The 252,268-nt window shown below is 46.4% G+C and overlaps 1 protein-coding gene across 5 annotated transcripts; it reads left to right on the forward strand.

Annotated features, from left to right (window-relative positions):
- The first annotated feature begins 3,873 nt into the window (after positions 1 to 3,873).
- SREK1 (splicing regulatory glutamic acid and lysine rich protein 1) lies at positions 3,874 to 211,507 on the forward strand. 5 transcript variants are annotated; one of them, XM_063963311.1, is made up of 13 exons: positions 3,876 to 4,106; positions 33,007 to 33,140; positions 79,709 to 79,830; positions 87,105 to 87,137; positions 93,298 to 93,507; positions 94,346 to 94,524; positions 112,794 to 112,924; positions 135,663 to 135,768; positions 143,659 to 143,778; positions 144,714 to 144,857; positions 146,115 to 146,207; positions 152,756 to 152,885; positions 210,715 to 211,507. In XM_063963311.1, the coding sequence occupies exons 1-13, from the start codon at positions 3,982 to 3,984 to the stop codon at positions 210,847 to 210,849; spliced, it is 1,662 nt and encodes a 553-aa protein (XP_063819381.1). In that variant the 5' UTR covers positions 3,876 to 3,981; the 3' UTR covers positions 210,850 to 211,507. The 5 variants fall into 5 exon arrangements, with proteins under 5 accessions (XP_063819395.1, XP_063819381.1, XP_063819388.1 ...); XM_063963318.1 differs by having other exon boundaries at positions 93,298 to 93,504; XM_063963300.1 differs by having other exon boundaries at positions 3,877 to 4,106; positions 152,747 to 152,885.
- The last annotated feature ends 40,761 nt before the right edge of the window (positions 211,508 to 252,268 follow it).

Genomic DNA, 252,268 nt, shown 5'->3' on the forward strand with positions numbered 1-252,268 from the left:
ACAGTTCCTGGGTACTACAGGGTGGCAGGAGCCACAGGGCACTGGTAGTGTGAGATAGTTCTTATAATCTTCTAGATGGAAAGTCCTTACCAGGCCCGACTGTAGCAGTGGAGATAACCCAGGATTGTACCAGCTGGTGTTCCAGGAAAAGCTGGGTTGCTGAAGATAAAACGGCTGCTGTGGATACTGGCTGGAACCAGACTGTTGTTAGCACGGAGTGGATACTGGCTGGAACCAGTTAAATAATAAATGAAGCTTGAGAGCGATGCAATATGAATGAAATGTAGAACTTGAGAGCGGAGAAATAATAATACCGGTGGAGAGTGGTAAAGTGTAGAAAGGACACCGGCCCTTTAAGAGAAGCTGTACTCTGCTGGAAGCTGGGCTGGAAGCAGGTAATGTTGTAGCTGGAAACAGATGAATCCACAATGGATCGGAGAGTCAGGCTACACCGCAGGTGGAATGCTGGTGCGGGTCTCTATGGTGGAAGTCTTGAGACAGGAGCTGGAACCTGGAAGACAATCACAGGAGAGAGACAAACAGGAACTAGGTTTGACAACCAAAGCACTGACGCCTTCCTTGCTCAGGCACAGTGTATTTATACCTGCAGCAAGGAAGGGATTGGCTAGGCAATTATGCAGATTAACAATACTGACAACAGATTGGAGTAAATGATCAGCTGACAGAATCCAAGATGGCTGCGCCCATGCAGACACTTGGAGGGAAGTTTGGTTTGTAATCCATGTGGTAATGAAAACAGCAATGGCGGCGCCGGCCACTGGAGACAGGAAGCGCCAGGCTGACAGATGCACTTCCAACCACGCGGACACAGCGGAGGCCGCGGCTGACGTAATCGCCACTCAGACACTCTGCATGCAGAAGTTCAGGGACGGCGGCGGAGGCCGCGGGAGACGCCATGCCAGGTGTAATATGGCATTTACTGTGACAGTGTCCCAGAGTGACAGGAGAGGATACAGGAATGTACACATCAGGATAACAGATGGGATCCGGTCCTGGAGCGCTGAGCCAGCCTTAGGAGGCATCTGATGGGTAAGAAATGGCGTCCAGATACCCGGATCGTGACAATATGCTTACAATCAATGGACACAGTACTGGCGGATTTAATCTTATGCAGTGCAGATGTGACTAGCCTCTACACCTGCATCCCGCATGATGCGGGTGTGGAGGCAGTCCGTAGTTTGATCACTGACAACCCTGCGTATCATGGTCCAACAGTGGATTTCTTCCTGAAATTACTTACCTTAGTTCTGACACGTAATTATTTTACCTTTGATGGTCGCATTTATTTACAAGCTTCGGGCTGTGCGATGTGGTCCCCAGTGGCCCCATCGTACGCTAACGCCTACATGTATTCAATTGAACACACACTTTTTGGTTCCCCACCTATGTCATCTGTGTACTTCTATAAGAGGTACATAGATGACTTACTTATTTTTTGGCAAGGGCCACAGGAATATCTCGAGTGTCTATTAAATAAACATAATGACACGGTGAGTCCGGTGAAATTTACGTACCAGATGTCCAATCGAGAAATACACTTTTTGGATGTAATTATTACCCTACAGGAAGGTCAATTGCATACAGCAATATACTTTAAACCTACAGACCGTAATTCATTTTTACATCATGCTAGTTCACACCCTTTATCACTACGTAAGGGACTACCGCAATCACAATTTTTATGGGCAAAAAGGATCATCTCTGATCCAACAGCGGTAGAACCCATTCTGGACCTGATGGTCCACAAGTTTGAGCAAAGAGGATACCCAAGACAGGATTTATTGCAAAGTAAGAATAAAGTTATGAATCTTTCCAGAGATTCTTTGTTGAACAAGCTGGATCCGGTAGATAAGAAACAACAGGTACAGATAATCCCGTGGGTTAATAAATTTACAGCAGCAACTCCAGTCATTACACAAAAGGTCAAAAAATTGTGGCATATTGTAAATACAGATAAAGCCCTACCGGCCCTGCTGGATTCCAGGGTATTACCTAGTTACACCAGGGGTTCTAACATTGGAGATAGAGTAGTGAAACTTGATGTATTCCCACTCACTAAGCAGCAGCAAACCCATTTTCTACGGCCTAAGGTGGGATGTTTTCGCTGCTTAGGTTGTTCAACGTGTAACACTTTACTTACTGGTTCACATTTTTTTCATCCACATACAGGAAAATCGTTTAAAATTCTACACAGGGTGACGTGTACCACCACCCATGTTATATATATATGCTGAAATGCCCCTGTGGGTTGGCTTACGTCGGTAAGACGCAACGCCAATTCCGTGAAAGGATGGCCTTACATAGAAGTGCAATTAAACAGGCCATTGAGAAAGGGATAAGTGAACAGCCGGTGGCTCGTCACTGTTTGACAGCCAAGCATAACATAGCAAGCATACGTGCTATAATCATAGATCATGTACCTCCTCTGTATAGAGGAGGTGACCGTAATAAAATACTCATGCAGAAAGAAAGTCGATGGATACATGCCCTAAATACTATATCTCCTGGAGGTCTGAACAAGACGTTAGGTCTGCAGTGCTTCCTATAATGTGTGTCCTAACAGTGACTGTATAAGGTGTTTGGATAATGTATCTTACAGTGTATTCTTATATTCTTATTTTGTACTTTTGCCACACTGGATATGTTACACATAGAGATTTGGGTTCTAAACAGCCCACTATGAGCCCTCAAGTTATGATTAGTCATCTAACTAACAATTAATAATTGATAATTAACAATTTATACTTAATTATTATGTATAATCATATTTGCATGTATAGCTAATGTCATCCTATAGATCAGTTATATGAAGGAAATATGGCAGTTAAAGCTACAGATGTCTTTATATAGATTTGTGTAAACATTAAGATTTGTTCTTTAGTAACTAACAACCCTGTAGGAACGTTCTCCTTTGTTTTTAAATTAGGTAGTAGGTAGTTAGGTAGAGTTAGTAACACGCTCGTAAGGAGCTTTTAAATGACACGGTTTTAAACTGCACGGGTTTGCTATAATAACATGCACTGCTTTGTTGATATTTACAGGAGTCGCTTAGCAACACCTTTACTGACTCACCCATTGGAGCTCCCTGTCCGGCGCTGACGTCAACAATGTGAGTCTCGTACACACAGCGGCTAGACGCGGCGGGAATCGGCAGCGCTGGACAGGTGAGTAAGGTTATTCATTATGAGTACTTGTTTAATGGGTATATAAGGCTGATGTTTTTAGCACTTTGTATGTACTGTTTTGTCCCTGAAGACGGGGTTTATCCCCGAAACGGCGTAGGACCGCAATAAAGGCTTTTTTTTCTACATATCAGACTGCTGAGTGCCGCCGTTACATAGTTACTATATATATATATATGTATATATATTTTTTTGGGGGCATTATTGATCTTGCCCTGGGCTCCAAAAACCCTAGCTACGCCTCTGCTATCATGAGACGTGATATTCGAGGGGCGTGCCCGCGTAACGCGTCGCATGGTACCTTAAATGTGCATCCAATCCTTCGATTTCTCTCAAGTGTATGGGTTACATTAGACCTTGATTGTTCGGCCCAGTTGAGATGTTGATTTTGACATGCCTAACCTAGATCCTCAATCATTTGTTTTACCTCTCCCGGAGTGTTTATCCGGTTACATACCTTTGTGTCATCTGCAAAAAAAAAAAAAAAAGGCATACTGTATGTTCCCTTTCATGCCATTTGCAACGTCACCAATATAGATATTAAAAAGCACTGGTCCAAGTACAGATGCCTGGGGTACTACACTGTCACTTGTCACTGCAGTGCTGGAATTTGCCCTCTAGAGTGCGCTGTTACTGCTGGGGCTGGTGTGAGGGACCCCGCGTCACTTCCTGCGACGCTCTATCCACCGCTGCTGCTATCGCCTCGTTGGTTGATGCTGTGAGGCGGGAGTGCTCCCGTGTCCTAGCCCGGGCTGCTCCATCCGCTGCCGCCGCCATCATGAGCAGCGCCGCGACCACGGTCATACAGGTTACCAACCTGTCCGCCTCCGTCACCAGTGACCAGATGCGGACGCTCTTCTCCTTCCTGGGAGACGTGGAGGAGCTGCGGCTTTACCCACCCGAGTGAGTGCGGTGACCCGGGCACGGGTGCGTTGCTGAGTGTGCGGGGAGGAGGGGCGGTTACGGTGTGATACATGGGGGCATCTGTGACGCAGAGGAGCTGTGTGATGAGAGAGGATCATAGTAGCATCCTTCTGCTGCCCAGCGCTGGTCCCTGCCTCTCACTGTCTGTGCAGGGACCGTGGTGTGCAGCGCTTACAGGTGTATGTCCCTGCCCCCCCATCCCCTCACTGTCTGTGCAGGGACCGTGGTGTGCAGCTTACAGGTGTATGTCCCTGCCCCCCATTCCCTCACTGTCTGTGCAGGGACCGTTGTGTGCAGCTTACAGGTGTATGTCCCTGCCTCCCATTCCCTCACTGTCTGTGCAGGGACCGTGGTGTGCAGCTTACAGGTGTATGTCCCTGCCTCCCATCCCCTCATTGTCTGTGCAGGGACCGTGGTGTGCAGCTTACAGGTGTATGTCCCTGCCTCCCATCCCCTCACTGTCTGTGCAGGGACCTTGGTGTGCAGCTTACAGGTGTATGTCCCTGCCCCTCACTGTCTGTGCAGGGACCGTGGTGTGCAGTCCTTAGAGATGTATGTCCCTGCCCCTCATCCCCTCACTGTCTGTGCAGGGACCGTGGTGTGCAGTGCTTACAGGTGTATGTCCCTGCCCCCCATCCTCTCACTGTCTGTGCAGGGACCGTGGTGTGCAGTCCTTAGAGATGTATGTCCCTGCCCCTCATCCCCTCACTGTCTGTGCAGGGACCGTGGTGTGCAGTGTTTACAGGTGTATGTCACTGCCCCTCATCCCCTCACTGTCTGTGCAGGGACCGTGGTGTGCAGTGCTTACAGGTGTATGTCCCTGCCCCTCATCCCCTCACTGTCTATGCAGAGAGTGTGGTGTGCAGTCCTTAGAGATGTATGCATTAGACATCATCACATATTATATGATGGAGTGCGCTCAGTCATACTTGCCTACCTGACCCTCCCCATGAGGTAGAAAATGCTCTGTTCCTGGACTTTCCTGGTAATGTATGATTGCCATCACCTGTGGTGAAACACCTTTCTTATCAATTAACTAGCTCGCCACAGGTGATGGCAATCATACATTACCAGGAAAGTCCAGGAACAGAGCATTTTCTCCCTCATGGAGAGGGTCAGGTAGGCAAGTATGGCTCAGTCCTCCAGTTAACGTGTATAATTGGACAGAACAGATGGTGTAATGGTTAGCATTACTGCCTCACAGCACCGAGGTCATGGTTTGATTCTGTGTGATGTTTGTGTAGTCTCCCTGTACTTGCATGGGTGTCCTCCGGGTACTGTGGTTTCCACCCGCAGTCCAAAATATCCTGGCAGCGTAAATTAGCTCCCCAATTATGCAGGATGTGACGCCCGACGAGAGGATTTCTTCTCACACCCCTCTGGAAGTGTATGCAGAAATCGTGTATGCAGAAATCTGACAAATTTGCGAATTTATGTTTCTGTTGTCACAGTGTTTTCCCATACCATCTAGATGCGGCCATGTGACCGGCGGTCAGGAGAATACCGCAACCAGCCACCGAGCCCACAAGAGGCTTAGTTGCGCTTGACTCCCCCCTCCCAAATGTAATAGCCGGGATCTTGCCGTCAGTATTGTGACCGCCATTCACGTATACCCAACCCGTATATCAAGCTGGTTGCACACCAGAAGACATATTGTAGGATATATCGGTCCGACGTAGATAAATATGATAGTGTGTACCCCATCGTACCTAGCTGATGGTCATTGCATCCTACTGCTACATGTCCAATGGGACAATTCCACGGCCGAAGCAGGTGTAGTTACATGCATTGTGTGATGATACATTGAGTTGTTGTACAGCGAATGGCGTAGTATGTAAGGCAGATGTGATATATTGCATCGCACATTCTCATGCTGCACACCCAGCTTTACTCTCAGTATGTAGGAAGAAGATTAGAAATATTGGTAATTTTAAAATGGGCCCTCTGAACATTAGTTTAGAAGATGGAGCATTGCCTTAGACTTTTTGTAATTTTTTTTAACTTTATTTGCTATGAGCAACAAGCATGCAATGTGATACCAATTAATATGACAGATAAATGGTGCTGTGGGTTTTTAGTATTAACAATAATAGTTATGCTAGCTGTGCATGACTAGATGTGGTAGGCTGCTGGAGTTCTTACACATGAACCTAACCAGACATCGTGGGCTACCATACATTTCAACTTCAAAAATGGGTTGGTGAAAAGATGAATAAAGTGGGGCACTGCTGGGATCTAATATGCCGGCGTTCGGGATGGTGTCTAAAGGTTCTCTCTGTATTTACAGTAAGAATATATGTTTAAGCAAATAAAAAAAAAAAAAAAAAGACCTGTGCACCCCCATATTATTATTACCAAAATGCCCACTCATGTCATTCAGATCTCCGAGTGGCTATAAAATGACCACGCATACTGTTCTCACTTGCCTCATGATCCCACACGTAAGGCAAAACATCTTCACATGCCACTTGGTCCTCCCCACTCATTAGGTGTACCAGAGACCACATAATATTAATCTAGTGACCTAGTAGTCTCTAATTAAATCATTCATTTAAATTCATTTTATTATTGGCAGTCTACAAATTGAGCTGAAGGAAGATGTCTGTGGTACAGAATATCTGTGCTTCCTTTTCATGATTGGATGTGCTAATGGCCTCCATGTTGGGAAGAGTAGGCATGTGATGCGGAAACAGTTTGCTTCAGTCTCATTTGGGGGATATGTACTAAGGATTGGAGAGAGAGAGAGAGAGCGAGAAAGTGGACAAAGATAAAGTAGCATCCAATCGGCTCCTTGCTGCCATGTTACAGGCTGTGTTTGAAAAATGATAGGAGCAGATTGGTGGTTTATCTCTCTCCACTTTCTCTTCAAGGCTTGGTACGTGTCCGCCTTAAGGCCCATGCACACTGGTAGCTCACTTTTGCCATTTTGAACTACTCTGAGCTGAAACTCGTCCTGTGTGTATGGGCGGGCGATGAGCAGTGAGCGCTGATGTGCGCTCCCGCATCATTGCTAGCCGCCGCTGTTCGTCGGGCAGTTTGTAAACAGAGTGAAGCACTTTCCACAGTCTCCTACTGTGGAAAGTGCTTCACACCCCACGGACATTCTGGCACAGGGAAAATAGCTCGGTGTGTATGCACTGAGCTATTTTCCTGGCAGCGATATTCACAATCATCGCTGTGTAAACACGCTGGGCAAAACGCCCAGTATGCACCTTTAGGGGTCTATTCATGTAGAAAACGAAAACAGAATTGCTACTTATCACTATACATTGCTTCGATGCGATGTATAACTGTAATAAGTAGCATTTCATGTATACTCACCCTTCCGACGATGCGCTGCGGTGTCTGGGGCTCCTGCGGTGAGGTCATCTCCAGCGGTCCTTCCCAGCGATACGCGGGGTCCAGCGGTGTGTCCCTTTGCGCATGTGCAGGGTGTTGACCTCCCGGCAGGCCGCAGTGGCTGCTGGGAGGTTGGGGGGCGGAGCCAGCGCCGGGTGCAGAGCAGCGATCAGGGAAGCATTGAGCTTCCCTGCCATCTCCGCACCACAGTTCAGGTTACGCCGTCCTGAGATGGCGAACCTGAACTCCATGGAGAAGCGGAAAGCAGAGCTTTCCGCACCTTCATGAATCGCACTCACCATACAAAGGTATGGTGATGCGATTCAGTCACAGAGCGGGGGTGCCGCTGGGGAAGTCAGGGACTTCTCCACGGTAACCCGCTCTGTGAATTGCGGTAAGCAGAGAAAAGCCCTGTTTAACGCAAAACAGGGCTTTTTTCTGCTGCATGAATAGACCCCTTAGTCTTAGGAAGTAAAAAAGGCGAAGATGTATCAAACCTCTTAAAGAGTGGAGAAGTTGCCCATAGCAACCAATCAACTGTAGTGATCATTTATCCAGTAAATTCTGTAAAATAAGTAAACGCTGGCTGGTTGCTATGGGCAACTTCACTTGTTACTTTTAAAATGTTACATCTCCCCCAAAGCCCATCATAAGCCAGTGCAGGAGCATAGGCCTGGGGCAGGTAAAGGTATGTTGCACATGGTCATTATGGTTTGCATAGCTTTATCTCCTCACTAAACAAAACCCAAATGCTAATGACCCTGTGTTTAAAAATTATACATTTCTAGGGGACCTATTTATCATGCTAAAAAGACAGTTAAACCTCCAAAAATAGCGTAGGTGTTTGCCTTGTAAATGCACATAAAATTGATTTATTTTTTACATGCAATGTTTATTAGAAAGTGTTTATTTACTGTATATCCACTTATCTGCAAGACACCATGGGCAGCTTTGTTATGCCTAATATGAAGTACATAAGGCTCTGCTGTCCCATTCTGAGCTACCCAGAATACCCCTGTGCTAGTGAACTTGCAATAATAAATACAAGCACAGCAAACAAAGTATGGCTCATCACTCTCAATCTGTTACCAGGCTATAGCTACATTCCTGTTAGCTCTGTGTCATATATAAGTTATACCCCTTTCACACCGCACAAATAACCAGGTATCGACCCGGCATATTGCTGAGTCAGCGTGCGGTGTGAAAGGGGCATAACTGAAATCGCGAGTCACCTGACCCGGCAATTCAACCCAGGAATAAAGCATTGTTATACACTGGTTGAATACCGGGTCAGTGGCTGCGTAAACGGGCTCCCGGGTCGATGCGTCACGGAGCCCGTTTACTACAGCAGGGAGAGGCGGCGGGGAGATGATCTCCTCTCTCAGCTCCATCCGCCGCTGCTATGGCAACCCGCCCGCCATATTGCCGGACCGGGGAAGCCTGCAGCAGCTGCCAATGCCGGATCCCACCCGGGAAGGACCCGTTTCCAATTCCCGGGTGGGATCCGGCATTGGCAGTCTGAAAGGGGTATTAATATTTTTCTGTTTCTGGCTACTCCTAGCACTTGTACAAAGAAGGGAACTATATGGCTGGAATCCCACGTGAGTCGGAACATACAATTCCACATGAGGCACTGGGTGCTGCGTTCCAGAGTTGCTGGATAACTCTGTCACATAGAAAGTTAAATATTCATGTGATATCTCCCATAGGAATCAATGGTTTCCATTTCAAGTGTTCACACTGGTACCACGTTGTAATGAAATACTACAGAATATCTAGGTTTGTCTTCAATAGCTTATCTTTGTTTTAACATTATGAACTTTAGAAAAAAGAGCAATAATTCCAGTGTGGTGGGTTTTTTTTTTTTTACAAACACTGGAAAACTAACAAAACTTGTCAGAAGATTTTTTACAAAGAAAGAAAGAATCGGATTCAGGCAGGTGCACTCCGTCCATTACAGTTTTATTGTTTAAAATACAATTTATTAAATGTATTAAAATTAGGTATGAACATGCCACCCTTATCTGAAAACCTGTAGGGCTATGGGTGGTATTCATGTGACCGCCGGTCACATGACCTCCTCCACGAGCCCGACGGCTCACTATCCCGATGGTCGGTAAGCCGACCAACAGGGACTATTTCCACTCGTGGGTGTCCACGACACCCATAGAGTGGGAATAGAACCCGTGGCGACCGCAGGTCGTCACCGAGCCCGCAGCGTGGCGAGCGCAGCGAGCCCGCAAGGGGCTTGCTGCACTCGCCCCTCCCCGCCGGGATCCCGGCGTCGGTACGCTGACCGGCGGTCTCCTGACCGCTGGTCAGCAGTACTACACCCAGGGCTATATATACTAGTAACTATTCAGCCTCATATTGGGCTGAGTAAAGCGAAGTATTAAAGAGAAAGATATAAAAAGAAAAATGTGATAAGAATAATGTGAAGAAAATGAATTGTGTGTTGGTGAATAAAGTATTATAATTATTATTTGTATCCTGTTTTATTGTGTGGATATAATTTATTAAAGACTTGCCCTGATGTTGATTGAGGTTCTTTCTATTAATGCTGAAAAGCCTAGAGCCAAATATTTACATGCAGTGTTGGTTGATACATTTGTTTCCATATATGCTTTAGTAGCTTGTATATGGAGACATGTATCCAATAGTATGCATTATTGGTTTGTGTATGAAAACATGTATCCAAGAGTGTGCCTTATTCTTGGGAGTTTAACTCTCCTTTATTGGCACTCTATGAAGAATAGCTTCAATTATTTCAGACAGAAGGATACTGTATTTCAGAGAGCGAATAGTGGCTCGTATATATATATGTGATAGACCACGGTTGATAATTATGAAATGCCTTTTTTTGAGCAAATAAAGGGTGTGGAAATATAATTGTGCAAGTAGTTATAACATATACACTGCTTTTATTAACCCGTTTAGCATACAGGATTTATTTGCACACAATTTATTAAACACAATCCCCTTTATGCCAGTTTATTATCTTTCGCTCACATAGACAACTAGATCAACAGTGTCTTGACACTCTTACTGCATGTATTTCCTAATATGTTACTAACAGGCTTTATAAATAAGCTTCTCTAGTGTGGGTGGGCGTCCCCACCTGCACGAGAGCTATTGGAGCTATATTCACTGTTACCGTGTTAATGATAAAAAGCTCCCGCTGTCATCACCCACAGTGACTGCGGTGATATGATACTTGTGCAATTTAAACCTTAAGCCTGTAAGGATTGAAGAGAAGTCTAAGTCATAATTAAAATCCAAGAACGGGTACAATGCTACCCATGCGCATTTTGCTTGCCTAAATCTTCGTCAGGGCTATAGCCCACCCACACTAGAGCAGCTTATTTATAAAGCCTGTTAGTAACATATTAGGAAATACATGCAGTAAGAGTGTCAAGACACTGTTGATCTAATTGTCTATGTGAGCGAAAGATAATAAACTGGCATAAAGGGGATTGTGTTTAATAAATTGTGTGCAAATAAATCCTGTATGCTAAACGGGTTAATAAAAGCAGTGTATATGTTATAACTACTTGCACAATTATATTTCCACACCCTTTATTTACTCGAAAAAAGGCATTTCATAATTATCAACCGTGGTCTATCACATATATATATACGAGCCACTATTCGCTCTCTGAAATACAGTATCCTTCTGTCTGAAATAATTGAAGCTATTCTTCATAGAGTGCCAATAAAGGAGAGTTAAACTCCCAAGAATAAGGCACACTCTTGGATACATGTTTTCATACACAAACCAATAAGGCATACTATTGGATACATGTCTCCATATACAAGCTACTAAAGCATATATGGAAACAAATGTATCAACCAACACTGCATGTAAATATTTGGCTCTAGGCTTTTCAGCATTAATAGAAAGAACCTCAATCAACATCAGTGCAAGTCTTTAATAAATTATATCCACACAATAGAACGGGATACAAATAATAATTATAATACTTTATTCACCAACACACAATTAATTTTCTTCACATTGTTCTTGTCACATTTTCTCTGACGTCCTAGTGGATGCTGGGAACTACGTAAGGACCATGGGGTATAGACGGGCTCCGCAGGAGACTGGGCACTCTAAAAGAAAGATTAGGTACTATCTGGTGTGCACTGGCTTTTCCCTCTATGCCCCTCCTCCAGACCTCAGTTAGAATCTGTGCCCGGCCAGAGCTGGGTGCTCCTAGTGGGCTCTCCTGAGCTTGCTAGAAAATAAAGTATTTGTTAAGTTTTTTATTTTCAGTGAGATCTGCTGGCAACAGACTCACTGCTACGTGGGACTGAGGGGAGAGAAGCAAACCTACCTGCTTGCAGCTAGCTTGTGCTTCTTAGGCTACTGGACACCATTAGCTCCAGAGGGTTCGAACACAGGGCCTGACCTCGATCGTCCGTTCCCGGAGCCACGCCGCCGTCCCCCTTGCAGAGCCAGAAGACAGAAGAAGAACGATGAAATCGGCGGCAGAAGACTCCTGTCTTCATTAATGTAGCGCACAGCACTGCAGCTGTGCGCCATTGCTCCCACAGCACACCACACACTCCGGTCACTGTAGGGTGCAGGGCGCTGGGGGGGTGGGGGGCGCCCTGGGCAGCAATAATATTACCTTTTGGCATAAAATACAAATAATACAGTCAGTTAACTGTATATGTGTAAAAACCCCCGCCATTAAGTTACAAAAAACGCGGGACAGAAGCCCGCCGCTGAGGGGGCGGGGCCTTCTTCCTCAGCACACCAGCGCCATTTTCCCTTCACAGCTCCGCTGGAAGCACGCTTCCCAGGCTCTCCCCTGCAGTATCCAGGTACAAGACGGGTTAAAAAGAGAGGGGGGGCACATAAATTTAGGCGCAAATCGATACAAACAAGCAGCTATTGGGAAAATCACTTATTAGCAGTGTAAATCCCTGTGTTATATAGCACTGTGGTGTGTGCTGGCATACTCTCTCTCTGTCTCCCCAAAGGACTTTGTGGGGTCCTGTCCTCAGTCTGAGCATTCCCTGTGTGTGTGCGGTGTGTCGGTACGGCTGTGTCGACATGTTTGATGAGGAGGGTTACGTGGAGGCGGAGCAGGGGCAGATACATGTGGTGTCGCCCCCGACGGGGCCGACACCTGATTGGATGGATATGTGGAAGGTCTTAACAGACAGTGTCAACTCCTTACATAAAAGGTTCGATGACGCAGCAGCCTTGGGACAGCCGGGGTCTCAGCCCGCGCCTGCCCAGGCGACTCAGAAGCCGTCAGGGGCTCATAAACGCCCGCTAGCTCTGATGGTAGACACAGATGTCGACACGGAGTCTGACTCCAGTGTAGATGAGGATGAGACAAATGTACAGTCTACAAAAGCCATCCGATGCATGATTACTGCAATGAAAGATGTATTGCACATTTCTGATATTAACCCGGTTACCACCAAAAGGGGTATTATGTTTGGGGAGAAAAAGCAGCCAGTGACTTTTCCCCCATCTGATGAATTAAATGATTTGTGTGAAGAAGCGTGGAGTTCCCCTGATAAGAAACTAGTGATTTCTAAGAGGTTACTGATGGCGTACCCTTTCCCGCCAACGGATAGGTTACGTTGGGAAACATCCCCTAGGGTGGACAAGGCGCTAACACGCTTATCTAAAAGGGTGGCACTGCCGTCTCAGGATACGGCCGCCCTAAAGGATCCTGCGGATAGAAAGCAGGAAGCTATCCTGAAGTCTGTGTATACACACTCTGGTACTCTACTGAGACCTGCTATTGCTTCAGCCTGGATGTGTAGTGCTGCAGCAGCATGGACTGTGACCCTGTCAGACAACATTGATTCCCTCGACAGGGATACTATTTTGCTAACCATCGAACATATAAAAGACGTCGTCTTATATATGCGGGGTGCACAGAGGGACATTTGCCTGCTGGCATCTAGAATTAATGCAATGTCCATTTCTGCCAGGAAAGTATTATGGACTCGGCAGTGGACAGGTGATGCTGATTCTAAAAAACACATGGAGGTTTTGCCTTATAAGGGTGAGGAATTATTTGGGGACGGTCTCTCGGACCTCGTATCCACAGCAACTGTTGGGAAGTCGACTTTTTTACCTCAGGTTCCCTCACAGCCTAAGAAAGCACCGTATTATCAAATGCAGTCCTTTCGGCCTCAGAAAGGCAAGCGGGTCAGAGGAGCATCCTTTCTGGCCAGAGGCAAGGGTAGAGGAAAGAAGCTGCACCAGGCAGCCAGTTCCCAGGAACAAAAATCCTCCCCTGCTTCCACTAAGTCCACCGCATGACGTTGGGGCTCCACAGGCGGAGCCAGGTGCGGTGGGGGCGCGTCTCCGAAACTTCAGCAACCAGTGGGTTCGCTCACAAGTGGATCTCTGGGCTGTACAAATTGTATCTCAGGGATACAAACTGGAGTTCGAGGCGACTCCCCCTCGCCGTTACCTCAAATCAGCCTTGCCAGCTGCTCCAAGGGAAAGGGAGGTAGTACTGACGGCAATTCACAAGCTGTACCTCCAGCAGGTGATAATCAAGGTCCCCCTCCTTCAACAGGGCAGGGGTTACTATTCCACAATGTTTGTGGTACCGAAACCGGACGGTTCGGTGAGACCCATCCTGAATTTAAAATCCTTGAACACTTATATAAGGAAGTTCAAGTTCAAAATGGAATCGCTCAGGGCGGTTATTGCAAGCCTGGAAGAGGGGGATTTTATGGTGTCGCTGGACATCAAGGATGCTTACTTGCATGTCCCCATTTACCCACCTCACCAGGAATACCTCAGGTTTGTGGTACAAGACTGTCATTACCAATTCCAGACATTGCCGTTTGGTCTCTCCACGGCACCGAGAATATTTACCAAGGTAATGGCCGAAATGATGATACTCCTTCGAAAGAAGGGAGTTATAATTATCCCGTACTTGGACGATCTCCTCATAAAGGCGAAGTCCAGAGAGCAGTTGTTGGTCAGCGTAGCACTCTCTCGAGAAGTGTTGCAACAGCACGGCTGGATTCTTAATATCCCAAAGTCGCAGCTGATTCCTGCGACGCGTCTGCTTTTCCTGGGCATGATTCTGGACACAGAACAGAAGAAGGTGTTTCACCCGGTGGAGAAGGCCCAGGAATTGTCATCTCTGGTCAGGGACCTCCTGAAACCAAAACAGGTGTCGGTGCATCACTGCACGCGAGTCCTGGGAAAGATGGTGGCTTCTTACGAAGCAATTCCTTTCGGCAGGTTCCATGCAAGGATCTTTCAGTGGGATCTGTTGGACAAATGGTCCGGATCGCATCTTCAGATGCATCGGTTGATCACCCTGTCCCCAAGGGCCAGGGTGTCTCTGTTGTGGTGGCTGCAGAGTGCTCATCTTCTCGAGGGCCGCAGGTTCGGCATACAGGACTGGGTCCTGGTGACCACGGATGCAAGCCTCCGAGGATGGGGGGCAGTCACTCAGGGAAGAAACTACCAAGGACAGTGGTCAAGTCTTGAGACTTCACTACACATAAATATACTGGAACTAAGGGCCATTTACAACGCCCTGAGTTAAGCAGAGCCCCTGCTTCAAAACCACCCAGTTCTGATTCAGTCAGACAACATCACGGCGGTCGCCCATGTAAACCGCCAGGACGGCACGAAAAGTAGGATGGCAATGGCAGAAGCCACAAGGATTCTAAGATGGGCGGAGAATCACGTGCTAGCACTGTCAGCAGTGTTCATTCCGGGAGTGGACAACTGGGAAGCAGACTTCCTCAGCAGGCACGACCTCCACCCGGGAGAGTGGGGACTTCATCAAGAAGTCTTCACACAGATTGTAAATAGCTGGGAACTGCCACGGGTGGACATGATGGCGTCCCGCCTCAACAAAAAGCTAAAAAAATATTGCGCCAGGTCAAGGGACCCTCAGGCGATAGCTGTGGACGCACTAGTGACACCGTGGGTGTACCAGTCTGTTTGTGTTCCCTCCTCTTCCTCTCATACCCAAGGTACTGAGGATAGTAAGAAAGAGAGGTGTAAGAACTATACTCATCGTTCTGGATTGGCCAAGAAGAACTTGGTACCCAGAACTACAAGAAATGATCTCAGAGGACCCATGGCCTCTGCCTCTCAGACAGGACCTGTTACAACAGGGGCTCTGTCTGTTCCAAGACTTACCGCGGCTGTGTTTGACGGCATGGCGGTTGAACGCCGGATCCTAACGGAAAAGGGCATTCCGGATGAAGTGATTCCTACGCTGATAAAAGCTAGGAAGGATGTGACAGTAAAGCATTATCACCGCATATGGCGGAAATATGTCGCTTGGTGTGAGGCCAGGAAGGCCCCAACGGAGGAATTCCAGCTGGGTCGATTTCTGCACTTCCTACAGTCAGGGGTGTCTATGGGCCTAAAATTGGGGTCCATAAAGGTCCAGATTTCGGCCCTATCTATTTTCTTTCAAAAAGAACTGGCTTCACTGCCTGAAGTTCAGACGTTTGTTAAGGGAGTGCTGCATATTCAGCCCCCTTTTGTGCCTCCAGTGGCACCTTGGGATCTTAACGTTGTGTTGGATTTCCTAAAATCACACTGGTTTGAGCCACTTAAGACCGTGGAACTAAAATATCTCACGTGGAAGGTGGTCATGCTGTTGGCCTTAGCTTCGGCTAGGCGTGTGTCAGAATTGGCGGCTTTGTCATGTAAAAGCCCATATCTGATCTTCCATATGGACAGGGCGGAATTGAGGACTCGTCCCCAATTTCTCCCAAAGGTGGTATCAGCGTTTCATCTGAACCAACCTATTGTGGTGCCTGCGGCTACTCGGGACTTGGAGGATTCCAAGTTGCTGGACGTAGTCCGGGCTTTGAAAATGTATGTTTCCAGGACGGCTGGAGTCAGGAAAACTGACTCGCTATTTATCCTGCATGTACCTAACAAGCTGGGTGCTCCTGCTTCAAAGCAAACTATTGCTCGCTGGATCTGTTGCACGATTCAGCTGGCACATTCTGCGGCTGGACTGCCGCATCCTAAATCAGTAAAAGCTCATTCCACAAAGAAGGTGGGCTCTTCTTGGGCGGCTGCCCGAGGGGTCTCGGCTTTACAGCTTTGCCGAGCTGCTACTTGGTCGGGTTCAAACACATTTGCTAAATTCTACAAGTTTGATACCCTGGCTGAGGAGGACCTTGAGTTTGCTCATTCGGTGCTGCAGAGTCGTCCGCACTCTCCCGCCCGTTTGGAAGCTTTGGTATAATCCCCATGGTCCTTACAAAGTTCCCAGCATCCACTAGGACGTCAGAGAAAATAAGAATTTACTCACCGGTAATTCCATTTCTCGTAGTCCGTAGTGGATGCTGGGCGCCCGTCCCAAGTGCGGACTCTCTGCAATACATGTATATAGTTATTGCTTCACTAAAGGGTTATTGTTATGAGCCATCCGTAAAAGGAGGCTCAGTTGTTGTTCATACTGTTAACTGGGTATAGTTATCACAAGTTGTACAGTGTGATTGGTGTGGCTGGTATGAGTCTTACCCTGGATTCCAAATCCTTTCCTTGTTGTGTCAGCTCTTCCGGGCACAGTTTCCCTAACTGAGGTCTGGAGGAGGGGCATAGAGGGAGGAGCCAGTGCACACCAGATAGTACCTAATCTTTCTTTTAGAGTGCCCAGTCTCCTGCGGAGCCCGTATATTCCCCATGGTCCTTACGGAGTTCCCAGCATCCACTACGGACTACGAGAAATAGAATTACCGGTGAGTAAATTCTTATTTTTCTTTTTCTATCTTTTTCTTTAATACTTCGCTTTACTCAGCCCAATATGAGGCTGAAAAATTACTAGTATATATAGCAGGCATGTCCAAACTGCAGCCCACCAGCTGTTGAGAAACTACACATCCCAGCATGCCCTGACACAGCTTTAACATTCTCTGATAGCAAAACTGTGTCAGGGCATGCTGGGATATGTAGTTTCACAACAGCTGGAGGGGCGCAGTTTGGACATGGTTTTCAGATAAGGGTGGCATGTTCATACCTAATTTTAATACATTTAATAAATTGTATTTTAAACAATAAAACTGTAAGGGACAGAGTGCACCCGCCTGAATCCGATTCTTCCTTTGTAAACATTTTTCTAACATGTTGGTCAATCGGAGGGTAGCATCCAAAAAAATGGTCAAAATTATTTAAATATTACAGCTTTCTCATACGTCCTAGAGGATGCTGGGGACGACATCAAGACCATGGGGTATAGACGGGATCCGCAGGAGACATGGGCACTCTAAAGACTTTTCATTGGGTGTGAACTGGCTCCTTCCTCTATGCCCCTCCTCCAGACCTCAGTTTTAGAAATGTGCCCAGGTCGACTGGATGCACTCTGAGGAGCTCTACTGAGTTTCTCTGAAAAGACTTATGTTACGTTTTTTTATTTTCAGGGAGATCTGCTGGCATCAGACTCCCTGCTTCGTGGGACTGAGGGGGCAGAAGCAGAACCAACTTCCTCAGAGTTTCATGGCTCTGCTTCTGGATGACAGGACACCATTAGCTCCTGAAGGGAACTGAACGCTAGCCGTGTCTAGATGCTCACTCCCACAGCACGCCGTCACCCCCCTCACAGAGTCAGAAGACAGGTGAGTGTAAGAAGATAGATCTTCAATCAAGTAAAGTGACGGCTGAGGTACCGCGCGGCTGGCGGGAGCGCAGCGTGCCATTGCTGCCCACACACACAGGCACTACAGGTTGCAGGGTGCTGGGGGGGGGCCGCAAGAAAAATACCTCAAACTGGCTAAAAGGGGGCATAAGTTGCCACTGGCACAGCCCTACCCCCGCCAGTATAAATATTACAGTGTTTGTATGAGTGTAAGGACGCGCCATTGCGGGGTTGGAGCTTCTTCCTCAGGCAGCCAGCACACTACTCAGGGCCATTTTCGCTCTCTCCTCAGGCTGCAGAAAACACGCTGGTCCTCTCCTCCACTTCTGACAAGTACAGGGTGCTATTAAGGGGGGGCACAAAGCGATTGTGGTGCATTTGATAGTGTATATTACTATTTAAAAAGCGCTGTTAGGCTGTGGACATACTGTGTTCACAGGAAATACTGGCGCTGGGATTGTGAACTGGCTGCTCCTATCCTGTGTCCCTCTGACAGATTTTACTCTGGGTCTGTCCCCAAAATAAGTCCCAGTGTGTCTGTTGGTGTGCTGTACACGTGTGAGGCATGTCTGAGGCAGGTCTGAGGCAGGGAGTTCCTCCCCGGAGGAAGCCATTTTAGGGACACAGAGTTGTAATGTGGTGGCGCTACCGGCACACCAAGAGCCTGCATGGGTGAAAGAGTTACGTGACAGTATGCATCTGATTAACCGTAGATTAGATAAGTCTGAATCTAAGGCTGCATGCTGGAGAAAATCTGTGGAAGATGTGATTTTTCAGGATGCTGTTATTCCTTATGCGGGCGGCCACTCTGGGTCACATAAGAGACCATTTGCAAAGTTGTAAACACTGATACCGACACGGATTCTGACTCTTGTGTCGACGATAGTGAATCCAGAGAGAGAGATCATAAATTGGCAAAAAATATACAATATATGATTGTGGCTATCAGGGACGTGTTGGAGGTTACAGAAACCACTCCTGTACATCGGGAGAAGGCGTATTTATGTAAGGAAAATAAGTCCAAAGTCACGTTCCCTCCTTCACACAAACTAAATGCTCTGTTTGAAGGGATGTGGGTGAATCCTGATAAAAGATTTCGTATTCCCAAAAGGATTCACATAGCTTACCCTTTCCCGGCTGAGGACAGGAAAAAGTGGGAGTCACCCCCTGTGTTAGACAGTGCACTTTCCAGGTTGACAAAGAAGGTAATTCTCCCTGCTCCTGGCACGGCTTCTCTTAAAGGGGTGTAGTATGGATTGCCGGCGCTCGGGCTCCCGGCGACCAGCATACCGGCGCCGGGAGCCCGACCACCGGCATACCGACAGCGTGGCTCGCTCGGCTCGCCACGCTGCGGGCACGCGCGCCACACTATTTTATTCTCCCTCTAGGGGGGTCGTGGACCCCCACGAGGGAGAATAGTTGTCGGTATGCCGGGTGTCGGGATTCCGGCGCCGGTATACTGTGCGCCGGGATCCCGACATTCGGCATACAGAAGACCACCCCTCTTAAAGAGCCGGCAGACCGCAAAATGGAAACGACATTGAAATCCATTTATGTTACCAATGGTACACTGATTAGGCCCACTATTGCCTGTGCATGGGTGAGTCGCGCTATTGAAAAATGGTCAGACAGCGCGTCATCAGAAATTGACACGATTGATCAAGATGAGATACTCCTTAAGTTAGGGAATATCAAGAACGCTGCTGCCTACATGCTGGAAGCAATGAAGGATATTGGACTCTTGAGTACACAGGCCGCTACCATGGCAGTATCGGCTAGGCAGGCGTTGTGTATTCGCCAGTGGAACGCGGATGCAGATTCCAAAAGAAACATGGAGGCTCTCCCATATAAAGGTTGGGCCTTATTTGGCGATGGCCTGGATGCGTTAGCCTCGGCGGCTACCGCAGGTAAGTCGACATTTTTGCCCTCTGCGCCTGCACCGGCAAAAAAGACCTATCACCCGCAAATGCAGTCCTTTCGGCCCAATAAATACAAAAAGACAAGAGGTTCCCCCTTCTTTGCAGGTAGGGGAAGGGGAAAGAAGCCCACAGCGGCTCCAGGTTCCCAAGAGCAGAAGTCTACCCCTAAATAGGGATAAAATGCAACGGCTGACAGCAGCATCAGTCAGAAATTTTAGTCAAATCATCATGCATAGGAGACCACAAATAGGTTGAACTCGATGGACAATTGTCTTTTTTCAACCTCGGATACTATGTTATTATGTTACTTCTGCCAAATCCCCAGCATGACGCTGTGGAGCTCCCTTGCGGGAGGCCGCTCGGGTGGGGGCACGTCTCACTCTTCAGCCAGGATTGGATTCTGTCTGGCCTGGATCCCTGGGTGTTGCAAATAGTATCCCAGGGTTGCAAGCTGGAGTTTCAAGACGTTCCCCCATGCCGATTTTTCAAATCGACCTTGCCAGTTTCTCCGTCAGAAAGAGAAGCAGTAACAGCGGCAATCCAAAAATTATGTCAAGACCAGGTCATAGTCCTGGTACCGTTGTCACAACAAGGGAGGGGTTTTTATTCAAGCCTCTTTGTGGTTTCGAAGCCGGACGGCTAGGTCAGACCGATCCTAAATCTAAAGGATCTGAATTGTTACCTAAAAAGGTTCAAGTTCAAGATGGAATCACTTCGGGCAGTGATTGCCAGTCTGGAGGAGGGGGACTACTTGGTGTCGGTGGACATAAAGGATGCTTACCTGCATGTTCCCATTTATCCTCCTCACCAGGCTTATCTGAGATTCGAGGTTCAGGATTGCCATTACCAATTCCAGACGTTACCTTACGGTCTCTCCACGGCGCCGAGGGTATTCACCAAGGTGATGGCGGAGATGATGGTTCTCCTTCGTCAGAAAGGAGTCAATATAATTCCTTATCTGGACGACCTCCTGATAAAGGCGAGATCCAGGGAGCAGTTGTTACAAAACATATCACTCTCTCTGTCAATACTCCAACAACACGGGTGGATCATAAATTACCCAAAGTCAAAGTTGGAACCGACGACAAGGTTGTCTTTCCTCGGGATGATTCTGGACACAGACGTTCAGAGAGTATTTCTTCCGCTGGAAAAGGCTCTGGAAATCCAGAAAATGGTAAAACAGATATTGAAACCATCAAGTGTGTCGATCCATCGGTGCATTCGGTTGTTGGGGAAGATGGTGGCGGCCTATGAGGCCATACAGTTTGGCAGGTTCCATGCCAGAGTATTCCAGTGGGACAAGTGGTCGGGGTCACACCTACACATGCACAGAAAGATAATCCTGTCGTCAAAAAACAGGATTTCGCTCCTGTGGTGGTTGCACAGCTCTCACCTGCTAGAGGGACGCAGGTTCGGGATTCAGGACTGGGTCCTGGTAACCATGGATGCGAGTCTCCGAGGCTGGGGAGCAGTCTCTCAGGGAAAAACTTCCAGGGACATTGGTCACAACAGGAAGCCTGCCTCCACATAAACGTTCTGGATCTAAGAGCCATTTACAACGGCCTTCAACAAGCGGTACATCTTCTTCAAGACCGTCCCGTGCAGATCCAGGCTGACATTGTAACAGCAGTCGCATACATAAACGGGCAGGGCGGAACGAAAAGCAGAGCGGCAATGGCAGAGGCGACAAAAATCCTCCGCTGGGCAGAAAAACATCTACAAGCTCTGTCGGCAATATTCATTCCGGGAGTAGACAACTGGGAAGCAGACTTCCTCAGCAGACACGATCTCCATCCAGGAGAGTGGGGCCTCCACCAAGAAGTCTTCGCAGAGGTGACAAGTCTTTGGGGAGTTCCTCAAATAGACATGATGGCGTCTCGTCTCAACAAGAAGCTTCAGAGATACTGTTCCAGGTCGAGAGACCCTCAAGCAGTAGCAGTGGATGCACTGGTGACCCAGTGGGTGTTTCCGTCAGTGTATGTCTTCCCTCCACTTCTGCTGATCCCAAAAGTACACAGGATCATAAGAAAAACAAGGGTTCGAGCAATCTTCATTGCCCCAGACTGGCCAAGGAGGGCTTGGTACCCAGATCTTCAGCAGTTGCTCATAGAAGATCCTCGGCCTCTTCCTCCTCGAGAGGACCTGCTGCAGCAGGGGCCGTGCGTGTACCAAGACTTACCGCGGCTACGTTGTGACGGCATGTCTGTTGAGCGCCGTATCCTAGCCAGGAAGGGTATTCCAGAGGAGGTCATCCCCACCCTTATTCAGGGCAGAAAGGGAGTAACGTTGAAACATTACCACCGTATTTGATGAAAATGTGTTTTGGTGTGAATCCAAGAGGGCACCTACGGAAGAGTTTGAGTTGGGACGTTTTCTCCATTTTTTGCAGGATGGTGTGGAGGCGGGCCTCCGATTGGGATCAATCAAGGTCCAGATTTCGGCCTTGTCCGTGTTCTTCCAGAAACAATTGGCCTCTCTTCCAGAGGTTCAGACTTTTATGAAAGGGGTTCTGCACATCCAGCCTCCATTCGTGCCTCCAGTGCACCATGGGACCTTAACGTGGTATTGCAGTTCCTTCAATCGGTTTGGTTTGAGCCTCTACAAAAGAGTTGAAGTTTCTCACTTGGAAAGTGGTGATGCTTTTGGCTTTGGCATCCGCAAGGCCCTTACCTGATCTTCCATGAAGATAGGGCAGAGTTGAGGACTCGTCAACATTTTCTTCCGAAGGTGGTTTCATCTTTCCACATAAACCAACCTATTGTATTGCCAGTAGTTACTGACACATTCACTGATTCAAAATCTCTAGATGTGGTTAGAGCTTTGTAAATCTATGTCGCTAGAACGGCTCGCATACGGAAAACAGAGGCTCTGTTTGTCTTGTATGCTCACAACAAGATTGGCTGTCCTGCTTCCAAGCAGACTATTGCACGTTGGATTAGAAATACGATTCAGCAAGCTCATACTACGGCTGGTTTGCCGTTACCGACGTCGGTAAAGGCCCACTCCACTAGGAAGGTGGGCTCCTCCTGGGCGGCTGCCCGGGGGGTCTCGGCATTACAACTTTGCCGAGCAGCTACTTGGTCAGGGTCAAACACATTTGCTAAGTTCTACAAGTTTGACACCTTGGCCGATGAGGACCTCAAGTTTGGTCAATCGGTGCTGCAGGGTCATCCGCACTCTCCCGCCCGTACTGGAGCTTTGGTATAGACCCCATGGTCTTGATGTCGTCCCCAGCATCCTCTAGGACGTATGAGAAAATAGGATTTTGATAACCTACAGGTAAATCCTTTTCTCCTAGTCCGTAGAGGATGCTGGGCGCCCATCCCAGTGCGTACTTTACCTGCAGTTTAGTTATTAGAGTTACACAAGTTGTGTTTTCTTGGTTTCAGCATGTTGCTGCAATTAGTTCATGCCTGTTGGCGTGTGTTATGTTGAATGCCATGGGTGCGGCATGGTTGAGGGTGTGAGTTGGTAGATATCTCACCACTAGTTAAGTAATTCCTTTCCTCGAAATGTCAGTCTTCCTGGGCACAGTTCCTACAACCGAGAAAAGGAAAAAAAACAACTAACTGCTATATAGCGCCCCAAAGCGAAATTTATGAATATCAGATTGATATATCCTGAAGGACTGCGCAGCCGTAAACACTATGTGTGGTGGTATTGAACAATGGAAAGAAAAAAGAAAGATGCGGCTGCGCTGTATTCCAGGAAACAATTATACAATGAGAGCCAACATATAAAAAACATACATTTATTAACACTAAAACCACATATAAAGAACCTCATTAGATTTAATCAAGCACACCTGCAATTGAGCTCTTTAACATTCCGGGACTGCACTTATCATTATTTATTTGCCGGCTACTACTACAGTTGTCATCAGCGTTCTGTGAAAAACGGACATTGCTTCTAATTACCCTCACAGTTATCAGTACATGTTTATGAGACACCGTATAAACTGAGCAATTGGAGGTGTGCTTGATTAAATCTAATGAGGTTTTTTATATGTGGTTTTAGTGTTAATAAATTGATGTTTTTTTATATGTTGGCTCTCATTGTATAATTGTTTCCTGGAATACAGCGCAGCCGCATCTTTCTTTTTTCTTCCTACAGCTGAGGTCTGGAGGAGGGGTATAGAGGGAGGAGCCAGTTCACACCCAATGAAAAGTATTTAGAGTGCCCATGTCTCCTGCGGATCCCGTCTATACCCCATGGTCTTGATGTCGTCCCCAGCATCCTCTACGGACTAGGAGAAAAGGATTTACCGGTAGGTTATCAAAATCCTATTTTTCAATATATAAAAGGACCAATACTCCCTGAAATCTTACTTGTTCTTTTGTCTCTGGTGCGGATGAAAACTCTTCTCTCTATCCCCAACTAACAAAACTTGTTCATATAAATTGGTTAAACACAAATTTAACCAACTTGGATGAATGACTGTGTTTGAAAGTTTTGCAGTGTTTGCGAACACATGATAGCTTGTAATTTGCTCTCATCCATTACCAGATTTTCATTCCAACCAGCTAGATCTGGCAGATTATCTGTTGCACGGAAACCCCCATCCTCTTGCCCAGCGGCTAAAATTATAACAACAATAGCAAAGGTATATTGGGCACAATTGAGACCTGATTGCTGTTGTGTGAAATCGCACAGCGGCCGATTATCAAATGACTACACATGTGTATGCACCGCAATGCGCAGGTGTGATGCCAGTGACAGCATGGTGCAAAAATTTAGATTGCAAGCCGTTCGCAAGGTGATTAACAGGAAGAAGACGTTTGTGGGTGGTAACTGCCCATTTTCTGGGAGTGTCAGGAAAAATTCAGGTTTTCCCAAGCGTTTTCTGGGAGGGTGTGTGACGTCCGCTCCGGCCCTGATCAGCCTGTTTGTATCGCACGGTATAGCAGTAAGTTCTGGGCTACGCACAGACTGCACAGTATGTAAAAATCATTTGATCGTCAGTGAGTTGCGAATGGATTTGCAGATGTTTGCTGCCTGGCAAAGTTTTCATGCGGCGTACCCATGCATTCGCACACACTTGGCACGGGGCGGGCTTTCACTCTCCCTGGGCGGCGACCATCTGATTGCAGACCTCTGCAAATTTGCAGCACAGCGATCAAGTCTGAATTAGGCACATAATATGATTATTAGAGCTGCTGTCACAACATGCACTTTAAGGTACAGCAGAGCTGCTGCACATGCCCAGTGGTAGCAGCTTCTTCTACCACCAAGTTTTCTGTGTGTCCGTGTACTGGATCAGAGAGTAGCTTAGAAAGTGCAGTACTGGTTCTATTATGTTTGTGTATTTATTTCTTATGGGATGTTTAACCTTTTCCTGACCACTTATCTTTATATGATTTAAATGTTTGATACAGCCTATACTATAGACAAGCTATAGTTTTAAATATTAATACTGTATCAACACATCCAGTATATAAAAAGACCATTGTTTAGATTAATGTCCATGGTCGTTACTGGGTTCTTCTACTACTCCCTCAGGTTCCCACACTTGCTCCAGTGTTCCACAGTGTGGGTGATTGTGGATTGCATTTGGAAACCCCCTCTATAAATCCTGCATTTGCCACTGTTAAGAGCCAAGATATTAGGGCATAACACGGGTTCGGTATGGGTTACCGATCGCCGGGATGCTGGCTGTCAGTATACACCGACAGTGGCATCCCAGCCACCAGTATGCCGGCAGCCAGTCGTGCATTAGTAAGCACCTTGGGGGCTCACTGCGCTCGCCACGCTGCAGGCACGGCTTGGACACCCATATCACCTACCTCGCCGGTATTCCGGCGCTGGCATTGTACCGCTGTACGGGATTCCAGCGTCTGCATTGTGATCGCCGGGATCCCATGCGGTGGTATGTTAACCGCTTCCCCATAACACAACCTCAAGAGGTTTGAGGCTGCTGGAACCGCGTTATCACATAGGATCGGGGAATTATCCCTCATCCCATGTGATTTCTCATGATCGCGGGTCCATTTTTTTGGGTGATTGAAATAGACCCTAATTGGATACCATGATAATGACCATCGGTCAAAAATCACAATATCCGGCCATTTCGATTAGCCGAAAATGGATCGCACCTAATTGGATACCCCCATTGTGTGTCTATCACTCTGATGGATTTATAACTTTTTTAGTGTAAAATGCTGGCCGTAGAACTTGCATGTAAAGCCCAGATATGATCCTGTCATAATTCATTGTGTCATTATTGAACTTGTTGGTACAGAGTAATATGACTAACTGCAAGCCAAAGTGAAGCCGAAAGTGTTTTGGCCATTTAGCCTCAGTGCAGGACCATTGGCTCTCGTCTGTGTGCGGCCAATTGCATGTCACGATCTCTTCATTTCAGCTTTGTTTGATTCTGTCACTTATCCCGATGGTTGTAGCTAACTGAGAGCAGAACAGAGGAGCCCTAAGAAAGGGGGGTGGGTAAAGAGATCGACAGTGTATAGATAGACAGTCAATAGGTCGACATGGACTTAGTTTGTCGGGGTCAAAAGGTAGACATGCAAATAGTTGACACAAAATGTTAATACATTGTTTTATCATTATTTTAAACCTAATCTTAACCTTTACCTGATACCTAACCCTTTCATAGCCTAAATCTAACCATCTGCCAAGTGCTTAACCCTAATTATCCACTCCGGCAGCCTAACACTCCCCCCAGGAACTTAACCCTGACTATAAAGATCATAAAAAAGCAAACGTCGACTTTATTACGTCGACCTATTAACTTTCTGTTTACTGTCTATGTTCCATTTGGATACCCTAGGAGAGACTTCTGCATGGAGCAATCCTCTCAGCTTCATCTAAGGCTACACATACCAGCATGCCTTGCTACAGTTTTGCTATTTGGCCAAGCTAAAACTTTTGCAGGGCATGCTGGGATGTGTAGTTCAACAACAGCTGGAGTGCCGAAGGTTCCCCATCACTGATCTAAGGGAAGGGGGCATGTGGGAGAAAATATTTTCCTAAGTAGCAGTGCAGCTTTTATGAACCCTGAGCTATTATTATTATTATTATTATTATTATTTTCTCTATCGTCCTAGTGGATGCTGGGGTTCCTGAAAGGACCATGGGGAATAGCGGCTCCGCAGGAGACAGGGCACAAAAGTAAAGCTTTCCGATCAGGTGGTGTGCACTGGCTCCTCCCCCTATGACCCTCCTCCAAGCCAGTTAGATTTTTGTGCCCGGCCGAGAAGGGTGCAATCTAGGTGGCTCTCCTAAAGAGCTGCTTAGAAAAAGTTTAGCTAGGTTTTTTATTTTACAGTGATTCCTGCTGGCAACAGGATCACTGCAGCGAGGGACTGAGGGGAGAAGGAGTCAACTCACCTGCGTGCAGGATGGATTGGCTTCTTGGCTACTGGACATCAAGCTCCAGAGGGACGATCACAGGTACAGCCTGGATGGTCACCGGAGCCGCGCCACCGGCCCCCTTACAGATGCTGAAGTCAGAAGAGGTCCAGAATCGGCGGCTGAAGACTCCTGCAGTCTTCTAAAGGTAGCGCACAGCACTGCAGCTGTGCGCCATTTTCCTCTCAGCACACTTCACACGGCAGTCACTGAGGGTGCAGGGCGCTGGGAGGGGGGCGCCCTGGGAGGCAAATGTAACCTATATAAAGGCTAAAAATACCTCACATATAGCCCCCAGAGGCTATATGGAGATATTTAACCCCTGCCTGATTTCTCTAAATAGCGGGAGACGAGCCCGCCAGAAAAGGGGCGGGGCCTATCTCCTCAGCACACAGCGCCATTTTCTCTCACAGAAAGGCTGGAGAGAAGGCTCCCAGGCTCTCCCCTGCACTGCACTACAGAAACAGGGTTTAAACAGAGAGGGGGGGCACTAATTGGCGATATAAATATCTATATAAAGATGCTATTAGGGAGAAACACTTATATAAGGTTGTCCCTATATAAAATTATAGCGTTTTTGGTGTGTGCTGGCAAACTCTCCCTCTGTCTCTCCAAAGGGCTAGTGGGTCCTGTCCTCTATCAGAGCATTCCCTGTGTGTGTGCTGTGTGTCGGTACGTGTGTGTCGACATGTAGGAGGACGATGTTGGTGAGGAGGCGGAGCAATTGCCTGTAATGGTGATGTCACTCTCTAGGGAGTCGACACCGGAATGGATGGCTTATTTAGGGAATTACGTGATAATGTCAACACGCTGCAAGGTCGGTTGACGACATGAGACGGCCGACAAACAATTAGTACCGGTCCAGACGTCTCAAAAACACCGTCAGGGGTTTTAAAACGCCCGTTTTACTTTAGTCGGTCGACACAGACAGGGACACTGAATCCAGTGTCGACGGTGAATAAACAAACGTATTCCTTATTAGGGCCACGCGTTAAAGGCAATGAAGGAGGTGTTACATATTTCTGATACTACAAGTACCACAAAAGAGGGTATTATGTGGGATGTGAAAAAACTACCATAGTTTTTCCTGAATCAGATAAATTAAATAAAGTGTGTGATGATGCGTGGGTTCCCCCCGATAGAAAATTATGGGCGGTATACCCTTTCCCGCCAGAAGTTAGGGCGCGTTGGGAAACACCCCTTAGGGTGGATAAGGCGCTCACACGCTTATCAAAACAAGTGGCGGTACCGTCTATAGATAGGGCCGTCCTCAAGGACCAGCTGACAGGAGGCTGGAAATTATCATAAAAAGTATATACACACATACTGGTGTTATACTGAGACCAGCGATCGCCTCAGCCTGGATGTGCAGAGCTGGGGTGGCTTGGTCGGATTCCCTGACTAAAAATATTGATACCCTTGACAGGGACAGTATTTTATTGACTATAGAGCATTTAAAGGATGCATTTCTATATATGCGAGATGCACAGAGGGATATTTGCACTCTGGCATCAAGAGTAAATGCGATGTCCATAACTGCCAGAAGATGTTATGGACACGACAGTGGTCAGGTGATGCAGATTCCAAACGGCACAAAGGTGTATTGCCGTATAAAGGAAGAGGAGTTATTTGGGGTCGGTCCATCGGACCTGGTGGCCACGGCAACTGCTGGAAAATCCACCGTTTTTACCCTAAGTCACATCTCTGCAGAAAAAGACACCGTCTTTTCAGCCTCAGTCCTTTCGTCCCTATAAGATCATATCTGCCCAGGGATAGAGGAAAGGGAAGAAGACTGCAGCAGGCAGCCCATTCCCAGGAATAGAAGCGTTCCACCGCTTCTGACAAGTTCTCAGCATGGCGCTGAGACCGTACAGGACCCCTGGATCCTACAAGTAGTATCCCAGGGGTACAGATTGGAATGTCGAGACGTTTCCCCTTCGCAGGCTCCTGAAGTCTGCTTTACCAAGGTCTCCCTCCGACAAGGAGGCAGTATGGGAAAAAATTCACAAGCTGTATTCCCAGCAGGTGATAATTAAATTACCCCTCCTACTACAAGAAAAGGGGTATTATTCCACACTATATTGTGGTACTGAAGCCAGAAGGCTAGGTAAGACTTATTCTAAAAATTTTTTTGAACACTTACAAAGGTTCAAATCAAGATGGAGTCACTCGGAGCAGTGATAACGAACCAGGAAGAAGGGGACTATATAGTGTCCCGGGACATCAGGGATGCTTACCTATATGTCCCAAATTTGCCCTTCTCACTAAGGGTACCTCAGGTTCGTGGTGCAGAACTGTCACTATCAGTTTCAGACGCTGCCGTTTGGATTGTCCACGGCACCCCGGGTCTTTACCAAGGTAATGGCCGAAATGATGATTCTTCTTCGAAGAAAAGGCGTCTTAATTATCCCTTACTTGGACGATCTCCTGATAAGGGCATAGTCCAGGGAACAGTTGGAGGTCGGAGTAGCTCTATCTAGGATACTGCTACAACAGCACGGGTGGATTCTAAATATTCCAAAATCGCAGCTGATCCCGACGACACGTCTGCTGTGCCTAGGGATGATTCTGGACACAGTCCAGAAAAAGGTGTTTCTCCCGGAAGAGAAAGCCAGGGAGTTATCCGAGCTAGTCAGGAACCTCCTAAAAACAGTGCATCATTGCACAAGGGTCCTGGTAAAAATGGTGGCTTCCTACGAAGCAATTCCATTCGGCAGATTTCACGCAAGAACTTTTCAGTGGGATCTGCTGGACAAATGGTCCGGATCGCATCTTCAGATGCATCAGCGGATAACCCTATATCCAAGGACAAGGGTGTCTCTCCTGTGGTGGTTATAGAGTGCTCATCTTCTAGAGGGCCGCAGATTCGGCATTCAGGATTGGATGCTGGTGACCACGGAGCCCAGCCCGAGAGGCTGGGGAGCAGTCACACAAGGAAAAAATTTCCAGGGAGTGTGATCAAGTCTGGAGACTTTTCTCCACATAAATATACTGGAGCTAAGGGTAAATTTATAATGCTCTAAGCTTAGCAAGACCTCTGCTTCAAGGTCAGCCGGTATTGATCCAGTGGGAAAAACATCACGGCAGTCGCCCACGTAAACAGACAGGGCGACACAAGAAGCAGGAGGGCAATGGCAAAAACTGCAAGGACTTTTCGCTGGGCGGAAAATCATGTGATAGCACTGTCAGCAGTGTTTCATCCCGGGAATGGAAACTGGGAAGCAGACTTCCTCAGCAGGCACGACCTCCACCCGGGGGAGTGGAAACTTCATCGGGAAGTTTTTTCCACATGATTGTAAACCGTTGGGAAATACCAAAGGTGGACATGATGGCGTCCCGTCTGAACAAAAAACGGGACAGGTATTGCGCCAGGTCAAGAGACCCTCAGGCAATAGCTGTGGACGTTCTGGTAACACCGTGGGTGTACCAGTCGGTGTATGTGTTCCCTCCTCTGCTTCTCATACCTAAGGTGCTGAGAATTATAAGACGTAGAGGAGTAAGAACTATACTCATGGCTCCGGATTGGCCAAGAAGGACTTGGTACCCGGAACTTCAAGAGATGCTTACAGAGGTCTTATGGCCTCTGCCGCTAAGAAGGGACTTGCTTCAGCAAGTACCATGTCTGTTCCAAGACTTACCGCAGCTGCGTTTGTCGGCATGGCGGTGGAAAGCCGGATCCTAAGGGAAAAAGGCATTCCGGAAGAGGTCATTCCTACCCTGGTCAAAGCCAGATAGGAGGTGACCGCACAACATTATCACCACATGTGGCGAAAATATGGCGTGGTGTGAGGCCAGGAAGGCCCCACAAAGAAATTTCAACTCTGTCGTTTCCTGCATTTCCTGCAAACAGGAGTGTCTATGGGCCTCAAATTGGGGTCCATTAAGGTTCAAATTTCGGCCCTGTCGATTTTCTTCCAGAAAGAATTGGCTTCAGTTCCTGAAGTCCAGAAGTTTGTCAAGGGAGTATTGCATATACAACCCCCTTTTTGTGCCTCCAGTGGCACTGAGGGATCTCAACGTAGTTCTGGGATTCCTCAAATCACATTGGTTTAAAACCAGTCAAATCTGTGGATTTGAATCATCTCACATGAAAAGTGACCATGCTCTTGGCCCTGGCCTGGACCAGGCGAGTGTCAAATTGGTGGTTTTTTCTCAAAAAAGCCCATATCTGTTTGTCCATTCGGACAGGGCAGAGCTGCGGACTCGTCCCCAGTTCTCTCCCTAAGGTGGTGTCAGTGTTTCACCTGGACCAGCTTATTGTGGTGCCTTGCACCTACTAGGGACTTGGAGGACTCCAAGTTGCTAGATGTTGTCAGGGCCCTGAAAATATGTTCCAGGACGGCTGGAGTCAGGAAAACTGACTTGCTGTTATCCTGTATGCACCCAACAAACTGGGTGCTCTTGCTTCTAAGCAAACTATTGCTAGTTGGATGTGTAATACAATTCAGCTTGCACATTCTGTGGCAGGCCTGCCACAGCCAAAATATGTAAATGCCCATTCCACAAGGAAGGTGGGCTCATCTTGGGCGGCTGCCCGAGGGGTCTCGGCTTTACAACTTTGCCGAGCAGCTACTTGGTCAGGGGCAAACACGTTTGCTAAATTCTACAAATTTGATACCCTGGCTAAGGAGGACCTGGAGTTCTCTCATTCGGTGCTGCAGAGTCATCCGCACTCTCCCGCCCGTTTGGGAGCTTTGGTATAATCCCCATGGTCCTTTCAGGAACCCCAGCATCCACTAGGACGATAGAGAAAATAAGAATTTACTTACCGATAATTCTATTTCTCGGAGTCCGTAGTGGATGCTGGGCGCCCATCCCAAGTGCGGATTATCTGCAATACTTGTACATAGTTACAAAAATCGGGTTATTATTGTTGTGAGCCATCTTTTCAGAGGCTCCGCTGTTATCATACTGTTAACTGGGTTTAGATCACAAGTTGTACGGTGTGATTGGTGTGGCTGGTATGAGTCTTACCCGGGATTCAAAATTCCTCCCTTATTGTGTACGCTCGTCCGGGCACAGTACCTAACTGGCTTGGAGGAGGGTCATAGGGGGAGGAGCCAGTGCACACCACCTGATCGGAAAGCTTTACTTTTGTGCCCTGTCTCCTGCGGAGCCGCTATTCCCCATGGTCCTTTCAGGAACCCCAGCATCCACTACGGACTCCGAGAAATAGAATTATCGGTAAGTAAATTCTTATTATTATTATTATTATTTAATGAATGACTTCAAGGGGGTGATTCTATTGTTTTTAAGGGGCCCGGCGGCAGCAGTTCAATTGTTCTGCTGTTGGGACACGATCAAGCTGTCACCGACATTTCTGCTCCCAGCCTCCTGAGGCAGAGAGCAGAAAGTGTGAAAAGTGTCCCATTTGGGTGCCCAAATGGGTCTTTTTTGCGTTGCGGGGACTGCTTTAGATGGGATTAGCCGCTATTTGTGGCTAAACTTCATCTATTTGGGCGCTTAAAAAGTAATAGGCGCCAGATCAGAGCAACAATTGAATTGCTTGGAGGGGCTCCCATTACTTTGGGTGCTCAAAAAAACAATTGAATCGCCCCTAATAATCCTTATTTATAGAGCAAATATTTAGTTACTGTTTAAGAGAATGTGCGGTTATCGAGATTAGGTTTTCTTCTTTTTATCTTTCAGCAATGCACCACTTGCATTTTCCTCCAAAGTGTGCTACATTAAGTTTCGTGAGCCTGCAAGCGTCGGTGTGGCCCAGCATCTAACTAACACGGTTTTTATTGACAGAGCCCTCATCGTTGTCCCCTGTGCTGAAGGTTAGTATGAAAGGCGGTGTGTTATGTTCCTCTATGTAGTGTCTACTTACTGTACTTTTTTTCTGGTTCAGAATGAAGTCATTTGGTAATGTTCTGTTAATGTAGAATTATGGATATGTGTAGTTTGCTGTCAGGTGATACTTAGCTGGTTTCTGTTAGACTTGTAATTAGCTCCTGTAATCTGACATGAGTACGTGTCCATGTTCTCCTTCTATAACTCCTGCATGGTGGCGTTCAGTGGAATCAGAAGGTTATGCTCTATTCCATGCAATCCTGTATTTCAAAACCCATTCAATGCATTTCTGTTCTTTTTTCTTGGGGACACCAGGGAACATTAAGGTTATGGAAGTCTGGCTGGGAAAATCTTTCCTCCCATTTGTGACCTGAATGTGCTCCTGATTGCATTTCTTACACCTTATAGCCATTGTCACTCTCTCTATATTTGGAATTATGCCCTCTGAGAAATTTCTTCAGCCAGGCTTATAATAGTATAATTATTTTTCTCTAACGTCCTAGTGGATGCTGGGGACTCCGTCAGGACCATGGGGAATAGCGGCTCCGCAGGAGACAGGGCACATCTAAAGAAAGCTTTTAGGATCACATGGTGTGTACTGGCTCCTCCCCCCATGACCCTCCTCCAAGCCTCAGTTAGGTTTTTGTGCCCGTCCGAGCAGGGTGCAATCTAGGTGGCTCTCCTAAAGAGCTGCTTAGAAAAAGTTTTTTTAGGTTTTAAATCTCAGTGAGTCCTGCTGGCAACAGGCTCACTGCATCGAGGGACTTAGGGGAGAGATTTTCAACTCACCTGCGTGCAGGATGGATTGGAGTCTTAGGCTACTGGACATAGCTTCAGAGGGAGTCGGAACACAGGTCATCCTGGGGTTCGTCCCGGAGCCGCGCCGCCGACCCCCCTTACAGATGCTGAAGATCGGAGGTCCGGAAACAGGCGGCAGAAGACTCTTCAGTCTTCATGAAGGTAGCGCACAGCACGGCAGCTGTGCGCCATTGTTGCTACACACTTCTCACTGACCAGTCACGGAGGGTGCAGGGCGCTGCTGGGGGCGCCCTGGGCAGCAATATTAAATACCTTTAGTGGCAAAGAATACATCACATATAGCCATTAAGGCTATATGTATGTATTTAACCCAGGCCAGATTTCTCAAAACCCGGGAGAAAAGCCCGCCGGAAAAGGGGCGGAGCTTATTCTCCTCAGCACTCAGCGCCATTTTCCTGCTCAGCTCCGCTGTGAGGAAGGCTCCCAGGACTCTCCCCTGCACTGCACTACAGAAACAGGGTAACAAAGAGAAGGGGGGCATAAATTGGCGATATTTATATATTAAAAGCGCTTATAACAAAAACAACACCTTTTAGGGTTGTTTATATACATTTATAGCGCTTTTGGTGTGTGCTGGCAAACTCTCCCTCTGTCTCCCCAAAGGGCTAAGGGGGTCCTGTCTTCGATTAGAGCATTCCCTGTGTGGCTGCTGTGTGTCGGTACGTGTGTGTCGACATGTATGAGGACGATGTTGGTGTGGAGGCAGAGCAATTGCCGGTAATGGTGATGTCACCCCTAGGGAGTCGACACCGGAATGGATGGCTTTAGTTATGGAATTACGTGATAATGTTAGTACATTACAAAAGTCAGTAGACGAAATGAGACGGCCGGAAAACCAGTCAGTACCGGCTCAGGCGTCTCAGACACCGTCAGGGGCTGTAAAACGTCCCTTACCTCAGTCAGTCGACACGGGTACCGACACAGATGAATCTAGTGTCGACGGTGAAGAAACAAACGTATTTTCCAACAGGGCCACACGTTATATGATCACGGCAATGAAGGAGGCTTTGCAGATCTCTGATACTGCTGGTACCTCAAAAAGGGGTATTATGTGGGGGGTGAAAAAACTACCTGTAGCTTTTCCAGAATCAGAGGAATTGAATGACGTGTGTGATGAAGCGTGGGTTAACCCAGATAGAAAACTGCTAATTTCTAAGAAGTTATTGGCATTATACCCTTTCCCACCAGAGGTTAGGACGCGCTGGGAAACACCCCCTAGGGTGGATAAGGCGCTCACACGTTTATCAAAGCAAGTGGCGTTGCCGTCTCCTGATACGGCCGCCCTCAAGGATCCAGCGGATAGGAGGCTGGAAACTAACCTGAAAAGTATATACACTCATACTGGTGTTATACTGCGACCGGCAATAGCCTCAGCCTGGATGTGCAGTGCTGGGGTAGTGTGGTTGGATTCCCTGACTGAAAATATTGATACCCTGGATAGGGACAGTATTTTATTGACTCTAGAGCAATTAAAGGATGCGTTTCTTTATATGCGAGATGCACAGAGGGATATTTGTACTCTAGCATCAAGAGTAAGTGCGATGTCCATATCTGCCAGAAGAAGTTTATGGACGCGACAGTGGTCAGGTGATGCGGATTACAAAAGGCATATGGAAGTGTTGCCATATAAAGGAGAGGAATTATTTGGGGTCGGTCTATCGGATCTGGTGGCCACGGCAACTGCCGGCAAATCCACTTTTTTACCTCAGACCCCCTCCCAACAGAAAAAGACACCGTCTTTTCAGCCGCAGTCCTTTCGCTCCTATAAAAACAAGCGAGCAAAAGGACAGTCTTATCTGCCGCGAGGCAGAGGAAAGGGTAAGAGAGGGCAGCAAGCAGCCCCTGCCCAGGACCAGAAGCCCGCCCCGGGTTCTACAAAGCCATCAGCATGACGCTGGGGCTTTACAAGCGGACTCAGGAGCGGTGGGGGGTCGACTAAAGATTTTCAGCAATCAGTGGGCTCGCTCACAGGTGGACCCGTGGATCCTGCAGATAGTATCTCAGGGTTACATGTTGGAGTTCGAAAGGTCTCCCCCTCGCCGGTTCCTAAAGTCTGCTTTACCAACGTCTCCCTCAGAAAGGACAACGGTATTGGAAGCCATTCACAAGCTGTATTCTCAGCAGGTGATAGTCAAGGTACCCCTCCTACAACAGGGAAAGGGGTATTATTCCACACTATTTGTGGTACCGAAGCCGGACGGTTCGGTAAGACCTATTCTAAATCTGAAATCCTTGAACCTGTACATACAGAAATTCAAGTTCAAGATGGAGTCACTCAGAGCAGTGATAGCGAATCTGGAAGAAGGGGACTTCATGGTGTCCCTGGACATAAAAGATGCTTATCTGCATGTCCCAATTTACCCCTCACACCAAGGGTATCTCAGGTTCGTGATACAAGACTGTCATTATCAGTTTCAAACGCTGCCGTTTGGTTTGTCCACGGCCCCTCGGGTCTTTACCAAGGTAATGACCGAAATGATGGTTCTTCTACGAAGAAAAGGCGTATTAATTATCCCTTACTTGGACGATCTCCTGATAAGGGCAAAGTCCAGAGAACAGCTGGAAGTCGGTGTAGCACTAACCCAAGTAGTGCTTCAGCAACACGGGTGGATTCTGAATCTTCCAAAATCTCAATTGACCCCGACAACACGTCTGCTGTTCCTGGGAATGATTCTGGACACGGTTCAGAAAAAGGTGTTTCTCCCGGAGGAGAAAGCAAGGGAGTTATCCGAACTGGTCAGGAACCTCCTAAAACCAGGAACTGTGTCAGTACATCAATGCACAAGAGTCCTGGGAAAGATGGTGGCTTCTTACGAAGCAATTCCATTCGGCAGATTCCATGCACGAACATTTCAGTGGGATCTGCTGGACAAATGGTCCGGATCGCATCTGCACATGCATCAGCGGATAACACTGTCACCAAGAACAAGGTTGTCTCTCCTGTGGTGGTTGCAGAGTGCCCATCTGTTAGAGGGCCGCAGGTTCGGCATACAGGACTGGGTCCTGGTGACTACGGATGCCAGCCTACGGGGCTGGGGAGCAGTCACACAGGGAAGAAACTTCCAGGGTGTATGGTCAGACCTGGAGACGTCTCTTCACATAAATATACTGGAGCTAAGAGCGATATACAATGCTCTAAGCTTGGCAAAACCGCTGCTTCAGGGTCAGCCGGTGTTGATCCAGTCGGACAACATCACGGCAGTCGCCCACGTAAACAGACAAGGCAGCACGAGAAGCAGAAGAGCAATGACAGAAGCTGCAAGGATTCTTCGCTGGGCGGAAAATCATGTCATAGCACTGTCAGCAGTGTTCATCCCGGGAGTGGACAACTGGGAAGCAGACTTCCTCAGCAGACACGACCTTCACCCGGGAGAGTGGGGACTTCATCCGGAAGTTTTCCACATGATTGTGAACCGTTGGGAAAAACCAAAGGTGGATATGATGGCGTCTCGCCTCAACAAAAAACTGGACAGATATTGCGCCAGGTCAAGAGACCCTCAGGCAATAGCTGTGGACGCTCTGGTAACACCATGGGTGTACCAGTCAGTATATGTGTTTCCTCCTCTGCCTCTCATACCAAAGGTACTGAGAATTATTCGGAAAAGGGGAGTAAGAACAATACTAGTGGCTCCGGATTGGCCAAGAAGAACTTGGTATCCGGAACTTCAAGAGATGCTCACGGAGGATCCGTGGCCTCTACCTCTAAGAAGGGATCTGCTTCAGCAGGGACCTTGTATGTTCCAAGACTTACCGCGACTGCGTTTGACGGCATGGCGGTTGAACGTCGGATTCTAAAAGAAAAGGGCATTCCAGAGGAAGTTATTCCTACCTTGATTAAGGCTAGGAAGGAAGTGACCGCACAACATTATCACCGCATTTGGAGAAAATATGTTGCGTGGTGTGAAGCCAAGAAGGCCCCAACGGAAGAATTTCAATTGGGTCGATTCTTACATTTCCTGCAGGCAGGATTGTCTATGGGCCTCAAATTGGGGTCTATTAAAGTTCAAATTTCGGCCTTATCAATCTTCTTCCAGAAGGAATTGGCTTCAGTGCCTGAAGTACAAACTTTTGTCAAGGGTGTACTACATATACAGCCCCCGATTGTGCCCCCAGTGGCACCGTGGGATCTAAACGTAGTTTTGGATTTTCTCAAATCTCATTGGTTTGAGCCTCTCAAATCTGTAGATTTGAAGTATCTTACATGGAAAGTAACCATGCTACTGGCCCTGGCTTCAGCCAGGAGAGTTTCAGAGTTGGCGGCTTTATCGTACAAAAGCCCATATCTGATTTTCCATTCGGACAGGGCAGAACTGCGGACGCGTCCTCATTTTCTCCCTAAGGTGGTTTCGGCTTTTCACTTGAACCAGCCTATTGTGGTGCCTGCGGCTACTAGCGACTTGGAGGACTCCAAGTTACTGGACGTTGTCAGAGCATTAAAAATATATATTTCAAGGACAGCTGGAGTCAGAAAATCTGACTCGTTGTTTATATTGTATGCACCCAACAAGATGGGTGCTCCTGCGTCTAAGCAGACGATTGCGCGTTGGATCTGTAGCACAATCCAACTTGCACATTCTGTGGCAGGCCTGCCACAGCCTAAATCTGTAAAGGCCCACTCCACAAGGAAGGTGGGCTCATCTTGGGCGGCTGCCCGAGGGGTCTCGGCATTACAACTTTGCCGAGCAGCTACGTGGTCAGGGGAGAACACGTTTGTAAAATTTTACAAATTTGATACTCTGGCTAAGGAGGACCTGGAGTTCTCTCATTCGGTGCTGCAGAGTCATCCGCACTCTCCCGCCCGTTTGGGAGCTTTGGTATAATCCCCATGGTCCTGACGGAGTCCCCAGCATCCACTAGGACGTTAGAGAAAATAAGAATTTACTTACCGATAATTCTATTTCTCATAGTCCGTAGTGGATGCTGGGCGCCCATCCCAAGTGCGGATTGTCTGCAATACTTGTACATAGTTATTGTTACAAAAATCGGGTTATTATTATTGTTGTGAGCCATCTTTTCAGAGGCTACTTCGTTTGTTATCATACTGTTAACTGGGTTCAGATCACAAGTTGTACAGTGTGATTGGTGTGGCTGGTATGAGTCTTACCCGGGATTCAAGATCCTTCCTTATTGTGTACGCTCGTCCGGGCACAGTACCTAACTGAGGCTTGGAGGAGGGTCATGGGGGGAGGAGCCAGTACACACCATGTGATCCTAAAAGCTTTCTTCAGATGTGCCCTGTCTCCTGCGGAGCCGCTATTCCCCATGGTCCTGACGGAGTCCCCAGCATCCACTACGGACTATGAGAAATAGAATTATCGGTAAGTAAATTCTTATTATGTGTTCTTAAAGAGCCCAGAAGGTAAGTAGTACAACATCTTCTTTCTCTCTTGCACCTTATTTTCCTCTGACTGCTTCCATTGTCCCTCACACTTTGTTTTGCTTCTGCCTGTCTGCTGCTTCCTATAGTTTCTTTTTACTGATTTTGTCTGTTCTTCACTCTTTCATGTTTCTTAGCTTCCTAATGTTGGGATTAGAGCACACAGCACAGTTCTTACACAGCAAGAGGTTTCCTTCAGTAGCTAGATCCTAGTGTACCCTCACCCTTGAGACACGAAACTAAATGTTCTACTGGAGCAGGTTCTTGGGACTTAGCCAGGAGTCAGGACCTTTGCATGTCATTTTTGTTAAGCCTCCGTTCTCTGCAGCAGGAACGGACCAATGCACTGGCTTGAAATTTAAAGCTGGCTGCTGATTGGATATTTACCACACAACTATATTCACTAGTACCTAAACTAAATTTATATACACATATATTTACAATCATTTTTTTGTCACCTTTTTGCTAGTATTGTTGACACAGTTGAGTATTTATGTGGCACATCAGAGATAATTTAACTTCTACCTATCATGTTAAATATTTTGGTTACAACTCGGGGTAAACACCTACAACCACAAAGTTGCGCAATCATGTGTTTGTTAGAAGAAAAAATTACAATATAGATAACAAACTGTTTTATGTCTAATGTTGGATCTTTCTTTTTCTTTTTTTAAGTTAGTGGTCTCTTGGGCTTTTTTCAGCAAATGTCTTTTACTTGATGCCAGAAAATGTTTTTCTATGCTTCCTCTGCTCAGGAGAGCGTATAATGTAGATGTTGTCTATATATAATTACATTGATTTGGTATAACTGGGGTTATATTTACTAAGCAGAATATTTTTAAAGCCGCTGATTTCTGTTTTGTCAGCAGTATTTTTGTGTTTATTCTAGCACCCTGCACCTAATCATTGAGAAGGGCAGTAACTGCACCGATGCACCACGTCTTAAATTTTGCCTTTCAAAATTAAAATATGCCCTCCCCCCTGATTAGGTGCGGGGTGCTAGAATGAACACTAGTATTTAATATGTCCCCAATATTAAATACAATATTATTGCAGTTTTAAATCCCATGGGCAAAACTGGCGAAAAATTGGGGCCTTTGAAAACCCTCCTCCCTGTATAGCCCGTGATGTTCATTGAACAAAGGGAATCGGGTCAGAAAATGGGGTGTGGCACATCAGATTCTGTATGTGGGAGTCATTATGTATATCGCTGTAGCCTCCCATTCAGAAGGCTGCTTTCCTACGTCACAGCTGCCAGCTAAGTGAAGAAAGCTGCTGAAAAAGAAGTTAAAGCAGGTCTAGTCACCTGCCAGGTCATTGTAATTGCTGAGTCCTGTTATGAGGAAGCATAGAAAAAGATTCATGAGCGCCACTCGCTTCCATTACTGTTCCCCAGTTAACAGTCAGATGAGTTGCAAGTCATTGTCATTCATTCATCTGTTACATGTAGTGCTAATTCAGATGAATAATTAGATATAATTTCCATTGGTAAGCCTGTCTGCACAGCTCTGCTATTCACATAAGTGACCGATAATCTTTGGGTCAGAGCAGAACGCCAGCAAGGGAGTCAAGTGTTTGTACATTTGGCATATGGTGTGAGCATGTTAAACAGTGCACCTGAACAGTCCCATCAGCTTTGTTTCTGTAGTGGCAAGGTATTGTGACTTGTGCAAGTCTAGGTGTGACATGGATGCAGCTCTTAGAACTGCTTTGAAATCCATATTTACCAGAGCAGGTTATATGCATTACTTTCCCTTGATGATCATGCATCGCTTAATTTATAAAAAATTGTTCATATAAGCAAAGTGTGCATAGAGACACACGTTTACCACAAGTAAACTGTAAATGCATTAAATAACTGCCTGTATTGCATTACATGAAATGCTTCAATGGTCATTGGTAAGCATATACTATTATCATTGGTGGACATATAGACTCTTACCGTTGATGGGTATCGGTAACAGAACAATTGGCTTGCAGATCCTCTAATTGTTACAGTGCAACTCTGATTCTCCCCTCCTCATAAAACTTCCTCCTACAGCTAAAATTGTTCCAGCTCTTTCAGTGTGGGCTGCCTAAAGCTGAACTGGCCCCTTATATTACAAAGCAAGGGAGGACACCATACTATACTGTAGATAGGCTTACTAGAGAAGTAACAAAATATTGCAGAAGCTGTATTAGAGGAAGAAACTTTTCTATTACTGAATGGATGCTATATTCATTATAGAACTGATCTTTTCTTTCTCTAACGTCCTAGTGGATGCTGGGGACTCCGTAAGGACCATGGGGAATAGACGGGCTCCGCAGGAGACTGGGCACTCTAAAGGAAGATTTAGTACTACCTGGTGTGCACTGGCTCCTCCCTCTATGCCCCTCCTCCAGACCTCAGAATCTGTGCCCGGCCAGAGCTGGGTGCTTTTAGTGGGCTCTCCTGAGCTTGCTAAGAAGAAAGTATTTTAGTTTAGGTTTTTTTATTTCCAGAGAGCTTCTGCTGGCAACAGACTCTCTGCTACGTGGGACTGAGGGGAGAGAAGCAAACCTACTAACTGCGGCTAGGTTGCGCTTCTTAGGCTACTGGACACCATTAGCTCCAGAGGGATCGAACACAGGTACCTAACCTTGATCGTCCGTTCCCGGAGCCGCGCCGCCGTCCCCCTCGCAGAGCCAGAAGTACAGAAGCAGCAGCAGCATGAAGACATCGAAATCGGCGGCAGAAGACTCCTGTCTTCACTTAAGGTAGCTCACAGCACTGCAGCTGTGCGCCATTGCTCCCGCAGCACACCCGCACACTCCGGTCACTGTAGGGTGCAGGGCGCAGGGGGGGGCGCCCTGGGCAGCAATTAAGGTACCTTTTACAAAATAACACATATATCCAGTCAGGCACTGGATATATGTTCGAGCACCCGCCATTTTTTACACATAGAAGCGGGACAGAAGCCCGCCGCTGAGGGGGCGGGGCCTTCTTCCTCAGCACACCAGCGCCATTTTCTCTTCACAGCTCCGCTGGAAAGACGCTCCCCAGGCTCTCCCCTGCAGTATCCAGGTGCAAAAAGGGTAAAAAGAGAGGGGGAGGGGGCACATAAATTTAGGCGCAAAACGATCACAAACAGCAGCTACTGGGTAATCACTAAGGTACAGTGTAATCCCTGGGTTATATAGCGCTAGGGTGTGTGCTGGCATACTCTCTCTCTGTCTCCCCAAAAGCCTTTGTGGGGTCCTGTCCTCAGTCAGAGCATTCCCTGTGTGTGTGCGGTGTGTCGGTACGTCAGTGTCGACATGTTTGATGAGGAAGGATATGTGGAGGCAGAACAAGTGCAGGTGAATGAGGTGTCGCCGCCGACGGTGCCGACACCTGATTGGATGGATATGTGGAAGGTGTTAAATGATAATGTAAGCTCCTTACATAACAGGTTGGATAAAGCTGTAGCCTTGGGACAGTCAGGGTCTCAACCCATGCCTGATCCTACAATGCAGAGGCCGTCAGGGTCTCACAAGCGCCCACTATCCCAGATGGTTGACACAGATGCCGACACGGAGTCTGACTCCAGTGTTGATGACGATGATGCAAAGTTGCAGCCTAAAATGACTAAAGCCATCCGCTACATGATTATAGCAATGAAGGATATATTGCACATATCAGAGGAAAACCCTGTCCCTGACAAGAGGGTTTATATGTATGGGGAGAAAAAGCAAGAAGTGACTTTTCCCCCTTCACATGAATTAAATGAATTATGTGTAAAAGCGTGGGATTCCCCTGATAGGAAAGTAGTAATTTCCAAGAGATTACTGATGGCGTAGCCTTTCCCGCCAACGGACAGGTTACGCTGGGAATCCTCCCCGAGGGTAGACAAGGAGTTGACACGCTTATCTAAGAGGGTGGCCCTGCCGTCTCAGGATACGGCCGCCCTAAAGGATCCTGCGGATAGAAAGCAGGAAGCTATCCTGAAGTCTGTTTATACACATTCTGGTACTCTACTGAGGCCAGCAATTGCTTCGCCCTGGATGTGTAGTGCTGTAGCAGCTTGGACTGATAATCTCTCGGAGGAGATAGATACCCTGGACAGGGACACTGTTCTACTGACCCTGGGACATATCAAGGACGCTGTCCTATATATGCGCGATGCCCAGAGGGACATTTGCCTGCTGGGCTCTAGAATAAACGCAATGTCCATTTCTGCCAGAAGAGTCTTATGGACTCGGCAATGGACAGGGGATGCCGACTCTAAAAAAAAACACATGGAGGTTTTGCCTTATAAGGGTGAAGAATTATTTGGGGACGGTCTCTCGGACCTAGTTTCCACTGCTACGGCAGGGAAGTCAAATTTCTTGCCTTATGTTCCCTCACAGCCGAAGAAAGCACCGTATTACCAAATGCAGTCCTTTCGTTCGCAAAAGAGCAAGAAAGTCAGAGGGGCATCTTTTCTTGCCAGAGGCAGGGGTAGAGGAAAAAAGCTGCACCATGCAGCTAGTTCCCAGGAAGAAAAGTCCTCCCCGGCTTCCACTAAATCCACCGCATGACGCTGGGGCTCCACAGGCGGAGCCAGGAGCGGTGGGGGCACGTCTCCGAAATTTCAGCCACCAGTGGGTTCGCTCACAGGTGGAACCTTGGGCTATACAAATTGTGTCTCAGGGATACAAGCTGGAGTTCGAGGTGACGCCCCCTCACCGTTACCTAAAATCGGCCTTGCCAGCTTCCCCCATGGAAAGGGAGGTAGTGCTGGCGGCAATTCACAAGCTATACCTCCAGCAGGTGGTAGTAAAGGTTCCCCTCCTTCAACAGGGAAGGGGTTACTATTCCACTATGTTTGTGGTACCGAAACCGGACGGTTCGGTCAGGCCCATCTTGAATTTAAAATCCCTGAATATTTATCTGAGGAAATTCAAGTTCAAAATGGAATCGCTCAGAGCGGTCATTGCAAGTCTGGAAGAGGGGGATTTCATGGTGTCTCTGGACATCAAGGATGCTTACTTGCATGTCCCCATTTATCCGCCTCATCAAGAGTACCTCAGGTTTGTGGTACAGGACTGTCATTACCAATTCCAGACGCTGCCGTTTGGCCTGTCCACGGCACCGAGAATATTTACCAAGGTGATGGCGGAGATGATGGTGCTCCTTCTGAAGCAAGGAGTTACAATTATCCCATACTTGGACGATCTCCTCATAAAGGCGAGGTCCAGGGAGCAATTACTTATCAGCGTAGCACACTCTCAGGAAGTGTTGCAGCAGCACGGCTGGATTCTGAATATTCCAAAGTCGCAGCTGATCCCTACGAAGCGTCTGCCCTTCCTGGGCATGATTCTGGATACAGGCCAGAAGAAGGTATTTCTCCCGGAGGAGAAGGCTCAGGAGCTCGTGACTCTGGTCAGGGACCTCCTGAAGCCAAAACAGGTGTCGGTGCATCACTGCACGCGAGTCCTGGGAAAGATGGTGGCGTCATACGAAGCCATTCCCTTCGGCAGGTTCCATGCGAGGATTTTTCAGTGGGATCTGTTGGACAAGTGGTCCGGATCGCATCTTCAGATGCATCGGCTGATCACCCTGGCCCCCAGGGCCAGGGTGTCTCTTCTGTGGTGGCTGCAGAGGGCTCACCTCCTCGAGGGCCGCAGGTTCGGCATACAGGACTGGGTCCTGGTGACCACGGATGCAAGCCTCCGAGGTTGGGGGGCAGTCACCCAGGGAAGAAACTTCCAAGGGCTTTGGTCAAGTCAGGAGACTTGTCTGCACATAAATATCCTAGAACTAAGGGCCATATACAACGCCCTAAGCCAAGCGGAGCCTCTGCTTCGAGACCAACCAGTGCTGATTCAGTCAGACAACATCACTGCAGTGGCCCATGTCAACCGACAGGGCGGCACAAGAAGCAGGGTGGCGATGGCAGAAGCCACCAGGATTCTTCGTTGGGCGGAGAATCACGTGCAGGCACTGTCAGCAGTGTTCATTCCGGGGGTCGACAACTGGGAAGCAGACTTCCTCAGCAGACACGACCTCCACCCGGGAGAGTGGGGACTTCATCAAAAAGTCTTCATGCTGATTGCAAATCGATGGGAACACCCACAGGTGGACATGATGGCGTCACGCCTCAACAAAAAGCTAAACGGGTATTGCGCCAGGTCAAGGGACCCTCAGGCGATAGCTGTGGATGCACTAGTAACACCATGGGTGTTCCAGTCGGTCTATGTGTTTCCTCTTCTTCCTCTCATACCAAAGGTGCTGAGAATCGTAAGAAAAAGAGGAGTGGGAACAATATTCATTGCTCCGGATTGGCCAAGAAGGACTTGGTACCCGGAACTGCAAGAAATGCTCACAGAGGACCCATGGCCTCTGCCTCTGACAGGACCTGTTGCAACAAGGGCCCTGTCTGTTCCAAGACTTACCGCGGCTGCGTTTGACGGCATGGCGGTTGAACGCCGGATCCTAGCGGAAAAGGGCATTCCGGATGAAGTTATTCCTACGCTGATAAAGGCTAGGAAAGACGTGACTGCAAAACATTATCACCGTATATGGCGAAAATATGTTGCTTGTTGTGAGGCCAGGAAGGCCCCTACAGAGGAATTCCAGCTGGGTCGATCCCTGCACTTCCTGCAGTCAGGAGTGACTATGGGCCTAAAATTAGGGTCCATAAAGGTCCAGATTTCGGCCTTATCCATTTTCTTTCAAAAGGAATTGGCTTCACTGCCTGAGGTTCAGACGTTTGTTAAGGGAGTGCTGCATATTCAGCCCCCTTTTGTGCCACCAGTGGCACCTTGGGATCTTAACGTGGTCTTGGGGTACCTGAAATCCCACTGGTTTGAGCCACTTAAGACCGTGTAGCTAAAGTATCTCACATGGAAAGTGGTCATGCTGTTGGCCTTAGCGTCGGCTAGGCGTGTGTCAGAATTGGCGGCTTTGTCATGTAAAAGCCCCTATCTGGTTTTTCATATGGACAGGGCAGAATTGCGGACTCGTCCGCAATTTCTACCAAAGGCTGTGTCTTCGTTTCATTTGAACCAACCTATTGTGGTGCCTGCGGCTACTCGTGACTTGGAGGATTCCAAGTTGCTGGACGTGGTCCGGGCTTTGAAGACTTATGTTAACAGAACGGCTGGAGTCAGAAAGTCTGACTCGCTGTTTATCCTGTATGCATCCAACAAGCTGGGTGCTCCTGCTTCAAAGCAAACTATAGCGCTGGATCTGTAACACGATTCAGCAGGCTCATTCTGCGGCAGGATTGCCGCATCCAAAATCAGTGAAAGCCCACTCCACAAGGAAGGTGGGCTCTTCTTGGGCGGCTGCCCGAGGGGTCTCGGCATTACAGCTTTGCCGAGCTGCTACTTGGTCGGGTTCAAACACTTTTGCAAAATTCTACAAGTTTGATCCACTGGCTGAGGAGGACCTTGTGTTTGCCCATGCGGTGCTGCAGAGTCATCCGCACTCTCCCGCCCGTTTGGAGGCTTTGGTATAATCCCCATGGTCCTTACGGAGTCCCCAGCATCCACTAGGACGTTAGAGAAAATAAGATTTTACTCACCGGTAAATCTTTTTCTCGTAGTCCGTAGTGGATGCTGGGCGCCCGTCCCCAGTGCGGACTTTCTGCAATACGTGTATATAGTTATTGCTTAATAAAGGGTTATGTTATATTGGCATCCTTTGGTTGATGCTATGTTGTTTGTTCATGCTGTTAACTGGGTAAGGTTATCACAAGTTATACGGTGTGGCTGGTATGAGTCCTACCCTGGATTCCAAAATCCTTTCCTTGTAATGTCAGCTTATCCGGGCACAGTTTCCTTAACTGAGGTCTGGAGGAGGGGCATAGAGGGAGGAGCCAGTGCACACCAGGTAGTACTAAATCTTTCTTTAGAGTGCCCAGTCTCCTGCGGAGCCCGTCTATTCCCCATGGTCCTTACGGAGTCCCCAGCATCCACTACGGACTACGAGAAAAAGATTTACCGGTGAGTAAAATCTTATTTTTTATAATATATATATTTTTAATACAGATTTATATATTCTCAACCTTTAATACTATCTATGGTGTATTTCTTTATTAACTGATGTCCAGGTTGGGAAGTAAGCAGTCTACTTTTGATTGTCAGCAGCAGTCTATTGACATTTGGCTTCCAAAACAGGACGATTTCAGAGGAAAAGAGGAATTAATTTAAGTAATGAGTTTGGCAACTTGTGTCTATTATAGACTGTTTACATGCATCCTTAACAGTTCAGCCCTGTTTAATTAGATTTTAATAAGCAATGCTGCTCATTTGTAGCTGTTCTATACAGCGTCAGTGCAGCTCTATTTGTGAAAAAGTCACAATGATAAACAGGAGGCAGTCAAATTTCAGACCGTCACAATGTCAGCAATCAGTGTGATTTCAAGCATAGCGTACCAACACAGTACAGGTTGAGTCTCCCTTATCCAAAATGCTTGGGACCAGAGGTATTTTGGATATCGGATTTTTCCGTATTTTGGAATAATTGCATACCATAATGAGATATCATGGCGATGGGACCTAAGTCTAAGCACAGAATACATTTACGTTTCATATACACCTTATACACACAGCCTGAAGGTCATTTTAGCCATTATTTTTAATAACTTTGTGCATTAAACAAAGTGTGCGTACATTCACACAATTCATTTATGTTTCATATACACCTTATACACATAGCCTGAAGGTAATTTAATCCAATATTTTTAATAACTCTGTGTATTAAACAAAGTTTGTGTACATTGAGCCATCAGAAAACAAAGTTTCACTATCTCACTCAAAAAATTCCGTATTTCGGAATATACCGTATTTCGGAATATATGGATATGGGATACTCAACCTGTACTAATGTTAGTTAAACCATTGTAACCACTTTGGCAGTTCAAATTTAAACGTAATATTTTACAGTCACGTTTATACTTATACTGCCAACACGATTAAAATGCTTTAACTAACATTAGTAGTCTGTATTGCTTGACATCACGCTGCCATCAAACGGTCAACAGTGTGACTCTCGGCAAAGCATGTTGACCTTGGTAAATGCTTTCCCGGTAAGGTGAGGCGTGTCATGTGATACACCACCGCTGACATTGAATGGTTTAGGAATTTATTGTTCAAGGGGACAGTTGCAATTAGAAAACACACCACCCTGTTTAGTAGATACACAATTACAATATCAGGGATATTGCAGTAAAATGTAGATTACGTGAAGTCAGATAGCTACAGTGTCATGGGCTCTCTACATAAAGCAACCAGGAGTGTTATAAACTTGGTCTTCAGTTAATGTTTTTCAGCTGTAGTATCAGTGGTAAGTACAATTTATACAGGAATTGAGATGCTATTGACGGACCAAGAAAAAGTATATTCTGAGAAGTTGATTAAACAATAAGAATGAATAGCCAATGTGTTCAAATCTGCTAGTCCTTAATCCAAAGAGTTAAAAAAGGCAGACAAAGCATATATATAAGAAACGTTTTAATTTCTCTTACATCCTAGAGGATGCTGGGGACTCCAAAAGGACCATGGGTTTAGACGGGATCCGCAGGAGCTTGGGCACACTAAAAAGACTTAATCTGGGTGTGAACTGGCTCCTCCCTCTATGCCCCTCCTCCAGACCCCAGTTAGACTTTGTGCCCAGGAGTGACTGGATGCACACTAGGGGAGCTCTACTGAGTTTCTCTAGAAAAGACTTTTGTTAGGTTTTTTATTTTCAGGGAGACCTGCTGGCTACAGGCTCCCTGCAGCGTGGGAGTGAGGGGAGAGAAGCAGACCTACTTCTGTGAGTTTCGAGGCTCTGCTTCTCGACTACTGGACACCATTAGCTCCAGAGGGTTCGATCACTTGGTGCGCCTAGCTGCTTGTTCCCGGAGCCGCGCCGTCACCCCCTCACAGAAGCCAGAAGTTGGGTGAGTATGAGAAGATCAGAAGACTTCAGGACGGCAGAAGACTTCAGTAACGGAAGGTACAGCACAGCGGTAACGCTGTGCTCCATGCTCCCACACACATCACCAACGGTAGTCACTGGGTGCAGGGCGCTGGGGGGGGAAGGCGCCCTGGGAGGCATGTTACTGGAGTTCAGGGCGGCATATTATGGTAGTGGGTGCCTAGGCACCCTTTACAGACCCCCGCCGGCATTTTTAGTTAGTTTGAATTTGGCGGGCCGTGGCCGCCGGGAAGGGGGCGGAGCTACGGTCCGCTGCTCACACGCGCCATTTTCTCCCTACACGCGGCTGAGGGAGAGACGCTGCCGGGACCTCCACGATTCACAAGAAGTAACGGAGGCATCTCCAGAGAGGAGCCGCAGTGGGGTTATACCGATATATGGGCGCTGGGGTGTGAGCTAGCATACTCCCTCTGTCTCCTCTTTCTGGGCTGCAGTGTGGGCCTGTCACCTTGCTGGGACGTTCTGTGTGTTGTGTGTGTCGGTACTAAATGTCGACATGTCTGAGGCTGAATGTTATTCACCAGAGGAGGTTATGGGAGGTGTGGATGCGGGCTAGAATTGGCACTGTCGACGCAGCCGACACCTGACTTACTAGCACTTCTTAATATGATCAATTCCAATGTAGCTTCTTTATCGAAGAGGTTAGATAAGTCTGAGTCACAGACGCAGGTGTGGAAAAAGTCCATGGAAGAGGCTTTGTCTCAGGTACAGACCCCATCCGGGTCCCATAAGAGGCCATTTACTCAGGTGGGGGATACTGATACCGACACGGACTCTGATTCCGAGGTCGATTTCGCTGAGGCTGCCTTACATCCACATTTAGTTAAGAGTATTCAGTACATGATTGTGGCTATAAAAGATGTTTTACACATTTCTGATGAACCTGCGGTACAGGAAACAAGGATTTGCTTGTTCAAGGGAAAAAAAACCTGAGGTAAAGTTTCCCCCCTCTCATGAAATGAATACTCTTTGTGAAAAGGCTTGGGTGTCGCCGGATAAGAAATGGCAGATTCCCAAGAGGATTTATATGGCGTATCCTTTCCCCTCTGATGACAGGGAAAAATGGGAGACATCTCCAACCGTTGATAAAGCTCTATCCCGTTTGTCTAAGAAGGTGGCGCTTCCGTCTCCTGACACGGCAGCTCTCAAGGATCCGGCGGATCGCAAGTTGAAGTCCATTTTCGCTAATTCGGGGGCTCTGCTCAGACCCGCTGTGGCGTCGGTATGGGTGAGTAGTGCTATTGCTAAATGGGCTGAGAATTTAGCTAGTGACATGGATACTCTTGATAAAGATAATGTCCTTTCTCTAACGTCCTAGTGGATGCTGGGGACTCCGTCAGGACCATGGGGATTAGCGGCTCCGCAGGAGACAGGGCACAAAAATAAAGCTTTAGGATCAGGTGGTGTGCACTGGCTCCTCCCCCTATGACCCTCCTCCAAGCCTCAGTTAGGTTTTTGTGCCCGTCCGAGCAGGGTGCAATCTAGGTGGCTCTCCTAAAGAGCTGCTTAGAAAAAGTTTTTAGGTTTTTTATTTTACAGTGAGGCCTGCTGGCAACAGGCTCACTGCAACGAGGGACTTAGGGGAGAAGAAGTGAACTCACCTGCGTGCAGGATGGATTGGCTTCTTAGGCTACTGGACACCATTAGCTCCAGAGGGATCGAACACAGGCCCAGCCATGGAGTCCGGAGCCGCGCCGCCGACCCCTTACAGATGCCGAAAAGCGAAGAGGTCCAGAAACCGGCGGCAGAAGACTTTTCAGTCTTCATGAGGTAGCGCACAGCACTGCAGCTGTGCGCCATTGTTGTCACACACTTCACACCAGCGGTCACGGAGGGTGCAGGGCGCTGCAGGGGGCGCCCTGGGCAGCAATGAGAATACCTTGTTCTGGCTAAAAAATACATCACATATAGCCCTTGGGGCTATATGGATGTATTTAACCCCTGCCAGGTCTCACAAACTCCGGAGAAGAGCCCGCCGAAATAGGGGGCGGGGCCTATCTCCTCAGCACACAGCGCCATTTTCCTGCTCAGCTCCGCTGCGAGGAAGGCTCCCAGGACTCTCCCCTGCACTGCACTACAGAAACAGGGTAAAAAAGAGAGGGGGGGGGGCACTTTTTTTGGCGTTTTTGATATATATTAAGCTGCTATAAGGGAGACAACACTTCTATAGGGTTGTTCCTATATATTTATAGCGCTTGGGTGTGTGCTGGCAAACTCTCCCTCTGTCTCCCCAAAGGGCTAGTGGGGTCCTGTCTTCGATAAGAGCATTCCCTGTGTGTCTGCTGTGTGTCGGTACGTGTGTGTCGACATGTATGAGGACGATGTTGGTGTGGAGGCGGAGCAATTGCCGGTAATGGTGATGTCACCCCCTAGGGAGTCGACACCGGAATGGATGGCTTTATTTATGGAATTACGTGATAATGTCAGCACATTACAAAAATCAGTTGACGACATGAGACGGCCGGCAAACCAGTTAGTACCTGTACAGGCGTCTCAGACACCGTCAGGGGCTGTAAAACGCCCTTTACCTCAGTCGGTCGACACAGACCCAGACACGGACACCGAATCTAGTGTCGACGGTGAAGAAACAAACGTATTTTCCAGTAGGGCCACACGTTATATGATCACGGCAATGAAGGAGGCTTTACATATCTCTGATACTGCATGTACCACAAAAAGGGGTATTATGTGGGGTCTGAAAAAACTACCTGTAGTTTTTCCTGAATCAGAGGAATTGAATGATGTATGTGATGAAGCGTGGGTTAACCCAGATAGAAAACTGCTAATTTCAAAAAAGTTATTGGCATTATACCCTTTCCCGCCAGAGGTTAGGGCGCGCTGGGAAACACCCCCTAGGGTGGATAAGGCGCTCACACGCTTATCAAAACAAGTGGCGTTACCGTCTCCTGAAACGGCCGCCCTCAAGGATCCAGCAAATAGGAGGCTGGAAACTACCCTGAAAAGTATATACACTCATACTGGTGTTATACTGCGACCAGCCATCGCCTCTGCATGGATGTGCAGTGCTGGGGTGGTTTGGTCGGATTCCCTGACTGAAAATATTGATACCCTGGATAGGGACAGTATTTTACTGACTATAGAGCATTTAAAGGATGCATTTCTATATATGCGAGATGCACAGAGGGATATTTGCACTCTGGCATCGAGAGTAAGTGCGATGTCCATATCTGCCAGAAGAAGTTTATGGACGCGACAATGGTCAGGTGATGCGGATTCCAAACGGCATATGGAAGTATTGCCGTATAAGGGGGAGGAATTATTTGGGGTCGGTCTATCGGATTTGGTGGCCACGGCAACAGCCGGGAAATCCACCTTTTTACCTCAGGTCCCTTCCCAACAGAAAAAGACACCGTCTTTTCAGCCGCAGTCCTTTCGTTCCTATAGGAACAAGCGGGCGAAAGGACAGTCATATTTGCCCCGAGGCAAAGGAAAGGGTAAGAGAGTGCACCAAGCAGCTTCTTCCCAGGAGCAGAAGCCCCCCCCCGGCTTCTGCAAAGCCCTTAGCATGACGTTGGGGCTTTACAAGCGGAGGGGCGGTGGGGGGTCGACTCAAGAATTTCAGCGCACAGTGGGCTCACTCACAGGTGGACCCCTGGATCCTGCAGATAATATCTCAGGGTTACAGGTTGGAATTCGAGAAGTCTCCCCCTCGCCGGTTCCTAAAGTCTGCTCTGCCAACGTCTCCCTCAGACAGGGCGACGGTATTGGAAGCCATTCACAAGCTGTATTCTCAGCAGGTGATAGTCAAGGTACCCCTCCTACAACAGGGAAAGGGGTATTATTCCACACTATTTGTGGTACCGAAGCCGGACGGCTCGGTAAGACCTATTCTAAATCTGAAATCTTTGAACCTGTACATACAAAAATTCAAGTTCAAGATGGAGTCACTCAGAGCAGTGATAGCGAATCTGGAAGAAGGGGACTTTATGGTGTCCCTGGACATCAAGGATGCTTACCTGCATGTCCCAATTTGCCCTTCACATCAAGGGTACCTCAGGTTCGTGGTGCAAAACTGTCATTATCAGTTTCAGACGCCGTTTGGATTGTCCACGGCACCTCGGGTCTTTACCAAGGTAATGGCCGAAATGATGTTTCTTCTACGAAGAAAAGGCGTATTAATTATCCCTTACTTGGACGATCTCCTGATAAGGGCAAGGTCCAGGGAACAGCTGGGGGACGTAGAGGCACTAACCCAAATAGTGCTGCAACAGCACGGGTGGATTCTGAATTTTCCAAAATCTCAATTGACCCCGACGACACGTCTGCTGTTCCTGGGAATGATTCTGGACACGGTTCAGAAAAAGGTGTTTCTTCCGGAGGAGAAAGCCAAGGAGTTATCCGAACTTGTCAGGAATATCCTAAAACCAGGGAAAGTGTCTGTGCATCAATGCACAAGAGTCCTGGGAAAGATGGTGGCTTCTTACGAAGCGATTCCATTCGGCAGATTCCACGCACGAACTTTTCAGTGGGATCTGCTGGACAAATGGTCCGGATCGCATCTGCAGATGCATCAGCGGATAACCTTGTCGCCACGGACAAGGGTGTCTCTTCTGTGGTGGTTGCAGAGTGTTCATCTGTTAGAGGGCCGCAGATTCGGCATACAGGACTGGGTCCTGGTGACCACAGATGCCAGTCTGAGAGGCTGGGGAGCGGTCACACAGGGAAGAAACTTCCAGGGAGTATGGTCAAACCTGGAGATGTCTCTTCACATAAATATACTGGAGCTAAGAGCGATTTACAATGCTCTAAGCCTGGCAAAACCCCTGCTTCAGGGTCAGCCGGTGTTGATCCAGACGGACAACATCACGGCAGTCGCCCACGTAAACAGACAGGGCGGCACAAGAAGCAGGAGAGCAATGGCAGAAGCTGCAAGGATTCTTCGCTGGGCGGAAGATCATGTGATAGCACTGTCAGCAGTGTTCATTCCGGGAGTGGACAACTGGGAAGCAGACTTCCTCAGCAGACACGATCTACACCCGGGAGAGTGGGGACTTCATCCAGAAGTCTTCCACATGATTGTGAACCGTTGGGAAAAACCAAAGGTGGACATGATGGCGTCTCGCCTCAACAAAAAACTGGACAGGTATTGCGCCAGGTCAAGAGACCCTCAGGCAATAGCTGTGGACGCTCTGGTAACGCCGTGGGTGTTCCAGTCAGTGTATGTGTTTCCTCCTCTGCCTCTCATACCAAAAGTACTGAGAATTATACGGCAAAGGGGAGTAAGAACGATACTCGTGGCTCCGGATTGGCCAAGAAGAACTTGGTACCCGGAACTTCAGGAGATGCTCACGGAAGATCCGTGGCCTCTACCTCTAAGACGGGACCTGCTTCAGCAGGGACCGTGTCTATTCCAAGACTTACCGCGGCTGCGTTTGACGGCATGGCGGTTGAACGCCGAATTCTAAGGGAAAAAGGCATTCCGGAAGAGGTCATTCCTACACTGGTAAAAGCCAGGAAGGAGGTGACTGCACAACATTATCACCGCATTTGGAGAAAATATGTTGCGTGGTGTGAGGCCAGGAAGGCCCCCACGGAGGAATTTCAATTGGGTCGATTCCTACATTTCCTGCAAACAGGATTGTCTATGGGCCTCAAGTTGGGGTCCATTAAGGTTCAAATTTCGGCCCTGTCGATTTTCTTCCAGAAAGAATTGGCTTCAGTTCCTGAAGTCCAGACTTTTGTAAAAGGAGTACTACATATACAGCCCCCGGTTGTGCCCCCAGTGGCTCCGTGGGACCTTAATGTAGTTTTGGATTTTGTCAAATCCCATTGGTTTGAGCCACTCAAATCGGCGGATTTGAAATATCTTACATGGAAAGTAACCATGCTACTGGCCCTGGCTTCAGCCAGGAGAGTGTCAGAATTGTCGGCTTTATCGTATAAAAGCCCATATCTGATTTTCCATTCGGACAGGGCAGAACTGCGGACGCGTCCTCATTTTCTGCCTAAGGTGGTGTCAGCGTTTCACCTGAACCAGCCTATTGTGGTGCCTGCGGCTACTAGCGATTTGGAGGATTCCAAGTTGCTGGACGTTGTCAGGGCATTGAAAATATATATTTCAAGGACGGCTGGAGTCAGAAAATCTGACTCGCTGTTTATACTGTATGCACCCAACAAGCTGGGTGCTCCTGCTTCTAAGCAGACGATTGCTCGTTGGATTTGTAGCACAATTCAACTTGCACATTCTGTGGCAGGCCTGCCACAGCCTAAATCTGTCAAGGCCCATTCCACAAGGAAGGTGGGCTCATCCTGGGCGGCTGCCCGAGGGGTCTCGGCATTACAACTGCCGAGCAGCTACGTGGTCGGGGGAGAACACGTTTGTAAAATTCTACAAATTTGATAACCTGGCTAAAGAGGACCTGGAGTTCTCTCATTCGGTGCTGCAGAGTCATCCGCACTCTCCCGCCCGTTTGGGAGCTTTGGTATAATCCCCATGGTCCTGACGGAGTCCCCAGCATCCACTAGGACGTTAGAGAAAATAAGATTTTACTCACCGGTAAATCTATTTCTCGTAGTCCGTAGTGGATGCTGGGCGCCCATCCCAAGTGCGGATTGTCTGCAATACTTGTACATAGTTATTGTTACAAAGAAATCGGGTTGTTATTGTTGTGAGCCGTCTGTTCAGAGGCTCCTACGTTGTCATACTGTTAACTGGGTTCAGATCACAAGTTGTACGGTGTGATTGGTGTGGCTGGTATGAGTCTTACCCGGGATTCAAAATCCTTCCTTATTGTGTACGCTCGTCCGGGCACAGTATCCTAACTGAGGCTTGGAGGAGGGTCATAGGGGGAGGAGCCAGTGCACACCACCTGATCCTAAAGCTTTATTTTTGTGCCCTGTCTCCTGCGGAGCCGCTAATCCCCATGGTCCTGACGGAGTCCCCAGCATCCACTACGGACTACGAGAAATAGATTTATCGGTAAGTAAAATCTTATTTTTACCTCTCGGTTATATTAAGGACGCTGCAGATTACCTAAAGGACGCGGCGAGGGACGTCTGTCTTTTGGGTTCAAGGACCAATGCCATGTCGATATCTGCTAGGAGGGCCCTGTGGATCCATCAATGGAATGCTGATGCCTACTCCAAGAGGTCTATGGAAGCACTACCCTTCAAAGGTACGGTCTTGTTTGGGGACTGCTTGGCGGACCTAGTCTCGACCGCGACTGCGGGTAAGTCCTCTTTTCTTCCTTATGTTCCCACACAACAGAAAAAGGCACCACATCAACAAATGCAGTCCTTTCGTCACAACAAATACAGGCGTGGGAAAGGTTCATCTTTCCTCGCCTCAAAGGGTAGAGGACGGGGAAAGAAACTTCCTGCAGCCTCAGGCGCACAGGACCAAAAGTCCTCCCCTGCTGCTACCAAGTCCACCGCATGACGCTGGGGCTTCCCTGGGGGAGTCCGGACCGGTGGGGGGCCGTCTTCTGATATTCAGTCAGGTCTGGATTCAATCAGACCTGGATCCTTGGGTGTTAGAGATCGTGTCTCAAGGATACAAACTGGAGTTTCGCGAGATGGCCCCTCACCGGTTCTTCATTTCGGCATTACCTGTAGTTCTTCCGGACAGGGAGGTGGTCCGGGCAGCGATTCAAAAATTGTGTCTGCAGAGGGTCATTGTTCCCGTCCTAGCGGGGGGAGGGGTTCTACTCGAGCCTCTTTGTGGTGCCGAAACCAGACGGTTCGGTCAGACCAATTCTAAATCTAAAATCCCTCAATCCATACTTGAAAGTGTTCAAGTTCAAGATGGAATCCCTTCGAGTGGTGATTGCCAACCTGGAGGGGGGGGATTTTATGGCGTCAGTCGACATAAAAGATGCCTACTTACATGTGCCGATATATCCTCCGCATCAGGCTTTCCTCAGGTTTGCGATACAGGATTCTCATTACCAATTTCTCTAACGTCCTAAGTGGATGCTGGGGACTCCGTAAGGACCATGGGGAATAGCGGCTCCGCAGGAGACTGGGCACATCTAAAGAAAGCTTTAGGACTATCTGGTGTGCACTGGCTCCTCCCCCTATGACCCTCCTCCAAGCCTCAGTTAGATCTCTGTGCCCGAACGAGAAGGGTGCACACTAGGGGCTCTCCTGAGCTTCTTAGTGAAAGTTTTAGATTAGGTTTTTTATTTTCAGTGAGACCTGCTGGCAACAGGCTCACTGCATCGTGGGACTAAGGGGAGAAGAAGCGAACTCACCTGCGTGCAGAGTGGATTGGGCTTCTTAGGCTACTGGACATTAGCTCCAGAGGGACGATCACAGGCCCAGCTTGGATGGGTCCCAGAGCCGCGCCGCCGGCCCCCTTACAGAGCCAGAAGGCAGAAGAGGTCCGGAAAATCGGCGGCAGAAGACGTCCTGTCTTCAACAAGGTAGCGCACAGCACTGCAGCTGTGCGCCATTGCTCTCAGCACACTTCACACTTCGGTCACTGAGGGTGCAGGGCGCTGGGGGGGGGCGCCCTGAGACGCAATAAAAACACCTTGGATGGCAAAAAAATGCATCACATATAGCTCCTGGGCTATATGGATGCATTTAACCCCTGCCAGAATCCATAAAAAAGCAGGAGAAAAGTCCGCGAAAAAGGGGCGGAGCCTATCTCCTCAGCACACTGGCGCCATTTTCCCTCACAGCTCCGTTGGAGGGAAGCTCCCTGTCTCTCCCCTGCAGTCACTACACTACAGAAAGGGTTAAAAAAAAGAGAGGGGGGCACTAATTAGGCGCAGTATTAACTATACAGCAGCTATAAGGGGAAAAACACTTATATAAGGTTATCCCTGTATATATATATATATATATATATATATATATATATATAGCGCTCTGGTGTGTGCTGGCAAACTCTCCCTCTGTCTCCCCAAAGGGCTAGTGGGGTCCTGTCCTCTATCAGAGCATTCCCTGTGTGTGTGCTGTATGTCGGTACTTTTGTGTCGACATGTATGAGGAGAAAAATGGTGTGGAGACGGAGCAGATTGCCTGTAATAGTGATGTCACCCCCTAGGGGGTCGACACCTGAGTGGATGAACTGTTGGAAGGAATTACGTGACAGTGTCAGCTCTGTATAAAAGACAGTGGTTGACATGAGACAGCCGGCTACTCAGCTTGTGCCTGTCCAGACGTCTCATAGGCCGTCAGGGGCTCTAAAGCGCCCGTTACCTCAGATGGCAGATATAGACGCCGACACGGATACTGACTCCAGTGTCGACGGTGAAGAGACGAATGTGACTTCCAGTAGGGCCACACGTTACATGATTGAGGCAATAAAAAATGTTTTACACATTTCTGATAATACGAGTACCACCAAAAAAGGGGTATTATGTTCGGTGAGGAAAAACTACCTGTAGTTTTCCTGAATCTGAGAAATTAAATGAGGTGTGTGATGATGCGTGGGTTTCCCCCGATAACAACGGATAATTTCTAAAATGCTATTGGCATTATATCCTTTCCCGCCAGAGGTTAGGGTGCGTTGGGAAACACCCCCTAGGGGGGATAAAGCGCTCACACGCTTGTAAGGGCTCTACCTTCGCCTGAGATGGCCGCCCTTAAGGATCCTGCTGATAGAAAGCAGGAGGGTATCCTAAAAGGTATTTACACACATACTGGTGTTATACTGCGACCAGCAATCGCCTCAGCCTGGATGTGCAGTGCTGGGTTGGCGTGGTCGGATTCCCTGACTGAAAATATTGATACCCTAGATAGGGACAGTATATTTTTGCCTATAGAGCATTTAAAAGATGCATTTTTATATATGCGTGATGCACAGCGGAATATTTGCCGACTGGCATCAAGTCTAAGCGCGTTGTCCATTTCTACCAGTAGAGGGTTATGGACACGTCAGTGGTCAGGTGATGCGTATTCCAAACGGCATTTGGAAGTATTGCTTTATTAAGGGAGGAGTTATTTGGGGTCGGTCTTTCAGACCTCGTGACCACGACAACAGCTGGGAATTCCACGTTTGTACCCCAGGTCGCCTCTCAACATGAGAAGACGCCGTATTATCAGGCGCAGTCTTTTCGTGGACAAGCGGGCAAAAGGTTCCTCATTTCTGCCCCGTGACAGAGGGAGAGGAAAAAGGCTGCAGAAATCAGCCAGTTCCCAGGAACAGAAACCCTCTCCCGCCTCTGCCAAGCCCTCAGTATACGCTGGGGCTTTACAAGCAGAATCAGGCACGGTGGGGGGCCCGTCTCAATGAATTTCAGCGCGCAGTGGGCTCACTCGCAAGTAGACCCCTGGATCCTTCAGGTGATATCTCAGGGGTACAAATTAGAATTCGGGACGTCTCCCCCTCGCCGTTTCCTAAAGTCGGCTTTACCGATGTCTCCTTCTGACAGGGAGACAGTTTTGGAAGCCATTCACAAGCTGTATTCCCAGCAGGTGATAATCAAGATACCCCTCCTGCAACAGGGAACGGGGTATTATTCCACACTGTTGTGGTACCGAAGCCGGACGGCTCGGTGAGACCGATTCTAAATCTAAAATCTTTGAACACTTACGTACAGAGGTTCAAATTCAAGATTGAGTCACTCAGAGCAGTGATTGCGAACCTGGAAGAAGGGGACTACATGATGTCTCGGGACATCAAGGATGCTTACCTTCATGTCAAAATTTACCCTTCTCACCAAGGGTACCTCAGGTTTATGGTACAGAACTGTCACTATCAGTTCAGACGCTGCCGTATGGATGGTACACGGCACCCCGGGTCTTTGACAAGGTAATGGCCAAAATGATGATATTCCTTCGAAGGAAGTGAATTTTAGTTATCCCTTCCTTGGACAATTCCCTGATAAGGGTAAGATCCAGGGAACAGTTGGAGGTCGGTGTAGCACTATCTCAGGTAGTGTTGCGGCAGCACGATTGGATTCTCAATATTCCAAAATCGCACCTGGTTCCGACGACGTGTCTTCTGTTCCTAGGGATGATCCTGGACACAGTCCAGAAAAAGGTGTTTCTCCCGGAGGAGAAAGCCAGGGAGTTATCCGAGCTAGTCAGGAACCTCCTAAAACCGAGCCAAGTCTCAGTGCATCAATGCACAAGGGTTCTGGGTAAAATGGTGGCTTCCTACGAAGCAATCCCATTCGGCAGATTCCACGCAAGAACTTTCCAGTGGGACCTGCTGGACAAATGGTCCGGATCGCATCTTCAGATGCATCAGCGGATAACCCTGTCACCAAGGACAAGGGTGTCCCTCCTGTGGGGGTTGCAGAGTGCTCATGTTCTAGAGGGCCGCAGATTAGGCATTCAGGACTGGGTCCTGGTGACCACTGATGCCAGCCTGCGAGGCTGGGGAGCAGTCACACAGGGAAGGAATATCCAGGGCTTATGGTCAAGCCTGGAGACATCACTTCACATAAATATCCTGAAGCTAAGGGACATTTACAATGCTCTAAGCTTAGCAAGACCTCTGCTTCAAGGTCAGCCGGTGTTGATCCAGTCGGACAACATCACGGCAGTCACCCACGTAAACAGACAGGGTGGCACAAGAAGCAGGAGGGCAATGGCAGAAGCTGCAAGGATTCTTCGCTGGGCGGAAAATCATGTGATAGCACTGTCAGCAGTATTCATTCCGGGAGTGGACAACTGGGAAGCAGACTTCCTCAGCACGACCTCCACCCGGGAGAGTGGGGACTTCACCCAGAAGTCTTCCACATGATTAAAAACTCGACAGGTATTGCGCCAGGTCCAGGGACCCTCAGGCAATAAGCTGTAGACGCTCTGGTAACACCGTGGGTGTACCAGTCAGGGTATGTGTTCCCTCCTCTGCCTCTCATACCCAAGGTACTGAGATTGATAAGATGGAGAGGAGTAAGCACTATATTCGTGGTTCCGGATTGACCAAGAAGGACTTGGTAACCGGAACTTCAAGAGATGCTCACGGAGGATCCGTGGCCTTTACCTCTAAGAAGGGACCTGCTCCAGCAAGGACCCTGTCTGTTCCAAGACTTACCGCGGCTGCGTTTGACGGCATGGCGGTTGAACGCCGGATCCTGAAGGAAAAAAGGCATTCCGGATGAAGTCATCCCTATCCTGATCAAAGCCAGGAAGGATGTAACCGCAAAAACATTATCACCGCAATTGGCGAAAATATGTTGCGTGGTGCGAGGCCAGTAAGGCCCGACGGAGGAAATTCAACTGGGTCGATTCCTACATTTCCTGCAAACAGGAGTGTCTATGGGCCTGAAATTGGGGTCCATTAAGGTTCAAATTTCGGCCCTGTCAATTTTCTTCCAAAAAGAACTAGCTTCAGTCCCTGAAGTTCAGACGTTTGTAAAAGGGGTACTGCATATACAGCCTCCTTTTGTGCCTCCAGTGGCACTTTGGGATCTCAATGTAGTTTTGGGTTCCAAAAATCACATTGGTTTGAACCACTTAAATCTGTGGAGTTAAAATATCTCACATGGAAAGTGGTCATGCTGTTGGCCCTGGCCTGGGCCAGGCGCGTGTCAGAATTGGCTGCTTTATCCTGAAAAAGCCCTTATCTGATTTTCCATTCGGACAGGGCGGAATTGAGGACTCGTCCTCAGTTTCTCCCCAAGGTGGTTTCAGCGTCTCACCTGAACCAACCTATTGGTGGTGCCTGCGGCTACTAGGGACTTGGAGGCCTCCAAGTTGCTAGACGTTGTCAGTGCCCTGAAAATATATGTTTCCAGGACGGCTGGAGTCAGGAAATCTGACTCGCTATTTATCCTGTGTGCACCCAACAAGCTGGGTGCTCCTGCTTCTAAGCAGACTATTGCTCGTTGGATTTGTAGTACAATTCAGCTTGCACATTCTGTGGCAGGCCTGCCACAGCCAAAAATCTGTAAATGCCCACTCCACAAGGAAGGTGGGCTCATCTTGGGCGGCTGCCCGAGGGGTCTCGGCTTTACAACTTTGCCGAGCAGCTACTTGGTCAGGAGCAAATGCGTTTGTTAAATTCTACAAAATTGATATCCTGGCTGAGGAGGACCTGGAGTTCTCTCATTTGGTGCTGCAGAGTCATCCGCACTCTCCCGCCCGTTTGGGAGCTTTGGTATAATCCCCATGGTCCTTACGGAGTCCCCAGCATCCACTTAGGACGTTAGAGAAAATAAGAATTTACTTACCGATAATTCTATTTCTCATAGTCCGTAGTGGATGCTGGGCGCCCATCCCAAGTGCGGATTGTCTGCAATACTTGTACATAGTTATTGTTACAAAAATCGGGTTATTATTGTTGTGAGCCATCTTTCAGAGGCTCCTCTGTTATCATGCTGTTAACTGGGTTCAGATCACAGGTTATACGGTGTGATTGGTGTGGCTGGTATGAGTCTTACCTGGGATTCAAAATCCTTCCTTATTGTGTACGCTCGTCCGGGCACAGTATCCTAACTGAGGCTTGGAGGAGGGTCATAGGGGGAGGAGCCAGTGCACACCAGATAGTCCTAAAGCTTTCTTTAGATGTGCCCAGTCTCCTGCGGAGCCGCTATTCCCCATGGTCCTTACGGAGTCCCCAGCATCCACTACGGACTATGAGAAATAGAATTATCGGTAAGTAAATTCTTATTTTCAGACGTTGCCGTTTGGGCTTTCCACGGCTCCGAGGATTTTCACCAACGTCATGGCGGAAATGATGGTTCTTCTTCGCAAACAAGGGGTTTCAATTATCCCGTACTTAGACGATCTCCTGATAAAGGCGAGGTCCATGGAACGGTTGCTGAGAAGTGTAGAGTTGTCACTCTCGGTTCTGCGACAGCACGGTTGGGTGCTCAATTTGCCGAAATCCCAGTTGATTCCGACCACTCGGCTTCCTTTTCTTGGCATGATTCTGGACACGGATTTACAAAAGGTGTTTCTTCCAGAAGAAAAGGCTCGGGAACTGCAGACGATGGTCAGGGAACTTCTGAAGCCGACGAGTGTGTTGATCCATCATTGTACTCGGGTTCTGGGGAAGATGGTTGCGGCGTACGAAGCCATACCATTTGGCAGATTTCACGCCCGGGTGTTTCAGTGGGACTTGCTGAGCAAATGGTCCGGGTCTCACCTACACATTCACCGGAAGATAAGTCTATCTCCCAGAGCCAGAATTTCTCTCCTGTGGTGGCTACAGGGTCATCACCTCCTAGGGGGACGTCGATTCGGTATCCAGGGTTGGGTACTTCTGACAACAGATGCAAGTCTCCGGGGCTGGGGCGCAGTCACCCAAGGAAGAAACTTCCAGGGAAAATGGTCGCTCCAGGAAGCCTGTCTCCACATAAATATTCTCGAGTTAAGAGCCATTTACAACGGCCTGCTACAAGCAAGAAGCCTTCTTCAGGGTCGACCAGTTCTGGTACAGTCAGACAACATCACAGCGGTGGCGCATATAAACCGGCAAGGCGGAACGAGGAGCAGAGCGGCAATGGCGGAGGCCACAAAGATCCTTCGCTGGGCGGAACAACACGTGAGCGCACTGTCAGCAGTTTTCCTGCCGGGGGTGGACAACTGGGAAGCAGATTTCCTCAGCAGACACGATCTCCATCCGGGAGAGTGGGCTCTTCACCAAGAGGTTTATGCAGAGGTGACAAGACGCTGGGGAATTCCGTTGATAGACATGATGGCGTCTCGGCTCAACAAGAAGCTCACGAGGTATTGTTCCAGGTCAAGGGACCCACAAGCCACTGCAGTGGACGCCCTGGTGTCTCCGTGGGTGTTCCAGTCGGTGTATGTGTTCCCTCCACTTCCTCTCATTCCAAAGGTGCTGGGGATCATTCGACGAGCAAGGGTTCAGGCGATTCTCGTCGTTCCAGACTGGCCAAGAAGGGCCTGGTACCCGGATCTTCAGGACTTGCTGGTGGAAGATCCGTGGCCGCTTCCTCTAAGAGAGGATCTGTTGTTGCAGGGTCCATGCGTGTTTCCAGACTTACCGCGGCTGCGTTTGACGGCATGGAGGTTGAGCGCCAGATCTTAGCTCGTAAGGGTATTCCCAGGGAGGTCATTCCAACTCTCATTAAGGCTAGGAAGGAGGTTACGGCGAAACATTATCACCGTATTTGGAGGAAGTATGTTTCCTGGTGTGAGGCTAAAAGGGCTCCTGCGGAGGTTTTTCACTTGGGTCGTTTTCTCCACTTTTTACAGGCGGGCGTAGATGCAGGCCTGAAATTGGGTTCCATCAAAGTGCAGATTTCGGCTTTATCTATTTTCTTTCAAAAAGAATTAGCTGCCCTCCCAGAGGTTCAGACCTTTGTGAAAGGAGTATTGCATATCAATCCTCCGTTTGTACCTCCTGTAGCTCCATGGGACCTTGTCGTCTTACGGTTTCTCATGTCTTCCTGGTTTGAACCTTTGCGTAAGGTTGAGTTGAAGTTTCTCGCCTGGAAGGTGGTTATGCTTTTGGCGCTGGCGTCTGCCAGGCGGGTGTCTGAGTTGGCGACTTTATCTCATAAGAGCCCGTACTTGCTTTTTCATTCGGATAGGGCGGAATTGAGGACTCGTCAACAATTTCTACCGAAGGTGGTTTCTTCATTTCATATTAACCAACCTATTGTGGTTCCGGTGGCTACGGAAACGGTGGCGATTCCGAAATCTCTAGATGTTGTAAGAGCGTTGAAAATCTACGTCTCTAGGACAGCTGTTACTAGGAAGACTGAGGCGTTGTTTGTTTTGTATGCTGCCAACAGGATTGGTCATCCCGCTTCGAAACAGACTATTGCACGCTGGATTTGTAGTACGATCCAGCAGGCTCATTCTTCGGTCAGACTACCGGTACCGAAGTCGGTAAAAGCCCATTCTACCAGGAAAGTGGGCTCATCTTGGGCGGCTGCCCGGGGCGTTTCGGCGTTAGAACCCGACCAAGTAGCTGCTCGGCAAAGTTGTAACACGTTCGCTAAGTTCTATAAGTTTGATACCCTGGCCGATGAGGACCTGGTGTTTGCTCAGTCGGTGCTGCAGAGTCGTCCGCACTCTCCCGCCCGTTCTGGAGCTTTGGTATAATCCCCATGGTCCTTCTGGAGTCCCCAGCATCCTCTAGGACGTAAGAGAAAATGGGATTTTGGTACTTACCGATAAATCCTTTTCTCCTAGTCCGTAGAGGATGCTGGGCGCCCGTCCCTGTGCGGACTATGACTTGCAGTGTTTTTTCTTGCTGGTTAATTTAGTTTATACACGGGCTGTGTATTGGTTTGTTGCAGCTTGTTGCTGGCATTAATGCATACTGTTATCTGGTTTGAGGTTATTCCGGTTGTACGGTATGTTTATGGTGTGGGCTGGTAGTTTGGTAGCCCTTAGTTAAAACAAAAATCTTTCCTTGAAATGTCCGTCTCTCCTGGGCACAGTTCCTATAACTGGGGTCTGAAGGAGGGGCACACCCAGATTAAGTCTTTTTAGTGTGCCCAAGCTCCTGCGGATCCCATTTATACCCATGGTCCTTTTGGAGTCCCCAGCATCCTCTACGGACTAGGAGAAAAGGATTTATCGGTAAGTACCAAAATCCCATTTTTTTTTGTTTTTTTACTGGTTTACTTTGTTGTGCAATTTTCCATGATCTATATGATGTTTGATATTTGCAAACCTTAAGAAAAAAGTTTAGAAGACACAACTCTGGCCATTGGCTGCCCTATAGATATTTCAGATTATAGAGTAGAATTTAAAAAACAAAACAAAACATGATGACGTATAAATATACCATCTTCGTGTTGGAAAAAAAAAGATCGTTATTGATGATATAGTTATTAAAATGAATTATTTAGCAAATTAGCATTTTTTTTATGACCTGTAGCAACAAATTGCAGTAAATTAGACTTTTAAGTCCAAAGGCGTGTACACACGGTGAGATCCTTGCTATACACGATTTTGACTGTGATTTCCCTTGAACTCCCCCAGAGCCCAGAAGCACCGGTTTTTGACTATCTGTACTTTTGATTTTGACTAAGTGCCAATTTTGACTATACTTTGTACTAGATAGTACACTATATACAGTAGTCAAGATTGACTTGCCTGCACAGTCTATCTAGGCTTGCGATACTGACAAGTGGGACTGCACATTGGAATCAAATCGGTATTGCAAGCGGCACAACACCTTCCGATTTGCACTAACTTTCCTTTCCGATTTTGACTGTATTGTCAAAATTGAAAGGATTTATCTCACCGTGTGTGCACACCTTAACTCTAGTATAGCCAGTGTGAGCATCTCTCAGCCTCAAGGAATTTGTATAGATTGTTCCACTGCTAAAGCACTTGGTAATGTTCTTCCAAACCTTTTTATCAAATTGTTAGCGGCTTATTTACCAAGCATTGGATTGCAAAATCCAGCTCTTCCAAGCGTTATGTCCGAAATTTATAAGGGCAGCGCTTTTGCTATATGTGTTTAGCTAGTAAAAGCATTGCCTTTTTTTTAATTTTGGGTATGACACACTTGTAAGTGAGTTTTAGAACCCTACACTTAAACATAGAAGATTGTTTACTATCAGGCATGCTTGCTGCGAAAGTGCATTGTAGCTGAAGTTCTACAGCTATTCCACTCGGAAATTTAGAAGCTGCTTCCTTCTGTTTTTTTTGCATCTCGTCACTTGATTTGACAACCCTACAGTAAATTGGGCCATTTCTACTAAAAATGCATTTGTAACTTCCATTGTAGGTGATAATTAGTTACCCATAAAGGTAGCTCTCTCTGCAAGTTCAAATGTGCATTTACTCACAATAGGAGGTCTTCGAGTTCCCTTCATTGACCACAATGTGTATACTTTGGTAAACTTACTGAGTGGAGCATTCAGTGTTCTCAAAACCACAAAGCTGCTGGAGCTTATCACAGACTTAATGCCATTAGGTATGCCACCTAAGGGGACACCTAGTTTTACTTTTTTGTGTTGCCAGCATTTGGGCTGAGGGGAAGATTCAGTTCTCCACAATGACCATGAAAGTCATCCTAGAATAGTTGGGCAAAGGCACTTTTTGACCAGTAACATCACTAACTTTTCCTCGCACCCAGTAGAGTTCCGCAGGAACTTTAATGACGTTGTATTCATTCTAGCACCGTGCACTTGTCCCATCCTGTGCAGTTCCTTATTCCTGCCTGGGGTGTCGTACTCTGCTCCGATGCTTCTAGCACACTCTGGTTTGCAAACCAAAGTGTGCTAGAAGCACCGGAGCAGAGAACGACATCCCAGGCAGGAAAGAGGAACTGCATGGGTTGTGAAAGGCGCAGGGTGCTAGAATGAATACAACGTCATTATTCCAGCCCCCTGCACCTGTCTCATCCCGTGCAGTTCCTCATTCCTGTTGGGGGTGTCACTCTCTGCTCCGGTGCTTCTAGCGCACACTGGTTTGCAAACCAGAGTGTGCTAGAAGCACCAGATCAGAGAACGACACCCCAGACAGGAAAGAGGAACTGCACGGGTTGTGACAGGTGCAGAGTCCTAGAATGAAAACTAAATGATGTGTGATTACAATAATATACAGGATGTGTTCAGCCAAACATCACAGCTAAACATAGCTGGAAATTGAATGTACCCCTAATTGCGAAAATGCTGTATATCTATTTCTGTGGTTAGACAATGAGTTTGCATACATCCAGCAGAGCTACAAGAGGTCCAGCTGCTATCTACCCTGACCTCCTTCCCTGCCTGCCCCGGGAATGATTCTCTCTGCTGCTCTGTTTTCCTGCTTTTTCTCTCTGCCACATGCCCAATTCTCCTGCTTTTTCTCTCTCTGCCACATCCCCTGCTTTTTCTCTCTCTGCCACATCCCCTGCTTTTTCTCTCTCTGCCACATCCCCTGCTTTTTCTCTCTTTGCCATTTCCCCTGCCTTTTCTCTCTTTTCCACTTCCCCTGCCTTTTCTCCCTCTGCCACTTCCCCTGCCTTTTCTCCCTCTGCCACTTCCCCTGCCTTTTCTCCCTCTGCCACTTCCCCTGCCTTTTCTCCCTCTGCCATTTCCCCTGCCTTTTTCTCTCTCTGCCACATCCCCTGCTTTCTCTCTCTGCCACATCCCCTGCTTTTTCTCTCTCTGACACTTCCCCTGCCTTTTCTCTCTCTGCCATTTCTCTCTCTGCCATTTCCCCTGCCTTTTCTCCCTCTGCCACTTCCCCTGCCTTTTCTCCCTCTGCCACTTCCCCTGCCTTTTCTCCCTCTGCCACTTCCCCTGCCTTTTCTTTCTGCCACACCCTTCACTTCCCTGCTTTTTTTTTTTTACCGCACCCCCACTTCCCCTGCTCATCTCTCTCTCTGCCACACCCTCACTTCCCCTGCTAGTCTCTTTACCGTCACCCCATGCTTTCCCCTGGTTCGCTACCTCTTTCTGATTCTCTTCTCTCTCTGCCCCCTTTCCCTTGCTCTTCTTTCTTTGCTGCCACCCCCTAGATTTCCCTGCTCTTCACTGTGCTACCATCCTCCCCACTTAAAGATAAAATTAAATATGATGGTAAGAAAGTAACTCTGCAATATGGAAGGACAGTGGTGAAAATAGGCAGTTTTATTGCTGTTTGTCATAGGTAGTATAGCAGAATGTGCATTAAGTTTTTCTGTATAAATCTTTAGTATTTATAAATTTCTTTATAGCTCCATTACATAAATCGTATGAGAGAAAAGGAAAAATTGGTTTAGTGCGCCTTAAAATCCCTTTTGATTTCAGCATAAAATTCTTCTGTACATTGATCTTCAGCGTCTAGTAAATATAAACCTACTACAGGTTGAGTATCCCTTATCCAAAATGCTTGGGACCAGAGGTATTTTGGATATCGGATTTTTCCGTATTTTGGAGTAATTGCATACCATAATGAGATATGGTGATGGGACCTAAGTCTAAGCACAGAATGCATTTACGTTTCATATACACCTTATACACACAGCCTGAAGGTCATTTTAGCCAATATTTTTTATAACTTTGTGCATTAAACAAAGTGTCTCTACATTCACACAATTCATTTGTTTCATATACACCTTATACACAAAGTCTGAAGGTCATTTAATACAATATTTTTAATAACTTTGTGTATAAAAAAAAGTTTGGTTACATTGAGCCATCAGAAAACAAAGGTTTCACTATCTCAGTCTCACTCAAAAAAAGTCCGTATTTCGGAATATTCCGTATTTCGGAATATTTGGATATGGGATACTGAACCTGTACTTGCTTATGTTTTTGATTTTGAAATCTATTAAAATCTGCTGTTGCTGACACATCACAACCTAAATATGTGCGGTTATTGTTATACCTAATTTTTTAAAACATTTCTGCTAAACTTTCTTGAAACGTCTACGTATTTCACTAATTTAAAGGGGACATATGTGGGAAATGAGCAACTTTCAGAACATTTTCTTTTGTGTCCATATTTCAAAGTAGATGGATTTTAACAATTTGGTTTTGTATGTTTTTTTTTTTTTTTTTTCCTTTTCTTTTTTTTTTTTTTCCTTTTCTTTTTTTTTTTTGTGTGATTTTATATGTGCATTATTAGATGACTAGCCTGGCCAAGGCAGACCTGTTACACATGCCTGAGTAAGGCACTGTTTGCCATGCCACTAAACCAGCCGTCAAAGGGAAAAACTTCATGTGAGGATGAGCACGGAGTCTGACTGCCGAAGATGGATGCCCTGTCTCGTTGTTGTGTTTTTTTTTTTTTTTTGTTTCTTTCTTTTTTTTGTTTTGTTTTTTTAATACTCTTTTCATCTCTTTATACATAGTAGGTGTTTATATATTGTGGAATATATATTTGTAAAAAAGAAAATAACTTTATTTCTTGTATGATTTAATTGCTGAAATAGTTTTAGCCATGAATCATGCTACCTGACCATTACCATACAGTGTAATATTTTTAAACAATGTCCACTCTTTGTACAGTAATACTGTACAGCCAAGAGTATAACTATTGATATTTTCATGTCGTTATGTTTTGCACAATTGGATGATTTCTTGAGCTACATACATAATTTCTCACCGTAAAACAGTGGCGTCATCTGGGGTGCTCTATAATTTCTACAAGTATTCAGGCGCTGTTGCACATATATTTATGAGACTGTACTCTATAGATTTGTTCCTTTTTATGACCTTCATCAAGGATGTGCACTTGAGGAATGTCTCAACAGCGACTAGAAATACTGAAATGAAGACCTTTTTTGTTCACATAAATGAAGAATGACTATCGCTGCAACAATGTGTGTGTCTACCGCACTCTCTTTATATATATATATATATATATATATATATATATATATATACACATACACACACACACACACACACACACACACTTGACATCCTGGTGGTCCCTTAACACTCAGGAGAATGGCGCCGGAACACAGACAGCCGACATCCTGAAGGTAAGTATTCGGTTACCTGCTATGGTTATGGCCCGAGGTGGGGGCTTAGGTTTAGGCCCTAGGGGAGGACGGGTGGTGATTAGCCAGAGCCGAAACCACCAGAGGTTTAGGGTAGTGGATGGGAGAGGGTTAGAATACTCACCCTGTTTGATATCGGCATCTTCGGTGTCGGTATGCTGCTGTCGGTCATCTGATTGCCGGGATCCCGGCCGCCGGTATTACATACCGAACCCATATATATAATATAATAATTTGTATGTATAATATATAATATCTTTGATGCTTGTTATGTGTAGTTTGTAACTTTCTCAAAATTTGCATGTTTGTCCTATTTAAGTAAAATCTTGTAAAATGTTGATTGTTCAGGAAAGAACTAGCCAATCCATTTATTTTGGGATTCTTTGATGATTACTTTGAAGCCTAAGGGATGGAAATAGGTCCTGTGATTACTTTGCTGTGGTGATTACAGTGGCTGGTGACTGTTTTTCTTTTATACACGCGATCTTGTGCTACAGCTCCAAAACCTGATGTAGTATAAAGGGACGTTGCTGAGTGATGTCATGTGGACATATTTGCAGATGGGATACGGCCGTTAGGTCGACACAGCTTAGGTCGACAGTCAATTGGTCGACCACTGAATGTCTACATGGTCATTAGGTCGACAGGTGAAAAGGTCGACATGAGTTTTCACGTTTTTTCTTCTTCATTTTTTGGATTTTTTTCATACTTAATGATCCACGTGGACTACGATTGGAACGGTAACCTGTGCCGAGCGGAGTGAGGCACTTTGCCCAAAGCATGGCGAGCGGACACGGTGCACTAATTGGGGTTCCCCGTCACTTTACGAAGAAAACAACGCCAAAAAAGTAAAAATAACTTTTTGACCTGTCAACCTAATTTGTCTCTACCCAACGACCCATACTCCTGCAGATATTGTGATTTTCTACTTAAATGTATACTTGAGAACAAGCGATTCCTGTACATACATTTCACATTGTGAGACGAGGATGGGGACTGACGTGATCCCATTTAGGCCACCTGCACCTTTGGTAAAGCAAATGTAGATTAAGTACGTCTTTAATACAGTCTCCAAAATTGGGGAATATTTATCATTTCTTTCTTTGTGTGTTTCTAAATAATAGTTTTATATCTTACCCTTTTTTTGAAGTTCATACTTGTCCCTTTAGCTCTTATAAATTTATTTAATTGAATCCAGACAATTTGCTACAACTATAACAGTCCGCGCACCTCTGATTTCCTCTGTGTGCGAATTCTTCCTGGTCATCCTGCTCGGTCAGCCTGTGCAACTTACCACTGTGTTCACAGGCTGCCAGGCACATTTGTAGAACAGCTATTGATTGTACGGCTAATGCTATTCCTACAGCTTACAAATACTTAATTATTGATTATTGTTCTCATCTATAGCTCATTCCAACTTTTATTATCGATATTCTGCATTACAGCGAAACTTAGCTTTGCGTTAAAATCGTTTTTTCACCCTAATCTATTTTGTAATCGTTATAACATGTTGGACGTTTGTAGAACTAAGAAAAAAAACAAAAACCTTTTCTCTTGTAAATGAAAGTATTCATTGCGTTCTTCCACAGTCTGCATGTCAAGCACCCGAAAATCGCGATTTACCTTTGGGGTGTCCTGGCTTGCTGCATGCTGGGATGTTCTGCTAATGACCTGAGGTATTCAACCGTTGCAGGCTCGCTGCTTAATGGCCACTGTTTTGCTATAACAGGCAGACTGGATTGAAACTATACTTTGTGTACTGGGTAAAATAAATATACAGAGTTGCGGAGACCATGACTGGACCATTTTACTTGGACTCCAGCCAACTAACTTATATTAGTGACCACTTTGGCCCCGCATATTGCCCTGGTCTATGAGCTAATCCTGAACAGCTGCGGAAACACACATGTACGGAGTGCTGGAAGAGCTTTCTTGTACAGGTGACATTAAGGAAATTGTTTCCTTTTTATTGTATTTTTCATCAAAATAATTTGTTTCAAACTGAGCATTTAATCATCCCATACATAATCCTGCAGATGATGCCGTTTAATTGTGAAATACACCTGTATTCCTATAGAACTTTTACTTCTGCGTTATGTTTGTACCGCTTGCCATTGCTAACAAGCTGGTCATGTTCCTTTTGCTTTGTCCTCTACTCTAGTTTGCTTTACATCTCCTAGCATGTCTTTTACAGAGTCATTAGCGGCGAGGGAAGCTAACACTTGTACTCTTTGCTGCCTAGGATCTATAAATGACCTTTTCCCCTGGACACTGCCGTATGTTTGCTTCCTAATTATTTTTAAGAGGTAATCATGGTATTGCTTAGTCAGCGGAGCAGCTGATCCAGCAAATACAAAAGTAGTGTATGTGTACCCATTTATCACTATAACATGAATCCCTTCATGTGGACTTGTTCCTTGTAAAAGGTGATACAAAGTCCCACAATTGGCTTGTGATTGGTCCTCCTCCAATCCATCCCTTTTCCGCCATTTTAAGGCATGCAGCAGGTGTCCCCAGGACTGGGAGTGGTTTTCGCTGTAGTACTAATTTTGTGAGGCCATTTATCATTAAATATTTACATAATATTCCCCCAAAACACCTGTTATCAGTGGATACCCACAAATATTAAGTATGACCTACATGTATGAAGGAAGGAAGTGTGATTTTTGCCTCTCTGCCGAGCGTTTCTGTAGGTGTTACCAGTGAAGGCAGTACAAATCAAGAATTGAACCCTCTCCAAAAAGAAACCCGTCCTCTCCTCCCCTCAGGGTTCAGTTGTTGCTTTGTCCTGCTGTGTTGAGGATAGGACAGTAGTATAGTTAGTGCAGTGTGTCCAGTCATTCTGAACTGACCAACCTGTTTCATGCTCTGATCGCTACACCATTAGGTTTATGCAGGCTGCACTTAAAGGGGATTTCTTTTCGGGTCTATTAGGACTAATTAGATTAATAGTCTGTTTTCAGGCCCTGCGACAGTGTTGACACACAGGTCATGGAACTTATCCTGGATTCTGGGTGTTAACGTCCGAAAACAGATAAGTATAACGGGTGAGAAAAGGTGCTCTGATTGAATAACCCCAAAGCTACGAACCTTTTACCCCTGTTAAATTAATGGGGCTAATTGAATTCCACTCTTAGGGGCCATACAGATGGGGAGATGTGTGCTGAGCGAGGAGGGGGGGGGAGGGAGTACACGGGGGGCCGCTCATTTCACCCATCTGTGAAATGAGCGACCTGCTAGATTGTGCCTGCATGCTGGCCAATCTAGCACCGACGATAGTGATGCGCGGGACAGCGAATCGCTGGCACCCCTACACACGCAGCGATGTGTCCCTAATTTCTAAGCAGTCTAGTCAGATTGCTTAGAAATTAAGTGAACGTCGCTCCGTGTGTACCCCCCTTAAAATGCTAACATTAGTCCTTACCAATTTCTTCTAATACACAAATATTGGAAAGCTGCTCAATCAGATGTAATATCAGTCAGGTGCTAAAAGGGAGGGGTAATTCTGTGTAAGAAAAAACTATTTGTGTTCCCTAATGCACACTGAGAGTAATAATACTACATAATAATCAGATAATACGGAGATCTTAGTTGCGTATATCTGCAGATATAGGGTTAAGCCCCCAGGCCGATCGACAAGGCTTCTCCGTCACTGGGGATCCCTAATACTAGGTATGGGTCGAGGGTGCAGGACCCCATCATGCCGGCACAGGTCGGCTACCCCAGGTCAGCACACAGGTGAAAATTAATAAGGGTTAATAAGAAGCACAGAAGTGCTATATAAGTGAAGTGTGATTAAAATACAAAAATATATACAAAGTGATAGGGAAAATCATGAGTGTTAATAAAGTGTTAGGGTGTGCCGTCCTGAAGCCACCCAGCCATACCGACACAGGGGCCACCGCACCCCACACCCACCCCATAGTAATTACATATATGTCTGGGTCTAAATGCCCAGTGTAAGGCCACATGATAATGGCTCCTACAGCATCTGAGAGCCAGCTTACTTGGAGATACCCCTGGCTTCCCCAATGGCACTCTGGAGTCAGCAATCCCTCCTAATGCTGACCCATCCATGCCTCTCTAAATACAATGCACAAATATTGGAAAGCTGCTCAATCAGATGTAATATCAGTCAGGTGCTAAAAGGGAGGGGAGAAGCCTTGTCGATCGGCCTGGGGGCTTAACCCTATATCTGCAGATATACGCAACTAAGATCTCCGTATTATCCAATTTCTTCTAATATCGTGTTGTTACAGCTTACAGACTGCTTTCATGTGTACAAATATTACTTGTGAAACAGACTGCCTCTTATACAGTGTGCAGTACATTCTCCCTAAATCTACTTTAACTGTTTATTATGGGTGTTCGGTCAACTGCATTAATGTTAGCAGGCACATATATGTTTTCCTCTAAAATAGTAATAAAATGGAGGGAAACTGATGCAGTATAATGGCTGGAAAATCTGCTGTATATGTCCTGTTAGGTTAGTAGGAAAGGGACATATTTTCCATTTTCTTTGGCAGAGTTGTCTGCTCTGATCTTTCAGTGTTACCGTGTAGTTACTGAATCTTCTCTGCTTTTTAATCAGACTTCAGATCACTTAAGTGAGCTATGCGTGTATACGACCTATTCAGTGTTTTCACCATACAGTACATCAAGTAAGATTTTTGTTAAAGCAGAAGCATTTCCACAGTGTACAACCCAGTGGATGCAATATTCATACAGTCCACCTCTGTTTTACACCACCTGTGGTCCTGTTATTCTAGTAACAGATTACATCTCACATAAAATGATCACAGAATATTCTATTTAATTTGCATGCTTTACAGAGAATGACACTGGTACAGAAAAATAGCAAAAAAAGGATGTAACAAACACTTTCATCGCTCATCTGCAAGTTCAAAAGCAGTTCTTCCAAAAATCAATGCGAGGTTGGAACTGGATTGCAAATAAAATTTGCAGTGTGAGTTCGCCATGAGGATGGCTTGCAGGAAGCAACTCTCTCCTATCTGACCCTATAGTAGTGTGAGTAAAGTCTACATAGATAGCGGGCATATAACAACATTTCCCATCATGTATAAAACTTGGCTCATAGTATGAGGTAACTAGCAGTCACACTTTAATCAAATTACGTATAGGACTGCCAGATACAATCGCAGAAAAAGTTGTAAGAGGCAGAAAAAAAAATATGATCATTATACACCAGAAACCATATTATGTGGCATTTATCTGTACCCCAGAATTTTTAAAAGACTAATATTATGGAAAACGCTTGCTATCAGTTCCAGCCATTTATGAAAAGTGCAAAAATCCGCCAACTGCTGCCTTTAAAAAAAAAAAAAAACTCCAGTACTTTCCTTATGGCAACTAGCAGCCTTCTGTATGGTCCTGCTATCTCTGTTGCCACTTTTTTGGAATTCCATGATGGTTTCCCCACTTTTTTATGCACTTCTCCCTGGTCGCATTTTGTTGAAAAGTTGTGCAACCTCGCCGTGGCCACTGCAAATTGGCATTTCTCATTGGATCTTGCATTTCTTGGGTGCGCAAATTTAGTGATTTTCTTCCATTGGTTTATAACTTACAGTATATGTCGTGTCATTAAACGGATATTTCCTAAGTCTCGGAATGACCTGTTGATGCAAGTCTGTCAGTGTCCTCCTCCTGCATGAAACAGCTGTATATTGCAAGTTCTCACATTTCCCAGTAACTGATTTTCACATTCCTGTCACCAAAGACATTTCAGCAGCTCTGTTTGTGTTGGCTGGAATGGACAATATAGCTTTCTAGTTCTGCAGTAGATCTTGGTGAATTTATTCCAGGATTAATGTAAGCAGTGGTTTACGTCTTTCCATCTTGCATATATTCTTCCACAAGTGATCAAGTAAATGAAAAGCGTAAATATTCCATGTACGTGAGGTGGTGTTATAGGCTGGAAGGTATTCAGGACAGTCCATTTTCCTACAGCAGCCTTTTGGATTATTTGACTTTCTCATTCCTGCTTTTCCGGCTTACTTTAGGGGTTTATCATTCTTTTTAATTTAGTTTTTGCCCACTCTATTTTGAAGAACCAACTTTGTAATGTCTTAATACATTGCACTAACAGGCAGGACAGGTAGAGAAATGTCTCATTAAATCCTGTACTCCTAGATCTGTATCGTCAGTGTATTTTGTCCTACCCTTATTTTTTGGGGGAAATGGAGTATATTCTATAGATCCCTGCCGGCTTGTCTCGTGCATTTCTCTGGCAGTCAATTTTCCATCAACTTCTCCACCTCTACTACTCTATTAATGGAAAGCCGAATCCAGAGGTGTGCAGATTGCTAATTATTGTTCTTATGTCCTGCCCCTGCTGGTGAAGGTAGCCCACCTGTAGTATGCACAGGAAGGGGCCTGCAGGGAAAATAAGGTATATGAATACATTTTTATTTACAAATATCTGGATCTTTTATATTTCATTACACCATATTCTGCAGTAATAAAGCAAAGTGTTTTATGGTTTTTTGTTTTTCTCTTGACGTCCATTTCAGACAATTTGAGGTTAACAAGCGATATGTTACATTGTAGACACTGTAGTCCTCCCCTATTAGGATAAACCAAAAGGTTGGTTTTTTTTGCTCTGGAACATCTTAATGTTACTGTACATTCATGTTCTCATTACTTTTACATTCAGTCGTGTTTTAGGTTTTACAGCATTTAAAAACCTTTAAAATACAAATCAGTAAGTTTATTCGATCTATTTAACTAAAATCGTTAACCTAATCCCAGTTGTAATTTATTTTAACCAGTTTATCTGTACAAACTGAAATCTAAACTGCAGAACAAAAATAAAGCTGTCAGTATTTGTGGGTTGCATTCAAAGCAGCCAGTATTTACCCTGCATGCACAAAAATAAATCTGTTTGTACCCCTTGCATCATAACATTGTTCTGGAGAGACGGCAGCATAGGTTACTCTCCTGCGTTTGGTTTAACGGATATATCATCTATATTAGTTAGAGCTGACAAGGATTTTTTTTTACTTTCAAATTGTGGGAAACATACAAGAAAGATCAGTTACATTGTATCTATTGCTTTTAGGAACTATTCCCTTCAGTTGATGCAGCTCTGGTAACATTTTGTCTTTCTCTGTCCCGTCCCTTACCAGTGCTCCGATAGTTAGAGATTGACATTAATATGCCGTTTGAGATATTGTGTACTGGTATTTGTATTATTTCCGTTGCCCATTACTAATTTAAAAACGCTCCATTGATCAGGTGCACTTAAATGTGCCATTGTTGTATGTAGCCGTTTTGGTCTGCTGGCATATTAGCATATATGCATCATGTACTCTCTGGCCAACCAGCAGCATCAACCCAGGTATATAGAACCCTGTACGTAACACTTCCAGCACTAGTCGTTTTTGTGTCTTGCTGCAGTTGGGGAATTGCAGGTTTTGTTGGTTCTAGTCTATTGGGAAAATAGTCTATTTCTATTCCGTTTTATGCTTTTTGTAATAGCACGTTCAGCTTTTATACAGTAGTGTGATGGCTACTGTGATCTCTTGAGTTAGGGCAACAGGAAAGCATTTGGAGAAAGCTGGGATGCCATTTATACAGCATACACGGCAATGTATTCTTGCTACTTTATACGTAATGCAGCATTTAATGTTAATAATTGGTGTTGTAACTTCATAGCACTTGGTGTAATGTCCTGTATTCCTTTTTCTAGTGTTCCGTTCCTTCTCCATTGCTGCACTACCTTTCTTACTGCTGGAACCCTTAATGTTATACATTCCAAAATGAATGCATTACACTTCTGACAGGGTGTGGTATTGAAAGTCGACAGTAACTAGGTCGACAATGTCTAGGTCGACCACTATTGGTCGACAGTAACTAGGTCAACAGGGTGTCTAGGTCGACCGGGTCTTTAGGTCGACATATTCTAGGTCGACAGGCCTAAAAGTTCGACATGAGTTTTTAATGTTATTTTGGTGTCGTTTTCTTCGTAGAGTGACCGGGAACCCCAATTAGTGCACCGCGTCCCCTCGCATGGCTCGCTTCGCTCGCCATGCTTCGGGCATGGTGCCTTCACTCCACTACCACTTCGCTCGGCACAGATTACCGTTCCAATCGTAGTCCACGTGGATCGTTAAGTATGAAAAGGTAAAAAAAAGAAAAAAATTGTGAAAAGCTCATGTCGACCTTTTGACCTGTCGACCTAGAACATGTCGACTTAAAGACCCTGTCGACCAATAGTGGTCGACCTAGACATTGTCGACCTAGTTACTGTCGACTTCCAGTCCGGATCCCTTTCTGACACTCTGGACCCCAGATTTAGATCCCCATTTAGCTTCTGACCCACAGGTTTCCCACTTACAGTATGATGGGATATCTGGTCATCGAGGCAAGTCCAAAGCATTCATGTACATATTACAGGCATTTCATGTCTGGAAGGATTTCACCGTTCCTTACCAGCCTTGCATGATTTTATCTAATCTACCATAATCACCATCAGAACTTAATGTACCCTCTCCTTGGATTTTTATAGAACTTTTAATTGTTAAGAACACTGTAGTTTGCAAATAACTAATGCAAATATATTGCTAAATAATCATGGTGGAGAAGGAATTGCTATTTAAATCGGACTTGTTTTCATTCTCCCTTTTATTTTTTTTTATTTTTTTTTACTTTACTTTTGGTTTATTTTAACAAATTTGGTAACTTGCATTTTTTGGGGATTGAACTTTAAAAAATGTTCTTCTTTTCTGTATCTGATGTTCTGTGTGCTATTAGTGATGCAGCCAACACGAACGGTTGTCATGTGTAACACATCTTTCGATCAGCGTGAAAACAACGCCCTGGGAAATGGCTCCATGCTTGATATCGTTTGGTTCATGAACCTTAAGTTTCCAGTACAGGTGACCCATAGTTCAAAGTGTTCAATAATTGTCTATTCAGTTATATAAGTAAAATTCCATTTGATGAGATTTAGTATTTGAAGCTTTACTCACTTTTGTTTTGTTTCCTTGTAGACCAGGGTAATAACAGGAGGGGAGAAATTTACCTTAAGTTCTTATTCTTTCTTACTAAGGCTATGATAGTTCCTTTTTTTTCTTTGTTTATGTAGTATTTTTAAGTGAGGAGGAGTAACAGGACATTCAACCTCCATGTAGTAACATTGTGTTTTTATTCTTTTGTGCAGGTAAAATACCAGAAGAAGCCAAGGCCCTCTCTCTTTTGGCACCTGCTCCTTCTTTATCAAGCCTGCTTCCTGGCGCAGGTCTGCTCCCTATCCCTACTCCTTCTCAAGCTTCCCTAGCATCAGTAAGTATTGCAATACTTTACTTTGTTGCAACAATGTCACGGAACTTAAAACAGCAATCCCACATTGACTGGGGGTGAAATGTAATTGGTTGTGAGAATCAGAAAGTGAGAGATTTTGGTAACATTCTCCTGTTTTTTTTCTCTAGCATCCATAAGGGATATTGGGGAAATCTAGTACGATGGGATATAGATGGGGTCCAAAGGAGCCAGTGCACTTTAAATTTCTTCAACTGGGTGTGCTGGCTCCTCCCCTCTATGCCCCCACCAACAGGCAGTTTAGAAAAAAGTGCCCCCAGGAGAGGATGCACATCTCTGAGCTCCAGAGAGTTTCTTCAATTGTTTTGTTTTCTGTTTGTTATTTTCGTTATGTTGTTTTTGGCAACAGCACACCGGCCTTACGAGGTGCAGAGCCGCTTCCCCGCTGCATGACCACCGTCTTGAGGGGGGGTGGTTGTTCAGCGGGGCACTGCGCCTTGGCTATTACAGCCGCAGCATGCCGCACACCCCTAACGTTGCCTGAAGGTGACATCGGTGGGGAGTACAAACTGGGGGCCCCACTAGGGGGGACCCCCAGTTCAAAGTGCGGCTGACCACGGGCGCGACGTACGGGACCCTCCCGAGGGGGTCCCGCTAAGATCCCCTGTGTGGAAACTGGCACAAATGCTTGACTAAACACTTGTGAGGTTTTGAGCAAAAACTGAGACTTTTTACCAGTATAATACTACGAGGTATCTCTGGCGCCATTGGAGGGGGCGGAGCTACCTCAGAGCAGGACATGAGGCATTTTGGCGCCTTCCTCTGCTTACTGCAGCTGCAGACAGCACACACAGCGCTTCCTGATCCTCAGACACGCTGGATATCTGGTACAGGGTGTAGCAAAGGGGGAGAACCACTTGTGTACACTATATAAATCCTATTTAAGATAGAAATAGTTAGTGTTTACAGTATTATAGTGAGCTGACAGCCTCACTGGGGCTGTGCAGCTCAGGATGTTCTGGTGTCCTCTCTCTATCTCTCGTCACATACAGTAGAGCAGGCTTGCAGCATCACGGTCTGTGTGTATGTTGTTGTCCTTACTGTGAAACATGGGTAAACACAAATTGCAGTGTATGTCACACCAGATTCTCTCCATTATCTACTGATTCTGTTTCATGTGAACAATGCAGTCAATATTCACAAATCAGTGAATGGGCTGGGGTAAAGGGTCCAGAGCCCCACTGGTTAGGGTCTCTTAGGACTATGATGTCAGATATGTCATCCCAGCTCACTGCTAATGTGCAGAAGACTCAGCTACTACAACAAGCTGTTGCAGATTTAGCTGCTAGGGCAGATGTACAACCCCCAACCTATCTCATGCAGGTCCACAGAAGCGTGGTTTACCTGCTCTGCTCTCTGATACAGATGATATACAGGAGGATGGAGGTGACCTGGATCCCGTTAGTGGGGATCCTGATTCTGCCCAGGGTATTGAACCCCTAATTCTGGCTATAGGGACGTGTTAAAGCTCCCTCTAGAGGACGCTGCGTCACAGCAGTCGTTTTTCTTTGTGCAAAACAAGCCTAGTATCACTTTCCCTGACTCTACAGAGTTAGATGACCTATTCAAACTGGCCTGGAAAAATCCAGACAAAAAATTCCATGTGTCCAAAAAGGTTTTGCGCACTTTCCCATTTGCTCCTGAAGGTAGAAAATTTTGGGAGGAACCCCCTGGGGTGAATGTATCAGTCTCTCGCCTGTCTAAGGCGGTGCTGCCTGCCCCGAGTTCCGTAACTATGAAGGATCCTGGGGATAGGATGATAGAAGCTACCCTAAAGTCTATATACACAGCAGCCGGTATATCACAAAGACCGGTCATTGCGGGTTGCTGGATGACCCATGCCATTCATTCCTGGGCCATTCAAATTCAAGGGGGCCTCTCGGGAGATATGCCCTTAGTTACTATAGTGACTCTCCTAAAAACACATTCAGGACACTACACGTGTCCTCTGTGATTCACTCAGGGAGATGGGGAACATTAATGCTCGGACTTCTGCCATGGTAGTGTCGGCGCGCAGGGCCTTGTGGTTGCGTCAGTGGATTGCGGACGCAGAATCCAAACGTAGTGTGGAATCCCTCCCCTTTTCTGAGGAATGGATTTTTGGGGTCGAGTTGGATACCTGGATTTCCAAAGTTACGGCTGGGGAAATCCACGTTTCTCCCAACTGGGGCCCCGCCGGAGAGACGCTCCTATCCGGGGCCGTCTGTTCAGTCCTTTCGGTCTCACAGATTTCGATCTAAGGCCAGAGGTGCCTCCAATGCAACTAGAGGCACCAGAGGTAAGTCCAGAAAACCTGCAAGCACCAGTTCTCAGGAACAGTCCGCCGGTTCCGCTGCGACTAAGGCTTCAGCATGACTGTGCCCACCCAGCCCGAGGGGATCTCGAGGTGGGAGCTCGACTGCGTCACTTCAGCCGTGTCTGGGAGACTTCCTGCCAGGATGCCTGGGTCAGATCTCGTTTCTCAGGGCTACAAGCTGGAGTTCGACAGTACTCCGAGCCCCCCACCCTCCCGCCCCAACGATTTTTAATTCAAGCCTACCAGCTTTGGAGGATATGCAAGCTATGTTGCAACAGGCAATCCGAAAGTTGGTCCAGTCCTGCGTCATTGTTCCAGTACCACTACAGCAACGCGGCAAGGGGTTTTACTCAAACTGGTTTGTGGTGCCGAAACCGGACGGTTCGGTCAGACCCATTTTGAATCTCAAATCCTTAAATCCTTACTTGAAGGTGTTCAAGTACCAGATGGGATCCCTGCGAGCAGTGATTGCGGGCCTCAAAGAACAGGAATTTATGGTCTCCTTGGATATCAAGGACGCCCATCTCCATATTCCGATTTGGCCACCTCATCAGGCGTACCTGCGGTTTGCCCTACTGGACAATCACTTCCAATTCCAGGCTGTACCATTCGGCCTGTCCACAGCCCCGAGGGTATTCACGAAGGTGATGGCGGAGATGATGTTCCAACTCCGGGTCCCGGGGGTCAAGGTTATCCCTTATCTGGACACGATCCAGGTAGCTTTTGTTGCTCCATATTGAACGCACCATCCATATTCTGTCAGACCACTGGTAGATCCTCAACTTACAGAAGTCCCACCTGGAGCCAACTCAAATGCTTCTATTCCTGGGGATGTTGCTGGATACGGTGGCACAGAAGGTGTTTCTACCAGAGGACAAGGCAAAAAACACTTCAGGAGGTGATCCGCATGGTGCTCCGACCTACTCTATTGTCCGTCCATCTTTGCATAAGATTATTGGGAAAGATGGTTGCCTCAAACTAGGCAATCCAGTATGGGAGGTTCCATGCCAGAACATTTCAGTTGGATCTCTTGAGCAAGTGGTCCGGGACGCATCTACAGATCCACTGGATGATTCGGCTGTCACCTCAGGCCAGGATTTCCCTCCTGTGGTGGCTACAGTCCTCTAATCTCCTGGGAAGCCGAAGTTTCGGGATTCAGGATTGGATCCTCACGACGGATGCAAGTCTACGGGGATGAGGAGCTGTCACCCAAGAGGCATTACCAGGGCTGGTCGTCAGCCCACAAAGCCCTCCTTCCGATCAACATTCTGGAACTTCGGGCAATCTACAATGCTCTGCTTCAGGCCTTTCCTCTGCTCAAAGATCACGCGATCCAGGTACAGTAGGACAACGCCACGGTGGTGGCGTATATCAATCGTCAAGGAGGGACAGAAAGCAGAGTCTGCATGTGAGAGATGTAAAAAATTCTCCTCTGGGCGGAAAGAAATACAAGAGCAATGTCGGCAATCTTCATTCTCTGTGTGGACAGCTGGGAAGAGGACTTCCTGAGTCGTCACGATCTCCACCTGGGGGAGTGGGGGCTCCACCATCTGATGTTTCAGCAGATCACCGTTGCCCACAAATTAGACATAATGGCTTCTCGTCTCCACAAAAAACTTCCTTGGTATTGCTCACGAGCCAGGGACCCTTGGGCGAGTGCAGTGGGATGCACTGGCGTCGCCTTGGCCTTACCGGCTGGTCTACCTGTTTCCTCCGATTCCATTGCTCCCAAGGGTGCTCAAGCGAATCAGGAATCAGAGTCCAGGCAATTCTGATTGGCCTCGGAGGGCATGGTATGCAGATCTTCTGGACAGGTCTGTCGAAGACCCTTGGCCTCTACTACTAAGAAGCAATCTTCTTAAACAAGGACCGTTCGTCTACCTGGACTTACGGCGTCTTCATTTGACGGCATGGAGGTTGAGCGGAACATCCTAGCTCACATGGGCCTTTCTAAGAAGGTTTTTGCTACCATGGTTCAGGCCAGGAAACCTGTGACGTCAAAACACTATCATATCTGGAGGAGATATGTCTCTTGGTGCGAGGTTCGCACATATCCGCCCGCTTGGTTTCACTTGGGATGTTTCTTACGTTTCCTGCAGGCTAGTGTGGATAAGGGCTTACGTCTGGGTTCCATTAAGGTCCAGATTTCAGCCCTCTGCATTTTCTTCCATAAGAAATTGGCACTGTTGCCTGAAGTTCAGACCTTCTTGCAAGGGGTGCTCCACGTCCAACTTCCATTTGTGCCGCATACGGCACCCTGGGATATGAATAATGTGGTATTGGATATTCTGCAGTCCTCTTGGTTTGAACCTCTTATGACTGTTGAAGACAAGTACCTCACGTGGAAGGCGGTGATGTTGCTGGTCCTGGCTTCTGCTCGTCGTGTCTCCGAGTTGGGGGCCGTGTCGTGTGAAAGTCCGTACTTGGTCTTTTTTACGAGGACAGAGCAGAGCTCCGGACTAGACAGCAGTTTCTGCCGAAGGTTGGTCTCCGCGTTTCACTTGAATCAGCCTATTGTGATTCTGTCCAGTTTTGGTGCTTCTGCTTCTCAGGAGGCATTGGATGCTGTGCGAGCCTTGAAGATCTATGTCAAGCGAACGGCACGGATCAGAAAGACTGATTCTTTGTTCGTGTTCTATGATGCGCAGAAAAAGGGTTGTCCAGCTTCAAAGCAGTCCATTGCTCGTTGGATTAGGCTTACTATTAACAGGTCTATGTGTCGGCAGCCTTACCTGTTTCTAAGTCTCTGAAGGCCCACTCTACGAGATCAGTGGGTTCTTCCTGGGCGGCTGCCCGTGGAGTCTCGGCCTTACAACTTTGCCGAGCTGCTACCTGGTCCGGTAAGAACACCTTTGCAAAGTTCTACAAGTTTGATACCCTAGCCCAAGAGGATACCCAGTTTGGGCAGGCGGTACTGCAGACGTCTCCGCACGTTCCCGCCCGTTCTGGAAGCTTTGGGACGTTCCCATCGTACTAGATTTACCCAATATCCCTTATGGATGCTAGAGAAAATAGGATTTAAAATACCTACCGGTAAATCCTTTTCTCGTAGTCCATAAGGGATATTGGGCGCCCGCCTCAGTGCGTGGATTTTTCTGCAGGTTCTTGTTATGTAGTTACCTGTTCAGCTGTTGTTGTATGTTAGTGGTGGGCTGGTTTGTAAATCTCACCACTCTTTATCATATTTCCTTCTCTCATATGTCCCTTCTCCTTCGGGCACATTTTTGCCTATAACTGCCTGTGGGAGGGGGCATAGAGGGGAGGAGCCAGCACACCCAGTTGAAGAAATTTAAAGTGCACTGGCTCCTTTGGACCCCATCTATATCCCATCATACTAGATTTAACCCAATATCCATTATGGACTACGAGAAAAGGATTTACCAGTAGGTATTTAAATCCAATTATTTTTTTTTTAAAGTGTCAATCATTTACATGGCAAAATCGACCTGGTTTTGCCATGTGAATGATTGGCACTTTAAAAAAAAGGGATAATTTTACCAAAATCTCACTTTCTGATTCTCACACCCTATTACATTTGCCCCTTGATCTTTGTTTAAATAGCAAGTTAAATACCTGTTAAGTATCCATCTTAGCTGTCCTATTACAAAGCATTACCTCCCTTTCATAATCTCTCTGGAGCGCAGTAAAATATGGCTGCCGTTCATAAATAAAGAGGCTCTTAGGTCCCAGCTGGTTATGTGGTTGCAAAAAGAGAAGGAGGACAATCCTTTTAGTACATGGAGCAGATTGAGATCATATAGGCGTACCAAAGTCCCTCTGCTCCCTTCATAATGCTTCATGTGATATTGGTTGCCATGGTATTAACATGACACTGCAGAAACAGAATTCTACAATAATACTAGCCGCCTGAAGAAGCAAACCAAGGAAAAGTAGTAAACAATGATGTTATTCATTTCCAGAGTGATTTATGTTCCAAAAGAGAAAATGTTTATGTGGTAACTCTTTCATTTGGTGATGCTAAAATGATATAACTTCAAAATAGGTTTCAAACATAAGGCAGCATGAAAGTGAGTAACTGTATTTGTATATCATTCTACTGATTAGGTGCCAGTCTTCTTTAGTGCGTTTAATACTTTGGTTTATGGAATCAAAACAGCTGTGTAAAGAAATTCTTTTTCAACATGTATAACCAGAAAATATGTTTTACATTTGCAGGATAACAGTTACATATTTAATTTTTAATAATTTAAAGCTAGACAGTTTTCTTATGATGTGGGTTAGGGGCATAGGTGGTTAATTAAAGTGTAAAATGTCATCACCTGTAAAATAACTACATAGGCATGGTAGAGTTCAGTCCTTCTATATACCTTTCCTGTACAGTGATGCAAGAAAGTAGTCATCATGAAAATGAATACAGATAAAGTGGGTGCTAAAAAGATTATGTAGTAACTTAGATATTCATCAATAATATTAAACATAAATATAAATAAAACTCATTCGGCTGCCCACACAAAGAGGATCTGGATATCCTCAATAATAGGGGAATTAATGTGGGTGCACAATAGAAATTAAATTGTCAGCTGCTGGTTTGATATATTTATAAAAAAAATAATAATAAACAATATGCTAGCAATATAAATTCATAATATAAATACAGCACAACAATAAAAAATGATTTATAAAGATAATGTAAATATCTTTTACACAGAAAATTAGTAGTGCAATAGCTGGTTTGGTATAAACAAGTCAATAGAATGCATGCATATGCCGTTGGATAGTAGCAATAGTGGGAATCAAAGAACAGTCTGTTAATAATGGCAGTGTCTTTTAGTGAATAATAAAGGTGGTTAGTACTTCACCCTCCGTTTGAGTTTGAATACACATTGCTTTCTTGAGGGTTTGGAACTGATTTCCCTTTTTGCCTACTATTTGTATACGATGCTTATGCCATGATGTCACCTAACAATTTATCTGACTTTAGGTTCTTAGAAGAGAAAAAGTGGAAGTGCCATTGGTAAGGAAAACTACCTCAAACTTAATTCAATGTGTAATGTGAAATGTGTCCCAGTAGATGTATTGGTGTGGTCAGTAGCCTTTGGTATCACATGTGTAGGCCAAACTTTATTTAAAAACTACAAATCAAAACAGACTTGCAAAAGAAATGGGCCCATCACATGCTGGTCCTAACTGGAGAATTGGATTGACTTTCTACCTTATAGAACAGGGTTGAAATATTCAAACCTTTTAGTTTCACCGCTTAAGTAAAACTTGATTTCTCTAACGTCCTAAGTGGATGCTGGGGACTCCGTAAGGACCATGGGGGATAGCGGCTCCGCAGGAGACTGGGCACATCTAAAGAAAGCTTTAGGACTATCTGGTGTGCACTGGCTCCTCCCCCTATGACCCTCCTCCAAGCCTCAGTTAGATCTCTGTGCCCGAACGAGAAGGGTGCACACTAGGGGCTCTCCTGAGCTTCTTAGTGAAAGTTTTAGTTTAGGTTTTTTATTTTCAGTGAGACCTGCTGGCAACAGGCTCACTGCATCGAGGGACTAAGGGGAGAAGAAGCGAACTCACCTGCGTGCAGAGTGGATTGGGCTTCTTAGGCTACTGGACATTAGCTCCAGAGGGACGATCACAGGCCCAGCTTGGATGGGTCCCAGAGCCGCGCCGCCGGCCCCCTTACAGAGCCAGAAGGCAGAAGAGGTCCGGAAAATCGGCGGCAGAAGACGTCCTGTCTTCAACAAGGTAGCGCACAGCACTGCAGCTGTGCGCCATTGCTCTCAGCACACTTCATACTTCGGTCACTGAGGGTGCAGGGCGCTGGGGGGGGGCGCCCTGAGACGCAATAAAAACACCTTGGAGCCTATCTCCTCAGCACACTGGCGCCATTTTCCCTCACAGCTCCGTTGGAGGGAAGCTCCCTGTCTCTCCCCTGCAGTCACTACACTACAGAAAGGGTTAAAAAAAGAGAGGGGGGCACTAATTAGGCGCAGTATTAACTATACAGCAGCTATAAGGGGAAAAACACTTATATAAGGTTATCCCTGTATATATATATATATAGCGCTCTGGTGTGTGCTGGCAAACTCTCCCTCTGTCTCCCCAAAGGGCTAGTGGGGTCCTGTCCTCTATCAGAGCATTCCCTGTGTGTGTGCTGTATGTCGGTACTTTTGTGTCGACATGTATGAGGAGAAAAATGATGTGGAGACGGAGCAGATTGCCTGTAATAGTGATGTCACCCCCTAGGGGGTCGACACCTGAGTGGATGAACTGTTGGAAGGAATTACGTGACAGTGTCAGCTCTGTATAAAAGACAGTGGTTGACATGAGACAGCCGGCTACTCAGCTTGTGCCTGTCCAGACGTCTCATAGGCCGTCAGGGGCTCTAAAGCGCCCGTTACCTCAGATGGCAGATATAGACGCCGACACGGATACTGATTCCAGTGTCGACGGTGAAGAGACGAATGTGACTTCCAGTAGGGCCACACGTTACATGATTGAGGCAATGAAAAATGTTTTACACATTTCTGATAATACGAGTACCACCAAAAAAGGGGTATTATGTTCGGTGAGGAAAAACTACCTGTAGTTTTCCTGAATTTGAGAAATTAAATGAGGTGTGTGATGATGCGTGGGTTTCCCCCGATAACAACGGATAATTTCTAAAATGTTATTGGCATTATATCCTTTCCCGCCAGAGGTTAGGGTGCGTTGGGAAACACCCCCTAGGGGGGATAAAGCGCTCACACGCTTGTAAGGGCTCTACCTTCGCCTGAGATGGCCGCCCTTAAGGATCCTGCTGATAGAAAGCAGGAGGGTATCCTAAAAGGTATTTACACACATACTGGTGTTATACTGCGACCAGCAATCGCCTCAGCCTGGATGTGCAGTGCTGGGTTGGCGTGGTCGGATTCCCTGACTGAAAATATTGATACCCTAGATAGGGACAGTATATTTTTGCCTATAGAGCATTTAAAAGATGCATTTTTATATATGCGTGATGCACAGCGGAATATTTGCCGACTGGCATCAAGTCTAAGCGCGTTGTCCATTTCTACCAGTAGAGGGTTATGGACACGTCAGTGGTCAGGTGATGCGTATTCCAAACGGCATTTGGAAGTATTGCTTTATTAAGGGGAGTTATTTGGGGTCGGTCTTTCAGACCTGGTGGCCACGGCAACAGCTGGGAATTCCACGTTTGTACCCCAGGTCGCCTCTCAACATGAGAAGACGCCGTATTATCAGGCGCAGTCTTTTCGTGGACAAGCGGGCAAAAGGTTCCTCATTTCTGCCCCGTGACAGAGGGAGAGGAAAAAGGCTGCAGAAATCAGCCAGTTCCCAGGAACAGAAACCCTCTCCCGCCTCTGCCAAGCCCTCAGTATACGCTGGGGCTTTACAAGCAGAATCAGGCACGGTGGGGGGCCCGTCTCAATGAATTTCAGCGGGCAGTGGGCTCACTCGCAAGTAGACCCCTGGATCCTTCAGGTGATATCTCAGGGGTACAAATTAGAATTCGAGACGTCTCCCCCTCGCCGTTTCCTAAAGTCGGCTTTACCGATGTCTCCTTCTGACAGGGAGACAGTTTTGGAAGCCATTCACAAGCTGTATTCCCAGCAGGTGATAATCAAGATACCCCTCCTGCAACAGGGAACGGGGTATTATTCCACACTGTTGTGGTAGTGAAGCCGGACGGCTCGGTGAGACCGATTCTAAATCTAAAATCTTTGAACACTTACGTACAGAGGTTCAAATTCAAGATTGAGTCACTCAGAGCAGTGATTGCGAACCTGGAAGAAGGGGACTACATGTTGTCTCGGGACAACAAGGATGCTTACCTTCATGTCAAAATTTACCCTTCTCACCAAGGGTACCTCAGGTTTATGGTACAGAACTGTCACTATCAGTTCAGACGCTGCCGTACGGATGGTACACGGCACCCCGGGTCTTTACCAAGGTAATGGCCGAAATGATGATATTCCTTCGAAGGAAGTGAATTTTAGTTATCCCTTCCTTGGACAATTCCCTGATAAGGGTAAGATCCAGGGAACAGTTGGAGGTCGGTGTAGCACTATCTCAGGTAGTGTTGCGGCAGCACGATTGGATTCTCAATATTCCAAAATCGCACCTGGTTCCGACGACGTGTCTTCTGTTCCTAGGGATGATCCTGGACACAGTCCAGAAAAAGGTGTTTCTCCCGGAGGAGAAAGCCAGGGAGTTATCCGAGCTAGTCAGGAACCTCCTAAAAACCGAGCCAAGTCTCAGTGCATCAATGCACAAGGGTTCTGGGTAAAATGGTGGCTTCCTACGAAGCAATCCCATTCGGCAGATTCCACGCAAGAACTTTCCAGTGGGACCTGCTGGACAAATGGTCCGGATCGCATCTTCAGATGCATCAGCGGATAACCCTGTCACCAAGGACAAGGGTGTCCCTCCTGTGGGGGTTGCAGAGTGCTCATCTTCTAGAGGGCCGCAGATTAGGCATTCAGGACTGGGTCCTGGTAACCACGGATGCCAGCCTGCGAGGCTGGGGAGCAGTCACACAGGGAAGGAATATCCAGGGCTTATGGTCAAGCCTGGAGACATCACTTCACATAAATATCCTGAAGCTAAGGGACATTTACAATGCTCTAAGCTTAGCAAGACCTCTGCTTCAAGGTCAGCCGATGTTGATCCAGTCGGACAACATCACGGCAGTCACCCACGTAAACAGACAGGGTGGCACAAGAAGCAGGAGGGCAATGGCAGAAGCTGCAAGGATTCTTCGCTGGGCGGAAAATCATGTGATAGCACTGTCAGCAGTATTCATTCCGGGAGTGGACAACTGGGAAGCAGACTTCCTCAGCACGACCTCCACCCGGGAGAGTGGGGACTTCACCCAGAAGTCTTCCACATGATTAAAAACTCGACAGGTATTGCGCCAGGTCCAGGGACCCTCAGGCAATAAGCTGTAGACGCTCTGGTAACACCGTGGGTGTACCAGTCAGGGTATGTGTTCCCTCCTCTGCCTCTCATACCCAAGGTACTGAGATTGATAAGATGGAGAGGAGTAAGCACTATATTCGTGGTTCCGGATTGGCCAAGAAGGACTTGGTAACCGGAACTTCAGGAGATGCTCACGGAGGATCCGTGGCCTCTACCTCTAAGAAGGGACCTGCTCCAGCAAGGACCCTGTCTGTTCCAAGACTTACCGCGGCTGCGTTTGACGGCATGGCGGTTGAACGCCGAAACCTGAAGGAAAAAAGGCATTCCGGATGAAGTCATCCCTATCCTGATCAAAGCCAGGAAGGATGTAACCGCAAAAACATTATCACCGCAATTGGCGAAAATATGTTGCGTGGTGCGAGGCCAGTAAGGCCCGACGGAGGAAATTCAACTGGGTCGATTCCTACATTTCCTGCAAACAGGAGTGTCTATGGGCCTGAAATTGGGGTCCATTAAGGTTCAAATTTCGGCCCTGTCAATTTTCTTCCAAAAAGAACTAGCTTCAGTCCCTGAAGTTCAGACGTTGTAAAAGGGGTACTGCATATACAGCCTCCTTTTGTGCCTCCAGTGGCACTTTGGGATCTCAATGTAGTTTTGGGTTCCAAAAGTCACATTGGTTTGAACCACTTAAATCTGTGGAGTTAAAATATCTCACATGGAAAGTGGTCATGCTGTTGGCCCTGGCCTGGGCCAGGCGCGTGTCAGAATTGGCGGATTTATCCTGAAAAAGCCCTTATCTGATTTTCCATTCGGACAGGGCGGAATTGAGGACTCGTCCTCAGTTTCTCCCCAAGGTGGTTTCAGCGTCTCGCCTGAACCAACCTATTGGTGCCTGCGGCTACTAGGGACTTGGAGGCCTCCAAGTTGCTAGACGTTGTCAGTGCCCTGAAAATATATGTTTCCAGGACGGCTGGAGTCAGGAAATCTGACTCGCTGTTTATCCTGTGTGCACCCAACAAGCTGGGTGCTCCTGCTTCTAAGCAGACTATTGCTCGTTGGATTTGTAGTACAATTCAGCTTGCACATTCTGTGGCAGGCCTGCCACAGCCAAAAATCTGTAAATGCCCACTCCACAAGGAAGGTGGGCTCATCTTGGGCGGCTGCCCGAGGGGTCTCGGCTTTACAACTTTGCCGAGCAGCTACTTGGTCAGGAGCAAATACGTTTGTAAAATTCTACAAAATTGATATCCTGGCTGAGGAGGACCTGGAGTTCTCTCATTTGGTGCTGCAGAGTCATCCGCACTCTCCCGCCCGTTTGGGAGCTTTGGTATAATCCCCATGGTCCTTATGGAGTCCCCAGCATCCACTTAGGACGTTAGAGAAAATAAGAATTTACTTACCGATAATTCTATTTCTCATAGTCCGTAGTGGATGCTGGGCGCCCATCCCAAGTGCGGATTGTCTGCAATACTTGTACATAGTTATTGTTACAAAAATCGGGTTATTATTGTTGTGAGCCATCTTTCAGAGGCTCCTCTGTTATCATGCTGTTAACTGGGTTCAGATCACAGGTTATACGGTGTGATTGGTGTGGCTGGTATGAGTCTTACCTGGGATTCAAAATCCTTCCTTATTGTGTACGCTCGTCCAGGCACAGTATCCTAACTGAGGCTTGGAGGAGGGTCATAGGGGGAGGAGCCAGTGCACACCAGATAGTCCTAAAGCTTTCTTTAGATGTGCCCAGTCTCCTGCGGAGCCGCTATCCCCCATGGTCCTTACGGAGTCCCCAGCATCCACTACGGACTATGAGAAATAGAATTATCGGTAAGTAAATTCTTATTTTCTGTTTATAATTTAGTAAAACGAACTTAATCCTTAAGATCTTTATATATGCCATAGTCATCTGTTTCACCCAAATCTCATGTACTGAATATGGCACAGGGAGCATTCTCCATGCCAGTGTTTGTGATGGGGATGTTCACTCTACTCGTTAATATTTATAGCAGGCCAGAAAATGACAGGTTTCATACCGACGTGTAAAGGTGAATAAGGAAGAACCTAGATGTCTGCTTGCTTATGTTATCTGTTTCATGCACCTTTGTGTCTAAATGACAGGTGTGCTTTTAAGATGCATTTGGTTCCTATGAATGACTAGTCCCTAGCCATTTGTAACTGTTAATCATTTCATTTAAGATGAACAAATGATCTTTAAAGTCGCTGGTAACTTGTATTTATTTGTGTTGTCTATTCAGCTTAGTGTTCCATTTACCACACTGGCTGCAACGTTACCAACGCCACTGGAGCCAGTTATACCAGCTCTCGCCACAGTGCTTCCAGCTCTTACACCTGCCCTATCAGCACTTGGAGAACTGCCACAACCGCCTTTAATGGGCAATGTCGATCCCACAAAGGTTGATGAAATTAGGAGAACAATTTACGTTGGAAATTTAAATTCCCAGGTAGTAAGTTTCTGTGTCGCGTCTGTCCTTGTTGCTCTATGTGAAATCTATTTAAAAAGTCCTGTTGTGGATCAGTGCCTGCCATCCAACATGTACAGATTTCTTCTTCACTTACTGCGTGAAAGGTGTGACAGGATGTCTGTGAACTATTTATCCGAGGCTCTTCCGACAGCTATTTCTGTCCTAGATTACGCTGTACGATCAATGTGTTGTATATATTTTTGATTGGTTCAGTTGGTTTACACATTAGGTTTTGTCCTATTTTTTGTTACAATATGGAAGCTGTGTTAAGTAGCATTACAGTGCTCATTCTCTGGTTAATTTAAGTAACCTAGGCACCCCACCCCACCCCCCTTGAGTGGTGGTTACCCTTAATTGTTTGTCTCTCTGCTCTTTTGAAAGAATATTAAGTTAATAGTCCTTTTTCTCCTTCATCCACTAGTGGACACTGGAGCATATAGACCAGTGATGGCTAACCTTGACACACCAGCTGTTGTTGAACTATACATCCCAGCATGCCCTGCTACAGTTTTGCTATTTGGCCATTCTAAAACTGATGCAGAGCATGCTGGGATGTGTAGTTCAACAACAGCTGGAGTGTCAAGGTTAGCCATCACTGATATAGACAATGGGGTATAATTGGAGCCCTGGCAGTTTAAACTTATTTCATTAAGTGTAGCTGGCTCCTCCCTCTCTATATCCCTCCAAGCACAGTTTAGATTAGTGCCTCAAGGAGCCATATTTGTGCTACAGTACTATGTAAGTTACCTTGTTATAACAAGTGCATTTCGAATAAATCTAAGAGACCTGCTGTACACATGATTTTTGTTATGTTTTTCAGACTACAACAGCAGAACAGCTGCTGGAGTTCTTTAAGCAGGTTGGAGATGTCCGCTTTGTCCGTATGGCTGGGGACGAGACGCAACCCACACGGTTTGCTTTTGTGGAGTTTTCTGACCAGAATTCAGTGTCTAGAGCTTTGACCTTCAATGGCGTTATGTTTGGTGATAGACCCCTGAAGTAGGTTACTTCGTTCAACGGACAATATACGTTTTAAAATGCTTCTAATGCAAACCAGTTTGCTTCATAATTTGTGCTAAAATCTGTAATATGTCTCTGTTCACTGTAGCATATACAAGGGTCTTGATAGTGTTTAGAGCAAACCAATGTATTGACACTCAGTAAGTTATGTAGTTCTCCTTGACTGTTAGTTTTTTGAAGAGCCATATGTCACCTTCAGCTCCCTTATGTCCAAAACAAGTTCGTAAGTGATGGTCAACGACCTTTCTTTAGCTGAACTTCAGCTTCACAACCAAGCTTCCAGTTGCAGCTTCCAGTGTTAAGTTAACATATGATAAATGTGCATTAATATTATATCTGGGACAGGTAAATTTTTTACTGACTTCAGCTTAGTTTACATACCCGTTGAAGCTGGGCCTCTTTTTTTCAGGCTGAAATGAGGGGGGTGTTTATTTTTTGTGCATCTTTCTACTATTTGGAACGCCTCAGATCAACCTATCACATGCAGTGTCCACCTCGCACCAGAGGCTCGCGTAGTGGTAAGTTGGATCGGTCTTCAGCCCCAAACATACTAGCCGATTTTGAGCTCAATATAGCTCACTTTTGGCGTTTTGAGCTACTTTGAGCTGAAACTCGGCCTTTGTGTATGGCCGGGCAGTGAACGCTGATCTACATCATCATGAGCCGCTGCCGTCCATCGGGCTGTTTTTACCAGCCAAGTGAAACGCTTTCCACAGTCTCCTACTGTGGAACGTGGTTCAGTCCCTCCGTGAACATCGCATGGCACAGTGAAAATCGCCCAGTGTGTATGCACTGAGCTATATTCCTACCAGCAATGTTCACATAATGGAATCGGAGAAATGGATTATACTGGTGGGTACAAAAATCCAGTTTTTCCTCTTCATTCACTTGATAGAGAGATGACAGATTAGCATTCATCAGTCATGAGTTTCAGTTATAGGTAAGTACTGTTTTGTTTCGTTTTCTCTTGCGTCCTAGGGGATACTGGGTATCTGTTTAGTACCATGGGGTCTAGATGAGTCCACTTGGAGCCATGGGCACTATAGAAGTTTGATAACGTGTGCTGGCTCCTCCCTCTATGCCCCTACTACCAGACTCAGTTTAGAAAATGTGCCCGAAGGAGCTGGTCACATCTCTGGAAGCTCCTGAAGAGTTTTCTACATTTATTTTCAAAGTTTATTATTTTCAGGCAGTGCTATCAGGTCTGAAGTGCGCCTGCGCATAGGTCGCAATGGGCAAGCGCGTCACACCATGGTGATGGCCGTCACCAGGGAGCGATGGATCTAACGAAGAAAACGATCGCACCGGCGATCGCTAAAAGATTGACCAGAGGAGGCCATTCGTGGGCATCAGCTGACCGTTTTCAGCAGGGAGTGTCCATGCGAACGCAGGCGTGCCCGGCCGTTTCCAGGGAGGGATCCTGACGTCCGCTCCGTCCTGGTTCATCGCAGCGGGTAAGTCGTGAGCTGTGCAGAGACTGCACAAACTTTTGGTTGTGCAGCTCTCTGCACAAGCATTTGCAGCCCTGCACAGCGAATCCCCCCTGCCCTGTGGGCGGTGATTACCTGGTCGCAGCAGTGCAAAAAATAGCCTGCGTGCGACCAGGGGGTAAATTTACTGAGATGGGAGTTCTATTTAAGATGGGATGTTGCTAATAGCAACCAATCAGATTCTACTTCTCATTTATCTAGCACATTCTAGAAGATAATACCTGGAAACTGAGTGGTTGCTATGGGTAACATCCCACCTTAAATAGAACTCCCATCTTCGTAACTTTGCCCCCAGGTCTAAATTAGGCCCACAGAGTCTTAGTGTTCCTTCCCTTGGAAAAGGCAATGGTAATCCACTCGATGGTTCAGGCCGCCTTGAAGCCTACCTGAATCTCAGTACATCTATGCATCCTTGTGGGGAAAATGGTGGCTTCTTACGAAGCAGTTCAGTACGGAAGGTTTCATGCGAGGCCCTAGGCCCGAGGCACTAGTATATAGTATAATGTACCTGCTGAAGTAATGTTTTATGACTAGTTAACTATAAATCCTATTAACAACGTCAATATTTTAAATGGTATAACCTTGGATATCATTTTCAATCAGAAATTTATCCAATCCTTTTTTTAAATGCATTTACAGAGTCCGCCATTACCACCGTCCCTGGCAGGGAATTCCAAATCCTTATTGCCCTAACAGTTAAGAACCCTTTCCTCCGTTGCGTACGGAATTTTCTCTTTCATCCACTAGGAGACACTGGAGTTCCTTAGACATTAGGGGTGTGAAGCTTGCAACCGGAGGTGTGGCACAATCTAAATCAGTATTGTCTGCACAGCCGGTTCCTCCCCCTTCACATCCCTCCTCCCTCAGTTTTGGAAATTGTGCTAGGAGGTAGCACATGGAGCTCTGAGCTCCTGACTAAAACATTTGGTAGCTGCGTCCACCTAATAAAAGGGAGACAATGCTGACTTATATAGAGAGACAAAGATCCCTATTGAAGGGACCTGCATCTCTCATCTGGAAAATCCTCATCTAAAACAGTGAGTACTGGTTTTTTACGAAGGGCCCTGTTAGGTTTCTTAGTTTCCTTCCTTGCCCTATTAATTTAACATTACAAGAGTTCCCCTGGTTTCTAATCCCACTTTAGATACAGTTAACTGGTGGGCTTATGCTACACAGCGGCAGCGATCTCAGTCTCCCCTTTCTAGAGTGAGATTCTATGCTGAGAGCTCAAGTTCTCCTGACGCGCCGGGGGTAACTTCTGTGCGCTAAACTATCTTATCGCCGCTACGGGACTTAGTGAGAGACGTCCCGTAGCGCGTACAGGCAGGAGAGGTCAGACGCCGCAAGAGCTCGGCTGAGCGCTGCGGCGGGCGGTCCCGGAGCGTGGGACGGAGCGGAGTGCGGAGAGAGTGTGAGGCTGGCTGGGACTACAGGTTTGCAGACACTCACCTGGTAGACGATCAGCGCGCCTCCCCATAGCATAGCACAGGAGGCTGAGTTTAGTTTATAAAGTGACTAAAAATTTTTAATGTCGGCCATTTTACTTTTTACTCCTGGCGCCATTCTTAGGGGAGGATATAAGCCCTCCCCCTCGCATACACACTAACTTCATCCTAATGGGAGTGTATCCTCTCCCTAGAATTGACATCAAGCATTTTTTAGTGTAGCTGTAGCTCCCTCTGCTGGTAGAAAGTTATATAAATACATATTTTAAATGAGGATTTCCTGAACAATTTAATTATATTACTATTTATATTTTCGAAGGAATTCTATGCAAAGATCCTGAAGAAAATACTTGGAAGCACGTGGACAACCTCACCATCGTAGCTGATTTACAGTTCGGGCTGTGAGGGTTGCAAAACGGCTGATGCATTATTATTAATATAATTTTTATTTATTTCTTTTTTTATTTAGTTTTGTTTCTGTCATTTTCCCTCCTTGTACATATTGAAGGGATAAGTTTGCCAGCCGGTTCCAATACCTAAGCTTCCGTCTTCCCTCAGTCTTTCCCTTCCTAGTTTAAAAGGTGAAAGCGCTGCGTAATACCCTAGTACGGGGCTTAAATAGCATGTCTAAAGCACCAACCAAGACTTAAAGACCTGCTATGTTTGTGCGAAGTGTAACAAAAAGAGCACAAGGGTTGGCAGCTCCGGGGTGTGCGACTCCTGCTTGGACAAGGACGCTCCACCTAGGAGCAGTGCTCCGCCTAGGTCATGGGAAGACAACCTGGCAAATAGAATCTCACAGGATATGTCGGAATCCCGCAGACAGCAATCAGAATGGGCTACGGGCTTCTCTAAGATGATGGAGGAATTTCTTATCAAGTTAACGCCGCGAGCACATGCAGAAACGAATGTGCGCGAGGCAGTTAAAAGACCTCTTCCTATCATAACCGAACCAGACGAGGAAGGAGATCCTCTCATTGATACGGAGGAAGGTGAGTTAATGGAATCTACCCTGGACGCCGATTTTCCAGAAGTAGACACGGCACTCTCGGGTATTGAGTCTTTGATTGAAGCGGTGAAGGAGATCCTTGACTTCAAGGCGGAAGACGTCAAGGAACCAGAAGAATTCGATTTATTCGAATCCCAGAAGCCGCGTTCTACGGTGTTTCCCATTCCTAAATCCCTCCAATCTCAGATGGAGGAGGCTTGGAAACAGCCGGACAAACGCTTTCAATTTCCAAAGAGGTTTCAAGCAACTTATCCCCTACCCAAGGGTGTCATGGATAAGTGGGAGACTCCACCTATAGAGTGGATGCTTCCCTAGGAAGGTTATCGAAGAAGACAATATTGCCGATACCTAATGTGACGACTTTAAAGGATGCGTCAGATAGGAAGGTGGACACTACTTTAAAGTCAATATTCATGGCAGCAGGTGTAGCACAGAGACCTGCGATCATATGTGCTTGTGTAAACAAGGCCATGGGCGCGTGGTCTGGGCGTATTGTACAAGCTATTGAGGAGGAAAATAGCTTGGAAGAGATTACCCAACTGGCGGACCACATTCGTGAGTCTGCTTCATACTTGTGTCAAGCCTCACAGGATCTTAGCAGAATAGCTTTGCGCATCTCCGCTTCGGCTATATCGGCTAGACTGATTTTATGGCTCAGAGAATGGCAAGGCGACTCTGACACCAAGAAGGCGGTGGAATCTATCCCCTTTGGGGGAGAGATGCTTTTCGGTGTTGAGTTGGATAAGTGGATTTCGCAGGCTACAGCAGGAAAATCTACTTTTCTGCCTACTCCATATACGAGAGCCGTTCCACAGACTAGAAGAGGATATTCGGGACCGGCATTTAATTCATTTAGATCGCGGTCCTTTCGAGGCTGAGGACGAGGTTTTGGTACAGAAGTCCATGGAGGCAGAGGTAGAGGCCACGCACAGGCAGCAGCCAGACAACAGGATAAACCTGTTGACAAGTCCGTGGCATGACTGTCTTCCGGCCCACCTGGGATCCCCCTTGGTGGGCGCCCGTCTAGAAGGTTTTCGGGACATATGGACAGTCACCTCTCCAGATCCTTGGATCAACGACATAATCTCCCAGGGGTACAGACTGGATTTTCAACAGAGACCTCACTGTCAGTTTTTTTACAACGGGTCTGCCTCAATGCGCTCAGAAGGCAGAACCGCTACTGACAGCCATTAAAAAAAATAAAAAATAAAATAAAAATAATAATAATTATTGCGGTCATTACTACAGTTCCCGCCTCTCAGAGAGGAACGGGTTTTTTTATTCCAGTCTTTATGTTGTACCAAAGCCAGACGGGAACGGTCAGGCCGATCCTCAATTTAAAAGTTTTAAACCAGTTTCTAAAGATATACAGCTTCAAGATGGAATCAATCCAGTCGGTCATTGCATGTCTGGAACAGGGCGAATTCATGGTGTCCATGGATATAAAGGATGCATACCTGCATATTCCAATTTGGGCTCCCCACCAAGCTTACCTAAGGTTTGCACTGGTGAGGGATCAATACCAATTCAGAACCCTGCCATTTGGTCTATCGTCAGCGCCGAGGATCTTCACAAAGATACTGGCAATCATGGTTGCGGGGTTGAGAATGGTGGGAGTCTCGATCATACCCTATCTAGACGATCTTCTGATCAAGGCCTCCTCTCAAGAGAAGCTGATCAAAGATGTTCAGACGTCTCACCGATTTCTCGTTCAACACGGCTGGATTGTGAACTTCCAGAAATCCAATCTCACTCCGACTCAACGAATTCAATTCCTTGGTCTCATCTTGGACAATGTACAGTTAAAGATTTTTCTGCCAGAATCCAAGATCAGGGATATACAGAGGTTAGTAGATCAAGTACTAGGGACACCATCCGTGTCTCTGCGCCTCTGTGTACAACTTCTCGGAAAAATTGTGGCATCGTTCGAAGCTCTCCAGTACGGCAGGCTTCATTCACGACCGTTCCAGATGAACCTCCTTGCTCAGGGAGCCGGTTCACACTGGCTTCTTCATCGTCAGATCCGACTTCAACCACACGTACGAGTCTCCTTGATTTGGTGGTCGTTGCACAAGAATCTCGCAGCAGGGAAGAGATTCGGGATATGGAATTAAAGAATCCTGACAACGGACGCCAGCCTCAGGGGTTGGGGTGCCGTCTTCGAGGACCATCAGTTTCAGGGACGATAGAGATTGCCCATCAACATTCTCGAATTAAGAGCAGTTTACAATGCACTCCTCGCCGAAGACTTAGTCAGGAATCAGTACGTGAGGGTACAGTCGGACAATGTCACAACGACGGCTTACATAAACCGTCAGGGATGAACAAGGAGCAGAAGGGCGTTAAGGGAAGCCACAAAGATATTGGTATGGGCGGAAAGGCGAAACGTCATACTATCTACGGTGTTCATTCCAGGTGTGGAGAACTGGGAAGCAGATTATCTCAGTCGACAGGATATGCACCCGGGAGAGTGGTGCCTGCATCCACGGATTTTCATCATGGTAGTGAGAGATGGGGTCTTCCTCAAGTGGACCTCATGGCGTCTCAGCAGAACCGTCAGCTGCCCCATTATGTGTCCAGAACAAGGGATCCGGCAGCAGGAGGAGTGGACGCATTGACGCTTCCTTGGGGGTACGAAAGGTTTACATCTTTCCACCGTTCCCACTCATTCCCAGGGTTCTGAAGAGGCTGAAACGAGAGCGAGTAGGGGCGATTCTAATCGCACCAGATTGGCCACGCAGGAGTTGGTACTCGGATCTACAAGGCTTGTTAGCAGACAAACCGTGGCGGTTACCTCAGAGAGAGGACCTGCTATCTCAAGACCCGTTTCTACATTCGGACCTGAACAGGCTGCGTTTAACGGTGTGGCTATTGAGACCAGGATCTTAAGGAACAGAGGGATACCTAGAACGGCTATTCCTACGATGATTGCAGCTCGAAAACCGGTCACGGCCGGGCATTAATGGTGTAAGGAACGTGGATGGAATTCGACGTCCTTCCACTTATCCAGACTTTTCCTTTTCCTTCAAGCTGGACTAGACTTAGGTCTGCGCCTGGGATCTCTGAAGGTTCAAGTGTCGGCTCTTTCCATCCTTTTTCAACAGCGGTTGGCAGCCTTGCCAGAAATTCAGACCTTTTTACAGGGGGTTCTGAGACTACAGCCCCCGTTTCGTCCTCCCACTGCACCGTGGGATCTCAAATTGGTATTAGATTTTTTGAAATCCCCACTTTTTTGAACCCTTACCAAGAACAGACCTGAAACATCTCTCTTGGAAGGTAACGTTGTTGCTAGCCTTGGCTTCAGCTAGACGGGTTTCTGAGTTAGGAGCCTTATCGTGTAAGAGTCCTTTTTTGATTTTTTTATGAGGACCGGGCGGAACTCCGTACAAATGCAGATTTCCTTCCGAAAGTTGTTTCGGAGTTTCATGTAAACCAGCCGATTGAGGTCCCATCTTTCCAGGGGCTGGCAGATAGGGATGTATCCTTGGATGTGGTCCGAGCGTTGCGGGTGTACGTACACATTACGTCGTCCTTTAGAAAGTCCGACCATTTATTTGTCCTGTATGATGGGCCAAAGAAGGGTTGGCCGGCTTCTAAGCAATCTCTGTCCAGATGGATTAGACTGGCCATTCGGCAAGCTTATGTTTCCTGTGGTAAACAGGTTCCTGTACAGATGGGTGCTCATACTACCCGGTCGGTGGGTGCCTCCTGGGCGACTGCCAGAGGCGTTTCCACGACTCAGCTTTGTAGAGCGGCGACGTGGTCCTCAGCCCACACGTTCGCTAAGTTTTATCAGTTTGTTACCTTTGCGTCCGAGGATTCTAAGTTCGGACGTTTGGTTTTACAGGCAACAGACAGCACTCCCTCCCTAGGGGATAACTTTGGGACGTCCCCTAATGTCTAAGGAACTCCAGTGTCCCCTAGTGGATGAAAGAGAAAAGAGGATTTTGGTACTTACCGATAAATCCATTTCTCTGAATCCTCTAGGGGACACTGGACGCCCGCCTCGGTGCTGTCAGCTGTTTGTGTTATTGTTCAAACAGTTCGTACAAACGGTGTTAGTTTCGGTTAAAGAAGTTCTTGGATGCTGTTTGTTATGTTGTACGGTTCGGTTCCTCGCCAGGTGCGGTAGTCTCATGTCCTATTCTCTCAGTCACATTTTCAAAACTGAGGGAGGAGGGATGTGAAGGGGGAGGAACCGGCTGTGCAGACAATACTGATTTAGATTGTGCCACACCTCCGGTTGCAAGCTTCACACCCCTAATGTCTAAGGAACTCCAGTGTTCCCTAGAGGATTCAGAGAAATGGATTTATCGGTAAGTACCAAAATCCTCTTTTCTCTCCTCCAGCCTCAGCGAGTGCCCACGTGTCCTAAACAGTGTTCTTTTAATAAATAATTCCTATGATAACTCTTTGTAATAATTCCTATGATAACTCTTTACATATTTGAAGATATTAATAATGTCTCCTCTTAGACGCCTCTTTCTGCTGCAGAGTACACTGGGCTCCACAGGGAATGACATTGGGGTGTAGAGTAGGATCTTGATCCGAGGCACCAACAGGCTAAAAGCTTTGACTTTTCCCAGAATGCATATTGCCGCCTCCACTATAACCCCGCCTCCATGCACAGGAGCTCAGTTTTGTAGTTGGTGCCATGCAGTGCAGGCATACAACAGGGGGGCTGCTCCAGCAGCCCTGAGAGGAGCCCCTTCTACTTCTACAACGCCCAGATCTCCTCGTTCAGGGCCCCTGTGTAGATCAGTATTTAGCCCGATTGGCTTGGACGGCGTGGCTCTTGAAGCTTCTGTCTTAAGGGTCAAAGGATTTTCTGAGACTGTCATTCAAACCATGTTGAAGGCCCGGAAACCGGCTTCTGCTTGGATTTACCATAAGGTCTGGAATTCTTACTTTGCTTGCTGTGCATATAACACGCTTACAAGTTTAGTACGGCCAAACTTTTGACCTTTCTACAACAGGGCCTGGAATTGGGCCTTCGTCTGGCCTCCATCAAGGTTCATATTTCTGCCTTGTCGGTTTGGTTCCAAAAAAAATTGCGACTTTACCTGATGTGCATACTTTCACTCAGGGTGTGTTGCGGATTCAGCCTCCTTATACCCCGCCTGTGGCCCCTTGGGACTTGTCGTTGGTTCTGGAGGCATTTCAAGGGTCTCCATTTGAGCCTCTTGAATCTGATGACCTTACGTGGCTTTCTCTTAAGGTAGTGTTTCTGCTAGCTATTGCTTCCACTAGAAGGGCTGCAGCAGAGGCACTGTAAGTGTTAGATGTCAGTCAGACTTCTCCTGCTGCAGCTCCAACACCTCCCCCAGCAGCGCTGTATACTCCCGCGCCCTGGTTGCCATGTACTTACAGCAGAGGCTCCCGTTCTTCCTCGTCAGTCACACACACCACCGCTGCCCTCCTGGATCGTGTGGTCGTACACAGGGAAGGAGGTAAGAGGGTCCCCCAGGCGGGACCATCGGGAATTTGCGATCCGGCGCGGCCGGTGGGAGGCGGGCACGCGCACTGGCTTGGACACTGTGGCAGTACAGGGACCCCACTAGACCACCAGGGCAAAAGGGCACAGGTCGGTTTTATTAAAAAACGTTTATTATATACCCCACAGTACCCGTGGTGAAGTCCAGCAGGGGGATAAGGCTTTGACCTGTAGCCCCTCCCCCAGCCCCAGGGTGCCATTTAGAGTAAATGTTCCCACCCTGAAGCTGCATATCTCTCTCTCCCTCACTCCCTGTAAGTGTTTGGGCGCCATTAGGACAAGCTCAGCTGATCCTGGGACTGTTTGGGCAAATCCTCCTCTGTAAAGCCGCCTGCATGTCAGCGCTGTGCATTTTACAGAACACTTAAGTATTCTACATGTCTGCTGACAGTGTTAGTTAAGAAAGAGTGCATTTAGTCAGGGTTATGTAGTACAAGTACCCTGTGATATACATCCAGTCTTTATTGTGCATTGTTATATCTATTGAGTGTATAGCTATACTTAGTATTACTCTGTATTGCTAGTCCAGTGCAGTTTTATTGCATGTCATAATTTCTGCATTGTTCAATTTGACTCTGTGTGTTTGTGTGTGCATATAGCTGTTGTGTGACCTCCATTTCGTGTATCTCACTCAGATTGCTATCCCTATATTCTGTAACCTGAGTGGGGCTACGTGCGTCAGGGTTATTATCCAATATAGGTGTTTCACAAGATATACTTATTGTGTATCTTTCTCTGTGAATTTTAGTCACCATATACTTCTGGAATTCTCTGTTTGTGCAAATACACTACACAGGGGGTTCTTGTCAGGTATTGTGCTGCTGATATTCTACTGGGTTGCCTTGCTTTGAACTTTCAGATATGTCAGCTACAAGGGGCGACGGAGCTGGGGCTGAACCCACATTGCGTGGTGGTGACGCTGCAGACACATTTGAGGAGAATATAGCAGCTGAGGGTACTAGTTCTGGGGGGGTTCTGGGGGGGTAGCAACGGGTGTTCAAAATGACCCGCCTTGGGCTACTTTTTCCACGCTCTTGAGTACGCTAGTAACTAGACTTGCGCCCCCTATGGGACCTCCTGTGCCGGTACAACCGTTTATGGTCCCTGCGGTTAATCCGCCATGGGCAGATCAGCTGTCCTCTCAGTTACAGCAATTGAACCAATCACTGACTAAACAGAAATCTAACTCTCGCCCGCCCAAGACCTCTAAGCGGGCTATTACTTCCTCACAATCCACCAACGTCCCAGACACCTCATCTGATGGGGATGGCGTATATACTGACCCCACAGATTCTGATCCTGATGCTTCTGATGGGGAATCTGTTTCACAGGTGGATGTTCCTGACTTGTTGGAGGCTATCAGGCTAATCTTCAAATTACTGATGACCCAGAGCCGGATGCTGCCCCTAAGACACCGGACAGGTTTAAACGTCAGAAAGTAGTTAAACAAGTTTTACCTCATTCTAACCATTTAGATGACATACGTCAGGAATCCTGGGAAAATCCAGGAAAGAAATTCACACCTCACAGGAAGATGCTGGCTCGCTATCCCCTCGCGGCGGAGCGAAGTAAAAATTGGGAGACACCCCCGCCAGTGGATTCGCAGGTGGCGCGGCTGGGGGTATCCTCTGCTCTGCCTGTAACTACCGGCGTGTCTCTGAAAGAACCGACGGAAAAGCATGTGGAGGGTTGTTTAAAGATGATTTACACTCTAACGAGTGCTGCGCATCAGCCGACCATTGCAGCAACATGGGCTGCAGAGGCTATTGAAGCGTGTGCTCAGGAGTTGGAAGCAGAGATGTCTTCCAATGCTTCTAATCATGCTAGACAATGTCTCTCTTATATTGTCACAGCTTCTCATTATGTTAAGGAGGCGGCTTCTGATGCTGGTATTCTGGCGGCAAAGGCTTCTACTACGGCCATACTGGCTCGCCGGATTCTCTGCCTGCGGTCCTGGTTCATGGATCGGGACTCTAAGAAAGCCCTGGAGGTGCTCCCTTTTAAGGGAGACATTCTTTTCGGAGAAGACCTCAACAAGATAGTGGCTGAATTAGCTTCTGCTAAAACAGCATGTCTACCTAGTATTGCTCCTTCGGTACTGAAGGCTAAGAGTACTTCCTTTCGCTCCTTTCATCCTTCAGGGAAAGCAAGAGGTCAAGCGTATCCGAAACAGGCTCGCACTTCCAAACCTACTAAGCCCAAACGGGCCTGGGCTGCCCGTCAGCCTGCTTCCAAGACTGACAAGCCTGCCGCATGACGGAGCAGGCCTCCCTCTCGGGGATCCCAGGGTGGGGGGCCGACTTCTAGGGTATACCCGGGATGGTTGAAGACCACTTCCGATGCCTGGGTACGGGAAGGCGTCACTCGAGGTTACGCCATATCCTTCAAAAATCGTCCCCCTCATCGATTTTACCTGACAGACGTCCCTTTGGATTAGGTGAAGGCAAAAACGCTTCATTCGGTGGTACAGTCCCTCCTGGACACAGGAGTGGTAGTACAGGTGCCTGGACATTCAGGATGCTTACCTACATATTTTTATTGCAATGTCGCATTCACAATACCTGAGGTTTGCAGTTGGCAACCTCCATTACCAATTTTGGGTGTTACCTTTTGGTTTGACCACGGCTCCGCGAGTCTTCACCAAGGTCATGGCGGTAATGACGGCTGTACTCCGTCATCAAGGGGTCAGGATCCTACCATACCTGGACGACTTGTTGATCCTGGCAAATTTCCCCGAAATTCTCCTACGCCATCTGGATCTGACTATTCAGTTTCTGCAAGCACACGGGTGGAAATTTTCCCTGGTCCCTGCTCAGAGCATGGTGCACCTGGGGGCGTTGTTGGACACTCACAGCCAGAGGTGGTGGTTGTCTCAGGAGAAAGTCCTGAAACTTCAGGACAGGATTCGATGCTTCCTATCTCGTCCACAAGTGTCGATACATTCGGCGATGCAAGTGCAGGGTCTCATGGTGTCTGCTTTCGACATGGTGGAGTACGCTAAATTTAATTCCCGCCCCCTGCAGAAGTTGATTCTTGCCAACTGGGACGGCCTGCCTCACCGGCTCAGGTCTCAAATGATCTCCTTGTCTCCGGAGGTCCGTCTGTCACTGAGCTGGTGGCTTCAGGACCAATGATTGAGCAGGGGTCGTCCCTTCTGGATCTCCAACTGGGTCCTTCTGACGACGGATGCCAGTCTTGAGAGGTTGGGGCGCGGTGTTTTAGCAACACTCCCTTCAGGGTCGGTGGACCAAGGAGTTGTCTCTCCCGATAAATATTCTGGCATTGCGGGCGGTGTTCAACTCACTGAGCTTGGCCCAGTTTTTAATACAGCACAGACCTGTTCAAGTACAGTCGGACAACGCCACCACAGTGGCTTACATCAATCATCAAGGTGGCACTCGAAGCCGCATGGCAATGAGGGAAGTATCACGGATTCTTCAGTGTGCGGAACACCATCTGCCAGCCATATCGGCAGTGTTCATTCCTGGGGTTCTAAACTGGGAAGCAGTCTTTCTCAGTTGTCAGGACGTACACGCCGGAGAGTGGAGCCTCCATCCAGAAGTGTTTCAACTCCTCGTGGACAGGTGGGGCATTCCAGATGTGGACCTGATGGCATCTCAACACAATCACAAGATTCCGGTCTTCGGAGCAAGGACAAGGGATCCTCAAGCAGCGTTCGTGGACGCACTGACAATTCCATGGAACTTTCAGCTGCCATACATGTTCCCTCCAGTGTCTCTCCTGCCCAGAGTAATAAGGAAGTTCAGTGTGATCGGGCGGTTCTTAGAACACGTCCCGGGTATTTACCTAAGGTGGTGTCTTCTTTCCACCTTAATCAGGAGATTGTGGTTCCGGCCTTTGCCTCTCCGTAATTGTCTTCCAAAGAGCGGTCTTTGGATGTGGTACGGGCTGTCCGTATCTATGTGAAGAGGACAGCTCCCATTGGGAATTCTGATTCTCTGTTTGTACTGTTTGGTTTTCACAAACGTGGCTGGCCTCACAAGCAGGCCCTGGCCAGATGAATTAGAATGGTGATTGCATATGCTTATGTACAGGCTGGTCGTCCAGCTCCTGTGACTATCAAGGCCCATTCTACTCTGTCTGTTGGACCTTCTTGGGCGGCTCGCCATGGTGCGACCCTTGAACAGTTGTGCAAGGCGGCTACGTGGTCCTCAGTGAACACGCTCATAAGGTTCTATGCCTTCGATACTTCCGCCTCCCAGGATGCTTCCTTTGGAAGCCGGGTTCTTGTGCTCACAACAGTGCGTCCCCTCCCATAAGGAACTGCTTTAGGACATCCCCAATGTCATTCCCTGTGGAGCCCAGTGTACCCCGCAGCAGAAAACGAGATTTATGGTAAGAATTCTTACCATAAATCTCTTTTTTCCAGTGTGTACATATTCAACCTAGTAAACCTTTCCTCGTAATCCAGTCCCTCTAGCCCTTTAATCAAATTAGTAGCTCGTCTTCGAACCCTTTCAAGTTCACCAATATCTTTTTTTTGTTTTTAATACAGTGGTGCCCAAAAATGAACACACTATTCCAGGTGCGGACGTACCAATGATTTATAAAGCTGCAGGATTACATCCTCGTCCCTTGTCTCCATTCCCCGTTTTATGCACGCTAGCACCTTACTTGCCTTCTTTACAGCGCTTTGATATTGTGTACAGTTATTAAGCCTATTATCAATGAGTACTTACAAATCTTTTTCCAATACTCTTACCCCTAGACTTTCCCCATTTAATATGTACGATGCAAGTTTGTTTTGTCCCGAAATGCATAACCTTGCATTTTTCTATATAGAACCTCATTCTCCATTTAGACACCCAGGTTTCAAGTTTAGATAAATCATTCTGCAGAGACTCCACATCTATTTCCGAATTAATTACCCTACACAGTTTAGTATCATCTGCAAAGATTGACACTGTGCTTTCCAGGCCTATTTATAGGTCATTGATAAATATGTTGAACAGTAGTGGCCCGAATATGGACCCTTGTGGTATTCTGCTGACTACTGGGGTCCAGCTTGAGGACTTCCCGTTGACCACTACTCGCTGTACCCTGTTATGCAGCCAGTTACTTATCCATGTGCAGTTTTTCCTAGGCCAAGCGACCTTTTTTTTTTTTTTGATGATCAGTCTCATGTGAGGCACTATATCGGAGGCTTTTGCAAAATCTAAGTAGACCACTGCTTTTCCCTGGTCGCAATTATTGCTCACTTCCTCGTAGAAGCTAATTAAGTTAATTTGACATGATCTGTCTCTCACATACCCATGCTGGTTCTTGCTAATAATCTTAGTGGTGTGTAGATACTCCTGTATGCTATCCCTTAGAACAATATTTTCCCCACTATAGACGTCAAACTAACCGGTCTGTAGTTACCCGGATGATTTTTGGATCCCTTTTTAAATAATGGCACTACCTCAGCTATACGCCAATCCTTCGATACCATGCCTGATCTAATTGAACTATTGAAAATCAAGTATAGGGGTCTTGCTAGTTCTGACCTAAGCTCCATAAGAACCCTCTGGTGAAGTCCATCTGGACCAAGTGATTTATTAATCTTAATTTTGCTTAGTCTCTCCCGGACTACTTCTTCACTTAAACAAGTATCTAACCACAAATCATTACTGTCACTATCGTTATGCACTCCTCCCACCATCAGTTCTTCTCTGGTGAACACTGATGAAAAAAATTTGTTCAGTATTTCCGCTTTTATTTTGTCATCATTTATCAATACTCCAAATTCATCTTTTATTGGACCTATGTTCTCCTTTTTTAACCTTTTACGGTTTGTGTATTTAAAAAACTTTTTAGGATTGGTTTTACTCTCTCTAGCATTTTGCTTTTCATTTTCCGTTTTAGCTGCTCCTATTGCTTTTTTGCATTTCTTATTGCATTCCTTGTAATACTTGAATGACTCCTCCTTTCCATTAAATTTAAATGCTTTGAAAGCACGCTTCTTGTTATCCATTTCTGCCTTGACCACCTTGTTAAGCCATATCGGTTTGAGTTTAGTACTCCTGCGTTTACTGCACATGGGAATACATTTATGAATATTGCTATCTAGCAACCCTTTTAAAGCATCCCACATTTCCGAAGTGTTCTTGTTATGAAACAAAACTTCCCACTCAATGTCGTTAAGTGCACATCTCTGCATACTGAAATTAGCCTTCCTAACGTTAAATGTTTTGGTTGAACCCTTATAGCTATGTTTCCTGAAGCTGATGTCAAATGTGATCATATAGTGATCACTGTTACCCAAAGTCTCCCCAACTTTAGTGTTTGTTATAATGTCCACATTATTAGTAATTACTAGATCCTGAGTAGTTTAACCCTTGTTGGTCAAATGGTCCGGATCGCATCTTCACATGCACCAGAGGATTCGTCTGTCCTGTGGTGGCTGCAAACCTCTCACCTAGTGAAGGGTCGAAGGTTCGGGATTCAGAATTGGATCCTTTTAACTACAGATGCAAGCCTCAGAGGTTGGGGTGCAGTCACCCAGGGGGTACAGTTTCAGGGAAGATGGACAAGTCAGGAAGTCGTCCTTTCAATAAATATCCTGGATCTCAGGGCTATCTACAACGCCCTTCTGCAGGCCTCATCTCTTCCTCAGAATCAGGCCATTCAAGTCCAGTCGGACAATGCGACGGCGGTAACATACATCAACCGATAGGGCGGTACGAAAAGCAGAGCTGCAATATCAGATGTATCAAGAATTCTCCTCTGGGCAGAAAGACACGCCATGGCGTTATCGGCGATCTTCATTCCGGGAGTAGACAACTGGGAAGCAGATTTCGTCAGACACAACCTACACCAGAGGGAATGGGTCCTCCACCCGGAGGTGGTCCAGTGGCTGACACGTCGGTGAGGGTTTCCACAAATAGACATGATGGCCTCTCGACTCAATAAGAAGCTCAAGCGGTACTGTTCCAGGTCTAGGGACCCACAAGCTGTAGTGGTCGACGCCCTGAAAACTCCGTGTTTTTACCAGCTGGTGTACTTGTTTCCTCCCATTCCTCTGATCCCAAGAATTCTCAAAAGAATAAAAAGGGAAAGATTTCAAACAATCCTCATTGCTCCGGACTGGCCGCGAAGGGCCTGGTATGCGTATCTTCTCGAGATACTGATAGAAGATCCGTGGCCTCTGCCTTTTCAAGAGGATCTTCTGCAACAGGGCACGCTCGTTTATCAAGACTTACCACGGCTACGTTTGACGACATGAAAGTTGAACGGCTCATTCTAGCTAGGAGAGGGATTCCTGACAAGGTCATCCCGACTAGGATCCAGGCCAGGAAGGGGGTAACGTCAAAGCATTACCATCGTATCTGGAAGAAATATGTCTTTTGGTGTGAGAGCAGACATTATTCCATGGTGGAGTTTCATCTGGGACGTTCCTGCTTTTTCTGCAGTCAGGAGTTGATGTGGGCCTCTGCCTAGGCTCCTTAAAATTTCAGATTTCGGCCTTGTCTATTTTCTTTCAGAAACAATTGGCTTCTCTCCCTGAGGTCCAGATGTTTTTGAAAGGTGTTCTTCATATCCAGCCTCCCTTTGTGCCTCCCACGGCACCTTGGGATCTCAGTTTGGTTTTGAAATTCCTCCAATCGGATTGGTTTGAACCGTTACAGGATGTAGACGTAAAGTATCTTACGTGGAAGACCGTCACACTGTTAGCCTTGGCTTCGGCAAGGCGTGTGTCGGAACTGGGGGCGTGTCTCACAAGAGCCCCTACTTGATTTTCCATGAGGACAGAGCTGAACTCAGGACTCGTCAGCAATTCCTTCCTAAGGTGGTGTCGGCGTTTCACATCAACCAGCCAATTGTGGTTCTGGTTGTTACGGACACCTCTGCTACTTCAAAGTCTTTGGATGTTGTAAGGGCTTTGAAGGTAGCTGTAAAGCGAACTGCTCTTCACGGAAATCGGACTCGCTGTTCGTTATATATGATGCCAATAAGATTGGGTGTCCTGCTTCAAAGCAGTCAATTGCACGCTGGATCTTGCTCACTATCCAGCATACTTATTCCACAGTAGGCTTGCCGATTCCAAAATCTGTACAGGCCCACTCTTAATAGGTCGGTGGGTTCCTCTTGGGCAGCTGCCCAGGGTGTCGCGGCTTTACAGCTCTGCTGAGCAACTACTTGGTCGGGTTCAAACATGTTTGCTAAGTTTTACAAGTTCGATACCTTGGCATCTGAGGACCTTCAGTTTGGTCAATCAGTTCTGCAGGAACCTCAGCACTCTTCCATCCGTTTGGGAGAGTGCTGAGGTACTTCCCCATGGTACTAAATGGATTCCCAGTATCCCCTAGGATGTAAGAGAAAATAGGGTTTTAATTACCTACCGGTAAATCCTTTTCTCGTAGTCCGTAGGGAATACTGGGAGCCCGCCCGGTGCTTCGTTCTTCCTGCACGGTTACTTGTGTGCTGTTCCTGTTTTTAAGTTTGGTTAGCATGGCTTTCCTCTTGTTCTGGTTGTGCTGGTTCGAAGTCTCACCACTGTCCTTCTCTATTTTCTTCTCTCAAAGTATGTCCGTTTCCTTGGGCATAGTTTCCTAGACTGAGTTTGGTAGGAGGGGCATAGAGGTGGGAGCCAGCACACGTTATCAAACTTCTATAGTGCCCATGACTCCAAGTGGACCCATCTATACCCCATGGTACTAAATGGATTCCCAGTATCCCCTACGGACTACGAGAAAAGGACTTACCGTTAGGTAATTAAAATCCTATTTATTTATTTTTTAATGCTGTTAACAGTAGAATATTTACAAATTTTATTTAGAATCTTTTTTATTTTTTTTTATTCCACTCAGAATCAATCACTCTAACAATGCAATCGTTAAGCCCCCTGAGCTGACCCCACAAGCTGCTGCGAAGGAACTAGAAGAGGTGATGAAGCGTGTTCGTGAAGCTCAGTCTTTGATCTCTGAAGCCATCGAGCCAGGTATGCCTGCTGACAGTCGCCTTTATTCCCTGTGTCCTTTTCTGACTGGTCTCTACAGAATCAGTGTGTAGTGTTGAGTTCTGTAGTCTTTGGAATAATAGTCCATATTGTAAGATCAGTCCATATAGTCTCTGGTATCGGCCTGTGAGGAAATAGCCACTCAACCATACCTTATATACTTTCTAAGACCTATACTCTTACCCTGGCCCCTCAGATTCTGCTTTCCCCTGTCCTGATGGCTTGTATCTTGCTTTAGAGTCCAAATCGGGCTCATTGCAGTTGTCTATACATCCAGTGAGAATCAGGGTAAAATGTAAAGCAAAAGTAGAAGATTACACTGTGACTGTTGCTACGGAAGATATTCTAAATATATTGGCGATGTCTTGTGCTTTTATTTCTGTTCTGTTACAGATTGCAGACACACCAGTGTTTTGCATGTCTATTGAAACCATGCTCTGCAGGGATTTTAAGTACAAACATTTTTTTTCCCCTGCTTCTCTCTTCCTTTCCTCTGCAGAAACTTGATTGGCTTTAATAGCTGTCAATCAACCAGACTTTACACTTTTGGCAATTGTTGATGACAAGGACTTGTTTCTATTGCACTGATACATGCGGGGTGGATGGGATACTGAGGACCTTCTAGGGCTGATATTTGTAGATTACTGTTCAATGCATTATAAATATATTCAGGACTGGGAACAGACTGCAATTCCCAGCATGCCTCCTATTGACTGGAATTCTAGCATGTGAGTTTTTCACTTCTAATACAAGTATTCCTTTATTTTATATTATGAGAATTCACAGATGCAGTGGGAAACAGTGATACTGTCCTGGAGGTTGGCACTACACGCATAACAGGCTAGGTGCATGCACACTTAGCATTTGTTTGCTAAATTATTATGCATTTGGGGTGTCCATAAAGGCCATTGTTTTATAAATTGACCTTTAAAATATGGTAAATTCCCACTTTCTTCTTCTTCTTTTTGAGGACACTGGAGACTTTGGGTTAGAGGCTCAATGGCAGATGTACTAAGCTGTGGAAAGTGATAAAGTAATCATCTCCTAACTGTAAACTTTTCCGTAACATGGCAGTTAGGAGCTGTTCAGCTGGTACTTCATCTCTCCACTTTATCTCTTTCCAGTGCTTAGTCCATCTTTCCTATATAGTAGTCTGAACTGCAGGTACTTCAAATATCTACAGAAGCTTTGAAACCCATCCCATTCTATACCCCCTGTTGGTAGTAAACCCTAGTTTTAAAATGCCCACAGTTTTCTGGACTTTTTCTACACTGCTGCTTTGTCAGCATTTTTCTTTCGTTTTTTTTTTTTTTTTTTAAAATAATAGAATAAATATATATATATATATATATATATAGATATATATAGATAGATAGATAGATATAGAACTGCTGTTCTGGAGAGCCTGTCAGACCACAAAGCCTGATCAACACAATTGTGGTTATAATTGGTAGCGAATACAGCATTGAAATACTTTTATTTGAATATCGCATCGCTCTGATCCCATTGCCAAGTATTGACGAACTCAGCGTTCTTGCTCTGTTTTCTTACTGATATTCCTGTGGGAACAACATTACCGATAAATCGGTTACTGATCCCATAAAGCTCTTCCAATATTCATTGATATGAACCCCCGATGAAGTCCTTTGGGACGAAACGCGTTGGGTTGCGGTTCAGATGTGAGAACATCAAACATTCATTGAAAGACATTATTGGATGAATTCACCTATTCAGTGATTTTATGTCAGGTCGTCAATTGAAATTTGTATTTTAAATATTGTCATGTACACATTATTCACTACAAATGTATTGTTCAATGGCAATATGTGAATAAATTGAAAGTTTTTTATGTTTTTGGTGGTCAAGTAATCTTGGAAGAGAGGTTGCATCCAAAGTCACAAACACATAGCTCCCTTAGACATTTTTTCTTGCATTCTATCCCCAGTACTCCAGCTAACAGAGGGTACGTCTTAAGGTTGAAGCTCACGCATAGTGCGGTATTAGGTCAACACCACATCCATATATAAATGTGTGTGTATATATATATATATATATATATATATATATATATATATATATATATAATTATTATTATTTTTTTTACTGTAGTGCTTGTAATTTAGATCCCGACTGCATGACCAACTATAGACCGGTATCAAACCTTCCTTTTCTAGGAAAGGTTATTGAGAAAGTGGTTGCAAATCAACTGGAAACCCGCCTGACAACCCATGATATCTATGATCCATTCCAATCAGGATTCAGGAGAAGACATAGCACTGAAACAGCCCTGGTGTGTGTGTTAAATAATCTTCTGACAGCAAGAGACAGAGGCGACTGTTCAATATTAATCCTTCTGGATCTCTCTGCAGCATTTGATACCGTGGACCATGGGCTTCTGATTGAGCATCTGATACATTTTTGTGGACTGGATGGCACAGTCCTAAATTGGTTCAAATCATTTTTCACAGGCAGGTCACAGAGAGTATCGGCTGGATTATTTCATCACCACCAGTGCCATTGCCATGTGGTGTCCCACAAGGTTCTATACTATCCCCCATGCTTTTTGCAGTATACATGCTACCGCTGGGTGAAATAATCAGGCGCCATGGGCTAGTCTACCACTGCCATGCAGATGATACACAACTGTACTTGTCCTTTGCTCCGGGCACTGATAACCCAATAGTAACCCTAAATGGCTGTCTAGCTGAACTCCAGGAGTGGATGAGTGCTAGTTTGCTGCGACTGAACCCGGATAAAACAGAGGTCCTTATGATAGGACCGCAACATCAAAGGACAAGACTGCAGCATAGGCAACCAACTGGACTTACACTCGGGGATTCAGAATTACAAACCACTGATCGTGTGCGGAATCTTGGCGTTGTCCTGGATGGTGGCTTGACACTTAAACATCAGATATCAACCACAATCAAATCCTCATTCTTTCACCTGAGGAACATAGCCAGAATCAAGCACTTAATTCCCTCAGATGATCTGCCAAAAGTCATCCACGCATTTGTATCATCTCGATTAGACTACTGTAATGCCCTCTACCTTGGTCTCCCAGCTTACAGCTGGTGCAAAACGCAGCTGCCAGGCTGTTAACCAACCAGCCCCGTTCTAGCCACGTAACACCCATACTTTACTCCCTTCACTGGCTGCCTGTAAGATGGCGAATCATCTTCAAGATTGGCTTACTGAGTTTCAAAGCACTACATGACCAGGGCCCAAGGTACCTGAAGCAGCTACTGACCCCATACTGCCCCACTCGATTACTGCGATCTGTAGATGAAGGACTTTTAGCAGTGCCTAGAATCTCCCGTAATTCATCTGGGGGTCGAGCTTTTAGTCATGCGGCTCCGACTATATGGAACTCACTTCCCCGCACAGTGCGAGAGGCCCCAACTATAGAATCCTTCAAAAGTAGACTCAAGACTTTCCTTTTTACTCAAGCATTCCCATAATGTCCCTTTAGTATCTCCATGCTTCTGTATTTTCTGAAAATCTGTTCTGTACTTCATTATTTTCTGTACTATATTATGCTATGTATCTGTTAAGCGCCTTGAGTCCTATTGGAGAAAGCGCTATATAAATAAAATTATTATTATTATTGTACATCTGCAGCTACTAGTGGCTGTGCGTGAAGCCCGTGTGAGGAGGTAATGTTGCTGTACCTGCGCTGGTCCACCATGGCGTGCTTTCCGCCATTCTGAGTGTTCAGTCTTCCCTCCTATGAATCTCTGACAGAGTGGTTCTAGATTAGGGTATTGAATTATAAGTGGTTTAGGGCCCTTAGTCCTGTTGGGGACTGGGGTCTATCTAGGAAGTTCACTTTCTTAATTTTATCCTCAGGTGTCCTTTACATGCCTTGTCACATAAAGGGGGCACTTTCAGAGCTAGGGATTTTGGGAGGGGGGGGAGGGACACACAATTATCCGTTAAGTTTTACCTTTATTTTGAATGTCGCTCCAAGCTTCCTGTGGTCAGGGACACCAATCTGAGGGTCATTTGCTAGCCGCTTACTCCCAGTAAGGGAGTGAGCGTCCAATACCTTCCACTAGGAAACCCTTTCACCTGAGCACTCCAGGACAAGGGGCATTTCCATCGACTTCACATGACAATTGAATTAGAGGTATTTCAGTGCAGGGAATGAAGTCCTGCCCCTCAAATGGAAGATTTAGTTTGGGAAGCATGGACTGTTCTGTGACGGACTCTCTTCTCCACACTGAGGTTATGATCGATTTGGAATCTCTGCCCAATATACACTGCTCAAAAATTAAAGGGAACACTAAAATAACACATCCTAGATCTGAATGAATGAAATATTCTTATTAAATACTTTGTTCTTTACATAGTTGAATGTGCTGACAACAAAATCACACACAAATTATCAATGGAAATCAAATTTATTAACCCATGGAGGTCTGGTAAGAACATCCTCTACTGTTGGGTGTGGATCTAGGTTTGAGACACAGCAAGCCCTCCAACAGGCTCCCTAACACTTTGCTTACACACTCCAAGGCTAAAAGATGTCTACGACAGGCTCCATCTGCCACGTCATTACACTGAAGTATGGTCTCAACATTCGAGTCCATAACATCTGCATTAACTTCATGTGATAGACATGCAATAGTAGCATCTACACTGCTCAAAAAAATAAAGGGAACACTTAAACAACACAATGTAACTCCAAGTCAATCACACTTCTGTGAAATGAAACTGTCCACTTAGGAAGCAACACTGATTGACAATCAATTTCACATGCTGTTGTGCAAATGGAATAGACCACAGGTTCTCAAACTCGGTCCTCAGGACCCCACACAGTGCATGTTTTGCAGGTCTCCTCACAGAATCACAAGTGAAATAATCAGCTCCACCTGTGGACCTTTTAAAATGTGTCAGTGAGTAATTAATACATCTGTGCACTTGCTGGGTTACCTGCAAAACATGCACTGTGTGGGGTCCTGAGGACCGAGTTTGAGAACCACTGGAATAGACAACAGGTGGAAATTATAGGCAATTAGCAAGACACCCCCAATAAAGGAGTTGTTCTGCAGGTGGTGACCACAGACCACTTCTCAGCTCCTATGCTTTCTGGCTGATGTTTTGGTCACTTTTGAAAGCTGGCGGTGCTTTCACTCTAGTGGTAGCATGAGACGGGGTCTACAAACTACACAAGTGGCTCAGGTAGTGCAGCTCATCCTGGATCGCACATCAATGCGAGCTGTGGCAAGAAGATTTGCTGTGTCCGTCAGCGTAGTGTCCAGAGCATGGAGGCGCTACCAGGAGACAGGCCAGTACATCAGGAGACGTGGAGGAGGCCGTAGGAGGGCAACAACCCAGCAGCAGGACCGCTACCTCCGCCTTTGTGCAAGGAGGAACAGGAGGAGCACTGCCAGAGCCCTGCAAAATTACCTCCAGCAAGCCACAAATGTGCATGTGTCTACTCAAACGATCAGAAACCGACTCCATGAGGGTGGTATGAGGGCCTGACGTCCACAGGTGGGGGTTGTGCTTACAGCCCAACACCGTTGTGAGGATACCGGATTCCAAATCACTCAGTCATGGTGGTAGATGAAAAACCAACAGTGGTTTATTGAACAGAATGGGTTATAAACAGCTCAGCACACTTCTGTGATCCAATTCTACATGACAATCCCTCCTGGAACTCCTGACAGAACATTACTTCTTAGCCAGTCTCCTGCCACTCTCTCTCTCTGTCAGATCTCTCCCCCCAGCAGAGTTTACTCTTGTTATACCCTCCCCTGTCTATTCATCACACAAGCTGGTCAGTCGGGAGTGGAGACGAGGTGTCTGGACTCTTGTACACAATGGAGTGCACAGGATCAGAATACCTGCATCTCCATACAGAACCTGTTTACTACATAACCTACTCATCCTAATCATATCTGAGTGTACAGCTAGGGGACTTACATTACAATGAACTGATTTAACTATGTTACTAACACTCTGGCCTGGACTTAATCAGTTAACAATTACATTGAATATATAATAACCAAATAAACTACATATACCAAATATAAAAGATAAAATATAACTGTACAATATAATAACCACACAATACAATACAATATTGCCTAGCATATAACTAATAACATATTGGCAATTGGTGAAGTCCATGTGTAGGACCAGGGCTAGGAAAGTAACCATGTGTCTTTTACCACTGTGCGACACGACGCGCCGGCTGTGTCATCACGTGTCGTCCCAACCGTGCAGGACGTTTGGCATTTGCCAGAGAACACCAAGATTGGCAAATTCGCCACTGGCGCCCTGTACTCTTCACAGATGAAAGCAGGTTCTCACTGAGCACATGTGACAGAGTCTGGAGACGCCAAGGAGAACGTTCTGCTGCCTGCAGCATCCTCCAGCATGACCGGTTTGGCAGTGGGTCAGTAATGGTGTGGGGTGGCATTTCTTTGGGGGGTCGCACTGCCCTCCCATGTGCTCGCCAGAGGTAGCCTGACTGCCATTAGGTACCGAGGTGAGAACCTCAGACCCCTTGTGAGACCATATGCTGGTGCGGTTGGCCCTGGGCTCTTCCTAATGCAAGACAATGCTAGACCTCATGTGGCTGGAGTGTGTCAGCAGTTCCTGAAAGACAAAGGCAGTGATGCTGTGGACTGGCCCGCCCGTTCCTCAGACCTGAATCCAATTGAGCACATCTGGGACATCATGTCTCGCTCCATCCACCAACAGACTGTCCAGACTGTTGCACCACAGACTGTCCAGGAGTTGACGGATGCTTTAGTCCAGGTCTGGGAGGAGATCCCTCAGGAGACCATCCGCCACCTCATCAGGAGCATGCCCAGGCGTTGTAGGGAGGTCATACAGGCACGTGGAGGCCACACACACTACTGGGCCTTATTTTGACTTGTTTTACGGACATTACATCAAAGTTGGATCAGCCTGTAGTGTGTTTACCATTTTAATTTTGAGTGTGACTCCAAATCCAGACCTCCATAGGTTATCAAATGTGATTTCCATTGATAATTTTTGTGTGATTTTGTTGTCAGCACATTCAACTATGTAAAGTATTTAATAAGAATATTTCATTCATTCAGATCTAGAATGTGTTATTTTAGTGTTCCCTTTTTGTTGAGCAGTGTATCAGAGCTGGAAGCCCTGTCCTGTAAATTTCCACATATCCTCTATCTTAAACTTCCACCTAAAACAGGATATTATGATTCTGGCTTTAGTTTATTGTTTGTCTTTGCAAGAATTAAGTCTCATCACTCTCTGGACATTTATTATTTATTACCAGTTATGTATATAGCGCACACATATTCCGCAGCGCTTTACAGAGAATATTTGGCCATTCACATCAGTCCCTGCCCCAGTGGAGCTTACAATCTATATTCCCTATCACATGTATATGCACACGCATTCACACTAGTGTTACTTTTTGTTGTAAGCCAATTAACCTACCAGTATATTTTCTCTAACATACTAGTGGATGCTGGGGACTCCGTAAGGACCATGGGGAATAGACGGGCTCCGCAGGAGACATGGGCACTTTAAGAAAGAATTTAGATTCTGGTATGTTCAGGCTCCTCCCTCTATGTCCCTCCTCCAGACCTCCGTTTGAGACTGTGCCCGGACGAGCTGGGTGCTGTTCAGTGAGCTCTCCTGAGCTTGCTGTGAGAAAGTATTTTGTTAGGTTTTTTATTTTCAGGGAGCTCTGCTGGCAACAGACTCCCTGCATCGTGGGACAGAGGGGAGAGAAGCAGCCCTACTCTCTGAAGCTAGGTCCTGCTTCTTAGGCTACTGGACACCATTAGCTCCAGAGGGATCATGCACAGGATCTCACCCTCGTCGTCCGATACCAGAGCCGCGCCGCCGTCCCCCTCACAGAGCCGGAAGACAGAAGCCGGGTGAGTATGAGAAGCAAGAAGACTTCGAAATCAGCGGCAGAAGACTCCGTTCTTCACTGAGGTAACGCACAGCACTGCAGCTGTGCGCCATTGCTCCCACACACCTCACATACTCCGGTCACTGTAAGGGTGCAGGGCGCAGGGGGGGCGCCCTGGGCAGCATATGGACCTCTTTTGGCAAAAGTACACATATATACAGTTGGGCACTGTATTTATGTATGAGCCCCCGCCAAGAAAATGTATATTTAAGCGGGACAGAAGCCCGCCGTCGAGGGGGCGGGGCTTCTTCCTCAGCACTCACCTGCGCCATTTTTTCTCCACTGCTCCGCTGAGAGGAAGCTCCCCAGGCTCTCCCCTGCAGATACACGGTAGAAGAGGGTAAAAAGAGAGGGGGGGGGGGGGGCACATAATTAGGCGCAAAAATCAATATAAACAGCAGCTACTGGGTTAACATTAAGTTACTGTGTTATTCCTGGGTTTATAGCGCTGGGGTGTGTGCTGGCATACTCTCTCTGTATCTCCAAAGGGCCTTGTGGGGGAATTGTCTTCAGATGAGCATTCCCTGAGTGTGTGGTGTGTCGGTACGTGTGTGTTGACATGTCTGAGGTAAAAGGCTCCCCTAAGGAGGTGATGGAGCAAATGTGTGTGTGAGTGGTGTCTCCGTCGACAACGCCGACACCTGTTTGGATATGTGAAATTAAGTGCTAAGGAAAATTTATTGCACAAAAGATTAGAGAACAGACAGGGAATCTACCCATGTCTGTCCCTATGTCGCAGAGACCTTCAGAGTCTCTCAATGCTCACTATCCAAAATAATAGACACTGATATCGACACGGAGTCTGACTCCAGTGTTGACTACGATAATGCAAAGTTACAGCCAAAATGGCAGGAAAGTATTTAATATATGATTATTGTAATAAAAAATGTTTTGCATATCACTGATGACTCATCTGTCCCTGACACAAGGGTACACATGTTTAAGGGGAAGAAAGCTGAGGTAAATTTCTCTCCTCTCATGAAGAAAAAGAGCGGGAATCTCCAGACAAGAGACTGCAGTTTCCCACAAAGAATTCTCAGGGAGTATCCTTTCCCTATTAGGGCCAGGATACGATGGGAATCTTCCCCTAGGGTGTCACGTTTGCCCAAAAGGTTGCTCTGACTTAACAACAGTCCTCAGGGATCCTACAGATAGCATGCAGTAAAAGTACTTTGAAGTCCATTTACACACATTCTGGTACACTACTCAGACCGGCGATTGTGTCGGCATGGGTTTATAGCGCTGTAGCAGCGTGGACAGATACCTTATCAGCAGAGATTGAGACCCTAGTATGTATGTATATATATGTATGTATGTATGTATATATATATATATATATATATATATATATATATAGATATATAGATATATATATAAAAGATGCTGTCTTAGATATATATATATATATATATATATATATATATATATATATAAAACATGCCCAAAGAGACATTAGTCTACTGGGTTCTAGAGTCAACGCTATGTCGATTTCTGCTTGACGTGTCCTGTGGAACATGCAATGGACAGGTGATGCCGACTTAAGAGGCATATGGAAGGTTTACCTTACAAGGCTGAGGATTGTGTGGAGAAGGGATCTCGGACCTGGTCTCCACAGCTATAGCTGGTAATTCTGATTTTTTTGCCTTATACTTCAGCACAGCCTAGGAAAGCACGACATTATCAAATGCAGTCCTTTCGATCACAAAGAAACAAGAAAGTCCGAGGTGCGTCCTTTCTGGCCAGAGGCAGGGGCAGAGGAAAGAAGCTGCACAACACAGCTAGTTCCCAGGAACAGAAGTCCTCCCCGGCCTCTACAAAATCCACCGCATGTCGCTGGGGCTCCACAGGCGGAGCTAGGCCGGTGGGGGTACGTCTTCGAAATTTCAGCCACAAGTGGGTTCACTCCCTGTTGGATCCCTGGGTAATAGATATTGTGTCTCAGGGATACAAGCTGGACTTTGTGGAGATGCCCCCTCACCGACGGCCCTGCCGGCTTCCCCCCACGAGAGGGAAATAGTGTTAACTGCAATTCACAAATTGTATCTTCCACAGGTGGTGGTCAAGGTTCCCCTCCTTCAACAAGGAGGGGGTTATTATTCGACCATGTTGTAGTCCCGAAACCGGACGGTTCGGTCAGACCCATATTGAATTTAAAATCCCTGAACATATACTTGAAAAGGTTCAAGTTCAAGATGGAATCGCTGAGAGCGGTCGTCGCAAGCCTGGAAGGGGGGGATTTTATGGTGTCTCTGGACATAAGGGATGCATACCTTCATTTCTCTAACGTCCTAAGTGGATGCTGGGACTCCGTAAGGACCATGGGGAATAGCGGCTCCGCAGGAGACTGGGCACAAAAGTAAAAGCTTGAACTAAAAGTTCCAAAACTGGTTAGGCAATACACTTACACCAGATCTGGATGGTAACCCGCACCGAGAATTGTAAAATATGATATCAGTCGTACAGTTGGAGTGCCTATTATAATTTCTAAATATACCCTGTTATAGGGATTCACATATATCAATTACATATGAAAAAAGAATTTTAAAAGGCTCATAAAGGTGCTACCCACTGGTTTAAACACGGATATAGGATCAAATCCCCATAGGGAGGGGAAAGAAAAAAGAAACCAGATAAATTAAAGGTGCACTCATCCAACTACTAAGTCCATTGATAAGAATATTGTTGTAGACCATATATATCCCTAGCAGCTATAACAGATAAAGGCTTAAATGCTCAATAGCCTATAATAATATGGAGGTTTATTTTGTTGTTCACTTATATGGGACTCAATTGTCCTTTATTGAAATTAGAGCGAAATAATGTTAAAATTCATAGAATAAGAGAGAGAGAATAAAAGGTGACAGAAATAGAAAAATCTGTGAATAAAGATTTAAAAACAAAGCTGATGTGTCTTGCCCTGCTTATATTTTCCTATGTTAGTTTTGATTGTGCATACACATACATATATTCATGCAGCACTGTATCAGTGCTATCCTTATATGAGACCTGCAGTTTTCATATTAATTGGAGCCTATTGTATTAAGATAAGGGGAAATATGTTGTCCTAATTCAAGGTTACAACCTGTTACATTAAAATGTAACCAAATTTTATTTCCCCACTCCTGCCCTTAAGGCTATAATTGTGATGAACTTAGTTCCACTTTCATACACAGAGAAGTGAAACAATGTTGCTGATTGTGTAACTTTACACCTGAAGTTCTGCAACTATCACGTAATGCAGAGAATGCTGATATGATGCTATATAACTAGATTTAATATTTGAGAGAACTGGTAAGGATGTATCTGGATAGATAATTTTATAAACCTATATTAAGGGTTATTTACTATGTAGGTCTGGATCATCCCTGACCCTAATTCCATAAATAAATGGGCTGGTGGGATAGATTTTGTATATCCCAAATGGTGTTAATCCACAGTGTTTATGCTCAGCAGTGTTGAAATTGTGTCCATACAGGACATATTAGTAGCACTAAAATGTTGCTGATTGCGTTCTAATAATTTATAATTACTGTAAATGCCACAGGATCATGCCCCTATTTGACAACTAACTGCAACACACACACCATAGCATTAAGTACCCGCTAGACACAGAAAAAGTCTTGTGACTAGCTATAGCACCATTGTCTCTCCTATTTATTATATACGTCAGCTAGCCCACAGCGTGTGAATGGGACTGCAGGTGTATCAGAATGCGTTCAGAAACTCCTCTATAACATGGGTAAATCCGTTCAGAAACTGCTTTATAACATGAATGGATTAGGCTCCCAATAATACACTAACGGTCTCACATATATATAATATAATATAGTGCCCTGAGGAAGCTCTTTACGAGTGAAATGCGCATAGGCTTTAGCTATGTGTTCCCGCATTGTTAATATTGTATAAAATGTGCTATTGATATCTTATATATATGTGAGACCGTTAGTGTATTATTGGGAGCCTAATCCATTCATGTTATAAAGCAGTTTCTGAACGGATTTACCCATGTTATAGAGGAGTTTCTGAACGCATTCTGATACACCTGCAGTCCCATTCACACGCTGTGGGCTAGCTGACGTATATAATAAATAGGAGAGACAATGGTGCTATAGCTAGTCACAAGACTTTTTCTGTGTCTAGCGGGTACTTAATGCTATGGTGTGTGTGTTGCAGTTAGTTGTCAAATAGGGGCATGATCCTGTGGCATTTACAGTAATTATAAATTATTAGAACGCAATCAGCAACATTTTAGTGCTACTAATATGTCCTGTATGGACACAATTTCAACAATGCTGAGCATAAACACTGTGGATTAACACCATTTGGGATATACAAAATCTATCCCACCAGCCCATTTATTTATGGAATTAGGGTCAGGGATGATCCAGACCTACATAGTAAATAACCCTTAATATAGGTTTATAAAATTATCTATCCAGATACATCCTTACCAGTTCTCTCAAATATTAAATCTAGTTATATAGCATCATATCAGCATTCTCTGCATTACGTGATAGTTGCAGAACTTCAGGTGTAAAGTTACACAATCGGCAACATTGTTTCACTTCTCTGTGTATGAAAGTGGAACGAAGTTCATCACAATTATAGCCTTAAGGGCAGGAGTGGGGAAATAAAATTTGGTTACATTTTAATGTAACAGGTTGTAACCTTGAATTAGGACAACATATTTCCCCTTATCTTAATACAATAGGCTCCAATTAATATGAAAACTGCAGGTCTCATATAAGGATAGCACTGATACAGTGCTGCATGAATATATGTATGTGTATGCACAATCAAAACTAACATAGGAAAATATAAGCAGGGCAAGACACATCAGCTTTGTTTTTAAATCTTTATTCACAGATTTTTCTATTTCTGTCACCTTTTATTCTCTCTCTCTTATTCTATGAATTTTAACATTATTTCGCTCTAATTTCAATAAAGGACAATTGAGTCCCATATAAGTGAACAACAAAATAAACCTCCATATTATTATAGGCTATTGAGCATTTAAGCCTTTATCTGTTATAGCTGCTAGGGATATATATGGTCTACAACAATATTCTTATCAATGGACTTAGTAGTTGGATGAGTGCACCTTTAATTTATCTGGTTTCTTTTTTCTTTCCCCTCCCTATGGGGATTTGATCCTAAAAGCTTGAACTAGCTGGTGTGCACTGGCTCCTCCCCCTATGACCCTCCTCCAAGCCTCAGTTAGATTTTTGTGCCCGAACGAGAAGGGTGCATGCTAGGTGGCTCTCCTGAGCTGCTTAGAGTAAAAGTTTATTTTAGGTTTTTTATTTTCAGTGAGTCCTGCTGGCAACAGGCTCACTGCATCGTGGGACTAAGGGGAGAAGAAACGAACTCACCTGCGTGCAGAGTGGATTGGGTTTCTTAGGCTACTGGACATTAACTCCAGAGGGACGATCACAGGTTCAGCCTGGATGGGTCCCGGAGCCGCTCCGCCGGCCCCCTTACAGAGCCAGAAGAACGAAGAGGTCCGGTGAAATCGGCGGCAGAAGACGTTCCTGTCTTCAACTAAGGTAGCGCACAGCACTGCAGCTGTGCGCCATTGCTCTCAGCACACTTCACACTCCGGTCACTGAGGGTGCAGGGCGCTGGGGGGGAGCGCCCTGAGACGCAATAAAAACAGAAATACCTTAGGATGGCAAAAGAAATACATCACATATAGCTCCTGGGCTATATGGATGTATTTAACCCCTGCCAGTTTTCCAGAAAAAAGCGGGAGATAAGGCCGTCGTGAAGGGGCGGAGCCTATCTCCTCAGCACACAAGCGCCATTTTCCCTCACAGTTCCGCTGGAAGGACGGCTCCCTGACTCTCCCCTGCAGTCCCTACAGAATCAGGGTAAAAACGAGAGAGGGGGGGCACTATTGGCAGCTAAATTATAAACAGCAGCTATAAAAGGGAGTAACACTTATATAAGGTTATCCCTATATATATATATAGCGCTCTGGTGTGTGCTGGCAAACTCTCCCTCTGTCTCCCCAAAGGGCTAGTGGGGTCCTGTCCTCTATCAGAGCATTCCCTGTGTGTGTGCTGGGTGTCGGTACGATTGTGTCGACATGTATGAGGAGGAAAATGATGTGGAAGCAGAGCAATTGCCTGTATTAGTGATGTCACCCCCTAGGGAGTCGACACCTGACTGGATGGTTGTATTTAAAGAACTACGTGACAATGTCAGCACTTTACAAAAAACTGTTGACGACATGAGACAGCCGTCAAATCAATTAGTGCCTGTCCAGGCGTCTCAGACACCGTCAGGGGCGATAAAACGCCCGTTACCTCAGTGGGTCGACACAGACCCAGACACGGATACTGAGTCCAGTGTCGACGGTGAGGAGACAAACGTAATGTCCAGTAGGGCCACACGTTACATGATCACGGAAATGAAGGAGGCATTGAACATTTCTGACACTACAAGTACCACAAAGAAGGGTATTATGTGGGGAGTGAAAAAACTACCAGTAGCTTTTCCTGAGTCAGATGAATTAAATGAGGTGTGTGATAAAGCGTGGGTTTCCCCCGATAAAAAAGTGCTAATTTCTTATAAATTATTGGCACTATACCCTTTCCCGCCAGAGGTTAGGGCGCGTTGGGAAACACCCCCTAGAGTAGATAAAGCGCTCACACGTTTATCTAAACAAGTAGCGTTACCGTCTCCTGATACGGCCGCCCTCAAAGAACCAGCGGATAGAAGGCTGGAAAATATCCTGAAGGGTATATACACACATACTGGTGTTATACTGCGACCAGCAATCGCATCAGCCTGGATGTGCAGTGCTGGAGTGGCGTGGTCGGATTCCCTGACTGAAAATATTGATACCCTGGATAGGGACAGTATATTACTAACTATAGAGCATTTGAAGGATGCATTACTATATATGCGTGATGCACAGAGGGATATTTGCACCCTGGCATCAAGAGTGAGTGCTATGTCCATTTCTGCCAGAAGAGCGTTATGGACACGACAGTGGTCAGGGGATGCGGATTCCAAACGACACAGGCAAAAGGCCACTCATTTCTGCCCCGGGGCAGAGGAAGAGGAAAAAGACTGCACCAGGCAGCCTCTTCCCAGGAGCAGAAGCCCTCCTCTGCTTCTGCCAAGTCTTCAGCATGACGCTGGGGCTTTACAAGCGGACTCGGACACGGTGGGGGCCCGTCTCAAAAATTTCAACGCGCAGTGGGCTCACTCGCAAGTGGACCCCTGGATTCTGCAGGTAGTATCACAGGGGTACAAACTGGAATTCGAAACGTCTCCCCCTCGCCGGTTCCTGAAGTCTGCTCTACCAAAGTCTCCCTCCGACAGGGAGGCAGTTTTGGAAGCCATTCACAAGCTGTATTCCCAGCAGGTGATAATCAAGGTACCTCTCCTACAACAGGGAAAGGGGTATTATTCCACGCTGTTTGTGGTACCGAAGCCGGACGGCTCGGTGAGACCAATTTTAAATCTAAAATCCTTGAACACTTACATAAAGAGGTTCAAATTCAAGATGGAGTCACTCAGAGCAGTGATAGCAAACCTGGAAGAAGGGGACTATATGGTGTCTCTGGACATCAAAGATGCTTATCTCCACGTCCCAATCTACCCTTCTCACCAAGGGTACCTCAGGTTTGTAGTACAAAACTGTCATTATCAGTTTCAGACGCTGCCGTTTGGATTGTCCACGGCACCTCGGGTCTTTACCAAGGTAATGGCCGAAATGATGATTCTTCTTCGAAGAAAAGGCGTTTTAATTATCCCTTACTTGGACGATCTCCTGATAAGGGCAAGGTCCAGGGAACAGTTAGAATTCGGAGTAGCACTATCTCAGTTAGTGTTACGTCAGCACGGGTGGATTCTAAATATTCCAAAATCGCAGCTGATTCCAACGACACGTCTCCTGTTCCTAGGAATGATTCTGGACACAGTCCAGAAAAAGGTGTTTCTCCCAGAGGAGAAGGCCAGGGAGTTATCCGAGCTAGTCAGGAATCTCCTAAAACCAGGCCAGGTGTCAGTGCATCAGTGCACGAGGGTCCTGGGAAAAATGGTGGCTTCTTACGAAGCGATTCCATTCGGAAGATTCCATGCAAGAACGTTTCAGTGGGATCTTCTGGACAAATGGTCCGGATTGCATCTTCAGATGCATCAGCGGATAACCCTGTCGCCAAGGACAAGGGTGTCTCTTCTGTGGGGCTGCAGAGTGCTCATCTACTAGAGGGCCGCAGATTCGGCATTCAGGATTGGATCCTGGTGACCACAGATGCCAGCCTGAGAGGCTGGGGAGCAGTCACACAGGGACAAAATTTCCAGGGCTTGTGGTCAAGCATGGAAACATCTCTTCATATAAGCATTCTGGAACTAAGGGCCATTTACAATGCCCTAAGTCAAGCAAAACCCCTGCTTCAGGGTCAGGCGGTATTGATCCAATCGGACAACATCACGTCAGTCGCCCACGTAAACAGACAGGGTCGGCACGAGAAGCAGGAGGGCGATGGCAGAAGCTGCAAGGATTCTTCGCTGGGCGGAAAATCATGTGATAGCACTGTCAGCAGTGTTCATTCCGGGAGTGGACAACTGGGAAGCGGACTTCCTCAGCAGACACGACCTTCACCCGGGGGAGTGGGGACTTCATCCAGAAGTCTTCCAAGAGATGGTAAACCGTTGGGAAAAACCAAAGGTGGACATGATGGCGTCCCGTCTCAACAAAAAACTAGACAGATATTGCGCCAGGTCAAGGGACCCTCAGGCAATAGCGGTGGACGCTCTGGTAACACCATGGGTGTACCAGTCAGTGTATGTGTTCCCTCCTCTGCCTCTCATACCAAAAGTACTGAGAATCATAATAAGGAGAGGAGTAAGAACTATACTCGTGGTTCCGGATTGGCCAAGAAGGACTTGGTAACCGGAACTTCAAGAGATGCTCACGGAGGACCCGTGGCCTCTACCTCTAAGAAAGGACCTGCTCCAGCAGAGACCTTGTCTGTTCCAAGACTTACCGCGGCTGCGTTTGACGGCATGGCGGTTGAACGCCGGATCCTGAAGGAAAAAGGCATTCCAGAAGAAGTCATCCCTACCCTGATAAAGGCCAGGAAGGATGTAACCGCGAAACATTATCACCGCATTTGGCGAAAATATGTTGCGTGGTGTGAGGCCAAAGAGGCCCCTACAGAGGAATTTCAACTGGGTCGCTTCCTACATTTCCTGCAAACAGGACTGTCTATGGGCCTAAAATTAGGGTCCATTAAGGTTCAAATTTCGGCCCTGTCAATTTTCTTCCAAAAAGAACTGGCTTCAGTGCCTGAAGTCCAGACGTTTGTCAAAGGGGTACTGCATATACAGCCTCCTTTTGTGCCCCCGGTGGCACGTTGGGATCTCAATGTGGTTTTGGGGTTCCTAAAATCACATTGGTTTGAACCACTCACCACTGTGGAATTAAAATATCTCACATGGAAGGTGGTAATGCTGTTAGCCCTGGCTTCAGCCAGGCGTGTCTCAGAATTGGCGGCTTTATCTTATAAAAGCCCTTACCTGATTTTTCACACGGATAGGGCAGAATTGAGGACTCGTCCTCAATTTCTCCCAAAGGTGGTTTCAGCGTTTCACGTGAACCAGCCTATTGTGGTGCCTGCGGCTACTAGGGACTTGGAGGACTCCAAGTTACTGGACGTAGTCAGGGCCCTGAAAATATATATTTCCAGGACGGCTGGAGTCAGGAAATCTGACTCGCTGTTTATCCTGTATGCACCCAACAAGCTGGGTGCTCCTGCTTCTAAGCAGACGATTGCTCGTTGGATTTGTAGTACAATTCAGCTTGCACATTCTGTGGCAGGCCTGCCACAGCCAAAATCTGTAAAAGCCCATTCCACAAGGAAGGTGGGCTCATCTTGGGCGGCTGCCCGAGGGGTCTCGGCTTTACAACTTTGCCGAGCAGCTACTTGGTCAGGGGCAAACACGTTTGCTAAATTCTACAAATTTGATACCCTGGCTGAGGAGGACCTGGAGTTCTCTCATTCGGTGCTGCAGAGTCATCCGCACTCTCCCGCCCGTTTGGGAGCTTTGGTATAATCCCCATGGTCCTTACGGAGTCCCAGCATCCACTTAGGACGTTAGAGAAAATAAGAATTTACTTACCGATAATTCTATTTCTCATAGTCCGTAGTGGATGCTGGGCGCCCATCCCAAGTGCGGATTGTCTGCAATACTTGTATATAGTTATTGTTACAAAATTCGGGTTATTATTGTTGTGAGCCATCTTTTCAGAGGCTCCTTCGTTTATCATACTGTTAACTGGGTTCAGATCACAGGTTGTACGGTGTGATTGGTGTGGCTGGTATGAGTCTTACCCGGGATTCAATATCCTTCCTTATTATGTACGCTCGTCCGGGCACAGTATCCTAACTGAGGATTGGAGGAGGGTCATAGGGGGAGGAGCCAGTGCACACCAGCTAGTTCAAGCTTTTACTTTTGTGCCCAGTCTCCTGCGGAGCCGCTATTCCCCATGGTCCTTACGGAGTCCCCAGCATCCACTACGGACTATGAGAAATAGAATTATCGGTAAGTAAATTCTTATTGTCCCCATTATCCACCTCATCAGGCGTACCTCAGATTTGTGGTACAGGATTGTCATTACCAATTTCAGACGTTGCCGTTTGGTCTCTCCACGGCACCGAGAATATTTACCAAGGTAATGGCGGAAATGATGGTACTCCTGCGGAAGCAAGGGGTAGCAATTATCCCATACTTGGACGATCTCCTCATAAAAGCAGGATCAAGAGAGCAGTTGCTGATCAGCGTAGCACTTTCTCTGGAAGTGTAACGGCAACACGGCTGGATTCTAAATATTCCAAAGTCGCAGTTGGTTCCTACGGCTCGTCTGCCTTTCTTAGGCATGATTCTAGACACAGACCAGAAAAGGGTTTATCTCCCGATAGAGAGAGCTCAGGGTCTTATGACACTGGTCAGGAACCTATTAAAACCAATACAGGTGTCAGTGCATCACTGCACTCGAGTCCTGGGAAGGATGGTGGCATCATACGAGGCCATTCCCTTCAGCAGGTTCCATGCGAGGACCTTTCAATGGGACTACTGGACAAGTGGTCCGGATCACATCTTCAGATGCATTGGTTAATCACCCTATCCCCCAGGGCCAGGGTGTCTCTCCTGTGGTGGCTGCAGAGTGCTCACATTCTCGAGGGCCGCAGATTCGGCATTCAGGACTGGGTCCTGGTGACCACGGATGCAAGCCTCCGAGGGTGGGGAGCAGTCACACAGGGAAGAAATTTCCAAGGTCTGTGGTCAAGTCAGGAGACTTGCCTTCACATCAACATCCTGGAACTAAGGGCTGTATACAACGCCCTATGTCAAGCGGAGACCCTGCTTCGCGACCAACCGGTTCTGATTCAGTCAGACACCATCACCGCAGTGGCTCATGTAAACCGACAAGGCGGCACAAGGAGCAGGGTAGCGATGGCGGAAGCCACCAGAATTCTTCGCTGGGCGGAGAATCACGTAAGCACACTGTCAGCAATGTTCATTCCGGGAGTGGACAACTGGGAAGCAGACTTCCTCAGCAGACACGACTTCCACCCGGGAGAGTGGGGATTTCATCAGGAAGTCTTCGCACAGACTGCAAGTCGGTGGGAACTGCCACAGGTGGACATGATGGCATCCCGCCTCAACAAAAAATTACAGAGGTATTGCGCCAGGTCAAGAGACCCTCAGGCGATAGCTGTAGACGCCCTGGTGACACCGTGGGTGTTCCAGTCGGTCTATGTATTTCCTCCTCTTCCTCTCATACCCAAGGTGCTGAGAATAATAAGAAAAAGAGGAGTGAGAACGATACTCATTGTTCCAGATTGGCCACGAAGGACTTGGTATCCAGATCTGCAAGAAATGCTCAGAGGACCCGTGGCCTCTTCCTCTAAGACAGGACTTGTTGCAACAGGGGCCCTGTCTGTTCCAAGACTTACCGCGGCTGCGTTTGACGGCTTGGCGGTTGAACGCCGGATCCTAGCAGAGAAAGGCGTTCCGGATGAGGTCATTCCTACGCTGATAAAGGCTTGGAAGGACGTGACAGCTCAACATTATCACCGTATATGGCGAAAATATGTTGGTTGGTGTGAGGCCAGGAATGCCCCTACGGAGGAATTCCAGCTGGGCCGTTTCCTTCACTTCCTACAGTCAGGAGTGAATTTGGGCCTAAAATTGGGGTCCATTAAGGTCCAGATTTCGGCCCTATCCATTTTCTTTCAAAAGGAGTTGACTTCTCTACCTGAAGTTCAGACGTTTGTAAAGGGAGTGCTGCATAATCAGCCCCCTTTTGTGCCTCCAGTGGCACCTTGGGATCTAAACGTGGTGTTGAGTTTCCTGAAATCCCACTGGTTTGAACCACTCAAAACGGTGGAGTTGAAATATCTCACGTGGAAGGTGGTCATGCTATTAGCCTTGGCTTCGGCTAGGCGTGTGTCAGAGTTGGCGGCTTTGTCACATAAAAGCCCCTATCTGGTTTTCCATGCGGATAGAGCAGAATTGCGGACCCGTCCACAATTTCGGCCGAAAGTGGTTTCATCCTTTCATATAAACCAACCTATTGTGGTGCCTGTGGCTACTACGGACTTGGAGGATTCCGAGTTGCTTGATGTAGTCAGGGCTTTGAAGGTTTATGTAGCCAGAACGGCTAGGGTCAGGAAAACAGAGTCTTTGTTTATCCTGTATGCTACCAACAAGCTTGGTACTCCTGCTTCAAAGCAGACTATTGCTCGCTGGATCTGTAACACGATTCAGCAGGCTCATTCGGCGGCTGGATTGCTGCTGCCAAGATCAGTTAAGGCCCATTCTACTAGGAAGGTGGGCTCTTCTTGGGCGGCTGCCCGAGGGGTCTCGGCATTACAACTTTGCCGAGCGGCTACTTGGTCAGGTTCAAACACTTTTGCAAAGTTCTACAAGTTTGATACCCTGGCCGAGGAGGACCTTGTGTTTGTTCAATCGGTGCTGCAGAGTCATCCGCACTCTCCCGCCCGTTTGGGAGCTTTGGTATAATCCCCATGGTCCTTACGGAGTCCCCAGCATCCACTAGGACGTTAGAGAAAATAAGATTTTACTTACCGGTAAAGCTATTTCTCGTAGTCCGTAGTAGATGCTGGGCGCCCGTCCCAAGTGCGGAATTCTTCTGCAATGCTTGTATATAGTTGTTGCTTAAATAAGGGTTATGTTATGGTTGCATCAGGGTTGAACTGTTGCTCTTTTGTTGTTCATACTGTTGACTGGGTATGTTTATCTCAAGTTATACGGTGTGATTGGTGTGGCTGGTATGAATCTTGCCCTTGATTACCAAAATCCTTTCCTTGTACTGTCAGCTCTTCCGGGCACAGTTTCTCTAACTGAGGTCTGGAGGAGGGACATAGAGGGAGGAGCCAGAACACACCAGAATCTAAATTCTTTCTTAAAGTGCCCATGTCTCCTGCGAAGCCCGTCTATTCCCCATGGTCCTTACGGAGTCCCCAGCATCCACTACGGACTACGAGAAATAGATTTACCGGTAAGTAAAATCTTATTTTTGGATTGTGGGAGGAAACCGGAGCACCCAGAGGAAACCCACGCAAGTACAGGGAGAATATACAAACTCCGCACAGTTATGGCCATGGTGGGAATCGAACCCATGACCTCAGTGCATTGAGGCAGTAATGCTAACCATTACACCATCTGTACTGCCCACAGACTATAAAGACTTCCTGTATGTCCATAGGACCGGTGAAGTTCATAGGATGGATAACCTCTGTTTCCTCTGCAATGCCTACGAGAGGTTGGCTAGCGTCTAAACAGACCATTGGTCGGTGCATTACTTCAGTAAAGCAGTAATTCTCCTGCCTTGCAACTTTTTCCTGTTCTTGGAAATGTGGGAACACATTTTGCCAGTTCAGTGAGTGCTTCCCAGGCAGCACAGAGCATCTGCTGAAAAGTTGTGTTGGGCGGTCATCCAGCCTTTCATTCACAAGTTTATTACACTTTCTAGATGTAATGCATTGGCTCTTTTTTGTATCTGTTCTTGTGAATATATATGTCATTAGCGGCAACTATGGGATGTTCTTAAGTTCTCCAGTTGTACCCAAGATAGGTCAAGAGAAAAAAATGGGAAATTGTACTTGGGTTCAATTATTCTTGCTAAATCCACTGAGGTACACTGGGAGCTCATCCTTTTATACTTTAGTGTTCACCTTTTTATGTTTTAATGTTATTACTCTAGAAGGATGTTCCCCTTTGTTCCTTATTTCTGTCCTGTCAGGTTTGGTTAGTAAAATAATAGGCTATTTACAGCAGATGTACAGGTTAGTGGAGATAGAGTTTCAAGACTTTGAAAAATTTAAAGTGCCTGCCCTTCTGGCTGAGCATTTGCACTCCAATGTCTACAGTGTCCCCAAGTGGATTTGGAGAGGATTAGAAACGACAACCATGTGTTTATTGGGCCCAGAAATCAAAATTTTTAAATCTTGTAAGGCATAGAATAACAAATACAGCAGAAGGTCAGTCATAAATGAATCTGGACTAGGTGACCTCAGATCTTGTTTTGCCCCAGTGTCTTCTGTAGGTAATAGGGAATTTATATGCTACATTCCATTCTCATTCAACACACAGAATGGCTGCCTCCAGTCTGCACAGGTGATGGATCTACTTGGGCCTTGGGAATCTATTGCATGCAAATGTGCAGTTCCTCTTTCCTTCTAGTAAATGTATTCACACTGCATGTTGCCAGTGGTTTCCCTTTAAATGTGGTTATTTTTTGTTTCATAGAGACTGGTAAGCCAATTGAGAAGATTACCGAAAAACACTCCATAACCCGTTCCCGTTCTCGCTCCAAGTCCCGGTCTAGATGGAAAAGGTCCCATTCAAAGCACAGGTAAAAAGAAGTGCGTTGGTTGCTTAGTAAAGAGAGGTGAGGCTGCAACATGAAACTCAAGATATAGTTTCCAGTCCAACACCACTCAATATTTATGAAGGCTGCTGTGTTCTTAATAATGATAATTTGCCCACAGGCTGTCTTGTTGCTCGTTCAGCCGGGTAATCCTATAATTTAGCTCTTCAATCAGTTAATGACTACCGCCCACTGCCGGCATCTGATTTGTTTGCCTAGTGCATGTGACTTGGCAGTGATGCCAGTGAGGAGGGGTCGAGAAATATTGCAGTTTGGCCAATGTGTAGCATTCAGATGTCTGGTATTTGTACTACAAGTAAATGATAGCTTTAACTTAAGATCATTTTCAAATCATAACAGGTTTGCATTGCAGTTATCGGATGATTCCTTACTGTCGTTCTTGGCTTTGGCACCTTGATTATACACAAGTGATGGCATGTTTGGAAGCAAACTCTAAAGACCTGTGTAGATGACTTTTTTGATGCCTGGTTCTGAAGAGGGCACAGCTAAGTGACCATTTGTGTTCTAGAATGTCTGCTAAGTTATTCATATTCCTCAAGCCAATTCCTCATCTTGTTAATGATCTTTAGGTATTATCCTAGCATACCTGTGCTAATATCTGGTGAATTTGGAATGCCAGGGTTGATGTGTTGATCTGCCAGGATGAATAGTGGTCGCTGGAGCAACAGAGTCAAGAGCAGAAGTAAAGGTGGCATTGTATAGGGAAGTAGCTTGTTCAGGGCAGGAGAGAGAGGAAAAGGAGAGAAGTGAGTCGAGCAGGGAGGATAAGGAAACTGTCGATTGCTTCAGTATTACTCTTGGTGATGGTATCTATAGAAGGTGGAGAAGCAGAAAGGTATAAGTTAAAAGAGAGCAGGTGATGGTTAGAGAGGGGGAATGGGGAGTCGGAGGAATCAGAAATTTCTTTTTCATCCACTAGGGATCACTGGAGTACTCTTGGGATATGGACGGCTTCCGCAGGAACAGGGCACTAAATATTTAAATTTAGAACACTCCACCCCTCCATATTCCAGAGTACCTCAGTGTTTTTTCTGTGCTCATCGTAGCAACAGGCTTGTGTGGCTCAGTCCAGACTTATTTTGAATATATTTTTATTATTTCTGATTTTTCTTTTTTCATATTAGGCTTTTGTTACACTATCTCAGGTTATATATCTGTTTCAAAAGATTATAACCTGTACTGTGATTATACTGTAAGCATGGCATGGGGGCCATTTTACCCATGCTTCCTGTTCTTCCTGTTGTGATTCCAGAACGTTCCTGTCCTACATCTCTACTCCACCGGAGGCGCAGGGGTGTTAGTGGGAATTTGGGATCACATTTCATAGGACTGGCCACGTGTACTGCACTTGGCCAGATATATATATTACACACACCTTAGTACTATTTTACTGAGTCGTGCAAGTTGTCTGTCTTTGTATATTGTATTGTCTGTCTGCATAATGAGTAAGGCACCAGCAAAAACTAAAAAGCAGTTTCACTGCAAGGTCTGTAACAGTGTGTTACCGGATGGATCTACCACATGTACAGTATGTTGTGTGAATTCAGTTACGAATACAATTTCTGTTCCGGTTTTAAAGCCGGTTTCATCCCCGGACCCTCCATGGGAAATGCTAGCCAATGTACTGGCTGGGTTGCAATCAGAATTGACCGCCGCTCGACAAGAGCGGGAAGAGGCTAGATCTGAGTCTAGGGTAAGACCGCCAGAACTACCGGAGGCGTCTCAGCCTTGCCAAAAGTCCAAATCCATTTTGGGTAGACGGGATAAATTTCATATGTCTTATGATTTACCGGTTTCTGCTATGTTGCATTCTGACGATTCCATGCCAGACCTCACTGCGCAAGATGAGGGTGAGGAGGGCGAAGTGGAGTCAGATAGTGATGATTTTAACAGCCCAGGCATTGATAATCTCATCAGATCGGTGCGTCAGTCTCTGAAGTTTACAGAAACTGAGCAGCCTCTGACAAATGATGAAGTCGTATTTACTAAACAACAGAGATCTCCAATGTATTTTCCTGTTTCAGAATCTCTTAATAAGATGTTAGTAGAAACACGAAAGAATCCAGATAAACAGTTTTCTATACCTCGCAGATTTAAGTCTAGTTACCCGTTTCCAGACTCGGTAACATGTACATGGGAGAATCCACCAATGGTTGATTCATCTGTGTCAAAACTTACCAAGAAATTAACCATACCAGTGCCAACTGCTACTACGCTTAAAGACCCTTCAGACCGTAAAATAGAAGTTATGCTAAAGTCCATGTATATAGCAGCATGAGTGTTGCTTAGACCTGGGTTGGTTGGCATTTGGGTAACTAAGGCGCTAATTGTATGGATAACAGAACTCAAGTCTTACCTACATGACGATCACCTTATACTTCTTGCTGATCAAATCTGTGAGGCTGCAGAGTATCTATGTACAGCTTCTACTGACGTCTGTCAGCTCACTTCTCGCATTTCATCGTCACTGGTTACAGTACGACGAGCACTCTGGCTGCGTTCTTGGCAAGCGGAGGCAGAGGTCAAAAGAGGTATAGAGGCGTTACCTTACGGGGGCGAGAAGTTGTTTGGTCCTGAATTGGACAAATGGATTTTTGAGGCCACGGGAGGAAAGTCTGTTTTCTTACCATTGCCTCCAACGGTACCAAGACGGAGATACTCTGGACCTGCGTTCAAATCCTTTAGACCTCAGCCCTTTCGCGGGCGTGGCAGAGGAACAGCCACGCCTGGTAGACGAGGTCGAGGACGTGGTTTCCAACAAACCAACACCAGTCGTCAGGACGCCAAGGTCACTGACAAGCCAGTGGCATGACGGGCTCCCAGCCCATCTCGGCGCTCCAATTGTGGGAGCACGCCTTCAGACGTTCCATTTGGCGTGGTTCCACACATCCACAGATGGGTGGATCCGCAATTTAGTGTTAAAAGGTTGCAAAATAGAGTTCAACTGTCTTCCGCCACTGCGGTTTTTCAAGACAGGACTACCTCTCTCGGACGACAAGAGGGCGGTTCTGCAAATTGCCATTCAGTCCCTACTGGATTCAGCAGTTTTGATTCAGGTCCAGGTACAACAACAGGGTCAGGGTTATTATTCCAGTCTGTTTGTGGTACCAAAGCCGTATGGCTCCGTCAGGCCAATATTGAACTTAAAGGGTCTCAATCAGTACGTCACTTACTACAGATTCAAGATGGAATCTCTGCGGTCAGTAATTGCAGGTTTAGAGCCACAGGAATTCATGATTGCGCTAGATCTCAAGGATGCGTACTTACACATTCCAATTTGGCCTACTCATCAGAGTTTCTTGCGTTTTGCAATACGCCAGAACCATTACCAGTTTCAGGCTCTACCGTTTGGCATCTCGTCAGCGCCTCGGGTATTCACCAAAGTGATGTCTGTGATGATAGCTCATCTCAGATCCCTGGGAGTGACAATAGTTCCGTACTTAGACGATCTGCTCATCAAAGCTCCGTCTCAACAGATGCTCCTCCAACATGCGTTGCTAACGTACAATGTACTAGTTCAGCACGTTTGGATTGTCAACTTCAAGAAATCACATCTAGTTCCGTCTCAACGACTTCAGTTCCTAGGTATGATTCTCGATACGGTGAATCAAAGAATTTACCTACCAGAACAGAAAGTACAGATAATTCGTCATCTGGTACAATTAGTGCTCAAGCCACGCACAGTCTCAGTACATTTGTGCATTTGCCTTTTAGGCACAATGGTGGCGGCTTTCGAAGTGCTTCAGTTCGGAAGATTTCACTCACGTCCATTTCAACTGGATGTGCTCGCACAGTGGTCGGGCTCGCATCTGCAGATTCACCACAGGGTGAAGTTGTCGCCACGGGCAAGGGTATCTCTACTCTGGTGGCTCAAAGTACACAATCTAACCGCAGGGAAACGGTTCAGCGCCTGGAATTGGATAATTCTAACGACGGGCGCGAGTCTCAGAGGTTGGGGAGCTGTAGTTCAAAATTGTCAGCTCCAGGGTCTCTGGGCGGATCACGAAAGATTGCTGTCTATAAATGTCCTGGAACTCCGGGCAATTTACAATGCGCTACGACAAGCAGGACACATGCTTCGGTGTCAGACTGTCCAGGTGCAGTCAGACAACGCGACGGCAGTCGCGTACATCAACAAACAAGGAGGAACGAGAAGCCGCATGGCAATGCAGGAGTAGCTCGAATCCTCAATTGGGCCGAACATCACCAAGTGATATTGTCGGCAGTGTTCATTCCGGGAGTGGACAACTGGCAGGCGGATTATCTCAGCCGTCGGGATTTTCATCCAGGAGAATGGGCATTAAATCAAGAAGTGTTTCACATGCTGGTCCAGAGGTGGGGTTACCCTCAAGTGGACCTGATGGCATCTCGCCACAATCACCAAACGCCCCAGTATGTGTCCAGAACGAGAGATACAAAGGCAGTGGCGGTGGATTCTCTCACAATCGCGTGGCCGTACAGCCTCGTGTATCTGTTTCCACCGTTTCCGCTGCTCCCTTTGTTGCTATAACGGATCAAAAGAGAGTCCGCCACAGTCATACTAGTGGCGCCTCATTGGCCTCGGAGAGCTTGGTTCTCGGATCTCCGCGGACTACTCACAGACGATCCTTGGCCGCTCACACTACGTCCGGACCTGTTACAACAGGGTCCGTTCCTTTACCCCGATTTAGTGCGGCTGCGTTTGACGGGGTGGCTGTTGAGACCGCCCTCTTAAGAAAAGAGGGCATTCCAGATTCGGTTATACCAACCATGTTACGAGCTAGGAAGCCGGTTACGGCAGCTCATTATTACAGAATTTGGCGTGCCTATATAGGTTGGTGTGAAGCTCGGAAGTTTCCGACATCATCTTTCAAGTTATCCCGTCTTTTGTTATTTCTACAGACAGGTTTAGATGGAGGACTGCGTTTATCTACACTAAAGGTGCAGGTATCTGCTTTGTCAATTTACTTTCAAAGACGATTGGCTCTATTGCCATCTGTACACACCTTTCTGCAAGGTGTCCTCAGAGTACAGCCTCCATTCATTCCACCTACAGCGCCATGGGACTTGAATCTGGTTTTAGATTTCTTACAGTCTTCATATTTTGAACCCTTACAACAAGTGGATATTAAGTTTCTCACTTGGAAAACGATTTTTCTCCTAGCCTTAGCTTCGGCAAGGCGTGTTTCAGATTTGGGTGCCTTGTCATGCAAGCCACCGTATTTGGTGTTTCATGATGACAGAGCGGAACTTCGGACGAATCCCGCTTTCTTGCCAAAGGTAGTGTCATCTTTTCACATCAATCAACCAATAGTAGTTCCTGTGTTTACAGAAGATTCTGGAACTTTGGATGTGGTACGCGCATTACGCGTTTATGTATTCCGAACGTCTACAGTTCGTAAGACGGATACGTTGTTTGTTCTCTATGATGCTGCCAAGATGGGTTGGCCAGCTTCTAAGCAGACCTTATCCAGATGGATAAAACTGACCATACGTCAGACTTACCTTCATGCTAGGTTACAGCCGCCTACATCAGTAACGGCTCATTCCACACGTTCTGTGGGAACTTCATGGGCAGCTGGTCGTGGAGCTTCTACGACGCAGCTTTGCCGTGCGGCTACATGGTCTTCAGTGCACACGTTTGTGCGCTTTTACAAGTTTGATACGTTTGCAGCATCAGCATCTAGCTTTGGCCGACTAGTGTTACAGGTGCCAAACAGCTCTCCTGCCCACGGGGGAAGCTTTGGTACATCCCAAGAGTACTCCAGTGACCCCTAGTGGATGAAAAAGAAAATAGGATTTTGGTAGTTACCAGGTAAATCCTTTTCTTTGAATCCATAGGGGGCACTGGACGCCCACCCAGAGCAGTTTTACCTGGTTTGTGGTAAGTTCAGGGGATCTTATGGTAACACACTCTCACCGACTGTTTCAAATTATCAAGTTCTATCGGTTATGGTGTCAACTTTTTAGTTGTCAGTAACGTTATGTGTATACTTTATTGTTGTTCGTTATGTTATATGTAATTCTCCATTGTCAACCTCTATAGCTCCTGTTCGGCTCAGTAAAAAACACTGAGGTACTCTGGGATATGGAGGGGAGGAGAGTTCTAAATTTAAATAATCAGTGCCCTGTTCCTGCGGAAGCCGTCCATATCCCAAGAGTACTCCAGTGCCCCCTATGGATTCAAAGAAAAGGATTTACCTGGTATGTACCAAAATCCTATTATCACTACTGTGAATGAAGACCAGATCAATTGAGTGCCCACTCACATGGGAGGCTAAGGTGATCCACTGGGAGAGACCACACAATGATGTCAGGTTGAGAGACATATTATTTTGCGTGTATATCTATTGGGATGTTGAAATCACCTAATATAATGGAGGGAATGTCTGAAGAGCGGAAGCCAAGAAGCAAAGTTCTCAAGGAATTTGTAGGGAATGCCAGGGTGACGGTAAATGACAGCTACCCGAAGGTGAACAGGTTGGAAGCAGCGTATAGTATGAGCTTCAAATGTAGATAATGTAAGGGATGGTTCTGGGGCTGTGAGTTGGTCAGAGTAGCCAGAAAATAGAAGGACCCGAGCATCACAGTCAACATAGTTCCCCCAGTTTTGCGCGAGGTCCAGGTACCTGCTGGCCATCACAGTGGCTGCTGTGACAGTCCCATGCGACTTGCGTCTCTCAAACTGTTGGTAGGTCCCAGATGGCGTCTTCCACTACGGACAGATCTGCTCCAGCAGGGTCCATTTCTGCACGAGGACCTTCCTCTGTGGGCCTAGCTGTTGAGGTAGAGCTTTTGAAGGTGAAGGGTTTTCCACCTTCTTTGGTAGGTACTATATTGTGGGCCCGGAAGCCGGTTTCATCTCGCAGTGACCTTGGAGGATCTATATCTTATGGTGTAAAACAGTTTTTATACTTCACGGTTTCGTCTTTCTCAATTCCTAGCTTTGCTTCAGGGAGTTGGCGAGGCCAGTTAACGGCTTCTTTCTGACTTTTTTGCAAGGTGTGTTGTGAGTTCAGCCACTGTTTCGCCCGCCGGTAGCTCCGTCAAATCTTTATCTGGCCCTCTTAGCGCTCAAAGAGGCTTCCTTTGAGCCGTTTGATTCGGTGGAATTTAAGTTTGTTACTTGGAAGTTGGTCGTCCTTATGGCCATTGCCTCAGCTTGGTGTGTCTCCGAGTTGGGTTCTTTGTCATACAAGCCGCCTTTTCTCATATTTCATGAGGATAGGGTGGTTTTGTGTACAGTTCCTTCCTTCAATGCTAAGGTCGTTTCAGCTTTAAACATTAACCAGAAAATTCTCTCTGTTTTTTTTCTCTCCTTCAGACTTCCCGGGACCGGGAAGCTATGGCTCTGTTCGACGTGGTCCGAGCCCTGCGGATGTACTTGGACAGGTCTGTCACACGGATTCTCTCTTGGTTCTCTACAACGCTTAGAACCGTGGTTGGCCTGCTACAAAGCAGACCATTGCACAACGGATTAACCTCAGACTTATTCTGCTGCGAGGAATCCGGCACAGAACTACCATAGTGGTTGTGATCTCCTGAATGGCATGGAGCTTCCGCAGACCAGCTGTTCCATTCAACTACCTGGTCCTTTTCCTCTGAATCCGGCTGGAATCAGTCTTGCAGTGTTTTGACATGACCATTGTTTCCCTATTCTGTTTTTATTGTTCCAGCAGTTTTGCTTGGTTACTGCTTCTCCGTGCTGGGCTTTTTTTCAAGTAGTAGTGGCCAATCTCTACTAGGCGTCTTCACCGCACACCCTTTAATCTTTTGTCTGTCGTCAACTTCGGTATAGGGGTTATTTTTGTTTTTTATTTTTTTCGTTTCAATGTGGACAGGTGACTAAAATGTATTTGTTTGTTCCCTTTACAGAAGCAGTTCACGTAACAGTTCTCAATCCAAACATAAGGAGTCCCGCAGATCTAAAAGTCCTCATAAGAAACGTTCCAGATCAAAAGAATGGCACAGATCAAAAAGCCGATCGCGCTCAAGGTATGTGGAGGCAGCCGATTGCTGTATTACATGGTATTAGCCGCATTTGATACATATATGCTTGCTTTAAAAGACAGTGGGGATTTATTGGAAGTCCAGATGACACGTGTTTGATGCAAGAGCACAGTCTTGACAGTGGGCTAAGAGTATATACTGAAAGGGAATTTATTGTAGTCTTCATATGTGAAGGTAAGAAGTACCATATGATGGTATAAAGTAGGTGGCTACAGAATGGGATGAGTTTTTAGGCCTGTTTTGCTAAAAGCAAGAAGTACCATGGGTCATGGAATTTTGTCTGTTCTTGTTTACGATGCAGGCTCCTCCCACTCGTATCACAAGAATCATTTTGAAAGTGTACTATGATGGAATTCAGAACTTCGGTGAAGGCAAAACACACCTAGATATGAGGATCACCTCATACATCTCATACAAGCAACTTGTTTTACAGGGACTTATTTTACACGTTCCTTTTTTTCTTTTCTTTCTCCTTTATTTTTGGTACGGACAAAATTGCCTTGTGAACAAAAAAAATATTTTATTTCAGATAAGGGAATGTTACTGTTCAGATTTTAATATTCCATTTTAGTCTAGGAATAATATTGAATTGCCGTTTTTGGCAGTGGTGCTATGGACATATTTAAAAATATATGGTAAGGTACTACATTAGTTATTGCTGAAGAACATTGGTATCAAAGTCTGTCAAGCTGATATATTTTATTGTGTGCCAGTAGCTTTAACAAGTAACTTTAAATGGTTTTATTTTAAGAAAGGTTAAGGTTTGGCGTTCCAATATTTGAGAGGTTTCCAAGGGCCTACAGATCATGTCAGGGCAGTAAACAGCATTGGCATTTTCATGTGTGAGAAAGTGTCAGTCGCTTTCGTGGGTTAGTCTTCCTTCATGTTATTCGATTAAAGACTCTCAATATTTCTTACAGGGAAAAGAAGAGAGACAAGGACAGAAGTAAAATTAGGGAAAAAGACAAGATAAAGGATAAAAATGATAAAAGAAGAAAGGACAAGAGATCGAAGAGCCCATCAAAGAGCCGTTCTTCTGTTAGGAAGTCTCGCAGTGTTAGCAGGTTAGCCTCTGGTTCCATGTTCTTACTACATTTATACCTTTGTCAGTCTAGCACTTTTCCAATCTCTTGCCAATGTTAGGTGATAATGATACAATGTTACATACAGTAGGTAGTACTTGCATGGCAAAGCATTGTACATACCAATAAGTGTCTGAAGTTGCAAGTGACTTAATTTTAGTTTAGTGTGGGAGCTATTCAGATAGATGGACGCTATTGCACCAGCTTACCATGACTGAAACCTTTCCCCCACAATCCTCCCATTCATGCTGGAGGGGAGGTCCTGCAGGAGGAATAGCGACTACTGTATTGTCAGTTTAAAAATGAGTCCACCCAAGTAGTAGAGCATTTATTACATGCTGAACTATTACAGCAGTCAAAGGGGCACGCATAATTGAGGCCACAGGTAAGTTTGATTTTGTATTTATTTTATTTCCATTCAAAACGTAATTTGTTTCTGCACTTTGGTTACATAGATGATGGGTAGGCTCGTAAGCAGGACACAGGAAAACTAGACCCTCCTTTTCTGTATAAGCCTCCATAACACTTTTTCTATTGCCTTTAATACGTGTTGGGCATCGGGAATTTTGGTCCTTAGGTTTATTTTATATAGGTCTTTCCATTCTTTGGCACCTCCTTGTATAGAATGAGGGAAAGCCACTCTGCTTGAGTGTGACTGCTTAAGTATGCAAAAGTTTTACCACGTGGAAACAGATTAAATATGTGCTTCTGATCATTAAACATCAGCATTTAATGCTGTAAACACCTCTTACATTCTGGATGACATTCTCTACCCTGCTTTCAATCTGGGTGACCATCGTCAACTGTCTGTCCATCATGTGCTTCTTATGGTGCCCTCCTCTGGTTGGTCTGCCTTCAGTACCTATGGAGACGGCACTGTGTGCATCATATATAAAGATTTTACTAGTAATGAAGATTGATATTTGTAATATGTATATTTACTTAGACTGAAGGTCTTATACGCTATTTATGGTATCTCTTTGAAAAGACTTATAATCTCTGCTACTTTCCTTTTCTATTCTATACAGTACAGTTTTGCTTATTGTTAGCAGATTGCCCGTAAATGCTTTGATTTGGATAACGAGTTATGCCTTGCTTGGACCCATGCCCTGATCTTTCAGATGTGTTTATACACAATGAGCTAATGTGTTGCTTCTTTAATATTACGTTGAATGGCTACCTACTAATAACGTGCTGCATATTATTAAGGCTATTATTGTAAACACTGTTTATTTGTAGGGAAAAGCGCAAAAGGAGGAGTCGAAGTCTTTCCAAATCCCCCAAAAGTTCCAAAACTGTGAAGATGGTCTCTAGATCTCCTTCTCCTAGAAGGTAATACTCCCACAGCTTATTACTTATCAGCCAGTTGCCCACTTGCTTTTCCACATCATATGGAAAATCCCCGCATATTTGTAACCGATTTAAAAGAAAAATGTTGTAGCTTTTCATTTGTTTTATTCACTGCATTCCTTAAACTAAAATTGTACGAAATTGCATTTCTCTAACGTCCTAGTGGATGCTGGGGACTCCGTAAGGACCATGGGGAATAGACGGCTCCGCAGGAGACTGGGCACACTAAAAGAAAGATTTGGTACTACCTGGTGTGCACTGGCTCCTCCCTCTATGCCCCTCCTCCAGACCTCAGTTAGATTTCTGTGCCCGGCCGAGCTGGATGCACACTAGGGGCTCTCCTGAGCTCCTAGAAAGAAAGTATATGTTAGGTTTTTTATTTTACAGTGAGACCTGCTGGCAACAGGCTCACTGCAACGAGGGACTAAGGGGAGAAGAAGCGAACCTACCTGCTTGCAGCTAGCTTGGGCTTCTTAGGCTACTGGACACCATTAGCTCCAGAGGGATCGACCGCAGGCCCAGTTCTTGGTGTTCGTTCCCGGAGCCGCGCCGCCGCCCCCCTTACAGAGCCAGAAACAAGAAGATGGTCCGGAAAAGCGGCGGCAGAAGACTTCAGTCTTCACCAAGGTAGCGCACAGCACTGCAGCTGTGCGCCATTGCTCCTCATGCACACTTCACACTCCGGTCACTGAGGGTGCAGGGCGCTGGGGGGGGGCGCCCTGAGCAGCAATAATATCACCTTGGCTGGCAAAATAACCACAATATATAGCCCCAGAGGCTATATATGTGGTAATTACCCCTGCCAGAATACAGAAAAAAGCGGGAGAAAAGTCCGCCGAAAAAGGGGCGGAGCCATCTCCCTCAGCACACCGGCGCCATTATTCCCTCACAGTTCCGCTCGAAGGAAGCTCCCTGACTCTCCCCTGCAGTCTACACTACAGAAAAGGGTAAAAAAGAGAGGGGGGGCACAGATTTGAGGCGCAGTAAATATTATAGCAGCTATAGGGGACATAATTCAGTTAGTCCCTGCATTATATAGTGCTCTGGTGTGTGCTGGCATACTCTATCTCTGTCTCCCCAAAGGGCTTTTGTGGGGTCCTGTCTCCTTTAAGAGCATTCCCTGTGTGTGTGTGCGGTGTGTCGGTACGGCTGTGTCGACATGTTTGATGAGGAGACTTATGTGGAGGCGGAGCAGATGCCTATAAATGTGATGTCACCCCCTGCGGGGCAGACACCTGAGTGGATGGACTTATGGAAGGAATTACGTGCGAGTGTCGACTCCTTACATAAAAAATTTGACGACAGGCCAAATACGGGACAGCCGGCTTCTCAGCCCGTGCCTGCCCAGGCAATTCAATGGCCATCAGGGGCTCTAAAACGCCCACTACCTCAGATGGCAGACACAGATGTCGACACGGATACTGATACCAGTGTCGACGACGATGAGTCAAATTTAATGTCCACTAGGGCCATTCGTGGCATGATTGAGGCAATGAAAGAGGTTTTACACCTTTCTGATATAAACCCAGGTACCTCAAAAAAGGGTATTATGTTTGGGGAGAAAAAACTACCAATAGTTTTTCCCCCATCTGAAGAATAAAATGAAGTGTGTGAAGAAGCGTGGGCTTTCCCTGATAAGAAATTGGTGATTTCAAAAAAATTACTAATGGCGTTCCCTTTCTCGCCAGAGGATAGGTCACGTTGGGAAACTCCCCCTAGAGTGGATAAAGCGCTCACACGTTTGTCTAAAAAGGTGGCACTACCGTCTCCGGATACGGCCGCCCTAAAGGAACCTGCTGATAGAAAGCAGGAGGCTATCCAAAAGTCTATATATACACACACTGGTGTTATACTGAGACCGACTATTGCTTCAGCGTGGATGTGCAGTGCTGCTGCTGCTTGGTCAGATTCCCTGTCAGAAAATATTGACACCCTGGACAGGGACACTATATTGCTTACCATAGAGCATATAAAAGACTCAGTCTTGTACATGAGAGATGCACAGAGGGAGATCTGCCGGCTGGCATCTAGAATAAGTGCATTGTCCATTTCTGCTAGGAGAGGCTTATGGACTCGGCAGTGGACAGGGGATGCAGATTCTAAAAGGCACATGGAAGTTTTGCCTTATAAGGGTGAGGAGTTATTCGGGGACGGTCTCTCAGACCTTGTTTCCACAGCAACAGCTGGGAAGTCAGCATTTTTACCCCATGTCCCCTCACAGACTAAGAAAGCGCCGTACTATCAGGTGCAGTCCTTTCGAACCCAGAAAAACAGGCGGGGAAAAGGCGGGTCCTTTCTGTCTAGAGGCAGAGGAAGGGGGAAGAAACTGCACCACGCAGCAGGTTCCCAGGAACAAAAGTCCTCCCCCGCTTCTTCCAAATCCGCCGCATGACGGTGGGGCTCCACAGGCGGAGCCAGGTACGGTGGGGGGCCCCCTCAAAAATTTCAGCGATCAGTGGGTTCGCTCACGGGTGGATCCCTGGATCCTTCAAGTAGTATCTCAGGGGTACAAGCTGGAATTCGAGGCGACTTTCCCCCGCCGTTTCCTCAAATCGGCCTTACCGACAATTCCCTCGAGCAGGGAGGCTGTACTAGAGGCAATTCACAAGCTGTATTCCCAGCAGGTGATAGTAAAAGTGCCCCTACTTCAACAAGGACGGGGTTACTATTCCACACTGTTTGTGGTACCGAAACCGGACGGTTCGGTGAGACCCATTTTAAATTTAAAATCCTTGAACACATACATAAAAAAATCAAAGTTCAAGATGGAATCGCTCAGGGCGGTTATTGCAAGCCTGGACGAGGGGGATTACATGGTATCCCTGGACATCAAGGATGCTTACCTGCATGTCCCAATTTACCTTCCTCACCAGGAGTACCTCAGATTTGTGGTACAGGATTGTCATTACCAATTCCAGACACTACCGTTTGGACTGTCCACGGCACCGAGGGTGTTTACCAAGGTAATGGCAGAAATGATGATACTCCTTCGAAAAAAGGGAGTTTTAATTATCCCGTACTTGGACGATCTCCTATTAAAGGCGAGGTCCAGGGAGCAGTTACTGGTCGGAGTAGCACTATCTCGGGAAGTGCTACAACAGCATGGCTGGATTCTAAACATCCCAAAGTCACAACTGGTTCCTTCCACACGCTTACTGTTCCTGGGGATGATTCTGGACACAGAACAGAAAAAAGTGTTTCTCCCGCAGGAGAAAGCCAAGGAGCTGTCATCTCTAGTCAGAGACCTCCTAAAACCAAAACGGGTATCGGTGCATCACTGCACACGAGTCCTGGGAAAAATGGTGGCTTCATACGAAGCAATTCCATTCGGCAGGTTCCATGCAAGGACCTTCCAGTGGGACCTCTTGGACAAGTGGTCGGGATCGCATCTTCAGATGCATCGTCTGATAACCCTGTCTCCAAGGACCAGGGTGTCTCTACTGTGGTGGCTGCAGAGTGCTCATCTTCTAGAGGGCCGCAGATTCGGCATACAGGACTGGGTCCTGGTGACCACGGATGCCAGCCTTCGAGGCTGGGGAGCAGTCACACAGGGAAGAAACTTCCAAGGACTATGGTCAAGTCAGGAGACTTCCCTGCACATAAATATTCTGGAACTAAGGGCCATTTACAATGCCCTAAGTCAGGCAAAACCCCTGCTTCAAAACCAGCCGGTACTGATCCAGTCAGACAACATCACGGCAGTCGCCCATGTAAACCGACAGGGCGGCACAAAAAGCAGGATGGCGATGGCAGAAGCCGCAAGGATTCTCCGATGGGCGGAAAATCACATAATAGCACTGTCGGCAGTGTTCATTCCGGGAGTGGACAACTGGGAAGCAGACTTCCTCAGCAGACACGACCTACACCCGGGAGAGTGGGGACTTCATCCAGAAGTCTTCCTACTGTTGGTAAACCGTTGGGAAAGGCCACAGGTGGACATGATGGCGTCCCGCCTCAACAAAAAGCTAAAGAGATATTGCGCCAGGTCAAGGGACCCTCAGGCGATAGCTGTGGACGCGCTAGTGACACCGTGGGTGTACCAGTCGGTTTATGTGTTCCCTCCTCTGCCCCTCATACCAAAGGTACTGAGAATAATAAGAAGGCGAGGAGTAAGAACGATACTCGTGGTTCCGGATTGGCCAAGAACAGCTTGGTACCCGGAACTTCAAGAAATGTTATCAGAGGACCCATGGCCTCTACCGCTCAGACAGGATCTGCTACAGCAGGGGCCCTGTCTGTTCCAAGACTTACCGCGGCTGCGTTTGACGGCATGGCGGTTGAATTCCGGATCCTAAAGGAAAAGGGCATTCCGGAGGAAGTCATTCCTACGCTGATAAAAGCCAGGAAAGAAGTAACCGCAAACCATTATCACCGCATTTGGCGAAAATATGTTGCGTGGTGTGAGGCCAGGAAGGCCCCCACAGAGGAATTTCAGCTGGGTCGTTTTCTGCACTTCCTACAGTCAGGAGTGACTATGGGCCTAAAATTGGGTTCCATTAAGGTCCAGATTTCGGCTCTGTCGATTTTCTAACTGGCTTCACTGCCTGAAGTTCAGACTTTTGTAAAGGGAGTGCTTCATATTCAGCCCCCTTTTGTGCCTCCTGTGGCACCTTGGGATCTCAATGTGGTGTTGAGTTTCCTAAAATCACATTGGTTTGAACCACTTAAAACCGTGGATCTCAAATATCTCACGTGGAAAGTGGTCATGTTATTGGCCTTGGCTTCGGCCAGGCGTGTGTCAGAATTGGCGGCTTTGTCGTGTAAAAGCCCTTATCTAATTTTCCATATGGATAGGGCAGAATTGAGGACTCGTCCCCAGTTTCTCCCTAAGGTGGTATCAGCTTTTCACTTGAACCAACCTATTGTAGTGCCTGCGGCTACTAAGGACTTGGAGGATTCCAAGTTACTGGACGTAGTCAGGGCCTTGAAAATTTATGTTTCCAGGACGGCTGGAGTCAGGAAAACTGACTCGCTTTTTATCCTGTATGCACCCAACAAAATAGGTGCTCCTGCTTCTAAGCAGACTGTTGCTCGCTGGATTTGTAGCACAATTCAGCTGGCGCATTCTGCGGCTGGTTTTCCGCATCCTAAATCAGTGAAAGCCCATTCCACGAGGAAGGTGGGCTCATCTTGGGCGGCTGCCCGAGTGGTCTCGGCTTTCCAACTTTGCCGAGCTGCAACTTGGTCAGGGGCAAACACGTTTGCTAAATTCTACAAATTTGATACCCTGGCTGAGGAGGACCTTGAGTTCTCTCATTCGGTGCTGCAGTCATCCGCACTCTCCCGCCCGTTTGGGAGCTCTGGTATAATCCCCATGGTCCTTACGGAGTCCCCAGCATCCACTAGGACGTTAGAGAAAATAAGAATTTACTCACCGATAATTCTATTTCTCGTAGTCCGTAGTGGATGCTGGGCGCCCATCCCAAGTGCGGATTGTCTGCAATACTTGTATATAGTTATTGCCTAACTAAAGGGTTATTGTTGAGCCATCTGTTGAGAGGCTCAGTTGTTATTCATACTGTTAACTGGGTAAAATATCACGAGTTATACGGTGTGATTGGTGTGGCTGGTATGAGTCTTACCCGGGATTCAAAATCCTTCCTTATTGTGTCAGCTCTTCCGGGCACAGTATCCTAACTGAGGTCTGGAGGAGGGGCATAGAGGGAGGAGCCAGTGCACACCAGGTAGTACCAAATCTTTCTTTTAGTGTGCCCAGTCTCCTGCGGAGCCGTCTATTCCCCATGGTCCTTACGGAGTCCCCAGCATCCACTACGGACTACGAGAAATAGAATTATCGGTGAGTAAATTATTATTTTTTCTTAACATACTACAGGCTGCGCCCACTTTGATAGTGTGGGTATTTTTTATAAACTAATAATTACAGCTTTAGAAGCTGTTGTTCATACATATTCCTGATTACTTGGCGTGTCACACAAGTGTGTTGGGACCAGTTGTAATCTTAGAGAAGTGATGTTTACACTGTTACAATACAAATGCGCCTTTTTATAAATTATTTTAAATGCATATTGCTGAACATTCTGTGAATGGGGAACCGCTCAATACATCAAAACAACATACATTTTTGATAGCCTTTGCATTTGTTATGAAGGAACTCGTCTAGCAGAATGGAATCCTCTGCGAGCATCGAAAGTATGCAGAAATGTATTTGCAATTTTGATGCACTGAGCCTGATTCCATAGTTTGCAAGTGTTCCACCAACTTATCATCTAGAAACTACATGATTTTTCTTTTAACCATCTGTAGTCTGTTTCTGCCTGCCCTATTGCATTTGATCCTTTGGTATCACACTTTAGTTCAGAGTTTGTGGAACAGATTACTTCAGACCTCTCGCAAAAGCACCTTAGGGAAAGGAAAAACGATCTTAAAATTAGTCTGAATTTGATAGAATTATATGCCACGCAATATTATGTGTACAGCTGCAGAACAAAGATTTCCGCTCATATTTTTTTTAGAAGGAACTTTCCAGGAGCAGACACATTCTTAATGTAATGTTTTCTTAGCAAAAATAGGAAGGAGAAGCGAAGAGGGAAAGAGGGGGATCACAGCGGTGATAGGAGGGAGAGTGACCGTTCATCATCCAGGAAAAATAGCAATAAAGACAGAGACTTAAGAGATTCAGCTGATAAGTACAAGATAAGGGTAAGCAGTGCCTTTTTTTTTTCTATACCATCTATTACGTGTTCCTAGGTCAAAAGACGGCACAGCCGGATCTACTACGCTCCTATAGGGAGTCTAACAGTTTTGTGCAAAAATATGTAGTACTGTGCAAAAGTTTTAAGCAGGTGTGGAAAAAATGCTGCAAAATAAGAATGCTTTCAAAAATAGAAGTCTTAATAGTTTTTATCAATTAACAAAATGCAAAGTGAATAAATAGAAAACTAAATCAAATCAATATTTGGTGTGCCCCCCTTTGCCTTCATAACTTCATCAATTCTTTTAGGTACACTTGCACACAGTTTTTGAAAGAACTCTGCAGGGAGGTTGTTCCAAACATCGTGGAGAACTAACCACAGATCTTCCGTGGATGTAGGCATGCTCAAATCCTTCTAACTATTCATGCAATCCCAGACAGACTTGATTTTGAGATCAGGGCTCTGTGGGGCCACATCATCACTCCAGGACTCCTTCTTTACGCTGAAGATAGTTCTAAATGACATTAGCTGTATGTTTGGGGTCGTTGTCTTGCTCCAAAATAGATTTGGAGCCAATCAGATGCCTGCCTCACGGTATTGCATGAGGTATAAGTACCTGCCTGTATTTCTCAGCATTGAGGATACCATTAATGCTAGCCATCCCCTACTCCATTTGCTGAAATGCAGTCCCAAACTTGCAAGGAACCTCCACCATGCTTCACTGCTGCCAGCAGACACTCATTAATGTACTGCTCTCCAGCCCTTCGGCAATAAACTGCCTTCTGTTATACTGCCTTCTGTTATAGCCAAGTATTTTACATTTCTGTAGCAGGGTACAGAAGTTTCCACAGGGAAACATCGGGGTATAGAGATGGATCTGGATCCAGGCACCAACAGGTAAAGCTTTAGCTGTCCCAGTATGCATTGGGTACCACCTCCAGGCACTGTGAGCTCAGTTTTGAAAATGGTGCCTGCAGTCACTAAGCAGGTAGGGGCTGCGCTGACAGCCCTGAAAGCGTTTTTTCTCTTACGTCCTAGAGGATGCTGGGGTCCATTTAGTACCGTGGGGTATAGATGGGTTCTTTGGGAGCCACTGGCACTTTAAGAGTTTAATAGTGTGGGCTGGCCCCTCCCTCTATGCTCCTGCTACCAGACTCCGTTTAGAAAATGTGCCCGGAGGAGCCGGTCACAGCTAGGGAAGCTCCTAGGAGTTTTTCTAGTTTTATTGTTTTTCTAAGAGTTGTTAGGTACAGGAAGGCTGCTGGCAACAGCTTTCCTGCTTTGTGGAACTTAGGGGGGGAGTAGGAACTAACTCTTGAAGTTAATGGTTCTCTATCTCCACTGACAGGACACTGAGCTCCTGAGGGTGCTGATCGCAAGCCCACGAGGCGACCGCTCACTCCCGCAGCACGGCCGCCACCCCCTAACAGAGCCAGAAGAAAGAAGAGGGGTGAGTTCAGTGCCGGTGGCCCGGTTAGCGGGTCGCAGGCGGGAATGGTGGCACAAGGGTGGGAACACAGCACTGTCAGGCTGCGCTCCATGGAGGCTCAGCAGCACATTGATGTAGACGCAGCTGAGGGGCGTCCTGGGCCAACGCAATCACCCTGACACTGGTAATGTAGCTAACAGGGCCTAATCCCACTGTTGGCACTGCAGACCTCAGACCAGTATAATCTTAGTGTGCGGGAAGCTGCGCGCCATTTCAGGGGGCGGGGCTTCTCAGAGCGGATCCAGCACTCACCAGCGCCATTTTCTCCCTGCAGAACGCTGAGACACTCTGACAGAGAGCGCTGACACTCCACATAACTCCAGCTACTGCGGTACTAGGGTGTTATAGGCGGGGATGGGGGGGGGGGGTGTATAGTTAGTACTATTTAACCTATTAAGGTTATTTCTCTAACGTCCTAGTGGGCTGTTGGGCTGGCTCCTTATATTCTGACTCTCTGAAGGTACTCTGTGAGAAACTGTGTCTGACATTTTCCTGTATGTGTATATAACCATATTACCATGTGTAAGGGGTCTGTATCCTGTGCTGCAGAGTGTGTATTTTCTCCTGAAGAGTCTATCCCATGTACTCAGGACTGCAATATGCTTTCCCAACCTGCCGAATCTGAACCCCCATGGGTGGATTCTTTAAGAGGAATGATATCACAGATTTCATCAAGGATGTCACATATTGAGAAGAGACACAGTTTTTGAGAGAGTCTGTAGAGGGTTTGCAGCATTCAGCTCCTACTCCCTCAAATACCCCACCTACATACCCTAAAAAACGTACACTTGGACTCTGATACAGGGGACGGTGATGGGATATGCGGGGGGGGGGGGGGGAGAGGCATGCATTCCTTGCTAAGGGGGTGCAGTTGATGATTGAGGCCATTAGGGATGTTTTGCATATTACTGAGCAGGTACCTGAGCCGGAAGAGGTATCTTATTTTACAGAAAATAAGAAATCCTCCCTCACCTTCCCTGCTGAACTCTTTATTTGAAAAATCCTGGGAAAACCCAGAGAAAAAATTCCAGATCCCTAAAATAATTCTCATTGCTTTTTCTTTCCCTGAAGAGGATAGAAAGAAATGGGAAAACCCACCTATAGTAGACGCTTCTGTATCTAGGTTGTCTAAAAAGGTGGTTTTACCTGTCCCTGGTTCAACCGCCCTAAAGGAGCCGGCTGACCGCAAGATTGAGACTACGCTCAAATCTATACGCTGCTACAGGCGTGGCTTTAAGGCCCACTATTGTTTGTGTGTGGATTTCTAAAGCCATAGTAAAGTGGTCAGGCACATTACTAGAGGACTTAGATACTATAGATAGGTGTGACATTGATTTGTTTTTGCGTCACATACAGGATTCTGCTGGGTTCATGGTGGAGGCCATGAAAGACCTTGGAATGCTGAATGCAAGGGCTACTTCCATGGCAGTCTCGGCATGCAGAGGACTCTGGCTACACCGATGGACTACGGATGCAGAATCTAAGAAAAGTGTGGAGAACCTACCCTTCACAGGTCAGGCTCTGTTTGGGGATGCATTGGATGCGTGGATTTCCACAGCAACTGCTGATAAGTCAACCTGTCTCCCCTCAGCAGCTCCACCGACTAGGAAATCTTATCCTACGTCCACACTGCAGTCATTTCGGGCCGCAAAATTTTAAAAAATCCAAATCCCCTTCCATCTTCTTTAGGGGTGGTCGGGGAATATCAAAAAAACCTACACCAACAGGTTCTCAGTAACAGAAACCAGGTTCTGTTTCCTCAAAATCTTCAGCATGACGGTGGACCTCCTAGCCTGGAGGTCGGGAAGGTGGGAGCGAGACTATAAAATTTCAGTCATCAGGCCTAGACCCCTGGGTGACAGACATTGTTACCCAGGGCTACAGACTGGAGTTTCAGGAACTCCCACCTCACAGATTCTTCAAGTCAGGCTTACCAGTTTCGCAGACAGAAAGTGCTATCCTACAGGAAGCCATTCAACAATTGGTCCGAGCAGATGTTGTTGTCCCAGTTCCACCTCATCTATACCACGAGGGTTATTACTCAAACCTGTTTGTGGTACCGAAACCGGATGGTTCTGTAAGGCCAATTTCTCTATCGTCCTAGTGGATGCTGGGGTTCCTGAAAGGACCATGGGGAATAGCGGCTCCGCAGGAGACAGGGCACAAAAAGTAAAGCTTTAGGATCAGGTGGTGTGCACTGGCTCCTCCCCCTATGACCCTCCTCCAAGCCAGTTAGATTTTTGTGCCCGGCCGAGAAGGGTGCAATCTAGGTGGCTCTCCTAAAGAGCTGCTTAGAAAAGTTTAGCTTAGGTTTTTTATTTTACAGTGAGTCCTGCTGGCAACAGGATCACTGCAACGAGGGACTTAGGGGAGAAGAAGTGAACTCACCTGCGTGCAGGATGGATTGGCTTCTTGGCTACTGGACATCAGCTCCAGAGGGACGATCACAGGTACAGCCTGGATGGTCACCGGAGCCTTGCCGCCGGCCCCCTTGCAGATGCTGAAGTAAGAAGAGGTCCAGAATCGGCGGCAGAAGACTCCTCAGTCTTCTAAAGGTAGCGCACAGCACTGCAGCTGTGCGCCATTTTCCTCTCAGCACACTTCACACGGCAGTCACTGAGGGTGCAGGGCGCTGGGAGGGGGGCGCCCTGGGAGGCAAATGAAAACCTATTTTGGCTAAAAATACCTCACATATAGCCTCCGGAGGCTATATGGAGATATTTAACCCCTGCCAGAATCCGTTAAAAGCGGGAGACGAGGCCGCCGAAAAAGGGGCTGGGCCTATCTCCTCAGCACACAGCGCCATTTTCCCTCACAGAAAAGCTGGAGGGAAGGCTCCCAGGCTCTCCCCTGCACTGCACTACAGAAACAGGGTTAAAACAGAGAGGAGGGGCACTAATTTGGCGTTAGAAATATATAAAACAGATGCTATAAGGGAAAACACTTATATAAGGTTGTCCCTATATAATTATAGCGTTTTTGGTGTGTGCTGGCAAACTCTCCCTCTGTCTCTCCAAAGGGCTAGTGGGTCCTGTCCTCTATCAGAGCATTCCCTGTGTGTGTGCTGTGTGTCGGTACGTGTGTGTCGACATGTATGAGGACGATGTTGGTGAGGAGGCGGAGCAATTGCCTGTAATGGTGATGTCACTCTCTAGGGAGTCGACACCGGAATGGATGGCTTATGTAGGGAATTACGTGATAATGTCAACACGCTGCAAGGTCGGTTGACGACATGAGACGGCCGACAAACAATTAGTACCGGTCCAGACGTCTCAAAAAACACCGTCAGGGGTTTTAAAACGCCCGTTTACTTTAGTCGGTCGACACAGACACAGACAGGGACACTGAATCCAGTGTCGACGGTGAATAAACAAACGTATTCCTTATTAGGGCCACACGTTAAAGGCAATGAAGGAGGTGTTACATATTTCTGATACTACAAGTACCACAAAAGAGGGTATTATGTGGGATGTGAAAAAACTACAGTAGTTTTTCCTGAATCAGATAAATTAAATAAAGTGTGTGATGATGCGTGGGTTCCCCCCGATAGAAAATTATGGGCGGTATACCCTTTCCCGCCAGAAGTTAGGGCGCGTTGGGAAACACCCCTTAGGGTGGATAAGGCGCTCACACGCTTATCAAAACAAGTGGCGGTACCGTCTATAGATAGGGCCGTCCTCAAGGACCAGCTGACAGGAGGCTGGAAAATATCATAAAAAGTATATACACACATACTGGTGTTATACTGCGACCAGCGATCGCCTCAGCCTGGATGTGCAGAGCTGGGGTGGCTTGGTCGGATTCCCTGACTAAAAATATTGATACCCTTGACAGGGACAGTATTTTATTGACTATAGAGCATTTAAAGGATGCATTTCTATATATGCGAGATGCACAGAGGGATATTTGCACTCTGGCATCAAGAGTAAATGCGATGTCCATATCTGCCAGAAGATGTTATGGACACGACAGTGGTCAGGTGATGCAGATTCCAAACGGCAAAAAGGTGTATTGCCGTATAAAGGAAGAGGAGTTTTTTGGGGTCGGTCCATCGGACCTGGTGGCCACGGCAACTGCTGGAAAATCCACCGTTTTTACCCTAAGTCACATCTCTGCAGAAAAAGACACCGTCTTTTCAACCTCAAGATCATATCTGCCCAGGGATAGAGGAAAGGGAAGAAGACTGCAGCAGGCAGCCCATTCCCAGGAACAGAAGCGCTCCACCGCTTCTGACAAGTTCTCAGCATGGCGCTGAGACCGTACAGGACCCCTGGATCCTACAAGTAGTATCCCAGGGGTACAGATTGGAATGTAGAGACGTTTCCTCTTCGCAGGCTCCTGAAGTCTGCTTTACCAAGGTCTCCCTCCGACAAGGAGGCAGTATGGGAAAAAATTTCACAAGCTGTATTCCCAGCAGGTGATAATTAAATTACCCCTCCTACTACAAGGAAAAGGGGTATTATTCCACACTATATGGTGGTACTGAAGCCAGAAGGCTAGGTGAGACTTATTCTAAAAAATTTTTTGAACACTTACAAAGGTTCAAATCAAGATGGAGTCACTCAGAGCAGTGATAACGAACCAGGAAGAAGGGGACTATATAGTGTCCGGGGACATCAGGGATGCTTACCTCTATGTCCCAAATTTGCCCTTCTCACTAAGGGTACCTCAGGTTCGTGGTGCAGAACTGTCACTATCAGTTTTAGACGCTGCCGTTTGGATTGTCCACGGCACCCTGGGTCTTTACCAAGGTAATGGCCGAAATGATGATTCTTCTTCGAAGAAAAGGCGTCTTAATTATCCCTTACTTGGACGATCTCCTGATAAGGGCATAGTCCAGGGAACAGTTGGAGGTCGGAGTAGCACTATCTCGGATACTGCTACAACAGCACGGGTGGATTCTAAATATTCCAAAATCGCAGCTGATCCCGACGACACGTCTGCTGTGCCTAGGGATGATTCTGGACACAGTCCAGAAAAAGGTGTTTCTCCCGGAAGAGAAAGCCAGGGAGTTATCCGAGCTAGTCAGGAACCTCCTAAAAACAGTGCATCATTGCACAAGGGTCCTGGTAAAAATGGTGGCTTCCTACGAAGCAATTCCATTCGGCAGATTTCACGCAAGAACTTTTCAGTGGGATCTGCTGGACAAATGGTCCGGATCGCATCTTCAGATGCATCAGCGGATAACCCTATATCCAAGGACAAGGGTGTCTCTCCTGTGGTGGTTATAGAGTGCCCATCTTCTAGAGGGCCGCAGATTGGCATTCAGGATTGGATGCTGGTGACCACGGAGCCCAGCCCGAGAGGCTGGGGAGCAGTCACACAAGGAAAAAATTTCCAGGGAGTGTGATCAAGTCTGGAGACTTTTCTCCACATAAATATACTGGAGCTAAGGGTAAATTTATAATACTCTAAGCTTAGCAAGACCTCTGCTTCAAGGTCAGCCGGTATTGATCCAGTGGGAAAAACATCACGGCAGTCGCCCACGTAAACAGACAGGGCGACACAAGAAGCAGGAGGGCAATGGCAAAAACTGCAAGGACTTTTCGCTGGGCGGAAAATCATGTGATAGCACTGTCAGCAGTGTTTCATCCCGGGAATGGAAACTGGGAAGCAGACTTCCTCAGCAGGCACGACCTCCACCCGGGAGAGTGGAAACTTCATCGGGAAGTTTTTTCCACATGATTGTAAACCGTTGGGAAATACCAAAGGTGGACATGATGGCGTCCCGTCTGAACAAAAAACGGGACAGGTATTGCGCCAGGTCAAGAGACCCTCAGGCAATAGCTGTGGACGTTCTGGTAACACCGTGGGTGTACCAGTCGGTGTATGTGTTCCCTCCTCTGCTTCTCATACCTAAGGTGCTGAGAATTATAAGACGTAGAGGAGTAAGAACTATACTCATGGCTCCGGATTGGCCAAGAAGGACTTGGTACCCGGAACTTCAAGAGATGCTTACAGAGGTTTTATGGCCTCTGCCGCTAAGAAGGGACTTGCTTCAGCAAGTACCATGTCTGTTCCAAGACTTACCGCAGCTGCGTTTGTCGGCATGGCGGTGGAACGCCGGATCCTAAGGGAAAAAGGCATTCCGGAAGAGGTCATTCCTACCCTGGTCAAAGCCAGAAAGGAGGTGACCGCACAACATTATCACCACATGTGGCGAAAATATGTTGCGTGGTGTGAGGCCAGGAAGGCCCCACAAAGAAATTTCAACTCGGTCGTTTCCTGCATTTCCTGAAAACAGGAGTGTCTATGGGCCTCAAATTGGGGTCCATTAAGGTTCAAATTTCGGCCCTGTCGATTTTCTTCCAGAAAGAATTGGCTTCAGTTCCTGAAGTCCAGAATTTTGTCAAGGGAGTATTGCATATACAACCCCCTTTTGTGCCTCCAGTGGCACTGTGGGATCTCAACGTAGTTCTGGGATTCCTCAAATCACATTGGTTTAAAACCAGTCAAATCTGTGGATTTGAAGCATCTCACATGAAAAGTGACCATGATCTTGGCCCTGGCCTGGACCAGGCGAGTGTCAAATTGGTGGTTTTTTCTCAAAAAAGCCCATATCTGTTTGTCCATTCGGACAGGGCAGAGCTGCGGACTCGTCCCCAGTTCTCTCCCTAAGGTGGTGTCAGTGTTTCACCTGAACCAGCTTATTGTAGTGCCTTGCACCTACTAGGGACTTGGAGGACTCCAAGTTGCTAGATGTTGTCAGGGCCCTGAAAATATATGTTTCCAGGACGGCTGGAGTCAGGAAATCTGACTTGCTGTTATCCTGTATGCACCCAACAAACTGGGTGCTTTTGCTTCTAAGCAGACTATTGCTAGTTGGATGTGTAATACAATTCAGCTTGCACATTCTGTGGCAGGCCTGCCACAGCCAAAATATGTAAATGCCCATTCCACAAGGAAGGTGGGCTCATCTTGGGCGGCTGCCCGAGGGGTCTCGGCTTTTACAACTTTGCCGAGCGGTTATTTAGTCAGGGGCAAACACGTTTGTAAAATCCTACAAATTTGATACCCTGGCTAAGGAGGACCTGGAGTTCTCTCATTCGGTGCTGCAGAGTCATCCGCACTCTCCCGCCCGTTTGGGAGCTTTGGTATTATCCCCATGGTCCTTTCAGGAACCCCAGCATCCACTAGGACGATAGAGAAAATAAGAATTTACTTACCGATAATTCTATTTCTCGGAGTCCGTAGTGGATGCTGGGCGCCCATCCCAAGTGCGGATTATCTGCAATACTTGTACATAGTTACAAAAATCGGGTTTTTATTGTTGTGAGCCATCTTTTCAGAGGCTCCGCTGTTATCATACTGTTAACTGGGTTCAGATCACAGGTTGTACAGTGTGATTGGTGTGGCTGGTATGAGTCTTACCCGGGATTCAAAATCCTTCCTTATTATGTACGCTCGTCCGGGCACAGTATCTAACTGGCTTGGAGGAGGGTCATAGGGGGAGGAGCCAGTGCACACCACCTGATCCTAAAGCTTTACTTTTTGTGCCCTGTCTCCTGCGGAGCCGCTATTCCCCATGGTCCTTTCAGGAACCCCAGCATCCACTACGGACTCCGAGAAATAGAATTATCGGTAAGTAAATTCTTATTTTTAATCCTTAAGTCATTGAACCCCTTCTTAAGGGAATTTAAATTCAAAATGGAGTCTCTGAGAGCGGTGATCTCAGGTCTGGAGGAGGGGGAATTCCTAGTATCCCTCGATATCAAGGATGCATACCTTCACTTTCCGATCTGGCCGCCTCACCAGGCTTATCTCAGATTTGCGCTGCTGGATTGTCACTATCAGTTCCAGGCACTGCCTTTTGGTCTCTCCACAGCACAGAGGGTGTTCACCAAGGTCATGGCAGAGATGATGCTACTCCTCCGCAGACAAGTAGTGAACATAATTCCATATCTGGGCGATCTGCTGATAAAAGCATCGTCCAGCAAGAGGTTGTTGCAGAGTATTGCTCTCTCAACTCGTCTACTCCATGATCATGGGTGGATCCTGAATCTTCCAAAGTCACATTTGGAGCCAACAAGGAGACTACCCTTCCTGGGGGTGATACTCGACACGGAAGTGCAGAGGGTGTTTCTACCGTTGGGTAAAGCTTTGGTGATTCAATAAATGGTTCGGGATGTCCTGAAGCCAGCCCAGGTTTCGGTTCATCAGTGCATTCGCCTTCTGGGGAAGATGGTAGCCTCCTACGAGGCTCTTCAGTACGGAAGGTTCCATGCGCGGTCATTCTAGCTAGATCTCCTAGACAAATGGTCGGGATCACATCTTCACATGCACCAGCAGATATGCCTGTCACTGACAGCCAGAATTTCGCTCCTCTTGTGGCTGTAAACTTCTCACCTACTGGAAGGCGCAGGTTCAGGATTCAGAATTGGATCCTTCTAACCACGGATGCAAGTCTCAGTGGTTGGGAAGCGGTCTCCCAAGGGGCAAAGTTCCAAGGTAAGTGGTCAAGTCTGGAGTCCATACTTCCGATAAACATTCTGGAACTAAGGGCCATATACAACGACCTTCTACAAGTGCCACATCTTCTGCAAGATCGTTCCATACAGGTCCAGTCGGACAATGTCACAGCAGTGTCTTACATAAATCGTCAGGGCGGAACGAAGAGCAGAACAGCAATGTCAGCGGTAACAAGAATTATCCACTGGGCAGAAAGCACGCGCTGGTGCTATCATCAATCTTCATTCCTGGAGTGGACAACTGGGTAGCGGACTTCCTCAGCAGACACGATCTCCATCCAGGAGAATGGGGCCTCCAACCTGGAGGTGTTCGCAGAGGTGACAAGCCGATGGGGTGTTCCTCATGTAGACCTAATGGCCTCTCGTCTCAACAAGAAGCTCCGGAGGTACTGTTCCAGGTCGAGAGACCCACAGGCAGTGGCGGTGGACACACTGGCAACTCTGTGGGTGTTCAAGTCAGTGTATGTGTTCCCTCCACTTCCACTCATCCCAAGGGTTCTCAAACTCATAAATAGAACAAGAGTTCAGGTGATCCTCATTGCTCCGGACTGGCCAAGGAGGGCTATGTACGCCGATATTCTGAAATTACTCCTGGAGGATCCGTGGCCTCTTCCTCTTCGCGAGGACCTTCTGCTGCAGGGGTCGTTCGCCTATCAAGACTTACCGCGGCTACGTTTGACGGCATGGAGGTTGAACGCCGGATCTTAGCTCAAAGGGCATTCCGAAAAAGGTCATTCCTACCCTGATACAAGCTAGGAAGGGAGTTACGCCTAAACATTACCATCGGATTTGGAAAAAGTATGTGTCTTGGTGTGACTCCAAGAAGTTTCCAACGGTGGAGTTTCAACTGGGACGGTTTCTCCTCTTTCTGGAAGCAGGTGTGGATGTGGGCCTACGCTTGGGCTCCATAAAAGTCCAGATTTCGGCCTTGTCCATTTTCTTCCAGAAATAATTGGCTGCACTCCCTGAGGTTCAAACATTTTTGAAAGGGGTTCTGCACATCCAACCACCCTCTGTGCCTCCTACGGCACCATGTGATCTTAATGTGGTGCTGCAGTTCCTGCAGTCGGATTGGTTCGAACCTTTGCAGGAGGTGGACGTCAAGTATTTTGCTTGGAAGGCGGTCACGCTATTGACATTGTCATCTGCTAGACGTGTGTCAGAATTGGGGGCATTGTCATGCAAGAGCCTCTACTTAATTTTCCATGAAGATAGAGCTGAGCTCAGAACGCGTTAGCAATTTCTTCCAAAGGTTGTGTCAGCTTTTCATCTCAACCAACCTATTGTGGTGCCAGTAGCTACTGATTCCTTAATTACCTCAAAGTCCTTGGACGTGGTAAGGGCTTTGAAAATTTATGTGAAGAGAACTTCTTGTCACAGGAAGTCGGGCGCTTTGTTTGTCCTTTATGATCTCAATAAGGTTGGGTGTCCTGCCGCTAAGCAGAATATTTCTCGCTGGATCAGGTTCACTATCCAGCATGCTTATTCTACGGTAGGCTTGCCGTGTCCAAATCTGTTAAGGCCCACTCTACTCGTAAAGTGGGTTCTTCCTGGGCGGCTGCTCGGAATGTCTTGGCTTTACAGCTTTGCCGAGCAGCTACTTGGTCTGGGTTGAACACGTTTGCTAAGTTCTACAAGTTCGATACTTTGGCCTTTGAGGACCTTAAGTTTGGTCAGTCTGTTCTGCAGGAACCTCGGCACTCTCCCTCCTGTACTGGGAACTTTGGTACATCCCCATGGTACTAAATGGACCCCAGCATCCTCCAGGACGTAAGAGAAAATAGGTTTTTAATACCTACCGGTAAATCCTTTTCTCTTAGTCCGTAGAGGATTCTGGGCGCCCGTCCCAGTGCGTACTGTATCTGCAGCTATTGGTTGTCGTTACACTCATGTAGTGTTTCTTTGCAGTCAAGTCTGTTGCTGCCGTTATTCATGCCATGGCATGCGATATGTGATTATCGGTCATGATACACACAGGATGTGTTACGTTTTCTGTCAGCATATTGCTGTATGTTTTTTCCATGCCGTCAGCTGGTGTTCTATTGAATGCCACGTTCTGCGGCATGTTCGAGGTGTGAGCTGGTATGACACTCACTGTGTTTAACCACTTGCCTGGCATGGTCGCATCAGATGCGACCATTCTAGCAAGTGCTCTATCTGACCTGGTCGCACGGGATGCGACCAGTCAGATAGAGAGTGTTAGCAGCGGCAGGGAAGGGAAACTTCCCTCCACTGCTGCTCTCAGAGGGACCGGAAGGTCCCTCTGCCCCCCTGCACTCTCCCCGTGTCTGCCGTGCTGCCGATCACTGCTGATCGGTCAGCACGGCAGGATCTCCCCCCTCCAGCGGCTGCAAACAATGGCAGCCGCTGGGGAGTGTAAATAAACCCTCCCTAGCTGCCCCCAGACCCTGCCTGCATACCTCGAGGCTATCTCGGCTTTCAAAATGAAACCCGCGATGTTCCGATGGTCGCAATGTTCCCGGTCGATGTTTCGATGTTTGGGGAGAAATTTTTTTTTTTTACTAAAATCATTTGCGATAGGGTTAAATTCATGTTCTTCACCTAAGTCACTCATTAAAAAAAACCCGACAATTTCTGAGCTTTTTTTGCAAAGTAAATCGTCATTTAAGTGGTTAAACAATAAATTCTTTCCTCGAAATGTCCGTCTCCCTGGGCACAGTTTTTCTAACTGAAGTCTGGAGTAGGGGCATAGAGGGAGGAGCCAGTTCACAACCATTCAAAGTCTTATAGTGTGCCCATGTCTCCTGCGGATCCCGTCTATACCCCATGGTCCTTTTGGAACCCCAGCATCCTCTACGGACTAAGAGAAAAGGATTTACCAGTAAGTATTAAAATCCTATTTTTTCATTACCTACCAGTAAATCCTTTTCTCGTAGTCCATAGAGGATGCTGGGTGCCAGCCCAGTGCTTCGTATTCCTGCATTGTTACTTTGTTCTGTATTGTTGTTTCAGCCGTTGCTGAACTGTTCCAAGTTGGATAGCTTGGCTTTCCTTTTTGTTATGTGTGAGCTGGTGTGAATCTCACCACTATCTGTGTATTTCCTTCTCTCGAAGTATGTCCGTCTCCTCAGGCACAGTTTCTCGACTGAGTCTGGTAGGAGGGGTGTAGAGGGAGGAGCCAGCCCACACTATTAAACTCTTAAAGTGCCAGTGGCTCCCAAAGGACCCGTCTATACCCCATGGTACTAAATGGACCCCAGCATCCTCTACGGACTACAAGAAAAGGATTTACCTGTAGGTAATTAAAATCCTATTATTTTTGTTGAATTTGACTTTTCTTCATGAGCTTGCAGCGCTGTAAGTCTGGCTGGCGTGGATACTGTCACAGAGCAGGGACCTCACTGGACCACCAGGGCAATAGGAGCACAGGCCAGGTGTATTAACACCTACTTTAATGAGGCTCCGTAGTACCTAGGGTGGACGTCCAGCATAGGGGAGGCGGCGCTTGACCTGTAGCCCCTCCCCCAGCTCTGGACGCCATATGCAGCAGATTTCCCACCCTTGAGCTGCCTCATTCTCCCTCTTCCCTCACATAAGACTGGGCAGCCATCTTTTTTTTCCAACATATTTTTATTGAAGCAATATATGCGCTACATACATAAACATTCACAGTAGGTCAAACCTATATTGGAAAGGTAAAAGCGAAAGGGGAATAAATAAGAATACAACTGAGTCCTCAGTTAAGAGACATTTCAATTATTAGTAAGAACAATAATGTTACACTTGTATAGAGCATGCCTCCGGAGGTCTCAGTGTCCATTGAATTAGAATCCGGTCCAATCAGCTGACCCAGACTTATGCAGGTTAAGATAGCAAAAAAAAAACCCACCAGTGATCGTATGCCAACTTCCCCCCCAGTCGTCTACCGAGCTCAGAATGATAATCAGTTCTATAGCACAATCGGCGGATCCCCCGCAATCGTTCTAGTTAAAAACCATTCTGTATTAGATAAGGAGTTATGGAGCTGCACCCTAACTGCTGTCGACAAGGTCGTTATATAGCTTTCCCATACTTCAAAAAAATCTCTGTATCTTAGTATCTTTTTCTAGCAAAATTCCTATCCATTCTATCCGAAAGAGATAAAATAATTTGGCCTTGAATAATGAAAGTGTAGGTGGATCTCTAGAAATCCATACTTGCAGAATAGCCTTCCTGGCCGCTATACTAACTGCCAACAGCAGCTTTCTACTTCCCTGAGAGAGACGTAGGTCCGGTGAAAATATACCGAAGAGCGCCCATTCTGGACACAATCTCCAATAATTCACTAGTTCGGCCGTCAAGTAGTTCCTTACATTTATCCAGAACTGTCTAATCATAGGGCAGGTCCACAGGCAATGATATAAGTCTGCCCGGGGAGAGCCACATTTCCAGCATGCATGCGTGTCGGCTAGCCCTATTAGGCATCTTCTATGCGGCGATAGATAAGTCCTGTGTAAAATATTAAGAGACATTTCTTTATACCTAGAAGAGGTAAATAGTTTACAAGCCTTCATATGGGCCGCAAGCAAGTCAGTCGTCTCAATCCCAGGGAGACATTCCGTCCAGGACTGTATACCTCCCTGTCCCGTAGAGTAATCCAGAACAATCCGAAAGTAACCATATGCCATTGATATTGCCTTACTAACCCTAGGGGCTAGTTGCAGCAGTTTATCTATCGGATTGCTCCAATCCATAGGTGAGAAACAGCTAATAGCAGCAGAAACATAATGTTGAGCTAACAGAAAGGCCACAGGATAGGCCAATAAAACTGGATATCTAGCGGTGGCTTCCTGGAATGTGAGCGGCCTCAAGCTTGGCAAATCCACCAAATGAGCTATCTTGGAAACACCCCCCACCCGCCAGATGTTGAATGGATAGTGTGCCCTACCCTCCTGGAAGTCCAGATTAGCCAGGAACGGAAGGTATAGCGATTTGTGGGCATTCAGATCCAGTTTATTTAGTACATCCGTCCATAGTTCCTCTGACGTCCTAGTGGATGCTGGGGACTCCGTAAGGACCATGGGGAATAGCGGCTCCGCAGGAGACTGGGCACAACTAAGAAAGATTTAGGACTACCTGGTGTGCACTGGCTCCTCCCTCTATGCCCCTACTCCAGACCCCAGTTAGAATTTTGTGCCCGGCCGAGCTGGTTGCACACTAGGGGCTCTCCTGAGCTCTTAGAAAAGAAAGTATATTTTGTTTTTTTTATTTTCAGTGAGATCTGCTGGCAACAGACTCACTGCTTCGAGGGGAGAAGAAGCGAACCTACCTGCTTGCAGCTAGCTTGGGCTTCTTAGGCTACTGGACACCATTAGCTCCAGAGGGATCGAACACAGGCCCAGCCTCGGTCGTCCGGTCCCGGAGCCGTGCCGCCATCCCCCTTGCAGAGCCAGAAGCAAGAAGAACGTCCAGGAAATCGGCGGCTGAAGATTCCGGTCTTCATTAAGATAGCGCACAGCACTGCAGCTGTGCGCCATTGCTCCCCATGCACACCACACACTCCGGTCACTGATGGGTGCAGGGCGCTGGGGGGGGGGGCGCCCTGGGCTGCAATAAAAGTACCTTAGCTTGGCAAAAAAACACATAATATAGTCAGTAAGACTATATATGTGTAAAATCCCCTGCCAAAAATATCCTGAAAAAAGCGGGAGAAGTCCGTCGTGAAGGGGGCGGGGCTATCTCCCTCAGCACACTGGCGCCATTTCCTCTCACAGCTCCGCTGGAAGGACGCTCCCAAGGCTCTCCCCTGCAGTTTCCAGGCTCAATAGGGTAAAAAAGAGGGGGGGGGGGGGGGGCACTAAATTTAGGCGCAAAACTGTGTATTATAGCAGCTATAGGGGAAAAATCACTGTGTGTAGTGTGTATCCCTGCATTATATAGCGCTCTGGTGTGTGCTGGCATACTCTCTCTCTGTCTCCCAAAGGACTTTGTGGGGTCCTGTCCTGTCAGTCAGAGCATTCCCTGTGTGTGTGCGGTGTGTCGGTACGGCTGTGTTGACATGTTTGATGAGGAGGCTTATGTGGAGGCGGAGCAGGTGCCGATAAATGTGATGTCACCCCCTGCGGGGTCGACACCTGAATGGATGGACATGTGGAAGGAATTACGCGACAGTGTCAACTCCTTACATAAAAGGTTTGACGACATAGCAGATGTGGGACAGCCGGCTTCTCAGCCCGTGCCTGCCCAGGCGTCTCAAAAGCCATCAGGGGCTCTAAAACGCCTACTACCTCAGATGGCAGACACAGATGTCGACACGGATACTGACTCCAGTGTCGACGACGATGAGACTAGTGTACATTCCAATAGAGCCACTCGTTATATGATTACGGCAATGAAAAATGTGTTGCACATTTCTGATATTACTCCAGGTACCACAAAAAAGGGTATTCTGTTTGGGGAGAAAAAGCTACCAGTGGTTTTTCCCCCATCTGATGAATTAAATGAAGTGTGTGAAGAAGGCTTCCCCAGATAAGAAACTGGTAATTTCTAAAAAGTTACTGATGGCGTACCCTTTCCCGCCAGAGGACAGGTCACGTTGGGAGACATCCCCTAGGGTGGATAAAGCGCTCACACGTCTGTCAAAAAAGGTGGCACTACCGTCTCCGGACACGGCCGCCCTAAAGGAGCCTGCGGATAGAAAGCAGGAGGCTATCCTGAAGTCTGTATATACACACTCAGGAATTATACTGAGACCGGCTATTGCTTCAGCATGGATGTGCAGTGCTGCAGCTGCGTGGTCAGATTCCCTGTCTGAAAACATTGATACCCTAGACAGGGACACTATATTGCTTCCCGTAGAGCATATTAAAGACGCTGTCTTATACATGAGAGATGCACAGAGGGATATTTGCCGGCTGGCATCTAAAATAAACGCAATGTCCATTTCTGCCAGGAGAGGATTGTGGACTCGGCAGTGGACAGGAGATACAGATTCTAAAAGGCACATGGAAGTTTTGCCTTACAAGGGTGAGGAGTTGTTTGGGGATGGTCTCTCGGACCTCGTTTCCACAGCGACAGCTGGGAAGTCAGCATTTTTACCCCATGTTCCCTCACAGCCAAAGAAAGCACCGTATTATCAGGTACAGTCCTTTCGACCCCAGAAAGGCAAGCGGGTTAGAGGCGCGTCCTTTCTGCCCAGAGGCAGAGGTAGAGTGAAAAAACTGCAACATACAGCCAGTTCCCAGGAACAAAAGTCCTCCCCCGCTTCCTCTAAGTCCACCGCATGACGCTGGGGCTCCACAGGCGGAGCCAGGTACGGTGGGGGCCCGTCTCAAGAACTTCAGCGACCAGTGGGCTCGCTCACGGGTGGATCCCTGGATTCTACAAGTGGTATCTCAGGGGTACAAGCTGGAATTCGAGACGTCTCCCCCTCGCCGTTTCCTCAAATCTGCCTTGCCGACAGCTCCCCCGGACAGGGAGGCAGTGCTGGAGGCGATTCACAAGCTGTATTCTCAGCAGGTGATAATCAAGGTACCCCTCCTTCAACAAGGACGGGGTTACTATTCCACAATGTTTGTGGTACCGAAACCGGACGGTTCGGTGAGACCCATTTTAAATTTAAAATCCTTGAACACTTATATAAGAAGGTTCAAGTTCAAGATGGAATCGCTCAGGGCGGTGATTGCAAGCCTGGACGAGGGGGATTACATGGTATCACTGGACATCAAGGATGCTTACCTGCATGTCCCCATTTACCCTCCTCACCAGGAGTACCTCAGATTTGTGGTACAGGACTGTCATTACCAATTCCAGACGTTGCCGTTTGGTCTGTCCACGGCACCGAGGGTATTTACCAAGGTAATGGCCGAAATGATGATACTCCTTCGGAAAAAGGGAGTTTTAATTATCCCGTACTTGGACGATCTCCTTATAAAGGCGAGGTCCAGGGAACAGTTGTTGATCGGAGTAGCACTAGCTCGGAAAGTGCTACAACAGCACGGCTGGATCCTGAATATTCCAAAGTCGCAGCTGGTTCCTACAACGCGTCTACTGTTCCTGGGGATGGTTCTGGACACAGAACAGAAAAAAGTGTTTCTCCCGGAGGAGAAGGCCAAGGAGTTGTCATCTCTAGTCAGAGACCTCCTAAAACCAAAACAGGTGTCGGTGCACCACTGCACGCGAGTCCTGGGAAAGATGGTGGCTTCTTACGAAGCAATTCCATTCGGAAGGTTCCATGCAAGGATCTTTCAGTGGGATCTGTTGGACAAGTGGTCCGGATCGCATCTTCAGATGCATCGGCTGATAACCCTGTCTCCAAGGGCCAGGGTGTCGCTGCTGTGGTGGCTGCAGAGTGCTCATCTTCTAGAGGGCCGCAGATTCGGCATACAGGACTGGATCCTAGTGACCACAGATGCCAGCCTTCGAGGTTGGGGGGCAGTCACACAGGGAAGAAACTTCCAGGGACAATGGTCGAGTCAGGAGACTTCCCTACACATAAATATTCTGGAACTAAGGGCCATTTACAATGCCCTAAGTCAGGCAAGACCCCTGCTTCAACACCAGCCGGTGCTGATCCAGTCAGACAACATCACGGCGGTCGCCCATGTAAACCGACAGGGCGGCACAAGAAGCAGGATGGCGATGGCAGAAGCCACAAGGATTCTCCGATGGGCGGAAAATCATGTGTTAGCACTGTCAGCAGTGTTCATTCCCGGAGTGGACAACTGGGAAGCAGACTTTCTCAGCAGACACGACCTCCACCCGGGAGAGTGGGGACTTCATCCATAAGTCTTCCAAATGGTTGTACACCGGTGGGAAAGGCCACAGGTGGACATGATGGCGTCCCGCCTCAACAAAAAGCTAAAAAGATATTGCGCCAGGTCAAGGGACCCTCAGGCGATAGCTGTGGACGCTTTAGTGACACCGTGGGTGTACCAGTCGGTTTATGTGTTCCCTCCTCTTCCTCTCATACCCAAGGTACTGAGGATAATAAGAAGAAGAGTAAGAACTATAATCATTGTTCCGGATTGGCCATGAAGAGCTTGGTACCCAGAACTTCAAGAAATGATATCAGAGGAACCATGGCCTCTGCCGCTCAGACAGGACCTGCTGCAGGAGGGACCCTGTCTGTTCCAAGACTTACCGCAACTGCGTTTGACGGCATGGCGGTTGAACACCGGATCCTGAAGGAAAAGGGAATTCCGGAGGAAGTCATCCCTACGCTGATTAAAGCTACGAAGGAGGTGACCGCAAACCATTATCACCGCATATGGCGAAAATATGTTGCGTGGTGTGAGGCCAGAAGGGCCCCAACGGAGGAATTTCAGCTGGGTCGATTTCTGCACTTCCTACAGTCGGGGGTGACTATGGGCCTCAAATTAGGTTCCATTAAGGTCCAGATTTCGGCTCTGTCGATTTTCTCTCAAAAAGAACTGGCTTCACTGCCTGAAGTTCAGACGTTTGTTAAAGGAGTGCTGCATATTCAGCCCCCTTTTGTGCCTCCAGTGGCACCTTGGGATCTCAACGTGGTGTTGGATTTCCTTAAGTCACATTGGTTTGAGCCACTTAAAACCGTGGAACTAAAATATCTCACGTGGTAAGTGGTCAGGCTGTTGGCCTTGGCTTTGGCCAGGCGTGTGTCAGAATTGGCGGCTTTGTCATGTAAAAGCCCTTATCTGATTTTCCATATGGATAGGGCGGAATTGAGGACTCGTCCCCAATTTCTTCCTAAGGTGGTATCAGCTTTTCATTTGAACCAACCTATTGTGGTGCCTACGGCTACTAAGGACTTGGAGGATTCCAAGTTGCTGGACGTAGTCAGGGCCCTGAAAATCTGTTTCCAGGACGGCTGGAGTCAGGAAAACTGACTCGCTATTTATCCTGTATGCGCCCAACAAGCTGGGTGCTCCTGCTTCAAAGCAGTCTATTGCTCGCTGGATCTGTAGTACGATTCAACTTGAACATTCTGCGGCTGGACTGCCGCATCCTAAATCTGTAAAAGCCCATTCCACGAGGAAAGTGGGCTCTTCTTGGGCGGCTGCCCGAGGGGTCTCGGCTTTACAACTTTGCCGAGCTGCTACTTGGTCGGGTTCAAACACATTTGCTAAATTCTACAAGTTTGATACCCTGGCTGAGGAGGACCTTGAGTTTGCTCATTCGGTGCTGCAGAGTCATCCGCACTCTCCCGCCCGTTTGGGAGCTTTGGTATAATCCCCATGGTCCTTACGGAGTCCCCAGCATCCACTAGGACGTCAGAGAAAATAAGAATTTACTCACCGGTAATTCTATTTCTCGTAGTCCGTAGTGGATGCTGGGCGCCCATCCCAAGTGCGGATTGTCTGCAATACTTGTATATAGTTATTGCCTAACTAAAGGGTTATTGTTTGGAGCCATCTGTTTGAGAGGCTCAGTTGTTATTCATACTGTTCACTGGGTATAGTATCACGAGTTGTACGGTGTGATTGGTGTGGCTGGTATGAGTCTTACCCGGGATTCCAAATCCTTTCCTTATTGTGTCAGCTCTTCCGGGCACAGTATCCTAACTGAGGTCTGGAGGAGGGGCATAGAGGAAGATGCCAGTGCACACCAGGTAGTCCTAAATCTTTCTTAGTTGTGCCCAGTCTCCTGCGGAGCCGCTATTCCCCATGGTCCTTACGGAGTCCCCAGCATCTACTACGGACTACGAGAAATAGAATTACCGGTGAGTAAATTCTTATTTTTTTAATGCTCCACAATTGTGGATTCCTCCTCCACTCCCCAGGCACCTCCCGAGCATGCAGATGTAGAAAGGCAACCAGATCCCCCCCTTGTAAAAATTCTCTATCTAAGTCAGTGTTCGTGTAGTTGTTGTCATCATTCACCCAGTCATGTAAATACCATAGTTGAGCGGCTTGGGAGTACCAGAGAACATTAGGAAAATTAATTCCCCCATTCCCTGCGGTTTGCTGTAGCTTAATCAACACTATGCGAGGTTTACTTCCCTGACAAATAAATCTTCTAAAAAGAAAATTGATGCGTTGAACATCTTTAGGTAGAAGCACATGTGGCATGGCCTGAATAAAGTACATCAGACGGGGGAATGATATCATCTTAATCAGACTAGCTCTCCCCATGTATGATAAAGGCATGGATTTCCAGGTGTCAAGTTCTGCTTCAATTTTACGAATAGCCGAGGTAAAATTTAGGGTGTTAAGTCGCTCCGGTTTTCTTGATATTTGAATCCCCAGATAGGTTAATTGGGTTGAGCACCATTTTAGTGGTAAGCCCCCCACCCCGTTTCTCAAAAACGCACCACTCCCCAGTCTTAGTGCCACCGACTTCGACCAATTAACATTGAAGCCAGATACATGTCCATACGCCTGCAGTAAATTAAATATGAGTCAAGGAAGTCCCCGGATTTGAAACATACAGCAGTAGATCATCAGCAAATGCTGTAAGCTTTAGCTCTCTGCGACCTATCTGAATGCCACGAAACTGAGTGTCAGTCAATAATAAACGATGGAGGGGATCTATGGCCAAGTTGAACAACAGGGGTGACAAGGGGCAGCCCTGTCGTGTGCCACGATGCATAACCACCGGATCACTGGTATAGCCATTCAGTAAGAGGTTAGTGGAAGGAGAATCGTATAAGTAACGAATAATATTAATAAAGTCCTGGTGGAAAAGTCTACGTTCTAAGACCCTGAAGAGATGAGGCCAAAGTACCGTATCGAAGGCTTTAGTAGTGTCTAGACTGAAGAGTATATTCTTGGATTGGGGCGCCTGAGCAGAGACTATGACTGCAGCAATAGCAGCCCGAATTCCCTTCACCGAATGCGTATTGCGAACAAAGCCAAGCTGATGAGTAGTTAGAGCGTGGGGGAGAATAGTCTGTAGTCGATCTGCCAAAATCTTGGTAAATAGTTTTATGTCGGTATTTAATAACGTAATGGGTCTGTATGAAGTCACCAATTGAGGGTCTTGGGCGGGCTTGGGGATTAGAACGGTATGGGCTGTTGTGAAATGGTGAAAAGGGGCTCGGTGATGCAAAAGGCCGTTAAACAGTTCTAGCAGACTCGGAACTATGTGAGGCTGGAGGATTTTATAAAATTCATTGGAGAGGCCATCCGGGCCCGGAGATTTGTGCAGGTGGAGTTTGGACATAGCCGAGACAAGCTCCTCCTCAGTAATTGCACTCGCCAGTGAATCCGACTGCGCACTCGTTATAGGAGGCAAAACTGAATCAGGTAAAAGCGCGGCATGAGCAGGTTCACTAAAAGGGAGATCAGAATATAAGTCGGCAAAATAAGACTCAAAATGTTTCACTATAGCAGGGGAAGTGGTAAGGAGGTGCCCTGTATCTCGATGCTTAACAGCCGTTATGAATTTACGAGATGTTTTCTTCCTAGCCATATTAGCCAATAGTCGACCAGATTTGTTACCCCACTGACAATACTTATGAGAAGAAAACACCACGTCACGCTTCGCCTACGCCAGCAAATGATCATTCAATAGTTGCTTTGCCTGCAAATAGAGCCGCAAAGATTCCTCAGTCTGCAGGGCATGATGATTCTGCAGCGCAGCATTGAACTCCGAATGTAAAGCAGTATAAATCGCCAGATTTTTTTTTTCAATCTATGGACATATTCAATAATTTGACCTCGAAGAACAGCCTTTGCCGCACCCCAGAAAGTATTTGGGCGATCCCAGTGTTCGAAGTTATCGTCTAAGAAGTTGGCCCAATTGGTTATCAAAAATTTCCGAAATTCATCGCAATTATAAAGATAACTCGGAAATCTCCAGTTTCTGGAGCCCCCCGACTGAAGAGTTCTCTGCAGCGTCAATGTCACCAGAGCGTGATCCGATATTAAAATGTTGTGGATATCGGCATGCGCGACCCGTGTAACTAGAGAATCTGTAATTAAAATTGAATCAATCCTAGACCAGGATCGATGAACCCCAGAGAAGAAAGTAAATGATTTGTTGGAGGGGTTTAGAAGATGCCAAACGTCAGTAAGCTGGAGGGAGACCTTTAAAGTTTGAAGGTGCGACCAAAAAGGAGATTGTGAAGTGCGTGGGACAGGACATTTATCAATAGTAGGATCATCAACAGTTTTCCAGTCGCCCCCCAGGACAAGCTGAAAATTGTCGCGTTGCAACAGCTGAGAACTTAATTCTTGGAGGAAGGCAGCGGTCTCTATATTGGGTGCGTAGACATTTACCAGTGTATACTTGTTACCCCAAACCTCCACATCCAAAATCAAATAACGTCCCTGTGGGTCAATGATAGAGTTTAGAACAGTGTACTGTAAATTTTTGCTAAATAGGATCGCAACCCCCCTAGTCTTCCTTGTATTATCAGCGGAGATACAGTCATCTAACCAAGGCACCCGAAGAGCAGTGGAGGTGCCCGACACCCAGTGGGTCTCTTGAAGAAATATAATTTGAGGTTTAAACCGCTTCAAATGTGTGAGAACCCTTTTACGTTTAACTGGGGAGTTGAGGCCGCCCACATTCCAGGACAGAATCTTAAAGCAGGTATCCGAGGAAGAGGCTCCTGTACCGGAGTCAGTCATGAGACTACTAACCTACACCCACCCGAGGGTGCCAATCCAGAAGGAACAGTACATCACACAGGTGCCCTCCCTCGTCCCAGCGAGCGGAGAGGGACAACCTGAACCACATTGTATCATAGAGCTCATCAACGGACCGGGTGAGGGAGGCACAGCACGGGCAAAACAAAAAGAAAAACAAAAAAAACACACATTGCTTCACATAACAATTTTCACATTTTCCAAACCAAAAAAGTAACAGCACAAGTGCTAAAGTAGCACTGGCAAGGAACACATCAATATTAACTGTAGTAATTAAATTAAATTAAGCTGAGTAGCAGATAATGAGACCAACGGCCTCACACATGTGTAAGTTAAACCAACTCAGTATATAAGGTACGGAATATCAAAATATCTAGAATTCGGTAGCGCTGGCGAGGACCACAACAATAATAGATATAGCTTTTAAGGTTAAGCTGTTTAGCGTAGTACGGGACCTATGATCTCTTAATTGTAGAAGATAAACCAACCTAATGCAGTAAGCATGCAGTAGCATAATAACTATCACTTGTGTTACGGGTTCCCAGGAGTCAACATACGTGTGACATGGGTTTTGGCAGTAACAGGATCAGCAAATAGTAGTGTGCGACCATTGTCATGAACCCGCAACTTAGCTGGATACATCAACGCAAATCTAGTATTGCTCTCGTGAAGCATCTTGCAAACGTCTGAAAACTCTCTCCTCTTTTGCGCAACACAGGCAGAGAAATCTTGAAAAAGCAAAATACGTTTGCCATTCACTAGCAATTGCGGGGCCTTACGATAGGAGCGCAAAACATGTTCCTTCATGCGGAAATCCATAAACCTCACGATGACAGGCCTTGGTTTCACATCAACATCAGGGCGAGAGGGACCAATTCTGTGTGCCCTTTCAATATGTGTCAGAAATGGGGGATCTGCAATATCTAGAGCCAAGAACAAGTCATTTATTATAAAATCAGACAACTGCCCGTCCCTGATTGTTTCGGGGATGCCCACGAAGCGCAAATTCGATCTCCTATCTCTGTTCTCAAGATCATCTATTTTTGCCTGCAAAGCTTTAAGGGACGAATCTTGGGTGTCAGTGGATCTTTGGAGTGTATGTATCTGATCCTCCCCGTCACTAACCCTTTGCTCTAAGGAATTTATCCGTGAGGTGTTCTGATCAATCTTTGTAAGTGTGGAGTCCAGTAGTGTTTGTATCTGTTCCAGTCGTTTATCAATTAGAGGGATATTTTCAAGTTTCTTGTCAATTTGGGGTATGAGGAGTCGCGATAGCTCCTGTGCCATATGCATTAAAGAGGGCTGGTCAGGCACAGCCTCTGTTTCTTGAGGCTGAGCCTGAGGATTGCCCACAGCTGGAGGAGAGGGGGGGTTAGATTTCCCCGCAGTATTCTTATTTTTACTCATTCTTGTATTCACTGAGTATTAGGAAGGTTTAACCGCTGGAGTTTTCTGGACGTGTTTGTCCATCACCCGGTCGTTAGACCGCTAAACACAAAGGGTAACAGGCCCTGATATAAACACACGGTGGTATATGATAATGAAACCCCTCGCGTAAGAGCTCAAGTTAGAAGATATGTCAGAGCCACTCAGCGAAAATAAAAAAAAGTCAAACATCAATTCACATAATATGCAGATTAAGGCACGCCATAGTCATGACGTCACGTAACTCTCTAATGGAAACTAAACCCAGGGCAATACCATAACTTGTTGAATATAAATAATCATGTGAGGGTAACCATAGGTTGCACAACACAAAAAGAAAAAGAAAAAAGGGAGTAAAATAAAACAAACAAACAGTATCAGTGAATAAAGTTATCAAAATGTAACCAAGCAACTTATCCACTTTTGCAAATAATCAGATGAGGTGAATAGAGAATCCTCTCCCATTAGCATAGTCCTATAGTTTGTTAAATTAATAACGACTTTCATTCCTATGCGGCAAAACAATAAAACAATTGGAAGCTTCAGTGACTTTGCTAGTAACAACAGAGGTTGCTCAGGATAAGGGGCTCCTCAGCATGCATTCAACAGCAGAGGAGTTGAGCCAGTAAAGTTATACTGCACAACTGCCAGTAGTCACTAGGGGGCAGCACAGCCCAGGAAATAATTCAACACTGGGATAGCTCCAACCCTAACCCAAACAAGTGCGTGATCGAGCCTTGTGAGGCAAATCAAGCAGTGTTAATAATGATTATAGTGAAGGTGGGCACACAGAGAGGGGAAAAAAAAACCAGGATAATAAATAAGTAGAGTCACAAACAATAATAAGGGGGCGTGTACGGGTAAAGGGTAAAAAAAGAAAAGAAAAAAAAAAAAAGGAGAAAAAAGGGTTAGGAGGAGGCAATGAACCAGCCAGCATTAATGACAGAGGAGGAACCACATAAAGTCACCAGGAGGATTGTAGTCCCAGCAGCAGAGACCTGCAGCTAGTGACACAGTCAAAGTTGCTATGAGTAGGCCACCCAGCTGCCAAGTAGGGTCAGCTGCAACAGGAGACACGGAGATATAGCCCCAGTTGTAAAGCTCAGCAGTTTCGGGTACAGAAATAGTCCTCTGGACCAGTCTCCACTTAGCTTTCCGACCACCGCAGGACGGAAAGTGAGTCCAGCGGGTGTATCAGTGAGATCTCGGGAGACAGCGTCACTTGGCGTAGGAGTAAGGTCAGGAGGTAAAAGGCAGGAGAGGGGCAATAGCGGACACCCCCCCGGGGCTTCAGGCACGGATGCCGCTCACCGCCTCACGCGATTAGGCTGCGTCTGGCAATCGTCCTCCGGCCTCAGGTGCAGCCGGCGTCCACCGCTCAGAAACAGGCAGGTGCCTCCCCGAGTCCTTCGCCGCCACACTCCCGTCTCCAGTCGTGGAAGCCGCCCGCCGCATCAGGTCCGATCTTGGGTCTGTCAGCACCGCCAGGGGAACAAGGGCCGGAGAGGTTGGGGTGGGTGCAGGGGTTGTCCAGCCACAGGTCACCTCCGTCCGGGTCTCCCGTCACGGGCAACCGCGGAAACCCCTCGCGCCACCGGCCAAACAAACAGGCGGTCACAAGGAAGCAGGAGACTCCAGTCCGCCTCGGCTAGTCCACGGGTCCACTCGGCCACAGCGTGCAGCTGTCCATATCAAGGAGCGGCAGGTACGGAAAAGCCTCAGAGCTAGTGATAGGGGCCAGGGCAGCCCGACACGGGGCAGCACGTTTCGCGCCAGTCAGCTCACCGGCGGTCATGCAGGCCGTCTCTTTGAGGGCCAGATTCCGGGGGCATACAATCTTGAACCCACTCGTGTAGGGTGTCTATGAGTTCCCTACAGGTCAGGGAAAAGCTGGATAGGCCTTTCAAGAGAGTGAGGGATAAATTGCAGGAGGATGGCTAACGATTCCCAGCCTGCAAGCTGGAGCCCATGTTAAAAGCAGCCATGCTGGATGGCCCGCCCACCGGAAGTCTGGGCAGCCATCTTACAGCATAGCAGCAGCTGGGCTCCGGGATTGCTGGGCAAGGTCTCCATGTAAAAATGCATGAACAGGACTGATTTTTACATACATTTGATTATCCTACCTGTCTCCTATGGCAGCGCTAGTTGATAAAAGTGTTCATTGCAGTAAATTTGTGAGAGTTTCCTGCATTATCCTCCAGCTTCAGGGCTGTGCTGTGATATAAGGGTCATTTGTAGCATTAATAGCAATGTATTACTGCTTTGTGTGTGACTGAGGGCCTTTATCTGCTGTCTGGTTTTACTTTAGTGTATCTCCGATATCTTTCTCTGATATTCTATACCTTGGGCTGTGGTGCGTTTGTCCGGGTTTAAATTGCAGCTGACACTGAGTTAATTTATAACCGTATATAAGAATATTACGGTAAAGGCAATTGAGGCTAGGGCTCAGGTACTAGAGGATGAGCTACCTAGGGATATCTCTGAGGAAGGTAAACAATATTTGTCTCATATTAAAACAGCTTCTTATTACATTCAGGAAGCTTTGTCTGAGGCTGATGTGTTGGCAACCAAGGCGTCTGCTACGTCCATTCTGGCGCACCGTATACTGTGGTTGCGGTCGTGGAAAGTGGACCTGGATTCTAAGAAAATCTTAGAAGTCCTCCCCTTCACTGGCGATATTCTGTTTGGGAAAGAACTGAATAAGATAGTGACTGTGTTGGCGGCTGCCAAGGCGTCATTTCTACCCCCCACGAATCCTTCTCAGAAGGCTAAAAGCACCACTTTTCACTCCTTTCGACCTTATGGGAAAGCGAAAGGTCAGTCTTTCCCTAGAAAGTATTGCAATCCCAAATCCTCCAAGACCAAACAGTCCTGTGTGGCTCGTCAGCCTACCACTAAACCTAACAAGCCCGTAGCATGGCGGGGCGGGCTTTCCCTTGGGGGACCTCAGGGCAAGAGGCTGACTTCTACACTTCGCCAAGGTTTGGCACACGACCACTTCGGATGCTTGGGTGCTAGAAGTTATCTCTCACGGGTATGCAGTCTCGTTCAAGGGACGTCCCACTCGCCAGTACTTCACCGCAGGCCTTCCATCGGACCTGATAAAGGTGCAAACCTTGCAAACTGTGGTCAATTCCCTCCTACTTACGGGAGTGATTGTGCCGATTCCTCAGTCCCAAAGGGGCAAAGATTATTATTCTACCCTGTTTCTAGTTCTGAAGCCCAATGGGTCTCACCAGCCTATTCTCAACTTTAAGCCATTGAACAATTTTTTGAGAGTATCCAAGTTTCGCATGGAAATGTTGCACTCAATAGTTCTGGCTATGGAAACTGGGGACTATATGGTATCCCTGAATAAACAGGATGCATATTGCTATTGCCAAGTCACATCAGCAGTTCCTGCGGTTTGCTATTGGCAACCTTCATTACCACTTCCAGGCTATGCCATTTGGACTGGCTTCTCGTGTCTTTACCAAGGTCATGGCTGTTATGACGGCTTATCTTCTTCGCCAGGGAATAATAATTCTGCCGTACCTGGACGATCATCTTCTGATTCTTGCAAATTCACAGGAAGTTCTCCTCAGTCATCTCCAACTGACGGTAACCTTTCTTCAGACCCACGGTTGGCTGATGAGTTGGAAGAAGTCCTCCCTGGTTCCATCTCAGAGCATGGTACACCTAGGGGCTCTTCTGGACACTCAAGTCGGAGGCTGTTTCTATCCATAGATAAATTCCTGAAACTGGAGAGGACAGGATACGTTTCTTCCTGCATCGCCCCAGAGTGTCGATACACTTGGCGATGCAAATACTCGGTCTGATGGTGTCGTCCTTCGACATAATAGTTTGCTCAATTTCATTCTCGCCCTCTGCAAAGTTTGATTCTGGGAACGGCCTGCCTCTTTGGATATGACCTCTTTGACCCCGGAGGTTCGTCACATGGCCGGTGTTCATTCCGGGCATCCTCAACTGGGAAGCAAACTTCCTCAATCGCCAGGAGGTTAACTCAGGAGAGTGGACCCTACATCCCGAGGTCTTTCAGCTCCTGGTAGACAGATGGGGGTCTACCAGATGTGGATCTCATGGCGTCTTGACACAATCACAAGGTTCAGGTCTTAAGAACACTAATCAGGGACCCTCAGGCAGTGTTTGTGGACACATTGGCAGTCCCGTGGAACTTTCGCCTACCTTACATATTCCCTCCGGTGTCACTTCTGCCCAGGGTTCTTCGGGAGTTCAAACAGGAAGGAGGAAATCTCCTAGGCGCTCCAGCCTGGCCCATATGTCATTGGTTCTCAGATCTCCAGAGCCTCTCAGCAGAGCGTCCTCTTCTACTTCCTCAGCGACACGACCTACTACAGCAGGGCTCTTGTCTTCATCCGGACCTGGTCAGACTAGCTTTGACGGCGTGGCTCTTGAAGCTTCACTCCTGAGGACCAAGAGATTCTCAGAGGTTGTCATTGAAACTATGCCGAAGGCCCGGAAACTGGCTTCTGCCCAAATTTATTACAGAGTGTTGCATGCTTACTTCACTTGTTGTGCTGCTAAGAATGCTGCCTCTACATTCAGAACTTCCAGACTTCTGGTTTTTCTTCAAAGAGGTTTAGACCTAGGACGACTTGCCTCTCTCAAGGTACATATCTTGGCCTTGTATGTATGGTTCCAGCATATGATTGCCTCCATACCAGATGTACACGTTCCTTCAGAGCGTAATACGTATTCAGCCTCCCTTTGTCCCTCCTGTGGCTTCATGGGATCTGTCTATTGTATTGGAGGTTCTTCAAGAAGCTCTGTTCGAGCCTCTGGAATCTGTGGATCTCAAATGGCTCATGGCCAAGGTCCTTTTCTTGCTGGCTGTTGCCTCTGCAAGAAGGGTTTAGGACTTGAGTGCATTGTCATGTCGTCCACCCTTCTTGAAATTCCATCGTGACAGAGCAGTTCTTCGAACTAGACCTGGTTAACGCCCTAAGGTGTTTTCATCTTAACCAAGAGATCGTGGTTCCGGATTTTCTCTCTTCAGACTTGTCGACTAAAGAGCGGTTTTTGGCTGTGGTTAGGGCTCTACGTGTCTATGTGGACAGTACTGCCTCCATTAGATGGTCTGATGCCCTATTTATCCTCTTTGGATTTCACAGGCCTGGCTGGCCTGCTAATAAACAGGCGCTGGCCAGATGGATTAGAATGGTGATTGCACATGCCTATACTCGAGCCGGTCTTCCTGTTCTATATACGATTAATGCCCATTCTACTCTGTCTGTAGGACCTTCTTGGGTGGTATGCCGTGGGGCGTCCGCAGAACAATTGTGCAAGGCAGCTACATGGTCTTTTGTGAACACGTTACTTAGGTTCTATACCTTTGATACCTTTGCTTCTCAGTATACTTCCTTTGGACGCCGGCTTCTCTTATCCGCTCAGGCGCATCCCCTCCCTTGAGCTACTGCTTTAGGACATCACTGATGTTTCCCGGTGGAAACCTATGTACCCTGCTGCAGAAAGTAAGAGTTATGGTAGACTTACCATTGTTAACTCCCTTTCTGCAAAGTACATAAGTTTCCACAGGGCGCCCACCCTGACGCAACTGGCTTCTTTGGGTTTGTATGGCATTGGCCTCTGGTTATTTTTTCCTGTTGTGAGAATGTGTTTTTGTGTGCCTAACATCTTCCTTCTCTTGCCTGCTTCCTGCATTGAACTGGTTAACAAAACTGAGCTCAAGGTGCCTGGGGGTGGGGTTATAGGGGAGGGACCCGATGCATCCTGGGACAGCTAAGGCTTTACCTGTTGGTGCCTGGATTCAGATCCATCTCTACACCTGATGTTTCCCTGTGGTACCTATGTTTTTGCAGAAAGGGAGTTAACAGTGGTAAGTCTACCATAACTCTTAATTTTTACTCATCAGTCCAGAACACCTGTTGCCATTTTTCTGAATCCCAGTTCCTATGTTTTCATGCATAGTTGAGTTGCTTGTGCTTGTTTCACGTCAAAGGTATGCCTTTCTGTCCGCAATTCTTCCATAAAGACCACTTCTGTACAGACTTCTCCAAACAGCAGATAGGTGTACCTGGGGCACATTGGTTTCTTCCAATTCTGAGCTGATTGCACTGCTGGACATCTTTTGATTTCAAAGGGAAGTTAGCCTGATGTGTCTTCCAACGGATGCACTAAGTTTCCTTTGTCAACCACTGCGTCTACTGCCTCAACGTTGCCCATTTCTTTGTGCTTCTTCAAATAAGCATGAACAGCACATCTTGAAAACCCAGTCTGCTTTGAAATCTTTGCCTGGGAGAGACCTTGCTGATGCAGTATAACTACCTTGTGTCTTGTTGTTCTGCTCAGTCTTGCTATAGTGTTGTGACATAAAACAGTCTTCCACAACCTCCACCCAGCTTTAAGCTGTTTCTGTTTCAGTTCATGACTGTGTTTCAACCTACATATGAAAATGATGTTCATTACTATCTGTTTAGTATGATTGGTTAATTGTACACCTGACTATAATCCTACAAAATTCCTGACTTTGTGCAAGTGTACCTAGAAGAATTTATGCTGTTTTGAAGGCAAATATTGATTTTCTCCCTCATTCACTAGGAGGCACTGGAAGTTCATTGCGGTGTAGTATAGATGGTGGACAAGTGGAGCCGGCACTTTAAATTATTTGAATAGTGACTGGCTCCTCCCCTCTATGCCGCCCCCCCCCCGCTACTGACCAGTTTCAAAAATGTGCCCGAGGGAGACGGTCCTCTCTGTGGGCTTCTCCAGAGATGTCTCTCTTCCAGCTGGGGACAGACAGGCAGCCTACTGCCTCTGTCTGTCTGCACGGTGGGACTTTGGCACAGTTTCTTTAAACTGCAGCCATTGTCCCGGCTACAAGGACTTCTGTCCTGGAGGGACTCGTACAGACACTGTATGCAGGTCTGCTAGGGTCCCCACAGCCTAGTGCCCAGCCGGTTCAGCAAGGCAGTGGTGAGTATAAACGGAGCTCTGACTAGCAGAGTCTCCAGATCACTTTCTACAGGGCACTCTGCTCCAGCGCTGAGTACCGGAGCCGCTCAGTACAGCGGCAGTACTGCAGCACTCACCGCTTGGAGCATGTTTGAATTTCTCTCCCTAACAGGGTGCCGGAAGTTGGGGGTGGAGCTACGCTCCAAAGCGTCTTCTTCCTGCAGCTCGGCATCACTTCAGAACACGATGCAAGTGCTGCTTGGACGCTGGGGCAGCGTTCACACAGTGAAAGGACGCTGCAGAATCGGAAGGCTCAGATCAGTATAGAGGGGGTGAGTAGTTAGTCACTATTATATAGTAAAACTGTATAAGGAACGCCTGTTAGTTACACTAAGTGTAACTGTCAAGGCGGCTGTGACTGGTCTCTCACCTATCTTCCCACTCTCTATTGTCTTCTCTCTGTTTCTAACAGTTCACTACTGTACCTGTGTTATTTTGTATTTTATTTTTTCTTAATTTTTATTACTGACAATGACTAGCAGAGGCACTTCTTCCAAGGCTTCTCACAAGCTATATGCTTGTAAGAAGTGCTCTGCAAAGTTCACTCAACGGAAAGAGGATTCATTATATTGTGATAACTGTGAAGTAACTTCTTCAGCACCTGCAACTATGCAGGATCCCACTTCACCATGGCTGGTTCAATTGTCCGGAGTCATGACAGATCTGTCGGCAGAGCCGGCAGCTTCCCGTAAAGATAGAGAAGAATCCAGAGCTCACACTTCTCTATCTAAGCCAGAGTGGGCGCACTGTCTAGCTAGGTCAGTAGAGGAGTTGCGTAAGTCTATGGGGGCATCTAAATTCCCACCTTAGTTTCTACACAGGCAGTCTCCAAAAAGAGACCGTTACCAGCGGTTTGCAGTCTGACGACTCAGACATGGAAGACATCCCTCCGTTAGAGGAGGGTGAAGCTCTTCAGCACTCGGATACAGAGGTAATTCAGGATGACACGGAAATTGAATCAGAGGGCTTAGATGCGCTCATTCTGGCAGTGCGCCAGGTGTTAAAAATTACAGAGTCTGATCCGACTCCTCCACAGCCTGCTTTTTTTTTTTTTTTTTCTTTTACAAAAAAGCAAGAGTGCGACATCCTTTCCTATTTCCACGGAAATAGATGAACATTTTGCACTAGCATGGAAGCACCCTGATAGAAAATTCCAAGTTACCCGTAGACTGTTACTGTCATATCCTTTCCCAGAGGAAAATATAGCTAAGTGGGAGAACCCTCCTCTGGTAGATACCTCTCTATCTAGATTGTCAAAGAAGACGGTCTTACCGGTGGCTAGCGCTACCTCGTTAAAGGAGCAAGCAGACCGCAGGTTAGAAAATACCTTAAAGTCTATTTACACAGCAGCAGGGATACTTATTTATCCTATTCTAGTTGGTATGTGGGTTAACAAGGCAAAAGAAGCCTGGGCAGAACAGGTTTACAATCTGGTCTCCCTACAAATCAATTGATTACTCTGGCAGAACATCAGAGAGTCTGTGGTATATTTGGGGGAAGCATCCAAGGACACTGGAACCATTGGATCCAGGATATCGGCCTTGTTTATTTCATCTCGCCGCGCGCTCTGGCTTAAGCAATGGCAAGCTGATACGGATTACAAGAAGGCGGTAGAAGCAATACCGTATAATGGTGAGTTCCTATTGGTCAGGAACTGGACACTCTAATCTCTAAGGCCACGGGAGGTAAGTCAACATATCTTCCTTCTGCAGCTCCTCCTCCCAGAAAGACTTACTCTGGACCGTCTTTTCGGTCCTTTCGGCCTTCGTCAAAGTACAGAGGACATGCTAGAGGTGAAGCCACGTCTTTCAGAAGTGGCAGAGGACGTGGTTGTGCTACAGCTGCCTTACAGACGGACCCTAAACCAGCCACTAAGCCTGCCACATAAAGGGCTCCACTCCCTCTTGGGGGATCCCAGGGTGGGAGCTCGGTTACTAAGTTTCGTACAGATTTGGTCGGAAACCTGCACAGACGCCTGGGTAAGAGACATTATTACTCAGGGATACAGACTCGAGTTTCAGTTACATCCTCCTCCAAGATATTTTACAACAGGTTTACCAGTTTCACGCGTCTGGATTCTCTTCTCTTGGTGATACAGAATCTCCTGGAGAAGGGTGTCATCGTTCCTGTACCTTTATACCAGCAGAAACAGGGAATTTATTCCAGTTTGTTTGTGGTGCCGAAGCCGGACGGCTCGGTAACACCCATTCTGAATTTAGAGAGTCTCAATCCTTTTTTGAGAATAGTCAAATTCAAGATGGAGTCTCTGCGGTCAGTCACAAATGGCCTAGAAGCAGGGGACTTTATTGTGTCAATAGACATCAGAGATGCCTACCTCCATACTCCGATTTGGCCGTCCCATGAGAGTTTTTTCTCCTTTTTGCGGTAAAGGATTTACATTTTCAATTCCAAGCCTTACCTTTAGGTCTTTCTTCAGCACCTCGAGTTTTCACAAAGGTGGTAGCAGTAATGATGGCGTGATTACGATCACAAGGGGTCAACATTGTCCCCTACTTAGACGATCTTCTCCTAAAGGCCCAGTCAGATGAGAAGTTAGTAGACGATATGAGAACAGAACAAGATTTTCTCAGGAGACACGGTTGGATCGTAAATAACCAAAAGTCTCAGTTACAACCGACACAGCGGCTTCAATCCCTAGGGATGATCATGGACACTGTGCTTCAGAAGATATTTTTGCTGCGGGTACACTGGGCTCCACAAGGAATAGACATAGGGGTGTAGAGTAGGATCTTGATCCGAGGCACCAACAGGCTGAAAAGCTTTGACTGTTCCCAGAATGCGTAGCGCCGACTCCTCTATAACCCCGCCTCCCTGCACAGGAGCTCAGTTTTGTAGTTGGTGCCGCAGATAGCAGTCACATAACAGAGGGGCTGCTCCAGGCAGCCCTAAGAAGAGCTTTTTTTGAAGAAAAAGTGAAGACTACAAGGGCAGCAGCGGTGTGTAAATGTCAGAGACATTCACTACTGCAGCTCCAGCTCTCCCCAGCGGCGCTGTACACTCCCGAGCCCTGGTTGCTGGGTAACTACAGCAGGAGGCTCCGGTTTTCTTCATGGTCAGGCACACACGACGGGGGCTCTCCGGGATCGCGTGACCGCACTTCGGTAGGTGGTGAGTGGGTCCCGCTTGCGGGACCCGTACCTTATCACGATCCGGCGCGGTCAGTGGGAGTCGGGCCGCTCGCGCTGGCGGTGGACACTGTGGCAGTACAGGCGATCCCACTAGATCACCAGGGCATGGGCGCAGGTCAGGTTTTCTCTCTAAACCATTTTAATAGTAGCCCACATTACCCGGTGGTTTTGCCAGCAGGGAGATAAGGCTTAGACCTGAAGCGCCATTTCCAGCAAATGTTCCCGTCCTGGAGCTGCATATCTGTCTCTCCCTCACTCCCTGTCAGTGTCTGAGCGCCATTTCTCTCAGCTTCACTGTTCCTGGGACTGCTTGGGCAAATCCTCCTGTGTAAAGCCGCCTGGTTGTCAGTGCTGTGACTTTACATGACACTTAAGTATTCTACCTGCCTTTTAGACAGTGTTAGTTAAGAAAGAGTGCATTTAGTCAGGGTTTTCTAGTACAATTACCCTGTGATATACATCCAGTTCTTACTGTGCAGTGTTATATCTATTGACTATATAGCTATATATATATGTATATATATATATATATATATATATATATAAGCTAGTCCAGTGCAGTATTATTGTTAGTCACAGTTTGTACAATGCAGAGGTTATTACTATCTGTGTGTGCATTAGCTTGCTGAATGGTGTCCATTTCGTGTCTTTCACTCAACTTGCTATCCCTATATTCTATAACCTGAGGGCTTGGTGCGTCAGGTTTTATATTTATATAGGATTTTCACAAAGATATACTTTAATACGTATTTTTCTCTGTGATTTTAGTCACCATATCTCTCCTTTATCTCTGCTAGTGCTGACTACACTGCACAGGGATTTGGGTACGAGGTATTGTTCTGCTGCCAATTGTACTGTGTTACCTGATACTGCAAGTTACATCATGTCTGCTTCTGAGGGTAACGGTTCTGGGGCTGAACACACTGCCGGTGTTGCTGAAGCCACATATCCCTATGAGGAGAATATAGCAGCTGTGGGCTCTGGTTCTGGTGGACTGTGGCAACGGAGGTACATAATGACCCACCGTGGGCCGCTTTTTCCACGCTTCTACATACGCTAGTTAATAAACTATCACCCCCTATGGGACCCCCTATGCCGGTACAACCGTATGTGGTCCCTGCAGCTAACCCGCCTTGGGGTGACGACTTATCTGCTCAATTGAAGAAGTTAAACCAGTCCCTGACTACCAAAAAGTCTGACCGTCGCTCGCCCAAGCCCAAGGGGTCCTCTAAGCGAGCTCTTATCTCCTCACAATCCACTGCTGTCACTGACACCTCGTCTGATGAAGACGGCACTTACACTAACCCCACAGATTCTGACAAAGATACTGCTGATGGGGAGGGTAGTTCACATGTGGATGTTCCTGATCTTTTGGAGGCTATTAAGTTGATTTTACAGATTACGGATGATCCCGAGCCATCCATCCGTCCTAAGAAACCAGATAGGTTCAAGCGTCAGAAGTTGGTTAAATAAGTTTTACCTCACTCTGACCATCTAGTGGATATACGTCAGGAACCCTGGGAAAACCCGGGTAAGAATTTTGTGCCTCAAAAGAAGATGCTGGCTCGCTATCCCCTCGCACCAGAGCTGTCTAAAAATTGGGAAACGCCTCCTCCAGTAGACTCACATGTGGCTAGGATGGTGGTTTCCTCCGCTCTACCTGTCACTACCGTCACGTCTCTAAAAGAGCCTACGGATAAACGTGTGGAGGGTTGTCTGAAAGCGATTTACACCCTCATGGGTGCTGCACAAAGGCCCACTATTGCAGCAACATGGGCTGCAGAGGCTATTGAAGCATGGGCCTTAGAGTTAGAAGCTGAAATCTCTTCTGACCATGCTAGACAATGCTTGTCATATATTGTCACAGCTTCTCGCTGTATTAAAGAGGCCGCTTCTGATGCTGGTATCCTAGCAGCCAAGGCCTCTACTACGTCAGTCCTGGCTCGCAGGATATTGTGGCTGAGATCCTGGTCTGTGGATCTGGACTCTAGAAAAACCCTGGAGGTACTCCCTTTCAAGGGAGATATTCTGTTTGGGGAGGACTTAAATAAGATAGTGGCTGACTTGGCTACTGCCAAAACTATCTGTCTGCCAAGTTCCACTCCTTCTGTGTCGAAGGCTAAAGGTACTTCCTTTCGCCCCTTTCGTCCTTCAGGTAAAGCAAAAGGTCAGGCGTACAACAAGCAGGCCCGCACTTCCAAACCTGGTAAGACAAAACCCAAAAGAGCCTGGGCGACCTGTCAGCCAGCTTCCAAGACCGATGAGCCTGCCGCATGACGGGGCGGGCCTCCCATTGGGGGATCCCAAGGTGGGGGGCCGGCTTCTAGGGTATACCCAGGAATGGTTGAAGACCACTTCAGATGCCTGGGTACGGGAAGACGTCACTCGAGGTTACGCCATAGCCTTCAAAAACCGACCCCCTCATCGATTTTGCCGGACAGACGTCCCGTTGGACCAGACAAAGGCAAACACTCTACATTCGGTGGTACAGACCTTCCTGCATACAGGAGTCGTAGTACAGGTGCCTCTTGCGCAGAGGGGCTGGGGGTACTATTCTCTGCTGTTTCTAGTCCCGAAACCGTATGGGTCCTCCCAGCCCATTCTCAACCTCAAGGCATTGAACAGGTTTGTGAAGGTTTCCAAGTTCCGTATGGAAATCCTTCGCTCTATAGTTCTGGCCTTGGAACCTGGGGACTACATGGTCTCCCTGGATATACAGGATGCTTACCTGCATATTCCTATAGCAGCGTCACATCAGCAATACCCGAGGTTTGCGATTGGCAACCTCCATTACCAGTTTCGGGCGTTACCTTTTGGTTTAACTACGGCTCCGCGAGTCTTCACCAAGGTCATGGCGGTGATGACGGTGGTACTCCGCCGTCAAGGGGTCAGGATACTGCCGTATCTGGACGACTTGTTAATCCTGGCAAATTCCCCAGAACTTCTCCTACGTCATCTGGATATGACGGTCCGGTTTCTACAAGCCCACGGGTGGCTCATCAACTGGAAGAAATCCTCCCTGGTCCCAGCTCAGAGCATGGTGCACCTGGGAGCGCTATTGGACACTCACAACCAGAGGTTGTTCTTGTCTCAGGAGAAAGCCCTGAAGCTTCAGGACAGGATTCGTTGCTTCCTTTCTCGTCCGCAAGTGTCGATACATTCGGTAGGTGCTGGGCCTCATGGTCAGAGCATTCGTCATGGTGGAGTATGCTCAATTCCATTCTAGCCCCCTCCAGAGGCTTATTCTGGCCAAGTGGGACGGCCTGCCTCACCGGATCAGGTCTCACATGATCTCATTGACTCCGGAGGTCCGTCTGTCGCTGCTCTGGTGGCTCCAGGACCAATGATTGTGCAGGGGCCGTCCCTTCTGGATATCCGACTGGGTCCTGTTGACGACAGATGCCAGTCTCAGAGGTTGGGGCGCGGTGCTGGAGCAACACTCCCTTCAGGGTCGGTGGATCAAGGAGGAGTCCCTCCTCTCAATCAACATTCTGGAGTTGCGGGCAGTCTTCAATGCATTGAACCTGGCCCAGCATTTAATTCAGAACGGTCCTGTTCAAGTACAGTCGGACAACGCCACCACAGTGGCTTACATAAATCATCAAGGCGGCACTCGAAGCCGTTTGGCAAGAAAGGAAGTCTCATGGATTCTACATTGGGCGGAACGCCATCTACCAGCCATATCGGCAATATTCATTCCGGGAGTCCTGAATTGGGAAGCGGACTTTCTCAGTCGTCAGGATGTACATGCCGGCGTGTGGGGCCTCCATCCAGAAGTGTTTCAACTCCTAGTGGAAAGGTGGGGCCTTCCAGACGTAGATCTGATGGCGTCTCAACACTATCACAAGTTTCCGGTCTTCGGAGCAAGGACAAGGGATCCCCAAGCAGCATTCGTGGATGCGCTGGAGGTGGAGGTTTCGGCTGCCGTACGTGTTCCCTCCGGTGTCACTTCTGCCCAGGGTAATTCGGAATTTCAAGCAAGAAAAAGGAAATCTGCTTCTCATAGCTCCAGCGTGGCCCAGACGCACTGGTTCTCAGACCTGCAAGGCCTATCGTCAGAGCGTCCAATTCTACTTCCACAATGTCCAGACCTCCTCGTTCAGGGCCCCTGTGTCTACCAGGACCTAGCCCGGCTGTCTTTGACGGCGTGGCTCTTGAAGCTTTCGTCTTAAGGGCTAAAGGGTTTTCTGAGGCGGTCATTCAAACTATGTTGCGGGCCCGGATTTACTATAGGGTCTGGCATTCTTCCTTTGTTTGGTGCGCATCTAATGATTATGACGCTTCTAAGTTTAGTATAACTAAGTTGTTGGCTTTTCTTCAGCAGGGCCTGGACTTAGGCCTGCGTCTGGCCTCCCTCAAGGTTCAAATATCTGCCTTGTCGGTGTGGTTTCAGAGAAAACTTGCGACCTTACCTGATGTGCATACCTTTACTCGGGGCGTGTTGCGTATCCAACCTCCCTATGTCCCGCCTGTGGCTCCTTGGGACTTGTCGGTGGTTTTGGAGGCGTTACAAGAGTCTCCGTTTGAACCTCTTGGTTCAGCTGACCTTAAGTGGCTTTCCCTTAAGGTGGTGTTTCTGCTGGCTATTGCTTCAGCTAGAAGAGTATCGGATTTGGGTGCCTTGTCCTGTAGTTCCCCATATCTGATATTTCACCGTGACCGGGCGGTTCTTAGGACTCGTCCCGGATATTTACCTAAGGTGGTTTCTTCGTTCCACCTTAACCAGGAGATTGTGGTTCCGGCACTTTTTTTCTCCTGATCTGTCTCCCAAAGAGCGGTGTTTGGATGTGGTACGGGCTCTCTATGTGAAGAGAACTGCTTCTATTCGGAAATCTGATTCTCTCTTTGTGCTGTTTGGATTTCACTAACGGGGCTGGCCTGCTCACAAGCAAACTTTGGCTAGATGGATTAGGATGGTAATTGCACATGCTTATGTGAGGGCTGGTCTGTCAGCTGCTGCTCACATTACGGCCCATTCAACTCGGTCTGTTAGCCCTTCTTGGGCGGCCCGCCGTGGTACGACCCTTGAACAATAGTGCAAGGCGGCTACGTGGTCCTCTGTGAACACGTTCATAAAGTTCTATGCCTTCGATACTGCCGCTTCCCAGGATGCTTCCTTTGGACTCAGGGTACTTGTGCCCGCTACAGTGCGTCCCCTCCCATATGGAACTGCTTTAAGACATCCCCTATGTCTATTCCTTGTGGAGACCAGTGTACCCCGCAGCAGAAAACGAGTTTTATGGTAAGAACTTACCTTTGTTAACTCTTTCTGCGAGGTACACTGGGCTCCACAAGGCGCCCACCCTGACGCACTTAGCTTCTTTGGGTTGGTATAGCATTAGCCGCTGACACTTCTCCTGTAGTGAGAGTGTGATGTATGGGGTTACTAACCATTGTCGTCTCTTTTCCTGCTACTGCATTGGGCTGGTTAACAAAAAACTGATCTCCTGTGCATGGAGGTGGGGTTATAGAGGAGGCGGCGCTATGCATTCTGGGAATAGTCAAAGCTTTTCAGCCTGTTGGTGCCTCGGATCAAGATCCTACTCTACACCCCTATGTCTATTCCTTGTGGAGCCCATTGTACCTTGCAGAAAGAGTTTTAACAAAGGTAAGTTCTTACCATAAAACTCGTTTTCTCCCTCGGGACAAGATTCAATCCATTCAGGAGTTAGTTCGGTTGGTCTTACAACATCGCAGAGTTTCGATTCATCTTTTCATTCATCTTCTGGGGAAGAGGGTAGCAGCGTTCGAAGCTGCACAGTATGGGAAGTACCACTCCAGACCATTTCAACTAGATCTCCTTTCCAAATGGGCCGGTTCGCATCTTTTTATGCATCAAAAGGTTCAGCTAAGCCCCAGAACTTGTCTGTCATTGCTTTGGTGGCTGAAGACAGTGAATCTGTCAAAGGGCAGGGACCTTGCTCTCCTGGATTGGGTCCTTCTCACAACGGATTCCAGCCTCCGGCTGGGGACCAGTAACTCTGGATTGCCAATTCCAGGGACTTTGGACATTCCAAGAACAGACTCTACCTATCAATATTCTGGAAATTCGATCTGTCTACAATGCTCTTCTATTGGCCACTTATCTCCTACAAGGACGAGCAGTATGCGTACAGCCAGACAATGCCACGGCTGTGGCATACTAAAATCGCCAAGCGGGAACCCGCAGCAGAACTGCTAGGAGGAAGGTCACCAAGACCCTCTTATGGGCCGAGAGGTATTCAGTAGCAATATCGGCGGTGTTCATACCAGGAGTGGAGAACTGGGAGGCCGATTTCCCTAAGTTGTCAGGATATGCATCCTGGCGAATGGGAACTAAATCCGCAGGTTTTTTAGCAACTGGTTCGTCGATGGGGACTCCCGCAGATCGATCTCATGGCATCCAGAAGGAACCACAAACTTCCTCAGTATTGCTCTCGCACCAGAGTAGCAGGTGGTCGACGCATTGACGATCCCTTGGACTTTCCAATTTGTGTACCTGTTACCGCCATTTCCCCTATTGCCACCTCTACTCAAGAGAATCAAACGGGAAACCATCAGAGTTCTACTCGTGGCTCCAGACTGGCCTCGAAGAACTTGGTACAGTGATCTCCTTCAGTTACTCATAGACGACCCGTGGCCGGTACCTCTGAGACGGGATTTGCTGTCACAAGGTCCTTTTGTTTATCCGGACTTACAGTGACTACATTTGACGGCGTGGTTGTTGAGAGGGAACTTTTAAGACAAAACGGCATCCCAACACCAGTGATTCCTACTATGATGAGTGCTTGAAAGGAGGACACTTCTAGACACACTCACCGCATTTGAAGGTCATACATCTCATGGTGTGAACAGCGTCATTTCTCACCTACTTACTTTAGGTTGGCCAGAGTTCTCCTTTTCCTCCAGGCTGGCTTCTCGGCGAGTTTGAGCCTAGGGTCGCTAAAGGTTCAAATTTCCGCCCTGTCAATTTTTTTTCAAAAGAAAATTGGCCTTACTGCCTGCGGTACAGACTTTTCTTCAGGGGGTTATCCGCCTTAAGCCACCGTTCGTTCCTCCCACAGCTCCCTGGGATCTGGATACGGTTCTTTCATTTTTGCAATCATCCCTACTTGAGCCTCTGGAATAGGTGGAGCTAAAATTCCTTACCTGGAAGGTGGTGTTACTGTTGGAACTGTTCTCGGCTCGGAGGGTCTCTGAGTTGGGAGCTCTCTCGTGCCGTGCTCCGTATTTGATCCTCCATGCGTACAGAGCGGAACTTCGCACTCATAGATCTTTTTTTACCTAAGGTTGTTTCAGCCTTTCATATTAATCAGCCTATTGTGGTTCCAGTACTCTTCAAGATCCCTGGACGTTGTTCGGGCCCTGCGGATTTATGTAGAGAGAACCGCTACTTTGCGCAAGACAGATGCTTTTTTTGTGCTCTATGATGCCGCCAAGCCTGGATGGCCGGCCTCAAAACAGACAGCACGTTGGATCAGATTCACTATTCGACTGGCGTATCTAGCAGCATTGCTACCTCCGCCTACTTTGGTCTCCGCCCATTCCACTAGGTCAGTGGGTTTTTCCTGGGCGGTTACTAGAGGAGTTTCCTTGACGTAGTTGTGTAGAGCGGCAACACGGTCGGGGAAACATACGTTTATCAAGTTCTACAAGTTTGATACTTTTGTGGCTTCGGCTGCTTATTTGGCCAAGCTGTTTTACAGGACTCTCAGTGCTTTCCCGCCTGTAATGGGAGCTCTGGGGCGTCCCCACCGTAATGACCTTCCAGTGTCCCCTAGTGGATGAAGGAGAAAACGGTATTTTGGTACTTACCGGTAAATCCATTTCTCTGATTCCACGGGGGATACTGGATGCCCTCCCAGCACTGGGTTTAGTTTCTCCAGTGCGGGAGAATTTTCTTCACGATTATTTACATTAATGTTGACAGATGACAGTTGTTCTTGTTTGTTTAATATTTATATTATACTGTTCTCGTTCTTTCTCCTCCTCCTCTGTCGTGTTGTATCGAGCCGTCTCCTCTCAGGCTCAGTTTTCGAAACTGGTCTGTAGGGGAGGCATAGAGGGGAGGAGCCAGTCACTATTTAAAGAATTTAAAGTGCCGGCTCCACTTGTCCACCATCTATACCCCACCGTAATGACCTTCCAGTGTCCCCTGTGGAATCTGAGAAATGGATTTTACCGGTAAGTATCAAAATCCAGTTTTTTAGATTTCTCTTCTGTTTTTTCAATTTATTTTTTATCAATTAACAAAATGCAAACTATTAACACTTCTATTTTTGAAAGCATTCTTATTTTGCAGAATTTTTTTCCACATATGCCTAAAATGCTTGCACAGTATTGTATTTGTATATATATAGAGGAACTATAGCAGTTTAAATAGAAATGGGTGATACATTCAATTAAATGCCATCTAATGACTATAACCTGTCTTCTTAATGTATAGGTAGGTCAACCATAGCTCATCTTGATAGTATCGTAAAGGAACAATAAAATATTAGCTCTTAGGACGCTCGCTTTCTAAAAACTACAGTTGCTGAAATGATTGTGTTGTTGTTTTTTTATATATCTATAAATATATATATATATATATATATATATATATATATATATAGAGAGAGAGAGGACGAGCGGTGCGGCACTCCAATGATTGACACAGAGACTAAGGTATAAATGCATTTTTATACCTTAGTCTCTGTGTCAATCATTGGAGTGCCGCACCGCTCGTCCTCTCTGCTTATTTCTGTGAGGGCACCCAATGTTATACTATTTACAAGTGGCTGTGCCGGACCCCTGCCTTCTTCTATATATATATATATATATATATATATATAAAATAGAAGAACAATGGCGGCACTCTGGAGACTTGTTCAAAGAGGCGAAAAAATCAGTGCAGTTTAATCAACGTTTCGGGGGTGCTGGCCCCCGTCTTCAGGATACACTCACAAAGTGCAAAAGAACAAACTTTAAATGACTTACCAAGCGCGCATCCAGCCGCCCACTCCACGCCGCTGCCGACTTCCGGACTCAGCGCTTCCTGTCCCAGGACCAGGTCATGTGACCCGACGCGAGCTCTCAGAGCCGTCATGCAGGGGCGGGATGATGCGTTACTATGGTGAGCGCTGTCAACAAAACAAACAAGACATAATAAAAAAAAATAAGACATAATAAAAAACATGCACATAGGACAAATAACGGACATCCTGTTCATTATTTGATACATTAAAAGAGTGTAAAGTGCTTAAGCTTATACTGAAACATATATATCTATGCTGAATCAAGCTATTAAGTTAAATGAAAAAAACATCCTAACAGTGTGTAAATAACCTATTACAATAAAAAATGAAAAATAAATAAAAAATAGCCGATGTTGATGGAATGTAGAGCCAATATAGTTGACATATATCTTACAATAAGACCTACTTAATCTGTACCTGGCAGTTAACCTAATTTAAAACTAATGTATCGGTAAACTTACTCGTTTGGGTACAGCAAAGTCTATGACTATTTTGCCTATCTAATATAATGATTGATAAACATGATGGCTTAACTTCAAGGTGTGCATTCCACAGTTATAGCCTATCACAGATGGCATAATCTTTCAGGGCATATTATCATGACCATAATGTGATATGCTGTGTTATGTAATTGGACTCCAGAACAAATATATATACTGTACTAGACTTCCGTGAAAGATGGACCTTAATAAAAAGTTACCCATGCCAAGGGACTCATTGAGCCCTCTTGGACTCAGGGTATCCAGAGTTAGGATCCATCTAGTTTCTAATTGTAGGAGTCGTCTAGCTCTGTCTCCCCCTCTGATGGAAAATGGTACCTGGTCTATAATACGGTATCTTAACGATACTAGGGGGTGTTTGGCCAGAGCAAAGTGCTTCGCTACTGGTTGTTCACTTGTGACTGTCTGTATGGCTGCCCTGATAGAAGATCTGTGATGGGTCATCCTAACCTTAAATGTGCACTCCGTCTTGCCAACATAATGTTGGCCACATGGACATGATAATAAGTACACCACAAATTTAGAATTGCAGGTATAGGCAGCTTTGAGATAATTTTTTTTGCCTGTATATGGATGCTTAAAAGAATCCCCTGGTACTAGAAAGTTGCAGGTGGTGCATCCGCACCTGTAACAACCTTTCCTGGACCCCAAAAAACTTCTTTCAGCTGCCTTTTTTGTCGAGACATCAGTCTTGACAACCATGCTTCTAATATTTCTGCTACGTGTGTAGCTAGGCATGAATTTTGTATCTTTGAGCATCCATAACTCAGGATCCGTCTTGATGGGCCATAGCTCTTTAGCTTTTTTTGACCCGTGTGCCTACTGGCAGTGTTGTACTGGTTTACCCAGGGAAATCTTTTCCCTTTTTCTTTAGTCTCCTGGATCTTCAGGAGTTCACCTCTGGGTATTCTCGTGGTCTTATCACGAGCCTGTTGTAGCAGGCCATTGGGGTAACCCAGATCTTTAAATTTAAGGATCATCTCATCTAATTGCTGATCCCGGACATCTAAGGCGCTGTTGATTCTGCAGACCCTGAGCATTTGTGAATATGGTAGCCCATTGATCGTGGCTCTGGGGTGAAAACTGTCAAATCTTAACATAGTGTTTCGGTCCGTGTTCTTAGTACAGATTGAGTTATCCCATATCCAAATATTCCGAAATACGGAATATTCCGAAATACGGACTTTTTTGAGTGAGAGTGAGATAGTGAAACCTTTGTTTTTTGATGACTCAATGTACACAAACTTTGTTTAATACACAAAGTTATTAAAAATATTGTATTAAATTACCTTCAGGCTGTGTGTATAAGGTGTATATGAAACATAAATGAATTGTGTGAATGTACACACACTTTGTTTAATGCACAAAGTTATAAAATATATTGGCTAAAATGACCTTCAGGCTGTGTGTATAAGGTGTATATGAAACATAAATGCATTCTGTGCTTAGACTTAGGTCCCATCACCATGATATCTCATTATGGTATGCAATTATTCCAAAATACAGAAAAATCCGATATCCAAAATACCTCTGGTCCCAAGCATTTTGGATAAGGGATACTCAACCTGTATATAACGATGTAGTGATCTTGGTGTCAACTATAGATATGTGCACATCTAGAAAATCAACTTTATGCTCATCCATTGTCATGGTGAGCTTCACCGGACTGGATGACTCATTGCGTATTCTGATGGTTTCCTCAAGGCCTGACTGTGGACCTGACCAGAAGACCAGTAGGTCATCTATATAACGTGTATATAGGACCAGATGCTGCATGATGGATGGATGACTCAAAAACAGATCCCTGTCTACACCCCACATGAATGAGTTAGCAAACGATGGGGCCACACATGACCCCATCGCGCAACCCGTCAGTTGGATGTTGAAATGATTATCATGAATGAAATAATTATGTGTCAACGTAAACTGTAACAACCTTAGAAAGAAATCTATGTCTGGCCCTTTATACAACGCATTGTTAGTTATAAGCATCTTCACCGCTTGTATTCCCATATCGTGGGGAATACACGTGTAAAGACTAGACACATCGATGGTGGCTAGTATCGTCCCCTCTGGTACTGTCTTCAAACCCTCAACTATCCTCAGGAGGGCTGAAGGGTCCTTGAGGTGCTGGGTCTTCTGAATACAGGGCTGTAGGAACGAGTCTAAATAGATGGATATTGATTCACATAACGACCCCCTGGCTGAGATGATAGGTCTGCCAGGGGGGTTATGCTCATCCTTGTGTATCTTTGGGATGACGTAAAATAGTGGTACAACTGGATGGGGTTTGGACAAGGCTCGATTTTCAGCCATAGAAATGATGCCTTCTCGGGTCGCCTCTGTCAGTATATTATCAAGTTCCTTCTGGAACTGTTGTTGGATCCCTCTGTAACCTGGCGTAAGTCAGAGTGTCACTCAACAGTCTTGTACATTCATCCAAGTACTTGTCTTTGTCCATCACCACGATGGCCCCTCCTTTGTCCGCTCCACGGATAACCACATCTTCTCTGGCCTGTAAGTCCCTTAACGCCTGATGTTCACCTTTTGATAGATTGGGGTAAGTCTTGCCCCGGTATTCTGTAAGAGACCCCTCAACTATCCTGTGAAAAGTCTTAATGGAAGGATTAAGGGAAATCGGATCAAAACTGGACTTGGGTTTGATCCTTTTCAATATGTTTGGTGCAGTATTGTCATCAGTAGTTGAAACTGAACATCTATCCACGTTGGAGGCAGACACCACTACCAAATGGATGGAGAAATTGAAGCAACAACTGGAGCAGTATCAAAGAGAATTGATCAAATACAAAAAGGACAAACTGATACGGGTCCAGCAAGATTACTCCCAACACAAGGTGTATGCGTGGTTGGGAGCCAATGCTCAGAAACAACAGCAAGGCCCAAGAGGGTCCTTTAGGAGGAGGCACACTGTACGCTTCTTGAGCACGTCTGCCAGTGATACTGATGAACCGCAGGCCAGCGCAGGAAGAGATGGGCAACAGAGTGGCCCTTTAGGCGTACGCACCAGGGCAGTGGTGAATGGCCGAAAAGTAAGCCCACGAGGAGGGGCAGGCAGACGAGGCCTGTATAAATAGCGGCATATGTAAAGAATATAGACAGCAACATGATACATTAAAGATAAAGACACACAATTTTTGCAGTACGAGCATCCTTGACTCTGATCCATCACTGGATCCCATGTACAGGGTTTCCAGCTGTTTGTTACTAGCAATCTCCAACCTATGGGTCTAACCCTTCCAGGGTTAATCCCCCCTGTGCCAGCATAGCTGCGCTTTGCATTCTTCCCCCCACGGATCGTGTGTCTTTATCTTTAATGTATCATGTTGCTGTCTATATTCTTTACATATGCCGCTATTTATACAGGCCAGCTGACAGCCCAGCGGTGTTCTTTCAGTATCACCTCTCTTCCTCTGTTTCACGCAGCCGCACAGTCCCCAGCACTCCAGCGCTTCACCCGTTGCTATGCAACGGATCGGCACAGACACTCTCTGGATGCGCTCGCACGGCGCCGCACAGCGCACACGTCGGGACCGCCGGCGGCTTTTCTCTTCAGGTTTGGCGGGCTCTGTCACTATTTAGGTAAGTTTCTCTTTACACTTACACACTCTCACATCTTGACAAAGGGGCTAGACACCCCGAAACGTTGGTGTTCTATGTTGTGATTTTTTTGAATACAATTTGACTTTCTACAAGACCCGGAGTGCCGCAGTCTCTTTTCTCTACCTAGCCATAACTACTTACTGAGGGCACCGGGCACAGTGACATCAGGAGGAGTGCCAGGCTATCCCTGCTTCATACATATATATATATATATATATATATATATATATGCAGCTGGTTCAGGCGGCACTCATAGGAATTTGTAAAATAAAAAATGCTAAGACTGTATAGTCAACGTTTCAATTTAGTAAATTTTCGTCAGGACGAAAATTTACTAAATTGAAACGCTGACTATACAGTCTTAGCATTTTTTCTTTTAAAAATTCCTATGAGTGCCGCCTGAACCAGCACACACACACACACACACACACACACACACACACACACACAGTGTGGTACCTTAATGTTATGCAGTGTAAACATCACTGCGTAACAGCACCACATGTTGCCTATACATAAATACTACAACAATCATGGAATAATGCTGGAATGGCAAAAATGGAATGTGTATAAATCTAAATATAAACTACGCACAGAAAAAACTATCCGGCACAGAGAGAATGGGAGCTACTGTAAGGCATCATTACAGTAACATTCAACTATGCTAATTAACAGTACCATTCACCATCACAGTGAAATGTAACCATACTGATAGACAACACCCCATCAGGATTACTATCTAAGCCCCTTAGTTATACGCTATTGTACATTTATTTGTACTGTAGAGCATTCCAATAAATTTTTTAATTGAAACCCAAAGGTTGCAGGGTATTCAGTTTCATTATCCATCTAGCTTCTAGTCTATGTAATGCTAAAACCCTATCGCCCCCTCTACACATTGGAGGGACATGGTCAATAATTTGATACCGAGATCAGACAATGCATGTGATTGAGAGCATAAATGCCTGGACACAGGTTGTTCATTCAGGTTCCCAGCTAGGGCTTGGCTGATATTTGAACGGTGACGTGCCATCCATTCTCGTAAAGTGCGACTTGTAAGTCCCACATATAAAATCTGACAGGGGCAAATAATATAATATATGATAAATTTAGTGGTTCAGGACATGGCGGATATCAAATTTCTTTTTAGTCACTGGGTATTCATAATGCGATCCAGTGATCAAAAATGAGCAAGTAGTACAAGAGGGGCATCGATAACATCCCGGTTTTTTGGTTGATCCAAAAATTCCAGGCTTGTAGGTATAATCTGTGATGTCAGTTTTGACTAAATAGTCGTTTAAATTTCGACCACGTTTGTAACTGATCATTACTTGTGTTTGTTGAAAACACGGCAATGATTTGTCGGTTTTCACAATGGGCCACAAAGCTTTAGTGGCCCGAGGTATAATAGTACTAGCTGTAGAATATCTAAATGACCAAATAAATGTGTTCTGTTCACGTTCTCTCTCAGGTAATTGTTGGAGCATCGCTAAGCGATCTTGTCTCATCACCCTATTTTTAGCTAATTCTAGTTCTTTCTAATTGTAGCCCCTATTCTTGAATTTATTCACAACCGTCTGTAATGCATCTTCTAACAGCGCAGGATCGCTGGTGATGCGAGCTACACGAAGCATTTGGGAATAGGGGAGACCCCTTTTCAATGACATTGGCTGATGGCTACTCGCATCAAGCAATGAGTTACGGTCCATGTTCTTATAAAATACCGTGGAGGCTAACTTGCCTTCTTTCAGATAAATCGTTACATCTAAATTGTCAATTTCTCTGACGTCCTAAGTGGATGCTGGGACTCTGTAAGGACCATGGGGATTAGCGGCTCCGCAGGAGACTGGGCACAACTAAAGAAAGCTTTAGGACTACCTGGTGTGCACTGGCTCCTCCCACTAAGACCCTCCTCCAGACCTCTGTTAGATTCTTGTGCCCGGCTGAGCTGGATGCACACTAGGGGCTCTCCTGAGCTCCTAGAAAGAAAGTATATTTAGGTTTTTTATTTTACAGTGAGATCTGCTGGCAACAGACTCACTGCATCGAGGGACTAAGGGGAGAAGAAGCGAACCTACCTAACAGGTGGTAGTTTGGGCTTCTTAGGCTACTGGACACCATTAGCTCCAGAGGGATCGACCGCAGGACCCGACCTTGGTGTTCGTTCCCGGAGCCGCGCCGCCGTCCCCCTTACAGAGCCAGAAGCATGAAGAGTCCGGAAAATCGGCGGCAGAAGACTTCGGTCTTCACCAAGGTAGCGCACAGCACTGCAGCTGTGCGCCATTGCTCCTCATGTACACCTCACACTCCGGTCACTGATGGGTGCAGGGCGCTGGGGGGGGCGCCCTGAGGGCAATATATGACACCTTGGCTGGCAAATCTACATCATATATAGTCCTAGAGGCTATATAGATGTAAAATTACCCCTGCCAGTATTCCAGAAAAAGCGGGAGAAAGTCCGCCGGAAAAGGGGCGGGGCTTCTCCCTCAGCACACTGGCGCCATTTTTTCTTCACAGTGCAGCTGGAAGACAGCTCCCCAGGCTCTCCCCTGTAGTTTTCAGGCTCAAAGGGTTAGAAAGAGAGGAGGGGCACTAAATTTAGGCGCAATATATGTATACAAGCAGCTATTGGGGGAAAAATCACTCAGTTATAGTGTTAATCCCTGCATTATATAGCGCTCTGGTGTGTGCTGGCATACTCTCTCTCTGTCTCCCCAAAGGACAGTGTCAACTCCTTACATAAAAGGCTGGATGACGTAACAGCTATGGGACAGCCGGCTTCTCGGCCCGCGCCTGCCCTGGCGTCTCAAAGGCCATCAGGGGCTAAAAAAACAAAAACGCCCGTTACCTCAGATGGCAGACACAGATGTCGACACGGAGTCTGAGTGTCGACGAGGTTGAGACATATACAAAATCCACTAGGAACATCCGTTACATGATCTCGGCAATGAAAAATGTGTTACGCATTTTCTGACATGAACCCAAGTACCACATAAAAGGGGTTTTATTTTTGGGGAGAAAAAGCAGCCAGTGTTTTGTTCCCCCATCAGATGAATGAATGAAGTGTGTAAAGAAGCGTGGGTTCCCCCGATAAGAAACTGGTAATTTCTAAAGAGTTACTGATGGCGTACCCTTTCCCGCCAGAGGATAGGTCACGTTGGGAGATATCCCTTAGGGTGGATAAGGCGCTCACACGTTTGTCAAAAAAGGTGGCACTGCCGTCTTAGGATACGGCCACCTTGAAGGAACCTGCTGTTAAAAAGCAGGAGGCGATCCTGAAGTCTGTATATACAAACTCAGGTTATATACTGAGACCTGCAATTGCCTCAGCATAAATAGTGCGGCTGCAGCGTGGTCTGATACCCTGTCAGATAATATTAATACTCTAAGACAGGGATAATATTTTGCTGACATAGAGCATATTAAAGACGTCGTCTTATATATAAAGGATGCACAGAGGGATATTTGCCGGCTGGCATCCAGAATTAATGCAATGTCCATTCTGCCAGGAGGGTATTAGAAACCCGGCAGTGGACAGGTGATGCTGCCTGTAAAAGGCACATGGAGATTCTGCCTTATAAGGGTGAGGAATTGTTTGGGGATGGTCTCTGGGACCTCGTATCCACAGCAACAGCTGGGAAGAAAAATTTTTACCTCAGGTTTCCTCACAGCCTAAGAAAGCACCGTATTTTCAGGTACAGTCCTTTCGGCTTCAGAAAAGCAAGCGGGTCAAAGGCGCTTCCTTTCTGCACAGAGTCAAGGGAAGAAGGAAAAAGCTGCACCAGCAGCCAGTTCCCAGGATCAAAAATCTTCCCCCGCTTCCTCTGAGTCTACCGCATGACGCTGGGGCTCCACAGGTGGAGACAGGTGCGGTAGGGGCGCGTCTCGGGAACTTCAGGTACCAGTGGGCTTGCCCACAGGTGGATCCCTAGGTTCTGCAAATAGTATCACAGGGATACAGGCTGGAGTTCGAGGCGACTCCCCCTCGCCGTTACCTCACATCAGCCTTGCCTGCTGCCCTCGGAGAAAGGTAGTACTGGCGGCAATTCACAAGCTGTACTTCCAGCAGGTGAAATCAAGGTACCCCTCCTTCAACAAGGCCGGGGGTTACTATTCCAAAATGTTGTGGTACCGAAACCAGACGGTTCGGTGAGACCCATTCTAAAATTGAACGCCTTGAACACTTATATACGAAGGTTCAAGTTCAAAATGGAATCGCTCAGGGCGATTATTGCAAGCCTGGAGAATTTCATGGTATCACTGGACATCAAGGATGATTACCTGCATGTCCCTATTTACCCTCTTCACCAGGAGTACCTCAATATTGTGGTACAGGATTGTCATTACCGATTCCAGACGTTGCCGTTGGTCTGTCCCCGGCACCAAGGTATTTACCAAGGTAATGGCCGAAATAATTATCCCGTACTTGGACGATCTCCTTATAAAGGCGAGGTCCAGGGAGCAGTTGTTCGTCGGAGTAGCACTATCTCGGGAAGTGCTACAACAGCACGGCTGGATTCTGAATATTCCAAAGTCGCAGCTGGTTCCTACGACGCGTCTACTGTTCCTGGGTATGGTTCTGGACACAGAGCAGGATAAAAAGGGTTTCTCCCGGAGGAGAAGTCCAAGGAGTTGTTGTCTCTAGACAGAGACCTCCTAATACGTATACAGGTGTCGGTGCATCAATGCACGCGAGCCCTGGGAAAGATGGTAGCTTCTTACGAAGAAATTCCATTCGCCAGGTCCCATGCAAGGATTTTCCAGTGGGATCTGTTGGACAAGTGGTCCGGGTCGCATCTTCAGATGCATCGGCGGATAACCCTGTCTCCAAGGGTCAGGGTGTCGCTGTTGTGGTGGCTGCATAGTGCTCATCTTCTAGGGGTCCGCAGATTCGGCATATAGGACTGGGTCCTGGTGACCACGGATGCCAGCCTTCGAGGCTGGGGGGCAGTCTTACAGGGAAGGAACTTCCAAGGCTATGGAAAAGTCAGGAGACTTCCCTACACATAAATATTCTGGAACTGAGGGCCATTTACAATGCCCTAAGTCAGGCTAGCCCCTGCTTCAACACCGGCCGGTGCTGATCCAGTCAGATAACATCACGGCGGTCGCTCATGTAAACCGTCAGGGCGGCACAAGAAGCAGGATGGCGATGGCAGAAGCCACAAGGATTCTCCGATGGGCGGAAAATCATGTGTTAGCACTGTCAGCAGTGTTCATTCCCGGAGTGGACAACTGAGAAGCAGACTTTCTCAGAAGACACGACCTCCACCCGGGAGAGTGGGGACTTCATCCAGAAGTCTTCCAAATGATTGTACACCGTTGGGAAAGGCCACAGGTGGACATGATGGCGTCCCGCCTCAACTAAAAGTTACAAAGATATTGCGCCAGGTCAAGGACCCTCAGGCGATAGCTGTGGACGCTCTGGTAACACCGTGGGTGTACCAGTCGGTGTATGTGTTCCCTTCTCTGCCTCTCTTACCCAGGGTAATGAGAATAATAATAAGGAGAGGAGTAAGAACTATACTCATTGTTCCGGGTTGGTCAAGAAGAGCTTGGTAACCAGAACTCCAAGAAATGATCTCAGAGGACCCATGGCCTCTGCCGCTCAGACAGGACCTGCTGCAGCAGGGGGCCTGTCTGTTCTAAGACGTACCGCGGCTGCGTTGACGGCATGGCGGTTGAATGCCGGATCCTGAAGGAAAAGGGAATTCCGGAGGAAGTTATCCCTACGCTATTTAAAGCTAGGAAAGAAGTGAACGCAAACCATTATCACCGCATATGGCGGAAATATGTTGCGTACTGTGAGGCCAGGAAGGCCCCAAAGGAGAAATTTCAGCTAGGTCGATTTCTGCACTTCCTACAGTCAGAGGTGACTATGGGCCTAAAATTGGGTTCCATTAAGGTCCAGATTTCGGCTCTATCGATTTTCTTCCAAAATTGAACTGGCTTCACTGCCTGAAGTTCAGACTTTTGTTAAGGGAGTGCTGCATAGTCAGCCCCCGTTTGTGCCTCCAGTGGCACTGTGGGATCTCAACGTGGTGTTGGATTTCCTGAAGTCGCATTGGGTTGAGCCACTTAAATCCGTGGAACTATAATACCTCACGTGGAAAGTGGTCATTCTGTGGGCCTTGGCGTCGGCCAGGCGTGTATCAGAATTGGCGGCTTTGTCATACAAAAGCCCTTATCTGTATTTTATATGGATAAGGCGGAATTGAGGACTCGTTCCCAATTCCTTCCTAAGGTGGTATCAGTTTTTCATGTGAACCAACCTATTGTGGTGCCTGCGGCTACTTGGGACTTGGAGGATTCCAAGTTACTGGATGTAGTCAGGGCCCTGAAAAGTATATGTTTCCAGGACAGCTGGAGTCAGGAAAACTGACTCGCTATTTGTCCTGTATGCACCCAACAAGCTGGGTGCTCCTGCTTCTAAGCAGACGATTGCTCGCTGGATCTGTGGCACGATTCAACTTGCACATTCTGCGGCTGGACTGCCGCACCCTAAATCTGTAAAAGCCCATTCCACGAGGAAAGTGGGCTCTTCTTGGGCGGCTGCCCGAGGGGTCTCGGCTTTACAACTTTGCCGAGCTGTTACTTGGTCGGGTTAAAACATTTTTGTAAGAGTCTACAAGTTTGATACCCTGGCTGAGGAGGACCTAGAGTTTGCTCATTCGGTGCTGCAGAGTCATCCGCACTCTCCCGCCCGTTTGGGAGCTTTGGTATAATCCCCACGGTCCTTACGGAGTCCCGGCATCCACTTAGGACGTCAGAGAAAATAAGATTTTACTCACCGGTAAATCTATTTCTCGTAGTCCGTAGTGGATGCTGGGCGCCCATCCCAAGTGCGGAGTGTCTGCAATACTTGTTTATAGTTATTGCCTAACTAAAGGGTTATTGTTGAGCCATCTGTTGAGAGGCTCAGTTATATTTCATACTGTTAACTGGGTATAGTATCACGAGTTATACGGTGTGATTGGTGTGGCTGGTATGAGTCTTACCCGGGATTCAAAATCCTTCCTTATTGTGTCAGCTCTTCCGTGCACAGTATCCTAACTGAGGTCTGGAGGAGGGTCTTAGTGGGAGGAGCCAGTGCACACCAGGTAGTCCTAAAGCTTTCTTTAGTTGTGCCCAGTCTCTTGCGGAGCCGCTAATCCCCATGGTCCTTACGGAGTCCCAGCATCCACTACGGACTACGAGAAATAGATTTACCGGTGAGTAAAATCTTATTTTTGTCTGCCTTGAGGACATATGTAAATTTAATTGGGCCTGGTAATTGATATTATTCATCATTCCTTGAAAAGCCTCTGAACTACCACCCCACAGAATGAATAAATCATCTATATAACGAATAAACCATCTTATGTTATCATTATAAGCAGGGTTATCAAAGAACAATTTTTATTCTTGAGCGAACATAAATACATTGGATTATGCCAGTGCCACGCTACTACCCATGGCACAGCCGGCCGCTAAAGATAAAAAGCACCATTGAACAAAAAATTAATTTTTAGTCAACACAAGCTCTAATAAATTCAAAAATAATGTTTTGTCAAGACCAAATTCATCATCCAAGTTACTAATGAACCGATCCATTGCCTCTAGACCCCCATCATGTGGGATGAAGGTATAGAGGGAGGAAACGTCCATAGTACACAATAGTGTATCAGCAGGTAGCTCATTGAATTCCATAATCTTTCTAAGGAACGTGGTTGTGTCCTTAAGATATGTATGGCGTTTGATGACATGTGGTTGCAAGAGAGAGTCCAAGAATTCTGCGGACGTCCCGGGGGTTAACAAGGCTCTTGTGAACCTTTGGCAACGTATACAAACAAGGGATAATGGGGTATTTCGGAAGTAATGCATCTCTCTATTTCGAATCAAGTAGCTTATTTTGGACTGCCTGTTCTAATACTTCGCTAAGTTCCTTTTGGAACTGCATCGTAGGGTCAGTGTCCAACTTGATATATCTGTCAGCACAAGAAAGTTGTCTCTTAATTCCTCGATGTATTGATTTCTGTCTTGCAATACAATATTGCCACCTTTATCCGCTGGACGGATTATAAATTACCTATCAGTACTAAGATCCTTGAGTGCATTTTTTTGATCAAATGATAGGTTCCGATATATAGGTCCAGGAGTAGCAATATATCTATTGACAGTGTCATTCATTAAACGACCAAAAGTTTTCAGTGATGGATTAGTAGACACAGGGTCAAATAATGATGTGCTATACTTGCGAATGATCTTATTAGCTGGATCCCTATTGAGATTCGAGTTATTCTGAAAAAATTCTCTCAACCTCAACTTTCTGCCAATTTGGTGCATGTCTGCTTGCCACTCAAATGGATCATGAAGGTTAATAGGAACGAACGAAAGTCCCGTATTTAGCACAGATTCTTCAATGGGAGTCAAACAGCGTGAAGACAAGTTAAAAATTAAGTGTTTTTTATTTTTTATTTGTTGCCTCTTGTTGATCCTCTGGTTCTGTCTGCCCCGCCTCGTTGGCTTGGGCCAGCCTCTGCTCTGGCCCTGGTTGTAGCCCCTAAAGGGCGACGGTGTGCAGACACAGCGTCATCAGAGTCGGCGACAATGAAGTTGCTATCGCTGTTAGATGAATTCCGAAGCTCATACCGAAGCTCTATTATTGGATTTAGAAGTATCCGTTCTGGTGAGCCACCGATAAACCGGGTGATCCTCATAATCATTTTGTACAACTTGTAGCTTGGATTTTTTAAATTTCAACAACTCCTTTTTGTAATTTTCAATTTGTTGCACCAACTTAGACCGGGTAGCAGCATATCCGGGATCAGAAATTATATCCACATGTGTAGTATGTAGGAGTGCCATGAAATTATGGTCACTTCCAGGCTTGGGGTTAACTTTTTAATACAACCACTTCAATGTTTGTGGGCTGTTTCTGACCCTACAGCTTCACACACCAAACCCTGGACTTAAACCTTAGTGTCCCACTAGATAAGGGCACCTGGTTACAGTTGGTCAAAGTTGGATTTTGTCCAAAAATTAGGCTAAGCACCTTAATTTTGCTCTGTTACCAGATAGCAGAGTTTATTATAATTATTCTGATTAGCAGTACTTAGCACTATAGAGAGTGCATCTGCATTTTCTATTTTCTGTGTGGAACTATAAGTCTCAGCATGATATCACATTATGTTTGGGATTAGGGTGGTCAGGCCAAGGTCATCCCCCACCCTGCGGTGTTTTTTGAGTACTCTGTAGATATAATACTAAGCCTTCTATATTCTCCCCCCCACCCCTACAATATATTTTGATTACTCGGTAGACATGATACTGAGCTTTCTATATCCCCTTCCCTACAGTATATTCTGACTACTCTGTACATATACTGAGCCTTCTATATCCACCTCTCCACAACATATTCTGGGTGCTCTGTAGATATACTGTAATACTGAACATTCTGAATCCCCATCCCTACAGAGATCTTTTGAGTACACTGTAGATATCATTCTGAACCTTCTATACTCCCTCCCTACACCCTCCTCTGAGTACTCTGTAGATTTGTCTGAACTGTTTCCTTTCCTCTCTTCGCTCCCTTCCTTGCAATTCTGTGTTTCTTGTTTGTATTCTTGTACTCTAATCTATTGTGAAATAGATCACTATTTATTTGCAAGATGATTGTTAATGAATTGCTCTTATGTCATTCAGGAAAAGGATCACATAAAGCATGATCAGGATAGCGTGTATGAGAGCCTAGAAGACCCACATCATGCAAACTCTCGGCACAACGGGAACTGTAAATTGAATGAGGACAGTACGGCAGGGAAATCAGAAGTGGCCTGAGCCTATGCTCTTCTATGAACTCAAAGCCAAAACCGTGTTCTGTAGTTGGCTTCGCAGTGAATATGACGGGGGCATCACTTGTTGCCCTTACCACAACTCCTGAGCGTCTTTTAATAGTATTGATTCTCTGAGGTGTTAGATAGTATATGAACTGATCACCAAGGCAAGTACTATTAAATCCACATTTTCAACATGCCTCAATATACTTGTAAAGTGCTAACTTGCCAGAATACATAGAATTGGTTTCCACCTGTGTTATTGTTGACAACGGTCAGACAAGGTGCAAACACTCGCTGGTGGTCATTGCCGCCAGTAATGGTAAGTGTATTTTTTTCATTTTATTTCCTAGTAGTTAGTAGTTGCTCACACGGTGGGGGCACAGACCACCAGACCATTGTTGTGAAAGATGTAACAGTTGTTTTAATCTGTTTTATGTTTCCGCAAAACACACAAACTGTAACTGACCAATAACTGTTCTCCAGAATTTTCAAACTGAAAAAAAAAAAAAAAAAGTATGTTCTGCAATGCTGTTTTACGTTTGGTTTTCTTCTGCAGTTGTTGTATACATTGTAGGTTATCATACAAAATTGTACATTTATGAATTTTTTTGTTTGTTTCTTAATGTGTTTGTTCTCCCTACTAAATGAATAATTTTTAATTGGACTAATATTTTCATTTTTTGTACCAGGGCTTTTCGATCCGCAGCCTATGGCTTTTTTGCTTATTTTCTGACGCTTGATTGCACGGGAAAAAGATACATTGTTTACTTTATTTTAAAGCGAGTGCATGAATGTTTGGGCGCTGTTTAATACAATAGCTATGCTTCATCACTGATCACATTAGAGCACAAGTAAAGCTCCAGTGCCTTCCAGCAGTGTGGCATGTTTTATCTTCTGCCTTTTTATATAGGGCATTACACCCCTAGGGGGTTATTCAGAGATGGACGCAGATCTTGCTTCCGCAGCAATTTTTTCTCTGAGTGGCTGCGTATGACATCACACAGCCGCCCTGAAAACGGTCCGTTCACGCCTGCATTGTCCAGACCTCGCGTACGAAACGCTGCGACGCTGACCGCCCCAACTCCCAGAGTTGTCAAGCACTATGTGATCGCATTCTTCCGGGATGGGATCGCATGGTGAAGGGTCGCGCACTCGCACTATTGCCAGAGCCGCTGCATCCATCTCTGAATAAGGCCTCTAGAACAGTATACTGTAGCTATTAATGGTAGTAATTTTGCCTCGTTTAAACCATTGTCTCTGGTTTTGTTTTAGTAACGTTGTACTCAATGCTGAGAACTCTATTACGGGTATTGTAAATCATAGAGGTTGATAAATATAGCTGTCTTGCAAAGATTTTTACTTTACAACATTCATTGTGTATAGGTAAAGCTGATCGGGTTCTAGGTCCAGTTGTGGTGTTAGTCTTGGATAAACTAAAGATATTATTGTTTTGACTCTATAATGGCAAGTTTACAGTCAAAGATCCCACAGGATACACTGTTTACGCCTTTATGGAGCCGTTAACTAATGATTTGAAGATATTCTGTGGACGAGCTCCTCCTTGTGGCGGAAACTGTAAGTATTTCATAAAGGAGTATGAATAATGGACTATTTTGCCACTTGTTTGCTTCACTTACTTGCCTTCTTACTGTCATGAATAGTGGCTGTCAGAGTAAAAGTGTGTACACGCGGCGGAACGGGGTGTCACGGCCGATACTGACTATATTGTGCCCGGAGGCATGTAGCCCGTATCGGCCCACGCCTTCACCCACTATATTTTCTTGCGTTGCCAGCCCCGCAAGACCGCGCATCGCAAGCTTATACACACGGTGCAATATGCACTATGTTTCCGTGCGATATGGATTATATGGTCACACGGAAAATCGCACTGTGTATATGCACCTTATGTAAGGAAAGCCAGGATACAGACACAGTATAAGCGCTAGTCGTGGCTCCGTCTGTGAAACATGGAAAGCGTGTCCGGGCGCGTGCGTGCGCCCAGACAGAGGCCCTTACAATGGGAAGCGGCTCTGTGCACTCCTGGCGTGACTAGGCGCACGGAACGCCTAGTCACGCCGGGAGTGCACGCCTGTAATCAGGCAGGCAAATATAAAGGAGGCTCCATCTGTAGTTAGTCTCCGATGATATCCCATTGCTGTCAATAATGTCACCTGTCCGTGTTTTGATTTATTTTTCGTCCACTAGGTTGCACAGGAGAGACTACGCTGGGTATAGGCCGGAGATGGAGAGACAGGGCACCAAACAGTTAAAACTTCTTACCCAGCAGCCCTCACTCTCCCTTCTCCACTATACCCCGCCCCCAGACACCGGCCCGCCAGTTTTTTGTTTGGTGCTGGCAGTAGCAGGCACCTTTTTTGTGGGGGCTGATTTGCTTGCTAAATGCATTTATTATCCATGGGGGCACAATGGAACACTGGGGTATAGAATGTAAATGTACTGGCAAACATTGAAGCTTCTCAACCCCATATAACCCGATTGGCTGTCGGGTAGTCCAGTGTTTTTAATGCCACATGTAGCTTTTTAATTTTTTTCTATGGCACACTTTTTACTTTGAGTTTCGTTTGTTTTTGATGCTGAACCAGCATCCATCAGCTGCAGCACCTCCTCCTGTCTACAACCTGCTAAGGCTTTACCTGGCTTTGAGTAAGAAAATGGTCAGGGCTCGGATGCCTGTTTCAACCAAGAAATGACCGAAAGGCTTTGAATGTCTTGTGGGAGATAACTAGTTCTCTTACCTGAAGCTCAGACCTTCTGTCAGTGAGTGATTTATATAATATTCCACCAGTTGCTCACTATGGTATGGACAGCCTTACAGCACTGACCTGTCCAGCCTTTGCAATTGATAATGTTTGAGTCCCATACCTGGAAGACTGCCTTCTTAATGACTATTTGCACAACTTGGAGCATTTTGAAGTTGGGTTATCTAGCTTCTAGGTCTCATTTACTTATCTTCCCCAAAGGCATAGATTTTGCTGTTGCTATTATTAGAACCAAGCCTTCTTTTCTACTCATGGTTGTCCCAGGTTCCATATGAATCAGACACACTGCTCCTGACTCAGGATAGGTCTCCAGGGAAAGAAGGCTTTTTCCATCTCTGGAAGTTGCTCAGCATTAGGGGTCGATGAGGGTTATTCAGGTTTGTTGGCAAACAAAAAAAAAGCACACTAATAGGAAAAACATGTTGCACAGAAGGCGCGGCAGATGGAACATGTGCAGAGAGATTTAGGTTTTGTGTGGGCTATATTGTTTCTGTGCATGGTAAATACTGGCTGCTTTATCTAAATCTCTCTGTGCACATGTTACATCTGCCCCACCTGCAGTTCAACATGGTTTTTTCCATTAGTGTGCTTTTTTAGTTTGCTAACAAACCTGAATAAGGCCCTATGTGCGTGGGATTAGGGACTTGCACAGGAAGGATAATTTGTTGCCTTGGCTCTATATTACCCACTTCTCCACTTTTTCCCCCGTTCAATTCAGAGTAAGTACAAAAATAAAATCCAGTTTCACCGACAACTGCAACATATTCATATTGGTACGATTGCTACTTGGAGATATAAATGTTCCCTTCATGGTCTTCTGGAGCTCATAATATCTATGGTGAAGCAAAGAGGTTATTCCTAAATATACAATAAAAAAATTGCCCCCCAAACCAGCCTGTATTTTTTTTTTTGTCTGGCACATTGGTCATGTTAGCAGAAGAGTTGCAGGGTTTTCGGTGTCCCTGTTATGTTTTGTGACTTCTGGAACCTGGTACTGGATGATTCTCCATGATGCACGGGACAGCTACACAAATTCAAATGACATACTTTTCCAAAATACCGAGATTTTAGTGTGTCTTAAGTTATAGGGCAAGGCATTGTTACTAAGCAATTGAGTTTTCATGTAACAACAATTTCTTAACAGGCCAGTTTTAAATGGAAATAAATATCTAAATGCGTGTGATGCACAGGACTTTATATTCACTTTCTGGAGAATCACCCTCCTAAGGAATTCTAAACATATTGTATTTCCATATGAGGATCATGGAAGAGAAACCTGGAATCATTGGGTAGCAGCCATTTGGTTGGTAGCAATGCTGAATGTGCTGTGGCTGGTCTTGCCATGTTTCAGGATGGCTGAGGAGATAAATGAGAGGCAGGGTGAGAATGACCTTGAGGGTATGTACGAGAGGCAGGGTGAGAATGACCTGAGGGTATGTACGAGAGGCAAGGTGAGAATGGCACGAGGGCATGTACAAGAGAGGCTGCCCAGAGCCCATGTACAAGAGAGGCTGGGTGAGACTGGCCTGAGGGTATGTATGGGAGAGGTGAGACTGGTTCGATCGGCTGTACACGAGCAGAGATAAGAATGGTGGTGAAGAGAAATTATACCACTGCGTCTGTGTTCACTGAACATTACCTCGAGGAGACTCGGTCGCAGCATAGGCGGCTGTGTGACCGGTGCGTCTGTGTTCGCTATAGGTTCCTGGAGCGCGGCAGTGTACACTGGTAGCGTCTGGATCCACTTAGCGTTCGATAACGTATTGATCAATCACTGGAAGCGAGGTGAGTCTCCCTGTATCCCACTCTACTGAGTACGGGCTATACTTTTTTTTTTTTTGCATTTGAGTCTGTGTACATTTACTGTGGTTTTCTTCGCATTGCGTCTGAATACGTTAGATCTGTTTATACAGGATTCAGTGAATGTTCGCCTACATACTTAAAAAAAAAGTGTTTGTAGTTGATGATATATATTAGTCATATGAGCACATGTGACTGACTGCTAGTGTGATTGCGGACAAATATATGTTTGGCAGTTGTTTCTTCTGATTCTCAATGCTGGTGCATGGGTCGGGTCAGATTGATATCACTTTAGAAGGTTAAAGTGATTACAGTCACAAATAGTGTAGTACACTGTGAAAGTGCTGATTATTTATCATGTCTAAGAGCGGAAAAGGTGACGAAGGTACACTTACAGCAACACTCATATCATGTTTGTCTTGCAAAACTGTATTATCCTCTCAGGATCTGGTTCAGGATGGTTTATGCGCAAATTGTTTTGCTTTTCAGCAGAACACAAGGCAGATCCCTGAACAATATCAGGTACAGATGGATCCACCTCGGACTATGTTTGCACAGACTTTGTCCAGTATAGCTGAACGGATAATTCTTACAGCATCCGTACCAGGTATAGGGTACCCATACATGCAGCTCCCTACCTATGGTATATCATTTCCCCCAGCAGCTTCTCAAATGAAACAAGCTGATAAACCGATGGTAAGTAAATCTTCACCTTCACATGCTACACATGATTCATCGGATGATGAAAGCTCTATTTACTCTACTTCAGTATACGAAGAGGAGGAAGAAGCTCTCAGCTCAGTGGGTGTAGCTGAATTAATTAGAGCAATGAAGGTCATTCTGTCCTTCGAAGATTCAGCAGAGCCTGTGTTAAAAACCAAGGCACCTGTGTTTAAACTTCCCGAGACAGTTAAGACTGAGTTTCCAGGGTCAGACCAGCTGACGGAATCATGGAAGAGGCTTGGGCAACACCCAACAAAAAATGTAGAATTCCCAAAAAATGGGATTCCAATTATCCTTTTCCAGCCAGGGACTGTTTAAAAAGGGAGGTGGCTCCTAAAGTAGATACACATGTGATTCGATTAGTGCGAAAATCTATATTGCCGTCAACATCCTTATTGATGTTACGGATAGGAGAGTGGATGGTTTTCTAAAAACCATATTTTGCCTGTCCGCTAAAGCTTGGATAGCAAAGGCAGTGGCTGCCTGGGCTGATGTATTGGGAGGTGATTTTTCATCAGCTTCTAAAAAGCAAAATCCTATATAGCCCATATTAAACAGGCTGCAGTAATCTTGGAAGAAGCTGTATTAGATATGGATACTATTGCTTCTAGGGCATCAGCTTCAACAATAGCAACTCGCAGAGCACTTTGGTAACGTACATGGAAAGCTGATTCAGAATCTAAGAATGTTTTGGAATGTTTGCCTTTTTCGGGAAATATTCTGTTTGGTAAAGAATTGACAGATATTCTGGAGTCAGAAGCAGACTCCAAGAAGGTCAAGTTTCCTTCTACGTATAACCCCAAACCCAGGGGTACGGTTTTCTGGCCCTTTCGGTCTCAAGGAAAACCAAAGGGGAAAAGTGATTGTAAGCAGCCCCTATACAATAAGTGTGGTAAGTCATAAAAGCATTGGGCTACCAGAGGGCTGGCTTCCAAACCAGAAGACAAGCCATCAGCCTGATGGTGCGGGCCTCCACCTGGGGGACCCCAGGGTAGGGCGCCGACTTCTTCAGTTTGCACAGATCTGGCAAAAGTCTACAACAGATGCCTGGGGGCAGGAAGCGGTATCACTAGGTTATGTTTTTCCCTTCAAGAAGCATCCTCCTTGAAGGTTCTTATGCACCAGCCCATCTCGGGTAGAGACGAAGGCCAGGGCATTGCAAGAAGCAGTTCAGAAATTGCTTCAGTCAGGAGTAGTCTTTTCAGTACCCCCTGCACAACGGGGACAGGGCTTTTACTCCAACCTATTTTTGGTTCAGAAGCCAAGTGGGTAATTTCGGCCCATTCTCAATCTCAAAATGCTAAACAAATATATTTGGGTACCAAGATTCCACATGGAGACGTTACGCTCCATAGTTTTGGCCATGGAACCAGGGGATTATATGGTATCCCTGGATATTCAGGATGCTTACCTACATGTTCCTATAGCACTGTCCCATCAGTGTTATCTCAGGTTCGCTATCCTCCAGCTGCATTTCCAGTTCCAGGCTTTGGGTTAGCCACAGCCCCCTGAGTATTTACCAAGATTATAGTGGTTATGGCAGCTTATCTCCGCAAGCAGGGGATAAGAATTTTTGCATACCTCGACGACCTTTTAATCCTGGCACAATAACAGGCATTGCTCCTGTGCCATCTCCAATAGACAATAACATGTCTGCAGAGGCATGGGTGGCTCATAAATTGGGCAAAATCATCTCTGGTGCCATCACAACGGATGACTCACTTGAGGGCTGTACTGGATTCAGGTCTGCAGAAAGTATTTTTACCTCGGAACAAGATATCCAAGGTACAGTCAAAGATTCAGAAGTTGTTACACAGTCAGATGGTATCCATTCACGCAGCTATGCGAGTGATGGGGTTGATGGTGTCAACATTTGACATGGTGGGGTATGCACAATTCTACTCGAGGTCTCTGCAGCGTCTGATGCTGGCCAGATGGAATGGAGTACATCAGACAATAAAGAAACAGACGATGGTGCTTCCAGTAAAGGTAAGAAAGTCATTAGCCTGGTGGCTACAGACATCCCATCTAGACAAAGGGATATCAGATTGGGAGATCCTGACAACAGATGCCAGTTTTCAGGGCTGGGGAGCAGTGTACGGAAAATTATGGTTCTAGGGATAATGGACCAGAGAAGAAAGTTGCCTGCCAATAAACCTGTTAGAACTTCAGGCCATATACATGGCACTGATTCAGGCAAAGAACATTATTTAGGGAGAACCAGTCCAGATACGCTCGGACAATGTGACGGCAGTAGCGTACCTCAACCATCGGGGATGAACTCGCAGCCAAAAAGCAATGAAAGAGGTAAGTCACATACTAAAAGAGGATTTTAATACCTACCGGTTAATCCTTTTCTCCTAGTCCGTAGAAGATGCTGGGGACTCCAAAAGGAGCATGGGGTATAGACGGGATCCGTAGGAGCTTGGGCACACTAAAAAGACTTTCTCTGACGTCCTAGTGGATGCTGGGGACTCCGTAAGGACCATGAGGAATAGCGGCTCCGCAGGAGACTGGGCACAGCTAAGAAAGATTTAGGACTACCTGGTGTGCACTGGCTCCTCCCACTATGACCCTCGGTGTGCACTGGCTCCTCCCACTATGACCCTCCTCCAGACCTCAGTTAGAATCCTGTTCCCGGCTGAGCTGGATGCACACTAGGGGCTCTCCTGAGCTCCTAGAGAGAGAGTATATTTTAGGTTTTTTATTTTACAGTGAGTTCTGCTGGCAACAGACTCACTGCAGCGAGGGACTAAGGGTAGAAGAAGCGAACCTACCTAACTGGTGGTAGCTTGGGCTTCTTAGGCTACTGGACACCATTAGCTCCAGAGGGATCGACCGCATGGAACTGGCCATTGATGTTCGGTCCCAGAGCCGCGCCGCCGGCCCCCTTACAGAGCCAGAAGCAAGAAGAGTCCAGAAAATCGGCGGCAGAAGACATCAGTCTTCACCAAGGTAGCGCACAGCACTGCAGCTGTGCGCCATTGCTCCTCATACACACTTCACACTCCGGTCACTGAGGGTGCAGGGCGCTGGGGGGGAAGGGCGCCCTGAGCAGCAATAAAAACACCTTGGCTGGCAAATATATCACAATATATAGCCCCAGAGGCTATATATGTGATAAATACCCCTGCCAGAATCCATAAAAAAGCGGGAGTAAAGTCCGCGAAAAAGGGGCGGAGCTATCTCCCTCAGCACACTGGCGCCATTTTCTCTTCACAGTGCAGGTGGAAGACAGCTCCCCAGGCTCTCCCCTGTAGTTTTCAGGCTCAAAGGGTTAAAAAGAGAGGGGGGGCACTAAATTTAGGCGCAATATTGTTTATACAAGCAGCTATTGGGGGAAAAATCACTCAGTTATAGTGTTAATCCCTGCATTATATAGCGCTCTGGTGTGTGCTGGCATACTCTCTCTCTGTCTCCCCAAAGGACTTTGTGGGGTCCTGTCCTCAGTCAGAGCATTCCCTGTGTGTGTGCTGTGTGTCGGTACGGCTGTGTCGACATGTGGGATGAGGAAGGTTACGTGGAGGTGGAGCAGAGGCCGATAAATGGGATGTCGTCCCCTGTGGGGCCGACACCAGAGTGGATGGATAGGTGGAAGGTATTAACCGACAATGTCAACTCCTTACAAGGCTGGATGACGTAAAACAGCTGTGGGACAGCCGGCTTCTCAGCCCGCGCCTGCCCAGGCGTCTCAAAGGCCATCAGGGGCTCAAAAAAGCGCCCGTTACCTCAGATGGCAGACACAGATGTTGACACGGAGTCTGACTCCAGTGTCGACGAGGTTGAGACATATACACAATCCACTGGGAACATCCGTTACATGATCTCGGCAATAAAAAATGTGTTACGCATTTCTGACATGAACCCAAGTACCACATAAAAGGGGTTTTATTTTTTGGGGAGAAAAAGCAGCCAGTGTTTGTTCCCCCATCAGATGAATGAATGAATGAATGAATGAAGTGTGTAAAGTAGCGTGGGTTCCCCCAATAAGAAACTGGTAATTTCTAAAAAGTTACTGATGGCGTACCCTTTCCCGCCAGAGGATAGGTCACGTTGGGAGATATCCCTTAGGGTGGATAAGGCGCTCACACGTTTGTCAAAAAAGGTGGCACTACCGTCTTAGGATACGGCCACCTTGAAGGAGCCTGCTGATAAAAAGCAGGAGACTATCCTGAAGTCTGTATATACACACTCAAGTTATATACTGAGACCTGCAATCGCCTCAGCATAAATAGTGCTGCTGCAGCGTGGTCTGATACCCTGTCAGATAATATTAATACTCTAAGACAGGGAAAATAGTTTGCCAACATAGAGCATATTAAAGACGTCGTCTTATATATAAAGGATGCACAGAGGGATATTTGCCGGCTGGCATCCAGAATTAATGCAATGTCCATTCTGCCAGGAGGGTATTAGAAACCCGGCAGTGGACAGGTGATGCTGCCTATAAAAGGCACATGGAGATTCTGCCTTATAAGGGTGAGGAATTGTTTGGGGATGGTCTCTGGGACCTCGTATCCACAGCAACAGCTGGGAAGAAATTTTTTTTACCTCAGGTTTCCTCACAGCCTAAGAAAGCACCGTATTTTCAGGTACAGTCCTTTCGGCTTCAGAAAAGCAAGCGGGTCAAAGGCGCTTCCTTTCTGCACAGAGACAAGGGAAGAAGGAAAAAGCTGCACCAGCAGCCAGTTCCCAGGATCAAAAAATCTTCCCCCGCTTCCTCTGAGTCCACCGCTTGACGTTGGGGCTCCACAGGTGGAGACAGGTGCGGTAGGGGCGCGTCTCGGGAACTTCAGGGACCAGTGGGTTTGCCCACAGGTGGATCCCTAGGTTCTGCAAATAGTATCACAGGGATACAGGCTGGAGTTCGAGGCGTCTCCCCCTCGCCGTTACCTCACCTCAGCCTTGCCTGCTGCCCTCGGAGAAAGGTAGTACTGGCGGCAATTCACAAGCTGCACTTCCAGCAGGTGAAATCAAGGTACCCCTCCTTCAACAAGGCCGGGGTTACTATTCCAAAATGTTGTGGTACCGAAACCAGACGGTTCGGTGAGACCCATTCTAAAATTGAAAGCCTTGAACACTTATATACGAAGGTTCAAGTTGGAAATGGAATCGCTCAGGGCGATTATTGCAAGCCTGGAGAATTTCATGGTATCACTGGACATCAAGGATGCTTACCTGCATGTCCCTATTTACCCTCTTCACCAGGAGTACCTCAAAATTGTGGTACAGGATTGTCATTACCAATTCCAGACGTTGCCGTTGGTCTGTCCCCGGCACCGAGGTATTTACCAAGGTAATGGCCGAAATAATTATCCCGTACTTGGACGATCTCCTTATAAAGGCGAGGTCCAGGGAGCAGTTGTTCGGCGGAGTAGCACTATCTCGGGAAGTGCTACAACAGCACGGCTGAATTCTGAATATTCCAAAGTCGCAGCTGGTTCCTACGACGCTTCTACTGTTCCTGAGTATGGTTCTGGACACAGAACAGGATAAAAAGGGTTTCTCCCGGAGGAGAAGTCCAAGGAGTTGTCGTCTCTAGACAGAGACCTCCTAATACGTATACAGGTGTCGGTGCATCAATGCACGCGAGCCCTGGGAAGGATGGTAGCTTCTTACAAAGAAATTCCATTCGCCAGGTCCCATACAAGGATTTTCCAGTGGGATCTGTTGGACATGTGGTCCGGGTCGCATCTTCAGATGCATCGGCGGATAACCCTGTCTCCAAGGGCCAGGGTGTCGTTGTTGTGGCTGCAGAGTGCTCATCTTCTAGGGGGCCGCAGATTCGGCATACAGGACTGGGTCCTGGTGACCACGGATGCCAGCCTTCGAGGCTGGGGGGCAGTCACACAGGGAAGAAACTTCCAAGGCTATGGAAAAGTCAGGAGACTTCCCTACACATAAATATTCTGGAACTAAGGGCCATTTACAATGCCCTAAGTCAGGCTAGACCCCTGCTTCAACACCGGCCGGTGCTGATCCAGTCAGACAACATCACGGCGGTCGCTCATGTACACGACAGGGCGGCACAAGAAGCAGGATGGCGATGGCAGAAGCCACAAGGATTCTCCGATGGGCGGAAAATCATGTGTTAGCACTGTCAGCAGTGTTCATTCCCGGAGTGGACAACTGAGAAGCAGACTTTCTCAGAAGACACGACCTCCACCCGGGAGAGTGGGGACTTCATCCAGAAGTCTTCCAAATGATTGTACACCGTTGGGAATGGCCACAGGTGGACATGATGGCGTCCCGCCTCAACTAAAAGTTACAAAGATATTGTGCCAGGTCAAGGACCCTCAGGCGATAGCTGTGGACGCTCTGGTAACACCGTGGGTGTACCAGTCGGTGTATGTGTTCCCTTCTCTGCCTCTCTTACCCAGGGTAATGAGAATAATAATAAGGAGAGGAGTAAGAACTATACTCATTGTTCCGGGTTGGCCAAGAAGAGCTTGGTAACCAGAACTCCAAGAAATGATCTCAGAGGACCTATGGCCTCTGCCGCTCAGACAGGACCTGCTGCAGCAGGGGGCCTGTCTGTTTCAAGACATACCGCGGCTGCGTTGACGGCATGGCGTTGAACGCCGGATCCTGAAGGAAAAGGGAATTCCGGAGGAAGTTATCCCTACGCTATTTAAAGCTAGGAAAGAAGTGAACGCTAACCATTATCACCGCATATGGCGGAAATATGTTGCGTACTGTGAGGCCAGGAAGGCCCCAAAGGAGAAATTTCAGCTAGGTCGATTTCTGCACTTCCTACAGTCAGAGGTGACTATGGGCCTACAATTGGGTTCCATTAAGGTCCAGATTTCGGCTCTATCGATTTTCTTCCAAAATGGAACTGGCTTCACTGCCTGAAGTTCAGACTTTTGTTAAGGGAGGGCTGCATAGTCAGCCCCGTTTGTGCCTTCAGTGGCACCGTGGGATCTCAACGTGGTGTTGGATTTCCTGAAGTCGCATTGGGTTTAGCCACTTAAATCCGTGGAGCTATAATACCTCACGTGGAAAGTGGTCATTCTGTGGGCCTTGGCGTCGGCCAGGCGTGTATCAGAATTGATACTCTAATACCGGAAACCCAGAAACGATTTCACAAAGAAAAAAAGTTCCTTTGTGGAGCACTCTTTTATGTGTATAATTGATAAATGATTTTAATAAAACATAACTTTTATTCACTCTTATTCATAAAACCTTTCTAGACATAATCATACAATACAAATATAATGAAAAAATATTGAAAAAATATATATATACGCTCACCAAAATAATATTGGTAGTGGTGGTATTTTAAAGCATCAAAAGGTAAAATACCTATAACACATCAACACACCAATAATTTAACTAAGATTTTAGAGCTTTGAATGCTATTTCATAATCATCTCCAGCTGATGATACCCTTGAAAATAATCCTGGTGATTTCTCATATAATTTCATTCATATGCTACCTGTTAGTAACTTGCATGAAATTCTGGACATTAAACCGTAGGTGCTGCTTTGGAGCATGCTATCATGATTTAGATGTTTAACATGCACCCTACCCAGAAGGTCTACGTTACTGCTTTATATCAATTGTTGTAATAGCATAACCAATTGTCCTCTCTCTGTGCCCTCTCCCTAATTGACTGTCAGGTGCAAATTGTAATAAACACACTTGGGATAGAAAGGAACAGCGTGAAGGTATGCCACCCCTTCTGCTGCCGCCGTCTTCCGTGAGCGGACGGGGGTGAGAGCGGGACCGGCAAACGTTGTTCACGATGGAGAGATGCAGTGATACGCCCTGGCTCCTCCGTTTGTGGTGTTAGATGGTCCTGGTTGCACTAAGCATTGCAGGAGCCAAATTCGCCACCGGGGGGAGGGCAGACACCGAAGATAGATAGGACAGATACATAAATCACATATTTGTTGCTAGACTACTTGATGGGTCTAATATTGGTTATGTCAAATGAATACATTCCTGATCGACCACACTGAAAGTTTAATGTATCCCAGACATGATATTATATTACTGGGTATCATTATAAATGAATTAACTGTTGTGCCTTTGAATATTTAGGAAAATGTATAATACTGTATCCGTAGCATGATTATAATCAAATGTTTAACACATAGATTGAAAATTAGGGACAGCGTGAAAATCTGCAGCCCTTTCTGCTGCCTCCGTCTTCAATGAGCGGATGGAGGAGAGCGGAGCTTGCAGGCACGCTGGCCGGAGAGAAAGATACAGTGTACAACCCTGCTCCCGTATGCGGTGTTAGGTGGCCCTGGTTACTGACAGCATTGCAGGGACCAAAATGCGCCGCCGGGAGAGGAGAAGACACCTGAAAGGACAGGGTACCTGACTTTTGGCTGGAGGGTGTGGATGTGTGCAGGCTGTTCCCCCTGCAGCGGGGAATCAGCAAACGGCCAGAACGCGTTTCACCACGGAGGGCTTAATCACCTGTGAGCCTGGTGTATCAGAATTGACAAAAGCCCTTATCTGTATTTTATATGGGAAAGGCGAAATTGAGGACTCGTTCCCAATTCCTTCCTAAGGTGGTATCAGTTTTTCATGTGAACCAACCTATTGTGGTGCCTGCGGCTACTTGGGACTTGGAGGATTCCAAGTTACTGGATGTAGTCAGGGCCCTGAAAAGTATATGTTTCCAGGACAGCTGGAGTCAGGAAGACTGACTCGCTATTTATCCTGTATGCACCCAACAAGCTGGGTGCTCCTGCTTCTAAGCAGACGATTGCTTGCTGGATCTGTAGCACGATTCAACTTGCACATTCTGCGGCTGGACTGCCGCACCCTAAATCTGTAAAAGCCCATTCCACGAGGAAAGTGGGCTCTTCTTGGGCGGCTGCCCGAGGGGTCTCGGCTTTACAACTTTGCCGAGCTGCTACTTGGTCAGGGGCAAACACGTTTGCAAAATTCTACAAATTTGATACCCTGGCTGAGGAGGACCTTGAGTTCTCTCATTCGGTGCTGCAGAGTCATCCGCACTCTCCCGCCCGTTTGGGAGCTTTGGTATCCCCATGGTCCTTACGGAGTCCCCAGCATCCACTAGGACGTCAGAGAAAATAAGATTTTACTCACCGGTAAATCTATTTCTCGTAGTCCGTATGTTAAACAAAGAAACCACCTTCGGCAGAAATTGTTGACGAGTCCTCAATTCCGCTCTATCCGAAGGAAAGATCAAATATGGGCTCTTGTGAGACAAAGCCGCCAACTCGGACACTCGTCTGGCAGACGCCAAAGCATGACCACTTTCCAAGTGAGAAACTCAACCTTACGCAAAGGTTCAAACTAGTGAGACATAAGAAACTGCAACACCACTTCAAGATCCCACGGCGCCACGTGTGGCACAAATGGAGGATGGATATGCAGCACTATCTTCACGAAAGTCTGAACCTCAGGAAGGACGGACAATTCTTTTTGAAAAAAAAATAGATAGAGCTGAAATCTGCACTTTGATGGAACCCAATTTCAGGCCTGCATCCACGCCTGCGTGCAAAAAATGGAGGAAACGACCCAAGTGAAACGCCTCTGCAGGAGCTGCTTTGGTTTCACACCACGACACATACTTTCTCCAAATACGGTGATAATGTTTTGCCGTAACCTCCTTCCTAGCTTTAAGGAGAGTGGGAATGACCTCCCTGGGAATACCTTTCCGAGCTAGGATTTGGCGCTCAACTTCCACGCCATCAAACGCAGCCGCGGTAAGTCCGGAAACACGCAGGGCCCCTGCAGTAACAGGTCCTCTCTTAGAGGAAGCGGCCAAGGATCTTCTACAAGCAATTCCTGAAGATCCGGATACCAGGCCCTCCGTGGCCAATCTGGAACGACGAGTATTGCCTGAACCCTCGTTCGTCTTACGATCCTCAGCACCTTTGGAATGAGAGGAAGCGGAGGGAACACATACACCGACTGAAACACCCATGGAGTTACCAGGGCGTTCACTGCACTGGTTTGGGGATCCCTTGACCTGGAACAATATCTCGGAAGCTTCTTGTTGAGGCGAGACGCCATCATGTTTATCAGAGGAATTCCCCAACGCCTTGTCACTTCTGCAAATACCTCTTGATGAAGAGCCCACTCTCCTGGATGGAGATGGTGTCTGCTGAGGATGTCTGCTTCCCAGTTGTCCACACCCGGGAGGAAGACTGCTGACAGAGCGCTCACGTGCTGTTCCGCCCAGCGAAGGATTCTTGTGGCCTCCGCCATTGCCGCCCTGCTCCTTGTTCCGCCTTGGCGGTTTATGTACGCCACCGCTGTTATGTTGTCCGACTGGATCATGACAGGGAGACCCTGAAGAAGGTTCTTCGCTTGCAGGAGGCCGTTGTAAATGGCTCTTAACTCGAGAACATTTATGTGGAGACAAGATTCCTGGCTTGACCACTTTCCCTGGAAACTTCCTCCTTGCGTGACTGCGCCCCAGCCTCGGAGACTTGCATCTGTGGGCAGCAGGACCCAGTTCTGGATTCCGAATCGGTGCCCCTCTAGAAGGTGAGAACCTTGCAGCCACCACAGGAGAGAAATCCTGGCCCTGGAAGATGGACTTAATTTCCGGTGCATGTGCAGGTGAGACCCGGACCATTTGTTCAGCAGATCCCACTGAAACACCCGGGCATGAAACCTGCCAAACGGAATGGCTTCGTAAGCCGCAACATCTTCCCTAGCACCCGAGTGCATTGATGAATCGACACACTTGTCGGCCTCAGAAGCTCCCTGACCATGGTCTGGATTTCCAGAGCTTTGTCCTCCGGAAGAAACACTCTCTGTAGCTCCGTGTCTAGGATCATGCCCAGGAAGCGCAGCCGAGTGGACGGGATCAACTGAGACTTTGGCAAATTTAGAATCCAACCGTGATGTCGCAGAACAGACAGGGAGAGATCCACATTTCTTAACAGCTGTTCCTTGGACCTCGCCTTTATCAGGAGATCGTCCAAGTACGGGATAATTGTGACCCCTTGCTTGCGAAGGAGAACCATCATTTCCGCCATTACCTTGGTGAAAACCCTCGGGGCCGTGGAAAGCCCAAACGGCAAAGCCTGAAATTGGTAATGACAATCCTGTACCGCAAACCTCAAGAAGGCCTGATGAGGAGGGTATATCGGGACGTGCAAGTAAGCATCCTTTTATGTTGACTGACGCCATAAAATCCCCCCCCTTCGAGGCTGGAGATCACAGCTCGAAGAGATTCCATCTTGAACTTGAAAATTTTCAAGTATGGATTGAGGGATTTCAGGTTCAGAATCGGTCTGACCGAGCCGTCCGGCTTCAGCACGACAAAGAGGCTCGAATAGAACCCTTCCCCCCGTTGGGACGGGGGAACCGGCACAACGACCCTCTGTTGAGACAACTTTTGTATCGCAGCATTTACCACTTGTCTTTCGGGAAGAGAAACTGGCAAGGCCGACACGAAAAAGCGGCGGGGGGGGTGGGTTGTTGGGTATCTCCTGAAACTCCAGTTTGTACCCTCGGGACACTATGTCTAAGACCCAAGCATCCAGGGCCGATTGGAACCAGACCTGACTGAAGAATTGGAGACGGCCCCCCACCGGTACGGACTCCAGCAGGGGAGCTCCAGCGTCATGCTGTAAATTTGGTAGAGGCAGTGGAGGACTTTTGGTCCTGGAAGCCTGACACGGCAGGTGACTTCTTTCCCCTTCCTCTACCCTTTGAAGCAAGGAAGGACAAGCCCTTTCCTTTTTTGTATTTATTAGGCCGAAAGGACTACATCTGATGATGGGGTGCCTTTTTCTGTTGTGTGGGAACATAAGGAAGAAAAGATGACTTACCCCCAGTAGCGGTAGACACCAGGTCAGCAAGGCCGTCACCAAACAAGACACTACCTCTAAAAGGGAGAGCTTCCATATTCTTCTTGGAGTCGACATCAGCATTCCATTGATGAATCCACAGCGCCCTCCTGGCCGAGACCGCCATGGCATTGGCTCTTGATCCCAAGAGGCCAACATCCCTCACGCATCCTTTAGGTAATCTGCAGCATCCTTGATATAACCAAGAGTCAAAAGAATGTTATCCTTATCAAGAGTATCCATATCAGAAGCCAAATTATCAGCCCACTTAGCAATAGCACTACTCACCCATACTGACGCCGCAGCAGGTCTGGGCAATGCACCAGTATTAACGAAAATGGACTTCAATATCGTCTCCAGCTTGCGATCCGCTGGATCTTTGAGAGCAGCCGTATCAGGAGAAGGAAGCGCCACCTTCTTGGACAATCTGGATAGAGCCTTTTTCCCTCTCGTCAGAGGGGAAAGGATATGCCATAAACATTCTCTTGGGAATCTGCCACCTTTTGTCAGGCGACTCCCAAGCCTTTTCACAAAGCACATTCATTTCATGAGAGGGGGAAATTTTACCTCAGGCCTTTTCCCTTTAAATAAACAAACCCTTGTGTCAGGAACGGCAGGTTCCTCAGAGATATGTAAAACATATTTTATAGCTACAATCATATACTGAATACTCCTAACAACCCTCGGATGTAAGTAAGCCTCATTGAAATCGACATCGGAATCAGAGTCCGTGTCGGTATCTGTATCTGCCATCTGGGTAAATGAAGCTTTTGTGACCCTGAGGTGGTCTGTACCTGAGATAAAGCGTCCTCCATGAGAATCAGATTTATCTAGCCTCTTAGACAACAAAGCCACATTTGCATTCAGTGTACTCAGCATATTCACCCAAGCAGCAGTCGGCTGTGCCGACAGTCATTCCCAAATCCCTCTCTGCGCCCCCAGTAACAACCTCCAGCCAAAAACAAGGGGACAGGCCCACAAGGAAGCCTGTAGAGAGAAACGCAGAGGAAGTATGCTAGCTCACACCCCAGCGCCCATATACTACAAGGAGATAATATATGTCCAGCGCTGCTATATATTATAAAAAGCACCAAAATTCATGTGCACCCCCCCCCCCCCCCCCCCCCCCCCGTTTTGCTCCCCTGTTACTTGAAGGAGCTTGGAGGTCCGGGCCAGCGTCTCTGCAGCGGCTGTGGAGTAGAGAAAATGGCGCTGGTGAGCTGTGCAGCTAAGCCCCGCCCTTTCCCGGCGCGCTGTAGTCCCGCTCAATTTAAAAAAAAATATACTGGCGGGGGTATGGAATTCGGTGCCCCGGGCACCGCATATACTACTGCCAGTCCAGTGACCCTCAGTAACTGCTGCCCAGGCCGCTCCCCCCCCCCAGCGCCCTGCACCCTGCGAGTGCCGTTGGTGAAGTGTGTGGGAGCATGGAGCGCAGCACTACCGCTGCGCTGTACCGTTACTGAAGTCTTCTGCTGTCTGAAGTCTTCGGTTCTTCTAATACTCACCCGGCTTCTGTGAGGTGTGGTGACGGCGCGGCTTCGGGAACAAGCAGCTAGGCGAACCAAGTGATCGAACCCTCTGGAGCTAATGGTGTCCAGTAGCCTAAGAAGCAGAGCCTTTAACTAAGAAGAAGTAGGTCTGACTTCTCTCCCCTCACTCCCACGATGCAGGGAGCCTGTAGCCAGCAGGTCTCCCTGAAAATAAAAAAACCTAATAAAAGTCTTTCTAGAGAAACTCAGTAGAGCTCCCCTAGTGTGTGTCCAGTCACTCCTGTGCACAAAATCTAACTGAGGTCTGGGGGAGGGGCATAGATGGAGGAGCCAGTTCACACCCAGTCATAGTCTTTTTTTGTGTGTGCCCAAGCTCCTGCGGATCCCGTCTATACCCCATGGTCCTTTTGGAGTCCCCAGCATCCTCTAGGACGTAAGAGAAAGTGGGCAGAACTCCATCTTCCAACCTTGTCCGCAGTGTTCGTTCTGGGAGTCCTAAACTGGGAAGCAGACTTTCTCAGTCGACACAGCATTCAAGCAAGTGAATGGGCTCTACACCCGGAGGTCTTTCAGACTCTAGTAGACAAATGGGGGTTGTCAGAGATAGATCTCATGGCATCCCGTCTGAACAACGAAGTGCCCGCATAAGGGTCAAGAACAAAGGATCCCGGAGCGATCTTTGTGGACGCCTTGTCGGTGAAATGGGACTTTCATCTGGCTTATCTATTTCCTCCGATCACCCTGTTACCCAGGGTGGTGAGGAAAATAAAGCAAGCAAAGGGTGCCATGATTCTAATAGCTCTGGCTTGGCCCAGAAGGCATTAGTACACAGATCTGCAGAGAATGATGATGGATGTTCCACTTCTGCTCCCTCAACGTCCAGATCTACTGATGCAGGGTCCCTGTGATCACAGACATCTGGATCGACTGTCTTTGACGGCGTGGCTCTTGAAGCCTCTATCCTAAAGTCAAAAGGATTCTCTAAACAGGTAATTCAAACAATGCTCAGAGCAAGGAAACCCTCATCAGCACGTATGTATCACCGAATATGGCAAGCCTATATTCATTGGTGCAGTGAAGGAGGTATGGACCCGAAATCTTTTAGTTTACGGGGTCCTAGCATTTCTTCATGCAGGAATGGATAAAGGTTTGAAGGTGGCTTCCTTGAGAGTGCAGGTATCGGCATTGACTGTATGGTTCCAAAAGAAAATTGCCAATTTTCAGGATGTGCAAACTTTTTTCCATGGAATGCTGCGCATTCAACCTCCCTTTGTTCTGTCTACAGTACCGTGGGACTTATGTTTAGTCCTGAAAGCCCTTCAAGTTGCCCCATTTGAACCACTTAGCAAGGTGGATCTTAAATTGTTGAAGGCAAAAGTACTCTTTCTACTGACTATGGTATCAGCTAGAAGAGTATCAAATTTAGGAGCGCTGTCATGTCGTTCCCCATTTCTGTTATTTTTTTATCCAGATAAAGCAGTTCTCAGAACTATGTCTGGGTATCTTCCTAAGGTGGTGTCTGAATTCCACCTTAATGTAGAAATTGTAGTCCCGGCTTTTCAGGTATCGGGACTTTCTGCTGGAGCTGCGTTGCTGGACGTAGTCCAGGCATTAAGGATCGACGTGGATCGTACCAGTGCCATCAGAAAGACAGATTCTCTCTTTGTTCTCTACGGATTTCACAAGAGAGGATGGCCTGCTACTAAACAGACGCTGGCAAAATGGCTTCCAATGATGATTTCAGAAGCATATTCTCAAGCTGATCTCCCTGTTCCGGCTAATGTCTCTGCTAACTCTACTCGTAAGGTAGGTCCTTCATGAGTAGCACAACATGGTGCTTCAGCAGCACAGATATGTAAGGCAGCCACATGGTCTTCCATTAACACATTCATTAGACATTATACCTTGGATACTTTTGCCTCTCATGATGCTGAATTCAGACGTAAGGTTCTCCTCTCTAATCAAAAGCTTCCCCAACACTAAATTGCTTTGGGAAATCCCATTGTTATCCTGTGGACGTAGGAGAAATACCGCCATCAACGGTAAGTTCTTACCATAATGTATATATTCACCCCGGGATCCTTGTGTCTGTATAATGAACATCGGGATCTTGTGCACTGGCATTACATAGGGATTCCCTGTAGGCCTGATACACAACCTGCTCAGGCTCCCAGGTGCAGTAACAATCAATAAGCCAGGGTTTGTACTTGCACCATAGCCAGAGAGAGCTACAGGTTGCCTCCCCCTGCTGTACAGGCCAGAGAGGTAGGGAACAGAGCAGCATGGTAAAGGACCAGGGACGGCTGTATGTGTGCCCCGTGGTCACATGAATTGGTGACAGAGCCCCCCTCCGTGACAGCGGTGCCACACCCCTGCCCGTAATAACTCGCTACGGTGCATATTTTGCAATCACTGTACTAAAACATCTTTTAGTGGGGTGTGATATGTTGTATCTACAGTGATAAAGCTAAATATTTATCTTATAACATTCACTATATGTGGGTAAGAGACTCAGTACGCAATTGGCGTATGGGGTACCGTAAGGGTATGCACTTAGCGTAGCAGACGCTTAACCGTGGTCGAGACGCACATGCGGCACGCTCGCTCACAGCTTAACGCTTGGTGTCGAGCACGCTATAGGCGGTCCGAGTACCGTAATGCTACACTACTAGCGTAGCGGACGCCGTGCCCACAAGAGGAACACGAGCGGCGCAGACGCTCACAGGATGACACACAGTAAACCTTGTATGCAACACAATGAAAGGATATGCTTATGCTGTAAACCTTACTACTGAAATACTGTAGCGATATAACGCTGCTTAACCTTATTAATACAAAAGCTGCTTGAGCGATTGAGACGCTCCGAATACTCTCAGTAATGTAATAAACACACAATACCTTGCTAAGGTTCCAACACCTTTACTAACAATATCTAGCTATGTAAAAAGGGGAAAACCGTTAACAGTTCATACACTACAGGCTAACGTCAATATCTAAACATAATAACTACACATATACAATATACAACAGTTTAACAATAACAGAGAGAGAGAGTATGGCAAATACAGAGAATAAGTTGGTTACAGAGAATAACTTACACATATGGGAATGAATCGCAGGCGCAATCTGGAAATCCAGCTCCCTAGTTAGTCAATGATGAAAACCGTTGTGGAGAGAAGTGTCTTGTGTCCCCAAGCCTATTGCAAACTATATTTATTTACTAGCTCAAGACCTACTACAATAGATACTGTGTGCCCTCTTTCCATTGGTTAGGGGGTGGGACATGTACTGCACCTGGGATCATTGGTTAGTTCAAGAAGTGGGCGATGGCTAGGATTAGTTAGTATTCTAAATTCCTCTTTGTCTTGTTATATTGAGGAAAGCTATTGTTTGGATCTTCCAAACAAACTCTGTCTTTGGGCTTTGTTTACCCCACTTTCAGTTGAGACAATTGACTACTCAGCACTCATTATTCTGGAGAGAAACCTGGTTCTATTCATAAACAAAGGTGTAAGCCCTCTTTATAGAATCTCAAAGCTTAGTGTAACTAAGGCTATTTTCAGTCTGTGGGAAAGAAGTGACTGAATTCCATTCACCCACCCTGCATTTATGTGTAATTTATTCGGAATGCAATTAATCTTGTTTTCTATTTCTGTGCATAACCATGAGCAGGAACTATGCGAGTCCCTCCCAATTATCATAGGCACAACATCCCTTCAATACCCCACAGCTGGACACCATACACTACCCTCCAACCTTTGTCTGAGCCCTCCCAGCATGCAAAGAGGAATCTCTCAGGTCCAAGATTTTAAACTTACCATACTTGCTGACATTATGAAGGGGAATATTAACTATAAAACGCATTATATTGGTTAAATATGTAGCGATCGAGTCGCTCGCTAGTCGCACACAAATACCGCCCTAAATACCCATCTCCATGCGCAGGCGACGTCAGAGCGTCCCCTACGCAACCTGAGGGGATGCGTACGCACGGGGGAGTCGGTGCGCGAGCAGCGGGCATGTGCATTGGGGTTAGTACAAGGCATCATAGGTCGCTATATTTTTCGACTTTGACAGTCGACCCTTTGGCAGTCATCAATAACTGCCACTTCCTAAACAATTCAAACAGAAAAATATATGTCATCATGGAATACCTTTTTATGATTGGGTAGAGGGAGGAGAGGAGAAGGTGGGAAAGGTATGACCTAGTGAGATAGTAGAAGCATGTGTGTATGAATCTATGTTTGAGGGGTCATGTATCATCGTGCCGTACGTGTTTTAAATCAAGCTTCGAGGTATTGCGAAGTATACATTTGAATCCTTCTTATCCCGTGTCAGGGATCTGTGGATGGGCTGTCAAACTCTACCGAGCTCTTTTCGGCTTTTGGTTGCAACAAATGGGGAGCACATTTAGTTGATGATACACGAAGGGGGGGGACATGTGAATGCTGATATATGTGTCTATATTCCCTATCGACTATGTGTGTCATTACCTGAAGGTTGTAGAGATGAGGATAAGAAACAATCGTTATAAATGCAGTCGTAAACTATGTGAGTTTATATAAACAGTCGCCGATTGAGGTCTTGTCTGATGTCTCTCGGTGCTTTTGCTATAAATAGCGAGCAAAAGTTGTTCCATTGTCCATAAAGTTACAGTCTCTAAAGTATTGGGCTATCGTAAAAGTTAAAGTCACTAGGGATATTGGGGGTCTGTGGCATAGTCCAGCAATGGTCTGTATAAAAGAGGTTGTCAAATTCTTCTTCCAAGCGGATGTCTTTGTACCTTGGAGGAAAACAAAGGAGAAACGGGTGAAAGAAACGGACCGTGGAATCACATTTTCATCACAACATTGTCTCTATCGTTGGGTCATACATCAAATTAGTTGTTGTTATTACAGTGTCTTCGCTCCTCAGACTCATCACTCTGGTACTACCTTTACACTTCGTTAAAGCCCGAACGCATCTAAATATCAGGCCAACCAATATGACGACTCCCAGAATACACAAGAGAAATTTCCCTACGTCCATTATAATACCTTGGGTCCATTCTCCTAAACCAGAGAACCAACTTCGTGGGTTCAACCATGACACCCAACTGGTCAGCTCATTACCCACAGCAGCGAGTGTGAGATTGTGTTTCCTTCGAAACTCCCACTTCAATTGCAAAATGTCATCCATCTTTTGGTCTATGACCTCGGCCGGGTCCTCAGTGCTGTTTGTAATATACGTGCAGCACTTTACACCATATTGAGTTGCTAGGGTAACACAATACCCGCCTGTCACTGCTGTGAGGTAATTGAGAATCATCCTATGCTGAACCAGCTCTGTTTTGTAGGCTTGTAACTCTTTCCCAGTGTACCTGAATGTGTCGTCATACATTTCGGTGATATTGTCTAACAAGTTCGCTAGCGCAGATATATATCTATAATTTATCACTCCTCTGGCGGTACGAGTGATATCTAACGCGAGTAGGAATTGAATCCCGGTGGATTCATGGATCAGATCAGAGGCATGATGCTCTGTCTTCTCTATCAGGTGCCTTTTAACGACGTGCTCGTAATGACTGTGAGTATAAGGAGCTTGGGCACCACGGTGAATATCTTTCATTTGGTTATGGGATACAGTCATTACTTCAGGCAGTACTTTTCCAACATAACACAATCCCTCTGAGTTTGGGGCGAGGAACCTATACACCTTCCTCCCGCATATGAAATATGCATCATCGGGGAGAACATATGGGACTGAGTATGACATAACCATGTTACAAACTTTCCATGTGAACTCTCCTAACCCTAATTCTCCCATCTGTCTAGTACACATATCTGGTTGTACGATATGTGCACAGTATCCTGGTGATACTTCTCCAACTCGCATGGTCCTACTTCCTAGAGTGTACTTATACCGGAAAAATCTTCCGTGGTCGGCTATCTGGCGTATAAGTTCTATGTCTATGGGCATTCTATCGGCTCTATATGAAAATGTCATGGTTTGATTACTCCATGACACTTCCCAATTTCCCGGCTTTCGGGGATTGGAAATGTTAAAGCATACTAAAGACCTATCCACATGATACTGGTGGAGCTTCAAACTAGGAGGACTAGAGATATTAAACCTCTTGTCCACCGGCCTCCCACCACTTAACTCAAGTACCTCTCCTACAGTTAAAGGGAATGGTACTAGTCCTGACTTGCTATGACCTTGAGGTACTTGAGAGCATACCCAACAGTCTGTCTGGTTTAACACTTTACCCACTAAGGAGTGATAGTCACTCAATGGATGTCGGTCCATGTGGACATTAAAACTGGACTGACATTTCTTGATGCACCCATCCTCAACTATATTGTCACAATGCCTACAGATGCAGTTCTCTTCAGCTAACAATCCTTCACAATTCCTTCTATTGTCAATGCTATCAGATCGTTTTCTGATACTCTCCTTTACTCTGTGATTGTGTTGCTCTTGGAAATCTACGCCTCCATCCTGGTCATCAGAACCCATTCCCGATCCTTTCTCGACCTCCATGGTACTCTCACCGAAACAGACTGCTCTGGTCAACATCATGGTCAACAGGAAAATCCGGATCACAGTCTCTTGGGGCAAGTCCATCTTATAGGAGGAAAAGGAGAAATTTGTAATGGGGGTACAAAAAAAATACTTTGAGGGGAAAGAAAAATGTTACGATGTCTTATGTCCTCTAGTCTTGTTGTTCTTCTTGCTCTGCTGTCATCTCAAAGGTGCTGTCTCTCAGTCTTCCAAACGAACATTCTGGTGATACAATATTCCTTCCAAATCTGCGATCTTTCTGTAAGGAGCAAAAATCTTGCATTACCATTTGTCTAACTGATGTGTGACATACCATCTTTAAAACATAAGAACATGAGAGAGAAGAGGGGGGGGAAAAAACAAACGAGAGAGAGAACAATTCATCACATTTTTCATTAAACAACAAACAAAACAAAAAAAACATTGTCAGATCTTCCGTTCACCATCAGGCTGTCACACCAGCACATCCATTGGTATCTTTGCGCAGTCCCCTCCCCACCAGTATTTCCACACTCCACCCTTTTGTGCCTGGCCAGGACATACCGATGTCGGTAGGTCACACTTGGGTTAGGTAGACTTCTGCAAAGATCAAGTAGCTATGTGATGTTTGAGTTCTGCCGATGAACGTCAGAGATGGGGAAAAAGAAACATTTATAGATAAATTTAAAACGTTTACCTGGCCGTTCCTGTGTCTACAAGGAACTGACCTCCCAATTTCATTAACTATAACCTCAGGCTTACTATCAGTCCTAATGATCACCTTTCCTGACTGCATCTTACAGGTGCGGCCCAAAATTCTTCTTATGTGATCCCTGATTACAATTTCGTGTATCATGACTTTGCTCATGTTTTTGTCTAGGGGGTTGATATGATTTTTTTGCATTTTTCAATCTACAGTCTCGTGCAAAATGTCCCTCTTTGTGACAATGATAACAAACTATCACATTTGAATTTCTCTCAGGGGTTTGGGGCTTAAGCTGGTGTGGCTTCGTTGTCAGGGCTTGTCTACTGATTGTCATTTGCTTACTGCCCTGTGACTCCAGGTGTCTTTTGATGTTCCATTCAATTATAACATCTTGTGTTGGTTCTACAATATGAGATACATTTGTTTGTGCGTGATATATAACACTGTACGTACCTGTGGACACGACCTCATCTGACCCTCCGTAAGGGGGTTTGATTACTGCCTTTACCGATTTGGTTGCGTCCACCTGGATGTTTTGTATGATGGCTGCTGGAAATGGTGCCGACCTCGTGCTGGGCTCACTTTCTTGCTTGTAATCCTGAGGGAAGTTTAACATGGAGTGCAACTTGCACAGGTTAACAGTTGTACATTTAACAGTTTTACTTTTATCATTGTTACATTCGTTACAATTATTCTTATCATCTATACAGTTACTAAGTGCATGTTTATCACACCCCAGTGTGCCATTCTCTGTAACCACCTTCTCTCTTGTTGCCATATTTTTCTTACCAAAGTGAGAGTCAGCTGTGTAAGCTAATTCCCTTTGTATCTCACTTTCCCGTTGCCATGACTGTAAATAATCATAATGTTTGATCCGTCTCTTTGCAGATTTAATGAGACATATCCTTCTCCTTAGATTTTGTAACACCTCGGGACTAAAACTGCCTACCCGTGGGAACTTTTCCCGTCATGCACAGTCATTCTTTCCCATTCATCGCACAAAACCTCTGTGTGTGAACCGTATTTCTCACACATGATATACCTTGCCGACCCGATTGGTCGGTTTACTAAGTCAACCTGAACCGAGGTTGATCGCCCCTTACCTGAACAACTGGCCCCCATCTTTGCAGGTGTTGCTTTCACTACCTCTGACCTTCAAATCAGGGTCTTCAGCGAACCCTTACAAAAACCAAGATGTCCGGGGTAGGCCGGCGGCGGAAGTTTACCGAGTACCTCCACTCACTCCTCGCCCACGTTGGCCAGTACTGCAATCACTGACTCAGAGCTGCTGTACCCAACCTAGGGCCCCTATGAACCTTTATTTACTGGGACATGTGGATGTGATCCGAAGAGCACTTAACCCTTCCCAGTAACTATTGGTTGTTAGAGAATTCCCGAGTGACCAGCGAACCTCCCTTAAAATAAAAAAAATTACACAAATCACGTTAGAATGTACAAATAGCGTTTATGACCCTTCTTGCGTACGCAAATGGTACTGGGTCAAGTTACTAACTAATGCACACAATTACATGCGGTACAATTGTTCTGCACATAAGCAACTAATCTTATGTGCGGAGCGACCAGTGGAATCGAAAATTGCGGCTGCGAATTCCTTCAGCCAGAGCTTAATGGCCTATATGGGTACCGCACCAACCCTTCCTGGTGTTGTGCTCCTTTACTCTTTATCTATAGCGGACTTCCTAGTCTGCTGTACCTAGACCTCCTGGTCTGTTTCTGGACCTCCTTGTCCGTGACCTCCTGGTCTGTGTCTGCAGTAGACCTCCTGGTCTGCTATACTCTAGTGCTCTTTATCTAATATGTTTAACAAGGGATGCCTCCCAAGTCACCATGCCGTCACTTACACGTATGTACCTCACGAGAACTCGATGATTTCCTGTGGTTCCACCCAAAAATTAGAAACTTATATATATGTATACACACACTTTCACCTCATATACTCTTTACTTTCGTTTCTGCGCAGAAATCCCTTTCATTCAGTATCGCAGGCTAATCCAGAGGAGTTGCAACTAGAGAAGGATCTATTAGCTTAAAATTTTGGACACTGAGATTGATTTGCGCTATTATCGCGTTGCCTCCATATCGCCTACTAAAACAATACTATCGTGTGATTTGTATTATGTGGGCGTACCCAGACGCTCCGTTGCGTAATATACGCTCCGTGCGTCGGCCCTTGCGTCGCGTACACTAGTCCCGCCCTTTGTTAGAGACACGTGTACGCAAGCCAGATATATCCACAGAAATACAACTAACACGTTTATATCAATGTAGATGATCTTTAACTGTAATCATCTACCGAGCACCACACAGATCTTTCCTTGTATCTTTAGGTAAAGCCGTGTGCGTGTTTTACAATTTACTCCTTAACGTATTAATATTACTTTTAACTACCAATAGCAACAAATCTTTCTCAGCACGTTATCAATGATAAATGGCAAGCAGGAAGGTGAGATATGTGAAAATACACAGGTGAAAATGCAATTCTAAATTAATCTAATAACACACATTGATGTAAGCACGCACATATAGATATTACACCTATGAGACCCTATTCAGTGCTTCTAGTTTGCATATGAATGTGCTTTTTAACCATCTGTGAAGGCGATTTCTTTCACTGCTGGGAGAGGAAAAAAAAAAAAACCCAGTCACACAGGTTCATTTGCACTTCAATGGCCCATCTCACAATCAGCAGAGCCAAACAGGCTCTTGAAGGGAGAAAGAGAGAAAAAAAAAAAGCCACAACTTTGTTTTATTTGTGTATTTCCTAAATCAAATATTCATTTTACTATTAACTTATATTAAACTCTATCTGAACCACTTATGATTGACTATGATATGGATTAAATAAATGCATCAAAAACTCATTAAATGATGATTTCTTTTTGACAATGGATGGCTGATTATTTCCCGAGTCAACTGAAAATCAGCCATTCAGAGAATTTTTTTTGACCTTCCCAAAATGGCCGCTGCTCCTCCCCCTTCCATATCCATGAGGTTTACACAAAATGGAGGACAGACCATGCGGCTTCTTTTGTCACAAAGAAAATCATCATTCCAGCCCCTTAAGTTATTCTAGGCCTGAGCTAAAAATAAAACTATCAAGCTATGCAGAGCGATTAAAAATACTTTTAAACCTATTTAAACAGACAAGCAATCCAATCTGCGTGTGCAGTTGGCACCAAATAGAAATTAAAACCAGATTTAAAAAGACAATAGCTTAATGTTCTTACCTTCTTCGGTTCCCGGATTCCACCAGCACTCCTACAACGTAGCGATGCAGACGCTTATCTGGTCAGCACTACTGTATCCCCAACCACCAACACGGATACCAAGGGATACTACCTTCCCCCTTTGCTGACAGATAGTCTGCTTGTGTTCGCTAGTGCGGATATGTGGAGGAAGGATGAGGCCCCAATTGATAAAGCTAAATATTTATCTTATAACATTCACTATATGTGGGTAAGAGACTCAGTACGCAATTGGCGTATGGGGTACCGTAAGGGTACGCACTTAGCGTAGCAGACGCTTAGCCGTGGTCGAGACGCACATGCGGCACGCTCGCTCACAGCTTAAAGCTTGGTGTCGAGCATGCTATAGGCGGTCCGAGTACCGTAATGCTACACTACTAGTGCTAGAGTCAAATAACTACCTTTTAACATTAGCTATATATTAATACTGTGTAGCCGTAATGGCTGCTAAACCATGTGCACATGCTACGCACTCCGTACGCTATTTGCGTATGAAGACCTCGCACGTGGTACGCAAATAAAGTACACACGCTGTGCTGGGTGTACGGAATACCCACAGTGAGCATACACACAGACAGTAACCTTTATAAACTTTAAACACAGATTATGCTTACACTGTGCAACACACTATGATTGAGTTTGTATTGTAAAACCTTGCTGCTGAAATACTGCAGCGATATAACGCTGCTTAACCTTGTTAATGTAAATGCTGTTAGAGCGATTTAGAATTCAGAAACCCTTTGTACCAGCTAGAGAGACACAGACACCCTGCTGAGGTTCTAACACCTTATGTGAATGTTCTATTTGTCAAAAAGAATAATACAATTACAAGTCATACACTACAATATAACATAGACTAACTAACCAGATAACTACACAGTAAATACAATACAATTACGTTTAAGGGAAAATGAGAGAAAAAGGAGAAGAGAGAGAGAGAGATATGGCCCATAACAACTAGAAGGACAATATGATTGCGGAGAGAAAACTTACGCACAAAGGAAACGATCGCATGCACCTCTGGACATCCAGCTCCCGATTTTCAGCAATGATAACCGTTGAAGAGTGAGAGCTGGATGTGATCGGCTTGTCTATTTATGCCCCACACACAATACAATTCAATGGTCCCTACAATCTCATTGTTCATTGGACACAGGAATTCCTCCTCGCATTATAACAAAAGGTCATAGGTTGATTCATACAGGTGGGCTGTGACTATTTCCAACAGCTCAGGTGGGAGGGAAACTGGGTTTCCCGCCGCATGGATAAGTAAGTGCAAATAATAGTAAATGGACATAAACTTCTTATGTCCATAACTATTCGCACGAGCGATTAATCCGCTTCAAACCAACACCGGAATATTGCTAATTAAATACTCTTCCGATGGATACTAAACACCACTGTATTACTCCTGTCTGACCCTTCGTATCAAACAATGAGGGATCTCTTTGTCCAGGAACATGCTACATTAACTAAACTTTCAGAATCTATCAAAGGGACCATAATCTACAAAATACATTATATAGTTAAAATATGTTATGAACGAGTCGCCCGCTAGACGCACACAAACTCTACCGTAAATGCGCATACCGTGCGCCTGCGGGTGCCCGCAACAGCGAGTATGCGCACTCACGGGAGAGCGCACGCATGCGCAGCGGGGACACATATGGGGTGCAAATATGGCAGTGTGCGTCGTGATATTTTTCTGACTTTGACAGTCCACCCTTTGGCAGTCAACAATAACTGCCACTTCCTAAAACATTTCAAAAAGAGAAAAATATATGTCAAGTGTAAATACATTTCTATGGTTGGGTAAGGGAGGAGAGGAGAAGGTAGGAAAAGGGTATGACCTAGTGAGATAGCTGAAGCATGTGTGTATGAATCCGTGTTTGGGGGTCATGTATCATCGTGCCGTACGTGTTTTAAATCAAGCTTCGAGGTATTGCGAAGTATACATTTGAATTCCTTCTTATCCCGTGGTACGGGTCTGTGGATGGGCTGTCAAACTTTACCGAGCTCTTTTCGGCTGTGGTTGTAACAAAATGGGGGAGCACATTTTAGTTGATGATACATGAATGGGGGAATATGTGATTGCTGATATCTGTGCCTGTCTTCCCTATCGACTATGTGTGTCATTACCTGAAGGTTGTAGAGATGAAGATAAGACATAATTACGGTAAATGCAGTGGTATTCTATGTCAGGTTAATGAACATTCGTCGATTGAGGTCTTGTTCGGTGTCTGTTGAATGCAGTCTTCTTTGTGCTTTTGCCAAAAGGCGTGGGCAAAAGCTTTGTCAATGTCCATAGATTTACAAAAGTGTTGGGCTAGCGTAATTTTAAAATTTCTAGGGAAACTGGGGATCTATGGCAAAGTTCATCAAAAATCTGTGTATAAGGTTGTCAAAACTTCTTCTTTAATCCATCTGTTGTCTGTATATCGGCTCATCAAATTCCTCGTCCAAGTGGGTCTTTTTACCTTGGAGGAAAACGGAAAAACAGGTGAAAGAAACGGACCGTATAATCGCATTTTCATTACATCATTGTTTCTACCGTCGGGTCATAAATCAAATCCATTGGAATTACAGTTTCCTCACTCCTTAAACTCATCACCCTGGTACTTCGTTTGCACTTCGTTAAAGCCTGACCGCATCTAAATATCAAGCCAATCGTTATGATAACACCTAAGATACATAGGAGAAACTTCCCAACATCCATTATGACTCCTTGCGCCCATTCTCCTAAACCGGAGAACCAATTTCGCGGGTTCAACCATGACACCCAACCAGTCAGCCCATTACTCACAGCAGCAAGGGTGAGATTGTGTCTCCTGCGAAATTCCCACTTCAATTGGAGAATGTCGTCCATCTTTTGGTCTATGATCTCGACCGGGTCCTCGGTACTATTCGTAATATATGTGCAACATTTCACGCCGTACTGCGTTGCCAGTGTGACACAATATCCACCTGTTACTGCTGTGAGATAATTGAGAACCATTCTATGCTGAACTAGTTCTGTTTTATAAGCTTGAAGTTCTCTTCCAGTATACCTAAACGTGTCATCATACATTTCTGTGATATTATCTAACAAATTTGCAAGCGCAGAGATGTATCTATAGTTCAGCACTCCTCTAGCGGTGCGAGTGATATCTAACGCGATTAGGAATTGAATCCCGGTGGATTCACTGATCAGGTCAGAGGCCGGATGCTCTGTTCTCTCTATCAGGTGCCGCTTAACGATGTGCTCGTAATGAGTATGAGTATAAGGAGCTTGGGCACCACGGTGAATATCTTTCATTTTAGCATGTGATACAGTCATTACTTCAGGCAGTACTTTTCCAATATAACACAATCCTTCAGAGTTTGGGGCAAGTCACTTACACGCCTTCCTCCCGCATATGAAATATGTATCATCGGGGAGAACATATGGGACGGAGTAGGACATAACCATATTACACATCTTCCATGTGAAATCTCCTAACCCTAATTCTCCCATCTGTCTAGTACACGTATCAGCTTGTACGATATGTGCACAGTATCCTGGTGATACCTCTCCAACTCTCGTAATCCTATTTCCTAGGGTATACCTATATCGGAAAGATTTTCCTCTACTGGCTATGTGGCGTATAAGCTCTGTATCTGTCGGCATTCTATCTGCTCTATATGAAAAGGTCATGGTTTGGTTACTCCATGACACTTCCCAATTTCCCGGCTTTCGGGGATTGGAAATGTTAAAACCTATGAGGGATCTATCCACATGATATTGGTGGAGCTTCAAACTAGGAGGACTGGAGATATTAAACCTCCTGTCCACCGGCCTCCCACCACTTAGCTCAAGTACCTCCCCTATCGTTAAAGGAAATGGTACTAGTCCTGATTTGCTATGACCTTGAGGTACTTGAGAGCATACCCAACAATCTGTTTGATTTAACACACTACCCACTAAGGAGTGATAGTCACTCAATGGATGCCGGTCCATATGGATATTAAAACTGGATTGGCATTTCTTAATGCACCCATCCTCAACTACATTGTCACGGAGCCTACAGATACAGTTTTCTTCAGCTAACAATCCAAAAAAATGTTTACAAATAACATGGCTGTTAGATTGTTTCCGGTACTCGCCTTTGTTCGGTGCTTGTGTTGCTATTGGAAATTTACACCTCCGTCTTAGTCATTGGAACCTTTCTGGTGTCAAAACTTCTTTCTCGACCTCACTGGTACTCACACCGAAACAGACTGCTCTGGTCAACATCATGGTCAACAGGAAAAATCCATATCACAGTCTCTTGGGGCAAGTCCATCTTACAGGAGGAGAAAAGAAGAAATTTGTAATGGGGTACAGAAAATCAGTTTGAGGGGGAGAGAAACGATAATTAGTTCTCTCGTCTTGTTGTTCTTCTTGTTCTGCTGTCATCTCAAAGGTGCTGTCTCTCAGTCTTCCAAACGAACATTCCGGTGATGCAATATTTCTTCCAAACCAGCGATCTTTCTGTAAGGAGCAAAAATCTTGCATTACCATTTGTCTAGCTGATGTGTGACATACCATCTTTAAAACATGAAAACATGAGTGAGAAGAGAGAGAAAACAAAAAAAAACAAAAGAGAGAGAGAACAATTCATAAAAATATATATTACATAAACCAACAATAAACAACAGGGAAAAAAACATTTTTCAAACATTTTAAAACATTGTCAGATCATCAGGCTGTCATATCTACATGTCCAATGGTTTCCTTGCGCAGTCCCTCCCACCAGCACCTCCATACTCCACCCTCTGTATCTGGCCAGAATACATTGATGCGGATAGGTCATGCTGGGGTTTGGTAGACTTCTGCAAAGACCAAGTAGATATGCAATGTTTGAGTCCTACCAATAATCGTCAGAGATGGGGAGAGAGAAAAAGAAACATTTCACAGATACATTTACAACGTTTCACCCGGTCATTCCTGTGTCTTCAGGGAATGACCTCCCAATTTATTAACTGTTACCTCAGGCTTACCATCCGTCCTAGTGATCACCTTTCTTGACTACATATCATGAGTGTGGACCAAAATTCTTCCTATATGATCCCTGATTATAATTTGGTGTGTCATAATTTTGCTCATTCCTCTGTCTAGGGGGTCTGACTTTATGTGTGCTATTACAGTTGCTGGCATAATGCCCTTCTCTTTTACAAAGATAACAAACCCGGGGCTTCTTCCAAGTGTCAGTGACCTGAGGTTTTGGTTGATTTGATGCCTCCTCAAACGCTCGGATGCTCATCACCATCAACCGCTTTCCCTGTGCTTCCCTGCTTCCTTGGATATCATGGTTATGTTGTTGTCTAGGGGATTGATATGACTTTTGTATTTCTCTTGATCTACAATCTCTCGCAAAGTGTCCCTTTTTATGACAATTGTAACAGACTTCCACATTTAAATTTCTCGCAGGGGTTTGGGGCTTATGCTGGAGTGGTCTTGTGGTTAGGGCCTGTATACTTGCGGCCATTAATTTATCACTTTGTGACTCTGTATCTGGTGATATTTCGATCAATATCAATAGCGGCCTCTCTTAATGCGGCCACCGAGATATTTCTCCAGTTTGGGTTGGTGGTCTGTACCCTTGTTCTCAATACCTCCTTTAAACCATTCATTAATACCTTAACCGCTATTTCTCTATGCTGTGCGCATGTTTTGATGTCTGTGATCCCAGTGTTCCTAGCCATTACTTGCAGTGCTCGATTGAAATAATTAGAAATACTTTCCCCTTCGTTTTGTCTTATGGAGAAAATTTCATTCCACTTGACAACGGCAGGGAAATATACTTCCAACTGTCGGTTGATCTGCTTAATACATTCCTGATTGTGTTCCTCCGTTTGAGGTACTTCTGTGTCTAATTGGCAATCAGTAATAAATTTCGCATGGTCAACACTGGAGGGCAAACATGCCCTCAGCACTGTCCGCCACTCTTTGTTGGTGGGTTCTGTGGAGTTTCCTAGTTCTTTAACAAACCTTTGACATGCTACTAGATTTTTCCTGGGATCAGGAAATTCAGACATAATTGATCTCAATTCCATCCGGGACCAGGGACAGCGCATTGCACTGTCCTTGACGGGAAGGATTCCCTGATCGTCAGTCTTCCCATCGGGGACTGTGATCACCCTGACAGGACTAAACTCAATTACATCACCTTGTTTTGGTCTTACAATATGGGGTACATTTGTTTGTGCGTGATATAAAACATTGTACGTACCTGTGGACACGACCTCACCTGACCCTCCGTTAGGGGGTTTGATTATTGCCTTTACCGATTTGGTCGCGTCCACCTGGATGTCTTGTGTGATGGCTGCTGGAAGAGGTGCCGACATAGTGTTGGGTTCACTTTCTTGCTCGTATTCCTGAGGGAAGTTTGACATGGGGTGCAACTTGCACGGGTTAATAGTTGTACATTTAACAGCATTACAATTATCATTGTTATGTTTATTACACTTATTCTTATCATCTATACTACAGTTGCTAAGTGCGTTTTTATTGTTCAACATTGTGCCTTTCTCCGCAACCATAATCCTCTCCATTGCCATGTCTCTCCTCCCAAGATGAGTCAGTTAACTCTCTTTGCAATTCACTTTCCTGTTGCCACAATTTTAAACAATCATAATGTTTGGTCCGTCTCTTTACTGATTTAATAAGACCTATCCTTCTCCTTAGATTCAGTAACACATTTGGGCTAAAGCTGCCTACTCTTGGGAATTTCTCCCCGTCATGTACCGTCATTCTTTCCCATTCATCACATAAAACCTCTGTGTGTGAACCATATTTTTCACACATTACATACCTTGCCGACCCGATTGGTCGGTTTACTAAATCAACCTGAACCGAGGTTGATCGCCCCCTACCTGAACAACTGGCCCCCATAACTTGCAGGTGTTGCTTTTCTTCAGCGAACCCTTACAAAAACCAAGATGTCCGGGGCAGGCTGGCGGTGAAGTTTACCGAGTACTCCACTCACTTCTCGCCCACGTTGGCCAGTAACACAATCACTGTATCCAGAGCTGTTGTACCCAACCTAGGGCCCCTGTGAACCTTTATTTACTGGGGCGCGTTCCCCAGCAAGTATCGGTTGTTGGATAGTTCCTGAGTGACCAGCGAACTTCCCTTAAAATAAAAATTTTTTCACAAATCACGTTAAAATGTACAAATAGCGTTTATGACCTTCGTACACAAATAGTACCGGTCAGGTTTACTAATGCACACAATTACGTGCGGTACAATCGTTCAGCACATAAGCAACTAATCTTATGTGCGGGGCGACCAGTGGAATCGAAAATTTCGGCTGCGAATTCCTTCAGCCAGAGCTTAATGGCCTATATGGGTTCCGCACCAACCCTTCTTGGTGTTGTGCTACTTGTCTCTATAGCGGACTTCCTTGTCTGCTGTACCTGGACCTCCTGGTCTGTTATGCGACCTCCTGGTCTGACCTCCTGGTCTGTTACAGTATGACCTCCTGGTCTGCTACACTCTAATGCTCAAATTTTATGTTTAACCAGGGATGCCTCCCTAGCCACCATGCACGTCACTTACATGTATGTACCTTCACGAGAACTCGATACTTTTCTTGTGGTTCAACCTCAAAATTGTATAATTGCAAACACTCACTCACCACATGTACACTTTTATTTCTATTTCTGCGCAGAAATTTTCTTTAGACCAGATGTGTTGTGAATTTGGAGAAGGATCTGTTAATCTAAATTTCGGACACTAAAATAGACTTGCGCTACTTACCACGTTGCCACCTTTCCGCCTGTTGCAATAACACTATCGTGTGATTTGAGTTACGTGGGCGTACCCGGACGCTCCGTTGCGTAATATACGCTGCGTGCGTCGGCCTTTGAGTTGCGTACGCGAGTCTCAGCCCTTTGTTAGAGACACGTGCACGCAAAGCAAATATCCACCGTAACACAATGTACACGTTTATCAATGTAGATGATCCTCGATCATCTACCACACACCACACCAATCTCTCCTTTTACCTTTAGGTAGAGCTGTGTGTTTTTCACTTTACACTTTAATGTATTACTTTTACACTTTTAACTATGAAATAGCGACAAATCTCTCTTAGCACGTTTATCAATTATAAAATGGCAAACAGGAAAGTGAGATGTGAAGATTACACAAATGAACATGCAATTCTAAATTAATCTAATAACATATATTGATGTAAGCACACGCATATAGATATTACATATATGAGACCCTATTAGTGCTTCTACTTTGCATATGAATGTGCAATTTCTTTCACTGCTGGGAGAGAGAGAAAAAAACAACAACAAACCAGTCCCACAGGTCATTTGCATTTCAATGGCCATCCTACAAATAGCAGCGTTAAAACAGGTTCTTGAAGAGAGACAGTTACCAAAAAAAAAAACTACTTGTGTATTTCTTAAATCAAATATTTAATTTATTATTAACTGTTATTAAACTCTATCTGAACTACTTATGATTGACTATGATATGGACTAAACAAATGCATTAAAAAAAACTCATTAAATGATGATTTCTTTTTGACAGTGGATGGCTGATTATTTCCTGAGTCAACTGAAAATCAGCCGTTCAAAAAAAAAAATATTTTTTTGACCTTCCCAAAATGGCCGCTGCTCCTCCCCCATCCATGAGGTTTACACAAAATGGGGGACAGACCTTTTGTCACAAAGAAAAATCATCATGCCAGCCCCTTTTAGTTATCACACTATGCAGAGCGATTAAAAATAATTTTAAACCTATTTAAACAGACAAACCATCCAATCTGCGTGTGCAGTTGGCACCAAATAGAAATAAAAACCAGATTTACAAAGACAATAGCTTAATGTTCCTACCTCTGGTTCCGGATTCCACCAGCATCCCTACAGACCAAAAGAATCAGACGCAGACTCTCATCTGATCAGCACTACTGCCTTCCCGCCCTTGCTGATCGATAAAGTCTGCGCCTTTTTCACCTGACTGCGGATATGAGATGGACCGGACTTGCCCCCACTTGCTAGAGTCAAATAACTACCTTTTAACATTAGCTATATATTAATACCGTGTAGCCGTAATGGCTGCTAAACCATGTGCACATGCTACGCACTCCGTACGCTATTTGCGTATGAAGACCTCGCACGTGGTACGCAAATAAAGTACACACGCTGTGCTGGGTGTACGGAATACCCACAGTGAGCATACACACAGACAGTAACCTTTATAAACTTTAAACACAGATTATGCTTACACTGTGCAACACACTATGATTGAGTTTGTATTGTAAAACCTTGCTGCTGAAATACTGCAGCGATATAACGCTGCTTAACCTTGTTAATGTAAATGCTGTTAGAGCGATTTAGAATTCAGAAACCCTTTGTACCAGCTAGAGAGACACAGACACCCTGCTGAGGTTCTAACACCTTATGTGAATGTTCTATTTGTCAAAAAGAATAATACAATTACAAGTCATACACTACAATATAACATAGACTAACTAACCAGATAACTACACAGTAAATACAATACAATTACGTTTAAGGGAAAATGAGAGAAAAAGGAGAAGAGAGAGAGAGAGATATGGCCCATAACAACTAGAAGGACAATATGATTGCGGAGAAAACTTACGCACAAAGGAAACGATCGCATGCGCCTCTGGACATCCAGCTCCCGATTTTCAGCAATGATAACCGTTGAAGAGTGAGAGCTGGATGTGATCGGCTTGTCTATTTATGCCCCACACACAATACAATTCAATGGTCCCTACAATCTCATTGTTCATTGGACACAGGAATTCCTCCTCGCATTATAACAAAAGGTCATAGGTTGATTCATACAGGTGGGCTGTGACTATTTCCAACAGCTCAGGTGGGAGGGAAACTGGGTTTCCCGCCGCATGGATAAGTAAGTGCAAATAATAGTAAATGGACATAAACTTCTTATGTCCATAACTATTCGCACGAGCGATTAATCCGCTTCAAACCAACACCGGAATATTGCTAATTAAATACTCTTCCGATGGATACTAAACACCACTGTATTACTCCTGTCTGACCCTTCGTATCAAACAATGAGGGATCTCTTTGTCCAGGAACATGCTACATTAACTAAACTTTCAGAATCTATCAAAGGGACCATAATCTACAAAATACATTATATAGTTAAAATGTTATGAACGAGTCGCCCGCTAGACGCACACAAACTCTACCGTAAATGCGCATACCGTGCGCCTGCGGGTGCCCGCAACAGCGAGTATGCGCACTCACGGGAGAGCGCACGCATGCGCAGCGGGGACACATATGGGGTGCAAATATGGCAGTGTGCGTCGTGATATTTTTCTGACTTTGACACTAGCGTAGCGGATGCCGTGCCCACAAGAGGAACACGAGCGGCGCAGACGCTCACAGGATGACACACAGTAAACCTTGTATGCAACACAATGAAAGGATATGCTTATGCTGTAAACCTTACTACTGAAATACTGTAGCGATATAACGCTGCTTAACCTTATTAATACAAAAGCTGCTTGAGCGATTGAGACGCTCCGAATACCCTCAGTAATGTAATAAACACACAATACCTTGCTAAGGTTCCAACACCTTTACTAACAATATCTAGCTATGTAAAAAGGGGAAAACAGTTAACAGTTCATACACTACAGGCTAACATCAATATCTAAACATAATAACTACACATATACAATATACAACAGTTTAACAATAACAGAGAGAGAGAGTATGGCAAATACAGAGAATAAGTTGGTTACAGAGAATAACTTACACATATGGGAATGAATCGCAGGCGCAATCTGGAAATCCAGCTCCCTAGTTAGTCAATGATGAAAACCGTTGTGGAGAGAAGTGTCTTGTGTCCCCAAGCCTATTGCAAACTATATTTATTTACTAGCTCAAGACCTACTACAATAGATACTGTGTGCCCTCTTACCATTGGTTAGGGGGTGGGACATGTACTGCACCTGGGATCATTGGTTAGTTCAAGAAGTGGGCGATGGCTAGGATTAGTTAGTATTCTAAATTCCTCTTTGTCTTGTTATATTGAGGAAAGCTATTGTTTGGATCTTCCAAACAAACTCTGTCTTTGGGGTTTGTTTACCCCACTTTCAGTTGAGACAATTGACTACTCAGCACTCATTATTCTGGAGAGAAACCTGGTTCTATTCATAAACAAAGGTGTAAGCCCTCTTTATAGAATCTCAAAGCTTAGTGTAACTAAGGCTATTGTTTTCAGTCTGTGGGAAAGAAGTGACTGAATTCCATTCACCCACCCTGCATTTATGGGTAATTTATTCGGAATGCAATTAATCTTGTTTTCTATTTCTGTGCATAACCATGAGCAGGAACTATGCGAGTCCCTCCCAATTATCATAGGCACAACATCCCTTCAATACCCCACAGCTGGACACCATACACTACCCTCCAACCTTTGTCTGAGCCCTCCCAGCATGCAAAGAGGAATCTCTCAGGTCCAAGAGCCGTTTTAAACTTACCATACTTGCTGACATTATGAAAGGGAATATTAACTATAAAACGCATTATATTGGTTAAATATGTAGCGATCGAGTCGCTCGCTAGTCGCACACAAACACCGCCCTAAATACCCATCTCCATGCGCAGGCGACGTCAGAGCGTCCCCTACGCAACCTGAGGGGATGCGTACGCACGGGGGAGTCGGTGCGCGAGCAGCGGGCACGTGCATTGGGGTTAGTACAAGGCATCATAGGTCGCTATATTTTTTGACTTTGACAACAGTTATCTTGTCAATGTGTATCAGGTTGTCATGTCCATAAGCAGCATGTTGCAATTCATGTGGTCTACACAGATGACACGTCAACATGATATGATATAATGTTGACCAAACGCAACCGGGCCCGGTGGTCACTTGCCTGGTCCCGACAGCTACCGCGTTGCCTTCCAAGTCCCATCGGTCATGTGATGTGCACATCGCTGCAGCGCAGACTGTTCCAATGGGTCGCAAGCAGGAGGGCAGGGCACATTTTGCCTTTTTAAAACTGGAAAGGGTGCGTTGCCCCGCTGAAACAACCTACCCCGATCACTACATCTGGCACATGTGTCTGAGGAGTGGCATTCCGGTACTTATTCTGCCCCTAAACCTCCCGTTAGTACCTACCTGTAACCGTCGGCAATCTGAGAATGTTGATATTGAAGATGTCATGCTGAACTATGTTGACATTCTAAAGTTGGCATTGTGGCGTCGGCATGGTAAATGTCGACCTTGTGACCAGATCCCCTTCTAGTGCTGACCGTGTTCCCAGACTGAATTGCTGCTCTCAGTGAATTCATGTGAACAGTAATAAAAAATACTGTA

The sequence above is a fragment of the Pseudophryne corroboree genome, chromosome 1 (assembly GCF_028390025.1).
Source record: "Pseudophryne corroboree isolate aPseCor3 chromosome 1, aPseCor3.hap2, whole genome shotgun sequence".
Classification (NCBI taxonomy): Eukaryota; Metazoa; Chordata; class Amphibia; order Anura; family Myobatrachidae; genus Pseudophryne; species Pseudophryne corroboree.

Bases quoted from the DNA above. Each gene is read 5' to 3' on its own strand.
- SREK1 (XM_063963300.1), top strand. From the start codon at position 3,982: ATGAGCAGCGCCGCGACCACGGTCATACAGGTTACCAACCTGTCCGCC. The intron at 94,525-112,793 runs GTAGGTTACTTC...TATTCCACTCAG, and splicing joins TTTGGTGATAGACCCCTGAA to AATCAATCACTCTAACAATG. The intron at 152,886-210,714 runs GTAAGCAGTGCC...TATGTCATTCAG, and splicing joins CTGATAAGTACAAGATAAGG to GAAAAGGATCACATAAAGCA.